At 37.9% G+C, this 288,358-nt stretch overlaps 2 protein-coding genes across 4 annotated transcripts; both read left to right on the forward strand.

The window, feature by feature from the left end:
* Positions 1 to 11,549: 11,549 nt before the first annotated feature.
* ARL14EPL (ADP ribosylation factor like GTPase 14 effector protein like) lies at positions 11,550 to 16,602 on the forward strand. The gene is made up of 4 exons (XM_059919420.1): positions 11,550 to 11,566; positions 11,833 to 11,937; positions 13,524 to 13,663; positions 16,307 to 16,602. The coding sequence occupies exons 2-4, from the start codon at positions 11,842 to 11,844 to the stop codon at positions 16,527 to 16,529; spliced, it is 459 nt and encodes a 152-aa protein (XP_059775403.1). The 5' UTR covers positions 11,550 to 11,566; positions 11,833 to 11,841; the 3' UTR covers positions 16,530 to 16,602.
* Positions 16,603 to 41,526: 24,924 nt separating this feature from the next.
* Positions 41,527 to 209,492, forward strand: COMMD10 (COMM domain containing 10). Of its 3 annotated transcripts, XM_059919421.1 has the most exons (7): positions 41,527 to 41,612; positions 43,059 to 43,149; positions 52,379 to 52,489; positions 54,734 to 54,889; positions 69,855 to 69,965; positions 207,482 to 207,541; positions 208,271 to 209,492. In XM_059919421.1, exons 1-7 carry the CDS (start codon positions 41,572 to 41,574, stop codon positions 208,307 to 208,309), a joined length of 609 nt encoding a protein of 202 aa, XP_059775404.1. In that variant the 5' UTR covers positions 41,527 to 41,571; the 3' UTR covers positions 208,310 to 209,492. The 3 variants fall into 3 exon arrangements, with proteins under 3 accessions (XP_059775404.1, XP_059775406.1, XP_059775405.1); XM_059919423.1 differs by lacking the exons at positions 207,482 to 207,541; positions 208,271 to 209,492 and adding an exon at positions 119,093 to 119,364; XM_059919422.1 differs by lacking the exons at positions 207,482 to 207,541; positions 208,271 to 209,492 and adding an exon at positions 71,176 to 71,258.
* Positions 209,493 to 288,358: the final 78,866 nt, after the last annotated feature.

The raw sequence follows: 288,358 nt of genomic DNA on the forward strand, positions 1-288,358 counted from the left end.
AAATACATAGCAGAACAAATACACCATAAAGCAGAAGAAAATATGAACAAAGTTCTCCATGGAATAAAAAAAATTAGGAAACATTTCCTCTTTGAAACAAGAAATCAAATCAGAGATAGGATTCAAAAGAGATATGAAAAAAGGAGAGAAGAAGAGAAAAAGTAACCTGAGCTGGCTGAGACAAACCTACTGAGATTTATGTCCAAAAATGCTTATATTAGAAAAATGAGGAATCAAAATAAATGAGCTAAGCATACATCTTAAGACAATGGAAAAATAAAATTAAAATATACCCAAAATAGAAGGACATGAAATAGAAAAGAAAGAAAGAAAGAAAGAAGGAGAGAAAGGAAGAAAGACAGAAAGAAAGACAGAAAGACAGAAAGACAGAAAGAAAGAAAGAAAGAAAGAAAGGGAAGAGAGAGCTTTTCTTTGACAAGATGAGAAATGTTTGAGAGAGAAGTAGTAAAACACTAGTACTAGGAATAAAAAGGGAAGGATAACAGATGCTGCAGACATAAAAGAAAACTTGATGATATTATGAAAAAATTTATGTCAATAAGTTTGAAAACTTTGGAGAAATGGTTAAAATTAAGGTCCTAGAAATACGTGACCTACTAAAACTGTCTCAAGAAGGGGAAAAAAAAATCCCTCTAGAGTCTCATTTGGAATCTACTTCTTTAACAGTAAAGTATGTGTATCTTTTGTCTTATTAACAAATACAGTTCCATGATATCATTTTAATGGCTACATTGTATTATATAATTTTGTTTGATAATTAAGTCATTAAATTTTTACTCTCCCAACCTAGGAACTGTATAATCTAACAGTTATACAAGATGTGAACTTTTGCAAAGAGCTTTGTCTTTTCTTAGAAGAAATTCCCCAAAGAGGAATTGCTGGGTCAAAGATGCCTGTTTTAAAGCTTTTGTTACACAACAAATGTCTATAATTTTTTTAAGGTGTGATGGGAAGGCATTCCTGGAAGAAAGAGTAACAGGAACAAATTTAGGTACAGCAAATATGAAACGTGTTCTGAGAATGAAAGAGTTCATGATGTGCTCTATGACGTTAGTAAATCAAATTAGTAGAGCAGTATTAGCATAATATTAATTATGTTCTAGTAATAACAAATAAAATGCTAATAACAAATAATAGTAAATATATAATAATAGTAGTAAATATAATAGTAATATGGTAAAACAATTCAATGTTTTTAAAAAGAAAATTGTTCACCTGTACAACATGTACACTTATACTGATCTCTATTCAGGTAAGAAATTGTGTAAAACCATCTTAATGGTTTTCCAAAATGGAGCTGCTGGGGGTCCTGAAGTTGCATAACTCTGCTAATTCTCCTCTCCCTTGCCTTATTTCATCTGCCCACCAACCGCCCTATTTTTGTCATTGGGAATGACATTCATTAGAGTCTATATAAATACACAGATGCTATTGCAGTGCACTTGGAGTTCAACCTTACCGTAGCCAGCACAACCCCTCCCACCTCCCACTAGTCTCTTCTCCTCCTACCTACAGCTTTTGCTTGGAGCAGCTCCATCCTCCTAGAATACACACCCCACTCCCTCTCTACCTGAGTTTTCCCTGTCCATTTTTTAAGATTAACTCAATTGCCACCTCTCCTTGGGAGCCCTTCTTGATACCTCTCTTCCCAGGGGAAACCAGCTGTTCCTCCTCTCCCTCCACTGGCCCTGGCAGTGTCCTGAGCACGTGTGATGCACATCTTGTATTTATTTGTTTACATATCTCCTTCTACTAGACTTGAGCTCTTTAAGGAGAAGAGCCATGTCTTATTTGTCGTTTTATTTCGTGCCTACCAATAGCGGTATTTAATCAATGCTTGCTAAGTGAATGATTTGAAGAGTAGTCGTAATAGATCCCAGTGAGCACCTCCAGTGATGGAGCCACTGGTCCTAGTTCAGATTACCAGCTTCATTCACTTCTGACCCTTCATGGTGTTTCCCACTAGGAAGTTTGTTCTTTCAAAAGTACAACTCACTAGAGCTTCACAGTGTAACAGTACCTTAATCAAACAAAAACCACAGTGAACCTGTAATTCACCAGACAGTAAGGATTTGTCTCTTTGAGATCTTTCCAGTAGAGGGTTGGATAAGCCCAGTGAGAGCTTGTTCAGTAGCTGCTTAGAAGGCTGCTAATGCATTTAAGAAGTTAAACTAGAGAGTTTCCTACCACAGCCCCTCCCTAGATTTTCATGACTCTCAAAGTCAGTGACTTTTTAATTATTTTATAAGCCACACCCTACATCACATTAAGTTTATTAAGATTATTTGGCTACAAGTAACAAATTTTCTTATATCCCCTTCTTTCTTACACGAGGGTAGTATACCTTCTTACATGAAGGCTAAATGCTCTTTTGTACTATGTTATTTTCATTTAATAGTATACTCTGGAAATCACTCTATATCATTTCATAGAGATCTTCCTTATTCTTTTTTCACAGCTGTATAGTACTCTATGTTTATGGTACATGTGGATGTACCATACTTTATTCAACCACTCCCCTGTGTCTGGGCATTCCAATATTTCACAGTTTAAAAAATACTACAATAAATGAGCTTATGAGTGGTGTTATTTTTAAAGTAACAGTTGACCCTTGAACAATGTGGGGTTTGGGGTGCTGACCCACTATGATGGCAAAAATCCAAGTATAACTTGTAGTCAGCCCTCCATATCCAGAGTTCCTCTGTGTCTGAGGTTTTTCACAATCCATGGATTCAACCATCAGCAGATTCAACCATCCGTGGCTAGTGTAGTACTGTAGTATTTAATATTGAAAAAAAAATCCCGTGTATAAGTGGACCTGTGCAGTTCAAACCCATGTTGTTCAAGGGTCAACTATACAGTGTATGTTACAAATTCATACACAGATAGCTACAAACTGACAAATTAAATTATGTAACTCATGAGCATAAAGAATTTTACTCTCCAGGAATTAACAGGTAACTGAGGAATGTTTTAGTATGTGAATCCTTTATTTTTAAAAAGCAACCAATTTTAAATTACATCAACTTAAGTTCTAGAAAACCTAAGAACATCTGAAGAGGAAAAAAAATTTTTTTCTTAGTCAAAGTCATGACAAAGTGCAATAAATTCAGGACTAGCAAATTTAGCAAGGTATTATGAACTTTAAAAAATACTCTTCCATCTTTTAAAATTTTACTGTTATCTTTTTTAAAAATGATGTAAAGTTCCTCTGAAGATTTGCTACTTAAATCATTAGTTTGAAAAGCTATTAGATTTTATTTTTTTTTTTAGCCAGGTCTCTATTTTTTTTTAATTGAGGTATAGTTAACTTACAATGTTGTGTTAGTTTCAAGTGTACAGCAAAGTGATTCAGTTATGTGTATGTGTATGTATATATATATATATATATATATATATATATATATATATATATATGTTGTTTTTCAGATTCTTTTCCATTACAGGTTTTTACAAGATATTGAATATAGTTCCCTGTGCTATTAAAAAAAAGGCCATTAGATTTTACTTGAGAAACTTGGAAATAACACAGGAAATTATTTTGTATAATTTATATTCTTTTTTTCTTTTTTTTGGCCGTGCTGGGTGGCACGCAGGATCTTAGTTCCCCAACCAGGGATCGAACCTGTGTCCCCTGCATTGGGAGCACAGAGTCTTAACTGCTGGACCGCCAGGGAAATCCCCTATATTCTTTTCTAAATTGAAGAAATAAGAGGAAGTAATAACTTTTGAACTTGTGGCACATTTATTTCTTAGCACTTAAATTTTTAAAAAAGGTTTTCAGTTGGGACTTTTCTTGGTTGGTCACAATCCTTATCCTTTTGAAGATTTTCCTCCAGTTTTAAGAGGATTACTGCCTTGTATTTGGCCCTTGATATGTTTGTTCTTTCTGTAGCATCTTGTGTGGTAAGATCCGTGAAAAGTACTTTCTCCTGTTAAGTGTGTAAGAATATTATTCAGCCATAAAAAGGAACGAAATTGGGTCATTTGTAGAGAGGTGTATGGACCTAGAGACTGTCATACAGAGTGAAGTAAGTCAGAAAGATAAAAAATATCGTATATTAACGCATATATGTGGAATCTAGAAAAATGGTACAGATGAGCCAGTATGCAAGGCAGAAATAGAGACAGACATACAGAACAAACGTATGGACACCAAGGGGAGAAAGTGGGCGGTCGGGGGGTGGTGGTGGGATGAATTGGGAGATTGGGATTGACATATATACACTAATATGTATAAAATAGATAACTAATAAGAACCTGCTGTATAAAAAAATAAATTAAAAAAAAAAAAGAATAAAGCTAAACATTGGCCAAAGCATGTATTTTTGTAAGGTGTGATTGACTGTGGAAAAAGTCTGGTAGGATTTTTACCTGATTTGAGGTTTATCAATCCTTAATTGGCAAGATGGAATTGGCAATTCTTAAATGGCAAGATGACAGATTTTTGATGGGCAAAATTTACTGCGTAATCTCAAAAATATAGCCTTTGCCTAATGGTTATAAAGTTCAGGTCAAACATACTTAATTCTGGTACCCCCTTAAGGTTTTGCATCACTGCCGGATGGATTGCAAACTCTTAAAACTGAAGGTTTTGTTTCCTCTCCTTGTTTTTGCTGCAAAAGTAATTAGGAATGAAATGGCGGTTTTTACCCTATAATTCACAAATGAATGAGGTGGGTATTAACCTGCCTGGGAAGTGGTTTTAATGACTCACAGCACAATAGCTGAGTCCTGGTGGCAGAGGACAACGATTAGAGGGCTGTCATTTAGAGATTAATATGTCTTAGTCACAGCTTATAAACGTGGTTTAGTTTTCTCCTGGGACAACCCAGTTTTTTCCTAAATGGTTTTTAGTTTAAATATATATATGCAATATCGTGTATATTTTTTATATGCAGTACTTACAGTGTAATCTCAAAAACATAGCAGTTACTTAACGGATATAAAGTTCAGGTCAAATATATTTAATTCCGGCACCACCTTCAGGTTTTATATCATTGCCTGATGGGTTGGAAGCTCTTGTAACTGACGATTTTGTTTCCTTTCCTTGTTCTTTGCAAGAATACTACATATATGTATCTATAATGTGTGTGTGAGTGTGTGTGTATATATACTGGGCTATTTACACTGAAGTATAAAAATAGCCAGGCAGCAATTGGCTGTTAACATTAGTTGAATATCTGAAGTCAAGATGTGACACTGAGCAGTACAGTCAGATCGTAAACTCTAGATTCACTGCTTATTGCAGATGCAAGATGGATGAGCAGACGAATGATCATTCCCTGATTTCATATGATTTTCGATAGACTCATGGTGGAAGAGAGAGTTAACAATTACACCCACCTCCCACCCCCTCCGTTTTTCCACCTCTCCTCCTCTCAGCCACTATTACGAGAGTTAAGGAGCACCTTAGGGGCCTTCTGACTTTTCCTCCGGAGGGTTCTATGGTTTCTCAGCAAAACAAAGAAACAAGGCAGTACAGTTTCTCTTTTTGTCCAGTGTTCTTCCCTTCTTTGTCAACCGACTTAAAGGTATGTGTACTTTCTCTTTACAGCCCAGTGCTTCAGCTTGGCAAGGCAACTCTCATTAAGAAGTAGGCACTAACAAAACTGTGAAAAGCATCGTTGGAAAGACGCTCCTTTTCAGATGATGCACTTAAACTTGATTTCCTCTGAGGCTGGTAGAGAGAGAAGAGGCAAAAGCAGGTCACGGAATGTTGACTCTGAATGATATTGCCATATTAACGTGTTGTAGTTAAGAGCAGAAGAAAGTTGGGGTTCTTTTGTTGCAGGCATGAAACTGAAAACTAAGAAATGAGCATAAAAAGACGTTAGGGATCTAGAAAAAAGGACCTCCACACTTGAAATATGGGATGAGTGGTTTTGAAGTATATTTATCAGGACAATGCTGAATGTATATTTATCAGCATAAGGCTGAAATGGCCCAGGCTGCTGTCTCATAAAAGAATTTTCTTTCTTCTCTGCTTTCCATCGATGGGGCAGAGTAAGCAGACAGGTTTCTGTTTTTTATAATCTGTTTTTTAAAGTTGCAAGGAAGAATTTAAATGTATAATTCAAGAGATCCAGATTTTAAGTGAGGTGTGAGTAGAGAGGCCCTCAGGGATGCTGATCTGTAACTGACCCAGAAGAGCCCTTCAGTGGCTTTGGTTTCAGAGCGACCCCAGACTGTAGCCTTCCCGGCGTTAGCAAAAAAAAAAAAAAAGCAATGATATGGTTGCATAGCTTATCAGATTCTCTACTGAGTGCATTTCAAATTATTTTAAATCTATGATAGCGTTTTCACATTATTTTACATTGAGCCACAGAAGGGTGTGTGTGTGTATGTGTGTATGTGTGTGTGTGTGTGTGTGTGTTTTGGCAAATCCAGCAATAAAAGTGTTCCTAGGAATCTTTACACACTGCAAATAAAGTTGTTTCTAAAGCATTAACATTGTTTATCTAAAAACGCTCTCAAAGGCTTGGATCAAAATTACTTTTAATTCTTACAGACAAATGGCATTGGAGATTTTGTTGGAGGTTACGGAGTTTTGTGGCTTTGAAAACAGTTGAATCATCTGGGAGGGAGCAGCGAGGGAATGATTGAATTGATCACCAGCACAGCAGTTGTTTCTCTTCCAAATATGTCCCTGGTGGGATTTGGCTCACCTGCCAATTATCTCAGTGATCTGTCATTTTTACCAAGGATGGGAACTGAGGCTAGAGACAGAATGAGATTGAAATAGCTTGACTCTCTACTGCAAGGGCTTTGAATGAAAATATGCATGTGTGTTTTACTTCTAAATATTTTCTGAGGGGTGTCTGACAGGTAGTGTCTCTGAATAAACCCCTTTATCTGCTACTGAGTAAAAGTGGAGACCAACTTTTGAGCAAGAGTTGAAACTGAACGCTTTTCCTCTTCTGATAATTTGCTAGTGTCCTTAGGGATAAAAGTAGAAAAAATACTCCACCTTGTGCAAGACACCAACAGCTTACATAAATTCAACCTTACGGTGCTGGAGGCATCCTGAAGATAAGGGTAAGTGCTTACCGTGTGAGTCATTTTACTGCATTTCCCTGGGTGACCTGTGCCTCAGAGTGAGCAGGAAGGTGGGGCTCTGGACCCAGTGCTGTTTCTAGGGTGACCTAGTTCCTGAGGCCTCATAGAGCGTGGAACTTGCCAGGGTGTATAGATCTGGGGTTTAAAGGTAAACATAATTCAACCATGCTGGCTCCTATATGTGTGTAAGTAAGTCAACTACTTCATCCGATTCCTAACCTGAGAAACTGGAGAAAGGCCTGGCTGTATAGGGCCTTTCCCAGGCAGCATTTTCTGAAGGCATTTTCAAGGGTGACTTTGTCTATGTGTGACTTTCTTCTTTCCAGCTGACTTCCAAATCCAATCCTGAGGTCAGAGGTGGCTCATGTGTCTGAGATGGGAACCTTTTTCCCAGCGCACTTTGGAGGTGTATGCTATGACAGAGGAACTGTATGAGGCAAACTTGAGATGATCATCTAAATGCATCTTCCCCTGTTCCTAGTCCGGGCTTCATTCTGAACAAGCTCTGTGTGGCTCGGGTTGATTATATCCCATCGCTTAGCAATAGCCTATGTAGAGATGATGGTCATCATTAAAATCAGTCTTGAAGCAGTGTAACATCCCCAAAACGGCTTAGTTGGGGAGGTCAGACAAGTCTGGATTTTAAACACCTGTGGCCTAAATGATCTTTCTGGGCCTCAGTTTTCTCATCTGTAAAATATTCAATAGAAATAACAGTATCTAGTTCAGAGTGTTGCAGTGGAATTAAATGAAATAATATATGTAGAATGGTTAGCAAAGTGCTTGGCACATAGCAGGTGCCTAATAATTAGCATTATTAGCATAGTATTTATGAAATATGAATTGAGTACTAACAAAGAAGTAGTTCTAGGGGGAGATAAAGAAAGGTATAAGACTGCTTCCAGAGCTAAATTGCTAATAGAGGTAGGAACTTGCACGTGAAAGTTGAACTAACCACAGAAGGAAGATGAGTGTCACAGCCAAAATGCACTCCAGTGCTACTCAAAGTTCCTGTTCATGGTGAATCAAGATTGGGCCAGAACGGAAATCAGTGAACTGCCTCCTCCAGATAGATAGTCTTGCTCTGGAGATAAACATCAGCTAAACTATCCCATGTACCCAGTGACGTGGTTGACATCCATTCTGGCCCAAGCCTGGTGCTAAACTTTTGCCCCATCCTCAGGCCATACTTTAAGGACGGCTGCTCTTGGAGTCTGTGTTATGTCTGCCACTTGGGGGAGCCGCTTCTCTTTGGGCTAGACTATACTGTGGATTTTTACAGGCAATCTGACATATGTTAGGACAAAACAGAGAGCTGGTTAATTTGATGTCATACACTTTGTGTTTCATTGAATGCATTTCCCCATGATATACCATGTTGCTTCCAGCCCTAGCCTTGAAAATGAGCATCTTCTACAGCCAGGAGCGGTTGTTTCTCATCACCATGATCAATGAGGTGGCAGCAGTAGGTTCTCCCTGCCTCTTTGCAAGGGTTCTTAATCTTATTTTTGTGTGTCATGGACTCCTTTGGTCAGCTGTTACATCTATGGGCCATTTCTCAGGATGATTTTTTTTTCAGAATGATGTTTTTAATCATATAAAATGAAATCTGTAAGGTTACAAAGGAAACCAATTATATTGAAATACACTTACCAAAATGTTAAAAACAAGTTATGATGGTGATATATGTTTTATTATCAACGCATCAAATAAGATCTAGCGGCAGATCTAAGAACTACCATCATTTTGAAGATGAGTGTCAATAACGTTTTGACATATCTACAACTGTAATGAGTTATAAAAACATCGGTCAAAAGTGCTACGCAGACTATTGTGGTTTGTTGGTTGCCTTATAATAAAAGGCAATGCCAGAATTTCAGTTAGAGGTTAGTGAAAATAAATATGTGTTCTTTATTCATCCAAGTTCAAGGACCCCCTGCTTTCCTTCTCTGGTTAAGAACCCCTGCCTGGGAAATGCCAAGCAGGGAAAAAAGGGAGTTCTGAACCATTTTATTACTTTTCCTGGGACAGATATTTTGGGTTCCTCATAAAATCCAATTACAATTTCAGGCCCTGGTGAAATTCTATTATAACTTCCATTTGCTTTATTCAGAATATGAATAAATACAAGTAAGTTTTCCCCCAAATCTGTATTTGGAGACCTACATTTCATGAAGGACTTAACCAAAGGCATCTTGGATGGAGGATTTGCATAAAATATTCATTTCTCCTAATGCAGTTAACTGGATGCTCTTTCAGAAGATTTTCTTGCTTGCAAAGGTGATCATAAAGTCATATCTATTCCCATGTGGAAGAAAATTTGTTACATGAAGAAGCTAGAAGGTTTAGGGCCCCGCTGGGGGCAATTTTCTTGAGGAAGCTTCAAACAGAGCCCAAGAGAGAAAGGAATCTTGGAGGATCAGAGAGATGGGGAGGCTTCTTGGAGCAGAGAGATAAACCAGAGTTCAAAGGGGAAGGAATGAGCTAGGTAAGAGATGGGGGGATGCTAACAGGAGCAGGGAGGTCAGTAGCTTTGGCCCAAGGTAAGGAATGCAGGGAGGTGAGCCTAGACACGTTGCTGGAGTCGGTTGTGATGGACCTTCACTGATACACCAGGGATGTGGGATGTTATTGACAGAGGGGAGTCACGGAAGTCTTTTCATAGGAATAAGATAAAGACATTTCTGGTTTAGGAATATCAACATGACCACAATGTTTTGGATAAATTTGGGGTAGGAAGAAATTATGGGCAATAGTTTTAGGATCAGATGGCAAAACTGGATGAAGAAAATTATACCTATCCTAATATCTCCCATAATTGCCTATGGATAGGATTCACCTGGAGAACTTATTCATTATACAGATCACCACGATTTTCCTCTGCAAATGATAACCCCAGTAGGGCTGGCATTTGACAGGGAATTTATCATTTTTAAAATAGCTCCATGTGATTTTATCTCCAGACAACTTGGAAAATGCTCCCTGGGAATGTTTGGCTGATCAGATGTGAAATTGCATGTGACAGTGTCAAAGCAAAAACTGCACCAGATCAAGTGAAACAGGCAAAGTAGATTTTATTCAAGGCTATCATAGGGAAGGAAAGCCAGAACTCAGTCTGAGCTCAACTCCACTGAAATAAAAGGTGGGAATAAAATACTAGAGGACTTTAGGGGAGAGATTGATCCCTGGGATGTGTTGGGCACATTGAGTAATTCCTGAGCTTGCAAATGTTTTTCTCTGTGATTAGGTCACTTGTGTTTGCTAATTGGCACTCACCAATCCACCAATTAGCAAGTTAGGCTTCTACCTTCCCACAGAGACTGGCAAATAGGAACCCAGTCTTTCTGGCTGATTGCATTTCAAAGGGATGGCTCCTAGTCCTTGAGAAAGACCTTCTGGGGTTATAAAACTGGCCGAGGCTGGGAGAAGATTTACATCTCAATGGAGCAGAGAAAGAATTTACCACGACATGTTTTCTGAAGTAAAGGATCTAAGAAAAGGGAGGTCAAGGCAAAGAGTCAGGAGAAGGCTGAAGTTTAGTCAAACTGAGGGGAACGATAAGCCCATCTTGGTCAAGGGTAAGGTACTACTACTACTATTACTACCATGACTACTACTACTGCTATCTTTAGGGTGGCTTCTCCCTGATACAGAATGGAAAGGAAGAATCAGTGTTAGGAATGTTAGGAAAGAAAAATCAACACGTCTTCCTAACCTAATGTTGGGAACTGGAGCGGAGGATACAGAAGAGTGAACAATCCGTGTCTAGCGGCCCTAGACATAGGGAGAATGGAGAGGCATTGGTGGAATTGGAATTTCCAGTTGGCAGGCAGAGTGGCGGTGCCAGATGAACTGGTCAAGCCTAACTGCTCAGGTCCTTTGGTAGAAACAGCGCCCCGCACTCAGCACAGGTAGTTGACGAGAGACGGGAGAGACAGCAGGGCTGCGGAAGCCTCTGGATCGTGGTCCTTTCTGACAGAACACTGCAGAGCAGCCTGGACTGTGCATTTGTGATTGTCACCCTGCGTTAGCTTCACCTGACACACACACACACACACACACACACACACACACACACACACATACGCATCTTGTATGTGTGTGTGTGTATGTATATATACAGAAGTATTTAAAAGTAAATTACAGGCATTTAAGCAGCTCAGTTTTATGGAAAACTGATGACGTCCATTTAGCACAAGTTGTGTTAGAAATTTGCCAGAAAACTTGGTTGAGGAGGTTTGAGCTTTTAGAGGCATCCTGGGCAATGATTTCTGAAAAGGTTATAATGAAACCAGGGGAGCGGAGAAGATTTTCACAAAGTTACTGGGGATGTACTACGACATTAACGTGTCTTATTCTCTTTCAAGGGAGTAAGCGTAAAGGGGGAAGATTGGAAGTCTAAGAATTCCTAGTCCTCCTGAGCAGGAGTGGCTGGTCCCAGGGTCGCCTGCTCCAGCGAGGTCTCTGATGCTAAGAACTGTAAAAGGTACAGTTGATTTGCTCATGGAAGTTGATTTGCTCATGGAACACCAGGCTGAGAAGAGCATCAGTAAGGTGTTCTGGGAGGAGTCAGATGCAGGATTTAAGAATGAGTGGTCAAAAAAAGGAAACCAGGGGAGCAAATGGCTTTTCTAGTAAGTCTGGGTTTCAAAGAAAGTAAGATGTAGGGAGAGAGCAGGAAAGTCACAGGATTAAGTTACTTGGCATATGTGATATTAATGCGTTTTACTTTTCTCCAATTACTTTTTTTAGTGATCAGAAATGAGTGAACAATCAGAAAAAAACAATTCCACGCAAGAGAAACATGCAGGTCAAAGTTCTCCTGAGAAAAACGGTCAAATCGGACAGAAGCAACTGGTATGGCTCGTGGATACTATGATTCCATGGTATTTGGGGAGTTCGCAACTTGGGGATCTCTGAGATGCCCCAGATTTGGGTGGAAAGGTAGGCCCCATCAGGATTCCACAGGAAGGATCTCTGCCCCTTAGTGCTAATAGGGCTTCTCCTCGTCTTCACCCCGCTGTCATGAAGCTGGTCTCATCTTAACCTATCTCCTCTGTGCCTCTCAGTACCCAGAGTCCTGTGCAATAAAATCCTACCCTTGGAGTAGAAAATTTGTAGAGAATATGGTCAAATATTTTTATTTAACAAATCCTTGGGGTTTTTTTTTCCCATGATATGCTAGTACCTGTTCTAAAGCTTGGTATATGTTCATTCACCTAACCCTTATCACAAGATACTGTTGTTAACCCATTTTGCAGAAGGAGAAACTGAGGCTTAGAAGAAGTAGGAACTTGCTCAAAGCACTCCAGTAACAAGTGGCAGAGCCAAGATCTGAACAGAGGCATCTAAACTCTTGCTTTGCTACTGAGAATAATAGTAGATCATGCTAAGTTGTGTTTCTTGCACAGCTATACCTAAATACAGAATCGTTTCATAAGGTTGTTTGTAAAACAAACCCATACACACAACCCAAAATGAAATTTTAAAGAAACATACCTATATTATTTTAGACTGACTAGACTATTATTAAGCTAAAGAAACTGCAGAAAAGCCTGAGATTCTGTTACTAATTTGTTACCTTGAAATTCATACATTGAAAGTTTCCCTTTGGTTTTGAAATGTAGTATTTCATATATGTGTTAGCCTAAGTGTTTTGGGGCCACTCAGATTATTTTCTTCTAAAATCCTTCAGAGGAGCATTCCCTTCACTTCTGACGTATGTGCTGCATGTTCAAAATTAATTATCAGGACTGATTGAAGTATCTTTATTGCTTGTCTTTCCAATTAGGCCCCATTTAATTTCGAATTATAAATATCCCAAAACAGAGACTTGTGAACATTTCCACTAACACGCTATTTTGTCATTCAAGCCAGGTTTTCTTCTTGCAATCTGGTTTTGACTGAGAGGGGATCCTTCAGGTGGCTGCATTCCGCATCAGAGCCCTGATGGGGTCCACGCTCCCAGGGCAGTGAGTGCTGAGATGCCGTAGAGCGCTGAAGGGGAGGGTTGTGTGTACTGTGTGTTCTCACTGTGTTTTGAGATACTTTACCTGGGCAGAAGGGCTTTTACTCCCTTGTCATTATCCACCATAAAATGGTAATTCTGACTTTCATCCCCAGCAGATTTGAGAAGCCAAGGGGTGTTTTGCAGGTGTAAAGGGAATTCTTCTGTTCCCCCTTGATTGTTTTTTTATTTTTTTATTATACATAGTTTTACACTATGTATTTGTTTATTCAGAAAGAATGACCTAATTTGAAAAATTTTACATCATCTTTTGAAACTTAATCTGATTAAATTGTTTATTACTCTAGCTAAAACAACTAAGCTTTCATGCCATTATGGTAAAAGTTACAGAAACTTCATTCTGATGCTGTGTAAAGCAGATAAAATTATCTAGTTCTTACTACTAATACATTTTATTTGTTTATTTGTTTCATAGCAACAGATAGAGCGACAGTTAAAATGCTTGGCGTTTCAAAATCCCGGACCACAGGTAGCAGACTTTAATCCTGAAACAAGGCAGCAGAAAAAGAAAGCACGAATGTCAAAGATGAATGAGTATTTTTCTGTAAAGTACAAGTAAGATCATGATTTATTATATTTAATCTGTGGGATTACAAAATGCATGAATTCTCCTTGACAAAGCAATTAAACGTTGCCACTTTTTTATTATTTAAAAATGTATTTTCTAAAGTACAGTATCACCCCTTATGTCTGGAAGTTAGCAATTTCAAGAAATAGACTATAATCCCCAACTAGGCATCAGTTTTTTAAAAACAGGCTTCAGAGTAATGGCTGTAGTAGGAGAGATGATTAAAAGTAAGAAAGATGTGCATTAGAAGGAGAAATAATATAACCATGGGAATGAATTCAAGTATCAGATGGGCACAGAAGTATCATAAATTCAATTATTACTAGCACACCAGAGGCATAAATTAAGCAGACCATCAAGGAAAAGGTTGATATATTTGACTACATTAAAATTAAGAGTTTATGCCCTTTAAAAGACACTCTAAAAATAATGAGAGACAAATCACAAGGTGGGAGAAGTTATTTATGATCTAAAAGATCAGTATCTAAAATATATATGAATCAGTAAGAAAAAGATAAACATCCTAAGAGAAAAACGAACCCAACAATGAACAGGCATTTCATAGAAGAAAAGGCTAGTGAACACTCAGGACGCTAAACCTTATTCATTGGTACAGTATGGGGAAGTGCCCCCCTGACCAGATGGGCAAAGAGTGCAGTCTTCTGATATCACTGTTGATGAAGCTATGGGACATGAATGAAGTGTAAAATAGCACAGCCTCTGTTTTAAAACAGCTTGGCATTACCTATGTACCTTGTGACCTAACATATTCACTCCTGGGTGTATATCCTGGAGAAACTCATACATGTACAATAGGAGACGTGTTCAAGAAATTCATGGCATCCCTGCAATAGCAAAGAAAATAAAATAGTAATAACCCAAACGCCCACCCATAATGGAAAAGTTAAGTAGCTGGTATATTTGTACAGTGGAATACATATAGATGTGAAAATATCTGAATACAGCTACATGTGCCACCATGGATGAATCTCAAATCATGATGTAGAATTAAAAAAGCAAATTACAGAAGGGAAAATGCGGTGCGCTTGGAGATACATACACCTATGGCATAATGAAAAGTAAAACAAGGAGATGATTTTTATGATATCAAGGTGTGGTTCCTTTTGGGCGAGTGGAGGGATGCAATGGATGGAGCATGAAGAGGGTGTCAAAGGCGCAACACCCCTTTATTAAGCTGGGCCATGGATACGTGGAAGTGTGTTTTATTCTTTATCTCTGCGTGTATGTTTTGTACACTTTACGTACATATGATAGCTCAGAACTATATAGAATATAGCATCAGATGGGCAGGAAACTGTAAGATTTGTGTCTTGATGTCTGAGTAAAGACAGGGAGTATTTGGGTGAAGGCACAGGGAGAAGGATAGAGTCTGACCTGGGCTCTCCGTTGGCTGCATGACGCCTCATTCCCATCATTCCCATAATAGATTTCACATCTCCTTGTCTGTTGACACCTGCATTTCCTGGTGGGTGTAGGAGCTCTCATGCTTCAGATGAAGTGCTTCAAATGTAAATCCTCATCAGAAAGGCTGTCCTGCTACAGTGAGATAATCAGGCAAGTCTGCATAATGATCCTTAACCTTCCCCGCTTTATTGGGAGAGGGAAGAGGATGGAATAGCATTACCTAACAGGAAGGGAAGGAGGTGTTATGCCTGCTTGGGGGCCAAGGGTGCAGAAGGTCATAACTTCACAGCCTTTTCTGACTTCAACTGGTGCTAATGGATACAGGCTCTACACAGGTACTTTTGTCATTCTCAGGATTTCAAGCAGCTCAGTACTGAAGGATTTATTTCAAGACGGTTTGGTTTTGAGAAGGTGGCAGAATCCTGGTGAAAGCCTTTCGCTTCCTGGACTTGTAGAGGCTGACAGGGGCAGTGTCGGGGCACAAAGCACGGTGTACTCACTGGTACAGAACTTCCTGCCGTCGCTCAGAGTTTATGACACCTTCTGCCCCCCACACTGGGTAAAAAAACAGAATCAGAAAGGGACAGCAGCAGTGGCATGAGGAGACTATTAGCAGAGGAATTTTCAGTTTGCTTGTTTTTGTTTTTCATGATATTGGTATAGTAACGGACAGTTCCAATGCTTATCTTGAGTCATTCAAAATGTGACTGTATTCACTGTAGTGCTTCTTCTTTTCTCTTTTTTTTTTTTTTAATTGAAGTATAGTTGATTTACAATGTTGTGTTAGTTTCAGCTGTATATAGTGCTTTTTCTTAAGAAAGGAAAAATGGATGTAATTTATCAGGGGAAATTCCATCAAGGATGGTTATATTTTTAAGTAAAAAATTGTAGAAGGAAATTTTAATAGCCTTTAATCAGCTACTCCTCAAAATTTGTTTAGGTGGGATATTACATTCCCCAGCATGCTGGAAAAAATGAAGCCTTACTCTAGGTGACAACCCTGACTGCCTTGGTAATTGGTGCATATTGACTGAATTTCCCAGGACATGTTGCCTAATAGCATTCTGAAGTGTTGCTGGGTCATCTTTAGGGTGCTGCTTCCTCAGAGTAAAGGGAGCCTACTTAGGAAGATTGCTACACAAGAATCTATTCTCAGTGTTAAGGAAAACTGCACTGTCCTGTTAGTGTCATTCTTTTCTTTGCAGAGTTCTGAAGAAGTACGACAAAAGCGGCAGGCTTATCTGCAACGACGCTGACCTGTGCGATTGCCTGGAGAAGAACTGCCTGGGTTGCTTCTACCCTTGCCCGAAGTGTAACTCCAACAAGTGTGGCCCTGAATGCCGCTGCAACCGCCGCTGGGTCTACGACGCCATCGTCACTGAGTCTGGGGAGGTCATCAGCACGCTGCCCTTCAACGTTCCTGACTAGGAGCTGCCCTCGTGGGCTGATCGGTTTCTTCTTTACATTTAAGGCAACCTCTTTCTCTTGGGTGAATTTTAGGGCTGGGGGAAAATGTTTTAAAAAACGTACTTAAGACTCATGCTCTGCGAAGCCATAGAACAGTGTGGAATGGGCCACCCTTCTCTAACCTTCCTGCTGTGACCTCTCAAATTCCTCTCCTTGTAACCCAAGAGAGTGCCTATAGATGGATATCAGCACCGACACCTCCATCGCTACTTTGGTCTCAGATTAAAAATCGCTTTCCTCTTTGCTGGTATCTTAGGAAATGGAGCCTGAAGATCTTCAGAATTCTGTAGCTGGGAGCTTGTCGTGACATAGAACATAGAATCATACGTCTATAATAGCTAGTTCCCCTTAGAATCTTACACATCACTAGTTCTAAATCAGAATTGTTATTTGGCTTAAAAAAACCAAAACCTTGTGACTTGGCATGCATACCCACAGTCTCATTTTTTTATTGTTGATATTTTAATAATATTAAAATGAAATGTAATACTTGGCAATATTTTTACTAAAAACTTGTATTTTATTTATGAAATGGAAACATTAGGACTGGAATATCCTAAAAGCCAGTGGTTTACATTGTTTTTTATTTCAGGATCAGTATTTCAGAATATTTTTTCAAAAGGAGGAAACTTAAGTTGTTACATGAAAGCACATTGTTGTGTGTTGGCTAATTGAGTGCACTGATAACCTAGTTGGCTAGATACATGATGTGGTCTTTTTCAATTCCGATACATTGTAGGAGGTTTATAGAAACTTCCACAGAGCCTTCTTTGAATTTGTTTTTAGGAGTCCTGTTTACCCTAACTCAGTGGTTCTCATCCTTCAGTGTACATCAGAATCACCTGGAAGACTGGTTGTATGGTAGATTTTTCTGCCCCACCCACAGAGTTTCTGATTAGGTCTGGGGCAGGGGTCAAGAATTTTATATCCCGGGTGATGTTGATGCCGCTGGTGTGGGGACTTGAAATGTTAGAGAGCTTTCAGAGTTTATTTTTCCTGCATAATCAGTTTCAAAAGCACTTACTGCAGGATCCGCATGCAGGGGAAGGTTCCTGATAATTCTAGACTTGTTACTTGACAGTATGTTTTGGGACTAAAGTAACAAAAATCCTGCAAGACATTCTGTGAGGGCACTATTCCTGTATGTGCAGCAGGAGAACTGACTCTGTTTCTCACAGAATTTACTGAGTTTTCCAGACTCAACTTTGTGCTACATGTTTCCAATTCACTACCTTTAAGCATCACAGCCCTGGGAGGAAGAAATCAAATTACCCAAGTCAGATCCTTTGAAGTGCTTCATCAGGAGTGCACAGCCCTGAGACCAAAGGAGTAGGAGCCTTTTTTGGTTTATATTACGTTTTGTTTTGAGAATAATTGTTGTTTTGTAAATGACTGACCAAGTGAATTGTTTCTTTACTTATTTATTTTAGAATCATATAATTTTAAAGTGGAAAAGGAATCTTACAGGTTGTCTAACTAGTGATCTGTCAACAAATAATAACCAAGAGGCTGTTCTGTGCCAGGCTCAGGGATGGAGCTGTGAGTAAAACTCAGCTGGTCCTGGTCTTCATGGGGTTTATAGACTAAAAACAGTCTTGTTGTTGTTGTTTTGTTTGTTTTTCTTACAGCTGAGGAAATTTGGACCCAGTGAGATTCAAATGACTCTGTTAAGGACAAACAGAAGCACTGGCAACCTTGGTGTTTTGAACCCTAAGACTAGGTCAGTGTTCTTTCCATGACACCAAGTATGTCCCTAATTGGCCTAATTGTAAAGCTCATCCAGGTGCTTTTAATAGTATGCATTCCTGAGCCCCATCCCAAACTTCAGGAGTCAGAACCTCTAGGGATGAGGCCTGGGAATCCATACTTTAAAACAAGCAGCCCCAAGTAGGTCTCATGATCAGGTAAGTTTGAGAAACACTGCCTTATCATAGCTGTCTTATTTTCATATTTAAGAATAATCAGGCAAATTGACATTAAAGTATATTTCCCTTTTGTCTCCTCCTACTGTCTTAAACATTAGATGAGAGGATCTGATTTAAAATGATCTCATTTAAAACATGTGTTGGCAAATTACATTGGTAAGTTTTCCAAGTAAAGCAAAAAATAAAATAAGTTCACATATTTATTAAGCAGACACCTCATACTACTTTTATGGAAACCTAGTAAAACCTTTGATGAAGTCCTTTTTTATAAACCAGTGTATTTCATCTTGATCTACTGCCAATTCAATTCATTTTTAAAAAGCCTCCTGCACTAAAATGATTCTTGCAAAAATAAACTTATGTGAATTGTCAGAAATTTATTTTGTAAGTGTCTAGTTCTATCACAAAGTGAACAAAGCTCTTTAGTTATTTGAACTAAATTCAGATTAACAAGGAATATAGCTGTACTATCTGATTACATTAAGGAAATTTTCTTAGTGTAATCGGATTTTTTTTTTTTAATCGGATTTTTTTCTCTTTCTGCGTGGCTATCTTTCTTTCAATGTTGACAGTGTGTCTTCATGAATATGTATAGAAATTGCAAGGAAAGCTGTTTCACAGAAGGTTGTTTAAATATAAACTGTTATTTACTGAAGGATTTAAACAAGTCACTCAGTAATCCTTTACACAAGGATTTACAAGTGGGATGCCGTATCACATCAATTTGCAGAATACTTTATCTGAGTCTGATTTGTAAGAGAAAGAATCCATACAGCGTCTGAGACAATCCTTAGGCACCTGCCGCCCACCCCCCACCACCCCCCAATACAGTATCCTGGATCCATTACAGGTATGAACCTTGGGATGCTAGCTCATAGAAAAATCATTTAAGCTCTCCTTTATATATTTATTTGCTTTTCCTGGAAAGTGAACACTGCCAACTTGGATATTTTGTGGCTATCATGGATTGCAGTTCTATAATGCCTTGGAAACGTAAACACTTAGGTGAGCAGGTCTGCAGTGTTTGGCTACGCAGGCTATCGGCTGCACATGTCCAGGGGTGCCTTTCACATGGGCTACACTGCCTCCAGTGCCCCTGGGAACACAGCAAAGTGGTTCTGCTAGCAGGTGCCATTGATGTGTGGATTTCTTGATTGTCTAGTATTTATGGACACTTAGTATATGCTAGGCATTGAGTGCTTTACGTTAGCTTATATCTTGCATAAAATAATTAAAAGAATATCCCTACATCTTGCTTTTTCCCCTTCTGCTGTTTCTTTTTCCTTCATTCTCTGTGGTGTCTATAACCACAGACTACAATTTTCAGGTTAGTTCGAACAGTACTCCAAATATATTATCTAGCCAAAGCAGTTTTCATACTTTGTTTCTTTTTCATAATCTATATTTTAATCCTAGATTTGGAATATTCTTTTTCATATTCACAGATTTCCTGAAATTCTGCTTTTTCCATAATAATTTTTTTTCACTCTGTGCAAGGGATATGACTCTCTTATCATCACTATTCATGATTCATGTCTAACAAGCAGTTTATTTTGTGTTTATAGTTTGTAGTTTCAGAAGAATTTCCCTCCACACTTTGTATGCTTCTTTTAAAATTGGCCGATGCTTAGGTCAGATATAATAAATTCAAAGAGATCAGAGACTGACTTTGTTTTCCTTTGACAGTGAATTCAATGGCCCTGAATGCTTAATAGATATACTACTTAGTGACCATTCATTCGTTCATTCATTCATCAAGCACCTCCTATCTGCCAGCTACTTTACTAGGTGCCAAGGATACAATGGGTAAGAAAAAAAAATTTGTTAACCTAGGATACATAAAATAGAAAGAAAACCCAGGCTACTTAAACTGTGTCATTCCTCATATCCAAGGTCCCTATCCTGTCCGCCTTCCTCTCTCTATTTTTCAGAGTCATCTTATGTTTTATTTATCATGTCTAACCTTTTAACCTGTACTTACCGAAAGAAATGGAAAAAAGTACGTCTGATACCACTAGGTGGCGTTCTGGGGGGGGCTCCAAGGAGCTCCAGTCTCAGCGCAGAAAGAATTCAGCAAGAGGCAAAGTGGTAAATAAGAACTGATTTATTAGAATAGGGACACTTGTGAGACTCACAAGTGGGTGGGTGAGAGGGTGCTTCACCCTGAGAACTTAGTGGGATACAGTTTTATAATCAAAGGAAATGTAAGGAGAGGGAAAAGGCCATCTTCCTCATTCTTGAGTAGATGTCATGCTTCCACCATCAACTCCTCCTCCAGGTTGGGCAGGGGAGTTTTCTTCTCCCTACATCATCAAGCCAGGACTGCCATGGCACTATGGAAAAATTATTTTAGGTTTCAGTACAATGAGAGTCCTTCACTTTGAAATATCACCTTTCAATAAATTATTGTTTTTTATGTGTGCAGAGAGCATGTCCCAGGGGTCATTAACTTACTGAGCTCACTGGGCAGGATGTGATTCTCATGCCACCATTGTTCTATTGTTTGGGAGCATGTCTGATGCTTCTGTTGGATGGTTTTTTTGCTAAGCAGACCTGCTTGGTGGTGTGGTTAAGCAAACCTGCTTTCTTGAGTGATCATTAACTTACATGGGTTTCCCATACTTTTTTCTTTACTTACAATCCCCTAGGGGGATTAACTACTTAATTACCTAATTTGTCCCTTTACTCTGTCCCTATCACATCTACCCCATCTTTCTGGAAGTGGAATCCCTTGTGGTCTTTGATATCGAGGTAATACTCGTCTCACAAAAGGAGTTGTGGATTACTATCTCTTTTTTCTTCTCTGGAAGGCTTTGTTTCAGATGACTTTGGTTTCCAGATATTCCTTAAATATTTGCTGGAACTTGCCAGTGAAGCCATTTGGGTCTGAGGTTGGTTGGTTGGTTGGTTTTTATAAGAAAGTGTTTAATAATACATGCATTTGTAAAAACAGTTATATTCTATTTTATTCTATCCTAATGTCAATTTTGGAGAGTTATATTTTTTCTAGGAATTATCCATTTAATCTAAATTTTCAAATTTATGAACATAAGTTTGTTCAAAATAAACTCTTATTATCATTTTTCATTATAAAATATTTCCCCAAATTTTAGTTATAAACTATTCAAAGGATAGTACAAACCAGCATCCTTTCAGTAAATTCCTTTCCCCACTAAGTTAGTCAGAATTGGATTTTCTTGCTTATAAACAAGATACCCTAACACAGGTATCATGCAGAAAATGGAAAGACACTTCTATTTAGTGGCAGCAATTTTTTTTAACAGACTTCCACGTGAAATGCGTCCCTTCTCTTTCCTAAGTTATGCCTGAAGCCTGACTTAAGAGGTCTGAGCCAGAGCTTCTTGTCCTGTTTCTTGTCAACACACCTGTAACAAGTATGCTCCCTGCAGCAGGAGCTGAACAAGTGTTGATACAACTCACAGAAAGTTTCCACTGAAATAGAATACAAATGACCTAGCTTTGGGGAGTCACTACAAACCAGCCCCAGAGAGAGGAGAGAAACAGAGAGAGGGAGGGAGGGAGGAATGCTTCTTTTTTGAACTACTTGAGATTCAGAATCCCCTTGTAGCTTTGAAATTTTCTCTAATGTACTTGGCATCAGAGTAGCATTAAATTATACTATTTCTTTAATTTTTGCATACATTCTTGGAAGATGAAGTTTATTGGCATTTGCAGTTTTTAATAATCCACTTTCCTAAAAGCTTTGTAGAAAAGCTATATGCATGGTTTTGGCTCCCTCAGCTGGCCATTCATATGTACTTTAAGTTTTAGAGAACAAAACCAAGACACCACTATTGAAATAGATTTGGGTTTTCCCCCCAAAGTTTATTGCAAATTTAATGCTTCCAAATTTTTGACAATCTTTCAAGTTTCGTAAGTACATTTTTATTCTGGTGTTTTTTTTCTTTAAAGTTATAACTGAAAGCAAAGGCTACATTTTAGCAAAAACATCAAGTTTAGAAAATATTTCAGATAAAATGTGTAATTCCTTTATGTCTCTTTCTCAAGCTGTCTGTGATGAAGGTACTAGTTAAGCAGACTGATGCTGTTGCCTGTTCCCATGGCAATGCATCCTTTGGTCAAATGAGCTCCTCCGCTGTCGCCACGGCAACCTTGTAACCTTTAGCCTTTTATTTATTTATTTATTTTGAAGTTTTGAATTTTATGTATTTTATTTATTTTTTATATAGCAGGTTCTTATTAGTTATCTATTTTATACATATTAGTGTATATATGTCAATCCCAATCTCCCAGTTCATCCCACCACCACCCCCCCACTTTCCCCACCTTTAGCCTTTTAAACTCACCACCTCTTCATCCTCTCAGCAATGTTTCCTCTTTCTTAGAAATGATAGAGGTTACCCAACACAAATAACTTTGACATCCTGATTATCTCCCCTGCCCCAAGTCTTCAGACAAATCTCTATCCTTTTCTTGCCTCCGTGTCTCTAGGTTCGGTGAAACAAGTTTCTCTCCTGTCAAGGACCAGTCGGTTGGAATGACCTCTGGATCCCTTTACCCCTGATTCTTCAGGAGCCTCACTCCATTCATCGTTGTTATTTCTCCTCTTTCTTTTCTATATCTCTGCACTCTTAGTCTTTGTTGGCTTTCCATGATCAGCATACAGACATGCTTATGTCAGCTAAAGTTTTTCAACTGCAAACAGTTCTGGCTAATTTAAGCCAAAAAAGGGCTCACCCCATGTAAGGAAATGTGCAAGAGCTCACCTCGGGAAGAGCAGGTGCCAGGACAGCTCTATGGAGCTGGGGAGCAATGCACGGTGGACAGTGTCCTCAGGACCAGTTGCTGGGAGCTTAGCTGAGCTGGGAGAAAGAGCTGAGTTGTCAGGTGTCAGAGCAGCCGATTAAAGCAAAGAGCCACAAAGGAAAGAGTTAAGTCTTTAATCACTTACTGCGATCGTATAAGTAAGAGGCTAAAACCAAACGATGCACCACCACCCCCAACCCCGTTCCTTTTTCCCCATGGTGGAGGGTCAGGTAGATCACTGCAGTCATGGCGGGCATCTTACTGTTGACAAGCCCTGAACAAAATGCTCCTGTAGTTTTATGGACCCTGGGATGGGGAGGCCAGGGGGTGAGGACTAGGAGTGGATGAGTACTGGGTATTGAGTCAGAGCGGGGAAAGATGTCTTCAGAATTCCCTCCTCTTCCCGATAAGGAGGGCTCAGCAGAGGTCTGCCCAAGGCCTCAGATAAAGACACCAAGAATTGATGAATGCAAATGTGCCAAGTGCAGGTCTGAGAGGCGTGAGTCCTTGACTGCAACACCCCTCAGAGATTACAGTGCCCTGGCTGTGCACCAGTGTGGGGAGGGCAGCCTTCCCATGAGGCGTCCAGGGAGAGCTCTTGTAATGGCCCATGGTCAGGCCTGAAAAGTCACATGTAGGTTTTTTAACCAGGAGCTGGACTCATCACTGTGTGGGTGAATCAACTCTAACCATTTTTTGTCCTGGTGTCAATCAGTCCCTGGGAAAGTGCTGAATGGTCCTACAGTAGGTCAGAACCTTCCCAGATTAGCAGTCCCACCAAGACAGCATAGAGTGGGAGAAGGGGATTAGCCCAAATAAAATCAGGGGCTGTTACAAAAAAGGTGGAAGAGAAGCTAGGCAAGTCAACTCAACAGCCATGAGCTACCCATGCTCCCTTCTTAGAAAAACCAAAGCAAAACCTATTGTAGAAAGGTCTCTCTTTAAACCTGTGTCTATTGACCCCTCCTCTTTTCCGAACAGCCGAGCTTCTAGAAATACTATTCAACACTCACTGTGTCCATTTCTCTGTCACTTATTTACTTATTTCTCAACTCACTGTGATCAGCTCCGCCTACCCCCTAGTCAACCAAAACTTCCCTTGCCAAGATCTCCAAGGACCGCACCGTGGTTAAAGCCCAAGGACCTTTACATCTTTATTTTGGTTGACCTTCTCTTGGTATTTGACTCTGCTGACCATGCTCTGCTTTTTGAAATCATCTCTACCCTTGTTTCTTTCCCCTCCTTCCTCTCTGAGTGTTTTTTCCCAGTCTCTTTTGTGGTCTCTTTGTTATTCTTTCATTACAGAGTTTCTGTCTTCAGCCCAATCACACACTCCTTGTTAGATTCAGTCATTCTCCATCCCTCAGCAGGACGGTGGTTAGGAGTTCTAGGTCTTGAGTTAGCACATGGGGTCCAAATCATGCCTCTACCCACCACTCATTGAGTCACTGTGGGAAAGCCACTCAGACTCTCGTTGTGAGTTTTCTTATCTGTGAGAGTGGACCTGCCGACAGGATTGTTGTGGGATTTAATGAAACAATGCTTGCAAAGCATTTAAAACAATGCCGGGCACACAGTAAGTGTAGCTTGATAAATGGTGGCTATCGTTGTGTATTCAGAGCATCTACCCTGCCTTGTGCTCACATCAATCATGGCACTTTTTTGCTTTGTATTGTCCTTTTTTAGACCTCACATTAGTTAGTAACTTCCTTTTGGGGAGGACTGTGTTTTTTGGACACCAGATCCTTAGCACAGAGCTTGGCACAAAGAAAGATGCTGGATAAAAGCACATTGGTTGAAGGTGAGTGACATCATGGATCACGTGTTGAGGGGAATGTGAAAGTAAAGTGGGAGTGGTTATGAAAGGTCCTCTGGGTTTCCTAGATGGTAACATCAATTCTTTCCATTAAGATGTCTGGCTATCATTTTTATTTTTTCAGTCCCACCTGACAAATATCCTGAATCCTTGTTCAAGTAAAATTCAAGGTCTATCAGACAAAAACTTTTCCTTTCCTTCATCTTCCCATCACCATGACCACCTCTACCATCATCTTCACCATCATAATTGTCTTCAAGTACCTGAGGCAGTCATTGAGTAATAATCTTGATCAGTTTGTCCAGTAAGAATCCCTGTTGCAACTTAGGTTCCCCAGTAAGTGGAATCTGAGCTGAAATTAGCATGCAGGAAGTTGGTTAAGGAGGGCTCTTGAGTTCAACACCTGGAAAGGGGTGGGAAGAAAGCAGGATTTGATGGAGGGGGAGGGTGGGCTGTGATGCAGTCAGACCAAGCACTCAGCTGGCCCCAGGAAGCTCTGGAGCTGAAATGGTTCTTTGACATTGTCCCAGTTGGACTTCAGGGAGACACAGTGGTGTGCTGGAGTTGGCTCCTACTAGCTCTGGAGAGGAGAGATTGCATACATCTCTTCCCAAGTGTGCATTCATTGACAAAATATTGGTAGCTCGAAACAGGCCATGGTGGGAGCATTTACGTTATAGAAATTGGAGACAGGCTGCCCTGAGAAGTGTATGTGACCTTGAGCTGGGTGGGGTTCTTTAGGTGAGGAGATCCCTGAAGAACACTGACAGCTTAGAGCTGTCAGCCAGCAACCTTCCCAGCAGCTGGGGGAATATAGCCCTCCTTCCTGGAGGAGGATATGGGCTGCACAGCACAGCATCCCCAATGGTCCCTGTGATCTAGTCATGCTGCTATGAGAAACCACAGAGATGATGATATTTTTAAGTCTTATATGTGTCATTTTGACATCAGTATTTCCTTTATAATTTAAAAAGTTGCAAATAGTTAATAGGTTTTTTTTTTTAAAAAAATAAACTTTCTCTTTTAGAACAGTTTTAGAAAACAGAAAACTTGCAAAGACAGTACAAAAGGTTCCCATGTACCCCACACTCAATTTCCCCTATTATTAACATCTTAGATTAATATAGCATATTTGTTACAATTAATGAACCAATACCAACAAATTATTATTAACTAAAATCCATAGTTTATTCAAATCACAAAGGAGAGCCTCCTCGACTCCAGATTTAGAACTGAGAATGGGCAGGCATGTGGTTGGAACAATGAGGAAACGGGGAGAAGAGTCAAACAAACCCTATGTTGTTACCTGTGGCTCTAATGAAGCAGACTGGGGCCTCTCTGGCTATTTGGCTTTGTCTTTACTGATGCTATGCTGACAGTTCCTGGGGGATAGTAACTATGTCGTCTCATCAATTTGCTAATCGAAGCAAACGATAAAGAAAAAACCTTTAAAAATCCTGTGTAAATAAAAGAGGGGCAGTTACACTGAAGAGATACATGATTGCATTCTTTTCAAATGCAGGGATATTAATAATTTATTTTGGGCTTTTCTTTCCTTGAACACACAAAAAACTTAAGTAAATTTTGATAATGATTAATAAATTAATATTATTTACAAATTACCTTGAGAATGATGTTAATATTTGGGTCACCCAAAGTATTTTTATTGATATGTAACCTCCTTTAGTACCTAATACATATAAAAAAACTAACTTGAACATGTAACTAATTCACTTTGTTTTCATTACATTTTGAATAATGATTTTATTGTTTTTATTAAAATAATACATTCTCATTATTGGAAATTCAAGTAGTACAGAGAAGTAAAAGTAGAAAGTAAAAAATTATAGAAAATCTTAGCAACCAGAGATAATACTGTAAACACTAGCCAAACCAAATTCCGGTAATCTCTATATGGATATTTTTCTAGATCTCAAACTGTATGCAGTCTATGACACCTATATATGGCTATATAGATATAGTTTTATCAAAGTGGATAAGAGAAAAGAAAGAAAGCGAAGAAACTGCTTTTTAAAAAAATAAGTTGTTTCTTTAACAAAGTTATATGTGTTCCTAAAATATTCCTCTAGGGCAGGGGTCACAAACTCAAGTGCCTTTACGAGCAGTGACAATAAGATTCGTGAAGTATGCTATAGATTTCAAGTTGCTGCTATTGTTTTCAAAAGAAAAAAATCTCTCTGATTACATTGCCTATGTCATCACTGAGTAGGTCAAAGAAAATGAGGAAGCAAAATATTTCCATAGTCCATTAGCCGTATTCAGACTACAGCTCTCTAGATTGTTACCCTTGGAAAGATCAAGAAAAGATTAAGAAGTTACAGTCAATTTATTTTTTAAGTGATGTATTTCATTTAAGATAGCATTTATTGATACTGTGCCATGAAAGTTTAAGAAATCAGTACTCCTAAAACTTTATTCCACTTATTTTGTACATTTTAAATTAGGTTTCTTAGCTATATATAAATTTTACATTTTCAAATATTAAAATATTTATATTTAATCTCATAAGCATAATTCCCATTTTTACTAAGTCTTGGTTCTAAATGGATTTAGTGTTCACTACATGCCATAGCACCTCCATTCCTGTGTTCTTTGTTCTTATTAATCTCTTGGTTGGCTTGTTTTTAACTATCAGTTTTCCCAAAAAGAACTCATGAAAACTATAACTACAATCATATTTGAGTATATCTGACTTTTGCTTTAATAACTGAATAGCATCATGGCAGGACAGAATGTACTTTTCTCAAAACTTTGTAGACATTGCTATGGAAGAGTCTGAGACTTGTTAATTTCTTTCCTCTTGTAAGTGACTTACTTTTTTCACCTGGATGCTTGAAGAATTTATTCTTTATCCTAGGAGTTTGATAATTTTACAAAAATTTGTCCTAGCATCATCATTCTATATCAGGTTCTTCCAGAAAACAATTTACTCTTTCATCAAAGTACAGATTCAGTTTTTCCAACATTGTAGGCAACTTGTCTTCTAGTGTATATTTGTTGTGATCATCTCATAGAGGGGAGATGGACTCCCCACCCCAAATTTGGTTTGCTATTAAGACTGATGATCCAAAATCTTGGAAACAGAAGGGAGAAAATACAAGAAACATTTAACAAGGAACTAGAAGAACTAAAGAGCAAACAAACAATGATGAACAACAAAATAAATGAAAATAAAAATTCTCTAGAAGGAATCAGTAGCAGAATAACTGATGCAGAAGAACAGACAAGTGACCTGGAAGATAAAATAGTGGAAATAACTACCACAGAGCAGAATAAAGAAAAAAGCATGAAAAGAATTGAAGACAGTCTCAGAGACCTCTGGGACAACATTAAACACACCAACATTCAAATTATAGGGGTCCCAGAAGAAGAAGAGAAAAAAGAAAGGGTCTGAAAAAATATTAGAAGAGATTATAGTCAAAAACTTCCCTAACATGGGAAAGGAAATAGTCAATCAAGTCCAGGAAGTGCAGAGAGTCCCATACAGGATAAATCCAAGGAGAAACACACCAAGACACATATTAATAAAGCTATCAAAAATTAAATACAAAGAAAAAGTATTAAAAGCAGCAAGGGAAAAGCAACAAACAACATACAAGGGAATCCCCATAAGGTAAACAGCTGATCTTTCAGCAGAAACTCTGCAAGCCAGAGGGAGTGGCAGGACATATTTAAAGTGATGAAAGGGAAGAACCTACAACCAAGATTACTCTACCCAGGAAGGATCTCATTCAGATTTGATGGAGAAATTAAAACCTTTACAGGGAAGCAAAAGCTAAGAGAATTCAGCACCCCAAAACCAGCTTTACAACAAGTGCTAAAGGAACTTCTCTAGGCAGGAAACGCAAGAGAAGGAAAATACCTAAAAAAACAAATGCAAAACAACTAAGAAAATGGTAATAAGATCATACATATTGATAATTACCTTAAATGTAAATGGATTAAATGCTCCAACCAAAAGACATAGACTGGCTGAATGGATACAAAATAAGACCTGTATATATGCTGTCTACAAGAGACCCACTTCAGACCTAGGGATACATGCAGACTGAAAATGAGGGGATGGAAAAAGATATTCCATGCAAATGGAAATCAAAAGAAAGCTGGAGTAGCAATACTCATATCAGACAAAATAGACTTTAAAATAAAGACTATTACAAGAGACAAAGAAGGACACCACGTAATGATCAAGGGATCAATCCAAGAAGAAGATATAACAATTGTAAATATTTATGCACCCAACATAGGAGCACCTCAAAACATAAGGCAAATGCTAAGAGCCATAAAAGGGGAAATCGACAGTAACACAATCATAGTAGGGAACTTTAACACCCCACTTTCACCAAAGGACAGATCATCGAAAATGAAAATAAATAAGGAAACATAAGCTTTAAATGACACATTAAACAAGATGGACTTAATTGATATTTATAGGACATTCCATCCAAAAACAACAGAATATACTTTCTTCTCAAGTGCTCATGGAACATTCTCCAGGATAGATCATGTCTTGGATCACAAATCAAGCCTTGGTAAATTTAAGAAAATTGAAATCGTATCAAGTATCTTTTCTGACCACAACGCTATGAGACTAGATATCAGTTACAGGAAAAAAACTGTAAAAAATACAAACACATGGAGGCTAAACAATATGCTACTAAATAACCAAGAGGTCACTGAAGAAATCAAAGAGGAAATCAAAAAAATACCTAGAAACAAATGACAATGAAAACACGACAACCCAAAACCTATGGGATGTAGCAAAAGCAGTTCTAAGAGGGAAGTTTATAACAATACAATCCTACCTCAAGAAACAAGAAACATCTCAAATAAACAACCTAACCTTACACCTAAAGCAGAGAAATAAGAACAAGAAAACCCCAAAGTTAGTAGAAGGAAAGAAATCATAAAGATCAGAGCAGAAATAAATGAAAAAGAAATGAAGGAAACAATAGCAAATATCAATAAATCTAAAGGCTGGTTCTTTGAGAAGATAAACAAAATTGATAAACCACTAGCTAGACTCATCAAAAAAAGGAGAAGAGGGCTTCCCTGGTGGCGCAGTGGTTGAGAATCTGCCTGCCAATGCAGGGGACACGGGTTCGAGCCCTGGTCTGGGAAGATCCCACATGCCGCGGAGCAACTGGGCCCGTGAGCCACAACTGCTGAGCCTGTGCGTCTGGAGCCTGTGCTCCGCAACAAAAGAGGCCGCGATAGTGAGAGGCCCGCGCACCGCGATGAAGAGTGGCCCCCGCTTGTCGCAACTGGAGAAAGCCCTCGCACAGAAACGAAGACCCAGCACAGCCATAAATAAAAATAAATAATAAAAGTAATTAAAAAAAAAAAAAAAAAAAAAAGGAGAAGACTCAAATCAACAGAATTAGAAATGAAAAAGAAGTAACAACTGACAATGCAGAAATACAAAGGATCATGAAGGATTACTACTACAAGCAACTATACGCCAATAAAATGGACAACCTGGAAGAAATGGACAAATCCTTAGAAAAGCACAACCTTCCAAGACTGAACCAGGGAGAAATAGAAAATATAAACAGGGCTTCCCTGGTGGCACAGTGGTTGAGAATCTGCCTGCCAATGCAGGGGACACGGGTTCGAGCCCTGGTCTGGGACGATCCCACATGCCGCAGAGCGACTGGGCCCGTGAGCCACAACTACTGAGCCTGCGCGTCTGGAGCCTGTGCTCCGCAACAGGAGAGACCGCAATAGTGAGAGGCCCGCGCACCGCGATGAAGAGAGGCCCCCACTTGCCACAACTAGAGAAAGCCCTCGCACAGAAACGAAGACCCAACACAGCCATAAAATAAATAAATTAATTAATTTTTTAAAAAAAGAAAGGAAAATATAAACAACAATCACAAAAATTGAAACTGTGATTAAAAATCTTCCAACAAACAAAAGCCCAGGACAAGATGGATTCACAGGCAAATTCTCTCAAACATTTAGAGAAGAGCTGACACCTATCCTTCACAAACTCTTCCAAAATATAGCAGAGGGAGGAATACTCCCAAACTCATTCTACAAGGCCACTATCACCCTGATACCAAAACCAAAGATGTCACAAAAAAAGAAAACTACAGGCCAATATCACTGATCAACATAGATGCAAAAATCCTCCACAGAATACTAGCAAGCAGAATCCAACAACACATTAAAAGGATCATACACCATGATCAAGTGGGATTTATCCCAGGGATGCAAGGATTCTTCAATATATGCAAATCAATCAATGTGATACACCATATTAACAAACTGAAGGATAAAAACCATATGATAATCTCAATAGATGCAGAAAAAGCTTTTGACAGAATTCAACACTCATAGATGATAAAAACTCTCCAGAAAGTAGGCATAGAGGGAACTTACCTCAACATAATAAAGGCCATATATGACAAACCCACAGCCAACATCGTTCTCAGTGGTGAAAAACTGAAACCATTTCCTCTAAGACCAGGAACAAGACAAGGTTGACCACTCTCATCACTGTTATTCAACATAGTTTTGGAAGTTTTAGCCACAGCAATCAGAGGTGAAAAAGAAATAAAAGGAATCCAAATCAGAAAAGAAGAAGTAAAGCTGTCACTGTTTGCAGATAACACGATACTATACATAGATAACCCTAGAGATGCTACCAGAAAACTACTAGAGCTAATCAATGAATTTGGTAAAGTAGCAGGATACAAAATTAATGCACAGAAATCTCTTGCATTCCTATGCACTAATGATGAAAAATCTGAAAGAGAAATTATGGAAACACTCCCATTTACCATTGCAACAAAAAGAATAAAATACCTTGGAATAAACCTACCTAAGGAGACAAAAGATCTGTATGCAGAACAGTATAAGACACTGATGAAAGAAATTAAAGATGATACAAACAGATGGAGAGATATACCATGTTCTTGGATTGGAAGTATCAACATTGTGAAAAGACTACACTACCCAAAGCAATCTACATATTCAATGCAGTCCCTATCAAACTACCAATGGCATTTTTCAAAGAACTAGAACAAAAAATGTCACAATTTGTATGCAAACACAAAAGACCGTGAATAGCCAAAGCAATCTTGAGAAAGAAAAACAGAGCTGGAGCAATCAGGCTCCCTGACTTCAGACAATACTACAAAGCTACAGTAATCAAGACAGTATGATACTGGCACAAAAACAGAAATATAGATCAATGGAACAGGATAGAAAGCCCAGAGATAAACCCACACACACATGGTCACCTTATCTTTGATAAAGGAGGCAAGAATATACAAAGGAGAAAAGACAGCCTCTTCAATAAGTGGTGCTGGGAAAACTGGACTGCTACATGTAAAAGAATGAAATTAGAACACTTCCTAACACCATACACAGAAATAAACTCAAAATGGATTAAAGACTTAAATGTAAGACCAGACACTATTAAACTCTCAGAGGAAAACATAGGAAGAATACTATTTGACATAAATCACAGCAAGATCCTTTGTGACCCACCTCCTAAAGAAATGGAAATAAAAACAAAAATAAAGGGACTTCCCTGGTGGCACAGTGGTTAAGAGTCCGCCTGCCAGTGCAGGGGACATGGGTTCGAGCCCTGGTCTGGGAAGATCCCACATGCCGCGGAGCAACCAAGCCCATGCACCACAACTACTGGGCCTGCGCTCTAGAGCCCGTGAGCCACAACTACTGAAGCTCATGTGCCTAGAGCCCGTGCTCCGCAAGAGAAGCCACCGCAATGAGAAGCCGGCGTACCCCAACGAAGAGTAGCCCCCACTCACCGCAACTAGAGAAAGCCTGTGCGCAGCAACGAAGACCCAACACAGCCAAAAATAAATAAATAAATAAATTTATTAAAAAAATAAACAAATGGGACCTAATGAAACTTAAAAGCTTTTGCACAGCAAAGGAAACCACAAACAAGACGAAAAGACAGCCCTCAGAATGGGAGAAAATATTTGTAAACGAAGCAACTGACAAAGGATTAATCTCCAAAATATACAACCAGCTCATGCAGCTCAAAATGAAAACAACAAACAACCCAATCCAAAAATGGGCAGAAGACCTAAATCGACATTTCTCCAAAGAAGATATATAGATTGCCAACAAACACATGAAAGGATGCTCAACATCACTAATGTTAGAGAAATGCAAATCAAAACTACAATGAGGTATCACCTCACACCAGTCAGAATGGCCATTCAAAAAATCTACAAACAATGCTGGAGAGGGTGTGGAGAAAAGGGAACCCTCTTGCACTGTTGGTGGGAATGTAAACTGATACAGCCACCATGGAGAACAGTATGGAGGTTCCTTAAAAAACTACAAATAGAACTACCATACGACCCAGCAATCCCACTACTGGGCATGTACCCTGAGAAAACCATAATTCAAAAAGAGTCATGTACCACAGTGTTCATTACAGCACTATTTACTATAGCCAGGACATGGAAGCAACCTAAGTGTCCATCGACAGATGAATGGATAAAGAAGATGTGGCACATATATACAATGGAATATTAGCCATAAAAAGAAACAAAATTGAGTTATTTGTAGTGAGGTGGATGGACCTAGAGTCTGTCATACAGAGTGAAGTAAGTCAGAAAGAGAAAAACAAATACCGTATGCTAACATGTATACACGGAATCTAAAAAAAAAAAAAGGTTCTGATGAACCTAGGGGCAGGACAGGAATAAAGACGCAGACGTAGAGAATGGACTTGAGGACACAGGGAAGGGGAAGGGTAAGCTGTGACAAAGTGAGAGAGTGGCATGGACATATATACACTATTAAATGTAAAATAGCTAGTGGGAAGCAGCTGCATAGCACAGGGAGATCAGCTCGGTGCTTTGTGACCACCTAGAGGGGTGGGATGGGGAGGGTGGGAGGGAGACGCAAGAGGGAGGGGTTATGGGGATATATGTATACATATAGCTGATTCACTTTGTTATACAGCAGAAACTATCACAACATTGTAAAGCAATTATACTCCAGTAAAGATGTTAAAAAAAAAAAAAAAGACTGGTGGCACCACACGCACACTCCAAGAAGCTATGAAAATGTTTATTGCTCATATCATGAGGCTTTCTGGGGTGAGCAGGACAGGCTCCCAGCAGGTCAGAAAACAGCTGAAGAGAGCAGGGAGTGTGACCTGCTTGGGGTCTTATGGTGCTCAGGGAGCGGGGCCGGGATGAGGGTTCCCCCACACAGGCAGGGGCTTGTGTGGTTTGAACATCCTGCCAGGGCCTAAGGAGGGAGCAACCGGGCTTCCTCATCAGTTTGCCCAGATGTGGGGCAGAAGGGAAGAGGGAGTGATGGGGGCTTGAAAGCTGTCAGCAGTCACATCGAAATGGAGTTAGACTCTTTATTACAGTAATTGAATGTCTTTTTGTGTCTTTTTGTTGTGTTCTTGTCTCGGGGACACAGTTATCCTCAGGTTGGCTTTTCTTTGTTCTCAGTATCTACTTTGTGCTTGTCTCTCTCCTTTGCCTTTGCTATAAATAGCCCTTTCTTTCTATCAGTAATTCAATTTGCAATTGTATCTAGTCTGTTTCTTTCCATTTCTTATTTACCTATTAATTAGGAGATGGTGTGCTTTTAGTCCTCAATTTCTTTCTTTGGTTTTGTCGTGCCTTTTACATCTAATTTTGTTGTTTCATCAAGTTGTCTTTTAGCTCTTGCTCCACTGAATTTATTTTCGTCTTAAATTTTTTTTAATTTTTTTATTTATAAATTTAGGTTTTTTTTTTCTTTTCTTTTTTTAAACTTTGGATTTATTTATTTATTTATTTATTTATTTATTTATTTATTTATGGCTGTGTTGGGTCTTCGTTTCTGTGTGAGGGCTTTCTCTAGTTGTGGCAAGTGGGGGCCACTCTTCATCACGGTGCGCGGGCCTCTCATTATCGCGGCCTCTCTTGTTGTGGAGCACAGGCTCCAGACGCGCAGGCTCAGTAATTGTGGCTCATGGGCCTAGTTGCTCCACGGCATGTGGGATCTTCCCAGACTAGGGCTCGAACCCGTGTCCCCTGCATTGACAGGCAGATTCTCAACCACTGCTCCACCAGGGAAGCCCCTCGTCTTAAATTTTATCTTGAGCAATCACGTGGCATTTTCTTCTGTCTCTTAGGCTATGTTTTATTCCAGGTTGAACTTTTCATCTGTTTCTTGTATGCTGAATACCTCTCTTTTTCTGTAGGATGATTGCATAGTTGTTATGCCCTTTCTTCTCATCCTATTTATGTTTAGCGTGGACAGTTCTGGCCAGACCTCTGTTGTCTCTGATGTAGTGCCTAATCACCTTACTTCCTTTGCCTGTTGGCGTGAGATCTGTTTTTCCATCCTGGTGGCTCAGAGTTGTATTCTATCTACTTTTCTTCTCCTGCTCCTCCTCCCCCTCCTCCCCCTTCTCTCCTTCCTCCTCCTCCTCCCCCTCCCCCTCCTCCTTCTTCTTCTTCCTACAAAAGCTTAAGTGAGGGAAGCTGGGACTGAGCACTTGTTGGTGGATTTAATTTTCGCTGTCTCAACTCTGAGGTTCCCTTAACTGTTCTGTATCAGGATTCACTCCACTTGGTAGGGGTGTGCCCAGTCCCTGAAGGGGGACAAACCTTCACTAACTGTGGCACCACAGAGCCTCTGATTCCTCCTGGGTCGGCCCTGGTTGTTCACACCCCTGTTTCAGTCTTTCATTTCCACATAGTATGGGGGGAAGGATTGGGGTGCCCGTGGGTTTCAGCCAGTGTTAACAATGAGGTGGGGAGCTCGGGGTGGAAGAAAGGCTATCTTCACTGCAGCTCTGATGTAACCTTTTCCACTGGCTTTTTTCCTCAGGATAGCTTTTCTTATTTTCTCTTCAGATTTCCAGCTCCACATTCATCATTTGGGATATTAGATATAGTTTTGTTTTTTTTCCGCCTTGTTCTACTTTTCTCCTCCCCCAGGGGCACCAAAAGATTGACTCCTGGAGGTTCCTCCACCCTCCGTGGCATCCTGCACCTGCCTTCACAGACATACATTCTCCAAGGATGTCCCGTGACTCCCCTTGGGCTGACTATCTACCCCCCTCCACTTCTGCTCCTCTTTAAGGTGCGGGGTAGGAGAATTCTCCTGGCTTTGTGGATGCCTTCTTTTCCTAGTACTGTTTCAGCAGTGCAGGGCTCACCTTTAAGATACAGCTTAGCCAAAGCAGACATTCTTTTTTTTCTTGGCAGATGCTTTTTCAAGTGTGTTGTTAAGCTATGCTTCTTCCTTTGTTTGCTGTCAACAGGTAGTTTTCTTTTCTTCCAGTTGCCTATTTGTGGTGTTTACTGTTTTTATTTCCTTTCCTAGTCATTGGGTAAAGGGGAATCTGCAATTGTGCCTCCGTGGACATGTCTATAAGGGAAGCACCATTTAATTCTTTTCAAACTGTGCTCCCCGGTGAAAATTACTGAAGAAACCATTCAATGTTTCACACATCCTATGTGTAAATATCAGTCCTGTTAATGGCACAGGCCTCTGAGAGGTTGAGTGAAGGAAATTAGGTACAAATTAAAATGGAAGGGTGATAATTTGAGATGGTTTGCAACTTTAAGTTGGAGAATAGATTAGAACAGAGATCTGTTCATATATCACAAAGTATATTTTTGTTACATTTTAATAAAAGTTTCCCTCCCATTCCCTTCCCCACCCTCCATTCAGTTAAGGGTGGGTGAACATAAATACTGTTTGTATGGACAAATGTGGCCTGCACCCTTGATACCATTCCTTCTTTTCTTTTTTTCTAAGCTTCTTGCTTCCTTTCCACATCACAGCCTGGTATGCAAATACTCAGAGAAGACTTTATGTTTATGCTTTCTTGATTCCTAATGTATCTCACATTAAACAGGAACATTCACATAACCAACTCATAAATTAGAATATGTGATTTTAAAACTTCATTCCCCTGAGAATCTGGGGAGAAAATGTGGAACAATTACACGTTTACCACGTAGAAGGCTGTTCTTCAGTTACACCCCAGCTGATTCACTCACACTTACGAGGTAAGTGCTGACAACAGAGCTAAAAACAGGGCTGGAAAGTGTGACTGATGCTGGTATGGAGACGGGGAGGTGGAGGGAAGGAGGAAAACTGGGCCAATGGCTTCTGCAAGCGAGCATGACAAAGCAGCTGAATGTGACTTTTGTATTTGCCAGTCGTCTGGGTATAGGCCATGAGTGGCAGGCAGCTCCAGTCCTCTGCCCTGATGTGACTCTCAACTACCTTTGATAGCTCACCTGAGAAACTCAGGGTGAGTTGTAGGACTGCAGACTTTCATAGCGTTAGGGTACTGAGCCAGATACTTAGCTAACCCATTGCCAGAATAATCTGGGTATGTAATAAAATCCTTTATACCCGGCACCCCCCCACCACCACAATTTGACAGTATATATCAAGAGCTTACTTAAAAGGTCATTTCAGCTGGACTAGATTCCTGGGGCTCAGATACCGTTCTGATGGCTGAGTAGGTGTTACCTTTCCTCCAAAGATAATCATTTACGTTTGTGGCTGGAATGTTGAGGAATGCATTTGGGCTGGGTTCCTTGATGTACCCGGGGTTTTCTTAAGCGTTGGAGGAGACTTCTGGAAAAAGGAGGCCCAGACTTTGGCTCTACTTCATTGAGTGTTAAAGATATAAATCATGCCTAGTAGGGAGAAGGCGGGTGCAGACTGAGGCCACATTGCTGGATACTGCCATGGGGCCCTTGGGAAGGAACCCATCAAAAAGGAGGGGCTCCAGGGACTTCCCTGGCGGTCCAGTGGATAAGACTTCGCCTTCCAATGCAGGGGTTGCGGGTTCGATCCCTGGTTGGGGAGGTAAGATCCCACATACCTCGTGGCCAAAAAACCAAAACATAAAACAGAAACAATATTGTAAGGAATTCAATAAAGACTTTAAAAGTGGTCCATATCAAAAAAAAAAACAAACAAACTTGAAAAAAAAACACAAAAAGGAGGTGCTCCAAATGGGACAAACAAAGTTCACACCTAGTTCTAAAGACAGAGGGGAGGGTGGTCACCAACTTCACTCCAACCTGTGTTCTGATAGACTTTGGTAAAACAACTAGGCACACGTGAATTGAAAAAGCTGCATCGATTAAGAGCTGAAGCACTCAGGGCCTAAGCAATTCTTGTGCTGAGATTCCACTTGAGGAGTAAAACTGTCTGCAGGCTATGTACCTCCCCAGATATGCTCACCCCACCGCATCCCAGGCTTCAGCCCGTTGCTTGACTTACCCAGTAAAGTGACCCCTGGGAATGCTGAATTATTCCTGTGGTCTTAAATCTCCTGCCACTTGCTGCCAGCCTTGGTGGGGCAGGGATTGGGGAGGAGACATCTGAGATGGGTGTTGGTAGGGATTGAGCCGAGGGCTCTTTTCTACAGCTCCAGACTCAGTTCCTACTCTACCCGACTCATGGAAGCTCTGGATTTTCCAGTGGCTGCCTAGAGGTGCCAGGTGACATACCCCAGGAGTTCAGGGGAGGTGTGAACCATAGGACAAATTTGGACCAAAAAAAGACAGCAGATTGGAAAGAGTTTGCAGACAAAATTTTTCCCCCTCCTGCTATCTCTTTGCTGTTGCAAGATACAGCAACTTGAAATAGTCTCTCTGAGAAATAAGCTGGGTTTTGAAGCTGTAACAATTTGGATAACATGCCACCTTTTATTTGCTTTCCTCCTCCCTTCATTCCTCCTTTCCTTCCCTTTGCCCTCACTCCTACTTCCCTACAATTACAGGCCCCAATGAAACACCAGCATGCAACTCAGGTTGTTTTCTAGAGAACCCAGACTAACACAGAAAATAAAAAAGGTGAATTTGGCAGAAGTTTGCAATAAAGGCAAGGGTATGGAAGAAACTTCAGGGCACTGAGCATGTTTAGGAGCCCTAATAGATCAGGGGCAACAGATCTGGGCTCTGGATCTATCATAAAGATGGGTTGACAAGTTGGGGGTTAGGAGTAAAGTGTGGTTATGGAATTATGCCTCCAGGAGGTACATTTCCTGCTCTCCAGCAGGTGGCAACAGGAAGACAACTACAAGGACTTGTAGCTTTGGATAGGTATGCCTATACTCCAGAGACTACAGAAATATTTGGGGTAATAGTCTCATTTAGGGGTTGAAATTATTCACTGCATCAAGCCTTTATAGGAAAAAGTAGTAATAAGAAGTGATCACCCCAGGGCTTCCCTGGTGGCGCAGTGGTTGAGAATCCGCCTGCCAATGCAGGGGACATGGGTTCAAGCCCTGGTCTGGGAAGATCCCACATGCTGTGGAGCAACGAAGCCTGTATGCCACAACTACTGAACCTGCACTCTAGAGCCCGTGCTCCACAACGAAAGAAGCCACTGCAATGAGAAGCCCGTGTACCACAAAGAAGAGTAGCCCCTGCTCGCCGCAACTAGAGAAAGCCCGTGCGCAGCAACGAAGACCGCAACAAAGCCAAAAATAAATAAATAAATTTATATTAAAAAAAAAAAAGAAGTGATCATCCCATCAGTGAAAATGAAGAGAAATATAGTGAGAGGCCCTCTGTGTCCACTGGACACCGTTTTGCTAAAATCTTGGAAGTCTGTGCTTTGCTTTATAAGGGAAGGTAGAGAGATTCTTGCACATACACATCAGGCTGTTTAATTCTCACCACAGCCCAGGGGAGCAGACATTATTCTCACCTCCATTTTGCAGATCAGGAAGAGGAAACTTGGTGAGGTAGAGTGCTTTGTTCCAGGTTACACAGATTCAGGGCTCAAACCACCCTGAGGTTCTTTGGCTCAAAATCCTAGCTATAGTTTTGAAGGGAACTGAAGAGGAGGTAAACTTCACCTCCTCCTCCTAGAGATTCAAAATAGTTTTACCTGGTTTGTGGCTCTACTTCAGGCAATGAATCAAGACAAAAGGGAAATGATTCAAAAGTTGAGCGAACTGGGACTCTATTAATGTGCCAGGTAAGGTAATCTGTGTTTGTATCAGACACCTATAATTTATGTAGATCCACGTACATTTTTTTCAGATGCTGCACGAATTGGGAAATGTGTGGAGTGTTGTGGAACCATATGTATTTGTATGTGTTCAATACACTGTATAATTGACTCAATTATCCATGTGGGGATTATTCACTTTTAATTTGCAATCTGGCTTCTCCTTTCAGTTAGGATGTTTCAGGGCTGCTCTAGGAATGCCAACTAATGTAAATAATAATTTAAGTAAAACATAATTGGGTACGAAAATTAAATCCAATCTTTTCTCAGCTCCTGAAGATTCTACAGCTGAAATGTAACTCTAATTCATCCACTATCTTTTCATTCTCCAATGCCATTTTAGTACCAAGGATTTTATTGCTTTCCATAGATGATTGCAGTAGTTCCCTATCTGGCTTTCCTGCTTACCTCTTTCCCATCCAATAATCATTCTGCTTATGGTAATCTTCAACAAACAAACAAACAGAGTTCTCACAAACATTTCTTTGCTTGAAAACATTTAATGGCTCCCCATTTCTCACCAGACTAAATGTACATGCCACAACCTATCATTCAAGGCTTCTTCATGCCACCTGTCCCAGGAAGTTTTCCTGATCCAACCTCGGATGCCTTATCACTGTTCCCAGCTCTGAATCCCCTTAATGCACTACATGTTTTTCTCTAAGTGAGACAAAGGTATTCCTGAACCCGCGTTGTCTCTCTATTCTCCTGAGACGTCCTTAATCGCATTCTCTGCGGCGATTCATCTCCGCTACTCTGCAGTACCTAGCTCAGTGCCCGACCACAAAGAAAGGCGCAACGAACACTTGCCCATTTACCTGCTGGCAAACCTCAAGGGCAGGAATTTTGGTCTTTTTGTATCCCGAGTGTCTAGCACAGTGCCTGGCACACAGTAGGTGCTCAGAGAACACTACTGAACGAATAAAAGTACAAAGAGCCCAGGCTCCGCGTGGGGCACTGCAGAGCTCCAGGGATGTAGATACTGGAAGGGCTGGTGGCGCAGGGTACAGGGTGGAGCTGGCCCTGGGCTCCTTCGGGGAGCGCGTTCCACCGCCTGCCCATCTGCAGCGCAGGCCAGACACCGCGGGCAGTGCTTAAACTTTTTCTTCCAAAAAAAAAGTATGTGTATATGCACGCAAGCGTAAAAGTATATGTTTATACACACACACTACCTACATAATACATAAAAATAGCCACACCATATCCAGGTATGCGTATATATATAAAATAGGCAAATATGTACATATAAATAAATCAATATATGTACAGCCTTAACTCGGAACGGCGGGAGCGGCGGGGAGGACGACGGCGACGCCCCTTCGCCCCTCCAGGACCGCAGGACCGGAGCGGCGCGGCCCCTGCGCGGCTTGAGCCTTCCGGCTTGCCGTCCGCCGCTGCCGCGGCCATTGGTTGAACTCCAGGCAGCTGATCCTGGCGGCGGGGCCAGGGAGCTTCGAGGATGGCGGCGTCCGCGGCGCTGATTCTGCGGGAGAGCCCCAGGTAACCCCGGCTGGGCACGGGGGCAGCACGGGCAGGGCAGGCGTAAGGGTGCTGCTGCTGTCTGTCACCGAGGCGCGGGTGGGGGGCCGGGGCGGAGGGGCAGGTGCGGGGCCGCGGGTGTCCGGAGGGGCGGGCGCGGGGCTGGCAGAGTCGCGGTGCGGGCCCCGCGGGAGCGCGCGAGACTGCGGGTGCCTCCACCTGCACGGTAGTTCACCTGCGTGGGCTTACAGTGGGCCTGGGCAGCTGAGGTCAGTACGACGGTGTGTGGTCAGTGTCACCGTTCCCCGAGGCTGTATCGCAGGTACCCAGGCCATCCTGGAGTAAAACTGAAATCACGTGGAAAAGTATTCCGTTTCCGTTTTCAGTTCTCTTTCAGACCTCCTGATTATGAGAAAGTCTCCCATTGGTCCCGGATGGTCTTGAATACCTAACACGCGTTAATATACCTTTTTAATCAAGATAGACTAGGCCTCAGGCCAGGAGTTTTTGGCTTGTAACAGTATCTAGACAGAATTTAGTAACATTGCTTTTGTTTTCATTTGATTTCTTTTGAATTCATTTGTTTATTTAGTTCATTTCTGTTTATGGTAGGTAAGTAAGGTCGGCTGTCTATAGTGGTGATGTAAACTTATGTTTTAAAATAAAATTATTTAAGTAAAAATGACTCCATTTAATGAAAAATAAATAATAGTGCAGGTGGTGTGTGGATGCAGAAAAGTGCGGAAGTATACAGGCAAATAATTGAGGCTGGAGAATAACTTTGTGTCTAGATTGGACAGGAGTCTTTTTGAAGAAGAGAGTTGTCATTTTGAAGTTTTAACTTTTTTGATTACTTGAGTTCTGACAGCCAGTTCCTTTTCTCACACCAGTGTCCTGGGTAACACATCACATCAGTAAACCATATTCAACGTGGTGCAGTAGAATTGTTCTTATCACATAATTTAAGTTGATTATTACAATTGAAACAGGGATTTAAAACAGCTGTGTACTTAGTGACCCCAAATGATATTGTATGTAGTTTTGTTTTTTTTTTTTATTCCATTACCTGCCATGCAGCAGTCTTTTCTTTCTATTTTTGGTGTAATTGCCAATTCCCTCCTCCCACTCTTCTCAAAGTTCTGTTTTGAGTTAAGTGGATACATAAACTTTCACTCCTAAATTAATACCATTCCCCACAGAGTGCAGGCTTCTCCTAGTAGTTTGCCTTGCCCAGAAGAAAGAGAAAATTTGCCAAATAGACCTTTTCAACAGAAGTACTTTTGGGGGTATCTTTTGGAAACGTCCTGCCTTTGCTAGCCATCACCTGTTTTTCTTTATTTTACTCAGACTTACCTTGTAGCAAGCAGAGTTGTCGAAATGAAAACTTACAGACAGCTGTACTTACGGTAACTACAGTACCACGTGGGGAAAACTCATTTTAAAACTTTGTTTTATGAATTTATTTAGCATGAAAAAAGCAGTGTCGCTGATAAATGAAATAGATATAGGAAGATTTCCACGATTGCTCACCCGAATTCTTCAAAAACTTCACCTGAAGGTTTGTATGTTTGCACTTCTATAGATTATAATATATTCTCGTGATTCCACTGCAACTCTAGGTTTCTACTTGAAGTACTTTTTTGCGAGGTATTGTTCTCCAGCATGTCCTCAGGAACACCGGGTCTCTAGAAAATATAATATCCCACGGTCAGAAGTTTGGGAACTTCTGTCTTCATTCAAATTAATTTTTTTAAATCATGGGACTTTTCAGAGTATATTTTATGGTAGTGTTAATGGTAAATTTTTAAGCGTGACTGTTGTGTGCAAAATTTTCCAAATGTGTTTGACCAGGGAACTGTTTTATCATGGTATTTATTTTGGGACCAAGGCTCTGTGGAACACGCTTTGGGAAAATTCTGATATCATGATTTCATTCTTTGTCTTAAAAATAGCTCTGTAGTTTTACTATCAACCAGTATGTAATTTTTCATTTAATCTTTCTCTTCCACTTTTATTTCAAGGATGTGGTTATCTTGGATATATTGATGCTTAGTAATTCATTACTTGGTTAACTTGCTAACATAACTTAGTTAACTTCTTTATCAGGTTAATAAAATTTAATTCCATTCAACATGTGTTTAAGGAGTGCCCACTAACTGCTCTGCCTGGTGCAAAGTATCACCATTAAATGAGAACCCAGACTCTTACCTCTTCTTTTTCCTGGCCAGAGGCCAGTCCCAAAGCCCTGCCCTTTCTCCCTCTGAAGTATCTCTCAAATCCAAGTTCTCTTCGTAATCCTAGTTCAGACCCTTATTATTTCTCCCTTGGACTACAACAGTTACCTTCAAACTGGTAGTGCTGTCTGTAGTCTTCTACCTTCTTATCACTTCTTCATGGTGCTGTTCCATTTATCTTTCCAAATATTTTTTTCCTAAAAAAAAAAAAAAAAGTTGATCATATCTTTACAGTGTTCAAAGCCATCAGTGACTTTCCATTGCTCATGGGAAAAAGTTCATATTCCTTAACATTGTATCATAATAACGTTACAATATAGGTGCAGTCTGTGTTTTCCCCACTTTGCAAGTGTTTCAGTTACCCTGGACTATGCTCTTTTACTGGAACGTACTGTGAACTTTTTCCACTTGGTGTCTGTGTAATATACTCTTTCCCTTACCTGAAATATCTTCCCTTCTTTAGTGAATAAACTATTCATCTTCCAAGGATTTGACAGTCCTACTCTCAGCAGCTCGTCCTCTCTTCTTTGCTTCTAACACGGTTCATCCTCACCTCACTTTAGTACTACATCATTAAGTATTTGTTTCATGATTACAGGGTCTTTCTCTGACCTTGAATACTTTAAGTATCATGTCTTACTCATCTTTATATTTCCCGCACTTGGTACATTGATACTTATGCAGTTGGCACTCAATAGCTATTCTTGGAGTTCATTCTTTTCCTTGCCATGGGAAACACAAAATGAATATAGGTTCTCTGAATTCCTGCCCATAAGGAATTTGTGATGTAGAAGGAGAAACAGGAGGAACAACCACAGTAACAATGGCAGCTACATTCTGTGGTGTTTGCTATGCACAGTTCCATTGCTCCCTCTGTGACCGGTGCTGTTCTGATGGCTTTGTGGTGTTAACTCATCTGATCCTCCCAGCACCCTTAGGAAGTAAGTTCTGTTGTCATCCTTATTTTATCCATGAAGAAACTGAGATAGAGACCAGTTAAGTAATTTGCCCAAGGTCACACAGCTAGCTAGTAAGGCGGTCTGGCTCCAGAATCCATCCCTCTGACCCATTACAGTAAGCCTCAGGAAAGAGTGTGAAACGGTATATAAATCAGTCCAAAAGTGAATGATGCAGGCAGTTGACACAGAGTTTCTTTGATTGTCTGAGTTGGTGGCTGCCTTCTTTTTTATTTTTATTTTATTTATTTTATTGTATTTTTCAATTGAAGTATAGTTGATTTACAGTGTTGTGGGTGGCTGCCTTCTTAAACACATACAAAGTGATATGGGACACAAAACACTTATATACCTCTTATGTTCTTCGTACTGAGGGAGGATGGAACATCTGCAGGAAACTCGTGACCCTCTGGAGTTTGTCTTTGACCCTCTGGAGTTGAGAAAACATTAATATCTATCTTAGAGTAACTGAATGGCCAAAGCATTCCACAGAGGTGTTTGAATGCTGTCCCTTCAGAGGTGGGGAGTGGAGGTGAGAAGGTGTGGTTGTTGAGAGCTGAAGCAGCTGAGGACAGAAACATCTGTATTTGATTACTTGCCTGCAGAAAGTCAGGAGAGAAAGTCAGGAAAGGGGCAACCCATCCCCACTCCCCCAACCCGCCCGGACAGTTTTAAGGAATGTTCTTCCAGAGGGACTCCAGTTGTGATAAGGGCTCTTATCAAAGAGTTTGCAGTGACATCTCAGATCTGCCAGCTTACTTTTATGTACTCTTGGTCTGTCAAGTTGGCCTTTGCCTTGGGACAAGCAGAGTCCTCAGAGCGGTGAAACCACATGCAGGTAAGTTGGTGAAGAGGTTTAGGGATTTGGTTGCTATTCTTAATGCTGTCAGCTTGACACTTTGATTTTACCAAGTTTGATCTTGGTAAAATGGGATTGTGGGCAGAGGATATCTGTTTTTGTCCAGACTGGTTCCTTGGAATCTCTAGTAGAAATAAACATGGGGAAAGTAAGCTTAGGTATAGAATATGGGCACGCCTAAGTATGGGTCTGGGAGTCTTCTTTGAACTGGCCCTACTCCTAAGCAATCGTAGCATATAGGAATACTTGGGAATTTTGGGTGGTTTGTTACCAATGTGTGTAGGGTGCTGGTGGCATTTAATGCCCAGGAACTTTATTTATTTTTTTAACTTTTTATATTATATTGGAGTATAGTTGATTAACAATGTTGTGTTAGTTTCAGGTGTACAGCAGAGTGATTCAGTTATACACATACAGGGATCTATTCTTTTTCAAATTCTTTTCCCATTTAGGTTGTTACATAATATTGAGCAGAGTTCCCTGTGCTATACAGTAGGTCCTTGTTGGTTATCCATTTTAAATATAGGAGTGTGTACGTGTCAATCCCAAACTCCCTAACTATCCCTTCCCCCCTGGTAACCATAAGTTCGTTTTCTAAGTCTGTGAGTCTGTTTCTGTTTTGTAAATAAGTTCATTTATATCTTTTTTTTTAGATTCCGCATATAAGCGATATCATTTGATACTTGTCTTTCTCTGTCTGACTTACTTCACTCAGTTTGACAATCTCTAGGTCCATCCATGTTGCTGCAAATGGCATTATTTCATTCTTTTTAATGGCTGAGTAATATTCCATTGTATATGTGTACCTTTAAATGTCTTGCAGTGAGTAGGACAGTCCTGTACAAAGAATTGTCTCATCCTGCATGCTAATAGAGTCTGCATTGGGAAACACTGAAGGAAATCAGAGTAACTTCCTTATCTGTGAACTTAAAAACAAACATTTGTGGCCTCTAAGTTTTTTAAAATAGCTGTCACAACTCATGCAATTAAAAAAAAACCCCTCATATACCTTGCTCCAGAGACTCTTAGGCCCTCCCACAAAGCCCTTGATGTTACTATGTCTAGTTCTGCAAGATGAGGTGTCTGGATTTCTGGCCATGGCCTACTAGCAACAACAAACTGGGGGGTGAAGGCGCTCCTGTAATGGGGCATGTGGGCAGTTTCAAGAATCGACTGCTGGGTATAGATTGAAATGGAAGAATTATGAAAATCAGACACAAGAAGTACAAAAGCAAAGAAATCTGAGGGTTTTTTCTGAAGTGAAAAATCATCAGTGTATCTTAGCAGTTCTTTAGGAAACCAACTGCAGCACGGAACTTGGATGCTCGTAATTATGATTTAACTTATTGCAAGAATCTAGTGTAATCCAATATACTTTGTTTACAGAAGTCTAGAATGGGTGCTGTACATTTCAGAAAGATTGCTTTTAAAAGTTTAAAATAAAAGTTCTTTTATTTGATATATTGACTTGTGGGTACCACCATATTTCCTCATTATGACCACTAGAGAAGTCTCATTATATTAATATAAAGGACAGTCACAGTTGTAAACCCCAGCCTACAGAAATGCCTGAGGATTTTGTTGTTGCTGTTGTTACAATGTATGGAGGGTGCTGCCGGCATTTCATGCCCCGGGACTTTAAATGTCCTAGCGATGTGCAGAACAGTCCTGTTCAAAGAAGAATTGGCCTCACCTATGTGGACAAAAAAAGAAAAGAGTAGCTTATCCCTGAAAAATGCATTTATTTTGTACTTAATATAAGCTGGAGGGCTTCTTACAACTTAGTTTATTAGGTTAAAATGATATGTATACATTTTAAATTATGGCATATGCAGACTACTAGTACCATGTGTTCTTCCATTGTGGTGTTGGTGTGTGTGTATGCCTGTGTATGTGAGTCAGAACTTGGATTCCGGACCACAGGCCTCTCTTGTCTCTAAAGCCGTGCTCTGAGTTTTTAAAACCTAATTGCCTTCATAATTATTTAGATAGTATACTGTCTTCATAGAATAGAAGATCGGTATAACCTTCTGAGGAATGTGACCTGATTTCAACTGTATGTGGAATTAAGATGAGTTCACTCATCATGCATGTTAAGAAAATAAATTCTTCAAAAAAAGAAAAAGTTGGAAGGATGGATTTTTTGATTTGTTCTTTTTTGTGCCCTTAAAGTTCAAAATAGAGTGCGTAAGTGAAGTGTTTCAGTAACATTTTAAATTTCACAAATAGTTTATGAGGAAGTTTTTGTTTTAAGACATTTAAACAACATGGACGAACTGAAATGCCCCCCTTGGCTAACTCTTCCCCCTTCCTCCATCTTAATTCTCTCCTGTGTGAGTTATCTATTGCTGAATTGCAAATTTCCCCCAAAGTTAGCAGATTAAACCAACAGTAAACATTTATTATCTCTCACGCTTCCTGTAAGTCAGGAATTTAGCAGTGGCTTGGCTGGGTGGTCCTGGCTTGGGGTTCTCATGAAATTGCTCTCAGATGTTGGGTGGGGCAGCTGGTACCTGAAGTTTTGACTGGGGTAGAGGATTTCCTTCTAACATGGCTAGATGGTGCCACCAGTTAGTTCCTTGTCACATGGGCCTTTCCTCCTGACATGGAAGTTGTCTTCTTCCAGAATGAGCGGTCCAAGAGAGGGGGGTGCTGTCCTTTTTATGACCTAGGCTTGGATATCACATACCTTCACTTTTACTATATTCTACTGGTTAGAAGTAAGTCAGTAAGTCTGGCTCATACTCAGGGGAGAGGAAATTAGGCTCCATCTTTTGAACAGAGGAGTGTTAAAAGAATTTGCAGATATGATAAAACCACCACATCTCCCAGAAGTAATCTTTGTTGTCGATTTGGTTTTCATCTTTCCAGGTCTTTTTTTCAAGTATTAATAACTACAGATGTGCAAACATATGTGCACGCATATATAAATAGAAATTTTTGGTTTTTATATAAATGTGTTCATAAGTGGCATTATACTGTTTACCTTTTTCACTTATCACTTGTATCAGAGATCTTTCCATGTCAAGCCATACAGCAGTTATTCTTTTTAAATACTGTTTTTCCTTTCTGCCTGTGTATATATGTTTATGGCATATGCTTTTTAAATATATAGAAAAAATAACATCCATTTTCCATTTAAAATTTAAGTTTCTTGGACACTTGCTCTCTAATTTTATAAACGTGGGCCTTAAATTTCTCCCATTGAGAGGGTAAAAACGAATATATCTCCTTTACTTTCTCTTCAACACCCAGATATGTGTGGGTTACTTTTGGTACCTAGGAAGAAGTTATTAACCTGCTGCTGTCTGGAAGCAAATAGAATGACTTACATTTAATATTGATCTACCCAGGGTCGTTGTTGGAGCGAGATATTGACTATGGATTTGGAACTTTGTTTTATGGCTGTATTTTATTCTCCATTTGTTGTTCTGCTCACATATTTTAAGCACCACCTTATTTTAAGGGTGCATGTTTCATGTACCAGTGGATGGGGGGAGATACATGTTCCCTTGTCCCCCTTTACTCCAAACCACTTTATTAATATGATGCCCTTGAAGATCTTGAGAATATCCCTTTTCTTGCTCTTTTTTAAAAAGTCTTGGGACTTCCCTGGCGGTCCAGTGGTTAAGAGTCTGCCTTCCAATGCAGGGGAAGCGGGTTCGATCCCTGGTCGGGGAGCTAAGATCCCACATGCCTCGTGGCCAAAAAACCAAAACATAAAGCAGAAGCAGTATTGTAACAAATTCAGTAAAGACTTGAAAAATGGTCCACAGCAAAAAAAAAAAAAAATCTTAAAAAAAAAAAATCTCACTTTCTTGTACATATTGGGGACACTGAAGTTTATTTTTCTACGTGCTCAATCACTATTTTTATTTTGGCAAAATACCTCGTTTGGTGTATATTTAAAGGAATCAGATTGACAAACTTGGAAGTTAAATTGTACATATCCATTGAATTTAATGCAACATGTGGTTCATTGATTGTACATGGGTAATACTGTTACTCTCTTCCTCATATTGATAAAGTCTGGTACTGTAGGTCATTATTTCAAGAAGGTGTATGGTAGTCACAGAAATTCTAGAACTTTAAAATCAAAACATTGCTCTTGAGGTAAGTGATTGGCATTTTGGCCAAATTGGGTTCATGCTTTTCTCAGTCATAAAACAGGTAGTAGATACTTGGAGTTCTGGTGACTAGCCTCCCCAAACCAAAAATATGCCAGCTTAGAGTTCTAATGCTGCTTCACTTGAGCAATTGTAAGGTTGTACCTCATCCTAAGCTGTTAAGGCATGGACTTCTGAAACTTCTCCATGTAGCTGTTGGGGAGAGGCAGCAACAGGGAAAGTTGTTTTTGGTATGTGTAGATAAAGTATTTTTATTTGAAAGCAGTTCTAATAGTGTATATTTTTCATACTTGAAAAACAGTTTTTAGATCAAGGAGATTGTTTTGGAAATGAAAGAAAGGAGACTAGCCAGAAGTTATACTCAGATGGCTAACTTCTTTCTTTCATATATTGCTTATAAAAGTAATGTGTGTAATGTGTAAGTTTTGGAAAATATTAAAATTATCAAAAAGACTTAATTTCTCACTTTATATATGCTCTTATAATAACCCATACTTTTGCAGAACTCATTAGAAAGGGAAGTTATCTGAACAATTATTTGTTTTTAATTTGTCTTTCTAACTAGAGGATAGTACTCCTGAGGACATAAACTGTCTATGTAGCACATAATAAGTACTCAGCAAATATATATATGTGTGTGTGTATATATATATATTTATATAGAGATATATATATATTTTTTGGACTTCTGCAGTATCAGTTGTGATTTCTCCTCTTTCATTTCATATTTTGTTTATTTGGGTCTTCTCTCTTTTCTTCTTGGTGAGCCTGGCCAGAGGTTTGTCAATTTTGTTTACCCTTTCAAAGAACCAGCTCTTGGTTTTATTGATTTTTTGTCTATTGTTTTTTTAATCTTTATTTTATGTATTTCCTCTCTGACCTTTATTAGCTCCTTCCTTCTTCTGACTTCAGGTTTTGTTTGTTTTTCTTTTTCTAATTCTTTTAGGTGGTGGGTTAGATTGTTTGAGATTTTTTTTTTCCTTAAAGAGGGCCTGTATCACTGTAAATTTCCCTCTAAGAATTGCTTTTGCTGCATCCCATAACCCATTGACTTTTTATTTATTAATTAATTAATTAATTAATTTTTGGCTGTGTTGGGTCTTCGTTTCTGTGCGAGGGCTTTCTCTAGTTGCGGCAAGTGGGGGCCACTCTTCATCGCGGTGCGCGGGCCTCTCACTATCGTGGCCTGTCTTGTTGCGGAGCACAGGCTCCGGACACGCAGGCTCAGTAGTTATGGCTCATGGGCCTAGTTGCTCCACGGCATGTGGGATCTTCCCAGACCAGGGCTCGAACCCGTGTCCCCTGCATTAGCAGGCAGATTCTCAACCACTGCACCACCAGGGAAGCCCAACCCATTGACTTTTAATAAAATAATCCTAAGGGTTAAACTAGTTGCCACCTCTCTATCTGATGGGAATCCTGGTGCTAGGTAATGGAGGATATAGATAAAGGTTCTCAAGGTTAACAGTTTTTATCTGTTTAATCCTTCCAGGGTAGGCTCCCTCTTATTAAATGCCTGCAGGAGCTTAGGGTTAGGTAAGGTCATATACTGGCAGAGGTTTTGGGGTGAGTTGGGGGGAAGAAAGAGCTACCAAAGGAAAGAAGCCCCCAGGTATTTTCTATCTTAAAATGCTGTTCTCTTAAATGGAGATTTTGCTTTGGGCTCTTAGAAGAGTTGCTGGGACCCATTATAATTGGATAGTATTATTACAGAGAAGGTGTTCCGCCCCCATGTTTTTTAATTTTCTTTCTTAATTTTTATTTTATACTGGAATATAGTTGATTATAATGTTGTGAGTAAAGATGGAAATTACTATTAATTATTGTTAACATTTTGGGGTTTTACCTTGTAGTATTGTTTTTTCTAAATGTCCTTTTTTTTAAAAAAATAAATTTATTTATTTTATTTATTTTTATTTTTGGCTGCACTGGGTCGTCATTGCTGCTCGCGGGCTTTCTCTAGTTGCAGCAAGTGGGGGCTACTCTTCGTTGCGGTGCGCGGGCTTCTCATTGCGGTGGCTTCTCTTGTTGCGGAGCATGGGCTCTAGGCACGCGGGTTTCCGTAGTTGTGGCACGTGGGCTGAGTAGTTGTGGCTCGCAGGCTCCAGAGCGCAGGCTCAGCAGCTGTGGTGCACAGGCCCAGCTGCTTCACGGCATGTGGGATCTACCCGGACCAGGGCTCGAACCCACGTCCACTGCATTGGCAGGCGGGCTCTCAGTCACTGTGCTACCAGGGAAGTCCTAAATGTCCATTTTTTAAAAAATATTTTTTTATACAGCAGGTTCTTTTTAGTTATCCATTTTATACATATTAGTATATATGTTAAATGTCCATCGTTTATGTTATTTACCATTATTTTCCACCTCCTATAAATCATAGAATTGAAAATACTGGGGGTTTTTTAATGAAATTTATTTGGCAAGAGCCAGATAATGAACTGTACTATGATTTTAAGATATTGAAATTTACAGACACATCATTTTCTTTCAAGGATGGATTTACTTTCTTTCTTTCGAGTTCTCATTGTCGTATGAATAAATGAATCTTCTGTTGAGTATCTGAGTTTTGAATACCTGAGTGTATGCTAATAGATTGCTTTCTGTGTTGTAGGCTGAGAATAGTTTCAGTGAAGAAGAGGAAGAAAAACTTCAAGCTGCATTTTCTCTGGAGAGACAAGATCTTCACCTAGTTCTTGAAACAATATCTTTTATTTTAGAACAGGTATTTTTATTGTCCCAAACTTCCTAACCATGGTTTGTTTACTACAAGTTTGCATTGCTGTGATATCTATAACATTTTATCTTATTTTTCTCAAGTATACAGATGGAAGCTGTGAATATGTTTTATCAAAAAATTTTGATGTAGTAAAAATATTTTGAATGTGTGATTTTTTTCGATGGTATTCCGTTCTGCTAAAACAGTCTTAGTGTTGAGCAGCCTGAGTAAAGTATTTGACAGTATGAATCAAGACTTCGTTGACATGAGACAGTTAAAAAAGATTCAAATTTATTGTTACTTGGTATAATAATTTGGAAAAATGATTTGGAAAAATGATTTGGAAAAATGAACACATTTTATTTAAGAAATTTAATAAATGATTTTGGAGGATTTATTTGACTAGGTTGATAAATAAAATATTTAGATAAGAAATATTTGTCAAAGGACCTTTTGTCATACTATTTCTTCCTACTGAGCTGTTCTTCTGCATCCCTTCTTTATATCTAAATTCAGTTCATTGTTTAAGTTCATTGTTCTGTTCAAATCACATCTCCTCCCACTGCAGCCTTGACCACTTATACTTGCAATCCTCCCCTTATTTGGGTTCCTTTTATGCTTGGCTCATCATGGTAGAGCACATTGTTCGTCTTTTCATTATTTCATGTATGTCAGTTGTGTCTCCTTCACTAGGTTTTGAATTTGTGTGGGGCCAGGATCACATTTTCTGTGCATCTTATGTAAATGCAGCACATTGCTGGGCTAAAAATAAATTCTTTTTTTTAACATCTTTATTGGAGTGTAATTGCTTTACAATGTTGTGTTAGTTTCTGCTGCATAACAAAGTGAATCAGCTATATGTATACATATATCACCATATCCCCTCCCTCTTGCGTCTCCCTCCCAACCTCCCTATCCCACCCCTCTAGGTGGTCACAAAGCACCCAGCTGATCTCCCTGTGCTATGCGGCTGCTTCCCACTAGCTATTTTACATTTGGTAGTGTGTACATGTCATTGCCACTCTCTCACTTCGTCCCAGCTTACCCTTCCCCCTCCCCGTGTCCTCAAGTCCATTCTCTATGTCTGCGTCTTTATTCCTATCCTGCACCTAGGTTCATCAGAACCTTTTTTTTTTTAGATTCCATATATAAGTGTTAGCATACGGTATTTGTTTTTCTCTTTCTGACTTACTTCACTCTGTATGACAGACTCTAGGTCCATCCACTTCACTACAAATAACTCAATTTCGTTTCTTTTTATGGCTGAGTAATATTCCATTGTATATATGTGCCACATCTTCTTTATCCATTCATCTGTCGATGGACACTTAGGTTGCTTCCATGTCCTGGCTACTGTAAATACAGCTGCAATGAACATTGTTGTGGTACATGACTCTTTTTGAATTATGGTTTTCTCAGGGTATATGCCCAGTAGTGGGACTGCTGGGTCATATGGTAGTTCTATTTTTAGTTTTTTAAGGAACCTCCATACTGTTCTCCATAGTGGCTATAAAAATAGATTCTTAATAAATTCCTATTGTTTGTTTATTTCACAGTAAACAATACTGTAGCTTCCTGGGCATTCTAGTGAATAGATACCGTTAGGAGGACAAGCTGCTGGGCATCTACTACATGCAGCCTTATACAGATTACAGATCATAAAGATGATTATGGTTCCTATCCTTGGTGAACCTTCAGTAGAAGAAAAGGATAACTGAACAGGGCAGAGCAGCCTGGGGTTTATGAGAAAGTTTTTTCAGAATAATGTAAAAAACAACAGGTATCACCGTGAAAAAAGTTTTCAATTTTTTATTATATATTACCTAGGAAGTTGGTAGATGAACGTGGTTTTGAGAAAGTGTTTCTTGGAAAAATTTTGATAGTTGGGAAACAAAACCACTGTGTACTTATTTGAAATAATGAAGTGAAATAAGGAAATGAACTTTTAATTAGGATACCATTTACATAGCCAAAGCAAAGAAGTTTTTCTGTTAAGTGGATTTAGTATTACTTAAACCACAGGCAAAAATGAAGCAGTTTAGCTTGAAAAATTTAGACCATTTAATTCTGAATCTTCCAGCCCTTGGTTGAGTATATTATTATTTGTAAAATAATAAAAAAGTCTCTGCAACAGAAATATGAAATTTTTAAAATTTAAATCATTTAAAATAATGTTGTATTTGATTACAGTTCAAGGTCTCTGTATGAACATTTGGGATATATGTAATTTTTTTTTTTCCTCTTTAATAGGCAGTATATTACAACGTGAAGCCAGCAGCTTTGCAGCAGCAGTTAGAGACCATTCATCTTAGACAAGACAAAGCAGAAGCATTTGTCAATGCTTGGTCTTCTATGGGTCAAGAAACAATTGAAAAATTCAGGCAGAGGATTCTTGCACCCCACAAGGTATAGGATATACTACTCAAAAGATATTTTTCAATATGTATGTATGGCATAAATTATTATATCTGAAAAGTTCCGCTCTCTTCTATTTTCTGGAAATATTTGTGATTGGTGTTATTTTGCATTTTCAGCAGCATTATATGAGCGTTCCAGTAGTTCCAAATCCTTGTCAACACTTGGTATTGTCAGTTGTTTGTATTAAAGCTATTCTGTTAGGTTTTGTAATGATATCTTGTGTTTTTAATTTACATTTCCCTAATAACAGATTATGATGATTATCTTTTTATGTACTTACTTGCCATCCATATGTCTCCTTTGGTGAAGTGTCTGTTCAGATCTTTTGTCTAACTGTATTTCCACACTGTGACAGATAAAGAATTATAGTAATATAAATATAAAGGACAATTACAAGTGTAAATCCCAGCATATAGAAATGCATGGGTTTTGTTTTTGTTTTTGTTTTTGTTTTTTGGTTGTTACAATTTGTAGAAGGCGTTTGTTTTCTTTCTGTTGAGTTTTGTGAATCTTTGAGTCCTTTGTCAGATATGTGATTTGCAGATATTTTCTCTTAGTCTGTAGCTTTCCGTTTTAGTTTCTAACAGTGTCTTTTGCAAAGTAAAACCTTTAAAATCTGATCAAGTTTGATTTATCATTTTTTTCTTTTATTGATACTGCCTTTGGTTTTGTATCTTAAGAATTTGTAGCTTAATGCAATGTCACAAACTTTTGTTTACTTCTAAGTGTTTTATAGTTTGTGTTTTACATTTAAGTCTAACATCCAGTTTGGGTTAATTTTATATAAGCCATGAGGTACAGGTCCAAGTTCTTTTTTTTTTTCTGATATGGACGTTCATTTGTTTCAGCATAATTATTGATAACATCCTTTTGTTATTGAATTGCCTTAGCCCCTTTGTCAAAAATCGTTTGACATATTTGTGTATCTCTTTCTGGACTCTCTTTTTGGTTTCATTTATCTATTTGTCTATCTTTATGCCAATATCATGCTGCTTTAATTACTGTAGCTTTGTAGTAAGTCTTAAAATCAAGTATTGTTAATCTCCTGACTTTGTTCTTTTTAATAATTGTTTTAGCTATTCTAGTTTCTTTACCTTTTAATACAAATTTGAAAACCAGGTTTTTTAATATCTGCAAAAAATCCTCTGGAATTTTGATTGAGATTTTGTTTAATTTATAGTTCACATTGTAGAGAAATGACTTCTTAACAGTATTGAGTATATCTCCATTTATTTAGGTCTTGTTTGATTTCTTATATCAGTGTTTTTCATTTTTCAGCATATTTTGTTAGATTTGAACACTCTTAACCTAAGTTTTTTTTTTTTGTAGTTGTTGTAAATGGTACTGGTTTTAAAATTTTGGTTTCTAGTTGTTTATTGCTAGTATATAGAAATACAATTGATTTTTATATGTTGATACTGTATTCAAGACCTTGGTAAACTCACTAATTAGTTATAGCAGTTTTTTTGGTGGTTTTCCTTGTGATTTTCTTTGTAGAAAGTCAGATTGTTCATGAATATAGAGATAGTTTTATTTCTTCCTTTTCAGTTTGTTCAGCTTTTGTTTCTCCTGCCTTACTGTACTGACTAGGACTTCTAATATGATGTTGAATAAGATTGGTAAGTTTGAACATCATGCTTTGTTCCCAGTTTTAGAGAGGAAGCATTCAGTCTCTCATCATTAAGTAAGATGCTAGGGACTTCCCTGGTGGTCCAGTGGTTAAGACTCCTCGCTTCCACGGCAGGGGCACAGATTCAATCCCTGGTCAGGGAACTAAGATCCTGCATGCTGCGTGGTATGGCAAAGAAAATAAAAAAGAGAGTAGGATGGTGGTTACCAGGGGCTGGGGCTGGGGTAGGGAAATGGAGGCAATGTTGTTCAAAGAATACAAATTTCCACTTATAAGATGAATAAATTCTGGGGATCTAATGTATAAAATAGAAACAAAAAGATGCTAGCTGTGGGTTTCCAGAAAATGCCCCTGTATTGTTTTCATTTCTCTCTTTTTTTTTAAGCTCTACATTCTAAGAGCTCTCAAGTGTCCTCCACACCACAGCTTCATTTTTCATTTTAATTTCTGCTTTTTCCTGTAACCTGTACAGATTTTAAGTTTTCCATTTTTTTATCCCTAAAATTTTTTTAACCATCGTCATTTAAAAAGAAAAAATCTCCACTTGCCTTTGAATATTTGCCTATTTTTTATATTTATATAATTTTCTTCTGTTTTTTTTTCTTGCATTTATATAAGTACAGTATACTTGTATAGTTAAAAATATTTCTTTTTTCACCTCTAATAGTAAGTCATTTTTTATTGTTTTCTGGATGATAGTTTGTTGCTTTTTTAAAAGTAATATTTCTGGGGCTTCCCTGGTGGCGCAGTGGTTAAGAGTCCGCCTGCCAATGCAGGGGACATGGGTTCAAGCCCTGGTCTGGGAGGATCCCACATGCCGTGGAGCATCTAGGCCCATGCACCACAACTACTGAGCCTGTGCTCTAGAGCCTGCGAGCCACAACTACTGAGCCTACACGCCACAACTGCTGAAGCCCGTGTGCCTAGAGCCCGTACTCCGCAACAAGAGAAGCTACCGCAATGAGAAGCCCGTGCACTGAACGAAGAGTAGTCCCCACTCGCCACAACTAGAGAAAACCCGTGCATCGCGGTGAGGACCCAACGCAGCCAAAAAAAAAAAAAAAAAAGTAATATTTATTCCTATGTTGTATTACATTAACTTCTGTTTAAGAAGTAGTTTGATCAGTTGTCATATAAAATATGCAAAAAAAGTAGTTGGATATGATTAATTGGTCCCTACAACATTGGTCCCTTAAGAATGTAGGAAATTATCTTTTGCCAATATAGAGTATATGAGAGGGTAGCTAATACATTTTTTAATACCTTAAATGCTAATTAAGATCATATAATAATAGCAAACATTTCTTGTGTTTACGGTGGGCCAAAAACTCTACTAAGTGCATTATATCTTGTAAAATCCATTAATAGTTCTAGTTTATATGTAAAATTAAACTGAGGCTTAGAGAGATTAAATAATTGGTCCATGGTCACGCGGATATATAAGTGGTAGAGTTGGGATTTGACAAAGTAGTTACACTCCTAAGCCACTGTGCTATACTACCACCTAAATGTTAGCAGCAAAATTTTTCTGTGTCAGGCATTATGCAGGGTGGTTTACATAGTTTGTGTGTGTGTGTATGTATACGTGTGTGTGTGTTTTATATCTTTGAAAAAGAAATGAAACTTTCGAAAGTGTACCTTTACCGTGTTAACCCAAGTGGTCCATGGTGAAGGTTACGTGGGAATCAGATTGGGCTCGCTCTCTCGCTCTTTTTTTTTTTCAATTTTATTTATTTATTTTTGGCTGCATTGGGTCTTCGTTGCTATGTGCAGGCTTTCTCTAGTTGTGGTGAATGGGGGCTACTCTTCACTGCAGTGTGTGGGCTTCTCATTGCTGTGGCTTCTCGTTGCAGAGCACGGGATCTAGGTGCGTGGGCTTCAGTAGTTGTAGCACGCAGGCTCAGTAGTTGTGGCACACGGGCTTTAGTTGCTCCACGGCATGTGGGATCTTCCCAGACCAGGGCTCGAACCCGTGTCCCCTGCATTGGCAGGCGGATTCTCAACCGCTGCACCACCAGGGAAGTCCGAGATTGGTCTCTCTCTTAATTAAGCCTTGTTCCTTTTATGTCATGGTACCTCTGGCAGCTATAATGTTATCTTCCTTTTTTGCCCTGATGACTGTTAAAGATATGGTGACTAAAATAGCTGTGGATGAAAACAGAGCATGTCATTTAAATTGTAACGAAAATATATGACAGTGATTTATCATATAATGAACAAAAGTTGTATTTGCAGTGACTGTTTTACAGTCATTTAGAGGTTCACGTAAACTGTGTGGTGCTTGCAGTGGAACATCTGTGTAAGTAATTCTGAATTCAAAGAGAGTCAGATTCAATTAAATAACAAGTTAAAAAATCAAAAGGAACTTATTTTTAATTCAGTTTTTAAAAACACCTCTTTTCATCTTCTATTATTTCAATCTAATAAGTGAGAGGCAGATTGAAAATTGATTGGATAGCTTTTTACAGGATATGATTGAAGGGATTTAAAAATTTTATCCCGTCTCACTTTTTTTTTTTTTAAATACACTTTATCTTAACCTCTTTGGACACTGAAATGTTACCACTGCTTATTAGAATTGGTAGTCTTCCCTCTTTTATCAGTGTTGACTATGTTAGCAGTGTCCTTCTAACAGGGTTTTCTGTTTGATTTTTGTTAAAATGCCTGTGTGGTTACAACATTTATTAAATTATGAATACCCTTTCAGACAGAACTTGAATACTGTGTTTAATTTTACTCCTAAAATTCTGGTTAGAGTTCCTTTATGTATATTCCTGCTCTACAAAATGTAAAAACTTACATGTTAAATATTACTGACATATTGATACATCTCTTTTTCTGAGACCTTAAGGAAGAGAATTGTGTTTTTTTATATGATATTTTTTCTAAAATATTTTTACATTTGAAGCTCACCCTATTCCTCAGTAACAGGTATGATTATGAGAAATATACGTAAGGCTTATCTTTAGCACTCTGAGTCGCCTGCTCTTTAAAGGCTACTGATTCCTTTTCTTAAAATGCACTTGTATGTTTGTTAGGGAGATTTTAAAGATAAATGTGACAGTTGTATTTGTTTTGAATGCTCAAAATGTGTGTATTGTGATTTCGTCCTGTTAAGAGTGTTCTTAATTTTACCAGTTACATAGCAAATTTATTATTTCATTATGTAGTGAAAATTCATCATGTCTCATATGTTCGTGAGAAACCTGCATTTAAAAATGGACGGCTAACGTTCTTAAGATAATAGTGTTCCTAAACAGTCTTTTTAAAAAATCCTCTTTAAGCCATTATAATAAGATTTACTTTAGTGTTAAGTGTAACAACTAATTGTTTGCTTCATTAATTGTTAAATATCTGTCTTTTATATGTAATATAAGAAATTTAGATTTGACATTTTTAAAACTTAGTGTATTCTTTTGTTTTATTATTTTCTCTTATATTCTTATTTCATTTCTTTTGGAATTCTAAGGATGGATGAATGGCTTTATTATAAAGAGAACAGAAAAAGCACACTTCATATAGCTAAATCTAAATACGTAACTATGAATACATACCTGAGTGCTTTTCCAAGATTTAAACGCTTCTTAACATTATCATCTGCATTTATAGGAGAGGTATTTTGTTATAATTATATCCATATACAAGTCTAATTTCTGCCTCATTTGTTACGTTAGTTGTTGGCATGTTAAGAATCAAGTGAAAGCCATAGTTTTTGCATGTGCTGGAATTGACTGAATGTAAATGTTTGTGAGGTTTAAATGCTGCTATATTCATTTACTCTTTTTTTATTGAAATATAATTTACCTGAAGAAAATGCAGAGATTTTAAGTGTGTTCAATTTGATGAATTTCAGAAATTATATATACCCATTTAATCATTCTCCTTAACAAAATAGAGAAAATTTTCATTACCTGAAAAGTGCCCAGTTTTAATTCCCTCCCACTTCATACTCAGATTTCCATCACTGTAGGTTGTTTTTTGTCTGTTCTTAGACTGAATATAAATGAACTCAAATAAATGTGTCTGTCTACTGTCTCTCAACACAATGTTTTTTGGGATTCATTCATGTTGTTACTTGTGTCAGCAATTCTTTTGTTGCTGAGTATTATTTCCTTGTATGAAAATAACACAATTTGTTTATCTGTACTCCTCTTGATAGACTTTTGGGTTGTTTCCAGTTTCTGGCTATTATGAATAAGACTGCTATTGACATTTGTGTACAAGTCTTTTTGTGGACATATGTTTTTATTTCCCTTGAGTAAATGTCTAGCAATGGGATTGCTGACCCCTTAAGCCAAATCTGAGGCTTTGTATTTGAGTTTTAGTCAGTCCGTGCTGCACGGTTTGGGAAAAAGTCATATAAATGTAAAAAGTCATAGAATTGTGCATCTGTCACCTTGTGTGGTTCCCTTCTTTTATGAATCTGTCACCTTGTGTGGATCCCTTCCCTTTAACTTCTTTCTGCTTTTAGTCATTCTCCAATGCCTTCAAATCACTGTTTTTAAAATATTTTGTTTAGAAGTTATACTTTTTATTTGCAAGGGAAGTTGATGTGATATAAACTCCTTCCTACCATTATCAGATTAGGAACTCTAAAACCGCTTCTTTTAAATTGTAAGTCTTATTCTGTCCCAGCTCTGCTCCAGATCCACCAAAGTCTTTCCGTGTTGTTTAATTCTTTCTTTCTTTCTTTCTTTCTTTGTTTATTTTTGGCTGTGTTGGGTCTTCGTTTCTGTGCGAGGGCTTTCTCTAGTTGCGGCGAGCAGGGGCCACTCTTCATCGCGGTGCGCGGGCCTCTCACTATCACGGCCTCTCTTGTTGCGGAGCACAGGCTCCAGACGCACAGGCTCAGTAGTTGTGGCTCACGGACCCAGTTGCTCCACGGCATGTGGGATCTTCCCAGACCAGGGCTCGAACCCGTGTCCCCTGCATTGGCAGGCAGATTCTCAACCACTGCGCCACCAGGGAAGCCCCTTCCGTGTTGTTTATAATGGAAGTCAAAGTTCTTACAGTTGCCTTTAAGACCCTACATGATCAGTGACCCCTTTTGATCCACTATCTTGTTGACCTCCACCTGGCTCACTTTGGATAATTCTATTCTCTTTACCTCAGAAGCTCTTGGTTGTTCATGTGGTTGGTTGGCTTCCTTATCTTTTTCAGCTCTTTGCGCAAATATCACACGTATCAGTGAGCCTTGCCGTAATCATCATAGTGAAAAGTGCTTCCACCTGTATGGTACATTCTTACTTCATTTTTTTCTATAATACTTATTATTCTTATCTGGCTCTCTATATATTCTACGTGTTCATTTTTTTTAATTGTCTGTCTCTACTACTAAACTATAAACTCCACAAGGGTAGGAATTTTTGTCTGTTTTGTTCACTACTGTATTTTCACTACTTTACATGGCCCTTGGTAGATAGTGGGTTCTCAAAAAATAGTTGTTGATTAAATAAATGCACAGTATCCCTGCTTTACTAATTGTGCTATTTTGAGGTTCAGTTTATAAGGTTTTCTTATAAAGAGGGATATTTGTGTTCATTGGTGGAGGAAAGAAAAGTAAAGAGAGGAGGGTATGGATTATATTTTGTATTTCCTAGTGTTCTTTTGTGTTTTCGTTTTGGTTGTACTTTAAGCCTTTTGTGGTTCATTTATTTCACGACTCTTGAGTTTTGCTGGAATACTAGATTCAGTCATTTACATTTTTCCTCTTTAAAAGTGGGAATATGTATAATAAGAATTGCTTTAGTTTGAAATGGAAATTCTCCAGGGAAAAAAGGTGATGTCATTAGCTGTTGATGCAGCAATCAATTTAAAGAACTTTAGATCTAAGAGACCTTTAATCAGTCTAATTTGAAATAGAAATGTATTCTCTGCTTTATAAATAATTGACTAAAACCAGACCATTAACAAATTAAATAAAGATTTTACTAATGCCAAAGAACTGTGCTGTTAGCAAAATTACTCTTACGTCATAGTCGTCAAAGATGTGCACTTGCTAAATAGAATTGATGTACTTTTTCAGAGTGTTGCCAACTGTGAGAGCATTGGTTGAATGACATTTCGGTGTCCTCAAACTTGTACTATGGTCTTCATATATTCATGGTATGCAGAGGTGGCAAGCAGTCTGAAGGATGATTCATTGATGTTTTCCCTCATCACTTTATAACTTGGATATGAAGACCAATTAGGTATTTTGGCCAAACCTGTGGGTCAAGGAGTATAATTTTAAGTTTCATGCCACCCTGGCAGTGACACTAGGTTGACTTTTGTGGCATCTAAACTTGAGGGTATAGGTTAGAGAGTATCCCTAAGTTGTGATATTTGTAATAAAGCATTTATACCTCTTGTAATGTGGATACTGTATTGCATAATAGTCATCTTCAAGATCCTGACCTTGTCTTCGTATACTTATAGATGTCACAGTATAGAATTCTTTCTCTGGGAGGCAAGTAGTAGTGTGGCTTGTTCCTTTGAGACTTACTGCCTCCTGTTCTTGCCCATGACTAGAGGATGGCAAAGAGGTTGAAGATGTTCTCTCATCGCACCTATACATTCCTCTGTTACAGCCTTTAATATATTGTATCTTTTAAAAAATAGCATTATTAAATTATCATTTACATAGTGTAATCTGTATCCTTTTAATTGCACTGTTTGGTGAATTTTGATAGCGTTGTATCTGTGAGATCATGGTCATAATCAAAATACAGAGCATTTTCATCGTGCTAAAAAGTTTCCTCATGCCCCCTGGCAGTTCTTTCCTCCCTAAACCCTGGCTGCAGGAAACCACTGATCTGCTTTGTGTCACTATAGATTGTGTTTAGTAGCATTTTATATAAATGGAATCATACACATGTACTTTCCTCTGGCTTCTTCCACTGAGTATGATTTTGAGGTTCATCCATGTTGTTTAATTGTTTTTTATTGTGGGTTGGTATTCTTTTTTATTGCGGGGTGGTATTCTATCATACGGATGTGTCACAGTTTGTTTATCCATTCACTTGTTGATGGATAGTGGGGCTCTTTCCAGCTTTGGGCAATTTTGAATAAATCTGTTAGCATTCATGTACACATCTTTTTATGGACATATATTTTCATTTCTCTTGAGTAACTTCTTAGGGGTGGATTGACTGGGTTGTAGGGTCAGTGTATATTTAACTATATGAGAAACTGCCAAACAGTTTTCCAAAGTGGTTATACTATTTTACCTTCCAACCAGCAGTTTCTTCATATCCTGGCCAACACTTGGTGCTGCCATTCTTTAAAGTTTTAGCCGTTCTAATGGGTATAAGGATGTTGAACATAAGGATTTTGAATATCTTTTTATGTGTTTATTGGCCATTTGTTTATCTTCTTTTGTGAATTATCTGTTCCAATCTTCGCCCTTTTTGTATAGATTTCATTTTCTTTTTAAATTTATTTTTCTTTTAACATCTTTATTGGAATATAATTGCTTTACAGTGGGGTAGATTTCATTTTCTTATTGTGATAAGAATTCTTTATATAGTTTGGGTACAAGTCCTTTGTCAGGTATATGTATTGTGAATATTTTATTAGTCCGTGGCTTGCCTTTTTCTTTTTTTTTTTTTTTTTTTAAAGAAATTCACGTTCTTTTATTTATTTATTTATGACTGTGTTGAGTCTTCGCCTCTGTGCGAGGGCTTTCTCTAGTTGCGGCAAGTGGGGACCACTCTTCATCGCGGTGCGTGGGCCTCTCACCATCGCGGCCTCTCTTGCTGCGGAGCACAGGCTCCAGACGCGCAGGCTCAGCAATTGTGGCTCACGGGCCCAGCTGCTCCGTGGCATGTGGGATCCTCCCAGACCAGGGCTCGAACCCGTGTCCCCCGCACCGGCAGGCAGACTCCCAACCACTGCGCCACCAGGGAAGCCCTTGCCTTTTTCTTAATGGTGACTTTTAAAGAAGAGAATTTTTTATTTTGATGAAATCTAGTTTATAATTGTTTTCTTTTATGGTTCATACTTTTATGGCTCTCTCTAAAATCTTTGCCTATCCTAAGATCACAAAGATTTCCTTTTATGTTTTCTTCTGGAGGTTTGATGGTTTTAGCACTTACATTTAGGTCTGTGATCCATTTTGAGTTCATTTTTGTGTTTGGTGTTAGGTAGAGGTTGTTTTTTATTTTGTTTCCATGTACATATCTAGTTGTTCCAGCATCATTTACCTTGGTACCTTCGTTAGAAGTCAATTGATGGGTCTTTATGTCTATCCTTTGCCAATGCCACATTGTCTTTATTGCTGTAGTTTTATATTCTTCAAGTTAGGTAATATAGCTCCTCCAACTCTTTAAAAAAATTGGTTTGACACTTTTAGGTCATTTGCCTTTCCATTTAAATTTTAGAATCAACTTGTCAGTTTCTGTTAAAAAATTCCTGTTGGGGATTTAATTAGATTGTCCTAAATTCTATAGATCATTTTTGGAAGAACTGACATCTTAATAATATTGAATCTTTAAATTCTAGAGCATGGTATATCTCTCCATTTATTGATATCTTCTTTAATTTATTCCAGTAATGTTTGTAGTTTTTCCAGTGACCAGGATTTGCACAAATTTTGTTATCCTTATGCTATAGACTGAATGTTTGTGTCTCTTCAAGATTTGTATGTTGAAACCTCACCCCCATGGTGATGATATTAGGAGGTAGGACCTTTAGGGGGTGATTAGGTAATAAGGAAAGAACCCTAATGAATGGGATTAGTGCCCTTATAAAGAGGCCGTAGAGAACTCCCTTGCCTCCTTCTGCCACGTGAGGATACAAGAAGTCTGCAGTCGGAAAGAGGGCCCTCACTCAACCTTGCTGGCACCCTTATCTCAGACTTCCAGTCTCCACAACTGTGAGAAATAAATGTTGTTATTATTAAGCTGTGCAGTCTGTGGTATTTTGTCTTAGTGGCCTGAACAGACTAAGACTGTGTATTTGCATGATTTTGGTTGCTACTATAAATGGAATTACATTTTTAATATTTTCCAATTGTTTGTTTCCAGTATATTGAAAACTATTGATGTTTCATATTAATCTTTTGCCATAACTTTCTTAAAATTGGCCATTAGTTTTAGTAGCTTTTTTTGCAGTTACTTAGGATTTTCTACATATGTGTTATATCAAAATTACTTTTGTATATGTTTGTCTTCATCGCTAGGCTTGAAGCTCTTGGGACAGAGGTTGTAAGTTTATTGATTTCTATGTCCCCAGCATCTATGATGGTATAAAAGTCAGGTCCATGCTCTTCTGGTTTTTCTCCTTTCTGGCTGCTTCTTTTAGTCAGTCATATTTGCTACTTTCTTCTCATTTCCATAACCTCTAAATTTTGTATTGTGCCAAGAGTCAGTCCCTGATCCTCTTCTTTTTCTTTTCTACTTCCCTGGCAATCACATCTAGGCTTCTGGGTTTAAAAACTATTTTCTAATAAAACATTTTTTCTCTAGCCTACTTGATAGTTTCATTGGATATAGAATAGGCATCTCAAGCTTAACATTAAAAAAATAAACTGATCTTTGGATCATTCCTCTTGAAACTGTTCCTGTAGTTTTCTCATCTCAGTTAATGGTAAACTTGTTTTTGTTTGTTTGTTTGTTTTTGTTTTTTTCATTTGCAGAGGCTAGTCTTTATATCATTGTGCCATTATTATTTAAAAATGGGTAGAAGACTAGGATGAAAGTCTGATTCTACTGATAAGAAGTGTAGGTTTCATCAGCATACAACTTGTGGTATTTACGTAAAGATGGGAATCATTAGTGTCCTGAAAGCAACAGGCTTTTTCTCAAATTATATGCTTGTTGAGTTAAGGCTGATATCTACTGTATATAATAGTTAAGAAAACCACATATATAAAATGCCGGAAATTGAAGATTTTTCTTAATGCCAAGGTATTATTTTTAGCCATTTAGGACTGGAATTTATTATTTTTTGAGTTTTAGATATTCCTCTAGTTAGGACAAAAGTAGGGAACCACTTGCATTCCTTCTGTTAAATTACTTGGTAATTTAATCACCATTTATAATTTTATTATATTTGCAGATTTGTTCTAAGTCCCAAACAAATAGCTTTTTTAGAATCTGATTTTGTAAATTGGGCACTGCCAGCTTAAAAATGGGGAATAAAATTTGGCATCTCCCGGAGGGCATCCAAATGACAGCCTGTTGAAATTTTTGCTGATTTGATTAATGAACCTATTTGAGCAGATTATAAATACCTTCTTCATTTCTTCTACAGCATTTTCTTTCCAAAGGAAAAAGGTGAAAATTTGAGGTATAATCATCAGTGCCTCTATTGTTCACTGGTACATAGAATGTTTCCAATTCATTCATTCACTGTTCATTTCAAATCGAACTTTCTCCACTTAAATTTAGTATCCATTGATGATTTTTACTTGCATCAATTTCTGTAACTTTTGATTTTGATATAATTTCAAACTTAGAGAAAAGTGGGAATAATAGCATAAGGAATCTTCATATAGTCTTTACTCCTATTCACCAGTTGTTTACATTTTTCATATTTAATCTCTAGAATGGGGATAATAAGAGTACCTATCTCAAGGAGTGTTGGTATTGTCTCCTAGTTTCACTGTAAATATTTTGTTAGTTTTGTTTTTCTTACTACTCTGTGTAACTGTAAAGTATTTTTAAAAATAATTCTAGTTATCCTATATTCCCTCTTCATTTAAGTTTTCTGAATACTGATCTTTTTCTGTGAAATTTTATGTGTGGGTGTGTGTATGTGCGTATACCTACATATGGGTTTAGCGATTTTTTATTTTTAATTTTTATATTACTCTTTCATGTGGGCATGGGACAAATATTTTTAAATCACAAAATTCAATAGAAGAGGCTCTAGAATTTAAGAACATCAACCAACGAACTCTTTTTAGTTATGATGGTTTTAAAAATTTACCTTTCCTTGTATTTTTTGATTTGTTTCAATTCAACAGATAGATATAGAGTGCCAACTATATTTAAAAGATACTATTAAAAAAAGAGGGCTTCCCTGGTGGTGCAGTGGTTGAGAATCTGCCTGCTAATGCAGGGGACACGGGTTTGAGCCCTGGTCTGGGAAAATCCCACATGCCGCGGAGCAACTGGGCCCATGAGCCACAACTGCTGAGCCTGTGCGTCTGGAGCCTGTGCCCCGCAACGGGAGGGGCTGTGATAGTGAGAGGCCCGCGCACCGCGATGAAGAGTGGCCCCCGCTTGCCGCAACTAGAGAAAGCCCTCGCACGAAACGAAGACCCAACACAGCTAAAAATAAATAAGTAAATAAATAAATAAATAAATAAAGTAGCTATTAAAAAAAAAAATACTGTAGGAAACATTAGGCGACCCAAATGCCTTATATTTATAATGCTTTGTAGTTTCCAAAACAATTTGAATATGCATTTTCTTATTTGATATTACCAATAACTCAGAAAAGTAGATAATTCACGTAGATTTATTTCCATTTTTTATGAGGAAATTGAGACCTTGAAAGATTGTGACTTAACTATCAGGGTCACCTAGCTAGTGAGTGACAGCGTAAGCATGAACTAAAGCATAAGCTTTAAGTTAGTGATCTCAATTCTCCCATTCCACCTCTGTGCAGTGACTGAGCATACATTAATTTATGCAGAGGTCTGACCTAGTGGGACCATATTTTAATTTATTCACTTAATATTTATCTTTGTCATTTATCTTAAGTACTTAAAGGACAGGGATAGGATTAGTTAAATGAGATCAAAACAGTGTCTTACAGGTCCATACAAATACCTAGAGGGTGCTTTTCAATTAAGACGGTGATGTGTGTCAAAATGCTTGGATATATGAGAGTAGTTATGACATGTTCTTTCCTGTTATATTGGAGGGTCTACTGCATGTGACTGTTGAAAAAGTAGTGGGCTGCTATTAGAGACTATGTTACTACTGCAATCAGTGTTAAAGATCAGTACATTACGCATCCTTAGTTAACATGTACCATTAAATTGATTTTTTTACTTGTGGTATTATGGATTATGTCTTTGCAACATCTTCCCCCTTTTTACCCATAACCTCTAAAAGGTTCAGTGCCAGAAAGTACAGAATTGTATCTTTATTTTCTCATCACATCCTCTCTCGAATAGATAATACTTTCATTGCTCTCTTTCCAGTTTGGCTTTGAGTCACTGCTGTGATTCTAGCTGTTGAACAGTCTTTCAAGTTAGCAATTAGTATTCCAGTTAAGTAAAAATTGTTGTGAGGCTGCCATTCTTACCAGTGTAGCTAAGGTAGTTTTACTAAATCAATTACTAGAGTCATGTTGTCAGAGGTATATGACAATTACATGTCACAAAACTTCCCTAAATATTGATACTTTAGATTTATTGGAAATTAGATTTAAAACTTCATAGTTTTGAGGTTGGAGAAACCAATAATCTGTCCTGTTCAGTAAAGCCACATTTATGCTGCTTAATATTTTGAAACTTAAGCTGTTTTAGTTTGTCTTTACTGTTTTTGCCTTCCTGATTCAATTTTGCTGTTGTTAATTAATAAATTCAAAGAAAGTATTCTAATTAGTTTCTGTCATAACTGGGAACCATAGTAAGTTAGAATACTTTGGAAAGCATGATAACACCTGCTCACTAGTAGATATCAATTCTTTGCCTGGCTCTATTCCAGTCTCACTAACTGTGTCTAAATGTGTGAACCTCTTACCATCTGGGCACTTCAATTTCCCTTTAAAAAAAAAAAAAAAAGTTCTACCGTGTTCTACTTACTGCAAAGAGTTTTGAAAGATAATAGGAGGTCATTAAAGTACTTATCACCAGTATATGCTATTTACTGGTTAAAATTTATAGCTATTTAAAAAACATTGGCTTTAAAATATACTGGTTTTTGTTTTTGTTTTTGTTTTTGGCTGCACCGCGTGGCTTGTGGGATCCTAGTTCCCTGACCAGGGAGGGATCAACCTGGCCCTCGGCAGTGAGAGCGCGGAGTCCTAACCACTGGACGGCCAGGGAATTCCCTAAAATATACTGTTTTAAAATAGTAATTTACTATTTATAAACCATTGACTCCTTTAGTGTAGTTCATCGCTTAGTTTCAGAACTTTTATTTTTAGAACAGAGTGTATTTAAAGACCAGTTTTACTGTTGAATTTGACAGGCGTGGCACGTGGCCAATCTAATGAGCCCAAAGGGATAGTGTACAGAGTGTGCAGGTTAAAGGAGCCCTGGAACTGACTTTCCACAAAGTCCAGGCTCTCCATGTTCATTCCTGCTGATTGGAGATTTGCTTAAAGTTGACTGTTTTCTTCCTTCTGTACCATCTGATTCCAATCTGTGCTTGTCTTTTGTAGCTGGAGACGGTTGGATGGCAGCTTAACCTTCAGATGGCTCACTCTGCCCAAGCAAAACTAAAATCTCCTCAAGCTGTGTTACAGCTAGGAGTGAGCAATGAGGATTCGAAGGTAAGAAAGGGTATCCCATTGAAAGGATGTATTTTGTTTACTAGGTCTTGTACTTTATTGTTAGCAAGGTCTTTGTTCTCTGAATTGAAGATTTAAACATAATTTAATTAAAATTAAAGAAAGATTAACAAAATGACAGATCTTTGTGACAAGTTTTGATGTCAGATTTACATATCACTGTTATTTATTTGAAAAAACAGGTTGTCTTACAAGGTACTTTTCTTGCAAGAATATGTTATAATGTCTTCTTTTAAATTCTGCAAGGGAAAAAATTGGTAGTAGTCATATAAAATTATGATTTTAATGTTTTAGATAATTGTGGATGTTTCTGGGTGTTTTGTGTTTTAAGCTGCATACATATGGCAAAGGGAATAATGTTGTCCAGCCAATGCCTGAAATATGAAGGTGACCTGAGTTCTGTTTGTGTATGTATAGTATGTCTGTGTGTGTATTTAAATCTCAGCTATTACAAAATAGAATTTTGGATTAGTTTTAAACTGCATGGTGATTTCTTCTTTAGTATTAATGTAAGAAAACTTGAACATGTTTTCAAAGGTCAAAGAGTTGCTATGGAATAGTTTTTACTACAGCATATTGAGAAATGTGTATTTCAGTTGTCATTGAATGCTATTTTTATATATTTTTTACTACAATGGAGTATCTTTAAGAGAGAGAGAGAAGGGGGAGTGACTTTTTTTCCTTAAATAAATGAGACTGTCTCATTTTAAGACAAATGAAATAGAGGTGAGAATGAGGTAGGAAGATCTGAAGGAGAAGAGATTACTGTGGCTGTATGTGATCAGAGAAGAATGGAAGAAATGTTATTATTTATAATGGGCATTGAAGGATGTGTATATTATTACTTCTTTGTTAGCACTTTCACTGTTTATTATGTCTTGTACATTTCTGTCTTCCATAAGAACTGGCATCAGTGCCTAGCTCAGGTTACATGTCTACAGAATTTTAGGCAATTGAATTGGATCTTAACATATATAATTTATTAATTTATTACAGTGTTTGCAAAGAATCATTTCATTTCACACATTTTCAACAGAAAAGAACATAAACTTAATGGTTAAGTGTCGAATTGACTGGTATATTATATATGCTCTGCAATTTAGTAGCGGTCTAACCTTGGGCAAGTTACTTAATCTTTATGAGTGTCAGTTTCTTCATCTGTAAAACAGGAATAATATTATCTGTTTCACAGGGTTTTTATGAAGATCAAATACTCAGTGTATGTAAAGTACATGATGCTCTATAAATGCTGGCTGCTGCCATCTTCATCATCATCAATAAAAGTTTTCTTGGGCTAATGAATAAATAAATCTCTTTGTTTTAAACCAAAGCTGCCACTAACTTTATTTCTTGATGAAATTAACCTTTTCCCTTTTCTTTCATTCTTTCTCCCTTTAATTTTTGATCATATTTTTCATATGTATGCTTCTGAGAATAGGGGAGGGAAAGGATAGCCTGGAAAGTCCTTTATTTTTTTTTCTCCCCATGAACTAGGGAAGGCATTCCTTTAGGTTTAGGATAATAACCTGGAACTCAGTGGTGTGGACTGGGACGATTCCATGAGGGAAAACACACACCTGTATACACACATACGTATATGCGTTCTCCAGGTATACGTTCACTGCTTTATTTCTCGTGACTATCATATGTTAAGTCTGAGTAGCTAAATGGAATTTATGGCTTGGAAGGATACAATTTTGACTCTATATTTGATATACTTTAAGCATCATGACTTTGGCAGTGTGTAACTTTGGGATGGATGCTTGAGTCCTCCCAACTTCTTTATTATGTCTTCAAAACATGACTCTGTGTCAGTTATATCTTTAGGCAGTAGGAATGAATGAGTAATGCTTCAAGTAAAAGAGTCATGTTTTTAATTCATATTATTCAGGAAGTCTATACAGATGTGAGATCCAACTCATTTGAGATATAGGTTTGAGTACATTTGTATTTTTCTGTCTGTTGCTATTTTAAAATTTTAGATGAACATTTGGTTATCCTTATGACTTGCAGAGCTAGAGAACCGTTTTCATTAACAGACACTTGGGAAGAGGCGCAGCAGCACACAAATGTAAAGGATATTTTCATTTCGTATGCAGACTTAAGTGACCCTCTTTCTCTGTGTTGCCTATCTCCCCTGTGGCATTTTGTGGATTTGGTCCCTATTTCTTATATATTGTAAGCAGCAGACATAATGGAATGTACAACCACGGTCAACCTGGTTAGAAACATGCCCTCTCCAAGTGACGTGTGCCCTAGCTATAAAGGAACAGTTATCTACCATACCTCTGTTCCCCTCAGTGAACTACTGCTGGGAAGCTTTACTTTTTCTCCATGTTTTTATGATCTGGTATTCTATTCTTTGTACTCTTGTTATATCTGATTCCTTGATGTTAATTTTTACATAACTTCTTTTATTAAGGACCACACACTACTCTTCCCCCAAACATTTGCTCTGTTCTGAAATGAGAATTCGGGAATTCTAGACAGATTAGAATATTAGGTGAAAGGAACATGAGTATGGAACATGTTTTAAAAACCAAATTTGTTAAAGGAAGGGAGAAATTTTATTAAAAGGAAGATTAAAAGTTATCGCTGATTAGTTTATGATGCAGAGTATCATAAAGTACAAAGTTGTCATGCTTAAGAAATTGACATTTGTTTAAAACAGGAAACAGGTAAAATTCTTTCAAATGTATGTTTTACAGTGTAGTTATCCTGAAAGTACACATATATTAAAATAATTCTGAGAGGATTAGAGTCAGTGCAAATTGTAAGAGAATATTTTGATAGTATTTACAATACTTTTGAGCTGCTGAACTGAAAACTTACAGTAATTCGCTGAAAAGCGTGGTTTCTAAGAATCTCTTTCTTCTCATTCCCTTCCAACATACACATGAAAAGTGTAGCCTGCAGTGAAGTTTTAATTGCTGTCACTTTAGATAACATTGTTGTACTGGCCTCCTTTCTGTTAGAACATTTCTGTCTCGAGGCTTTCCTGTTTTGCTACTAATTTTATCATGAAAACTGGATGATTCTAGCTTTTCCTGTAGTATTTTGATAGATATTCTAGTTGTTTTCAGTTAATTTTCTTACTGTTTGTCTACTGCATTTAGCAAAGTAAGATTATCTTCCTGTTCCACACATACCTCAAAACAAGTTTTCTGAGTTTTTTGGCTTTTTTGTTTTTTTTGTTTTACTTCATTAGGGGGCAGTAGAGCTCTTTGCTTACCTAACCTCTGGCACTCACAGTGTTATTTGAAATAACATTCAAAATAATTTGTGAAGTCAGTAGTTGTGGGAAATGCTAAGTGTTTACATTTCTAATCTGTGTATAACAATAGAGTTCTCTTGTTTCCATCAACAAAATTAGTGCCTATTAATCAGATATGTACAGAACAAATAAATAAAATCATCCTGATTTCAATATTTGCTAATTTGTATATGATCATTTGCCAAAATGAAATTTATTAAAAAGCCTTCTACACTGTTGATTTTTTTTGTTACATTCTGCCACCTGTATTAACTTCTCTATGAGAAAAGAGAATACAATAATCCCAAAGATAGTTGAATGGCTGTGTTAGGTTAGAGCATAACTGGTTCCAGACTAGTCATAGACAGTTGAAATTTCTTTATTTATAGAGAATAGCAATTTTATATGTAACAGATTTGGTAATTTTGAATGGCATCAACACTTTAACTGAATATCCTAAAAACACTAAAATATTTGAATTTTACTACTAATCTTGCATTTTCCAAAGTAAATTTGCTGTTCAAGACAATCATATTTTGTAAATGCAGTGATTCTAAATTCTTTTTGTTCATCCTTTAAGAAAGGATCCTTGTGTTTCATTCTTTTTTTCTTCTTCTTTTGAAAGAACTGGGATAAAGTCACCTTGACAAGAGAACTTTCTAAACATTTATCTAAGTGTTCCATTGGATTGTGCTCAGGTTGCAGAAGGGTAATTATGGTCTTGAGTGAACTTAGGACTTTTAATACCAATTTTTAAAATTAGAGGTCTTCATTCTTATTTTCAAAATGTATGACAAATTCTATTTAGATTGAGAAAAGGGGAAAAAAGCCTTTTTTAAATTGCTTACTCTATGTAGATATGGTATTACCTCCTTTGATATTTAAAACATCTCTTCCAGGTATGAATTCTTATTATTATCTGTATTTTATAGATAGATGGAGAAATGGAAACATGTAGTGGTTAGTTTATTTTCCTAGGTTATTCCTAACTAATAAACAGAGCTAGGATTTGAAGTCAGGCAATTTTATTTCAGAGACCTATGCTATATTTATTGCTAGGATACTGTATCATTTTGCTTATTTAATAACTTAGCAGTTATCCTGTAATATGTGTATATGTTTCAAGGTGTTGAAAGCTTTTCTAAAATGCAATGATTGTTTTATTATTGTTCTTCATAAAACTAAAATTACGTGGATTCTAAATTTCCTTTTCTTTTTCTTTGATTAAATTGAAACAATTTTACACTAAAGTCAATGAAAGACGCTAATATATTCTTTTATGTGGTAAGTAAAGTTGTATGTTTTGATGTTGTCTCAGTTCAATAGACACTGCATTTATTAACAGACCTTATTGTAAGGGCTATATGACATCATTGATGTTGATGTGTCGTGAACAAAGAAATAGGGTGTATCATTAAAAACACATCCTTAGCTGTATATATGACAGGTTTCTCAGTAAGAGAAAAACACACATATGCTGTTCAAATCATGAACTCTTTGTATTAGAAATTTAAAGTATGTTGATCTTCTTAAAGGTAATGTTTGTTTTGACTGATTCGGAAGGACCTTCAAATTTTTCTGAGCTGCTTTGATGAACAGGTCTAAATTTTACAAATGTTGTATTTTTATTAATCTAATCTATATAGTGAATATATTTCAGCATATTCTCTTGATAATTTAAATTTATTTTTCTGTGTTACAATATTTGTGCATATATTTATAATGGACATTTTGGAAAATATAGGGAAAAAAAGCCAATTAAAATCAAGTGTAATTCTAGTACCCACAGCATTGTTATGTTTTGTTATATGACCTTCCAGTCATTTTTTTCCTATACCTCTGTTATAAGTGATTTTTTAAAAAACAGTGATGTTTGCATTTGGTTTAAGAAAAGAATTGAACTTTTGTTATTACTGTTCAGTACTAGATGTGGTATGAGAAGATAGTCTCATTCATCAGTCAGAACTTTTTTTTTCTTTTTTGATAAATAGCAATTATTCATTTTCTACAGTATACTATCTTATGATCTGAAAAGACATTCTATAAAGTCTTGGGCTTTTTTACTCACTGATTGTGATCAGAAATTTATAAAATTAGCTTTGTCTAATGAGCAGGTCTGTGTCAAGATACTTTTATTTGTGTCATTTTATTCAGGGTGTAGAAGAATTTTAAGACAGGTCAGTGGTTTTTACTTTTGAAATGAAATGATTGATGAATATTGCTTGTCTTTTAAAAAAGATGTTTCTGGTTCTTTTTTTATTACCTAAGTTGTATACGTTTATTTTGAAAATTTTATAGATATGGAAAGAAAAACTCACAGATTTACCACCACTGTGCAGTCTCTTTTATTTCAGTGTTCGTTCAATAGCTACTTTCTTTTGAAAGTCTTCTTTGATTTTATATTCTGCTTTTTTCATTTAACTCTGTAACAGATCTTTTCCATATTCAGACTCATCACTAATATATTTTAAATGACTGACTGCATCACATTTTGGCTATGACTTACTATAATTTCCTACCAGTTCCTCTGTTGTCAAATAATGAGTTTGCTTCCAGTATTTTCCTATTATATTGTGATAAACATCTTTGTGTATAAATACATGGTAGGTGTTCAGTAAACACTTATTGGATGATGAATGAACAAATGAATGAATGAATAAAGCATCCTTGGAATTTATGGTTATTCTTCAGGAGTGTAATTACTGGGTGAAAGGGTGTAAACCAAAAAAAAGGTCCTTACTGTAGTTTGATAATTGGCTTTTCATAATCGTTTTAGGAACACACACACTCAAAGGTGGCATTCAAAGGATATAAGAGCTTCTGGAGAAAAGTGTAACATTACTATCTCAAAAGTAGGTTCTTTGATAACTAGTTAATTATTTTGGATAATTTTAGGAGACCAGTGAAAAGCCCTGGTATTTTTGTAAGATTATAGAGCCTTCTCATTTATAATTTCTTTATCCCATTAGTATACACATTAAAGAAGCTTTTGTTGTATGTGTTTTATTTTATTATAGAACATGTAGAAGCAATCTCATAAAATATTCTAGCAGTTAGAGTAAATAGAAACAGCCCTTATTTGGTAGACAATTGCCCATATACTTTGAAAAAAAAGCCTGGTTCTTTGCAATCAAATTTATTTATTTAAGTAATCCTAAGGCTTTGTGGCTCTAGTTTTCTGATTCTTAATTTTGTTTTGTATCCTTTTTCATTGCGATCAGTTTCTCAATGATAGTATCCTTTAAGGTGTCATGTTTTCTAAATGAGAGCAATACAAAACTGTCTTTCCTCAATTTAGTGTGTTGTTTTTTTTTTTTTAGTTTTGTGATCAGTATGACTTTCTGAAAGACCTTAGGTATTCAAGTATATTGAAGTGTTCAAATCATACGTGTATAGCTCCTTGGTATCACAAAATGAACCCCCTTGTATGCGTGTGAAGAGTAAGTCTTTTTCTGTACTTTAGGTTGCCTAATGGAAAGTCTGCATTTATCCATAATAAGACTTTTAAGCTAGCAAAAATATTGTTTTAGACACTGTGTATCTTTGATGAGTAAAAACAAAATATTAATACACAGTGTGATGGAAGTTAGTATTCATGTGGAGAAAATGATAAAAACGACTTGGAGGAGAAAATCTTTTTTTTTTTTTTTTAATTTTATTTATTTATTTATTTATTTTCAGCTGTGTTGGGTCTTCGTTTCTGTGTGAGGGCTTTCTCTAGTTGCGGCAAGCGGGGGCCACTCTTCATCGCGGTGCGCGGGCCTCTCACTATCGCGGCCTCTCCCGTTGCGGAGCACAGGCTCCAGACGCGCAGGCTCAGTAGTTGTGGCTCACGGGCTTAGTTGCTCCACGGCATGTGGGATCTTCCCAGACCAGGGCTCGAACCCGTGTCTCCTGCATTGGCAGGCAGATTCTTACCACTGCGCCACCAGGGAAGCCCCAGGAGAAAATCTTTTTAAAAAATACTCCATTCGTGTATTTCATAATTTAAAAAATCATCTTTTTACTAAAATTCTTTTCAGAAATTTTGTGAAATTTCCAAGTAGGCAAACAATATCACCCTCACTTTTCTTTCCTAGCTTCTGAACTTCTTTACTTTTTTGAAATCTGGAGGCAATTGATAATTGTAGAATTCCTCAAACATAATAGAATATGTTTAAAAGTACCTTTAAATTTTGTTTAATGTATTTTTATGGATTAGAAATGATAGTAATGTAAATGAGTGGCTTATGTATTTTGAAATAAAAGTGTTAACAATGAATTAGATATCTGAACAAATAAAATTCAATAAATTAAAGTTCAATAAATTAAATAAGCAACAACTTTTAAAATAGCTCAAATTCAATTCAAGAAATATTTATTAAACCTTTACCATGCATGAGGTACTAGACAAGGTATTTGTGATATAGACGGGTTTTATTTTCCATCATGGAGCTTATGGTCTAAAAGGGAATACATACATTAAGCCGGTAAATATATTTAAGTTTAGTGACTGTTACAAAAGAGGAAATACATGGAACTGTGGAAACTGACAGCAAGGAGTTGGAGACTGCAACAGGCAGGGGAGTTTCAGGTGGAGGAAAGAACACATGAAAAAGGATAGGGGCTTATCTTCTGAGCATGTTGAGTATGAGGTAGCTGAAATATCCAGGTGGAGGAAAGAACACATGAAAAAGGATAGAGGCTTATCTTCTGAGCATGTTGAGTATGAGGTAGCTGAGATATCCAGGTAGAGGTTGTTTGGGTGGCAGTCGGTGAGGTGGGGAGTGGATTATAGACTAGAAATTGAGACTTGGAAATCATCAAGGTTTTGATTATCATTTCAGTTATGAGATGGAAGAGGTTAGTCACTTAGGGAGGAAGTATAGAACCTGATGAAATCCCAAATTTAAAAGGCAAGTAGAGCTACAGGAGCTTATCACAGTGATTGGGAAAGGAGCAGCCAGCGACCAAAGCAAGAGAGCATTTCTTGGGGGGTGAATAATGTTACATGCTGTAAGAGGTAAAAGAGAGAAAAAAAAAAGATACTAATTTAACCCTCACAGCTGTGAATTAAGTACTAGTATTTTCCCTAGCTTGTAGATTAAGAAGACTAGTCTCAGTGGTTAAGTATCTTTCCCTAGATTGGATATTAGAAAGTAATATGGGCAAGATTTGAACCCAGGTCCACCTGCCACAATAGCCTGAACTTATAATCACTATATAGCAGTTTAAAAAAAAAATGAATTTAGTGTCATGGAGGTCAATGGTGATCACTATGTGGGGCAGGAGAAGGAGGTGTTTCAAGACAGAGGGCGGTATTGAATACTGTTGAGAGGTCAGGAAAGAGAAGAACAGACATATATATGACTGTTGGATTTGGTTAGATGGACTTCTCTGAGAACCTTGGTAATTGTAGTCTCAATTACAATTGAGAGGCAAAAGAATCCTGATTGGAGTAAATTGAGGAAAGAAAACGAGGCAAAAAAGTGAAAGCAACCACATACGTAACTCCTTCAAGAAACAGAAACGGAATAGTCAATGTAGGGGAATGTGGATTCAGTGACTGGAGATATTAGAGGAGGTTTGTATGCCGATTCCACATCCATTGGGGAGAAATTGATGCTGCAGGACAGAGAGGGATATAAGTTCCTTGAGAAAGTGAGAAGATAAGAGGGCCAGAGCACAAATGAAAGGGTTGGACTTTGATGAGAGTGGGAACACATTATTTGTTGTAACAGCAAAAAAGAAAGAGAATGGATTGGGTAGGTAGTTTTGGTGGTAGAAGAGGAAGCTGGGTCTGATTGCTTCTGTTTCTGAATGCAGTCATTAATTGAGAGAGTGGGTAGGTCTAGAAGGTTTGGGAACAGGGGCGGAAGTATGAAACAGTTATTTTGGATATTGGGAAAATGAACAAACTAGTTATTTTAGGCTGTTTCACTGTTGCTGACCAGTGCTTATTGCCGATTTGAGATTTGTGACCATGAATTTGAAATGAGAACTGTTGAAATGGTGTACATTTTCCTTCATCCATTTTTAGTTGCTCCGATGCAACTGTGAAGTAGGTAGATAATAGGGTTTAATCAGCGTTTCATCTTTGCCAGGTGTATCAGGTGAAGGGAGAAAGGGACAAAAGGATTGGCCTTGTGTACAAGGGAGTGATTTTAGTGATGGACCATAGATTCTAAATCAGATCAGTTGGAAAGTGAGGATATGGTGTATGTTGTGGGTGGCGTGACGGAGAGTGAGAATCTGGCTATAGAACTGGAACCCTAGCCGCAGGCTCCCTTGAGTCGTTTGTGGTACAGAGGAACCTCAGACACATTAGTTCCAGGGCCGCTTGGGAATTTTTTATTTGAATCTTCTTCCTCCCTTCCTCTCTTCTTCCCTCTCTTTCCCCTTCTTCCTTTCCTTTTATAATCAAGCAAAAATGCAGTTTCTTTCAGCGTTATTCCATTTTATCTCAAGGAGTTCCAACGTATCCATCTTTAAAGGGCCATTTTATCCAAAGTTAAAATACTGCTACTTCCTTGGTAAGGGTAATATAATAATAACTCCAAATATAACCCTTTTATAATTCTCAGCAGTAAAACAAATAGAATTATTATTCATATACAACTTTATTTATGGAATGAGCAAAGGCTGATGGAATTTTCCAGCAAAAAGAGATCTTAGATGGATATGGCAGTGGATTCTTAGATATAATATCAAAAGCACGAATGACAAAATAGATAAATTGGACTTCACCAGAATTAAAAACTTGTGTATCAAAGGACATTATGAAGAAAAAGAAAAGGTAACCTAAAGAATGAGAGAAAATGTTTGCAAATTCCTGATAAGGAATTTCTGTCTAGAATATGTAAAGAACTCCTACAACTCAACAACAAAAAGGCAAACAACTCAAATAAAAAATGGGTAAAGGACTTGCATAGACATTTCTCCAAAGAAGATATAAAAATGGCCAACATGCACATGAAAGCATACTCAACATCATTAATCACTAGGGAAATGCAAATCAAAACAAGAGTGAGATACCACTTCACACCCATTAGGATGGCTATAATTAAAAACAAAAAAAGTAAAATAACAAGTGTTGGTGAGGATGTGGAGAAATTAGGACCCTCATATATCGCTGGTGGAAATGTAAAGTGGTTCAGCCACCATGGGAAATAGTTTGTCAGTTCCACAGAAATTCAAACATAGAACTATTGAATGACTCAGCAGTTTCACTCCTAGATATATACCCAGAAGAAGTGAGAACAAGGACTCAAATATGTACATCTGCATGCATGTTTATAGCAGTACGTAACAGGAGCCAAAAGGTGGAAACAACTCAAATGCCCATCAATGGATGAATGGATAAACAAATAGTAGTATACACATACAATGGAATATTATTGAGCCATAAACAGAAATGAAGTCCTGATACATGCTACAATGTATATGAACCTCAAAAACATTTTTCTTAGTAAAAGGAACCGGACACAAAAGGTCACATATTGTATGGTCTCATTTATATAAAATATCCAGGTTAGGCAAATCCATAGAACCAACAAGCAGATTAGCAGTTGTCAAGACCTGGGGGAAGGAAAGAATGGGGACTGACAGCTTAAAGGTTATTGGTTTCTTTCTGGGGTGATGAAAACGTTCTGAAATTAATGCACAACATTGTGAATGTATTGGAAGCCACTGAATTGTATACTTTAAAAGGATTAAAATAGTACATTTTAAAGACAGAGAGAATGAGAGAGAGAGAGAGAGAAGGAGGATGAAGGAGACCAACTTAGGGAATATTTCAACCCTCTAAGTTTACTGAGAAAACTCAGGCCCGGTGAGGTTGAATGGTTTATCAGTTGATTATTGGCATAGCCAGATGAGACCCTAGTCTGACAGAATAAAGGGAGTACACTGGATTTAAAGTGTAAAAGTGAGATGACTTGAGTTTAAATTCTTAGACTGTGGGCAAGAATCTGAATCTTTCTGCAGCAAATTTCCCAATTTGAAAATGTGGCTAGTAATACCTGCCTTCTAGGATTATTGATAGAATTAAATATCTGTGAAGTGCCTATTATCGATAGAATGACTCTCACACAGTAGGCACTTAATGTTAATTGAATTTGAATTTTCAGTGCTATAGTTCAACATTGTGTTAGGAACATAGTTTATTCTGGAAAATATTTTTAGGAGTATATTATTTTGGAAGATAGTTGAGTACTGACTTGATGGCTTATATAGTAGTTTGCCCTTATTAAAAAAATTGTTCAGTGTTACAATATTCTCCTTTGTAACCTGGCTATTGGAATTCAGATTGAATTTTCTGTAACCATCATTTTTAACAAATCACTGTTCCTTTTCTCTTAATTAGTAGAAATGATTCCCAAATGAATATAGAGGAAGAATACCACTTCCTTAATTACTAGTATTGCATTGTAGGCTACTTGAACTCGCCGTGGGATTTTTTTTTCACCCACAGTGACCTTTCATAGAGTATGTACTCTGAAAGAACAAGTCCACAGGGGTAGTATGGCATTGTGCCACTTATAAATGTAATTTTCTAGTATCTTAAACCATCTTTGTTTTTATATCGCTATTCTTGATTATAATACTTTGTATGTACTCTTTTAGCCACAAGGCTCAAAAATCTACAAATATTGAGTCTCAAAACACTCCAATGAGGCAGGCATATTGCAATCATCCTTTTTAGTTAAGAGAGGAGGAGAAGGATATTATTTAATTGTTAATGTATAATAATAGAAGAAATAGTCTACCAAAAATCTGTTGCTAGTTTTACAATAGTCTTGTTTTAAAATGAGAAATCAAAAGAATTTTAATTTGGGTATTTTCTCTACTTTTCAACTGATTTTTATGTATATTGACTTCTTTTGACTCCTAAGTACAAGAAAATATGAACATTGTAAGCATATACCTAAAGTAGCTTGAACAATTTGAATTTATCAAGCATTTTGCTATAGACAGATAAGTAATTTATAGATTTATATATAAATTTATATTTAGATATAATTTATAGATTTCTTAGCTTTGAGAGTGGGTATTGTGTATTCATTTATAGGTTAAATTATAGTCACCTCCTCAGGTATTTTAGGTTGGCATGGTAATGACTAATAATAACACTGCTGCCATATAAGTGTATTTATACTTCTCTTTGATGGTACACATGTTATTTATGAATTAAGTACTACCTAATTCTATGTATTTCAGCTGTCTGCTTCTAAAGCATAGAGATCTTTGGAGATGAGGGGATATTATATAGGACAAGAACAAGTTTAAAAATAAAAAGTTTAAAAATACAGTTTAAAATGCGATCTAATTAATGGTAATTCCTAAAAAAAAGGTAAACATTTCTCGTAAGAAAATTTTGTTTATTTAAGAAGTAAACCCACAAGTTGCCTTGGGTCAGTTCATATGGATTAGGACCTATTTGGAGGCTGAGGGGACGTCTAATTTCTTAATAATATTATATGAAATATGCAGGTGGCTGAGATACCTCATTGTCTCTTTCGTAAGTGCTGCCACTTTGTATTTTTCTGAATTCTAGTCAGCCTAGGTGGATGGAGCTCATTAAAGCTGAGTGTCTTGATAGCTGCAGTGCACAGAAAGTAACCACTATGCCTGATACTGCCACATTTAAACAATTAAGAAGGTAATGATAATAGATAACATTTATTGACCATTTAATATATGCCAGGTATCCTACATGCTTTTATACTTTGTCTCATTGGACCCTTGAAATTAATAAACAATAAGTCACTTTTTTAAAATTTGCCCAGAAGGACTGAAAATAATGTACAATTTAATAAAGTAACCACTATGCTTCCACAGTGATTACTTTGCCATCTGTCTTTAGTGAGGTCCATGGCTAGTGCCTGTTCTCATAGTCTATATGGTTCTGTCTTGCTCTTAAACATTTTGTTTTGATAGTCATGAAACTCTCCGGAGGGTAGGTGATTTATTTCCGTCTGCCAAGTGTGAGGAGTGAGAGAATGACCTTGATAGACGATTGCATTGAGAGTTCTCCTATTCTTTTCTGGCAGGGCTGTCTGGGTGATGAAGTACTCATAGTACTAGAGAATCACGGAGTTTCTGGTAGTAAAATAGAGTCTGTACTGGATTTTTCTAGATGATAGCTACTCAGCTGAAGTGCAAGTAGGTAACAGGTTAGCTGAATATTGATCGCTCTGTTCTGCCCTTGGGGCAGCCAGACAGTGTCTGGGGGAACTGGAGGGCCCGGCCAGTCACCCAACCTCAGGCTGCCTTGTTGGTTAACCACATTGTAAAGTACAAACATGATCATTTTTTTTGTCAGCGCCAGGATGTGAGTTAGGCTTAGGAAACATGATTTCCCTCAGAAATGGGAAGAAGTAGAAATTGTAAAATATTTTATCTTTTTTTTATACCTAATTCTCTCTCTCCTGCTGTTTCATTGCTGGTGGGATGTTGAATTTGGAGCTTGAAATTTGTACTTAGCAGCTTAACCATAGCCACTTGCATAAAAGTGTAAACATTTTCTGACCAGAATGTGTCTACCAGTCAATTGTATATATTGACAGAGGGCAAACTTGACCTGTTTACTTGAGGGTGCTTTTCGCTTCCAATATTCTTTTTGGGGAAGTTTGGTTTACAAATAGTTTTAGGTAATTTTTGAAACTCTGATGTAAAAATTCTATCAGATAGTTTATAATTCATTAAGTTACATTAAAAAATTCTATCAGTTTATAATTCATTAACTTACATTAAGTGATTCATATTGCAAATTGGCCCAAATCTACAAAGACTCCCTTTATTAGCCCACATAGTTTTCCCTAATCCTCGTTTCTGCCAGCCTCTCCCATAAAACTTCTTATTTTTCTTTTTGCACATTAATATTAAAAAGAGTGATGTCCTCTTTTTTTTTCTTTTACATATAAGGAATCTTATGGAGAGATGGGTTTTAGGGTCTCTAATGTCAGTGCAGAAGGTGATGATCTCATAGAGACAAGACTATTCTTGGGAGGGAGAGGAAATCACTTAGGAAAGTAACACATTGGATCCCATCATAGCATTTTTTATTAAGTCAATTTCAGCCGTATTATTTTTCTTCAGAAGTTTGTTGGAACAGTTTGCTGTTTCTTTAGTTGAACATTTAGATTTACAGTGCATGTATGTCTTTTAGCCCTAGAATCACCTTAGTACATGAGGCCTCAGCACACATCGACTGAGGAAACAGAAGATTCACATTTTCCGTCTCACACTCACACTGACTTCAGGAGTTACACTCGTTCAGGGAATGGTGGGCCTCATTGCTTTCATTATTTAATTAGTATTCTATCTCTGTTTGCAGAGTGTATAGTTGAAGTCCATATATATAGTTGAATTTAACTGAATCACAGTTAAATTCACATGAATTAAATATGTCACTTGTATTAACTGATGACTTGTTTGTGCTTTGGTCCCTCTTACGTTTTACTAATTTATGCCTTCAGAATCTTCAAGTTCTCTTGTCTTAGAATTTAAAAGTACTAGTGTGTTCATTAAGAAAGTCTCCTGCCTATTACCAATCTGTTACTGATTTATAGGATTAGAGCCTGTTAGGAGAGAGAAAAGGTTCTTAAATATAAACTCACTGGTATTCTGTATTTGTCAGGGAAGTATATTCTTGTAAAAATCTTATAGGTAAACAAACATTCTGTGTGTCCTAGTGAAAAAAGGAGGGGATAAGATAGTATAGATGATGGTTCCTAACTTTTAAATTTGACAGGGAGGAATGTGAGTATATTGACCTAGTTAATGCCAATTTGAAGAATTCTAATATGATTCCCTATTTTCCTTCAAATTGTATTGAGCTGGGTTCTGTTGGTACCAGCCATGTTATTTTAATTGGATTTAGATTCAGACATGACTGTCTCCCGTGGCTTCCATTCTTGTACGCTCTACTTATACTGCTTTGTACAGTAGGGGTTTGCCTTTATTTATATTTGCAGCATTAATCACCTATTAATTTTTCATTTTAGGTCGCTAAAATATATCACATACATTAGTATAAGAATTATAAAAATCAATTATCCTAATAAATTGCGGAGCAAAAAAATTGCAAACAACTGTGATTTTAATTTCTTATATTTTAAAACGTCTGGTTGAAGATTTTTATTCATGATTTCTTCCCCCTTCACCTCTCCCATGTTAATATTGTTGTAGAGAAGGTTTAGACTTTGTTACTAAATACACACCTTATTAAATAGGTGTGTGTCCTGGGACAGAGCATTTCTCTGGTTCCTAGTTATTTCTACCATTCAGCTAAAAAATAGCTCTGTATTACATTTGACAGATAATAGAGAATAATGTAAAGGACTTTGAAGGTGGCATTGGTATGTAGTAAAAGCAACACAAGCTTTGGAATCACACTGTTTACCTCTTGGGAAATAGCTGAAGAATCTCGAGCAGGTTACTTACCTGATTGAGGCTCAAATTCTGATCTGAAAGTTTGGACAATAATAGCAACCTTCCAGGGTTTTTCTGAGAATTAAATATGGTAGGAAATGTAAAAGTGTCTATTACAGTACAGTACATTGATATCTTCATTACTTAAAGAGGTCTTCCCAGTTTAGAGCAGGAAAATTGAAATGCCTAACTCTTTATAAGGCCATTATTAAGTTTTGCCAGAAGTAGAACTAGTTGTGAAAGTAGAAGGCATAAAGAAGATAATTCCTTCTTTCTTTTTTTTTGGTCTCTCTAATATCTTTAGGATAAATTTAGGAAGAAAATGTTTAAGGGAAGATTAGGTCTATTAAAAGACCTTACTGAATTTTGTTCTTTGATGCTAGTGACCTTCTTTTCCTAGCTGTTTGAACCAAGTGAAAAAGGGTAATAAAGCTCTACAATAAAACAATCTGATTAAAAATAAAGCTGCATACTTAATAAAAAGCCTGTCCCTTTGCTTACAACAAGTGGGAGAATATAACTTTGAATGTTTGATGAATGCAGAACTTTAACAAGAGTTATGAATATACCTGCTCAATTTTAAAATAAAAATGAAAAGAAGTTTGAAATATACAGATCACCAGATGAGAGTATAAATTATTATTGGGAAGTTTATATAAAATAGAAATTAGAGAGATTATGGGCATCCTAATCTCACATTATTATGAAGATATGAAAAATTAAATGAAATGTCTTCAAATTTTGTATTTTTTTTTCTTCAAATTTTGTATTTTTAACCAGAGAAAAGTTATTTTCTGACTACTTCTATTTACAAAAAACAGCCACTGACTTGGTTCTAAAAAAGTTAGATTATTTAAGTCCTGTAAGAATTTCATCTGAAATAGTTTTAGCAGCATGCAGTATCAGTAATTATACTATGAAGTCAGCATGATGTTTGGATCTTCTAAAACTGTTTTGAAATTTGCTTAGTGCAGTTTTACCCAAATGTGTTAGTGACCTTGAGAATTTTTTTTTAAAACAATACCAGTTACAGTGGTGTCCTGTGAAAGAAGTTTCAGTAAACTGAAGTTAATTTAAAATTACTTATGATTGTCACTTGGTCAAGAGAAATTATTTAACATGGCATTTCCCTCAATTGATAATAACATAAACAAAGAAGTAGATTTTAAAAATATTACTGATAAGTTTGCTTCCATAAAACCAGGAAAGTAAACTTAAAACATTCTGTTGTTGATATAAATAAAATATTTAAACTTAACATGTTATGAATTTTAGTTTCTCAATAATGTTCTGCAAAAATATTAACCATTAAAATATGCATTAAAACGTGAATGGGGGCACGCGTTTTTCCTTTAGCGTCAAGTTCCAGGCACTGATAAGAACTTTACAGTAGTATACGTTCATTCCTCCCAACCCCTGGCCTTTTGCTTTTATTATCACATATTTTTCTTAAATATGTTATAAACCTTACACTATACTATTTTTGTTTAAATAGATAATTATCTTTTACAGATTTAATTAAAGTCCCAAGTCAGTTGGTTTAAGATACGGAGATTTTTCTGAGTGGGCTTGGCCCAATCAGCTGTTCACTTTAGAAGCAGAAAGTTTTCTCTGGCTGGTAGCAGAAGAGAAATCAGAAAGATCTGAAGTGTACAAAGGACTCTGCGTGTTGCTGGTTTGAAGATGGAGACATTGGTGAGAAAGAATGAGGGCAACCCCTAGGAGAAGAGAGTGTTTTCTGGTTGACAGCAAGGAAACAGGGAACACGGACCATTAGCTGCAAGAACTAGATTCTGCCACCAACCTGAATGAGTGTGGAAACAGATTCTTCCCCAGAGCCTCCAGATAAGAGCCGTGCCTGACTTACATCTGATTATACCCTTGTGAGAGGCCAGCCAAGCCTGTCTGAACTGCTGACCTACAGAACTATGAACTAATAATTTGATGTTGTTTTAAGCCACTCAGTTTGTGGTAATTAGTTATATAGCAATACAAATACTAATATACCTTATAAGACCTTTTGTCAATCTGAACATTTCTATGAGGCTTTGTCTTAGCTCTTTCTGAAGTCTTAACACAGCATGTTACAGCCCTACTCTGGATTTGATCTTTGCCTGAAAGCCATTTCATTATTTGAGAATCATTTTGTCATCTGGAGGTCCTTGTAACTTCACACACTTTTATTTAACCCAGCGAGTCCTTGCTCTTTTGGAGCTAATAGTTCATTCTTTAGCTCATCTCTTTCCTATATGCAACGAGAAGAAACCGAGTGGCACTTTTAGTCATTGAGTTCATTAGGAACATTTCCCATTTTCAATTTTTCTGCCAACAACAGTATTTCTAAACTTCCCTCCAAAATAAAACAAGGGACCCCTTTCTTGCAGCTTCCAATCACACTTCAGTACTTTTAAACCCTTACCAACAACCGCTTCTGGTCCTTTTAGGCTTCCACTAACACTATCCTCAGTGCCCTTTAGGCTTTAACCTGATTCCATTGCCAATGGCAGCTAAATCCAAGAGCATCCTAAGGCAGAAGTGCATGACATTTTTATGACCTAGGCTCATAAGTCACATAGCATAATTTCTGTTGTCCTCTATTGGTTGAAGCAATCACAAAGGTCTGCAAGCTTCACGGGGGAGAGATATTGACCACACTTCTCTATGAGAGAAGTGTTAAGGTCGTATTGAAAGAGGGGCCCGTGGGATAAAAGATATTGTGTCTATATTTGGAGAATTAAATCTACCACAGATCTCAACATTTTAGCTTGTATTTTAAAATTGCATTTTGTCTGATTTGTAATGCTCTTTCAAAATATAATGCTACCAACCCTGTAGCCCATTTCACAATTATAGATTTATGGGAAAATCTAAGGTTTTATTTATAACAGTCTTATAGTATATCCAATACTGACATCAGCCAACTGGTACATTCTTTAATATAATTTAAAAATTAAAAATTAAATTTAATTAAAGTTATTAGCTAGTGATTCAAGCTGATTTTTTTTTCTTGTTTAATGAGTTTAGATTTTTAAAGAAAAGTATTTTCTTAACTGAATCAATCTGTAACCCTCTTTTATACTTTGTGTTACAGATTTCAGAAATGGTGTAGCAGTAGAATATGAACTGGACAAATACAAGTTATGATGTATGATTTTTCAGCATTTTTTTTTTACAGTGGTGCCTTTTTCTTTAAGAGAAGGTTCTAAGTGTAGCATATTATTATTTTGTGTTATACATGTCTCTTCTCACCTAAGTCAAGCTGATGGTCAGCTGCGATACATACTGAAGCCTTGAGGGAAGGTTCTCTCATCTCTTGTGGCTTCTCTCATCTCTGGTCTTTCCCTGGCAGAAAAAGTCTAGGACTTTGCTTTCAGCTGTAATGGGGCTAGGAGGCAATTCTACTCAAACGTTTCTCATCACAGTAAAATTTCACAAGGAACTTCTGAAGAAGTAGATAAATGATAGAGGAATAATATTGTATCAGGACTTTTTGAATTGCTATTGAGCACACATCTTACAAAACTATTATTGAGGGACTGACTTCCCTGGTGGCGCAGTGGTTAAGAATTCGCCTGCGAATACAGGGGACATGGGTTCGAGCCCTGGTCCGGGAAGATCCCACATGCTGCGGAGCAACTAAGCCCGTGTGCCACAACTACTGAGCCTGTGCTCTAGAGCCCGCGAGCCACAACTACTGAGCCCGCGTGCCACAACTACTGAAGCCTGCGAGCCTAGAGCCCATGCTCCGCAATGAGAAGCCACCACAATGAAGAGTAGCCCCCGCTCGACGCAACTAGAGAAAGCCTGCGCGCAGCAATGAAGACCCAATGCAGCCAAAAATAAAATAAATTAAAATAAAAACAAAAAACAAAACTATTATTGAAAGTGAATGGTGCTCCTGATGAGAGACGGTGACAGATCATCTCATAATATAGTACCTGCTAGATTTTATTGAATCATTAAGCAAATACAGGGAATCCTCTTTTCCTCTTTAGTCTTAAACAGGCTGACAGAATAAATCAGTGTTGCTTTGATTACATGAAGTGAATAAAATCTCAGCAGAGCATATCATTTAAACAAAATAGTTCTGTCTAAAGTGCTTTCGAACCTGGACATGTTCCTAGTTCTTTGGCTGCCACAGTCCTGTGGTCTCACTGATGCACATCTTTTATACATGTTAAATTATGTATGTACAGAAAAGTGCATAAAGCACAAATGTCCAGTTAATCACAAAGCTGACATCTGTGTAACTACCACACAGATCAAGATATAAAATATTGCCAGCTTGCCAGAACTCTCCTTGGCCTCTTCTAAATAGTTTCCCCTTCTTTTCCCTCTCATGTAGTCTACCTTCTATGATAATATTTTCTTTTTGTTTTTATATTTTTACCCCTTAATCATACATCTCTAAACACCACAGTTTAGTTTTAACTGTTTTATTTTTGACCTTATTTAAAAGGAATTATATTATTTTCTTGTGTTGCTTGCTTCAAAATTATGTTTTTGCTATTTTTGTTGCATATAGATATAGTTTATTTTCATTGCTGTATAGCATATTATTATATGAAAGAACACATTTTATTCAGTACAGTTTTAAAAAATTTATATTCGTATTCATTACAATGTTGATAGGCATTTGGGTTGTTTCCAGTTTTTAGCTATTATGAGTATTACTGCTGTGGACATTCTGGTACATGCCTCTTGTTACATATGATCATCCATTTCTGTTGGGTATCTGCCTGGGAGTAGAGTTGCTGGGTGTTATTATATGCGAAAAGTCAAACTTATAACTGTTTTTGAGACACACTTCTTTTTCTAGACTTATTTTGGGTGTGTCAGACTTCTGTGAGACAACTCCTTTAAGACCATAGAAGGCCTTTTATTTAGCTGAGGGGGTCTTGTAGGCCCCTTCATTATTCTTTTAGAGACATTAATGAGGGGGTTTTATATCTTGATTTGGTCTACAGTCCCAGACTATACATTTGGAGAATGTTTTGCCAGCTGAGAGACTGGAGATGAGAAGCAGTTGTGTTTTCCAACCCAACAAGTACTGGCCCCTCTTTATTCCTTCTAAATTTTGCTTGTAAACTGATCACTTTTTTCTTTAGCTCATCTCTTTGTTGCCCTGTTACCTTAGTCGTGCACAGCTGGGAACAACCAGCTGCCTTAACATTTGCCTGGAAATCTCAGACAAATCTAAATGTTTATTAAGTAACTTTTTCATCTTCTGAGTATTATAGAGAACACAATTTTGCCACATATTTTGTTACTACATGCACAAATTCCCATTTTTTCAGCGTCCAGTGAAAATTTTCTTACCCTTTTCCAGCTTTTGCTAAGAGTTTGCTCACCATTTTTCAAGCCTTAGGCCACTGTTTGGTTCCAAAACCAATATTACATATTTTATTTTTAAAATTGTGGCAGTACCTCACTTCTGATACCATCAGTTAGCTATTGCTGTAGAACGAACCCCTCCAAAACTCAATGGTTTAAAACAGTAACCATTTATTATTGATCGTGGGTCTGTGTGTGGGCAAGGTAGTTTTCTGGCTGGGCTTGGCTGGTCTCAGCTGGGCTTGCTCGTGTGTCAGCAGTTTGCTGGGGCCACACTAGTTTAGGATGGCTTTAGTCACTGTGGCGACTCAGGTAGCTGGGCTTCGCGTCTTCCATCATTTGGCAAGTTAACCTGGGCTTGTTCACTTGGTTCAGAGGGAGCATGAAACGCAAGACACAAGGCTTCTTGAGGCCTAGGTGCCGAACTGGCACACGGTTGTTTTCAACACATTCTGTTGGCCAGAGTAAGTCATACGCACAGACCAAATCCAAGGAGTAGGGAAATAGATTCTAATTATGGATGAGAGACGCTACGGAGTCACATTTCAGAGGTAATGTCTATAGTAAAGGGTGGAGAATTGAAGTTATTTTTACAGTCTTCTAAAGTATATGTATGTTTAATTTTGAAGTAGTTGTACAGTTTACACTCACACCAACAGTGTATAAAAGTTGTATTTGTTCTGCATTGTTATCAGAACTTAGTAATGAATCTTTTTAGTTTCAGCTATTTTGGTGAGTGTCCAGTGGTATTTTGTTGTGGTTTCAATATTTATTTTCTTAAATTTCCTAATAAGATGGCTTTCCTTTTTTCCCCTTTTATTGGCTATTTGAATATCTACTTTTGTTAAGGAGGAGGGGAGAAGTAGCTCCAAAAGAGAGTTCACTTCTGGGCTGCTCCTGAGCCTCAACTGTAAGTCATTACCTTGTTGTTAGCTATCCAGGGCCTTCAAGCAGATGTTTTTAAGTTTTTGCTTTTAATTTTTTCTTGGTAAGTTTTTCTAGTTAATCCTTAGTGGGAGAGTTGGTCTTAGGCTCCCATTCCTGGAAGTAGAATAATTCATTGCTATTTCATTGTCGTTTTGACTTTCATGAATCTGAGAGATTTGGGGATGCGCATCTAAAGATTTAAGGGTTAATGTACATTATGGAAAGACCTTTGTCAATGAAATATCATTTGCCTTGCAAACAGTGATTTTTTTTTTTTCCTGAGGCCTGACTAATCTGTTAGCAAACAATTTTGTTGTGTTTGACATGTAACAGGTGCTAACATCTTTTACAGTCTTGTCACAGGGAATAGAGGGTCTAGGTCACCATGTTCATTAATTAAGTCCAGGAAATTTTATTTCTCCTGTGGCTAATCATTTACGTTTGACATGAATCTGTCATTTGTGCCTCTGGTTTCCCTGCTTCTGCCTTTGTTCTGTGTAGCTTATTTTTCACACAGCAGTCATAATTTTTAGACATAATTCAGATTATGTTATTTATCTGCTCAGTATACTCTAAGGACTTACAACTAAAAGTAAGACCCAAAGGCCTTAGCATAGCCTGTAAGATCCTACTGGATATAACCCCATGCTGCCTGTTTAATTAACTTTATCTGATACCTTTTCCCCTCTGTTCCCTCTGCCCTATCCATAGAAGTTGCCTTGTTTTTCCTGGAACACTTCACGGCCTTTGCAGTTTCTATTTCCTTTTCTAGAATGCTTCTTCCCTTGATATCCACATAGATTGGTATTTCCCCTCTGTTAGTTTTCTGTTCAGATATCTTTTCAGAGAGAAGCCTTCCCTGAACACCTTACAAATAATTGTAGCATCTCTCCTGTCACTCTTTATCCCCCTTAACTTACTTTGTTTTTCTTCATATAACTGTCATCTCCTAACATATTATTTATTAATATGTTTATTTACAGTTCCACTGTCCTAGAAAGTAAACTCCATGAGAGCAGAAACATGCCTAAAACAGTGCCTGGCACACGGTGGACCTTCAATTATTATATTTTTAATGAATGAATAGGTGGCTACTGCAGTATTTTTATTTCACACTTACAGACTGTTCTAAATTGATGAGCTAAATAACTAAGTTGAACAGCAGTAAAACATAGAAACTTATACCAGCAGATAGGACTGAGACCTTTGTTGACATAGTAGAAGAGCAGTTTTGAGCCCTGAGCACATCTGGCCATGGTGATAATGTTAAAGATCTTTCTTCAGGCAGTGGCAGTGTTGACAGGGCATTGTCCTTCTGATTTTATAAACCAATAAACACCAAATTAGGAATAGATTATAGAGGGAAAATATTTTTTCTGCATCTTAAATCTTTACAAGGATTTAAAAACAATATAATTATTTTAATTAAGCATTTATTGCTTAAGAGAGCTTGTTGTATAAACAAATATTTAATAAAATATGTCTAATGGGAAATAGAAAATTCAAATTTGGCATTTTAACAAATCCACCATTTTAACTGTTAGTAAATGGATTTGGGAATGGACTCATATAAAAGGTTTAATAAATTTAATATTTAGTGATTTCAACTGTGATTTTAAAGACATTGGGGGATAGTTTTCTAACTCTGTGCCTATACCTTACTTCCTTTGTCCTTGCACCAACAGCAAATCTCAGAATGAGGTGTGGGATATAAGTTATATTTTTATCAGTTACACAAGTATTTTTTGTGTTCTTTGTTAGACACATCTTTTTGAGTATCACTGGTTTAAAGTAAGACTGTACTCATTGCTGGGTTAGGGACAAATCTCTATCATAGGGACAACAGCTGCATATTTACTGAATGTTTAGTATGTGCCATTGCTTAAAATATATTATCTAATTTGCTCTTCACAGTAACTCTATGAAATAGATACCACTTATTATCTCCATTCTATAAAGAAGAAACTGAGCAAGATCATATAGCTAGTAAGTAACTGAGCTGAGATTTGAGCACAGGTCTGTCTGACTCCAATTTAATAAATCATTCAGTGAATAACTCTCCTGATTTAGAGACGAAATTATTTCAGCACTTGATTTTCTATTTAAAATGGAAAAAAAAAAGTCAGAAATGAGGATATGACGTGGAAAATATATTGATGCTAAGCAGCTATTTATATCAATTTCACTTGTTGAAGAAAATCAAGAATCAAATTTTGCATTAGAATAACAAAACTTGACGATTCTGATCAAATTATAGTCCTTATATTTTGGGCAAATACAATTGTATATTTCTGGTGACAAAATGTGTACTCTTTTTTTACTGAAGTATAGTTGATTTGCAGTATCATTTTAGTTTCAGGTGTTCAGCATAGTGATTCAGTATTTTTGCAGATTATACTCTATTACAGGTTATTACAAGATAGTGGTTATAATTCCCTGTGCTATACAGTATATCCTTGTTGCTTATCTGTTATATATATTGAAGTTTGTATCAGTTAACCCCAAACCCCTAATTCGTCCCTCCCTACTCCCCTCTCCCCTTTGGTAACCATAAGTTTGTTTTCTGTGTCTGTGAGTCTGTTTCTGTTTTGCATATACATTCATCTGTATTATTTTTAGATTCCAAATATAAGTGATATCATACAGTATTTGTTTTTCTCTGACTTATTTCACTGAGCATAGTATTCTGTAGGTCTCTCCAGTTTTCTGCAAATGGCAGTATTTCATTCTTTTTTATGGCTGAGTAATATTCCTAAAATGTGTATTCTTAATAAAGTATGAACATTTATTCAAAACCTATTATGTCCCAAGCTCTGTGATAGGTGCTGAGTGGATAAAAATGGGTATTAAGGTTCTTCTTCTGGACAGACTCACAATGATATGATAGATAAAGACTTGGAAACAATGCAGTTAATTGGGAAATATGTTAAACACCTAAAATGGTGCCTGACATACTAGAAGCTTATAAATAGTGATGAATTATGGATGTTTATTCACAGTGCAGTATGAATATACAATGTAGGGTATTGATTTTATGTAGATTCATAGGGAAGTGTCCACAGTGGAGTACATATTTGATTTAGGCCTTAAAAAGTGAGTGAAAAAAGGAATGGATAGTCTGAGTAAAGGGAAGAGTATACACAATGACTAAATTCAGTAAGATTAAAACCTAAATATATTGCCCACAAAGATACTTCATTTACCTCCCTTGTAGCTTTAAAAAAAAAAAAAAAAAAAAAAAAAGAAGGCGTTTCATTTACTGTATGAGTAGATTGTTCCAATAATATTGTATTATTACAGGGAGTCATTGACAAAATCAGGAATATTTATTTTTATTTTTTATTTTTTTAATCTTTGAGCAATGTAGATACATAACCTAACTGTACCATATAAAGTACAGTAGATTAATCAGGATACTATTTAATCCTTAAAAGAGAGGATTGCCGAATATATTGGCCTAAAAGAGTTATTTCATAAAACTTTGAACTTTATTGCCAAGTGATCGTTTAGAAGCTTCAGGTGTCTAGTGAGTATGCTCCATTCGTAAGACTTTTAGGACAATTCAGGATGGAATAGTGATGGGGCAGGGACCTAATGTTATGCCTGATACATTAGATGCTCATAAATGTTAATGAGTTTTAGAGGTCAGTTCCAAGTGCCATTGGACAGCAAATAGCAAGTTGTTTTCTGTCTGTCTGCTTCCCATCCTAGACTCTTGAACCCATCCTCTGCCTAGTAAGTAGATGAAATTAGAAATAGAGATATGGAAGAGACTACGGTATTTAGGTTATATGTGTCTCAGAATTGTTATGACTTTTCCTGTTGGTCACTGTTGGAAGACAAACTGTGAATTTTTTAAAATGTAGATTTATTATGAAATTTTAGCTCAAATTCACACTTATTAATGTTTTACACTTTTTCTGACATTGAGCTAATAAATGCATTGTAATTGACCCTAAAATAGTAACTTAGGATCCTAATATCAGATCCTACATCAGAAACATGAGAAAGACAGGGTCCTTGCTCTTTTTAATTAAATGTGATAGATAAGGCTGGAAAGACAGGAAAGCAACTGAAGACGGATGAGTCTCTCAGGTGTGAGGTAATAGATCTGTATTCTTTAACCACTCTTTTGATTGCATCGATATAAAGATTTTGTTTGAAGGAAAAGCCTAAAGAATGACTGCTATCTGTGAAAATACATAATAATACTGGAAATGTTGATCTGTTGATACCAGAAGCTTCCTTAACTTATTTTTAAGCTTCTGAAGTTGTCTTTGTCCTCAGAGCCTCAGCATATATATAAAACTTTGAGAAAGCCCATGGCTTTAGTCAAGGAAATATGCATTCTTTTCACCTTAGTACTAAAATTAGAAGGAGTAAATAGAGTGTTTTAGGTTCTGTATTCTACTTCTCTCCTATGGGAAACAGCGTGCTTCAGTGCATTTGTTCTCATTTGCCACTTGGAGGACCTGTTTTGTGGTGAAACTATCTGTCTTTCTTTGATATTGAGATTGTCTTTCTTTTGATATTGTCTTTCCTTTCTTTTTTTTTAATGTTAATATCCTTTTGTTTTATAAAATAATGCTGATGGTAGATAGCAGGACTTAAAAAATATATAATTTCTTAGAAAGTAAAATGTTGCCAGCCACATGAGTACCACCAATTGTGTGTGGGTGTGTGCGTGAGTGTTGTTCTGGTTTGTAAAATCTAAAAGTCTGGAAAGTACTGACTTAATGGAAAGATCATAGGCTTTGGATTCAGCAAACCTGGTTTAAATTTTTTCTCTGCTATCGTTATCTTCTTTATCTCTAAAATGGGATGCAAATACTTATCTCTTACGGTTGTTGTGAGGATTCACTGAGATAATGTAAGTGTAAATGTAGTGCCATGAGTATAATAGGAGCTGAATAAATTTGGTTTCTTCTCTTCTTTCTTAAGTGGTTGGGGATAGAGGGAATCTCAGTAAAGTTACCATTTAAATTGAATATAAATCCAAGAGGAAGAAATGAAGAAAGGAAAGGGGCTTGGCAATCCACAGTTTGATGAGCCTCTTAGTAAAGGGATATGACATAGTGCCTTGTACATATTTGGAATTTAATAAATATGTATTGATTTTAAATTATTTGAAAATGTTGGATAAGGGAGTTAATAAAATGTTTGAGTCATAAAACAAAGAAAAATAAATCAAATTTAGAGAAAAATTGAAAGATTAAAAATTTTATTGTTGTAGTAAAGTGAATCAGGCAATGAACAAAATACTGTGGTGAAGAATCCACCATTTTTACATTCCACATTTTAATAAAGTGTTAAAAGTATTAAAAATTTTTCCAATCTCATTATACTTATAACAATAATTTATAATAATTCAAAAATGTGTTCTTTTTTGTTTTAAAGTGTTTTCACACATTGTGCCGTCGATGTTTCTATGTATGTACTATGCATATTAATATTTTATTAAGTTTAATAGATGAGAGAAAACTGAAGGTAAGATGGTTAAGTGACTAGCATAGTTAGTCATGGTTAGTAAGTGATAATCAGACCAGATCTTAAGATAGCTAGTATAATTGTCTTTTATTTTTGTTGCTATTATTATGACAAAGACAACTTTATGAGGACCCAGTGGTTTTAAATATTTTATTTTCCCTTTTGCTTTCTGTGAAACATTTTAATCCTTATTCTTATAAATTCAGAATTTAATAAAAAGGAGGATGATTTCCCCAGGGCCACATTAATGACCTTATAACTCTGAAGCAGAATATATCTAATCACTGAACTCCCTTGCTTTTGCTGAATTACAGTGACAACAGTTGATGCCATGGCAGTTGGATAAAATCAGCCTAAGAAAATATTTCTTGGTGTAGATACTTGGAATAGATGATCTAGATACCTTTTCCACGTTTATGAGCAACTATGTTTTTTGGGTTTAAATATTTAGAAAACCTTTTCAAATTGCTTTAAACATCTGGGGATTTCTGTGTAAAATAATTTACCTGGACCAAACATATGCAAACCAGCTCTCATTTAGTGACATACACACACACACACACACACACACACACACACACACACATATACGGTGTCAACTGTGTAATATATAAGATATATTTGTATCTTACATACATATAGTGTATATATGTTTAACATTTTAATTGAGCATGCGCCGTAACCTTTGGTAGCTGTTGTCTCTATAATTAGATACCCATATAGGCTGTGATCTAACCCAGTAGCTTTTGATAAATTTCTTTGCTATAAGAAAGAATATATTGGTTGGAGGTGGAGGGTAACCATGCCCCAGCCCAGCTGGATGGATTACGTATATTCATCATTCTCCATAATTGAACTTGGTTAATTTAGAACTAATTTTGTTTTAAAGACTTTAAAGCATGGATAACACAGCAGTTTAATGAGCAGCAAAAATGTGCACCTTGATGTCTGAAAGGACAGTTGGTAATATCTCTTGTCAAATCTGTGAGACTAAGTTAAGAAGCATAAGTCTTTTGGAAGAGATACTGGTACATGTCCCAATCAGTGTTTAATTATCACAGAGAGGACACCTTATAGGATCTAATTTGGAGCAGTAATTTTGGAACTATTTTAGATGCAGCACCTTTTATTCCGGTAGTCATTCAGCTTCCCCCCACCCCTTCCTCTCTCGCTCTCTCTCTCTCTGTCTGTCTCTTTCTCTCTCTCTCTCTGTGTGTGTGTGTGTGTGTGTGTGTGTGTGTGTAAATATTTGACAAAAATTGAGCAACTCTTGTTGGAGTGAGGGAGCCAGGCATAGTTAGTAATTTGGCCTGCTCGTACTCCCCTCCTTAATTCCTAGAAATCTCTCTGCCACTCTTAGGGCTCCTTACCACTTCTTTAGAGGTTCAATTAAGAAAAGGGGAATCTTTTGACTTAAAGAATAAGCTAAAGGGAAATGATAATTTACCTTAGTGAGAAATTTTTAAATAATACAGCAGTTAACTAGATATATACAAATGCTTTTAATGTCAAAAGATAAAACATATCCGTTAGTACCTCTTATCTAGATCTGCTTAACTCTTTTAAAAGTATCTTCCTAAGCAGCCTCATAGCACAGGGAGATCAGCTCGGTGCTTTGTGACCACCTAGAGGGGTGGAAGAGGGAGGGTGGGAGGGAGGGAGACGCAAGAGGGAAGAGACGTGGGGATATATGTATATGTATAACTGATTCACTTTGTTATAAAGCAGAAACTAACACACCATTGTAAAGAAGTTATACTCCAATAAAGATGTTAAAAAAAAAAAAAAAGTATCTTCCTGAAGTTTATTTTTTAAATGTTGGCTTTTTCTTCTTGTAATTAAAAAAAAAAAAATCCTCAAATCATTGTGAGAAGTTCTTGATGATTTTGTGAATAATTTATAGTTTATGGTTGGATTTATTTTGTGGCATTACATTCTTGAATTAGTCAGATTACTTTCACCAAATAGTGCTATTTTACTTTTTAAAACCATTTTTTGGGTATAGAACACTTTTTGTGTTTTCTAAAATACATTAAATGATATATTTATTTTAATTTAAAAACTAAATGATGTGCAAAAAATACCCCACCCAATTTCCATTTGAATGAAATTTATGTGTAAGTTTCTGGTTATGTCTTGTATGTGAGTAAATAAGCCTAGTCTCTTCCCCTTCCCTCACTGAAGTTATGGGTTTATAGCTACACGGGGTGATTGAGGTTACTTTGTGTAAGTGTTCTCCCTCACCAATAGAAACAAACTCTGGATTAGTCTGTATTTCAAATTACTGGTTAACTTTTGCTCTACCTCCAAGTAAGTGTGGGTAGTAGATAATTGTTTGTTCAAAGCTTTGGATAGATCTATGATGAAATTTCATCAATTTAGAATAAGTCCTAATGAGCATGCCCGCGTTGTCAAATCTTCATGCCATAACTGCTAATGCAATAAAAATGTTAAGCTAAAATAGTACCCATCTAGCTTTTTAAACTTTAATTATAAAAACTAACTGTCATGGTTTACAAATGACCACAGATATCTTTATTTCAAGGAAATTTTGGGATACTTCATTTATTTACACATAATATATGAAGTAAAAAAAGAAAAAAAAAGAGTGTGGTTCTGGGCTTTACCACTTGCTTAGACTCAGTTTTATAATTTTGGGGAGAGGGAAGTGTATATATTTCTTAGAAGGGGTTGTGTTGTACAGATCAAATATGATATTTGACATACAGCCACTTAATAAGCTATAATGTGCTCTTGGTAAAATACAGTGAACAAGAGTTATAGTCTGAACCCTGGAATCTATTTCAAGTCCTTGGAGGCTAGAGTAAAGCACCCCCTAAAGACTTGGAAATGAAGAAAATGCTTCATACAGGATAAGTCCCTCTGAGACTTATCTTGTATGTACACAAAATGAATCATGGCTAACAAATGAAAAGTCACTGATAAAGTCAATATTTATCTTAGTCTGTAGTTATAGCTTTTTCAATTTATCAACATATCTAAAGAAGTATGTGCTCCTCTGAAGCTGCTCAAATGGCCTTGTGCTGTTGAAGCCCAAAGAGATCTCTGAGACAAGGACCAGAATTGGCAGTGCATGAAGAAAGGAAATTTAACTCAGAAAAGTCTGAATAATCTGGTTCCATCGTTGAGGGAGTGCCTGTGGTGAGAAGGGTATTTCAGGCCATTAAAATATCCTGTTCATCAAACTCCCCTGGTTTTGTTTCTTGGCTCCAAGCACAGTTCTAACAAGGAATACAGTTGACCATATCATATTTTTGGTAAGTGTACTTATTATAAATTAATAATTAGCTATTCTTATAGGTCTTATGTACATAGTGTATTAGTTTGCTAGGGCTGCCATAACAAAATACCCCAGACTGGGTGGCTTAAACAACAGACATTTATCTCTAGCAGTTCTGGAGGCTGGGAAGTTCAACATCAAGGCGCCAGTAAATTTAGTTTCTGGTAAGGGCCCTCTTCCTGGCTTGTAGACGTCTACTTTCTCACTAGGCCCTTAGATGGGCTTTTCTCATTGTGTATGCTCAGAGAGAGCAGGTTAGCTCTCTAGTGTCTCCTCTTAATAAGGACACTAATTCTTTCAGATTAGGGCCCCACTTAACCTTAATTACTTCTGTAGGGGCCCCATCCAAATACAGCCACACTTGGGTAGGGCTTCAGTATGTGAATTTTGGGGGGCATAAACATTTAGTCCATAACACTTGGTTACCATGTATCTGTCTCAGAGAGGTGACCCCCGCCCCTTGTACCTTTTTTTTTTTTTTTTTTTAATCAAATTAGGATTTGGGGACTTGTACTGCTAAGAGCGGCAAACTTTGGTGGGAAACTCGCTAAGCATATCATTTTTTGCTTTTTGGGAGCTATTCTGTGTCCCTTGTGTCATACTTAGACATTGTATGGTTGGCTGAAAAAGCCAGCATATTAAAAGATTTCTATGTTTCAGGCTTGACTCTGGTACATCTAGCTCCGTGGACCTGAGTCTGTTTCTCTGTAAAATGGCAGTGATAATTGCTCCCCAGGGTTGTTATTGGTCATGATTCTTTAAGAGGAAAATATGTTAAAAACTATAATAGGATACAAAGATGAGATTTTTTTTTTATAAAGATGTGCAGTGCTATTTTATTATTATTTGCAAACTTAAGAACTTGAACTCAGACCTCCTAATTCCAAGATTAGGACGCTATAAGTGACCAAACATGCCCATTTTCCCAGAAATAATTGTAATTCTCTATGGCCAAGTCCTCTGGGGAAAGTCCCATAAAGTTTTATTTGCACCATCTCGTGCAAATAAACCAAAATGCTGTGCTTTGTTTTGTGAATTTTATTTAAATTCAGCTGCTAGTGGTTGGTGCCCAAAATAAAAGATTTTTCTTAGTGATATGTCTAGAGCTTACAGAAGAATAATCCAAAACTGGAAAAATACATCTCTTAGCCCAGCCACTTTATATGTTACATATTGAGAAGTCTGTAAAATGTTAAGGAAATATCCCGTATTGGCTTACCAGCTGGCACTTTTATAGAGAGAAATCTGATTTAAGTTAATATCTAAGGCTGGATGGAGGTGGGGAGGAAAGTAGAGAAAAGGTTTTGATTATTACAGGAGTAGGAAGGATATTATTTACACTACCTCAATGATAGCAAGGGGGTAAGAGGTAGAGAGGTAGGGAGAAGGGAGAGTAAGAGAGATTATATGAAGAAAAATTCTATTCTGATGCTAATTATATTTTGTAGGAATATTGATACTGCCTCTTTTCCCTCTAAATTTGCTACCTTGAATTATAAGGGCTTTTTAGCTTTTTGATTCTACTAAACCATAGGACTTCCCTCAAACTTGAAGCATTTGCTCAGACTGGACTAATTGCTTTATGGTTATCTATCCTAGGTAGGAAATATTTAAGTGCTTTTTCTTCAGTCCTACAGAGTTTTAGGCTGATACCTTAGAAAGCAGAGCTGAGTTCCCATGTGGAGAAAAGCTTTACTTATAGTGTTCTGTGTTGTGAAGCCATGTCTCTGGGGTGTCTTCTTCTGTAGCCGCAGCCCTGGACCAGGCCAGGAGCCATGGAGAAGAGGTGCACAGGGACTTGTGCTCCTGAGTCCTGGCTGTGCCTATATGTAGGTTAACATTAAAAATACTAATTTACGTCACTCATTTGAAATAGAGAGTCTTTGGAGCTTGAACTCTCTGTGCTTTTTAACTTTTTGAAAAATTGTTTAATGATATTTCAGTGTTATTATTGTAAAGCCTCGAGTAATAGAGTAATACATCCTAGTTTGAATTAGGATGAGAGAATGCCTTTAATAATTTTATGTAATATGGTCAAATCTTCGTCTTTTGCTCTTGTAAAGCTTATAATATTTAAACTATCTAAAATTATGACACTATTGTATTCTTCATTGAGGTTCATAATAGTGTAAATGAAATACATTTGCATTCATGTTTTCTTTTAATATATAATGAAAATATTTAGATAATAAGTTAAGGTCAAGACAAAGTCATATAATTTTAATTCATCTAACAGCTGTCTCTTGTCCCCATTTATTCCCTTTTTAAGGTAGCTTACAAATGAAAAAAGCTTTGGTATTAAACTCTGTTTCTTAGAAATCAGGAAATTCCTAGGTTATACTTCCTATAGAATCATATTTCAACATTATTTCTTTGACTATAGTAATTTTCAATTTTCCTGTTATACGTTCCTTTTAAATGCTAAGTAAGCCAAGTTAAGCAAGTTAATATTAGAGTGGAGTATAAACTTTGGAGTTTCCTGACTTTTAGCATTTAAACTTTTTAACTTTGCTTTGGTGGGCTGGATCATGCAATTTAATTTATATAGTTAGTATAGATATATTCATATTCAAAGAGTAGTGGTTATTTTCTGCCATCACACTGTGAGTAGCTTAAAAAATAACTAATTTGCATCCTAGATAGTGAAGTACTTGGTGTTTGCCCTTCACTTTTGGTAGCTTTTAATTTTCACCTTTCTAGCTATGATCAGAGATCTTTCCAAAAATTCTAGTACGTTCTTTGTTTTCGATAGAGGAGTTATAGTTTCATAAATCATCCACCTTCTGTAGATATATTTGTACAAATGCAAATATAGTTGTATGTGCTAACTGAGGAAGCCAAAGTATTAGGTATTAATTTCCTTGTGAATACATTTTAACTGTTTCTCTTCCCTCCCCTGCAATGAGTACAATCAGAATACTAGTAATAAGAATTCGTCCATTCATTCTGTCATTCAACAGACATCTATGGAAAGTATACTATGTGCCAGGCACTTCTAGCTATTGGGGATAGAGTAGTAATCAAAGCAAAGTCCCTGTCCTCTTAGATGTTTTTTTCTGGTAGGTGGAGAAAGAACATAAACAGATTGAACAAGTGTATATTCTATCAGGTAGTGATAAATGCTATGAAGAAAAACTAAGTGGAGTATGGAGACAGAGTAATAATGGGGTACTATTTTAGGTAGGGAAGGCGTTTCTCTCAATAAGGCAATATCTAACTGGAGACCTGAAAGAGGTGTGCACATCTTGAGGAAGAACAATCTAGTAAGCAGGAACAAGTGTCAAGGCCCTGAGATGGAAGTGTGCTTGTAGTAGTCCCAGAATATCAAGGAAACTGCTGTGGTGGGGTAGAGTGTGTTTGGGAAGAGTGTTTCAGATGATACGGTGAGAGTAGTAAGATGGGTGGAGGATGTGAAATCCTGTAGTGCCTTATAGGCCTTGGTAAAACCTTGAATTTTACTGAGTGGAGAATTTTGAACAGAAGAGACGGATGATCTGAATTACAGTCTACAAAGATAACTATGGCTACTGTACAGAGAAGAAGTTGTAGAAAAGCAGTGGTAGAAGCAGAATAACCAATTAGTAGATTTTAATAATAATTCAATCAAGAGATCAAAGTGGTTTAGACCAAAATGACAGTGGTACAGGTGGTGAAAGGGGGATTCGGGGACTTTGAAGATAAAGATGGTAGGATTTGTTGGTTAGATAGAAAGTGTGAGAGATAATGAGTCATTAAGGATGAGTCCAGAGTTTGCCTGAAAAATTTATGTCTCTCTCACTTGTCTGTATTTGCAGGAACCCTTTCCCAACCATTCTGCTTACCCTCAAAAGAGTATTCACTCTGACTCAGTGTTTATCAAAACTAGCAATCTTCCTTTAAGTCTGTTGACGTGTCCTTTTTTAACTTCTCTATAAAGAAGTGGTCAAAATCTAAATGTTTACTAAAAGTTTGAAATTGATTTAAACCACTTAAAATAGTAGATTAACTTTTTTTTTTTAATACTTGTATTTTATGGCAGGTAAGATAAAATACAGCCTGCTGATGCAGATATGGAGGACTAGTTCGCTGGGGAGCAAGTCTGTTTTGCTCTTTTCAGTCTCTCATAGCTATTTCCTTCCCTTCCCTCAGGCCTCTTAAATGTCATCATTCAAAGAGGAATATCTTACCACCCCATACAAAACACCTGCTCATTACTTTCTGTCTCCTTAACTTGTTTATTTGTCTTCCTTGAATTTATCATTATCTGATATATACTTGTTTCTTATTTTTGTGTCTATCACCCCACTGAAATATAAACTCCATTAAGGCAGTGGCATTTTTTTTTCACTGCAGTAGTCACAGGGGCTAGAACAGTACTTAGCATGTAGTAGTTACTCAGTAAATAACTACACATGAATTGAATAAATGAATGGTTTTAAGTAGATGTCTTTATATGAAAACATAGCACAGTACATGGCACAGAATTAGGGGTTTATTAAATGGCAGCATGAAAATAAAAATGAACATCCTTGTGGATTGCTTGTGGGAATGTAAAACAGTGCAGCCGGTGTGGAAAACCACATTGTGAGTTCTCAAAAAATTAAACATATTACCATATGATCCAGCAGATACACTTCTATGTATGTGCCCAGAAGAAGTGAAAGCAGGGACTCAGGTATCTGTACACCCATGTTCATAGTGGCATTATTCACAATAGCCAAAAGGTGGAGGCTACCCAAGTGTTTGTCGACAGATGAATGGATAAAAATATAGTATATACATACCATGGGATATTATTCAACGTTAAAAAGAAATGAAGTTCTGACACATGCTACAACGTGGATGAACCTCGAAGACATTGTCCTAATAAGTAAAATAAGCCAGTTACAAAAGGACAAATACTGTATGATTCCACTTATATGAGGTACCTAGAGTAGTCAAATTCATAGAGACAGAAAGTAGATAGAATGGTGGTTGCCAAGGTTAGGGGAGGAGGGAAATGAGGAGTTAGTGTTTAACGGATACAGAGTTTCAGTTGGGGAAGATGAAAAAGTTCTGGAGACGGATGGTGGTGATGATTGCACAATAATGTGAATGTATTTAATGCCACAGAACTGTACACCTAAAAATGGTTAGAATGGTACATTTTTTATTATGTATATTTTACTACAATTTTTTAAAAAACAACAACAGAAAGAAAAATGGACTTGAAAGCAGGCTGTTCTGCGTTTGAATCTTACCTTGACCTTGTTGGCTTTCTGGGCTTTTTCATGGTTCTACTCTGGGCTTTAACAAATAGAACCTAAAGTATTTAACATAATATTCATTGAATTGGCAACATGCCACTGTTATTCTGAGGGCTTTAATTTTATATTTCCTCATTTCTAGCTACTCGGACTCAATTTTATTTATGGTTATTTTTCAGTATTTTTAAAACTTCATTATATAGCTCAAATTCTTTTTCTAAAGTCTTAAATTCTTTATTTTCTGATGTTTAGGTCCTGTGTTGTACTCTTAATAGATGGTTTACTTTCATTTCCTCCTTTTATCATTTGTAAAAAATATTTCCTGGTTATTAGTTCTCACGTTATTCATTCTTGAGTAATAGGTTATTTATTTTTGACCACTGTTGTCTTTATTTCTCTGGGTTGAATCAGGAGACAGAAACCACAAAGTAATTCAAACAGGGGAAGTTTACTATAAAGAATTATTAAGCTATGATAGGTGAGAAATTCAGAGGTCTCCAAATATAATTTTCTTCTCCTTTGCATATTTTGTCCCTTCTGCTGTCCCTTACTCCCCTTGCCATCTGGAAAATATCTACTCCTCCTTTAAGACTTAAATGCCATCTATTCTTTCCTTATTTGCCCAAGGCTTCCTTAGTGCTAGGTGACCATTTTGCTTTAAACATGCATCTATTTGTTTATGTACGTCTCATCTCACAATGGAACTGAGTTTTTTCTTATGTCTTAGTGCATTTGGGCTCCTATAACAAAATACTGCAGACCGGGTGGCTTATAAACACAGACATTTATTGCTCGCAGTTCTGGAGAGTAGAAGTCCAAGATCAGAGTGCCAGCATGGTTGGGTGAGGGCCCTCTTCTGAGTATCAGAGTATCATCACACGGCAAAAGCTGCTAGGGATCTCTCTGGAGCCTCTTTTTGTAAGGCATTAATCCCAGTCACGAGGGTTCTGTCCTCACGACTTAAGCACCTCCCAAAGGCCCCATCTACTAATGCTATCACTTTTGGGGGTTAAGATTTCACCATATAAATTGGAGGGGGCACAAACATTCAAGCATATCACCCTATCCATCTTTTAACCCTTGGTATTTTAACCCTTGGTATTTACAGCACATAGTAAGTGTTAGATGTTTGTTAGATGAATAAATAAACTGTATCCATGCATTCTTGGCTTTAAATAGTTTTTTATTCAAATAACATAATCACCTACCGTAACTTAAAAAAAATAGAATTCAGAAGGATACACACTATAATTGAGAATTATTTGGGTTCCGTGTGTTTATGCCTGAAAAAAAAAAACACCTTAATTTCTATAGTTCTTCGATTTCCCTAATGCTTAAAAGTATATTGCTATGTGATAGGTAGAGCAAATTAGAGATGAAGAAAATGAGGTGAAAAGGAGCTAACTGCTGAAATGAATGATGGAGTTGAAATTAGGAACCACCTCTTTTTGGATTATCTTCCTTTAATCTTTCTAGTATTAAAAATCAAGTAGATAAATATTTATTTATTGAGCTCTTCACTATGTGATGTTGTGTTAGATCTGTGACTCTAGGTTCTCTTCCACATCTAAGATTCTGTTATTACTTAGTAACTTTGAAACCCTAAAGAAACCTTATTTAAATATTTTGCTAAAGTAGGTGGTTATGTCAAATATTTGAAATAATTATAAATTACTGTAAAATTATCACATATTAAATAAAATATAATAAAGTATAATATACAGCAAACTCTATGCTGCACTACCCAAAGATATCCTAAAATGTATGTTTTTATGTTTGCATATGCATGTTTACTCACACCTATGTGTGCATATTTAGAATTTCTTAAATTGGCACATAAATTTATAATTTTTTAAATTGGCACGTAAATATAATATGGGTGATGGTACCCCTTTTTTGAGTTCCTGTCTCTGAAAAAATTGTACCATTCTAATTCCTAAGAAGTGCTTAAAATTATAGTACCAGGAAATACAGCCTCTTTGGTAAAGTTTGTTTTCTAGCCGATATAAGACCTTTTATAGTTGGTTCTGGTTTTTCTAGTAACCTTAAGGAAGATTGGTTCGATAATAAGATTTTAACACAAAGTTTGCCCTGACTTATTCTCAGGAGGGGTCAGGTACAGTTGATGAAATCAGCCATTAGAATGTATTCACAGAAACATCTTGATTCCTAAGAGTTTGAAAACGTAATATTGTATGTCTTAATCATTCAGTTGCATTAGATACATGATAATTCTGTAATGCACCTGGACGAGAGACTTATGGGTTTCAGGTACTCTATGTTAAAGGGATACAAAGAAAGCATGTTTTTTTTTTAACATCTTTATTGGAGTATAATTGCTTTACATTGTTGTGCTAGTTTCTGCTGTATAACACAATGAATCAGCTATACGTATACATATATCCCCATATCCCCTCCCTCTGCGTCTCCCTCCCACCCTCCCTATCCCACCCCTCCCTATCCCACCCCTCTAGGTGGTCACAAAGCACCAAGCTGATCTCCCTGTGCTATGCCGCTGCTTACCACTAGCTATCTGTTTTACATTTGGTAGTGTATAGATGTCATTGCCACTCTCTCACTTCTTCCCAGTTTACCCTTTCCCCTCCCCATGTCCTCAAGTCCATTCTCTACGTCTGCATCTTTATTCCTGTCCTGCCCCTAGGTTCTTCAGAACCATTTCTTTTTTTTAGATTCCATATATATGTGTTCGCATACAGTATTTGTTTTTCTCTTTCTGACTTACTTCACTCTGTATGACAGACTCTAGGTCCATCCACCTCACTAAAAATAACTCAATTTCGTTTCTTTTTATGGCTGAGTAATATTCCATTGTATATATGTGCCACATCTTCTTTATCCATTCATCTGTCGATGGACACTTAGGTTGCTTCCATGTCCTGGCTATTGTAAATACTGCTACAATGAACATTGTGGTACATGACTCTTTTTGAATTATGGTTTTCTCAGGGTATATGCCCAGTAGTGGGATTGCTGGGTCATATGGTAGTTCTATTTTTAGTTTTCTAAGGAACCTCCATACTGTTCTCCATAGTGGCTGTATCAATTTACATTCCCACCAGCAGTATGGTACTGGCACATACCAGTATGTGCAAGAGGGTTCCCTTTTCTCCACACCCTCTCCAGCATTTATTGTTTGTAGATTTTTTGATGATGGCCATTCTGACTGGTGTGAGGTGATACCTCATTGTAGTTTTGATTTGCATTTCTCTAATGATTAGTGATGTTGAGAATCCTTTCATGTGTGTGTTGGCAATCTGTATATCTTCTTTGGAGAAATGTCTGTTTAGGTCTTCTGCCCATTTTTGTATTGGGTTGTTTGTTTTTGTGATATTGAGCTGCATGAGCTGCTTGTATATTTTGGAGATTAATCCTTTGTCTGTTGCTTCATTCGCAAATATTTTCTCCCATTCTGAGGGTTGTCTTTTCGTCTTGTTTATGGTTTCCTTTGCTGTGCAAAAGCTTTTAAGTTTCATTAGATCCCATTTGTTTCTTTTTGTTTTTATTTCGATTTCTCTAGAAGGCGGGTCAAAAAGGATCATGCTGTGATTTATGTCATAGAGTGTTCTGCCTATGTTTTCCTGTAAGAGTTTTATAGTGTCTGGCCTTACATTTAGCTCTTTAATCCATTTTGAGTTTATTTTTGTGTATGGTGTTAGGGAGTGTTCTAATTTCATTCTTTTACATGTAGCTGTCCAATTTTCCCAGCACTGCTTATTGAAGAGACTGTCTTTTCTCCATTATATATCCTTGCCTCCTTTGTCATAGATTAGTTGACCATAGGTGCGTGGGTTTATCTCTGGGCTTTCTATCCTGTTCCACTGATTTATATTAATGTTTTTTTGTCAGTACCATACTGTCTTGATTACTGTAGCTTTGTAGTATAGTCTGAAATCAGGGAGCCTGATTCCTCCAGCTCCGTTTTTTTTTTTCCTCAAGATTGCTTCGTCTACTCAGGGTCTTTTGTGTTTCCATACAAATTGTGAAATTTTTTGTTCTAGTTCTGTGAAAAATGCCAGTGGTAGTTTGATAGAGATTACATTGAATCTGTAGATTGCTTTGGGTAGTATAGTCATTTGCACAATGTTGATTCTTCCAATCCAAGAACATGGTATATCTCTCCATCTGTTTGTATCATCTTTAATTTCTTTCATCAGTGTCTTATAGTTTTCTGCATACAGGTCTTTTCTCTCCTTAGGTAGGTTTATTCCTAGGTATTTTATTCTTTTTGTTGCAGTGGTAAATGGGAGTGTTTCCTTAATTTCTCTTTCAGATTTTTCATCATTAGTGTATAGGTATGCAAGAGATTTCTGTGCATTAATTTTGTATCCGGCTACTTTACCAAATTCATTGATTAGCTCTAGTAGTTTTCTTGTAGCGTCTTTAGGTTTCTCTGTGTATAGTATCATGTCATCTGCAAACAGTGACAGTTTTACTTCTTCTTTTCCAATTTGGATTCCTTTTATTTCTTTTTCGTCTCTGATTGCTGTGGCTAAAACTTCCAAAATTATGTTGAATAATAGTGGTGAGAGTGGGCAGCCTTGTCTTGTTCCTGATCTTAGTGGAAATGATTTCAGTTTTTCACCACTGAGAACGATGTTGGCTGTGGGTTTGTCATATATGGCCTTTATTATGTTGAGATAAGTTCCCTCTACGCCTACTTTCTGGAGAGTTTTTACCATCAATGAGTGTTGAATTTTGTCAAAAGCTTTTTCTGCATCTATTGAGATTATCATATGGTTTTTATCCTTCAGTTTGTTAATATGGTGTATCACATTGATTGATTTGCGTATATTGAAGAATCCTTGCATTCCTGGGATAAATCCCACTTGATCATGATGTATGATCCTTTTAATGTGCTGTTGGATTCTGTTTGCTAGTATTTTGTTGAGGATTTTTGCATCTATCTTCATCAGTGATATTGGCCTGTAATTTTCTTTTTTTATGACATCTTTGTCTGGTTTTGGTATCAGGGTGATGGTGGCCTTGTAGAATGAGTTTCAGAGTATTCCTCACTCTGCTATATTTTGGAAGAGTTTGTGAAGGATAGGTGTTAGCTCTTCTCGAAATGTTTGGTAGAATTTGCCTGTGAATCCATCTGGTCCTGGGCTTTTGTTTGTTGGAAGATTTTTAATCACAGTTTCAATTTCAGTGCTTGTGATTGTTCTGTTTATATTTTCTATTTCTTCCTGGTTCAGTCTCAGAAGGTTGTGCTTTTCTAACAATTTGTCCATTTCTTCCAGGTTGTCCATTTTATTGGCATATAGTTGCTTGTAGTAATCTTGCATGATCCTTTGTACTTCTGCAGTGTCAGTTGTTACTTCTCCTTTTTCATTTCTAATTCTGTTGATTTGAGTCTTCTCGCTTTTTTCTTGATGAGTCAGGCTAGTGGTTTATCAGTTTTGTTTATTTTCTCAAAGAACCAGCTTTTAGTTTTATTGATCTTTGCTATTTCCTTCATTTCTTTTTCATTTATTTCTGATCTGGTCTTTATGACTTCTTTCCTTCTGCTAACTTTGGAGTTTTTTTTGGTTCTTCTTTCTCTAATTGCTTTAGGTATAAGGTTAGGTTGTTTATTTGAGATGTTTCTTGTTTCTTGAGGTAGGATTGTATTGCTGTAAACTTCCCTCTTAAAACTGCTTTTGCTGCATCCCATAGGTTTTGGGCCATCTTGTTTTCATTGTCATTTGTTTCTAGGCATTTTTTGATTTCCTCTTTGATTTCTTCAGTGATCTCTTTGTTATTTAGTAGCATATTGTTTAGCCTCCATGTGTTTGTATTTTTTACAGTTTTTTTCTTGTAATTGATATCTAATCTCATAGCATTGTGGTCGGAAAAGATACTTGATATGACTTCAATTTTCTTAAATTTACCAAGGCTTGATTTGTGACCCAAGATATGATCTATCCTGGAGAATGTTCCATGAGCACTTGAGAAGAAAGTGTATTCTCTTGTTTTTGGATGGCATGTCCTATAAATATCAAGTCCATCTTGTTTAATGTGTCATTTAAAGCTTGTGTTTCCTTATTTATTTTCATTTTGGTTGATCTGTCCATTGGTGAAAGTGGGGTGTTAAATCCTCTACTGTGATTGTGTTACTGTCGATTTCCCCTTTCATGGCTGTTAGCATTTGCCTTATGTATTGAGGTGCTCCTATGTTGAGTACATAAATATTTACAATTGTTATATCTTCTTGGATTGATCCCTTGATCATTACATAGTGTCCTTCTTTGTCTCTTTTAATAGTCTTTATTTTAAAGTCTATTTTGTCTGATACGAGAATTGCTACTCCAGCTTTCTTTTGATTTCCATTTGCATGGAATATCTTTTTCCGTCCCCTCACTTTCAGTCTGTATGTGTCCCTAGGTCTGAAATGGGTCTCTTGTAGACAGCATATATATGGGTCTTGTTTTATGTTTCCATTCAGCCAGTCCGTGTATTTTGGTTGGAGCATTTAATCCATTTACATTTAAGGTAAGTATTGATATGTATGTTCCTATTACCATTTTCTCAATTGTTTTGCATTTGTTATTGTAGGTTTTTTTCCTTCTTTTGTGGTTCCTGCCTAAAGAAGTTCCTTTAGCATTTGTTTTAAAGGTGGTTTGGTGGTGCTGAATTCTCCTCGCTTTTGCTTGCCTGTAAAGGTTTTGATTTCTCCATCGAATCTGAATGATATACTTGCTGGGTAGAGTAATCTTGGTTGTAGTTTTTTCCCTTTCATCACTTTAAATATGTCCTGCTACTCCCTTCTGGCTTGCAGAGTTTCTCCTGAAAGATCAGCTGTTAACCTTATGGGGATTCCCTTGTATGTTATTTGTTGCTTTTCCCTTGCTGCTTTTAATATTTTTTCTTTGTGTTTAATTTTTGATAGTTTGATTAATATGTGTCTTGGCATGTTTCTCCGTGGATTTATCCTTTACGGGACTCTCTGCACTTCTTGGATTTGATTGACTATTTCCTTTCCCATATTAGGGAAGTTTTCAACTATAATCTCTTCAAATATTTTCTCAGTCCCTTTCTTTTTCTCTTCTTCTTCTTGGACACCTATAATTTGAATGTTTCTGTGTTTAATGTTGTCCCAGAGGTCTCTGAGACTGTCCTCAATTCTTTTCATTCTTTTTTCTTTATTCTGCTCTGTGGGATAGTGGAAATAGTTATTTTCACTATTTTATCTTCCAGGTCACTTATCCATTCTTCTGCCTCTGTTATTCTGCTATTGATTCCTTCTAGAGAATTTTTAATTTCATTTATTGTGTTGTTCATCATTGTTTGTTTGCTCTTTAGTTCTTCTAGGTCCTTGTTAAACGTTTCGTGTTTTTTCTCCATTCTGTTTCCAAGATTTTGGATCATCTTAGTATCATTACTCTGCATTCTTTTTCAGGTAGACTGCCTATTTCCTCTTCATTTGTTTGGTCTGGTGGGTTTTTACCTTGCTCCTTCATCTGTTGTGTATTTCTCTCCTCATTTTGCTTAACTTACTGTGTTTGGCGTCTCCTCTTTGCAGGCTGCCGGTCCGTAGTTCCCATTGTTTTTAGTGTCTTCCCCCAGTGGCTAAGGTTGGTTTAGTGGGTTGTGTAGGTTTCCTGGTGGAGGGGACTGTTGCCTGTGTTTTTTGGTGGGTGAGGCTCGATCTTGTCTTTCTCGTGGGCAGGAACGAGTCTGATGGTGTGTTTTGGGGTGTCTGTGAACTTATGTTTTTGGCAGCCTCTCTGCTAATGGGTGGGATTGTGTTCCTGTCTTGCTAGTTGTTTGGCATGGGGTGTCCAGCACTGGAGCTTGCTGGTCCTTGAGTGGAGCCGGGTCTTAGTGTTGAGATGGAGATCTCTGGGAGAGCTCTTGCCGACTGATATTACGGGGGGCTGGGAGTCCAGTGTCCTGAACTCGGCTCTCCCACCTCCGAGGCTCAGGCCTCATACCTGGCCGGAACACCAAGACCCTGTCAGCCACACGGCTGCTAGTGCTGGAGGGTCTCCTGCAGAGGCAGGGGGTGGCTGTGGCTCACCGCGGGGACAAGGACACTGGCAGCAGAAGTTCTGGGCAGTACTCCTTGGTGTGAGCCCTCCTGGAGTCCAATAAGCATGTTTTTAAATTTAATTCTGGCTTCATGTTTATCTATGTAATTTTATAATCCCAGAAACAAAATAAAATAACAGAAAGGGAACCAATATAAAAACGAACAGTATTTTGCTATAAAAGTTCCTAAAAGAGCTGAGCTAGAGTTTGCCACTCTTTCCAAGAGTAATTATCTGAAATACTGAATATAGCTAAGCATTACCAAATATATTCTTATGGGCTTCCTAAAAAGAAATTCTCAGATCCTGTTTTATCTTTTGCTACTTAAATTAATTGAAGAAAAGGAAAGGAAAAAAATAAACTTCCCCTCATACCCTGATTTCATGATTTTGAAAATTATGAAATTATTTTAAGGTTTTATTACTTAAAAGAGTATTGCTTTATTTATCTTGCTTGATATAGACAGAGGAGTTGTCAGAGTTAATCAGTCACAGGTATTAAGGATCCACTTATCAAACACTGTGCTGTGTCTTGCTGAGTTTGCAACTAGTTGTTACCTCAAAAATCTGCCCAGAGTCACACTACCGGATAATGTCAGAAGCAGAGTTAGAACCCACATTTCCTGACCATAGTGGAGTATTTTCTGTTTGTAAGCACCTATGAGCACATGTGGAGTGGGCTTGATTCAAGACACGTGGAAGAAGTGAGATGTTGAAGGGTATGAACAGGTGGTGGGGAGAAGAGCTGGTGTTCCATGAGGGAGAGAGCTTAGAAGCCTTGGGGAAGAATAAAGGGAGCAGCCTAATGAGAGTGGAAGGCACATAGTAGGAATTGTTAGTAACCTGGGGTTAGATTAAGGAGATCCTTGCAAACCATGTACTTTTTATGTTGTAGGCCCTGGAGTGCTTTTATAGATTTCTCAAACAGAATGACTTGATAAAATTGTATTTTGGGAAGATCATTCTGTGATGGTGAGCATGAAAGATTGAAGTAAAGTAATACCAGGGGGTGGAAAGGCAGGATAGATTGAGCTATCAGGTTGTCGTAGTAGGAATGAAGTAGAAAATTCAAACCCATGAGGCATATCTAGGGAGAAAAGCAATAGGACTAGAATTTAGTTTAATACAGAGAATGAAGGGAAGAGTGTAGAAGGATTGTGATCCTGATGCTGCTGGTCTAGGAACACATTTTGAGAGCCACTGTTACAGATCTTGACAGACGTGTTTGAAGTTATCCAGATGAGAATGAGAAGGAAGATTTTGTAATTTAAGAAAGTGATCTTTAACTTCTGGCATCCATGGTCTTATTTACCACAGTGATAGTGTGTTATGAAACTGGCCGGCATCTCAGCATTTTTTCATCTGAACTTTCCATTATTTATTCATTTATTCAATAAATGTTTACTAAATATTTAATATGTGCTAGGCATATTTAGAACTGGAGATAAAGAGTAAGACAGACTTAGCTCCTGCTCTCATGGAGTTTACATTCTCCTGGGGGCCATATATACACAAATAGGTAAACAGGCAAATTATGTAGTTGCCAGTTGAAGTACGTCACACGAAGGGCACAAACAAGGGAAAGAAGATAGAGAGTATCAGAGACCAGACTCTGTTAGGTATGGTGGTCTCTGAAGAGATGACACTGAAGTTGAAACCCAAAAAAGAGAAGGAACTAGGTCTATTGAGAGGAGGAGGCGGGAGTATTATCTTAGTTAAATATTTATAGGCCTTCTAATGAGAGTGGCCTTCTAATTTTATATTTATAAAATATAATATTTTATATATATTTATAGCGCTATTATTATTTTTAAAAAGTTATATGATAAGGCAAGATGAAAAATCTTTATTCTAGGAACTGAAAGTAGACTAGCTTGCTTATAAGTTTGGGGAAGGGAGGCAGCGGGGAGGTGAGGGAGAAAGAGGAGAGAAGTTAAGGGCAATCCTGGGCTTTCTGGTTTATGTAAATAGATGAATAGTATTGTTTATGGAAATGGGAAGAACGTGCGTGTTTGTGTATGTGTGTGTGTGTGTGTGTGTGTGTAGGGTCAGGGGGAGCTCAGCTGTGTTTTGAGAGTTTGGTCAAAGAAGCAGTCAATGAAGGTGATTAAAATCATTACTACATTAAAGTAAGATTACACAGTAAGATTAAGATTACACAGAGAGGAAACTTTCATTATTACTAAGAAGATTAGGAGATCCCCTAATTTTGGGGGTGTTTAAAGTAATATTGGTACCCACAAAGATTAAAAAGTTAGAAAGTCAAGTAAAAGATTAAAATTCTTAATCAAATGGAAAAAAGGTAGATTGTCCAGAAGGGAAGTGAAAATAATAAATTAATATGTAATCATAAAGATAGATTGTTGGTGAGAGAGGCCGTTGGCTCTTCAGAGAATATAGAAGATAATTACCATGGACATAGAATATCTAACATTATCGTTGAAATATGAAATGTTAGTATTCATAGGGGTTACTAAAGGGACAGTGTCAGAATTGAAAGGAAAAAGCAGTTTCTAGGACCTAAAACCTAAGAATCTTAGCAAACTCCTTGAGAATAAAATTTAAATGCCTAAAATAGTTTTTAAAATCTGGGTTTAGCTAGCTCAGTGCCCTAGAATTTCAATGACTACATAGAAAATTAGCTCATTAAAATGAAAGTCAATCTTGTTTTTATTTTTAATGTGATATTTCCCAGATCTCTAAGGGACCATTGGAAGGATTTAAATGTTCTGTATCCTTATGAAACTGAATTATATAGGCCTCCTTGAATTTAAAAAGTGTAAAGACTTTCCAAGTAGTGTTCAATTTAAACTTGTGGCTTTCTTTCAGAAGGAAGCTCTGTTCTGAGAGAATACGGTTTTGTTTACATTTGGAAGAAATAGACATTGGTGTTTTGTTCACCACTTATGTATTCATCATACTTACCACAGTGCCAGACACATAGTAAACATTTAGTCAATAGTTTTTGAATGAATAAGTGAATGAATGAATATGAATTTTACATTCAGTTTTGCTTTTTCTGGAAAGCTGATAATCTACAAAGCAGTTCATTTGTGGTATGTGAGGAGATCTCTCTCCCATTAGTGCATTCAAGTATTGTACAGTAGCAGGGCTATACCTAAATAGTGTTAGTGTTGATCAGAAATGGGCTAGAACATTTTTGAGATTGTGTTTCCATGCATTACAGAAGAGACTGATATTATTTTAAGCCAAATAAAAATTCCTTTTCGAATTTGTGTGAATTTTGATCATTTTGATCAGTCTCCTGTTTACGGCTAATAATCTACAGTTGACTGTGTCGTCCCTCAGTTCCAAATATGAAAGGATTGAATTCATGATGCTTTTGAGAAGATATACTGTAAAAGAATATTGGAAACAGTTATATGAATAATGAGATATGCCAGGACCTCATTTTACTTGGATTATTTTTGAAAGTTTAATAGATGTACTTATTACTCTCACATGTAGAAAAATGACAGATATTTCTATCTGGTCCATAGTTCTCTGTTCTTAAAAAAATCTGGCATGTTCTTTTGTATTTACTTCCTAGTTATGTATCCATACTTCCTTTATTTTGCTTAGTTATGTATCTGACTTTTTTTTTTTTCCTGAAGCTCTTAATTAAAATCAACTTTTCCTCTACAATACTTAAAATTAATTTGGGCTCCTTTTTCTCATGATCCTGTTACTCAGTGATTGTTTTCTCAAATACTTGTTTCCAAGACCTTTGTTAGTTTTATGTAGACATATTTTAGTGGTTGGAGTTTCATCTCCAGCCAACCTTTCTGGGTTAGTAATACTGCTTTACCCTGGCTTCTAGGCTAGAACCTCATCAATCATGTAGATGTAGAATAGGACATACGGAACACTAAAGAAGCAACATCATCTTTTATTCTAGCAGCAGTGGAGAGGATCATTATTTACCAAAAGGAAACAGATTGAGCAGAGATTTGACTATGTTAAGTGGTATTATTATTTTTAAAAAGTTATATGATAATTCTCAAGGGTTGAGCTGTTTTTAATGTTTTTTATGCAAAAACATTTTATGGGCTTTTAGCCAGAGAATTTTTATATATAAATGGTAATAGAGGGACAGCGTAACATTTATGAACTTGGAGGCAATGTGATGTAATGGACTTGGGACTTTAGGAGCAGATGCTTTGAGTTCTGACCCCTTCACTTAATAGTTTTGTAACTGTGGGCTAGTTACTTGACCTCTTTGGGCCTCAACTTCTTGTTTTGCAAAATGGAAATAATATGATTTATTCTCCAGAATTTTGAGGGAGTTGAATGCAAGTATATACACAAAATGCCTAATGAAACTTTTGGCACATTAAGTTTTTCTCCAAAGACAAATAGATCCTATTGCTAAGTATAGAAAGGAAGACGTAAAAAAAGTTTCTTCATGATTTGCTAGAGCTTTGTGCCCATAGATCTCTATATTGTCTTAACCTGTGATCCATAATGATCCCAACAAGGATGTGTGTTTTAAGAAGGCATAGAGTTTTTACTTTTTTGTTCACTTTGAATAAAAAGTCAATTTGTGCTCTGAGGTCCTAGGTGGCTGCTAGATACAAGGATATGGGAAGATGGAGGATGGGCAAGGGGAGTTTAACGGGCCCCTCGTCCTACTTCCACCTATATTTTTCTGTTTTAGCTTTTGTATTTATGTGGACAGTATTGTTTGAACAAAAGGATCGGTGTCTTTCAAGAAAGTCTGTAAAACCAAGAGCAGGCTCGAGCATACTATTCCTTGACTTCCCTTTCTCTCGGGTCCCACTCTGCTTTCTCCTTAGCCTTGGTAGGGCAGGGAGGAGGGAAGAGTTTTCCAGGCTGTCTTCTTGGTAGAGTTCTCAGCCAACAAAACATCACAGAAGAAGGGTCCTATGCAAAGAAGGCACTCCTGGTAGAAAAGTTCCTTGGCCTGCTTAGCTCTAGGATTGATCTCTGCCCATACAGAGGCACATTTTGGGCCATGATCAGAAATTTTCCAACTTTGAAATAACAGAAACAAACATCTTGCCTCTGATTACTTTCTCCTATTTGTCCTTATTGAGAACTCTTTGATTGACCTTTACTATTTTTGTTTTCTTCTTTATCTGTCTAAGACTCTGATCCATCATTTACTCTCTTTTCAGTGTCCTAGTCTTCCCTGAACCCACCAGCAAGAACTGTGCTTCTGGATAAATCTATCTGACTTTACTCTGCCATCAAGCATTAAGCATTGCTGGAGAAAATAACACACTGGCTGATGAGTTGCCTAATAATTTCTTGAGCTCTGAGTTCCTTCTCTTTCAGTTGTCCGAGTGACTTCTCTCTCCTCCATCATCCTCTCTGTTGGCCTCTTACCATCAACACTTAAGCATGCTCAAAAGAATCCAGCATCAAATAAAAGTAACAAATGAATCCATCTGCTATTTGAGATGCCTCCCTCTTTCGCATATTCTCACAAACTTTTTAAACAAGTTGTTTATTTTCATGGTCTTTAGACCATTCCAATACTGTTTCTGCTTTTGTAAATTTATTTTACCTTCCTGCTTAATAATGCTTAACAGCTTTCTCATTACTTTATGCGAGAGTCTCATATCCCCAGCCTTACATTCATATCATTCTATTTCCCCTTTTCTTGTCATATGCACTCCCTTCATTTCATCAGATATACCTGGTTTTTTCTTCTGTCTCTGGGTTTTTACAGGTTCTGTTTCTTCTATCTAGAAAGCACTCTCCTCGATTTCCCCAACTCCTCGAACATACTGTTCAGTTGTCACATGTCATTTCCCAAGAGATTTTCCCTGACCTGACCTGACATGCCTTAGTCTTCCTACTTTATACCTTATCTTCATAGCACTTGTCACATTTGTAGTAATTTATTTAATGTGTTTCTTCCCATGTCTTTTAGTGTTAGTTTCTAAAGAGTAGGGATTTCATTGGTCATAGGGCCTGACACTTGTAAGGAGCTCAAGACATATTTGTTGAAGAAATGACTGAATAAGTGAACAACTTTATTTCTCCATAGCTCTGTAGATCAGTGTGTCTTTGACCTTATGAAGCTTCTTTTCATTGTCAGTGTATAATAATAAGTTTTAAGTGGAGGTGCAGCAATTACTTCCTCTACTAGAGTTATTAAGCAGTGTACTCAATAGGGCATAATAGCTGTATAGCATATACACTTTTTCTTTATCATCCTCTGCTTTTTACTTTTTAAAAAAACTAGAAATATGTAATAATCTCAAAGTTTTTTATTAGGAAGCTGAGTATTTTGTTTCTTATGGCATTTTAAATTAAATCACATATTTATTGACTACTCTTTAGTGTATGCCCCTAAATGAAAAACTAAAATATAGGTAAAAGATTTTTATCAATTTTCCAAAAAATGTTTTTCTAAAAATAAAATACACTTTAAAAACAGTTAAGGAATACATATATCCAAAAGAGACACCAGAAATTCTGTTTTCTACCTAAATATATTAGACTTTTCTCAGCTCCTAATACTCTAGTAAATAAAAGGTTACCGGTCAGAATGGCCATCATCAAAAAATCTAGAAACAATAAATGCTGGAGAGGGTGTGGAGGAAAGGGAACACTCTTGCACTGTTGGTGGGAATGTAAATTGATACAGCCACTATGGAGAACAGTATGGAGGTTCCTTAAAAAACTACAAATAGAACTACCATACGACCCAGCAATCCCACTACTGGGCATATACCCTGAGAAAACCATAGGTCAAAAAGTGTCATGTACCACAATGTTCATTGCAGCTCTATTTACAATAGCCAGGACCTGGAAGCAACCTAAATGTCCATCAACAGACGAATGGATAAAGAAGATGTGGCACATATATACAATGGAATATTACTCAGCCATAAAAAGAAATGAAATGGAGGTATTTGTAATGAGGTGGATGGAGTTAGAGTCTGTCATACAGAGTGAAGTAAGTCAGAAAGAGAAAAACAAATACAGTATGCTAACACATATATACGGAATCTAAGGAAAAAAAAAAAAAAAAAAGGCCATGAAGAACCTAGTGGCAAGACGGGAATAAAGACACAGACCTACTAGAGAATGGACTTGAGGATATGGGGAGGGGGTGGGGTGAGATGTGACAGGGTAAGAGAGTGTCATGGACATATATACACTACCAAATGTAAAATAGATAGCTAGTGGGAAGCAGCCGCATAGCACAGGGAGATCAGCTCGGTGCTTTGTGACCACCTAGAGGGGTGGGATGGGGAGGGTGGGAGGGAGGGAGATGCAAGAGGGAAGAGAAATGGGAACATATTGTATATGTATAACTGATTCACGTTGTTATAAAGCAGAAGCTAACACACCATTGTAAGGCAATTATACTTCAATAAAGATGTTTAAAAAAAATAATAATAAAATAAATAAATAAATAAATAAATAAATAAAAGGTTACAAAACTTTTATAATGAAGAACAATTTGACAGCTGAAAGTACAGCTAAAAGTATAAGGTAAATTAATGAATATATAAAGGAGCAGAGAGCAGTGACATTGTACTCATTTTGTAGATTTCTCATTTCTACACAAAATAATAATGGTATGTGCATTTAAGTACAGTCAAATATTGCACATATGTACAGAGATTGCTACCATGTTTTATGGATTAGTAAAGAGTGTTAAGTGGAATTCTGAAGATATTTTAGTGTTTAAAAGTAACCTTTATATCATTTATAGAGCTACTTTAGTGCTGTAAAAAAAATCCCCGTCAACATATCTACCTGTGAATATGACAAAGAAGAATGACAGAATTTGGTTTACCACTAGGAAGCAGATTAAATGATCTCTTAATTACTTCTCGTATTAACATTTACATGTAACTATATTCCCAGCATATTCTAATTCAAACTCAAAACAGAAATTTAGAAATGAATGTAGTTTATATTTAACTGAGTTGAGAAAACATATGGTAGTAATTAAATTCTGTCTTTTTTTTTTTTAAACAAAGCTTTTTTATGAATAAAATTGCTGGCTTCCAAGTACTTGTACTTTAATTAAAACAACAACTGTACATTGTAATCCAGATTTTCCTCTTAAATACTTCCTTTATATCTTATACTTTATTTTCTTTAAATTATAGCTCTGTGTCTTGGGTAGAATTCTAAGAGAGTAATAATGGACTTTACCCTGCAATCAAAAAAGCAGTGTGGTAATATAGGAGCCAAGTGACAGCTTTTTCACTCTAAGTATATAGATCCATAGTCTGGACAGGAATCTTTATGAGTGAGATAACATGTCTTTCTGTCTGTTTACAACAGAATATTGACTCTTTCAGTTTCCAATAGCTGTAATGGAAACTAACCTAGATGAACATCGCTACTTACTTTGCAGTAAGTGACTGACTACTTGACCCATTATACTCATGGTGGAGAAAGAAGTAACTTGTTCATGACCTGCCATAATCTACCCCAGCAGGTCAAGCTTTGATTGCCTCCTGTTTATTGATTGCCTTAGTATGCCCATTTGAATTAAATTATGTGGTAGAGGCAGGATATATCTGGGGGGAAAGGAGATTGGAGTTTATTTTTAAGGAATTCTTTCTGCAGGAATTGGAGCCAAGAGTTGATTCGGAATAATCAGTTTTTGCTTATTTTCTACCAATAATTGTGTGATTTGGGAAATATTTTTGTTGCCTTTTTTTTTTTTAATGAAAACGATCTATCGCTTATATAGTATCATGGTAAAAACATTATTTGCCACATAATTACTTAAACCATGCTTTTATGAGAATAATAAATTACATTTATTAAGGGCTTATTATATGTTAGGGTTTATTCTAAGTGCTTGAAGTCCTGCTTCTACTGTGGAAGCCATAATGCTGTGATCATGCCTCTCATACCTCTTGATACAGCTTGAATTCAGGCACATGATTTATGCTCAACTGGTTAGAAATCTCTGCATGAAACTTTACATCCGAAAAAAGCAATACAAAGGAATAGGGGACAGTTACAAATGAGGCACTGGTACCAGCAGTGGTAGTGGTGCCAACATTCTCAGCAGAGGCTTCCTAAGCCAACTTTTCTTTCCTTCAGCATGATTTTCGTGGCATTTCTGGCCTCCTAGTGCTCTTTAGTTCCAGCTTGTTTCCTAAGTCTGTTTCTTCAGCTTCATTTATGTGTCCTTTTCTGCTTAACTTAACAGATTGCACCTGCTCCTGCAACCAAGAACTCTGACTGGTACAATTATTAGTGGTAATAATTGGGCTTAATCTCTAACTATCTGGAAATATATCCTTTTTTTTTTTTTTTTTGGTAGCTACAGCTGTCAAAACCCTGAATTTCAGTTAACGTTGTAAAAGGGAATTTGAAAGGGGGAAAATATAGGTTTTAATTATTTCAGTAGTGGCATCAGAAGGAAACAATGAACATCTAATTAAGAATACTATTTTCAAGAAATTGTTCATATAGTTCCACTCTAAAAAACTTAAAACATTTTTTTGTAGATGTTATTTTTTGTTCACATAATTTTTATTATGAAAAGATATAATTTGTATTGGGCATGTATTCCTGATATTATGGAAAACATCCCTTTGATTTTCTTTTGAAGAATCCACCCCTTCCTTGCTCGTAGGGTAAGGCCACACCCACCAGCCAACTCAGAGATGGTGTATGTGAGCTATACCTAAGCAATCAGCACATTGTGTCTCCTTACATACATGGATTGGTTCAGATTGGGTGAGTATATATCAGTATATACTGATAGAAAGATGGCTGTAGCAGCTTCAAGCACTACAGCCTCACATATCATATGGAGCCTGAGAAGGAGGCCAACATATCAGAAAGTAGAACTGAGAGGATGGAGGGAGAGAAACTGAGTCCTGATGATATATTTTGAAGCCTAAATCCAGCTATGCCTGAAGCAATTCCTACTCATACATTTTAATCCTTTGAGCCAATACATTACCTTTTTGCTTATGCTAGTTTAGGGCGTAGGTTTCTGTTGTTGGCAACCAAGAGTCCTAGTTTCTTTGGGATGTAAATGCTAAATCATCTTGAATTGGCATCATGGATTATTGCCACCACATTTTAAAGGTTAGCTTTTTATTTATATTTTAGTTATATATACCTTTTATACATGAAATATTAACAAGGAAAAGCAACTAATACTTGAAGGTGAAGAATTAATCCAGAAAGAGATGAGAAAGAGATGAGAATTGAAACCTTGAATTCTATAAAACTTTAAGATAGCTGCATTTTTACTTTCTGTATGACTTAAATCTGTAAAACCCAAGATGAGAAACAAAACTTAAAAAGAATATTATAGTCATGTAAAACGTGTATTTTAAAAAGTCAAATTAAACACATTACAAACATTTGCTGAATTGTATTTGATTTGTAATAAGCACTTCCCTACATTTTATACTGTTATTGCCTTATTATATAACTTTCTGAAGTTTTGATGTTGAAACATTGTGATTTTCTGTCAAACATCGTGACTGAAAATATGAGCGTATGGATGAGAATCATGCTATTTCCAGATTTTTGTACATAAATATTTTAAGTAGGAAAGTAATATTTATTAATACTGCCTTTAACTGCCCCAACGTCATTCAGTATCCCTGTATTTTCCCTTTACCAATCATTCTTGGTCTGAAATTGAAATTGATTATCTTCATTTCCCTCTTGCTTGGAATGGATAAAGAAAAGAACCAGTGAAAGCACTCCAGGGGGAAGATGCCCTCAAGAGCAAACTCTCAAAAACCTATGTTAGTCAGGATTCTTCTGGGTGTGAACGTCAGAGATCTAACACAAATTAACTTAGTCAAAATTTGCTGGCTCAAATAGCTACTGTGAAACAAGAGGTGAATCTCTAACCTCAGTCATGGTGGGATGCAGGGGTTCAAGCAGTATCACCACGGCTTTGTCTCTACATTGTTCAGTTTTACTACTCTTTTGTAATGGCTTTATTCTCCAGCAAGTACTCTCTATGGACTGCATGTGTCCAAATGTCTATCATTCTTATAGTTCCAGACTTCAGATAAGTATGAATGACTGTTGTTTTCCCCAGTGACAATTTAAAAAAATCTCAGGGGGGTGGGGGAACCCCAAAAACTATTGGCCTTGCTTGGTTCTCATGGCCACCAGGGTTTGGGGATGGAAGGCCGCATGATTGATAGCTCTATCAGTATCACACTGAATGGAGTTGTGATATTTCCAAAAAAGAAAAGATGCCAGTGAGACAAGTAGAGAAGTCCTCTTCCAGTAGGGCTGATCTACTTCCCATTGCAAGCTGTTCTGCTTGCTTTTGTTTCCCTATCTAATATATCATTCTTGAATTCAGTTGAATTCAATTGCCTCCTTTTGAAAAGATGCAAATGCTACTTCTGGTAGGATTTAGTTATTTATATCCAGTGCAAATTATATAAGAAAGGTTTCTTCTAGTGTGTAGCTGGGATCACCTGTGCTTAAGGACTGGAAATTTTGGCTCTGGAAAGGAAAGTAGGTATTTTGAAGGTTGGCAGTGTAGCAAAGTGGTAGACAGCATGGACTTTGGAAGCCATGTGGACCTGAGTATGACTTTGCCACTTCCCAACTATATGACCTTAGGCAAGTCACTTAATTTTTCAAGTCTTCATTATTTTAACCTGTAGGATGAAAATAAAACCTATATCACAGAGTGGCTATGAAAATTAAATGAGGCAAAATATGTGAAGCATTTATCACAATACCTAGCATGTAGTGGGTACTTGGTAAGTAATAGCTTACTGGATATTATGATTCGCACTGGTAATAACAATAATAATAAACACTGTCTCTTGCCACCCTTGTTCCCAAATACTTCCCAACTACCTAGGATTAAGAGTTTGAAAAGGTTCTGTAGTTCAGCTACATTAAGGTTCACATCAAATTTTACAAGTGAGTCTGGAAGTCTGATTGCTGTTCATAATGTTGGTTCTATGGGGAAAATTTTCTTGAACTTGAAGAAAATATATTTTTGTAACATAAGTGATTCTTCAGTGGAATTTGCTTCTCTTTGCTGTGTTATTGTTGTTTTTTAAATTATATTTAGTTTTTCCTTTTATGAGGGTCAATCAAGTAAGTAAGGGTCAGAATCTATTTAATAAAATGCTAGAATTAAAGTATATCCTAACAGAATAAAATATATTCACAGAGGCTGCTGATGGCTATAAGAAGTTGTGTCATAGCCATGTGACTTGTTGCGGGGAGAGGTGCTTAACTTAGAGCCTAATTAAGCCACAGATGAAATTTCAAGCGTTTTCATTTTGTTTTTATAGTCAGATATTTAACATTTCACTTTAAAAGTCCTGTCATAACTTGTGGCCCTTTACAGTGGTGGGCTGACTGACTCAGTATGAGGAAATGTGGTTATGGTAAGCAGGCACAGAATTCAGCTGTTTTGTTATTAATGAGAATAAATTCATGCATGAATAATCATAGACACACATAGCTAAAATGATGACTTTCTAGTGTAAAAAACTTAGTAGCCAACTGTGTTAACATTTCCATCCCTGCTTTGGTGAATGTAGGTGATTATCATGATATTAAGAAGTCAGAGTTATGGAGTTGATATTGTACTAGCTTACCTTTAAGAAAATTTATTTATGACCATAGACGGTGATACTTTATTCAGACATCCCTCATGCTATTATTAGTCACAGAAATGCTAAATCTGTGTGTATGGATGGCTTGTCACAATCTAATATAATGATTAGGAAAATAATTAATATAGTGTACTCTAAATGATAAATTTTTATCTTCATATATAAACGATAGCACAGATTTTCAAATTTATCAGGAAAAGGAGACACTAAGCAAAACCTAAGAAATAATGGATATTGTTTTAGTGTGACATATGATTTTCTAAATAAAGCTTAGAAGCACTTAGAATATACCTGTATTCCTGTTCTTTCAGCATGTGCAAAAATAACATCTTGATAATAAAGGTTTTCTTTTTATAGATTGTCAGTAATTTTTATCAGAAGTATATAATCAAGAAAGGATAATTGTTTCTGCCAAATAAATATCTATCCTTTTTTATGTTTTCTGCAGTAAACACTTGTGGCATTTTTAATATGTGGGGTTGTTTGCCACATTTTGCAGAGTCTAGTTCACAGTCATAGTCTTCAGTTTTGGAAGAGAGCATAAAAAGGTCATTCCATTTATCCCCCATCCATTTGATGGTAATGGTAATGTGCTTTGCAGATATAATATGAAATTAACACCTTAGGCAACAATTTTTACTTCCTAAAATGTCATTGTATTTCATGTAAACAGTTGGGTTTTTTTATCTTTCTTGCCAATAAGAATTGTAAGTAGAGTTAAGGACAATTTTATTTTTATAGAAATAGAAAATCTGTGGAAGAACTCTGCTACTTTTTCTTTCTGAAAGTGCGATAAAGTGTAAATTACCATAGGCCCCCATGGAAGGAGCCAGTTACCGTTTGAGTAGAATCCAGTTCAGATACTGAAGCACAGGGAGATTACATGACTTGCCTATGTTATATATTGAATTAGTAGTAGAGGTAGAATTGAAGTACTAGTGTTTCGGAACCAAACTTGGGTCTGCTCGCAATAAAGCCAATCTGCTGACACCGGGTTGTGGTGAAGAGAAGCGCAGCATTTATTGCAGGGTTCCAGGCAAGAAGTTCAGGACAGCTAGTAGTGCTCAAAGCACCCAAACTCCCCATGGGTTTCAGCAAAGCATTTTTAAAGGTGAGGTGAAGGAGGGGCATCCCAGGGAATGTGATCAGCTCATGCATAATTCTCTGATTGGTTGATGGTGAGGTAACATGGGTGGTATCACAGGGGTTAACATTATCAGTCCTTAGGCACCAGTACGTCTGGGGGCTCTGTGCTCATGATCATCAAGTAGTTAATTTCTTACATTTGGTGGTGGTTTTAGCATCTGTAGAACAACACAGGAAATGTGCATCAGATACTATTATCTAGGTACTTCAAAGAGGAGCTAGAGCAGAGGATATGGGGCAGGGGGTCTGTCCTGGGAAGGCCCCATAAGGTCCTGCTCCGTTATACTAGGCCCTAATTCTCAAGTCAGTTCAGCCCAGAGCCAGAGCTGTGGATGCTTTCTTTGTGGTTATTATGTGAAAGGCTTGACAACCAAAGATGTAAAGAGAGTGGTCTCAGATGCGTCTCCCCTCTCCTCTCCTCTCTTCTCACACACAGTCTTAGTTAGCTTGAGATAGATATACATGTATATATAAATCTAAAACCACATATATATACTGCCTGCTACAATTAAAACTTAATTTCATAGTCTTAAGTCAAGTTATCCTCAGAAATGTCCATTGTTACCCTTAAAAAGAAAGACTTTAATATTAGTCACAGCTGGAGAGAGAAGAGGAAACTTACAAGGAGCAGTTTAATTTTCAAGTACATTTTGGTTTTCTCCTTGCTCTGTAGTAGAGATGCATGCTTTTAGTAGATGTTCACCTTTAGAAGCCAGTCTCTTGCCTTTGACTGAATAGAAAGAATTATAAATACTGTATTGACACCAACTGGTTGCTGTGGAAATCATTTTAATGTTACAAACTGACACCCTGACCACACTGCAGCATTAAGTGAAGAGAATGAGGGGCTTCCCTGGTGGCGCAGTGGTTGGGAGTCTGCCTGCCAATGCAGGGGACACGGGTTCGAGCCCTGGTCTGGGAGGATCCCACATGCCGCGGAGCAACTGGGCCCGTGAGCCACAGCTGCTGAGCCTGCGCGTCTGGAGCCTGTGCTCCACAACAAGAGAGGCCGCGATAGTGAGAGGCCCGCGCACCGCAATGAAGAGCGGCCCCCACTTGCCACAACTAGAGAAAGCCCTCGCAGAGAGGCGAAGACCCAACGCAGCCAAAAATTAATTAATTAATTAATTAATTATTTTAAAAAAATGTACTTAAAAAAAACTTTTAAATGAAGAGAATGAGAAGTTGCTGTTTGGTTTTAAGTCTGTAAAGCAAATGCTAGGAAGGTTTTTGGTTTCCCCGAAGTTCCACAGCCTGTAAATGACAGAGATGGGACTAGAACCTAAATATTTGCACTCTCAATCAAATTCTCTTTCTACTGCACTAAATTACATTTTTCTGAAAAGTAATATGAGTGGTTCATATAGGGAAATGTTTCAATGAGGCTTAAGTTACTGTTTCTTATCTCACGTTCACTTAGGTGTTTTCACCCCTTCTTTTCTTTTTTTTTTTCTTTTTTTTTCTTTTTAGCTGTGTTGGGTCTTCGTTTCTGTGCGAGGGCTTTCTCTAGTTTGGCGAGTGGAGGGCCACTCTTCATCGCGGTGCGCAGGCCTCTCACTATCGCGGCCTCTCTTGTTGCGGAGCACAGGCTCCAGACGCGCAGGCTCAGTAGTTATGGCTCACGGGCCTAGTTGCTCCGCGGCATGTGGGATCTTCCCAGACCAGGGCTCGAACCCGTGTCCCCTGCATTGGCAGGCAGATTCTCAACCACTGCGCCACCAGGGAAGCCCCACCCCTTCTTTTCTGTACCTTCTGCATTAATTTTTCTTTTGGATCTGGTTCCTGATTAGGTTGAATATTTAGAGAAATACCTGCCATTTTTAAGGAGAAAATATCTAATAATGTTACCCTCATTTCTACTTTATATTACAGGCAGAAGGAGAACTAGAGCACAAATTTGTCTTCCTTCTTATTCATTTGAATAACAGAATATGTTAAAAATAATTGTAATATGCAAACAAAAAATCACGCAGTGAAACTACTTACATGCTTAATAAGAATTCAGCACCATAATTAAATTGCAAAGTTTAACATCATTGTATTCCATTTTAATGTTAATATTTGATCTTACTTATAATGGATGTCTGCATGTAGACTTTTTATTTACTATAGAGGTTGTAGTATAGGATATTAAAGAAGACATTCAACTAGAACTGGATTTTTCTTATGAGCTCTGAGGTTCCCGTAGCAATTTTAGACAACACATGCTGTTTTACTGGAAGAGTAACTAGAGGATATAGTCTGATCACTCTCTGCCTCCCATGGTAAACCTTCTGTTTGTTTTGTGAATTTAGTAGTTAAAGGTGCATGATAAAACTTGTCATCTCTGTTGGATGATGCTAAATCAGATGGTAATAAAATGGCTGCCAAGCTCCAGCAGCTCTTCTTTTTATTCCATTAAACATCAGTTTCTTAGATGGTCATACATCTGGTGTGTTCAAAACCTTCTTACTCTGAAAGGACTAAAATGTACAACGTAAGTTTTAAATTCCAAAGTAAAGGGAAGAGGGGGATTCTTCATAAGTGAAAACGTTCCTCAAACATGCGAAAGAAAAGAGAATTTTTCGTGGAAATTTATTTTCACTTTTCTGACCATTATATGATTTTCCTAGCAATACAAAATAATTCCCTGCAGTTCCTCCCATTTACTTGTTGAAGTAGAAAAGTACATTAAATCTTAATTAGCCATACTACCTATAGTAGCATCTGGTGTTACTGAGTTTCTGCAGGCATCTAAAAGCAGTGTAGTAATCATTCCTTACCTGGAGGAAAAGATTTCAGCATTCTGTTTCATTAGGTGTTTTTTCTAGTCTTTCCTTCAGTTACATGATATGTTGGGGAAAAAATTATATATTCAGTTAACATGATTTGTTGAGAAAATACACATATGCATACACACACATATGCATATATGTGTATTTGTATATGCACCTATGTGTGTATGTATATATACACATATACATACATGCATATGTGTGTGTTGTGTTTGTATGTATATATTTATGTTCCTTTCTCAATAGTATTCTATTTCATACCTTGGAAAATATAAATAACCACCAAAAATATAAGATCAAGATGGCTTCTTTTAAGAAACTAAGTTGTTATTCCACTTTTTTTTGCTTTCACATCACAGATATTAAGAAAACTAGAGGACTTAATTTGGCTTAGACATTTTTTAGCATCTGTTTGGTTTTTACTTTGTTTTCTTGACTCGCTCAGTTGTAGTGGGTTGGCCAAAAAGTTCTTTTGGTATTTGCTTCCTTTTATTGTGAGTGTTTCTTATTTCTCTAAAACACTTTGAATTCCCCCTCCACTGATTCTTTTCCCTCCTTTGTTTGTTTACATGCCTCACTTATGTGGTAGTATCTGAAAGTAAAAAAGCAATTTAGAAACAAAGTTGAATAAAATTCATTGTTCTTAATTCTGGAGATTGTTTACTGAGGTTATTATCTTGTTGATGAGTTATCTTCACATCAAGCATTCAGGATATCAGTTACCAGACACATCATATTTAGTTATGGTGGGCTTATGGTTGTGTATTGTGCAGAATTCATGAAGGCGTTTTCTACAGATTTATCATGAATTTATGGCCAATGGAACTGTTTAAACTTCCTAATCCATTTGTTCCACTGAGTAGCCTTAGAGTTAAAACAGCAGTTTCCATTTCCCTTATGGGTAGGTGAACCCATGCACACATTTATCATTGATTTCTAGCACTGGAAAAATGTAGAAATTGGGTGAGTTGCTCTATATTCAAAGGAAGGAGAATATTTGGGAGGAGTTTTCCTGAAAATAGGATTGGTGAAATAAAAATAAAATGTATATTCACCCTAAGGGAGATAAACTACCAGAAGCAAACCTCTTTGGTAGATGTTTGAATCAGGGATATAATCCAACCATGGTAGAGTATTTGGTTTGACTTTCCTTTGAGAAGCAGGGACGACCCATGGTATTGGGCTGGCAGGCATGAGGAAGCCATCACCCTTCTCCTCTCCCTTCCTTCCCCCCAAATTATAAATAGAAACACTGTGTCCAAATAACTGCAAAGATACAATCTAGCTTTTTTCTTTTCCTATTTTAATAAGCCTTTTTATTTTTTAAGAATTAAGGTTAGCAAACTTGAGAGAGAATCTAAAAGTACTCTTTCAAATGTTTCTGATCTTCAGTTGAGTTACTTGAATTAGACACATCTATTAATATAATTATTGCATTACTACATCCATTTTATTATATGCAGTCTAGAATACCTGGTCTTTTTACTCCTATAATCCTGAAATAAACATTTAATTTTTAGGCATTACAAATGCCCAATAGCTGTGTTTTTAATTAATGTGAATTGTATTTTTTTTTTATGAATAGTTTAGATGAATCTGTGTATCCAAGTCTTGACCCCCTGAAATGAGTAATCCTTTGTATTAGGGAAGAACATCAGTAGGATTAGAGATTTCTTGACTTTCTCGATCCTTCTTGTTAGTCCTTCAAGAGACTGCATAAAGATGATAATAGGTGTTCTGTCCTATTCACCAAGTTTTCTCCATTGATTTCAGAACATTACATTGTCAGAGAGAGAGGGAAATATCAGTACTTTTTTCTGTATCACACTCCCCACCTTTAGCACTGCTTCCCATTCTTTCTTTTAGCCATTATTTACTGAGGACCTACTGTGAACCAGAAGTTGTACAAAGCTCTGGCAATATGTGACCTTAATCATTCTGACCATTATGGAGTTACAGTTTAATAGAGAAGGCAGAAAAGAACGTGGATTCCTGAGTCACACTGCCTGGGTTTTACTCTTGGTTGCATCACTTCCTGGTGAAGTTGGACAAGTCACTTCATCATTTGTTTCAATTTCCTTCTTGCTAAAATGAAAATAACAACTCTACATTAAATGAGATAATGCATGTGAAACATTTAGCACTCATGTTAGGAGAGGAAACTTCTAGGCTACTATCTCTAACCCTGTTAAAAAAGTGATTTGACCAGCTTTATTTAGTTATAATATTTTTATTTAGCTTTTGTAGCCTTTTCCCAGTCCTAGTATAATACAGCCTCTTGAATACACTCTGGTCACCTTTTCTTCTCTCCTTCAAAAGCTCCTGGTATTCTGTCATTTCTTGGAAGCTTCCTCATTTAACAGCTCTTGGCTAGACATTCCTATCCATGTAACACTCATGACTCCCATTACACGCTGTGCAGTAACGTGCAGTTACTCCTTCCTTGTACATGTTGCTAATGTGGATTATTTATTTACTTATTTGAGGTGTGACTACTGGGTATCTTTTCAGTTATTTATTATCTGTCTCTTGTTGTAAACACCTAGAAGGGAAGAAACCATAGCAATCTGCACAGTAGGCATTTAATAATTGAAGTAAGTGAAAACAATTTCCATTCTCAGTAGAGGAGAGTATAGCTTTCTTTCCCCAGGCTGTTTACGTGGTTGAGAACAAACAGGACTGTCAGAACTGTCCATCTTATCCTTTAGATGCAGAGGTGTATCAAGTTCTATTGAACCCTTTGTAAAATGAATTACCTTTTTCATTTTTAAGTTTTTACAGTTTTAAATGTGTATTTTCCAGTTTCAACTGTGTACTATTTCTCCATTTTAGCTCATTTGTTAGATTAAACTTTGGGAATGTCTTTTATTGTGAATAGTAATTTTCTAAATTTTTACTTTTGTTTTGCTTTTTGATTCTTTGACTACTTTCCCATAGCCATTCACTTTCTTCCAAGTCTTACTCAGAAGCCATTCAAAGCTCTACAATTAGATTACGTTTATTAACCACCCTATGATTAAGCCATGTCTTCTTTTTTTCTTTTTTATTTACAGTTTGCATATTATGTGCTGTACTTTGACTCATTTAATAAATAATTACTCTCCTTTCTTATAATTCTGTCTGGAAATTTTCATTTTCATTTTATTTTCTTCCTTCCTTTACAAAAACTAGAGATCAAGTGTAAAACTTTCTGGATAAATACATACTAAGGCTTTGTGTACCTAGCCCTTAATATTTTCACTGTTTTACAAGAGAAGAGGTTGTCAACTGACTGCTAACCACGTGAGATGCCAGTTTGATGTGACAAATCTGTCCGTTAAGACTGATTTTCCAAATAGTATTTCTTGGAAACACAAAATCAAAGCTGTGGAGTACTCTGTATGATTTTTAGTTCTAAGGATGTAGCATGCAAGTATTACTGTTCTCATTTTGGAGAGCAAAAAATAGACTGGGAGAATTAAAGAGATTTATGCGTTATTTCTCCATTCATATGGTTAGTGTTGGCTAGTATGTGTTGGTATTACTGAATCTGAACCCAAGTTCCCTGTCTCCTGTTGAATTGTTGTAAATTCAAATGAAAACACTAAGAAAAAAGTCAACATTAAAAATATAATAGCAATTGGTAATTTAGCACAGGGCATGAAATATTACCTCAAGTCATAGTATGCTCATTAAAACATTTTAAATTAACTTCCTCAAGGCATCTCTTAAAGGATTTGGTTTTATGTACTTAAAAAAAATTTTATTGACAGATCTATTTGTCAGTCTTCTTTAAGATATTGTTAGCTACTCATTCACTGAAATAGTGACGTACTAAATAAAAGATAACTTTTCATATAGTCACTTGCGTTGTTAAACTTAAACATTTGATGTTAAGATTATATATATACATATATATAAACACACATATACAGACATGCTCATGTTTATTTATGTTATTTATAAATCTTTTTCTCTAGAAAAAATAATAATTATTTATTTACAAAGTTATTATTGACATTGTTGGGATGACAACAGAGGAAGATTTGAAATACAATCTAAGTATTATTGTAGAAGATGTACTCAGTACTTTGAAAACTGCCTAAAAGCCACCTGATAAATGAGTGTGCATTTGTTGGCAGGTAGTAGATCATGCTACAAACTTACTATCAGATAATGTTATTCATCCAAATATTTATGAATAACTATCATAATCAGTGTACTCACACCCCATATCAAATCCATTAACAAATCCTGTTATCTCTACTTTCAGAGTATATGCTAAATGTAATTACTCTCACCACCACCTACTTCAAAATTAGATTTCACCTTTTGAGAGACACCTGCCCCATGCATTTTATCTAAATTGGGACCCTATTTCCCAACTCCACATTCTTTCCCTCTATTCCACTTTATTTTTTTTTCATAGAACTTTCCACTTTTTGATATTATATCTTTTTTTAAAACTTATCACCTGTGGTTTATTGTTTGTTTCACCATTAGATTGTAAGCACCATGAGGGTGAGGATTTTGTCTTTCTTATTAATCCAGTGGTCACTAAATGTACAACAGTACCTGGCACACCTTAGTTATTCAGGAAAATGAATGTAGGACGGAATTAGTGCTGTGGAGATATTGGAACTTGGTGCAAGCCATGTAACACATTTTTGCTTAACACATTTTTAAAAATTAGGGAATGAGTGAATAAATGAATGTAAAAATTAGGCTTTTGTAGTCCACTTTGGAAAAATATTTGTCATTATCTACTGAAATTGAACATACTTATACCATGTAACTCAGAAATTCCACTTCTAGGGATATACCCCACTGAAATGGAGATGTATGTTGTGGACAACCATGTTCATAGTAATACTATTCATGAGAGCTCCAATGTATAAACTGCCCACATGCCCGTGAATAGTAGAATGGATAAGTAAATTGTAGTATGGTCATACAACAAAATACTATACATCATTGAGAATATACAAACTATATTAACTATATAACTATAACTGTATTAAACTATATAACTATATAACTATAGCTGTATTAAACTATGGATGAATCATATAATGTTGAGTGAAAGAAGCCAGAGGCAAAAGAGCACATATTGTGTGATTTTACTTATATAAAGTCCAAATCTATGTTTTTAGATGTCAGGATAGTGTTTATCCTTGAAGGGATGGCACTAGAAGAGGACATGAGGAGGTACTCTAGTGTTTTATGTCTTAAAGATAGTACAACATGACAATCCTAGTCTTAAAAGAACTAACTTAATGAAGGAGCAACAAACAAACATTAGGCTGACTAAAATAACTAATGTATAAAGTGCTTTGAATGAGCAGAGGATGAAATAATTAATTCTGTTGAGGTGTGTGTGGAAAGACAAAAATAAGTAGTTTTAATACCTCTAATAGTTTTTTTTTTTATTTTTTTTATTTTTGCTGTGTTGGGTCTTCGTTTCTGTGCGAGGGCTTTCTCCAGTTGAGGCGAGCGGGGGCCACTCTTCATTGCGGTGCGCGAGGCTCTCACCTCCGCGGCCTCTCTTGTTGTGGAGCACAGGCTCCAGACGTGCAGGCTCAGCAGTTGTGGCTCACGGGCCCAGCCGCTCCGCGGCATGTGGGATCTTCCCAGACCAGGGCTCGAACCCGTGTCCCCTGCATTGGCAGGCAGACTCCCAACCACTGCGCCACCAGGGAAGCCCTAATACCTCTAATAGTTTTAATAACCTTTGTCATAAGCACCAAAATTTTTTTTGAATTTTATTTTTTTTATACAGCAGATTCTTATTAGTTATCTATTTTATACATATTAGTGTATACATGTCAATCCCAATCTCCCAATTCATCCCACCACCACCCCTTCCCCTGCTTTACCACTTGGTGTCCATATGTTTGTTCTCTACATCTGTGTCTCTATTTTCTGCCTTGCAAACCAGTTCATCTGTACCATTTGTCTAGATTCCACATATATGCGTTAATATATGATACTTGTTTTTCTCTTTCTGACTTACTTCACTCTGTATGACAGTCTCTAGGTCCATCCACGTCTCTGCAAATGACCAAATTTCGCTCCTTTTTATGGCTGAGAAATATTCCGTTGTATATGTGTACCACATCTTCTTTATCTATTCATCTGTCAATGGGCATTTAGGTTGCTTGCGTGACCTGGCTATTGTAAATTGTGCTGCAATGAACATTGGGGTGCATGTGTCTTTTTGAATTATGGTTTTCTCTGGATATATGCCCAATAGTGGGCTTGCTGGGTCATATGGTAATTCTATTTTTAGTTTTTTAAGGAACCTCCATACTGTTCTCCATAGTGGCTGTATCAATTTACATTCCCACCAACAGTGCCAGAGGGTTCCCTTTTCTCCACACCCTCTCCAGCATTTGTTGTTTGTAGATTTTCTGACGATGCCCATTCTAACCGGTGTGAGGTGATACCTCATTGTAGTTTTGATTTGCATTTCTCTAATAATTAGTGATGTTGAGCATCCTTTCATGTGCCTCTTGGCCATCTGTATGTCTTCTTTGGAGAAATGTCTATTTAGGTCTTCTGCCCATTTTTGGATTGGGTTGTTTGTTTTTTTTAACTGAGCTGCATGAGCTGTTTATATATTTTGGAGATTAATCCTTTGTCCATTGATTCATTTGCAAATATTTTCTCCCATTCTGAGGGTTATCTTTTCATCTTGTGCATAGTTTCCTTTGCTGTGCAAAAACTTTTAAGTTTTATTAGGTCCCATTTGTTTATTTTTGTTTTTATTTCCATTACTCTAGGAGGTGGGTCAAAAAAGATCTTGCTGTGATTTATGTCAAAGAATGTTCTTCCTATGTTTTCCTCTAAGAGTTTTATGGTGTCCGGTCTTACATTTAGGTCTTTAATCCATTTTTGAGTTTATTTTTGAGTTTATTTTTGTGTATGGTGTTAGGGAGTGTTCTAATTTCATTCTTTTACATGCAGCTGTTCAGTTTTCCCAGCACCACTTACTGAAGAGGCTGTCTTTTCTCCATTGTATATCCTTGCCTCCTTTGTCATAGATTAGTTGACCATAGGTGCGTGGGTTTATCTCTGGGCTTTCTATCCTGTTGCATTGAACTATATTTCTGTTTTTGTGCCAGTACCATATCATCTTGATGACTGTAGTTTTGTAGTATAGTCTGAAGTCAGGATGTCTGATTCCTCCAGCTCCATTTTTTTCCCTCAAGATTGCTTTAGCTATTCAGTGTCTTTTGTGTCTCTGTACAAATTTTAAGATTTTTTGTTCTAGTTCTGTAAAAAATGCCATTGGTAATTTGATAGGGATTGCATTGAATCTGTAGATTGCTTTGGGTAGTATAGTCATTTTCACAATATTGATTCTTCCAATCCAAGAACATGGTATATCTCTCCATCTGTTTGTGTTATCTTTGATTTCTTTCATCAGTGTCTTATAGTTTTCTGAGTACAGGTCTTTTACCTCCTTAGGTAGGTTACCAAATGTTTTTATAGCATAAAACTTAGAAGTTCTTTTCTTTTTAATTAATAGAATCCTCAAAACCAGATAATTTTATGATGAAGAGGCCAAGCACTTTTTAACAGACATTGTCTTAACTTATGGCAAACTAGAACATTCCTTAAGAGAGAGAGATTTTATTTCCAGACTTAAAAACTGAGTTTTTAAATGTTCTGAATCACAGCAAGTTGAAAATGATTAATAAAATATGTAAACACTATCACAATACAGTGTCAGCCCTAAGGAAAATAAAATTTTATATCAATAATAAATTTCACTGATGAACCAATGGAATATCAGGTAACAAACATGGATGAGATAGCATTGGCACAGCCATCAAATTGACAAAAATGTGAAGGTCTGGTATTTGCCAAATATTTATATAGGGAAATGGGAACTCTTTTATACATTTCTGGTGGCAAAGTAAATTGGTACAGCCACTTTGAAAAGCAATTGTATAACACCTAGTAATCTTCGAGATGCACAAACCCTATGGCTCTGCAGTTCACCTCTCCAGATGTCAGCATGAACCAACATTGTACATGTATAGTGGAAGCAAGCAGAACCCTGCAGGACCCCCACCCCAACCCCAAATAAAAACGCTCCTCTTTGTCCCCTGCCTTTTGTTTGTAGAAAAACTGAAGTCTCCCAGTCATCCCTGAGTCACAAAAGAGCAGGCTTAAGCAGTTAATGATTAGCATAATACAGTCACAGACTCAATGTCTGGTGCACATTCTTGAGTTGTTTTACAGATACTATAACTCCCATCAGAGGGAAAAAGCTAACTGCATGATAACCAGATTGTAGCCATGACATAAGCTGCTCCATCTTGAGCAGTACTGAATCTATAGCTAGCACTATTTGAAGAACTGGCCTTAAGAGAATGGGATTAACACTATTGCTCAAAATAATCTATATCTTTGTGGTCATCAGAGGAAGTAGCTTGTTCTGCCTGTATACATAACAGGCAACTAAAATTGTCAGCAGAGAGGTGCTACAGACCCATCTTCCACTCTAATTATACGGCACCCTATGTAAGTGTGAAGAAGTTATGGAAGACAGACCTTGGCCCCTAATCCCGTAGAAATGGAATTACGTCCGATGGGTGGGGATTTGTAAGCAGCTCTTTTGCCCCTTTCCTGTTTGTCTGTTTTTGTTCCCCTTAAGCCTTAATTATAAAAATGAGATCACGAGGTAACATTTAACCTAACTCCTGACTTATGTTCTGCTAAATGCATACAGTACCTTGCCTAACCTGTTGATTCTTTCCCTAGACTAAAAGAAGTAGGAATGAAGAATTAAGTAGTTAAAGAATGACTAGCTCTGTAACTCTAGCAGCCCCCTTAGCAATCCTGCAGCCAGACCACATGGGCAAGATAACATCTGAGGAAAGATCATTAGGAGTCAGTCAGCCTTCGTGCAGTGGAAAATGACACAGAACCTAACCTTCTGTCTCAATGATTAACTGGGCTCACTTCCCCCTTTTCCCTTTAAAAATCATCATGGCTGAGCAGAATCTTCAGAGTTGTTTTTTGGGGACATGAGTCCACCTTTTCCCCAGACTGCAGGCTTTCTGATTAAGCAACTTTTCTTTCTACCAACATTTGCCTCTCGACTACTGGCTTTTGAGCAGTGAGCGCCTGAACCTGAGTTCGGTAAGAATAGGATGATTGTTACATTTGCAGTAGTGACAAAGTAAAACAGTATCATGGCCTATTCTAGCTGGATAATTAAGCAGGTTTCTTTGTAATGTGAGACATCATATAGCAGTCAAAGTGGAAACATTAGACTTCCATTTTGCCAAGATAGATAAATTTCAAAAATCAGTGCAGATTGAAAAAAAGAAAGTTGCAAAATGAAGTGCACAGTAACAAGAATTGTATAAAATTTTAAAGCAGTAGTATGCATTTTTAATGTAATGAAAATAGAAAGGCTGAAATATTATCATAACCTGTAAAGTATCTCTACACAGAAAATACTGTAGTACAGTTTCTTCTGCAAGGGTTTAACTAGAGGTTTGAGGGAAGAAAGGTGAAGTATAAAAGTTAATGTTATTTGAAATTGCCATTAACTAAGCAAAATTTCAGTTTTGCTGCCTGATAGATTACCAGGAGGTCATGTTGTTAAATGAAAGAGTAATGATTATTATTTAGCTTGCTATTTTTACTCATTAGTGTATTAATATAAATTTGTGTAAAGGAATTTCTAGTGAGGCTCAAATCACATATATAGATGAAATTTTTCAGTTGCTTTTCAAATATTTGGAAAACTTTAAATACATGGATTTTAAAGGTCAGGAAAGTTCAATACATATCTGTTTGTAACTGCATTTTACACATACACACGTACTCAACATTTCATGAAATAAGATTATATTATACAGTGATATTTAAAACTTGAAATACACATACAAGATAATGAAGTGTAGTGGCTAAGAGCACAGACTTGAATCAGACAGAACTACATTTGAATTCCAGCCCTGGCAAGTTAACTTACCCTTTTAAGCCTTGGTTTTCTTAGATCTTGTTAAATAGTGATAATTCCTACTTCATTTTGTTGATTAAATGAGAATCTGTGTAAACTACTTAGTACAGTGCCTTCATACACAGCATATTCAGGAAACCATCAATATTTTAATTCTAACTTCTTTCTCCTGAAAAACAATTTGATGAGTATCATTTGAAGTTTATGATTCAGCTCTCAAAAGTTTATTTGATTCATAATGTAACTCAGAGTAATGTAAATAGCACCTAGAGTGAAACGACCATCTGTAGCAGTGGTTTGATAGAAAAGTATAGTCAGACAGTGTTCCAGTTTGAAAAGCTGGAAGCTATACAGTCATCCTTTGGTATCTGTAAGGGATTGGTTCTAGGATTTACTGTGGATACCAAAATCTGTGGATGCTCAAGTCCCTTGTATAAAAAGGTGTGGTATTTGCATGTAACATACACACGTCCTCCCGTATACTTCAAATCATCGCTAGATTACTTATAATACCTAATACAATGTAAATGCTGTGTAAATAGCTATGAATACAATGTAAATGCTATGTGAATGGTGCTAAGTTGCTGGTGCGTGGTAAATTCAAGTTTTGCTTTTTGGAACTTTCCGGATTATTTTTTCCAAATATTTTTGATCTGGGGTTGGTTGAACCCACAGATGCATTACTTGCTCATACGGAGGGTCCACTGTACTTTCTCCTCTTAAAGTTCTAAGAATAAAAGTGATAATCCTGTCCCCATCCACCCTTCTATCTTGTGAGGAGTAGGAATGAATATATATACATATATATATATATATATATATATATATATATACACACATATATATATATATATACACACACACATATATATATGTATATGTATATATATGTAAGCCTGTGGTAGTAGCTCTGGTTGCCTGGGGCTGGGGCTTTTTGCGGAATGGGGCTTACAAGGGGAGTGAAGATTGGAAATGAAGTTCCGATGACAGAAGGCGCTGGAATGCCATGTTGTGACGGGGGAAAGGGTGTTGGGGTGGGGAGATGGGTAGTGGAAGACGTAAAATTGTAGGCCAGGGTTACAGGTGCAGTAGAAGTTCTGAGTTTTAAAAAAATAACCATGCCAGCTGTACACTATTTCAAGAAATACTCTTGGCATTTCGTTGAGATTAGATAACGAATGTATCACATTTTATCATCCCAATAATCTTTATTTTAAGAAAATTAACTGGATTTCCAATTGTTTGTTTTAACATGAGATTGTTATAGAAGTTAGTACAGACATTAAAGGCTATCAGCAAACCCATGTTAGAACTTTAATGATTTTAAGAAATAAAGAGTTTTGTAAATATATCTGACACTTAAAACTACCTGTTTTAGGGTGTCTATAATAAAACATCCGTCACGTGGTTCTTTGTGGTCAGTATTTTCAGGAATAAACTTGGTGCATAACACTGAATGCTCTTAGAAGATTATCTCTGTAAACTACACTATGACTAGCGTTCCTTCTACAAAATGGGAATTAAATAAATATGTTAATGAATAGCTGTCTATGGAGATAATATACTTTATTTCTTTGATTGGTTTTGTTATCTTTGATAAGCCTGCTTTCTTTTAGAGAATCAGCATGATATAATTTGCCAAGGAGACTTAGGATATGAAAGCACAGTGGACCGTTTTGAGTATGAGAAGTTCAGAGACCTTCTGAATATATTAATGATTACCACCAAAGCACTTCTTTTTTTTTTTTTTTAATTTATTTATTTATTTATTTATTTTTGGCTGTGTTGGGTCTTCGTTTCTGTGCGAGGGCTTTCTCTAGTTGCGGCAAGCGGGGGCCACTCTTCATCGTGGTGCGCGGGCCTCTCACTATCGTGGCCTCTCTTGTTGCGGAGCATAGGCTCCAGACGCGCAGGCTCAGTAGCTGTGGCTCATGGGCCCAGTTGCTCCGCGGCATGTGGGATCTTCCCAGACCAGGGCTCGAACCCGTGTCCCCTGCATTGGCAGGCGGATTCTCAACCACTGCGCCACCAGGGAAGCCCCAAAGCGCTTCTTGATATTTATCCTTCTAATAATGAGTTGTAAAGATGCCAGAGTCAAACTGAGAGGTGAATGCCAGGCTCCCTCACTATCTGGGTGACTTGCTATTTCACATCCGTTTTCCAGCTTTATTTTAGCATGATTCAAATGTGTGCCTCTGCAAAATGATAAATTACTACAAGCCCTGAACTTTGGGGTCACTGTGAAAATAGTCACTGAATATCAAGGGGTCTATGTAAGGATTCTTAACCTATATGGATTCTGTCTTCAGAAGGTCTATGAAAGTCCTGAAATTGCTACATTTTGTGTATATGTGCATACACATTTTTTTCCTAAGATGTCTGTAGCATTTGTGAGCACTATCAAGTCTGTAACCCAAGAAAGGTTAAGGACCAATCGGTTCGAAACCTCTTCAGAAGTCTTTTACATAGAGTAAAGGTTTGCCATCTCATTTCCTTGATATACAGCATGTACCTCTAGAGGAATGAGGATACAGTGTTTGTTTACTTATCAATCTTACTTTAATTTTACAGTCCAGAAAATTTGTGGCCTTTTCATAATACAGTGGTATTTCTTTTTGATGAGAATTCATATTTTAATGCAAATGCAGTATCACTGAGTGAATGTGATTGATAAAATGTGAATGATGCTTTACATAGTTTTATTATTTACGTACCTGAATTCATTATTAAAGGGGGAAAGAAGAAATTTTTCATATTTTACATATAGTTTGTTTTATGGAGTAAAATAGTTTAAAATAAATTTTGGATTGAATTTAAAATGTTCATATTCAGAAAACACCTGCCTTTTTATTTTTTTTAAAGAAAATACCTGCTTTTATGGAAATACTAAACCCTAACACATTCTGTAGAAATAGGATCTTATCATGCAGAAAATGGTAGTATAATATATAGACTAAACCATAGTTGATTATTATGAGTGTATGTGAATATTTTGTCCTATTTGAATTGGACTTGACAAAAGAGTCAGAATTCTTCTTTAAAACTTTAGCTGTTGCTTCCTGGACCTTTGTGTTGCCCAAGGGAAGCAAACTTCCTAGAAAGTGGAACTGTAGAGAGAGTTGAAAATGAACAAGAGGATTAGAAGATGTAATTACAGTCTAACCTTAATTAATATTTTTGAACTAGACAATGAGTAATTTATTTGAAAATTCCAACACCCAAGGTCATAAAATTTATCACCTACATTAATGAGCAAATGTGGAGCTATTTTGCTGACTTAGGAATTAAATTTTTGAAAACAAGAAATTTTTATTCTGTCACCAAAGAAAGGAAGCACAATGGTTATGTTAATTAATAAAAATACTGGAATTAATAGCCATTTTGGGGTGTTTACTTGTTATAGACACTTTTACATATTACCTCATTTGATCTTTACAACTGTATGAGATAAATATAACTGCCATTTTGATGAGGAAACTGAAACAGAGTAGCTTGTTCAAGGTGTTCTTTGGGACCTTCAAAACCAGGGAATAATAGGTGCTCAATATTTGTTAAATTGAATTGCATTGGTATCTGTGAATCTCTTATCCTTTCCTTTTTTAGTGTTTCCATTTCCCCATTTATCTGTGGTTAAATTATGGCCTCAGGACCCCAGGCCTTGATACATATAACATGGAAATGTCCCCAGTGAAATATGTGCTACCCTGTCAGCAAGATTGTTTAGGAGAAATATGACCTATTTTATATAATCCTATGTAAAAGGTTAGTGAAGTAGATTTCTTATACCTCCACTCCTTCTTGTTAATCACCAGTTCCTGGACTGGTGATTGGGTGAAATACTGAAGGTCTTTTCTGTACAGCTTTCTTTGCCACTAGAGATGGATCCTTATTTTTCTTAATAATTTGGGTAGTTAAGCGATCCGTAATATAGTTTTTGCTTACTTTGATTTGGTTTTTTGGGAAGGAGAGTATATTTTATGGATATACCATAATTCTATTTTTGCTCTCTCTCATTTTGCTATCAGCCTCATTTTAAAATAGTAGCTAATTCTGTGAATGATAACGAATTTGTGTGTTGTGGAATATGAGAAAAAGAAATGAAAATTTATATTGTATAGTCAGCATTTTATAAAGATCTATGTATATGAGGAAAGTTTACTTACATTAAATATAATTCCTCAGCATATTTTAAGTGTTATAGCAAGTATTGGTGCATTATGGTCAAGTTCATTTAGTTGAAGGGAATATGATAGAAAATAATATTAAGCCATGTCCTACTACATCTAACTTTTATAAAAGGGAGCAATTTTTAAGAGTCTGTGAAGATTATATTAAATATTTTGTTTATGCAGGTATAGTACTATATTTAAAAATAAATGGATTTTTTCCTTATCCTCATTTGTTTATAATCACTATTTTAATATTACCTAATTATTTAGATCAATCCAGAGTGTGTGTTTTTTTTTTCAAAGGAAGATTTGCTTTGTGAAGAAAATTTTGGTATGAATAGTAGAAGATAGACTGAGTACGTAGAAGAAAAACAATATTTTTCCTTCCTAATATAGAGGTCAGACTAGAAAAGCTGCTCTTGAAGTTGTCCCTGTGGGAAAGGAAAAGCCTTATCATTTACAGAATTTGATATCAAGGGGACAGTTGTTTTGAAGTAAGACAACCCAGACCATTACAGCACTGATAATTTTCTCCAAGTAGATTAGAGGTTTAATCATAAAAGAACACAATGTCCAGTATTTTTTGATACAATGTTTTTGCATACAGAAGAAACATTTTTAACTTTAAGGAAATTCTTTTTCCTTAGATTTATATTTTTTAACCATTATGTAAAAGTTTTTATTATTGGAAAAGGAATAGATAGCAAACTGATCAGAAGATTTTACATTGAGGAGAAAATTTGAATTTCTACATAGTTTTTATTAGTAATATTTTCTGTTGTGGTTCTGTTGATTCAGAAGATTATTTTACTTCTCAATGATATACATTACAAGAGTGAGGAAAAGTTGATCACATAAAATGCACGTAGCACGTATGTAATATTTACATAAGCCAAAAAGTTTTGTTCTTGGGCTTTGAATAGAAATATAAGACAAATCTGATGTTCTCATAGGAACAGTTTCCAAAATAATAGTTTGTTTTTTTATCTAAGACCTGTATTTTTACCAGAATTTTTACAAACTTCATAGTTAATCACCAGTAAATTTTACACGTCTAGATAGAACTTTACAAAGTGGATATAAATTAAACATAGCAGTTCTAAATTATAATTTTTTTCAAGTTTTTATTATATCCTATAATATCTGTACTATATCTTTAGTACTAAAAAGATGAAAACTTTTAAATTGGGATTGTAGAATTCAGAAGGATGGGGGGGCAGAGGGTAGATTTTAATAGATCCTTTTGAAGATCCTTTTGAGTAAACTGAATCATTAAATAGCCATTTAAAAAACCCACAGATTTATGTATTTTTATGAAAGGGTTTTTAAATTCTGAAGGTAACAGATGACCATTATAGATGATTTGGAAAATACAGAGAAATATAAAGAAGAAAAAAGAAATCACCCTGATTCTACCACCCAAAATCAATCGCTTAATAGTGAACTCTTCACAGATATTGACTACTTTGTAGATTTTGGGTTGTTTATAAATTTTCACAAAAATAGTTTTGTCTTGCACAGTTTCTAAGGATACTTGCTAATGACAGCACAACACAGTTTTCTAAATACATTAACCCAACTTGGTAAACAAAACCAACAGTTCTTTATTCAAAAGTTCAGGAACAGTACATGGGCTAGCTGTAGGAGGGAGTTTCTTTAATCGAGGTTTGGCATACATTTTCAGAGAGCAGGGAAAGTGGAACCATATTTCCAGGAAGTAGTCTCTTGGCGAGACAGGATAGAAGAAAGAATAGATATTGTAAGAACCCTTTAGGCCCAATCATGGGTAGTAAAGAAATAAAAACTCAAACAGAACTTATATTCAGTCTTTTGTCATTAGAAAATTTCAACTAGCCTTGAATAGGGCCTTGAGTCCTCCTTGACATGAACCTTCTTAGAGAGTGTTATGGACTGAATTCTATTCCCCCCAAATATATATGCTGAAGCCGTAACCCCTAATGTGATTGTATTTGGAAATAGGGCCTTTAAAGGGTTAATTAGGGTTAAATGAGGTTATAAGGGTGGGTCCCTAAGCCAATATGAGGGATGTCCTTATAAGAAGAGGGCGAGACACCAGGATTGCATGCACACAGAGAAAAGACCACGTGAGGACAAAGCGAGAAGGCGGCTATGTGCAAGCCAACGAGAGAGGCCTCAGTAGAAACCAACCATGCTGGCGCCTTCATCTTGGACTTCTTCTAGAACTGTGAGAAAATAATCTTCTGTTGTTTAAGCCACCCAGTCTGTAGTAGTTCGTTATGGCAACCCTAGCAAACTTATTAGAGAGTAAAGCTTTTTTTTTTTTTTTTTTTTTTTAAAGAATAATGGGTCCCCAAAGATATCAGGTGCTAATCTGTGGACCCTGTAAATGTTACCTTATAAGGAAAAAGGGTCTTTGCAGTTTTGATTAAGTTAAATATCTTGAGATAGAGAGATTCTTCTGGGTTGTCTGGATAGGCCCTAAGCACAATAAAAAAATGTCCTTATAAGAGAGAGGCAGAGGGAGATTTGACAGACATATATAAGAGAAGTTGATGGTATCCCTAAGGTAGAGACCAGATATGGCCACAAGTCAAGGAATACTGGCTGTCACTAGAAGCTGGAATAGGCAAGAAGTAGATTCCTAGAGGGAACATAGCCCCGCTGACACCTTGATGTTGGCCTAATGTAACTGTTTTCAGGTTTTGTGAGTGAATAAATTCCTGTTGTTTTAAGCCATCAAGTTGGTGGTAATTTGTTACAGCAGCCATAGGAAACTAAAACAAATAGGTACTAAAAATACCAGATAATTTTCAGCATGTGTTGAAGGAATCTTAGGATTTTGTGTCATATGAGATTTGCCTCTTATTTTATGAAGTTATGAATTATGTTGATTATTTTTCTATTGTTGAGCCATCATCTTATTCTTGGATAAACTCACTTAATTCTGATTTTTTTTAATATACCAGTGAATTTGATAATATTTTGATAATAGTTTACTTAGAATTTTTTTTTTTTTAATTAAGGAATGAAATTAGCCTCTAGTTTTTCTTTTTCATACTGTCTTTGTCAAATTTTGGTCATAAGGTTATGTCAAATTTGTTTGAATGTGTGGCTGGAGCCCCGATTATGCTAACTTTGAAAGCCAGACATCAAAGCTAAAGCTTCCTATGTAGACAGTTGGGAGCTATTGTTGGTTCTTTAGCAGTAGAAACCTCATGAAAGGGGTGGTTTAGATAATAAGACATAACGGTGCATTTAATAGTCATCTGTAGTTACCTATAAAACATAATCAGGTATTACAGTCTCAGATAACAAATCCAGGTACTGAGTTTCTTGAACATATTCCACTCCATTCATGTTCTTCAGCAGTGAAGGCTTACGTGGGTTATGGGACATTCATAACCCACATTGGGAAGCAAAGGCACGCTAAGCCACTAAAGAGTGAGTGACTGAAAGGTGACCATATTTATCTTTGCCTTTTGATTCTTTTATTCCATTTTGTTCTTGTTTGGAAGAGAATCATAAGAATTGTAAGCATCATAGAATCATAAACTTTGGGAATGTTAGTGGATGATAGGAAAATATCTGTGTAGATCAGAGTTTCTGAACTGTGGCTTTGGATTCTGTGAGAAAAAGAAGAGTGGAGATATTACTGAGGATCTATGGACCCATATGCAACCCAAGCATTATCTAAACACTAAAGAAAAAATAACATTCATCTGTTATTCCAGATTTTCAATATACTAAATTATCTCATTAAAACATCTATATCATCAACTGAACAATTACATTTTTGAATTTGTGGTACATTTGTTTGGTTTTTAATGTTTTCAAGCAACATTAATCTACCTACTATTCCTTGGTAGTCTGTAATTTTTTTGTTCATTTGTTTGTTTGTTTTAAAGGGACTGTCTTTTTTTTTTTTAATATCTTTATTGGAGTATAATTGCTTTACAACGTTGTGTTAGTCTCTGCTGTACAACAAAGTGAATCAGCTATATGTATACACATGTCCCCATATCCCCTCCCTCTTGAGCCTCCCTCCCACCCTCCCTATCCCAACCCTCTAGGTTGTCACAAAGCACCAAGCTGATCTCCCTGTGCTATGCAGCAGCTTCCCACTAACCATCCATTTTACATTTGGTAGTGTATATACGTCAGCGCTACTCTCTCACTTCGCCCCAGCTTCCCCTTCCCCTGCTGTGTCCTCAAGTCTATTCTCTACATATGCGTCTTTATTCCTGCCCTGCCACTAGGTTCATCAGTACCGTTTCTTTTTAGATTCCATATATATGTGTTAGCATACGGTATTCGTTTTTCTCTTTCTGACTTACTTCACTCTGTATGACAGACTCTGTGTCCATCCACCTCATTACAAATAACTCAATTTCAAAGGGACTGTCTTCTAATCAAACACCAATCACTTTATCTTACTGCTGAGGGTATTCATGATTATACTGTTACTCATGTTTACACATCTGGTTAGTCAGACTCCTGGTCAGAGCCTGTGTTTTCAAGATTCCTTAGAAATTTTATGAAAAAGAGTTCCTAGATTTATAACATTAATTACTGGTGTTTAACTGAAAAAGTATAGGTACCTGCATCTTGACCTTGAGCTGTGCATAGATTGAAAATTATATTGTTGCATTTTGAAAGTTAACAAGATAGCTCCTGTTTTTATAAAATTGTTCTTAAATCAAAAAATTTTTTTGTACTTTCAATTTAGTAAACTATTTTTGAGGGGGTCCCGCTGATTGTTTTGGATGTTACGTTTGAGTTCTAGCCACCATTCTTTGTTTAAATGGGTAGTAAGTCAAGAAGAAAATAAGGGTGAATTTTTGGAGACCTTTGTTTGTTTTCCACAATTTTTCTTACCAGAGGAAAAGTAACTAGATAGGAAGACAGACAGTTCAACAAGAAAAAAATAATAATAAAAACTGTGTAGCAGGTTTGTGAGAAAATGTGCTGAGTCCATCGATCTGTGCATGTCCTTTAGTGAGCAGGTGGATGTGAGTAAACCTCAGTGCATCAGCCAGCACTGGTAAGTGTGTGATCATTCCAGATAGAGATGTGGTGAAAGGAAGAAAGAAAATGTTAACGCTCCCTGGGGTATTACGGAGTTGGGTGAGGGCACAGAGTGCAATTAAGAAGAAATTATGATGACTTACCCTCTAGTGATAGTTAAGTCCAATTGAAACCTCTTTGTTCTCATGAAAATATTCCCAAAGGTGTAAAGAATAAGTAGTAAGACAGTTTATGTGGATCTTAAGAAAAGTTAGTTTTGGGTGTTGGAATTAAATTTTAATAGTTTAATTTGGAAATCTGTTCATCCTGAAATCTATCTTTCTTAGTAAAAACAATTCTAACATGGGTTAGAATTATTTTGGTTAACAATTATAGTTTCTGTATCCATCAGGCTATCAAACTCTTATGTTCCAAATGATATTAAATTGACTCATTGACTCATCTAGTTAAATGGGAGTATGTTTTTAGAAGTAGGATAGTAGAATGGAAGTACAAGAGTCTACTTGTAATCATAAAGTTGACACAGGGTTTAATGAGTGAATTTGACCTTCTATTCAGGAACATGCGGCTGGACAGAAAGAGACTCATAAGAAATTATCTTGGGTATTCATTTTGACCTTTTGTTCACAGAAGAAACTAGAATTCAAAAGAAAACAACATTTAGACTTTTTTTTTTTACATTATGATTATTTTATTTGATTGGTATCTGCAGATTGCTCTTAATTAGACTATATAAAATATTTAATAGTGTTTTGTGTTGTTTTAGTTTTATTTGTCTGTGTTTCTTATTTCTTTTAAGTTGACATATTTTACTGTATTTTTACTGTCCATATATAAATTATACATTGCCAGTCTTTAAAGGAATCATATATTCTATATTAAATATTTTTCTTAAAAAGAAAAAACAGGATAAAATGTGAAGAAATGAAATCTAGGAACTACTTTAGAAACATCAGTGGGTTTCTACTTATTTAGTAATAAGGAATGTAAAATAAGTTGAATTTACATATCAGAGGAAAAAAGTTTTCACTGCAAAGTAAAATGTGAAGCAAGAAATGAGTATGCTTATCCATATTTTACCTGAATGTAATTTATTCTGCAAATGACAGTTGAGTTCCAAACTGGTGTTAGAGTCGTTCCTAGGCTCTGAGAATATATTTGCAAGCATATTGGTGAATCAGACATTACATTTATAATTGGAAATTTTAGGAGTTCTAAGAAGGGAAAGGTCGTGGTGCGTGCAAAGCACAGTTTAGGGAGCTTAACCTAGTCCAGGGAACCTCAGGAAAGATGCAAGCTGAGACATGAGCTGAAACTGTAAGGTTGAGTCAGAGCCAGCAAGAGGGAAAGGGTTTGGAGAGAGTTGTAGGCGGTGGGAATTCCATGTTCAAAAACCCTGAAGAGACAGTAATGGTAGGAAACTCTAAAAGATGTTCATGATCACTGGAATGGAGGCAGTGAGATGAGGTGAAGCCAGCCAGACTGGAACGATTCAAAAGGCAACACTTGAAATCATCTGATTAAAATAAGGCACTCAGCATAGCTGTAAGAATGCAGGTATTTTAATTGGTGCTCCGTGCCTAATTGCTTAAAAGCATTTTTATGTTTCTAAGTGCTGAATTCATTTTACATATTTTTTAAAGGAAATCATTTATTAGAAACATCATTATAAGTCTGTGGAAATGGTTTTACTATTAATCTCCTATTTTGTTGTCCTTTTTTTTTTTTAACATCGTTATTGGAGTATAATTGCTTTACAATGGTTCACTTTGTTATAAAGCAGAAACTAACACACCACTGTTGTACTTTTTAAGGAGCAAAGCATTTTAAACTTCCGTCTCCAGGTCTGTTCCCTTAATTATGATCTTTTCTGTCCTTCTGTCCAGGTCCTGTAAGGAAACGAGTTTGGAATTTAACTCAACCCTTTTTTACATTGAACCAATATTTTTTCATTGAGAAACAGTCCATAAATTCTTGCTGCTCAAATAAGTGTTAATCTATATAAGGACTTTGGTAGGGAAATTGCTTTTTTGTTGTTGTTCACTAGAATTAGAAAACTACATGTACAAAGGAACCATCTGTGTTTTTAGTCATCATTGTATCTCCAGTGCCCTTCATTGCCTGGTATCTTATTGATGCTCTATAAATATTTGTTAATTGGATTAATATTAAATTTTATTTTTAAGCCCTGCTATTTGATAGTTCTATGGTTTTGTGATTAAAATCTAGTCCTGGGTGAATGAAGTATTATAGTTGATTTGAGTAATCTTTTAAATTTAAATATAAGATGGCTGAGAATATTATTTTAACTTTTTATGTATCACTTAAGAAACTACATGTGAATCTTTAGTTTATGAGGCTCCTTTTGAAATCAGTGTGGGTTTGATATTAAGAGGACATATAGAATAAAAAACATAAAAAACAAGATTGGATTGTTCATGAATTTTTATATTTTAGTTGTATTGGGAATCAGACAAAGCAATTACGTACTTGAAACTACCATATTTTCATTTGTAGGGAGACTATAAATTTTTCTAGTCATATCAAACTCTTTTAAAAAAAAACTTACATGCCATAAAATTTATCCATTGTGAGTATAAAATTTAATAAATTTTTACAAATTTATGGAGGTATGCAGCCATCACCACAGTCCAATTCTAGAATATTTGCATCATCCTTAAAAGTTCCCTTTGGAACATTTTCAGTCAGTCCTTGCACCCAACCCTAGGCAATGACTGATCTACTTTCTGTGTATATAGATTTGTCTTTTCTGGAAATTTCCTACAGTTGGAATCATATATGGTCTTGTCTGAATTCTTTCAGTTAGAATAATGTTTTTGAGGTTCCTTGATGTTGTGGAATATATCAGTGATTGGTTACTTTTTATTGTTAAATAGTTTTCCATTGTCCAAATATATCCTATTTTGTTTATCCATTCAGCAGTGGATGGTCATTTGGATTTTTTCCAGTCTAGGACTGTTATTCATAATGCTTCTGTAACATTCATGTGCAAGTCTTTATAGGGAAACATGTTTTCATTTCTTTTATGGTAAAACCTAGGAGTAGAATTGGTGGGTCATATGGTAAGTTTATGTTTAACCTTTTAAGAAATTGCTGAACTCTTCCAGAGTGGCTGTACCATTTTACATTCCCACCAGCAAAGTAGGAACCTTTCAGTTTTTCCTCTTCCGTAACACTTGATACCATCAGTCTTTGTGATTATACCCATTCTAGCAAATTTGTAGTGGTGTCTTATTGTGGTTTTGAACTTGCATTTCCTTAAAGACCAGTGATGTTGGGAGTATTTTCATGTACTTATTACGCATCTTATGTTTTCTATTGTGGAACGTCTATTCAAATCTTTTGTCCGTTTTTTCTTGTGCTGTTTGTCTTCTTATTAATGAATTGTTAAAGTTCTTTACATATTCTGGGTACAAGTACTTTTATCAGATTTGCAGATATTTTCTCCCAGTCAGTGGTGTGTCCTTTTGCTTTCTTTATGATGTCTTTTCAAGAGCAGAAGTTTATAATTTTGATGGTCCAATTTATCAAATTTTTCTTTTACAGATTATGTTTTTAGTGTCATATCTAGGAAACTTTTGCCTAGCTCAAGATCAAAAAGATTTTCTCCTATGGATGTTTTCTTCTAGGCATTTTATAGAGGAAAAAGTCTTCAACAAGGAGTGTTGGGACAATTAGATGGCTGTGTGGGTTATCCTTTCCTCCAGATAATTTCCTGGTGGCTGTTTTGTCAAAAATCAAATTGTCGTAAATGAAAGGCTTTGTTTCTGGATTTTTCTCTTCTGGTGCATTGATGTATATGTTCATCTTTAGACCAATACCACACTGTTTTGATTATTGTAACTTTATAGCAAGTTTTTGAAATTGGGTTGTGTAATTCCTTTGACCTTGTTCTTCCTTCTCAAAATTATTTTGCCTACTTTACACTCTTAGCAGTTCCATATATAAATTAAGACCAGCTTGTCAATTTCTACAAAAATACTTATTGGGATTTTGTTAGAGATTATGTTTTATCAGATGAAGTGGGGAAAATATCCACTTTAACAATTTTGAGTTTTTCATTGTATAAACATGGAATGTAGCTATGTATTTATTTACATTTTCTTTAAATTCGCTTAATGATGTTGGGTAGTTCTCAGTGAATAGCTCTTGTACTTTTATGGCTAAATTTATTGCTAAGGATTTTTTTTTAGAGCTCCTATGAGTGGAATTATTTTCTTAATATCACTTTTGAGTTGTTGGTGGTATATAGAAATATAATTTACCTTTTTTTTTTTTTAATTATTTATTTTTATTTATTTATTTATTTATGGCTGTGCTGGGTCTTCGTTTCTGTGCGAGGGCTTTCTCCAGTTGCGGCAAGTGGGGGCCACTCTTCATTGCGATGCGCGGGCCTCTCACTATCACGGCTTCTCTTGTTGCGGAGCACAGGCTCCAGACGTGTAGGCTCAGTAATTGTGGCTCACAGGCCTAGCTGCTCTGCGGCATGTGGGATCTTCCCAGACCAGGGCTCGAACCCGTGTCCCCTGCATTGGCAGGCAGACTCTCAACCACTGCGCCACCAGGGAAGCCCTCTAATTTACTTTTTTAAAATTAATTTCTATTGGAGTATAGTTGATTTACAATGTTGTGTTAGTTTCTGTTGTACAGCAAAGTGAATCAGTTATACATATACATATATCCACTCTTTTTTAGATTCTATTCCCATATAGGTCATTACAGAGTATTGAGTAGAGTTCTCTGTGTTATACAGTAGGTTCTTCTTAGTTATCTATTTTATATATAGTAGTGTGTATATGTCAATCCCAATCTCCCAATTTATTTATTTATTTATTTTTTTTTATTTAAATTTATTTATTTATTTATTTATGGTTGTGTTGGGTCTTCGTTTCTGTGCGAGGGCTTTCTCTAGTTGAGGCAAGCGGGGGCCACTCTTCATCGCGGTGCGCGGGCCTTTCACTGTGGGGGCCTCTCTTGTTGCGGGGCACAGGCTCCAGATGCGCAGGCTCAGTAGTTGTGGCACACGGGCTTAGTTGCTCCGCGGCATGTGGGATCTTCCCAGACCAGGGCTCGAACCCGTGTCCCCTGCATTGGCAGGCAGATTCTCAACCACTGCGCCACCAGGGAAGCCCCCAATCTCCCAATTTATACTTTTAATATTGGCCTTGTACCCTGTGACTTTGCTAAATGCATTTACTAGTTCTAGTTGTTTGTTTGTTTTTGGAAATTTCTTAGGATTTTTTACATATGTCTGAGAGTACATACATTTTATTGTTGTGTTGTTGTTTTAAACATGATTTTGTTTAATGCTAGGATTTCTATTACACCAAACAATTCTTCAGAAGTTGGAGTCACGATATAATCACTATTATATTACCTTATGTTAGTAATTAAATTTTTTATAAACTTTATTTTTAGAGCAATTTTAGGTTTACAGAAGAACTGAACAGAAAGTACAGCGTCTCCATCTATCCCATCTCTCCCTGCATAGCTTCTCCTATTATTAACATCTTGCTTTAGTGCAGTACATTTGTTACAATTGATGAACCAATATTAATACATTATTATTAACATAAAGTCCATACAGTGTTATAACTTTTGCTTTAAATAATTATATATTTTCTTTAATTAAGAGAAGGAAGGAAAAATTTTACATACTCTTTATGTTTACCCATATATTTACTCATACTCTTCTTTTCTGTAGACCTGAGTTGCCTTTAGTCATTCAGACTGAAGAATTTCTGTTAGCATTTCTTGTTATTCAGGCCCACTGACAATATATTCTGTTTTTGTTTAACTGAACATGTCCTTATTTTACTTTTATTATTGAAGGATTGGACTTCCTGGAAATAGAATTCTTGGTTTCTGTACTTTGTGTTGTTTCAATTTCTTTGGCTCCATAGTTTCTGAAGAGAATTCAGTCTTATCATTTTCCCCTTTATGGAATTTCTCTGGCCCCTTTCAAGATTTGGTTTTTATCTTTGACTTTCAGCAGTTTTTGTTTGTTTGTTTGTTTGATTTTTTAATAAATTTATTTATTTATTTTTTGGCTGAGTTGGGTCTTTGTTGCTGTGTGCATGCTTTCTCTAGTTGCAGCGAGTGGGAGCTACTTTTTGTTGTGGAGCGTGGGCTTCTCATTGTGGTGGCTTTTCTTGTTGCGAAGCATGGGCTCTAGGCATGTGGGCTCAGTAGTTGTGGCTCGCGGGCTCTAGAGCGCAGGCTTAGTAGTTGTGGTGCACAGGTTTAGTTGCTCTGCAGCATGTGGGATCTTGCCGGACCAGGGCTCGAACCTGTGTCCCCTGCGTTGGCAGGCGGATTCTTAACCACTGTGCCACCAGGGAAGCCCTTTCAGCAGTTTGACTGTTTTTTTTAGTATAAATTTTCCTTGTGTTTATCCTGCTTAGATTTTATTTAATTTCTTGGGCCTTAACCTACTATTTTCCATCAAATTTGGGAATTTTTCAGCCATTATATCTAAGGATATTTTTTTCTTGTCTTTTATCACCTGTCCTGCTAAGATTCCAATTACATGTGTTGGATCATTTCTTATTGTCTCATATGAACATCTCTAATGTTCTGATCATTTTACTTTGGTCTTTCTTTTGTTTTACCTTTGGCTTGGGTAATTTCTATTAATCCAACTTCAATTTTTCTGATTCTTCCCCTACCATCTCCGCTTTGTTGTGCTCATTTGGGAATGTTTTATTTCAGTTACTATACTGTCAGGTCTGGAATCTCCTTTTTTTTTTTTTTTTTTTTAAGCTTCCATTTTTCCCTTGAGATTTCCTCTATATTCACTCACTAACAGCATGTTTTCGTTATATTTTTTGATCATAGCTTCTTTGAGTTACATATAGCTTCTTTGAATTATCTTATCTGCTAAATTCAGCATCTGAGACCAGAGTGCACTTTTTTTCCTGAACATAAGTAGCGTTTCCTGTTTCTTTGCATGTCTAGAAATTTTTGGTTGTAGACTGGACATTGTAGATTATATGGTGAAGAAACTCTGAGGTCCGTCATATTCTTTATTTTTAAAAAAAATTTATTTATTTGTTTATTTATTTATTTATTTGGCTGTGCCGGATCTTCGTTGTGGTGTGCGGGATCTTTAATTGCGACACATGAGATCTTTAGTTGCAGCTTGTGGGATCTTTTATTTGTGGCATGCGGGCTCTTAGTTGCGACATGCAGGATCTAGTTTCCTGACCAGGGATCGAACCTGGGCCCCCTGCATTGGGAGCGCAGAGTCCCAACCACTGGGCCACCAGGGAAGTCCCTGTCATATTCTTTAGAGGTCCTTGTTTTTTTGATCCAGTAGGCTTCCTTGAATTGAAACTACAAATGTTGTCTCCTATGCATTATACAGCTTATAGCTTCCCACTAATGTTTTCTCTTTTTAGCCTGAACCCTTGTAGGTCTCCCTTGTGCCTGCAAAATTTGGCCATTAGCCCAAGGATTTAGGCTAAGATGGTATTCATGCTTTGTATTGTTTCTTTGCTTCTAAGGATTCCCTCCTAAATGATAGTGGCTCTGGTGACTTTGGGCTCTCTTCTCTGACAGTAAAATCTGTCCACAGTCATCTTTTTCCCACTCAAGCTACAAATGATTGATGAATTAACTCAGTTAATAATAGCATTACAAATAAAAATCTGATTTTTTTTCCTCTTCCTACTTTTTCATCAGGCTTCATGGGTCTCCTATGTTCATGTGTAATTTTGCCATCAGCCAGAAATTTGTGTAGCTTATGCTCTGAATTTGGGTCTTCGTGCCTTCTGAGGTTGACTTACTGCCAAGATTTCCTCTTTAAATTTTCAGCTGCTTTTCCACCCTAAACTCTAATTTCTAACATCTTTAGCCAGTGTGGCTGCTTTTTTTTTTTTCTCTATTTTCTGCAGCTGTAGCTGTAGCTATGGAGCTTGGTCAGTGCCTTGGGACCAGTAAGCCATGAACTCTTACCCATTCCACTTTCATTTTTCAAAATTAAAATTAAACTCTCTTCAGCCTTACATGTGCTTTTGAATAGTTTCCAGTGTCATAATTAGTTTGTTTGTAGTAATCTTGTATTTTATCACTGTTACCTCTGGCATTTTGTGTGACCACTTCAGTCATCCACCATGACCAGAAGTTGAACTTATTCATCTATGTTGATTTTAATGGTACTTTTTTTAAAAAAGCCTCTAAACATTCAGTAAAATATAAGTGAAGTTTTTAGCTATTAACTTATACCTCAGTTCTCCCAGGTTCATGTTGACAGTTTATACTGTTTTTAGGGGAAAGCAAATTTATATTTTAGCTGATAGGCTCTTCAGTTTCTGTAAGGGGTGTGTGTGTGTGTGTGTGTGTGTGTGTGTGTGTGTGTGTGTGTGTTTACGTGCATGTGCAGGTGTGTGCATGTGTGTGTGTTTAATAGTACAATTAAAGTCACTGTTCATTCTTCACATCTGTCGGAGTTTTAGGCATTTGGTTGGGAAATAGTTTGGCATTGAACTTGGTGATGTTATTGGGGAACTTAAAAGACCGTGCAAATATTTTTATTCTCAAAGGAACATTTTATGTCACACTGTTTTGTAGGACACTTTCTTCTATTGTAATCTAACCAATTTTTATATTTTCTCTAATGGCTAGCATTGTACCTACTAATGTGCAGTCAGTTTATTGAATTATTCCCAGTTTAAATCAATAAAAATGTGTTACTGTCCTTTGTATTTTATGTGGATTAATACCCCTATTTACATGTGGGAATGTGCTTTCTCTGATGAAACTGGAACTTTTGTCTCTCCAGCTTTTCTAACATATTAACCTCTATTGTTAACTATTCTAAATATAGTTTCATAAAACTGTTGGGTTTTAGAGCTGGAAGAGAAACAAATGATTAGTACTACGACCTGCTTACTTTATTGGTGAAAAACTAAAGTACAAACAGGTAAAGTAATACTTTACTCGGTTGATTATTAATATATAGTATCAGAACTAGTTCTTGAATCCAGGTCTCCTAAACCTTACTTCATTAACTATTCTTCTACATCTAACTCTACTCCCTCCTCAAAAAACTTATAATAATGTCACTTTTAAGAAACTTTCATGTCCCTTTCAAGAAACCATCCCACCCACAATTATAAAATTTTCTTACTCAGATTTGATTAGCACGTACAGCTTCCTTTTTTTCTCCCTCAGGTTTCAGAGTATTTATAAGCTGCAAATTCATATTTTAAACTTTTACGTAGAATGGAACATCAATAAGTTTGTAAGTGTGGTTTTTGTAACAACGGTAGAAGAAATTAATTCCAACATGAGTTTTCATTTTAGAGTATGCTTATTTTATGCAAATTATCTGTAAATGGAAAATAAATATGGAGATGGGCAGGTAAATAACAAGAATCAGTTTAGGCATGTTGTACAATGCCTTATCTAGTGTTGTGAGGTATGGTTGGGTTATTGGAATGCCCCTAATGATGGCAGGGATTCCCACTCTCTCTGTTTCCCTGTTTCTCTCCCTCTCTATCTGCTTCCCTCCTTTCCTTCCTCCTTTGTCCCCTTTCTTCCTTCCTTCTTCCTCCTTTTCATCCTTCTTTCTTTAATTAGTGGGTTATTTTAAATACTTGTTCTAAATCTTAGCTCTTTTTCTAAATGACCCTTTGAGTGTGCTAGGACTTGGATATTTGTCTTGAAGAACTTTTGGTATAATATTACCTTAAAATTACTCAAGGCAGAAACCTAGGATTTATTCCTTAAGTCCTTTTTGGTATTCCCCATTCATTTCTTAGCTTAATTGCTTCTGTCTTCAAATTCTGTCTTGAATCTACCCTCATCTGTTTATATCTCCTGCCACCTATTTCAAAGTATCATCATCCTTTAACTTTCCTAACTCCTGCTGGAGCCCCTTTAATCCATTTATATGCAGTTTATACACAGTTTAAAGCTGACCTTCTTAAAATATTATTTAGATCACATTACTCCCTGCTTAAAACACTTTTCAATAGCTTTCTGTTGTGCTTAGTATAATATCCAGATTCTTTTCCATTGCTTATGATACCTTGTCTGATTGAGCCCAGTTCTCTAGCTCTCCAGGCTGATCTTGTTCATTGACCACAATCACATTGATGTCCTTGTAGTTCCTCAAATGCTAGTGTTTTTCTCCTGTGGTTTATTTCACATCCTTTTTCATCTGCCTGGAACTCTTTTTCCTGCTTTGCACATAGCTAACTTCTCTCACTTTATCAACTCAAATATTATATCCTTGGAGAGGCATACCATGAGCACCATGCCCATCCCAGTTCATTGTTAGTTTCCTTTTTAGTGAACAGCTTGCAGTTATTTTGCCTGTTTTCTTGTATTTTTGTCTGTCTTTCTAAAATTTAAATTTCATGAGAGTAAAAAGACCCTAAACACACTGTCTGGCTCATAATAAGCATTTGGGTTTTACCAACTGCTTGAGTAAAAGTTAAAGTTTTTTGGACAAGTAGTTCGGCTTAAGCTAGAGAGTCTGTGGGGGGGAAAAAGGAACTTGTAAAATGTAATTAATTAATTGAAAGTACCTGTAAAATGTTATCATCTAGTCTTACATTTTGGATGTAGCCATAAATTTATTTTGCCACTATTAAATATGGCATTCAGAATGTAACAGCAGACTGTAAATGTGTCTTAAAGATTTAAGTGCTAGTGTTGCAGACTACTTATCAACTGAAAATTTTTTGTGTTGCTTAGAGGTAAAAGATTTATCATTTTTAAATGATTATGCATAAATTAGCTTGACCATCTTGTATTTGGTTTTCTCATTTGTGACATTTTGTGTCATGTATGCTTTTCATTTATTACTTATTTTGAGTGTTTCATGTCGTCTATTTCCTATGGACTACAAAAGAGTTTTTATAATTCAAGTGGTAAACAGTTTTCTAACTTTCACTTTTTTAGAAGCTGAGTGATGGTTGGGTTTGAAGTGGGGTACAAACAGTTGGGCATATTAATGTGTTTTGGTTGTGGGGAGGACCTTGAAGTTGTGGGATCCACACTCTCATTCATTCATTCATGATGTGGAATGTTGAATTCCTAAGGTTTGAGGGGAAACAAGAGATAAGCCCGATAAGACTTAAGTGATCTTCATTTCTTACCCTCACTCCAAGCCACTTGAATTTGAGGAAATTCATCTTCTGCCCTTATTCTGAAAAGCAGTGACTCTTCTTGGTATGGGTAGAACAGTTGGAGAATTCCAGCATATTATGGAAACACTTTAAGTACTGCACAGTCCTATGCAGGGTACTTGAATTCTGCACCTCTCCTGGTTGGCCTCAAGAAGGAGACTGAGGGCATGGTTCATTGTCGTAGCCCTTATTGCTGCTTCTAGCCTTGGCTAATGATACTCTCAGGTGTCCACTCTGTGCACTCTCCGAGGAGCTGCCAAACAGAATGCTTCTGGGGCAGAGGTCCTGCCAAAAACGCCCCTAAGCTGCTGCTACCACCACTTACCTTTTATGTAAGGTAAATTCTAAGCTCAGTTCCATTATTAATCAAGCAAGTTTAATAATAGCAGCACCTACCCCATAACGTTATTGTGAGAATTCTTTGAGTTAATGAATAATAAAATATTTTTCACAGCAGCTGGCAGTAGGCAAATATCATTTGTTATGGTTGTCATCATCATTAAGAAAACCAGCCCCCCGCCCCAGTACCATTAAGGATGCTATAAAGACGGTCATAGGGGAGAAGACTACTTTTCTAAGCATTCTGGAGTAATAAGTCTATTCTAGGATATGTACTCTTCCCCTAACCTCTACTCTTTTCTAAATCATTCTTAACTTTGTCACGTCTATCAGAATAGAACATTCCCAGAGTCTCAAGACATGTATTTTGCCGCACCTCAGTTTCTCCATGCCTCACCATTCCGGAGACCCACATGCAGTCACATTAATGGTAATAACTCAGTTATTTTGGCTCATGTCCTACCTAAATGATGCAAGGCCTCCACCTTCCTGTAAAGTATCCCGCAGTTTATTCTGGTAGTCCCCAGGGCCATCTCACTAGTGCACACAGGCTCTACTTGTTCCTTTACTCTTGTCTTCTCATTCAGTCGCATGAGGGCAGACCCTCACCACCACCTCTGTAATGTACACGTGTAGCTGCTTCCCTATTAGAGATGCTGTCCTTTGCTACTCTCACAGATGCAAATCTGGAGCGCGTAAAACGGCATTACGTTTACCATAGTCACCCCAGCTGTGCTTGGACTCCATGTTTCACAGAGTCCTTTCTGAAAACAACCTGTGCTATGGGTTCACAGACATAAACGTATGTCCACAGACACAGACATTTCCATAGGTCCAGCCTAGTCTTTTCTCTCCCCTCCCCTGCAACCTCCCTCTCAAGTCAGCATCCCTTGGGTTTCCAGCCCCTGTGCAAGTCAGGTCAAGCACACAGCTTAGATATGTTACCAGCTTGACTGTAGTATCCTGCTACAGACATCCAGGCACCTTTGAATTCCAGAGTAACTTTCGCAGTTATATTCTGTGTTTATTCATAAAAGTAGTAGCTATATGATTGGTTATAACCCCTAATATGATGTTAGGAGTGTTACATATAGGCAGATTGCTGCTCTTGATAGTTGAAAACATTAAACACTATTTTCAGGTTTTCTCTAATTTCACTTCCACTTCACACAAATTCACATTATTTCTGTGCCCCGGGCCAAAGTCTAGGTAAATTTACTGCTCTAATGCATACTCTGTCTGACTCTCTGTCACTCTCTTTTGCCTTCCTGGTTCACAGTACTGGTAAGCAGGATCCGTTTCTATCTGTATTACAATTTCACTTCTCCTTGGCATAAGTTAGAGTGATACTTAAAAAATATCACTAAGTACTGGATTCAGCCCACTGACAGAAGTTTTTTCTCTTTGTCTCAGGCCGCTGAGCCTCTTACCTAATTTTCTCCTTAATGGAGCTTCACATTTTCAATCAATGTGACTTGGATTTCTTTGAGCAGACATTATTATTCCTGCTAATAATTTTAATAACTTCTGGTAAATTGTAATTACATCCTCTTTATTCTCCAGCAGTTCATTATATATATTCTTCTGTTTCCCTTTTTCTGTCTTTCACAGTATCTTTGAAAGACACCTTTATTTTACATCTTTAATCTGGTACTATCTGCAAAGACTTGTTGTTCAATTCATGCTCCATGATAATTTAACATAGAGTAGTACTGTCCTTGAAATTCCACGTGTTTGTTTTGTCTCATATGCCTCCCAGCCGCCAGTCCGCTATTACTTGCGGGGAGTAGGGAATGAGACCCCAAATACTAAGACCACCCATTTATGTGATTTCATTTTCTGTTATCTTCATTTCCCAAGGTGTTGGCTTCAGGATTTTTTTTTTTTTTTAACCTTGTGTTATTACAGGGTGTAGTTTTCTGACTTGATTGGTGATGCTGAACATTCACAACTTTTCACTTTTTCAGTTTATAAGCAAGAACCTTTAAAAGTCACTATCAGTGCCTTTTGTCATGAAAAAGACAAGTAGAAGGAATTAGTCTTCCTCACCCAAGGATGTCAGTTTATGTATACCAGTGGGAACCAGACAGCATGTCTAGGTAAAATCACTTATCACAATGCAGCTACTTCTTTACTATGGTAATTTTAGCTCAACTAGGTCATGTTAAAAATGTCAGCAATGCGCGAGAGGGAATAAAATGTCATCAGAATAATACACATGTGCTTACATTTCATTGGAACTTAAAATCTTTTATAGGAATCAGGATTAGCAGGATTTTTTTTTCATTGTACTGATAAATGTGAATACAGTTACTGTCACTATGGCTCTTTCTTAAGTGTTCAATTTGGTCTCACCCCTGGTTTCCTTAAATTAGAAAGAAAATCTCAATTTTGTTATTGGAGGTTAGTACAGATAAGAGTTTTTCAGCTAAGTAGATAACAGTCATTGTAATGGCTTGATTTTAAAATACACTTCCAATTCACCTTTAAAAACTGGGTTAAGACGAATGAGATATAATGTAAGCCACAAAACCACCATTTGATACTAACATTATTCATATTCTAGGCCAGAGTTTTAAAATTTAAAAAAATAATAAAATTTTATTCATTGTTGTTGATTTTGTACCTCACAAACTAGATGTTAATTTTAATTTAAATTAATTTAGGCGGAGTAATTGAAGAAAGGAAATAATCACATTTCTCATGTTTATATATAGTAATTTTTTCCCTTACTTCAAGAGAAAGAATTACAGACATAAAAGGTGTAACAAAATAGATTTGTCAAAGAACCTTTAATAGGCCGCTGCTTTTTTTTTTCTTCAAAGTTTCAATTAAACCTGAAGAGATAATACAGTCCTGCTGTGATTTTAAATGACTCTTTTCATGGTTGCATAAATTGTGATTTGTCATAAATTGTAGATTGTGAATGACAGTTATGTCTGGATTCTGATCCTTTTCCTTTTCTGATTCATGCTTGTTAAAATAGGACCTTTAGGATCACTGTGACTATCTCCTTGTTTGTTTCATACTATAACTTAGCCTTGATTATAAACAAGCTTTAACTACTTCTTAATTCAGTTTAATCTTTCTGCATTTGCAAAGAAAAAATTCTTCACTGCAGTAAATAAGTATTAAGACATACTCTTATATTTCAAAGATTAACTTAATTTGAGAATCATACTTTTGATTTTGACCCCCAACTTGTGATAGGATTAAGGTAGATTATTTTATCTTCTTGTAAAATAGTATAAAATAAATATGTGCTTATAGATGTTACAGTTTAAAGTAGAAGAATTTCACTTTATAAGAAACTAATTTGCCTTCATATTGGGCATAAAAATGCCAGTATGTAGAGGACATTTATAATTTATCTACTTTTAAAGTATTTTAATTATTTCCCTTTTTACTATTTTTTTTATTCCCACTTACAGAATGAAAGATACAGGTAGTGAACTTATATTTAAGATTGATCATTTGTTTTGAATCAGGTACAGACTAATAATGACTCAGTCTAATATAATATTTTGGGTTCAGTCTCTAGGTGACAGGTATTCGTGTGTAATAAAACTCACCATCTGAATTAGCATTGATTGTCATTGTTGTTGATAATCCTGGTAGGAGCAGCATTGATTGAACAAATGTGAAGATTGAATTTGCCTTTTCCTAGCACGGTGGTCACAGAAGCAGGATGAAGTATAAAAGCTGACAATACCACAGCATTAAATCTATTCAACTGTACTTCAGAGAAAAGAAATGGCAATGATTAAGGGTACTGTTCAATTCAACAAGCATCTATTGAGCAATTCTATAGCGCAACACAGTGTTAGCTGCTAATAGATACAAAAGGAGAAGATAGTATGATTTGCCCTAAAGAAGTTTATCATGTAATTTGGGAGACAAATGATTCATATATGAAACAGCTGGAGAACAAAATATGACAATATATATAATCAAACAAAATACAAGCACAGTTATTTGTCCAGCAAATGAAAAGGCATATCTGTATGATTTGAAATTCTGTGTGGTGACATAAAGTAACAGCCTGGGGTATTTGAGATTTTTGGTTATTTAACATGAAAAAAAAAAGTAATTTAAAAGATGTCTATTTAAACTATCCTTTAGCCCAGTCTAAACACCAGTTACGTACATGATCACTTATACATGAGACACTAAATGAATTCAAGAATACTTTGCTTCCTTTTAATGGCTCTTTTGCAGTGTCTTCTATATATTCTAAATACAGTTTATTTTTCCAATGTCCAGGTAGTCTGAATTGTATTTTTTAAAAAGTAGGTCTCAAAGAGCACGGTCATCTGCTTAGTTTGTGTAAGGAGACCATGTAGCAAAGCAGCCTCACTACGTTCTGTTTATGTTATTTTTTTCTCCATTGCTTGCTCAGTGGTAATGGTCTAGAAGATTCCTTTTTTGTTGTTGTTAATTGTGGTAAGAACAGTTAACATGAGATCTACTCTCTTAACAAATTTTAAGTTTTTAATACAGTATTGTTAACTGTAGGTACAGTGTTGAATAGCAGATCTTTAGAACTTAATCATCTAGCACAGCGGTCCCCAACCTTTTTGGCACCGGGGACCAGATTCATGGAAGACAATTTTTCCATGGATGGGGCTTGGGCTCGGGGTGGGGTGGGGCGGGGGGGGAGATGGTTCAGGTGGTAATGCAAGTGATGGGGAGCGGCAGATGAAGCTTCACTCACTCGCCCACTGCTTACCTCCTGCTGTGCGGCCCCGTTCCTAACAGGTACCGGTACTGGTCCACGGCCCAGGGGTTGGGGACCCCTGATCTAGCATAATTAAAACTTTATGCTTATTTTATAGCAACTCACCATTTCCTGAGTCTCCCTCCCCATCCAGCCCCTGGCAGCCACCATTCTGTTCTTTGCTTCTATTTGTTTGACTCTTTCAAAGACTTAATCTAAGTGGAATCATACAATATCTGTCTGTGATTGGCTCATTTCACTTAGCATACTGTCCTCAAAGTTTTTCCGTGTTGCATGTGGCAGAATTTCCTTCTTTCTTTTTTAAAGCTGAGTATTATTCCATTTATGAGTATAGCACATTTTCTTTATCCATTCATCTATTGATGGATATTTTAGGTTGTTTCTGCATCTTGGCTATTGTGAATAATGCAGTGAACATTAGAGCAAATGTCTCTTCAAGGTCCTGATTTCAATTCTTTTGGATAAATACCCAGAAGTTCTGTTGCTGGATCATATGGTAGTTCTATTTCTAATTTTTTGAGGAACCTCCATACTGTTTTCCATGGTGGTTACACCACTTTACATTCCCACCAACAATGTACAAGAGTTCCAGTTTTTCCATATCCTCACCAACACTTGTTACCTTTTGCTTTTTGATAACAAAAAAATAACCATTTTAACAGGTGTGAGGTAGTATCTCATTGTGGTTTTGATTTGCATTTCCTTGATGGCTAGTGATGTTTACATCTTTTTATATACCTGTTGTCCATTTGTAGGTATTCTTTTTTAAAAAATTAATTTTTATTGGAGTATAGTTGATTTACAGTGTTGTGTTAGTTTCTTCTGTGCAGCAAAGTGAATCAGTTATACATATACATATACCCAGTTTGTTTTAGATTCTATTCCCATATAGGTCATTATAGAGTATTGAGTAGAGTTCCCTGTGCTATATAGTAGGTTCTTCTTAGTTATCTATTTTATATATAGTAGTGTGTATATGTCAATCCCAATCTCCCAATTTATCCCTCCCCCACCCCTTTCCCCCTTGGTAACCGTATGTTTGTTTTCTACATCTGCAACTCTATTTCTGTTTTGTAAATAGGTTCATTTGTACCATTTTTTTAGATTCTACATATAAGCGATATCATATGATATTTGGCTTTCTCTGACTTACTTCACTCAGTATGACAATCACTAGGTCTATCCATATCATTTGTAAGTATTCTTTAGCAAAATGTCTATTCAGGTCCTTTGCCTATTTTTTAATGAGTTATTTCGGGTTTTGGGGTTTTGTTGTTTTTTATTTGATTGATTGTTTTGCTATTGAGTTGGAAGAATCCCTTTTATATTTTGGATATTAACCCTTTATCAGATATATGGTTTGCACATATTTTCACCTATTCTGTAGGTTGCTATTTTCACTCTTTTAATTCTTCCCTTTACTGTACAGAAACTTTTTAGTATGATGTAGCTCCATTTGTCTATTTTTGCTTTTGTTACCTGGGTTTTGGGTGTCCTATCAAGAAATCATTGCCAAGACCAATGTCACGAAGTTTTTTCCCTCTTCTTTCTTTTAGTAGTTTTACATTTTCAGGTCTTACGATTAAGTCATTACTCCATTTTGGGTTGATTTTTGTGTATAGTGTAAGATAAGGGTTCAGTTTTATTCTTTCACATTTGGATATCCAGTTTTCCTAACACCGTTTACTGAAGTGACTATTGTTTCCTGTTATGTATTCTTGGTACCCTTGTTGAAGATTGGTTGAGCATATATACATGGGTTTATTTCTGGGCTCACTGTTCTGTTCCATTGGTCTATATGTGTGTCTTTATGTTAGTACCATGCTGTTTTAATTACTGTAGCTTTGTCATATATATTGAAATCAGGAAGTGTGATGCCATCAGCCATGTTCTTCTTTCTCAAGATTGTTTTAGGCATTTGGGGTTTTTTGTGTTCCCATACGAATAATAGGATTGTTTGTTCTATTTCTATAAAAACTGCCATTAGTATTTTGAAATGCCATTGAATCTGTAGCTCACTTTGGGTAGTACAGACATGTTAACAATACTAAGTGTTCCAAGCCATTAACATGGGATTTCTTTCCATTTATTTTGTGTCTTCTTTAACTTGTTTCATCATGTTTTATACTTTACAGTATACAAGTCTTTCACCTCTTTGTTAAATTTATTCCTAACTATCTTATTCTTTTTGATAGCATTATAAACGGGATTGTTTTCTTAATTTCTTTTTTGGATAGTTCATTTTTAGTATATAGAGATGCAACTGATTTTTGCATGTTGTTTTTTTTTTTTATCTTTCAACTTTACTGAATTTCTTTATTAGTTCTATCCAGTTTCTTCTGTGGAATCTCTGGAGTTAAGTGTATATGAGATTATGTTATCTGGAAACAGAGATAATTTTACTTCGTCCTTTAGTAAACTCTTAATATACTCTTCAGATTCAGCTTTGGCTGGGAAGCTTTCTCTCTTCTGTGTCTCTCCTTAGATATTTCTTCACTGTACCTCCAGACCCGCTGCACATCTATCATGACATATATCATTGTATTTTAATTTATTTTAATAAATTCATTTGTTTGATTCACTAGATTGGCATTTTTACCGTATTACGAGGACTTTACATAGTTCTTGGTGCATTGTAGATTCTTAATAAACACTTACTGAATGAATAAAATATATGAATTTGTTATATATCACAATGCTAGTGAAAATTTGTTATTGCATTTAGTTCTTACAATAAACATGGGGTACATCCTATCATTAAGTGTCCAGTGGGTATGGATCTTTAAGATCCAGTGATGTATACAAGTTTAAAATTTAAAAGTCCACCTCTTTTACAGCCCCACCTTTACCATATAATTTTCTCCAAAAAAACTGATATGAAAAGCTGTGATGTTCATTTCTCCACACCATCAACAGTTCTTAAAGTTGCTTGAATCAGTCCAAATATAGATGTGATATATAGATATATTATGTGTGTACACACACTCATCCTCCTTAGAAACAGCTTTTCCAATGTTAACTGACATTGCCTTCCTCCCAGTTTTCCACTTGACTTAATGATTCCAGATACAGGTTTAAATTGCATTAAATTTTTTTTTTTTTTTAGTATTTAGTCTCTGTTTATTCTTTTTTAAGGTTATTTCTAAGACTGGCTTGGAGTAGTTCAAATCCAGAATAAATACAGTTTGCTCCCCGTCACTCCATACTCTTAAAATGGTTTTGCTAGCTCTTAGAGCCTCTTAGATACTTTTAAAATAAGGTCAAGCTGATTCCACAGCCTATCGGTGGTATATATTAGTGCTATACTTTTGGCTAAATGTAATTGACATGAAATACAATAATTAATACAGTTAATAAACTTATTGCTTGTTCACCTGGAATTTTTGGTGTTGCAGTTTTTCATAATAGAGTTTTTTTAACATCAGCTAGTTTATTTTTGGCCAAACTATATTTTATTTCTTAAGTCCTTAAACACCAGAATATTTGGAAAATCATACACTCTCTGACAAATGAGAATTCTTGTATTTTATTGTTTTGAACTATTTTCTTCAAAGTCATTATTTCAACAATGAAGGTATCTAAGTTTTCACTTCTGTAGGTGTTATTTCTTGGCAGTGAATACAAGAAATTCTCCAGTTCAGTTTAAAAGAGTAAAATTTGAAATTTGTGTTTTTGTTAATTAGGCTTTCCATGAACACCTGGTTTTTGGCTTTCTTCTAACTATAGTGTAGTAGCCTTAAAAGCACTGAAATCATATCTAGGATTTTATATGTTGCAGAATGTAGTAGCTACAACTGCACTTTTCTAAGTTCATACATAGTGTGGTCAGTATTTATCATAATTTTAAAATGTGACAAGTTTTTTTTTTTCTTTTTTTCCTGTAAGTAGTGCTTCTTGGACATCACAGTCACTTCAGGCTGTGCCCTTAATTCCTGTCCTTAGCATTATTTTATAAACATAAATGAGAGCATTAAAGGAAACATTTTAAAAACAAACATTTGAACTAGCATTTGAAAATTCAAGCAGTTTCATCAAATGTGGCTCCCAATAAGTTACTTCAGTTTAATCAGAATTTTATCAGCTTGTTAAGGTCCACCTCAGATGGACCTCAGATGGACCTTCAAATATCTTTTGAAGGCTTTCCATTCGTTTCTCTCTTCTTCATTCTGTTTTCTTTTTGCCCTCCTAACCTCTCCTTTCTCTTCCCATGTTTTTCTCCACTTACCTATCTTCCTATCCCCATGTTACCTCTTCCATTTCCTCCCCTATTTTTCTTCATTCACCTGTATTCAGTTCCTTTCTCACATTTATGTGCTTTATCCCCTTGCCATTCTGTCTTCCGTTTATACAGTCTAAGAAAGGACACAGCCTGGCTCACAGAGTGATCTCCTGTTGTCTGCCTGTCCTTCCTGTGCTCATTTTTATGAAACAAAGTTGAAGGGAAATAAGAGTTTGGATGGGAAGAATAGAGGTTCATTTTAAAAAATATTTGTTATTAACTCCAACAAATCTTGTGAGGATTGTTGATTAACTACGAGTGTATAAAATCTACTATGAACTTAGTGTGAAAAGAGTTATGTTAGTATAGCATTCTTGGTTGAAAGCCATGATTCAAATTGAGTATATGTTTGTGATTGGCATTTAAAAGAAACTTTGCTGTTCCCTTCTCTTTAATTAAAGAGACAACAGTGAAGAACATTGATCCCTTCAATAGAAGACATATTTATTAAAAATCAGCTTTTTGATGCAATATGTTGCTATAGGATGCTAGAATTACTTTAAGCTTGAAGCAAAACCAAAACCCAAAACTTGGAAAGCTAAGTGCAAAGGCTTCAAAGCAGTTTAGGATCATCCAAATGGTTAGTCTAAATAACTGAAGACATTAAACAGATCCATATTTGTAAATGACAGAAATGATTACTGGTTTAAGTATTATTCAGTGGTACTTTATCAAAGCAGAGTCCCCTCACATTCCTGGTTCTGTGCTTTGCTGGACTCATTCTCTGGGAGTTTGCCCCATGTAATAAGTTTTGGTTTTCATATTGTTGCCAGTAGAAACGGGTTTTTATGGCTTAAGTGGAGTTGATATTGTTTGGTTGTATATGAACTCCTAGAGAGCCTACACATTAAAAAAATTTTCAAAACCAACTGTTAGATTAATGTTGAAATACACTACTAATCCGGTTACAGTATAGCGGGTACTTACTTATGAGGTTCTCAGAGCAGAATCTTGAGGTTTCTTGAATAAAGCTTAATGGGAATTTAAGCTGGTTTGTAACTATTAACAAATGTAACTTAGAAACATTTTCAAATTACTTTAAACTAGTTAAAAGTGGTCAGGACAATCATCAAAGATTTGAAAGTTGCTCAAGTTGGGTTCATTGAAAACTCCTGCCTTTTAACCTATTAATCATAAAAATGTTCTGTTCTTAATTGTCATGTGGTCCAGTAAATATGAGCAGTTTTTCTATGTCACCAATGCTGTGAACAATCAGGCTGACGATTTCCTGATAATGTTCTATTATGGTGGTGGCAAGTAATTCTGGAAATAGTGTTTTAAGAAATGTCTTGCTCAGAAGCATCATTTCTTCCAGGAAATAGCCTTTCATTTTGGCCAGAAAGTTCAAGGATACGGCATCCTGTTGGAGCTCTGGGGTATTACTATTTTCAGACCTTGTTTGTGTGCAACATGAGCCATATTGATTTCCAGATAATATGAATTTATTCAAAACAGGAGATTGTAACATTCTAGGAGCAGATTGTTTTTAGTTTTATTAAATTTACTTTGATTACAACCAAGAAAATTGCTTTGAAACAACTAAGACATTATATTCTGACCCCATAACTTTGCTGTCATTTAATCTCAAGGTTTCTACTGTTATCCTAACTCTTCTCAGTAGGAGATGATGGTATTGGTACAAATCAAGAGATGTAAGATTTAACTTCACTGCTGACTTAGCGAGAAATGCAAAATATATTTAAATCCATTTTTTTCTTAAATAAATACGACCAAATGAACTTTGCTAAGTAATAATTTGACCATATAATAGAAAGCAGATTAGAGATAACTACTTATATGATGGAAATATTTTCTAAGAGTACTTCAGCCTCAAATATTGCATACAATTTTTGTTCTTGTAACATCTACAATTTGGAATAAAAGCATGGTGTGGTATTGGTTTTTTTCAAAATTTCTGAGATTATGATAGAAATAAAGTAAAAATAAATCATGTAATTTTTATGACTGGAACATTAAATCTGTTTTTTAGTAATACTACCAATTAAAGGGGGAAATGCTCAGATTTAACCGTTACTATTCTACCATGTAAAGGCTTCCCATTTTACAGACTGGGGAGTCTCTACATTAGCCTACAAAATCCTAAATGATATGGCCCCCTCCAGGTTTTCTCTCTGATCTTATTTTCTACCACTCTCTCTCCCTCACACAGTTCACTTCAGTCACACTAATCATCTTACTGTTCCTCGAACTTCCCAGGGACTTTCTGCTTTAGAGTCTTTGTACTGGTTGTGTCTCTACCTGCAGTGTTCGTCTCTCAGGTGGCCGTGTAGCCTTTCCTCAGTGCTCACATGTCAGCTTCTTAGGCAGGCCTGCGTTCGTCATCGTATTCAAAAAGCACAGCCTTCACTCCCCACACTACCCACAGCACCTGAACTAACTTACTCTGCTCTACTTTTTCATTTTCAATAGCATCTCTCACTTCCTAACAAACTATAAAATTTGCTCTTATTTTTAAAGAACATAATGTGTGAAATATTAACCCAGGAGGGTGTTCCAAGGTAATGATGTATGTGTAATACAGAGAAGAAGTTACGGAAATAATAATTACAGAATCACAAGACCTAAAGAAAGGTATTAATCTTTGAATGGAAGGGCTGAGCAAGTACCAGGCAGAATGAATGAATATAAAATACTCCCATGTAAATGCATACTTTTGGCATTTCAGTCCCCTGACCATAAAGAAGGAAATCCTGAGATTCCAAAGAGGAAAAAAAAAAGTTACCAACGTAAAAACATGAATCAAACTGGTATTACACTTCTCATGGGTGACCCTGAATTCTAGGGCATAGTGTAGAAAATGTTGTTAGGGTTCTGTAGGAGAATGATTTTGAAACTAGAAGTTTATATACCAAGCAAAACTGTCCATGAAATGTGAAAGCAAACAAAGATAATTGAGACTTGCAAGAACTCTAAAAGTGCATCTCCAATAAAATCATAATAGATGAAGAGGTGAGAGCTAAGAAACAGTGACTCTAACCGCAGGGTGTAATAGTATAGTGAAATACGCCAAAAATATAAGTGAGAGCTTAACAGTTATCCAAGAAGGCAACTGATTCAAATTGGAACTCAAAATCTAACAAACAAGCAGCAGTCCTACAATTAGCAGTCAAAGGGAATTACAGCTTTTATAATTCTGAACCCTGAAGACCCAAAAAGACTCCTCAAAGGAATTAAAAAGTATCCATTATCAACCTGTTCTCCATTTAATCTGTTTTCAGCTGATGAGCTTCTTCTTATTAGCCCACACTCTCTCTTCTTAACTGTATCAGTGTTCTTTGTTTAAAAAAAAAAAAAAAAAAAAAAGTAGATGAGTAGATTCTGGCACATTTCACAAATGGAAAAAACTGCAAAATATGTAGGAAAAGCACAGATCTGCAATTATAGAAATGATTGACTTCTGTGTCCTCTTACAAATAGTACCTTCAAGGTGGAAGTTCATAGGTAGGATGTAGACTGTTGGATAGACTGGGTGAGGGTTTTCCAGCAAAATGAAAAGTCTCAGAGCCTCCGAGCCTGCTCAGACCCAGACTCTTTTCTGAGTGACTGTGTCGGAGAGCTGTTGCTCTTCTTCCCCCAGCACTCCTGAGGCTCCACGTCAGCTGCTTCCTGTGCTCTGCGACCATTTACACTTTCAAGGATCTCTTCACGAAAGGGACTCTGAGACCCTTTAAAAATCTGACCTTAGAGCCAAAATCATGCTATTGGGTATGTTTTTAGAACTCATACTGTTTTTTAGCTAGTTCATAACTCGATCTGTGTGTAAATTATTTACAGATGAATGCAGTTCCAGCCAAATTGCCTTATTTAAATGTATCATTACAGATACTTCAGTAGCTTCTACACTTGAACGCTGAATTTTACTTCATTTCAAATATATTTGCATAAGCAGTTTATATCATTCCTTACCATGCATTTTACAGTGTTAAAGTAATAATTTTACCCATCTTCAAAACTGTATGCATTAGATTATTACTACCATGAGAATTTATATGTGAACTGTGGGTATTTTTTCCTCTTTATGTGACCTTCTTTTAATGATTATTACAAAATTGAAATTGTTTTCCTTTCAGCGCTATCTAGTACTTTTTTGTTTGTTTTCAAAGTAGGCAAGTCTTTTAAATGCCTGACTTGCAAGTGTCTGTTAGCTAGCAAAGCTGGCTAGTTGATTGGTATCGCTGTCCAATGACATTCTCTTGTCTTTCCCTGTGAGTATTTCTGTGAGGAATTCATTATATTACTCTAATGCTGCTGAGAATTTCCCTACCTTCCTTTGTTATATTTGCCTCCACTGTCCCTTTGGCTTCCATAACAGATGTTAGTTCAGATCCCATTCTTCCCCACCACAATGCCGGTGAAAATTTTAGCCTCTTGCCACTTCCTTTCTCTCTGCCAGTAGAGACCCTGACCCTTCAGAAATGGTAACCTCACTGATTACAATCCTCCTCTTTTTGTTTATTAATTTCATCTCTTATGTTGATGCAGAACACTTCTCCAGTTACCACAGATTCTTCTAGAACCCTTAAAGCCCAAAATTCTTTGAAGTTTTGGTTGTCTGTGGGAATCCCTCAAATGGCTCCCCATCTGAAAACAATAGCCAAGATCTAACAGTGGCTTTATATAATTTGTCCCACTACTACCTCTCTTACTTAATCATCTACTAATCTCCCTCTTACTTACTTTGTTCCAGTCATACTGTCTCCTTGTTGTTTCTTGAAGATACCATGCACAGTTTCTCCTTAGGAACATTGTACTTGCTGATTTTTCTGTCTGGAACGTTCTACTCCCAGATAGTCTCATGGTTTACCCTTTCACTTCTTGCACATCTTTACTCACATTTCACCTTATCGATGAGACCTTCCCTTTCCACCCTAAGAAATAACAGGGTACCATATTTCCAGCATATCCCATGCCACATAGCTTCAGACAAGCTATCTGTTTTATTAGACAAATTATGTATTTTACTTATTTATTAATTGTCAGCCTCCACCAAAATGCAAACTTCCACAAGAGCAGGGAACTTTAGTTTTATAAACTGTTGAATTCTGAGCACCTAGAATAGTGCCTGGCCTGTCATAAGCATTCAATAAGTATTTGTTGAATGAATGAATATTATAAATGCGACTGTGTTCAGTATTTTATACGGGTATACATTTTAGCTAGAGTTGACCAGTCTCTTTCATTATGAGCATGGAATTACAATCCGATTGCCTGGGTTCAAATGCCATTTTTGTTACCTTGCACAAGTACTTAACTTCTCTGTGTCTCATCCTGTATCTCATAGGTTGCTTGAGGATTAAATGAATTAATATATGTAAAGCAATTTTAACAGTATATGGCACACATAGTATTCTATAATTTGATGTCTACGGAAATGTTCAACATCATCAGATTTGCTTTAGTCGTTTCTTTCAGCTTACTGAGCATTGTTATTTCTGAATATTTATGCTAAGGTTCTTTTGAGGTGGAAAGTACAAGCCCCAACACCATGGATTGAATTTTTTTCTAACTCATTTGTTTATCCTTTTTTAATCATGGTTTTGATACTTTAACATAAAAAATACTTTCTTTAGGACAGAGATATTTAACTTGTATGTGTACAGTATTATATATACTTACTTCTGGGCCCCCACTTGTAACATCTCAAAACCCTCCATTTCTGATCAGAGCTGCTTTGGTTTAACCCAGTTTGGTTCAAACCAGTATGACAATGGATAAATCACAAAGGACAGCTTAAGCTTACTTGCTGCTGGTAACAAAAAAAATATGCAAATATAACCTGTACTTCTGAAATATAGTGTACAATCCTGACATGCTATGTAGTTTCAGAAACAGGGTTTCTGCCCTTCACAATGTGGCAGTGACGTCTGTGGCTCTCCAGCTCCCATACACAATTCAGCTCAGTATGAAGTGGCTCTTTAGCTTGACACAGTTGTGTATCACTGATTAAGGTAACCTCTCTACCTTGGAGGGAGTGTGAAGTAGTATCCTTCGGTTCAGAAGTAGTTGTCTTTCTACATATCTCAAACAGTTCTTTAAATACAACTTGACTTTTCTTTTATGTTAAAAACATTTCATTTGTATCTTCATCTGTTAGTTTCTGGATTGTAAGGAAGTAATTACTCCAGTATTCATGTTCAACTGTTATTTCCCAGTTGGTTTCTTTGAAGCCTTTTAAGTTTTCAGTGACAGTTACATAGAAATTAAAATAAATAATATATTTGCTAATGATGATTTTAAAAGAATGAGGACATTGTAGCTATTACACTAAAATAATTTTTGCCCTTCTTCTTAGTCAGTAGGATTCTTTGGTTAGGAGAAAAATTTGCCCATGTTTAAGAAAATAATAAATTTGTCTTCAGACTAAAGCTGCTAAAGTTAGTCTTTGGTCTCCATATGTTTTAAAGAAGTATAACATACATACAGTTAAATGAGTTATCACAAAATGAACACTCCTGTGTAACCACCAACCATTGGAGAAGGAAAGTGTTATCTGCATCCCCAGAAACCCTCTTACTGATTCCTAACCACTGCCCCTTTCCTGCTCCCCAAAGTTAACCACCCTCCCACCTATTCTAATATCATGTGTTAGTTTTGCCTTTTTAATAAACTTTGTATAAATTGAATTAGTCAGAATATACAGTTTTCTCTCTGGGTTTTTTTTGCTCAACATCACATGGGTGCAATTCCTCCATGTTTTGTGTAGCAGTACTTTTGTTCCCGGCTGCATAGTATTCCATTGTATGACCATACCGCAGTGTGTTTAACCATTTTTCATATGGATAGAAATTTGAATTTGTACTATGATTGATGCACATGCACATGCATCTCTGTTGAGCATATACTTAGGAATTGTTAGATCACAAGTTCAATTTTAGTAGATAATCAAGTTTCCCAAAGTCACTATACCAATTTGCTTACCACCAGCTGTGTATGAGAGTTGTGGTTGCTACGCATCTTCTCCAAAACTCGGTATCGTCCGTGTTTTTAATTTCAGCTGTTCTGGTGAGTTTGAAGAGAGGCATCACATTGAGCTTTTAGTTTGCATTTCCCTGATTATTAGTGAGTTGAGCACTTTTTGACATGTGTATTGACTATTTAGATACCCACTTATATAGAGAGCTTTTTCAAGTCTCTTGTCCATTTATCTATCAAGTTGTCCGTTTTTCATACTTATTTGTAGATATTCTAGATACCAGCCCTTTGTTGATTGTATATGTTGAAATTATTGTTTCCTACTCTGTGGCTTGCTTTCTGTCTTAAGGCATTTTTTGAGGAAAAGAAATTTTTAATTTTAATATGATCTTATTTCTCTGATTTATTTCTCAATCTTTTCCTTCATGGTTTCTACTTTCTGTGCCATATTTAAGCAGTAATTACATTCTTATGTCATGAAATATTTTCCAGTGTTATTGTTGGAAAATTTTATTGTTTTACTCCAGCCTTCCTGTATTATATAGCCTATCACTAAAAATTTAGGTGTATGCACCCTTCTGTATACATATAATTTATTTATATGTATCATATATATACAGTATACTCATTTTTACATAAAACAAACAAACAAAAGAAAATAGAAGATAATTAGGTAAGTATGTAAGTAGATAAGTGTCCTTTTCCACACCCCAGTATTATGATACACCCAGTATTGTGCATTTTCTGATTTATACACACTACATTTTATGTCAATCTTTTTAGAATCAAATAATATTGTCAAGTAAATTACTTAAACTGTCAATTAGGAAACTTAACTCATTGATAATCCAGTCAGAAAGCTTTTATTTGGAAATTTTCACTTGATATCAATTTGAGAAAATACATTTTCTATAAGGCAGAAGTTATTCCCCCAATTTTCACATACTGTAATTTAGGAAATATCATAGTCTCAAATTAGTTAGGCATGTGACCTTCAGCAAATACTTGATTTTTTCCAAAATACGTGTTTAATCATTTTATTTCCCTACTTTAAATTCTCAAATTTAACAAACGTCTCCTTACATTATATATTTGTCTGAAGATTTTGTTATTATAAGATTTGCTCAGATAGAGAAAAGGCTTGAACTAATCATGAAAAGTTAAAGAAAACAAATTGTACAGTTTTCCTTTCTTTTTTATTTAATAGCTAAACACAGACTTTTTAAAAAAAGAATTGTTCTGGTTTCCAGTAAATAAGTTTGTGGTTTAAGATGGCTTTAGTCACTAAGCCCAGTAAATATCCTCCAACTCTTTCTCTCCCTCTCAGAAGTAGCTTCTTATATGTGGGATCAGCAGTCCCCAGATTAGACCATTTAAATGGTGTTTTGGAATAGGATCACATAATCTGTTTTCTGAGAGAATTGACATATTTTAAAAGAAATCTTCTCTCAGTTCAAATCAAACTCAGATTTACCTGTTTATCTGACCTTCTAATCTATTCATAGCTTGGACAACTTAATTTGGAATCTTTACCAAAAAAATAGAAAATAAGAGGTTATTTCTGACTCTAAAATTATTATCCTTTTAATGTTGGAGTATTCCTCTGTGTCAAAAATAAAATCTTATGAACTTTTTCCTTAACCTATATGTGAGGGTAAGGTCCAAAGAAAAACAATTTAAAGAATATCTTACTATTAATTAGGTTTCAAAACAATCAAGAATGAGATAGATTTCCTGGAATTATTTAAGCATCCGGTTTCCCAATAACCTCCACTATGTAGCCATAGTTTTTAAAGGTGGTTACAAGGACTTCCCTGGTAGTCCAGTAGTAGAGAATCCACCTTACAGTGCAGGGGACATGGGTTCGATCCCTGGTCAGGGAACTAAGATCCCACATGCCGCAGGGCAACTAAGCCTGCGCGCCACAACTACTGAGCTCACACGCCTCAACTAGAGAGCCTGCGTGCTGCCAACTACAGAGCCCACGTGCCTTGGAGCCTGCACACCACAACTAGAGAGATAAAACCTTCACACCACAACTAGAGAGAAGACCGCGCGCCGCAATGAAGAGCCCGCATGCCACAACGAAAGATCCCACATGCCTCAACGAAGATCCCGTGTGCTGCAACTGACCCGACACAGCCAAAATAAATAATAAATAAATATTTTTTTTAAAAAGGTGGTTACATAGTTACCAGAAAAATTGAATTCTGATGAGGTGCAATTTTAATGCATTTGAGCTAGAGTAAAAAGTTTTAGGTTTGGATATAGAGCGGGCAACAAAGGCAAAAGTCTGGTGTAGTTAAAATTTATTGTACTAAGGACAACTTCTAGAGTATAATGCACTTTGTTAATATGCATACACAGACTAAAGGTTGGTAAATTGTGTATGTTAGCGTCGGAAGATCAGTACTTGTTATTAAGATAGTCAGTGAGCTTACTAATTGCAAAATAGGTAAGAAATTACAAATTACTAAAGTAAAATGAAGTCTGTTAGAAAAGCATTGTATTTTTAAAAATGTTCAAAAATGTAAACGACAGAGATTGGAAACATAAATTTCAAACTGAACCGCAATGCATCTAACGACTTCTAGGCCATGTAATCTATTTAAAGAGGGGTACCATGAAAGGCCACTACAAGAGATCCCCTGTAATAACTGATGAAACCTTCATCCCTGAGATGAAATCCCTGAGAGATTGCTTTTGTTCAAAAGATTATCATTTTTTTTTCCTTCAGATTGTTGAGTTCCAAACCAACACATTTTGGGGTACTGGAATCTGCCAGGTATAAACTGATCTGTCTTTGAATTCACCTGCACAGCTTTTCACCAGAATCTCATGCTTTTTGTCATGTGTTGCTTTTCTTGAATAAAGGATTAAAACCTCAGTATTTTTCCCTATTCTCTGTACTACTGTGTGCTCCCGTCAGAATATTCATTAAACAGTTATACCTCTGTGACCTTGAATTCTCCTTAAATAAAAATTTAGAGTGCATAAATTGACTTCAGTGTAGCTTTGGGGCAACACTGAAAGTTTCAATGATACAGATGAACTACAAGGCGACCCTATGAGGAATAGTTAGAAAAAGTATAACGTGAAAGTTAGGTAAACTGGATGACAAAGACTGGAGATTTTTACAACAAAGACTTGGGAAAGGTAAGGGAAGAAAGTAAGCTGTGCCAGGTGTGCCAGATCCTAGTTACACATCAAAATAGCCTTATGCAGTTTTGTTTTTGTTGATGAAATTTTTCTTTGTTTGTTTTAATACAGCTGCCCTGGCCTCAAGATTCACAGAATCTTTGGGAGTGGCTCTGAGGATAGAAAAATTTTAATAGAGGTCCCTGTTGGTTCTGTTAGAGCCAAAGTTGAGAACTACTGTGGCATGGCTGTGCAGATCATCTTATTTTTTTTACTTTCCCACTGATCTTTTAAAACAACACTAAAATAAAAACTAAAAATAGTACAATATCCATTATTACAGTTTTATGCTGTGGTAAATTTCAGTAATGCTGTCTTTAGCAATTTTTATTGTTTTTAGTGAAGGAATGTTTAAACTAGTTCACTTCAAAGCATGGTTACCAGTTATCTTCTTCCTTTAAAGTCAAAATTTTTACCACATATTGTATTTACCTTAGTATATTCAGGACTCCTGTGGTTAGGGCTGTTTCAAATATATGAATGATTACAAGTAAGTATTTACTTTTTATTGAAAAATTCTTTACTTTTTGTTTCATGACAACAGGTAGGTTCCCAAACATTATTCCAGTGATTATTGTGCACTAGCATTGGTATCTTTCATCTGTCAGACATGTGGGTAAATCAGACGACCTGGCAAACTGCTGAGTCTGAGATTCTAGTGTTCATTTGTCTTAATGTAGGGTTTTAATTCTAAACACATTTATCTAATGTAGGATTCTGAACTTAACTGTGATATAAATGGAAAGCAACTTTTATTTGTAATGGTAATAAAGTATTAAAGTATTAGTAAATAAAAAATTGAGACTGTGAAATTGACTAGAAAATTTTGAAATGAGAAAAGATAGTTGAGGTCAGTTTATCCCCTCTCCCTACTTTCACTATGGCCCTCCTCCTCCACTACATAAAGTTTGAATTCTAAAAGATTAAAAGATAATGCCAGCATGGCTGAGACGTTCATTGGGTTTACATCAAGTAAACTATACTATTTTGTAATTTTAAAGAACAGTTTTCTCTTTCTGTAGTTAATTAAAATCTTAACGTGTATGATACAGTGCAGATTTTAAGCCGCCTTTAGATGACTTGTGCTTCTTATTATATTTGTTTCTTTGGGAATTCTTGGCTTGAGACCAGTTCCACATCTGATTTTATGAACCAGCAATAGACAATGGCAGTAAAGTAATAAATCAACATAATGATTCAATTAATTGTGCTTCACATAAGTCACTTAACAGTCATATTTGTTACTCAGTGGTATGTTTGTCATAAAGTTAATATCTGTTTCCACAGTTTTTAAGGATTATATTATTGCTGTTTTTTCAAATTTGATTTTATGAATAATAATAATTTATATTCCCCCAAACTTCCAACTATTGTAGTTGATCCTTTTTACTCATGCCTTCTTTGGGGGGAAGACTTTCAGACATCTAGTTTTCATTATCTTGCAGCTAATTGATAATTGTTCAGTTGCTGAGATAATTGGAAAAAATACATTTTATCTTTTTAGTTTGTAAGGAATCCTTTGAACTTGAAACAGAAACTGAATCTTTTTGAGATTCACTAGATGGATTAGGTTTTCTTAATTAAGCATTGGATATCATAATAGTAACTTTTTATCCTTCAGGTATAAAAATAACTGATTTCCCATCCATAAACAATTTATATTAAATTGAAATGCTGAGGAGTTTTAAATTTTGTGTAGATCTCAGGAAAGTTAGCTGTTCTACAAGTTAGCAGGTAAGATTTTTGTGTACAATTATATGCACTAGATGGTAGTAGACTGGTTAAAAAATTTAGAAAGTTGTCCCACCTGGTATAAGATGGAGGCCTGCGCATACATGTTGATTTCTTGTCCCTCCTGAGACATCACTAAAATAGAAGCATAGAAGCACATAATAGATTGATGCAGCAAAGAAAATCAGAGAGACTCACTAGTACTTGTAAGTTTTCAAGAAATTACCGGGAGAAGGAAAGATGGGAGTGAGAAGACTGATGAAACAGGCTGTGAGGAGGCTACAGAGGAGGTGAGAGGAAACTGATCGCCTATCTGAACCCAAAAGAGCCTCTCGACTGAGAATCTGCCAAGTATGAAGTAGGGCAGGAAGATGTAGAGCTGAAACAGGAGGATTAATTAAAGGTCTGTCCCTGAAAGCAGAACAGTTGGCTCCCCTATCCCACTTCTCCATCCCCAGGCCAGAAACCGGAGCCTCATCTCAGAAGAAAGGCAGTGAACCATATGGGAGGGAGTAAGGTTTCTGTTGTGCATCTTGGCACTCTACAAATAAGTCTACATTATTCTGGCCTTTGAAGGGTTGCAGGCTGACAGCTGGCTTCCTGCATGCTCACTACAGCTCTTGTCTAAAGTGAAGCTTGCCTATGTCCAAACATGCCAGTGTACACAGAGCTCTAGTTAATGCTACCAAGTAGACAAGAAGACAGAGGAAACCTATTTTCATTATTATGCTTGTCTATTGTTTCTGAAGCCCTCATATTATTACAAATGCTTACATTTCTGTTATGTTCTTATTATCATTTTGATTGTTCACTGAGTATTTGTCCCCTATTTGACAGATTTTTCATAAATGGAAGCAAATTCTGTTTTCAAGGGTAATTCATTTTGGTAGCCCAATCTTAGGAATCTACCAGAAACTGCTTTTTCCTCCCAAGGTGTTTTCATTTGCTATTGTATTAGAGGGATATGATTTAGGAACAATTAGTCTTTATTATTCATAATCTTAGTTTGAATTTAATCATAGCATAAGCTCACCCTGATATTTAATAATGTACACATATGCTAACTGCAAATTCAGGTTTATTTAGCCTCTTGGGTTGTATCTTTTTTGCCTGTAAGAGATACAGAATGCTTTATTAAAGCAGTGAGAAATGTTATCTCATTAAGTGGAAGAGAAGGACATATTTCTTGTCTTTAAAACATTTAGTAATGTGAATTGAGTTGTAGTGTTCGGAAACATTGCAGTTAGACCCAACCTTAATTTTTCTTATTTCCTTACATTTTCATGGATATGCATAGGGAACTATTTTTGTATTCATTCTCAGCTAAATAAATTAGTCCAAATATGCCTGACTGAAATTACCTTCCGTAAAAATTTCCAAAAGCATTTGAAAAATATCCCAAGGGTGGCAAATCCATAATATTTTACTTGATTTAAATGCTGTGCCTAGCTTCTGAATAGGTATATGATCAGAAGAACAAATCTAAAATGTAATGAAAGTTAACTATACTGTTGTAAAGTCCAAAATGATCTTGTATCACTGAATGAGACTTGACCTTGGAGAGTAGAGGAAACTTCAAGTGGTAGTTTCCAACTTCTATTCATTTTGGAGTTATTGAGTATATGAAGAATATATTATACCTGTTCCTGAAGGTCAGTAGCATGGACATGATTATGCTGAAGTATATTTTGGATATTGGCTTTAATCTATAGAAGACTTTCATATTTTGTATTTTGGGTTCTATAGAAATTACCATTCCCATGCATCCTTATGACAATTGAGATCTGAAAAGTCTTAATTAATGGTCCTTGGTTTTGTGTTTCAAGAAGTCAAAGGATGGGCATTTCCCCCCCTCTGTCTCACTTTGACATTAGAGACAAGATACAAACAAGTTTTTTTAGATCTTGTAAAGACCCTTTATAGATATTTTAAATATACAGCTTATTATTGTCTACTGAGTAGAAAGATCGAGTTCTTTTTTCTTCTATTTAATATTTTAAACTTCTGTATTAACCCATTTCCAGATGCCTTGTGCTGTAGAAACATTTATTTATTTTCATCTGAAATTTATCAAAGGAATGTGCACAAGAGGGCATTTTAGCAAAACAATGAAGACAAAACAGCTTTTGACACTTGGTCTGCCCTTAATGAGTTCATTGTAAATTGAAGGCTCATTTAGACCTTCAAAATTAACTTTCATGAACATTCTTAGCAGCAGGCTGTCTGCCTGAAATCACGGTGCCAGTTTAGGACTTCATGTTCTTTTTTGTAAATACCAGTTCTTTTCAAAATTAGATAAACTTCTCAGGAGAAAAATAGACATCAAACTTATTTACTGAACAAAATGAAAACTATTGTGGTGGGTTCAGGTCAGTTCTAATTGGAAAATTGTAAGAGATAGTTTGAATATTCTCATGTATGGACTGTTTTTACATAATGTAACTCCAATATAAAGCTTCTGTGGTCATCTGAACTTTGGGGGAAGTAATTTTCCAAGAATTAGTACTGAAACTTTCTGAGTTACAAATTCATATACCTGATTTCATTATTTGGTTCTATTCTATATGGACATTCAAAACTATATATAACCATTTTTGTCTAATTAGGTTTAAAGAGCATTCAGAACCTCTAGGAACAGTGCAGTGGTGATGTTTACACACCAGTAAGGGTTTATCGATGTACAAGTATGGGTATATGTGGAGAAAAGCAAATTTATATTAAATCTAAAGGTGCAGAAATTAGATCCTTTTTCCATTGTCAGGCATCTCTTTGTGTAAATGAATGAAAGGAATATTTTGAGGACATCCAAAAGCTTTTCTCTTACTGAATGTTTTTATTCTTTTCTAAAAATGTCTAGAGTTTTTTTTAGTATATATGTATTTCTTCCTCCCTGACAGTTATTCTAAAATAGTTTTGTACTTTATTTTAGATTATTTCTTTTTAATATTATGCATCAATGATGATATAAATTTAGTTTTACTAAATTTAATTTAGTAATTTAGTAAATTTAGTTTTACTGCTTTTGGACATCACGATTTCTTGTATTTTACATCTTCCTCATTGTTTTTTGTTTGTTTTACTAGAATTGATCATTTAATAATTCTTTTAGATTATACCTGAAGGTGTTGAACTAGTCTGAGTCTTTCCCTGACTATGTCTATTTAATCTCTCACTTGATTGCTAATTGGGCTTGACAGAGTTCTACATATAAATAGTTTCACCTGGAATTTTGAAGACTGTGCTTTATTTATTTTTAAAATATTTATTTATTTATTTGGCTGTGCCGGGTCTTAGTTGTGGCATGCAGGATCTTTGTTGCCACATGCGGGATCTTCAGTTGCAGCATCTTCAGTTGCGGCCTGCGGGGTCTTTTTAGTTGCGGCATGCAGGATTTAGTTCCCTGACCGGGGATCAAACCCAGGCCCCCTTCACTGGGAGTGCGGAGTCTTAACCACTGGACCACCAGGAAAGTCCCTGTGCTTTATTGACTTCTGTTATCTGATTTTGCTAAAAAGAATTCTGATATATAATATGATTTTCATACCTTTGTAAATAACCATTTTCTCCCTCTCTCCATCTGTCCCCCTGCAGCCAAAGATTTTGAAATGTATATCCGTAGAGTCCTGATATTACACTAAGATGTGATTAAGTGTCTATTTTTAATTATTAGTGTTCTTCTGGTGCCTCTGCCCCTGAATCTATCTTCAGCCAAGAAGGAAATTTTCTTCTTTTATTTCTCTGATTACTTTTCATCCAGTTCTTTCAGTTTTGTCATTCTATTAGGTAGCTACCAGAACTTGTAAATCTGCCTTCCATTTCTCTTTCTTTATGTTTTCCTAATTTTGCATTGGGTTATGGAGAGTCTCTTGTCCTTCTTGTCTAGCTCAATAATTTTTTCTTTAGCTGGTCCCTTTAAATTATCAGTCCATTTTTTTAGGCTTTGTTTTGCCATTTTTTTATCAGGCATGTTTTTAGTTTTGTAGAACTCTTTTTCAAAATAGCCTATTCTTTTGTTGTTATTGTTGATGTACTATCTTTTCATTTCACTGAGAATGTCAATTATATTTAAAGTTTTCTTTTTCTTCTACTCTGCCTGAATGGTATTTCTTCAGTTTAAATTCAGTGGCTTTGTTGCTAATTTTTCTTCAAATGATTGGTGATTCTTGGTTATTAGTATGTATGGTTGAAAACATAGATGGAGGAGTTTTCATGGCTGGAGAGTATTTATTCCTCAGCCCAGGTGAGACTCAATCCCTCTTGGGGGTAATAAGATTCTTATTACAGAAGCCTTCATCCAATGACTGCATGGCAAAAGGAGGGAGTACCGCTGGGCAGGGTGTTCCTTGTTGCAGGATCTTGTCCTTTGGGTTTGGGAGTCCTTTCCCATAAATTGCCTGCCATCTTGCTCTGTTTCTCTCATCCCCCTGTCCACTCCAGGACTCTCCATAGATATAAATCACATTTGAGAAAATGTACACCTGCTTTTGTTGACCATGAGCTTTATGTTTCTCTGGGCCTCTACAGTAGCTTCTTTTGCTTGTTTTAGATTCAGTTTTCTCATTTTATTATTATTTTTTAAATCAAATCTCTGATTTTTAGTTTGTAGAACTTCCTCAGATTTTCTGGCCCGCAGTGTTATTCTTTCTTATTTTCCTGCACTGTTAATGTTTCTCCTTTTAAAAAAATGTATTTTTTGTGGAATTTGAAGGAAAGGGGAAGAGGTAAATGTGTCCTTATTTGCCATCATGATTCATTTTCTCTTAAAAGTATAGATTTCAAAATTAAGAGAAACTGAAAAGATGACGAAACTAGTTAATGGAGGTTTATCAACATTTTAAAAGAAGGAAAATGTGCTGAATGTTTATAGTACGTAATGAGTTTATAAAAGCTATTTATTTATCATTAACCTTCTTCATGAGTTCATTTTTTTTCCCCCAAGAAAACAAATTGAAGCTACTGACTTTGGAGCAATTTCTTGGGCAGTGTTTATTGTTAGTCATCCTATTTAAGAAGAACTTGCTTAAGTGGTATTTTTATTTCATGGTAACAAATGGATTATTTTGATATATTCAGTACTCAGTATTGATCCATTTTATTAAAGCAGACATGTTATTTTCAAAAGTAGCATGGCAAGTTAGCATTTTGGTTGGTAAATTTTAACTTAACAATATTAAAAGAAGTAAACCTTAGGTACTTTAATGGGGATTATAAAATAACTTCACTGTCTTGTTCCAGGCAAGATTCAGTAAAAAGCAAAAATCAGATATTACATTAATAGTCATGCAAAGCAATAACCAATCTGTACAAGTAAATTACCTACCTGCTAAAATGGACAGATTGATTTTTTTATAACCTCATTTTAATTAATTACATTTTTGGAAAATGAATGCAATTTTAAATTAGACCCCAGGCTTAAAGGTCATATTTTTCATAATTGTATTTTGAAACAAAGTTTGCTAATAAGTGTTTAGAAGAGAATAAGGAAATATTGTCATTTACGTAGTTCTGGTTTACTTATGGTGTAAGTACTATATGTTTTTTCATTCAACTCTTCAAAAATAGGAAGACGTGGAACAACACGTTCTCTTTGTGAAAGTTAGAAATTATTAACAAGTCAGTAAGATTGCTTTTGTACATGAACTGCTTCATGGAGACTTACAAAATTTGATTTCGTTTTTGTCTTTTACTTTTTTCTAGCAAAACCAATTCCTACTTTAGAGGCATCAGTAGCCCATAGAAATTTGTTGCTTTTCTTTTAAAAGTGCACCTGCATCCAAAACTGATTAAAAACATACTGAAAAAGAAAGCTGCCATAATGAATTATATTTCTCAGTACTACCTAATTTGCCAATATGACTAGTTTTGATTAAAAAGAAGTTGATTATAATGTTCAAAACTGTTTATTGAATAGAAAACCTGGATGCAATCAGAAATCAGAGGTGTACCTATGGAGTTACTGATTCTGAAAATCTTGATGTGACAATTGCTGTTTCCTTTTAGGGTTTTACTGATCTTGCTAGGGTAATACTAAGTAGTTCTTCTACAGGCATCGGGAGGATTTTCTTGTTGGGGTGGGGAGATGGTGATGCTTTTATTTTATATTTATTTTTTTAGTAAGGTTAGAGTGATGTTACAGTGTATTCTTATCATATTTTAGTAAAACTCTTCTGTCAAATTGATCAGTATAACCTGTAGCTGGGTATTTCTAAAAATACATTATCATGACTAGAAGTATTCATTTCATTGCATTTATTTGACATCTTTCTGGTTATTATTGACCAAAACACCTGACTTTTGCCTCTTCTTCTTTCTGTGTATCCTTTTCTCATTTTTATTTTGCAGCCTTTTGTATATGTCCATATCTCTGGCTTCTTCATTCCTATCAACCAGCACTAATTTTTTAGTGCCTGACTTTTATCTTCCCTTATCAACTAAAATTGTTCCTGTTTATGGTTTACCAACAGGCTCAATGTTCCTGTTCTGCATCTTCTCGATCTCTCATCAACCTTTGGTATTACTGGCTAGCCATTCTTAGTGTTTTGACTTCAGAAATATTCTTTTTTCCTTAGTTTTATAATAATTTTAGGTAACATTTATTGAGCACTTAATTTGTGTCATTCACTATGCCAAGCACTTTTCATGTCATATGATCTTTACTACAATCCTGAGATTAGTTACCATTATTATTCCCATTCACAGAAAAGGAAAGTGAGGAACTGAGAGATGAATTACTTTGTGTAAAGCCACACAACTATTAAGTGATGGAACCAGGATTGAAACACAGGCAGTCTGACTCAAGAACTGGTACTTTCAACTTCTAGATGCTACATCGCTTTTCTAATCAATGTTTCCTCTCATCTTTTTCAGTTTGAGTCCAGGTTTCTATGTTTTCATTTGGCCCACTCTTACCTAAATATTATGTTAAACATTTCTGTATTCCTCAAAACTGTCCAAGTATCAGTTAATGTACTTTTCAACCCACTAGGAGTTTAATACATGTTATGGACAAATTTCTTTTTGTTGTCCTTTGAAATTAAATTTAAGGAGAACAAATCATTACAAGGTTCAAAGTTAGACCTAAAAGGATGTAGAAGTGACCTACATAGGTGTTTTTATCTTATCCATAATCCTTCAGTTTCCTAATTGCCAGTACTATAACAAGACATTATTATGCTTGGATTTCATCATTAACAATTAAGATACGATTTTCTTAGAGTTTAAGACTGAATTTAGGGCCAGTGTTTTCAATGTTAATTATTTGAAAATGTGTAACTCTACTCATTATAAAATGGATTATTGTCTAAGTATTGGTTGTCAGGTCCTAGTCTATGCATTCCCATGTCTTTTTACTCTAATAACTAAGCTAAAGATAAAATACCTATGAATTTTGTTCTTTACATTTTGTACCAGCAGAATGAAAATAATTTTTTATAACTTCATTACTCATTTCCAAAATAATTTGAGGTACAAGTTAGGCCCGTTTGTACAATATTTGGCAATATTTCTGTGTCAAATATTTTACAACCTTGCATTTAGTATGTCCCATGTATTATCAGGAGCCATTGTTTTCCTTTTTAAAAATGAGTATAAAATTAATAAACAGTGCTTTGGAAATTATTTCTTTAGTGACTGTAATAGGAATAGTTCATCTAGCAAAGGAAAAAACTTGAAATAAGTTTTCCTATTTGGTTGTCATGACTAAAAATTTCTCTGGTTTTATAGAAGTTTAGTAATATAAGCAAGTTTTTATTTATAGGTGCACATTTTAGAAAGTGAATAGTTCCTATTTTGCTCTTTGAGGACTTTTCTTAAAAACGTGTTAAACACTAAGATGTATTTGACTTGCAGCAAACCATAGTTCCTGAGACGACTAAGAGTTAGAGAGAGCTGGATGTCATCCATAGTGTGAACCTGTACCCTGTTGTTTAAAATGCCAGCTTGAGAGCCTTTAACTAACAGTGCGGCCCCTACATCAAATGAAACTGTTTCAGGTCCAAACCACCTCCTGCCGTTCAGGATCCATCTGGCCCTGCTTTCTCAGGTGTACATTTTCCTTAGATGAATCCTAGTGATTAAAATGCAGGATATGGTGCTGGGGGAAAAGAAGGGTTTTATTTTGCAGATTTATTCAACAATAATTCAGGTCAAATTTTCAATGTATGTTTGAAGCCATAATATTGTTTAATATTCTAGTTCATTCCCTTTAGTATTTAAAAAAATTACTACTTAGCTAAAGTTCAGCTAGTCAGAATATTCCTTCACTGAAATCTAGCTCTGTCATTTTATAATTCGTTCCACAGCACCTCACATCACTGTTACCTCCACCATAGCACTTAGCATTCAGAGATTTGATTTTCTACAACTCTCAGTTTCCTCTCTTATCAGGAGATAAGAGGGCATTAGCTACAGTGCCATGTAAAAGACAAATCAAGGTTTAATTTGAAAACAGAAGCCTGCAGTTTTGAGGCCCACCTGTTGACATAACAGAGACAGCATTGTGATCTCCTTTATGACTTTTGGATCTGGGCCTTGCATCATATTGCTAATTTCTCACTGGCCTTTCTTAGCATGTTTTTTGTTTTTGTTTTTTTTTCCTAGTTAGGAGCTTGGTGGAGAGAGAGAACATTTCTGTTAGATTTTGCACAATGTCTTCAGTTCCTTGAAAGATGTGTCATCTAAATGCAAAAAATGGTCAGTTCTTTTAGTCTAAGACTTGGTTGAATTATTTGCCTTGCCATTGAAAAGAATATTTACTTCTTTAAAGCAAGTCTATACTATGTAAATGACACATAGTGCTTCCCATACATGAGTTCATGTCCTGAAAATTTAAGATACTATGTTCAGAGCAGTTGGCATTCATTTTGTGTCACATATTCATGAAAAAGAGTAGTGAAAATATTTCTGATACTAATATTATGTTTTAATCTCTGGATTAGGTCACCAGTGAAAATGGACCTAATAGACTCATTCTATTAAAGACATTTTATCTACTTCACAAAACAGTAACATACTTTTGCATTATTTGGTAGTCTGCGCACAAAAGACATTACACCCAAAAATAGCTGGAAGATGGAGTCTTAGCGTGAAGCAGTGTCATGTGGGAAAGGAAACCAACCCTCTGCGTGCTCTCTGCCTAAAACATAATTCTCTACTTACTGGCTTTTTTTCACTGCCTTGGAAAGTCAGGATTTTTCATGCAGTTCTAATAGTACTATTGAAATGGACCTTCATTATAGTACAGTTGTCTCTTGGTATCAGCAGGGGATTGGTTCCAGGATTCCTTGTGGCTACCAAAATCTGCGGATGCTCAAATCCCACAGTCTGCCCTCAGTACCCGCGGATTCCACATCTGTGGTTGGCTGAACCCGCAGATGAGGAACCTGCAGATACGAAACCCTCTGATCGAGAGGGCTGACTGTATATTTATTGAAAAAAATCCATGTGTAAGTGGACCCGCTCAGTTCAAACCCTAGTCATTGAAGGGTCAACTACTGTATTAATATATGTAAATGTATATGGAAAGGCCCTCTCTGACAACCCATACGTATGAAAATACTTAGCTTTCAGAATCGTAACCCACATTTAGCTTAGATCTAAAGGATGTTACATCTTTTCTGGAAAGTAATTTATTTAGACAACATTTATATAACTCTTTGTATTTAATTATTAATCTACTACTTGCTCATTTAAAATGTTACATTTAAGAGAGATTTTGTTTTTGGATTTCCCTGCTCAATATTTTCCATGCGGCTTTATTTTCCACTTGATTTGAAAAGCCAAAAAAGATTCTATTCAATTTAGTAAGCATTTATTAAATACTTGTTATGTTCAAGGCCCTGGGCTAGGTGCATTGGAGCATAAAAAATGATGACAAGGATTGTAAACACTTGCAATTACTTACTGAATACCAGGTCAGGCAGCTGACCTAAATGCTTCTACACGTAATACCTATTTAATCCTCCTGTCCCTGGCAGGTAGGTGCTGTTATTATCCCCATGGTACAAATGAGGAAACTGAGGCCTAGAACATTTCATAATTTGTTCAAGACAGTGACTTGTGAAGATGGGTTTAAAACACAAGCAGTTTGACACTCAAGATCCTACCATAAAGAAGCTTGCGTCCTACTAGAAAAGTGATGGCATATTCACAAGGAAAATGCAGTACAAGGTAGAATATGTTAGATGCTGTACTACTAGCTGAAGTGTGGAAGATATTGGAGCTCAGAAGGAGACATGCATTTCTTTCGGGAGATGGGGGAAGGCCTCATGGAAGAGGTGCCTCAGCTGAGCCCTGAAGAATGGCAGGGTTTTGCCATGTGTAAGTTAGAGGAGTACATTCCCATTGAAGGGGGAAGTGGGAATAAAGGCATTGTTTTGAGAAAAGACAGAAGTGTTCAAGGGTAGTAATAAGCATATTTGTATAGCATCCTTCTAGAGGTAGCAGGGAGAAGATAATTCAACTTGCATTGTAGAAGGATTAAAGTGGCAACCTGGGGAATTTAAACTTCTGCCAGTAATGAAGAATCTTTGGAGGATCCAAACTCTAGAAAAAGAGTTCATGATCAGAATTGGATGGACTGAAGGGGGAAGAGAAGAACGGCCATGAGACTTTTTAAAACTTGGGCAGAGAGCATATTTAGTAATTGCATCAAATATTTAAAATATATTTTACTCTGTAACTAAATGAAAACTAGGATGGCCGAAGTTAATTTGAACACATGGAAAAGAAAAATCTTCGTGCTTACACAGACCCTTAAATATGCATAGGTTTTCATTTAAGCTTGAAAACTCAATTTTCTGGTATTATTATAGATTCAAATTATAGATTATTTAAAAATGGAATTGTTATATTTTCTTTTTTAACTATAGGAGACTGTTTCAATGAAAAGGGATTATCCAAAATGGAATCTGGACAAGGTTTAACATCTCTTTCTTATAAAGATGTTATAAAATATTTTATAGATTTTAATGTTTTACATCTAATCTTAGAAGATATCCTCTTAAGCTGAAGTAATAGGTCTGAGTTGATGCAACAGAAATAAATCTGTTGATACCTTCTAAAGAACTCCTCCTATTATGCTCTTTCATTTAAATCTCTTTCCATAACCTGACAATATTTAAAGTACAACATTAAAGAGAGTTGCACTCAAAACGCAATTTCATTTTTAGTCATGCGAATGGTTACATGTGAATACCTTACTTCATAGCACTGAAATAGTATTCTCTGAACATAGTATTTCTAGAGGAAAGATTTTCTATCATGTCTGTCGGGAAAGCTGATACACTTGGAGAAATTTTGGGCCACTCACCAAACCTGTGATTTCCTAACCCAGTTTGTCAACCAAGTTATACTGAGGTCATTATGCAGGCTGTGATTTCTCCTTAATGATTTTCATATTTTACTTCATAGGTTATGTTGACCTTTGGATTTCAGGCAGTAAATAAAATTTAAAAATCTTAGTTTAAGTTAGAAAATATTGAGTTATTCTGTACCATATTTTTGTCCAGTATCTTTTTTTAGGCATTTTCATGTTACTTTTTATGATTTTTATATAATAAAGTGATATATTTTTAATTTTAGATTTGTCCCTTATCCTTTTCTAAAAACAACTCTAAATATACTGATTCTTTTTGGCTATTTTAGCCTCTTCCTAATAATCACCTCCCTCCCAACTTTCCATGCATGTACTATGTACTGAGAATGATTTTTAACCATTATTTTGGTTCCTTAGATGGTAAACCATCTTAGCTTACATACATATAGGTTATTAAAGAAGATAATGGGCTCTCACGTCTTCTGATCTGTGCCTTGTCAGTCTTAGTTCTTTATCTTTTATTAGAGGAATAAGGGATAGACATGGGAGAAGTAGTGAATACTCTTTATCCCATTTCTGCATATTCAAGTCCCATCTTCAAACACTAGGTCTAATTTTACCTCTATTACAAATTTGAAATGAAAGTAAAAGAGATAATTAGTTGCCATTTTTTCCCTTTATTTTCAACTTTCTAATCTAAGGTTAATAGTTGGAGGGCATTTAAAAAACCATTAATCTTGATGTAGTTAAGAATTATATTTGTACATTTTTAAGTCTTTTGTTTGTTGTTTCTCATTTCCTTCTTTGTATTTTTATTTCTAGTAAATCTTTATCCTTCTACTAAAGGGAAGGAGACAAGATGAGTGGTGGCAGACTTAACTGTATTCTTTATTTACTCTTTTTAAGGACAAAATGTTAACCTGAATTATATCTGGGTATTGGGTTACATGCGTGTCAGCTCTGTTAGTCTCTGTAAATTTTTAATGTTTTAAATATTTCATAATTAAAAAGGAAAAGGTAGACTGGGAGAGGTTTATGGAAAGCTTTGACTTCTAGCCAAAAGAGGTAGAACTTCAATTGTTGGTAATGGGGGAGATACTATTTTTAGTAGAAAAGCAACTTGATGAAAGTGGCACTTTAAAAAACTGAATTTGGCATCTGTATTTAGAATGATCTAGAGAATAATGAGACTGAAGAAAAGAAATTTGAGCAAATTCAACATTCTAATTTTTGCGGAATTTGTGCTTAGGCCAGGGGGAATAGGAAGGAAAGGGCAAGGGATGCTGCTTTGTTTAATAGTTTTGGTAAGCATTCCCAAATGAAAGCGTAGGTGTATTACTAATGCTGCATAATGCATTTCGTGTGCTTGAGAGCCTATCTCAGATCTAGTTCCTGCTGCATAAATACAAGTGCTCTCCATGAACTAGGCTAACATTTCAAACCAAGACCAAACCGAGAGCATGACCAGTAATATGGTTCTTACTCCCAAGCCACCCACGTGGAAGATCATTTTTTAAGAAGGGCATCAGTTAGCTTTGTTACCAATAATACTGGTTTCCAATTAGTCTGGCCCATCTAGAAGTAGCCTTTGTCTATTTGGAAGAGGTCTGATTTGCGACATAGTCATTGGCTGCTTCTACAGGTTTCCACAGACTTTTATTTTAAGCCAGTATCTTCATAAATGGCTAAAAGAGAAACCTTTAAACCATTATTTCACCCCACTTTAAATAACATTGCTCCACACAGACACCCTGTATTTTTACAAAATCATTAAGTTTTTCCAACTCCGTGACACAACTGAGTAGTTTTTTCACAACTATTTTGGGTAAATCCCATCAACCTTATCAATTTTATATTTGTTAACTCAGATGTGACTTGAAAGTAAAAATTACTTGTAATCACTTTGGGGTTACACAGACTTAACCTGTTCTTAAATTAAGCCGTATTCCAGTCATCTGTGGAATAATCTGTGTCTTAATTCCCTGTTACCTTTATCTGATTTTAAAGCAGCCCTATGTGACCTATAATCAAAAAGTGATGTTTGATGGATACTTTTACCATTCTGTCATTTTTTTCCCATCCAGGTTAGGAAATGTATTTGAAACCCTTGTTTATTTTCTAGCACTGTAAAATGCTAGAAATTCTATAAAGCAATTTCAAGTTCAAAATTATTATTGACAACTTTTTAATAGGTTATTTAAAGGTTTGTTTTATTAACTTGGCCTAGGTCACAAAACTCATTAATATTAATGACTAGGCTAGAGAGGCTTGTAGCCTCTAATCATCAACAGAAACAAAACGTTAAACCAAATTGTGTAGCTTTATTATGTTATGAGTCATTCTAGGCAAAGACCACATATAACAAGCAAGAGCTGAACAGTCCAGTTTTAATGTTTCTGATTCAAACCTTTGGCTTTTTATTTCTCTTTGTAGGGGAACTAGAGTTTTAAAATTGACACGCAAACAATTTTTTTATGGACTTCGTATGAATATATAATTCATTAAAACAAAACACTTGGAACTAATCATTCAAAAAAACATTTTTATTAATAAACTTTAGAAAAAAGATAAAGCTTGAGGCACAAGTTACTTTTTAAAAAACACCTATTTTAAAATCACATTTTTCTTCTCTTAAAGAAGTTTGCATGATATAAGGCCTTACTGTCGTTTGAAAATTTATATAAATGTGAGCTGCTAAGTGATGTATTCTATTTATTCCAAAGATCTAACAGCCTCTGCAGCTGTCTCTAGGCCTTTCCTATAAAACAGCAGTGCATCAAATGATAGTGAAGAGGGCCTGAAATTTCAACCTTGACATGAGTATTTATACTGTATTCAAGACAGCTGATTTTACTTACTTCCACTTTCATATAAACAGCAGGTCCTTTTAAACTGGTAGTAGTGAACATAATGTGGAATATGAATGCTTATTAGGTCACTTTTGTTAAGTAGAACTAATAATTTGAGATGTTTGTGTATAATAGGGGTTGGCAAACTCCTTTTCTGCAAAGGGCCAAATAGTAAATATTTTTTAAAAGCTTCCAGGCTGTGCAACTCCAGTATTGTAACAGAAAAGCAACCACAGACAATTCATAAACAAATGAGTGTGTCTGTGTTCCAGTAAACCTTTATTTATGAACACGGACAGCAAGCCATGTTTAGCCTGTGGACTGCAGTTCACCAACCCCTGGTCTACATGCATTTGAATTCCTCACTTTCTACTCACCTGTTTAATCTACCGGTATTTGCTTCTCCCTACCAACCCACCAAAAATACTTCTGCCAATGTCAGTAGCATTCTCCTTGTCATCTAAAATAAAAACTTACCAGTCCTTTTCTCAGTTGGTTTTGGGGAGACTTGACACTTGAATCACACCTTCCTTCTTAAAACTCTTTCTCTAGGGTCTGTGATAGCACTTGTCTAGTTTTTATCCAACCTCTCAAGGCATTCCTCAGGTTTTGTTTTTGCAAAGCTCCACTTTTTTTTATAGCCTATTCCTTAAATATTAGTGTGCATTAGGGATCCATTTAAATTTTATGTTGTTTCCAGAATAGGCAAATCTATAGGCACAGAGAGTAGATTGCTGGTTGGGACAAGGAGTCAGGAGGGTTGGTAGATGATAGCTAAAGGGCATACAGTTTCTTTTTTGGGTGATGAAAATGCTCTAAAATTAATTGTGGTGATAGTTGCACAATTCTGTGAATATGCTCAAAACCATTGAACTATACGCTTCAAATGGGTGAATTGTATGGTGTATGATCATCCTCATAAGGCTGTTAAAAAAGTGTAAGTAAGTTAAATTCTCCAATGTCATTATTTTTCCTAAATTACAAATTAAACCTACGTTCCACCTTTTACTCAAGTACCATAGTACAGACTGAACTATCTCCCAGTGCTGTTCTGAATTCATAGTAGCTTGCCCCAGACACTACGTTTTAAATGTAAAATGAAAATCTTTTTTTTTTTTTAACATCTTTATTGGAGTACAGCTGCTCCACAATGGTGTGCTAGCTTCTGCTGTGTACCAAAGTGAATCAGTTATACATATACATATGTTCCCATATCTCTTCCCTCTTGCATCTCCCTCCCTCCAACCCTCCCTATCCCACCCCTCTAGGTGGTCACAAAGCACCGAGCTGATGTCCCTGTGCTACGTGGCTGCTTCCCACTAGCTATCTATTTTACGTTTTCTAGTGTATATATGAAAATCTTATTTATGAGCTCCAGATGTATTCAGAATTATAGAAAAATATCAACTTGTTAGAACCATTTCTTTTTTAGAATATGCATTATTAGTTCATTTGATGATTCCAAGAGGAATTTGCAAATTACAATCAGGTAATTAGGTTAGCAGGGAACTAACGTGGATGGAAAAAATGAGCTCAATCTTCATCTGTCACCATTACAAGTTAAAAATTTGTAATGGAACAACATGATTACAAGTTAACAATTTCTTCTAGATGGTTACTGCCTTAAATTAACCCATAATCAAATTAGTATTATAGCTGCCTGTCTTTAGGATTTTGGGTCCACATGTGTTGAGGGTGAAATAGGGGGTTTCCTATTATTATATTGCGGGTTAACAGTGGATTTTCAGATGCCGCTTACATGATAAATTCAGTGCCCTCCAGAACATGGAGCAAATGTTGAACTTACCCTTTTTATTTTGTAGAAACAGAGCTTCCAATTAGCTGATAAGAAGTGTAAATTGTAACTAAATTGTGAAATTAACACTCATTTAGGTGCACATATTCGTTCTCTTTTCCTTGAAGACTGACCTGACAGCACAATATGGAAAAAAATTAAACCGACTTATGTTTTTAATTGGTTTTTTCTTAACACTGTGAATTACATTAGATTGTTTAGTTTAGGATGCAAAGTACATAGTAGCTCTTGAAAGTACACACACACCATCCAAATGTCTATGAATTACTATGAGTACAGTAATGTGATTTTATGAACAAAGGAGAAACCCAAACTTGGAAACTGAGCTCATAGTCTTTAAAACTACGCATTGAAAACATAGTATGATTTCAATTTGATATCTGTAGTTTACCCGGAATCCCTCAGCTAGGATACTAACACGTGTTTTGAGAAGTTAAGTAATGCAGCTATTCCTAAATCTGTAATGATAATGCTTCAGTAATCAGATAAGTATTTATAATTAGAATAAAGTATAATTCTCAGAAAAAGATAGCATCACTTATAATATTTATACAGGAAAAAACTCCATTTTTTTGCTGTCAGTGCTCTTCTTAACATAATTTCTTACCATATTTAAGGAGCTTCATGTAATCATATTCAAAACCTCTTATCTTGCTGATTATATTCAGCAACCATAGCTAAATATTTCAGTACCAAAGCTGAAAATCATAATGACATATCAGCATACACATAATAAATTATAGTTAATGAATACTATAGAAGGTGCATTTTGATTGGCTCCAAGTTTGCGATCTGCTCATGCATAGCACACTGTTAATTTTTAAAAGGACAGAAAATATGGTGACGATATGACTGCCAAGCATATTGTTTTGTCTACGCAAGAATAAAGTAATATTTTAGCCAGAATGAAAAGAGCGTACACAGATAACGGAGTAAATGTTCTAACAGCCGAAGTATATATCCCAGATTAAACATTTAGTGACAATATTTCATACACACTTTTACACAATTTTTATACTGAATAAAGATTTCTGGCCAAAAGTGGTTTATTGTTATGTTGACAGCCACAGCTACTGTATTTTTAGCTAAGTATGTACAAAACCTCGAATCTTCAGCTTTCACCAGTTTGAGGCAGGCACCTTCAAGTATGAGAAGCCATTTTTCAAGCTAACTAGAGAATCAATACTTAAGAGTTTAATTTTTGTCCTATTTAGCCTACATATTTACTGAGTAAGCAAGAGTTATAAGACCTGTAAAACTACTGTCAGCATTGGGGCAAATGCTATAGAATACTTTGAAAACATTGTCATCAGACAAAATCCATTTATTCTGATACTTTCCATATATAATATTTTTCCCCCAGTGGGGTGAGAGGGAACATATTTAAATTTAATTCTAAAAATTAAGCTCAATAATCATATATTGTTATTAAGTACTATGATCAAGTACCATACTAGGCTATTAGACTACAATAAAGAAAATAAAGGTTAGCCCCTCCCTTGAAGAGCCTACCATCAGTGGAACAAATGTAAGTAATTCCATACAGTATAATAGGGAAAGGCAAAGATAGAGGTATGCATAGGATGCCGCAGTGTCAACTGAGCTGAGTATTAAAGGATCTAGCCAAATGAAATAGCTGGTATATGCGCATGTGTGTATGTCCATGCACACACAAGAGCAGTTGGGAGCATTGCTGGGAGAAGACAGGGAACAGCATGAACAAAGACCTGAAGTATGCAGAATGCTACTGGTACTGCTGGTGCATGCAGCACATTAGGAGGGTATTAGGAGATGAGGCCATAGGTGGAGTCATGGGCCAGGTTTTGGAAGTCTTGAGTGCCATGTTAATGAGCTAGAAATCTGCTTTTGCTGTTTATGTACTGCCTGTATTCTTAAACAGATAAGCATTTTGTCAAACTGTACTTTTCAAAGATTGAAAAAAGACAAGTTATAATTAGTTTGATTTGACCCTGGGGAAATGCCTTTTGTGGCTTGTATTTGTTGCAGTCGTCCTTTTATAATGTCTATCAAACTTTGACATAAGCTCAGGGTTTTCAGTTTGCCCACTGCCCTCCTCAAACAGCAGGGCCAATGCCTGTGAGGTTTTGGAGCCTGCTAGGCTAGACAGTGTTTTAATGAAGAGCTTTTGGAATTGTAGGCTTGAGGGAGCAACAGAAATCAGCTCCATATTCAGGTGAAAGTAGTAATTTTCTTGCTCCATTTCTCTGTATAATGTAGTATATTCATTGGGCTAACAGTTTTGTTTATATATTTGGAATTAGAATTTTAAACATGGCAATTGTATTGTTAACTTTTGTGAAATTTTCACAGTAGCTTTTTTAAAAAAATTAATGTAACAGACAAAGAGAGTTGCTTATATTTTTGTCTGAAAATTTTTGAGAAATTTAAGGCCTTAACCTGACATTTTACATCTCCTATTTGGCATCTCATCAGCCATATTTATCAAACTATTTACCCTCAGCAGAGCTTTTATGTATTTCTCTGTATAATGAGTTAGAGAAGGGAAGCAATTGTGCAAATTCATGGGAAGAAATTTTTTTGTATAAATTAGCTTGATATGCAGGTGAAAGTGTTGTTTTATCTTGAGTTACCGTAATAATGCAGTAGAAAGAACAATGACTAGTTCCACTGCTGTATACTTTATATGAGTTAATTCATCTTTGTAAGACTAGTTTTCTCATCGGTTAAGTAAGACGGTTGAACTATGTTATTGCTAAAGCTCTTTCTTACTGGCATTTTGTGGTCCTCTAACTCCCTCAGTTCCCCAATTTACTTTGCTTATAGAGGTGTGCCTTTCAACATCCTTGAGTCATAGAATTGAAAAGAACCTTGGGAGATTGTATAGTCCAACCGCCTCGCAGAAAAATGGAAATTTGCTCTTTCCCTCTACCTAGAATGTTTTGCTTGCACCTTCTCAAGCTAGCATCCTCTGAATCAGAGCTGGTTGTAACCCCTTTTGTTGCTAGGATTAATTCCATTGATCTGATAATGGGCAGAGAATCCCTTCTTTCTCACTGTTCCATGTACATTCTTCTTATAGTTGGAAGCTTAGCTGTAGAGGGCAACCTGCCTACCTAGAAAAGGATCTTTCTTTGGTCAAGAGTATATGGCTTATTCATCTCTGTATCAGTACCGTTTAGATGTTTATTGAATAACTGAATATTATTGGGTGGCAGAAATGGTTAATGTTCACGTACATGAGTAGAGTTTCACTAACTATTCAATAATAGTGAAGATAGTCAACAAATAATAATAGAAATACTGGAATATTTTTGCAATGATCTGTAACTGTATATAGGTACAGTTGTAGATAATATAATTTATAGATGTATTTATTTAATAAATGGTGCCTAATGATTTCTGTTTTATAAACCCATTCAGTAGAACTTGAAATATTATTTAAATTTTATATCTATCCTTCATTTCTGTAAGTGAAAAGGAGAAAACTTCCTCTCTAAGTCCCTAGCAAATTATTTTTAGATTTAACCAGGACAAGAGATTAGTAGTTTTTCTTTTACTAGAATCCTCTACTCCTGATTTTCTAGATGAAAGGATAATTGTATGATTTCTAATTCTAATATCCTACTTAATTTTAAAAGCTAAGCAATGTATATTTGGTTTAATTCTTATCTAGTGTATATCTATGTTATTTAGAGGTTATTTCTGCTTAGATAATTTGTGATGAGGTTAATACATTTCTCTCTTGGAAAATGTATATGTGTTCCTAATTTCTAACTAATGGGAAAGCAGACGATATTTTTACTGTCAGCTTTCATCAAGTTAGACCTCTCTGAAGACCTTACTAAATTCTATTTCCGTGGGAATTTTGCTAATGGGTATGTGCAACATTATCCAGGTGCTCGCAGACAGGATTACAAATTAAAAATAAAAGAAATGGGTGAACAAATACATCTTTCTTCTCTTTTAAGAAATTGGCAGAATGATAATCTTTGCACTTTCATTTTCACTTGGCAGTGTTTTCAGATAGGGTGCAGAAAGTCTGTGTGGTATTAATGCATGAGACCAGCTTAGACAACATAAGTAATGAATTTCCTAAATGGGTTCTTGGTTGCAATCTTATGTGTATAAGGCAGAAGAAAGAGAGTAAATCTTCTAGTCTGTGTATATTTAGTTAACAATATTAGTGAGTTTAATGGGTCTTACTGGAAAATGGAACACTGAAGGCAAGCCACCCAGTTTTATTGCCTGTGTGCCAACTTACTAAATTATTTTGATTCATGTCATAAATGCCATACATTTCCACATACCATGCAGAAAACATTTGTGGACCTGGTGATACTCATCATTTATGAAACACCTGCCTACCCTAAGTATTGGAGTTCCGAAGGGTTCTGTCTCAGGCTGCCCTCTCTTCTCATACTGCATTCTTCTCCTGGGCAGTCTCATTCAGTTTTAAATAGCAATATATCAGTAACTCCCAAATGTATATCTCTTATCTAATTTCCTTTTCTGTCTTTCCAGGCTTATTTCACATATTTTCAGGGAAGTATCACAGACATATCAAGCTAATTGTGTCTGAAACTGTACTTTTGATTCTCTTTCTTGGCATCTACTCCTCTAGTTTCCTATCTCAGTTGCATCCATCAGTTTCTCTTGCGGGAAACTCGAGAGTCATTCTTGACTCCGCCTATTCCTTCACCTCCTCCCCCAACTCAAATCTTTCACTAAATGCTATCTCTTCTACCTCTTAAACCATTTTTCAAGTTTTTTCACTTTTCTCTGTCACTGTTGCCATCATATTAGATCAGGTCACTATCTTTTGCCTAGACGAATGCAATATAGCCTCCTAAGTGGTTTCTCCACATCTAGTTTGTCCAGCTCTAATCCATTTACAAATAAAACCCAAAGTGACTTGTTAATATGTAAATACAATTACATCATTCTTAAAATTCTCCAGTGGCTTTCCGTTGCTCTTAAAGATCTTCTCTCCGTCCCAGAAGAGATGATGGGGCCTATGTTAGTTTGCTGGGACTGCCATAACTGTACCACAGACTGGGTGGCTTAAACGACAGAAATTTATTTCCTCACAGTTCTGGAGGCTAGAAGTTTGAGATCAAGGTGTATTCAGGATTGGTTTCTTCTAAGGCCTCGCTCCTTGGCTTGTAGATGGCCATCTTCCTCCAGTGTCTTCATACAATCATTCCTTTGTGTGTGTCTGTGTCCTAATCTCTTCTTATAAGGACAGTAGTCATGTTGGATTAGGGCCCACCCACATGGGTTTGTCTTTTTATTGTTGAATTATCGGAGTTCTTTATATATTCTGGGTGCTATACTCTTATTAGATAATGATTCACAAATATTTTCTCCTATTCTGTGGGGTTTTTTTACTCCTTTACTTCTTGTAAATCTTAACTCAAATGTTATCAGCTCAGTGAGACCCTTTTTGACCATCTAACCTTGAATCTTCACCTACCTACCCCCCAAACACACATTCCCTCTCCCTGCTTTATTTTTCTTCCTAGCATTTATCACCAACAAACATTTCTATATGTAAGTTGTGAATTATGATGATGATTTTATTATTATTGTTATTATTGTCTTTATTACATTTCTTGTTTATTGTCTGTTTTCTTCAACTAGAATATGGGGGATTTTGATTTCTATTGCTCATTGCTCTTTACGTAGCACCTAGAACAGGCCTGTAGGCCTTTAATTAAAGTTTATTGAATAAAAAGGAATGAATTTAACACATAACAGTGCCGTTTTATTTTTAATTGGGGAAATATAGCACACATACAGAAAAAGAGCACAGTAATTTGTCAGAAAAAAAGGACACCCTTTTACCTACCACCAAGATCAAGAAATAAATTATTGCCTAATTTATAATAACAATAGTAAGAAGAAATCAGAAGCCTCTCTTATGCCTCCTCCCAATTACTGCCTCCTTTCTCCAGTCACCCGGAGGTGATCAGTATTTTGGTATATCTGGTAATATTTTTGTTGCTTTACTTTATACTTTTACCACCTAAGCATTTGTCTCTAAATCCTTTTCTGTTGTTTTTTTAAATATTCATATGCATGAAATTAATCATACATGTTCTTCTGTGCCCCCAGCCCCGACGTTCAACTTTATTTTGTTAGTCATGCATGATATTGTATTTGGCTGTAGTTTATTTTCATGTCTGTATAACATTCCATTGTATTACTATACTACAACTTACTTATATATTCTTCTGTTGAAAGAAATTTTGGTTACTTCCATTTTTAGTTCTTTTGAATCATAATACTATCAATAATCTTGTACCTATGTCATGGTGCCCAAATGTGTACATTTCTATTGATCTCAATATTAATACCTAGCAGTGAATTTCTGGGTCATAGGGTGTGTATATATTCAGCTTTAGTAAATAATGCCAGACAAGTTTCCAGGGTAGTTAGAAAAATTTCACCCCTTCCAGCATATATTTTCATATGTTTTTGTCTGTTTGGACATCCTTTTCTGGGAAATGCCTGTTCAAGTCTCTTGGTTTTTTTTTTTCAAATCAGATCAAGCCTGTCAGTCCAGGGTACTCATGGGCAATCTGGATGCACCCCTTTCAGCTGGGGGAACTGCCAGGAAACCTACCAAGAAAGGTAGAAAAGGGCTGTTCCTAATTATTCTCCCCCACCCCCAACCCTTGTGTTCCACCACCAGCCAGGCTTCCAGATCATTCACATTGGCTAGAGTTCCTTTTAACAATCGAATCTGGCATCTGAGGGTCTCCTGATGGTGTCCTCCTTCTCCCCAGCCAAATGCTACCACCCAGGTGGCTTTTTTTTTTTTTATTGAGATATAATTGACATAACATGGTATTAGTTTTAGGTGTACAACATAATGATTTGAACCTTCCATACATTTTCTGAAGAGTAAACAATGAAGTTTAAAGAGTTGATTCTCATTTGATAAGCAAATTTGTCACTTTCTGGTTATATTCTCAAGGAAAGCTAAGAGTGTGCTTTCCTCCAAAAAATGCTGTAGTCCCAGGGAAGATTTTGATCAGGTCTACTCCTAATATTTATGGGACCTGAAGAAAGAGTAAAAATGGAGGCCATCATCCATTCTAAATTTAAAGTCATAAAGTTACCAAACTGTTAAATGAAATGTGAACTGTACTTTTTCCTTGATAAGGTACTTTTGTACAACGTCCTGGAAGGCCAGATTTGAATTTAAGATTCTTAGACTCTGTGGGGTTCCATGTCAGAACATGACAATGTGGGAAGTTGGCCCCTGGCCAGCACCCCCCTTTCCTTCTTATCCTACACATCTAAGCTCCATCCTTACTTCCCTAAACCTAAAAAACAACTGCCACTGGCCACCCCTTAGGTAAACATAGATGCTCAAAATTTAGGATAATCTCTCTACACATAGACATGAAACACTTAAAACCACTCCCATACCCTTCCATATTCTCATGGTCTTCTCTAAGTCATTATGAGTTGAATGGAAAATGATAATGATAATAGCTACCAGTTATTGTGTCAAACATAAGAAATTTTATATCAAGTATCAGCTTTTTTCCTTCGTGGGGCTAAGTATTTCAGTACAGTAAGACACTAAATTTAGTTGACCTTTGAACAACACAGGTTTGAACTGCACAGGTCAATTTATACTTGGATTTTTGTCAATAAATACTGTGGCACTACTTAATCCACGGTTGTTTGAATCTACGGATTTGGAACCACAGATCTGGAGGGGCATTTATGGGACTTCATCCGGAAAATTCAGTATCCACAGCGGGTCCTGGAACCAGTCTCCCGCAGATATCGAGGGATTACTGTTATGGATGGATGGATAGGTAGGTGTGTGTGTGTGTGTGTGTAAAATAAACATATCCATATATATGCACACACATTATTTTAGCTATTGTTATTTTAAGTATTTTTTTAAAGTTACCTTCCTTCCCTTTCCTCAGTGTAACATTTTAGAAAACACTACCCTGAAAGAAAGCAAAGCGAAGTACAGGAAACAAGAGCCTAGCTTGGCTGCTACCTCTAGGGGTACATCAAATGAGCTGTTCACATACTGATTCCGTCTTCAGTCTCTCCTAACTTTCGGCTGGGGAGGGGGTGGTAAAGGAATGAACTCGCTTTGCTTTTCCCTAGGGTAAACCTAGGCTTATCATTCCCCTCTAACTGCTGGAAGGAAATATAGCACTGCTAAATAATGCCGATTCAGCCTTTGGAGGTTTCAGGATATGTGCCAGCTAACCAACTGATTCTTCTAATATGATTTGAAAAATTCATAGTTTTTTTTTTTTATCATTCGTAAAGGATAAGGCTTTAAAGCCGATATGCTTCTTCATTCATTTTAAAACTTACATGGGTGTATAAGAGAAAACAAAGAAAGGAATTTGAGCCTATGTGCTTAGGCTTCATGGAAAGGGAGGTGCCATTTCTGAGCAGAGCCCCACTGACTCTCCTAAAATTAGGAGAAAACTTGTTTTGAAAATGTTGGCTTTGTGAATGGAAATGGAAATCATTAAAACAAATAAAACAAAGAAAAAAGTGAGCATAGAAACTGAGGAATAGAATTAATACAGTGTTGGAAATGACCATAGGCAATTAAGTGCATGAATCAATGTCTGTTTGCAGCAGTTTTCCACTTCTTCAATTCATGGTGCCTGTTTTATGTCACGTGAGCATGACAGTATGGTCAGAGCGGGTGACACATTCTTGGTATTCTCTCCCCATTAACTTTCACTTCCCAAAGGTATGTTGAGTAAAATAAACATGTTTGAACAATTTTCAGAAACAGTGTTTCCTCAGTTTACAAAATCAACCAAAAGCGGATTGGGGTGGGTTGGGTTAATGTCGCACTTTACTGCACTATCATGCATACGTACACAATATTACTTAGCATCTGTAGCATCCATAAAGATTTCTCTATTGCATTTGAGGTGAAAGGAAGGAGCAGGTTTAAGTCCCAGCTTTGAAGCTGTTGTGTTAATTGTTAACTTTTGCCGAGTCTGTACATTACAAAAGGTAACAATCTCAGCATGTTAAGATCATAACTGTTAGATTAATGCTTGGAGGCAGCAGCTGTGCTGATGTGAGGCATTAATGGCTGGATGAGTTCAATCAGATATGCTGCCTCCAGTGTCTTTGTGTAATGGTATTTACTAGATTTCAAATGGACTGCTGAGAAAGATGAAATATAATCTCATGTATTATCTCTGTCTTGAAAAAATACATAATGAAATTGTTCTCTTGTTGGAATATATTTTATTAACCTTTGTGGAGTCAACTTAAAGAACAGATACCCCTATAGAGTTGAAACCTTTTGCTAAAGTGGAGTGTTATTAAATGTATTTTTGAGTGTTATTAAATGTATTTTTGAGTTCTTGGAACAGTGGGGTTGAGTAGAGGAGGTAAGTTTGGTTTGTTTGTTTTTTTTAAACCACTTAGAATAATATGGCATATTCTGAGGCTAGCTGGAGAGGAAAAAAAATGCAATGTAAATTGTACACGACTAAATTTTTTTCTTTCTTTCTTTCTTTCTTTTTTCTTTACAGAGCCTGAAGAAAGTTCTTGTGGAATTCAGTCACAAGGAATTGTTTGATTTCTATAACAAGGTCTGTATTTTTTAAATAATTTCTGATAATGTGGGGTTTTTCACAATGTTTCCTCCACTTTATGAATTCTTATTTTTAAATGCCCATTACAGAGCTGAGTTCTTTAAACTTCCCTTATAAACATCTTATGTTTCACAGCAGGAAGCATTGCCGAGATGAAGAGAATCTGACAAACTAAATCAGGAAGAGAATGGATATGGTTTTAATTAAAGCAGTAGGATTGTTGTTTTAATGTAAAGCATTAAATAATAAAACTGTGTGGTATCTAGCCACACTGGCACTTTAGAGATAGGTAATGTTAAATATTTTAATTTCTGGGCCCAAGGGAAAAGGCAGATACCAGGCCTTTAAAGATTTATCTTTGAGGATATTTCATGTTTCTTTGTAAATACTGATTTTGTAATCCAGGAAAATGCACTGCCCCCTCTACCACCCTCCCCCCTTCAAAAATCTAAAATGAAAGAGCTGGGTGCATTTTCAACAGTAGTATTTAGAAATCCTCTTTTACAAATTTGAAAACAGATAGCAAGCCTGAATTCTAATATCCACATAAAAAGAAAAATTTTCTAAGTGGTATATTTATTGCTTATGTGAGTGCATTTAAAATACATAGTTACCAGTTACATTCTTTTCTTTCATTTGCATGTTTCTAAACAACACTTCATATGAATTTCTCTCGCTTCACCAACTTTCTCTCTCTCTCTTTTTTTTTTTTGTCTTTGTAAATAGCTAGAGACCATACAAGCACAGCTGGATTCCCTTACATGATGTTCTCAAAGACTGGTTTCTCTATCACACTCCTGCCACCTCGTTGTTTTGCATTGAAGATAAACTGCCAGTTTGTGTTTTCTGAAGGATTCATTAGCTTTCTTCTTACAAATTACACGGTTTATTGCTTCTTATACAAATAACAGCCAAGGAAGATCATTGTTTTGAGTACTGAAGTTCTAATATACATTCTCCAGTTCTGTGAGCCAACAGCAAGCAATTGTTAAGAACATTTTTGTTTTAAGGGGAACAAAAGTGAATATCATATTGTTTTTACTGTCCTATTTTTGCTTTATTGCCTGACCTGTTTATTTTTTACATACTTGATGATACTTTTATGTATCAAGAAGGGTCCATGGATACAAAGTGTAATATGTACCTTAGAACACAGAACTTCTTTAATTACATTAATAAAAATAAGAAAGTAGCCACATTCAATTAAATACATTATGGCATTTGTTTCCTTTAATATAATGAGTGTACTTTGCTTGGGAAATAATATAGGAAAGAAATCTTAAATAGAGCTAGTACTAGCACATCAGCCAACTCCAGTATGAGCATCTCTGTGCACTTTAATTTTTTCTCTGAGTTTAATGATTTAATAACAGTTCAGGTTTTTGTGTGCTTTTTTTTGTACTGAAAATTAATAATGATTCATTTCAAGGTGTGGGAGACAGATTCAGATCATGAATAAAAATAATTGTAATGAGTGCTAAATGATTATCCTTAAAATTTTAAAACAAAATGTAAAACAAATTTTATGTTCTCTTTTTGTAAATATGTTAATTTCAGTCAAGATTTTTATGGCTTAGAATTAGTTGAACTGAAGTGCACAGTATTTTATGCTATGGATCTATATAAATGTGAGTATGGTTGCCTGCAGAAAATAATACCAGTTGAATTTTTTATGAATGAAATGTCTACACTATATTATTTCCAGCGAGAAAGACAGAGAGTGAGGGAGGAAAGAAGAGAAAGGGAGAGGGGAGGGGGGGAGAAAATGAGAGAGAGAGAACAGAGAGAGACAGAGAGAGATTCAAATATGACTTCACATGAAATAATTTGATTTCAGAAATATCCTATAGTTAAACAGAACCATTGGATTTAAATCACATTCTTTATATGAGGTATCTGAGTAATATGAATGTTAAATGTCTCCCAAATAAATGTTCAGTATATGGAATTTATGCCCTTACTTATTTATACGTGTGCTTGTATGTTGTTGCTTAGAAGGATTAGGTGTTTGGATTATTTCAGAATGTAAATATTATAGTGGCTATCCATACTTGGTTGATTTGAAAAGTTTTTAAACTCAAACTTCCATTGATAGGATATCTAGAAGACGTGTTTATAATATAATGGGATTTGTTTCCATATGTAGCTTGTGGGATCTATCTTATATTTTTACGCTCTCTTCTGCTGGTCCCCAGAGGAAAGTACCTGACTACTGTAAACATTTTGGTAAATATTCTTTCAGACTTCTTCTTATGTACAAATAAACATACATCATTTCAAGTTGAATTTGTTGGGCCTTCCCAACAGTGACCATATGAATAGGTAGAAGTTTTCATTGGTTTGATGCCAACTTAACTCCCAGTGTAGGTATCTAAGTTAAATGTGACACTTCATAATGAAATTTCCTATTTGTAGCTTAAAATAGTGGTAAATAGTTTTCTCTCCATCAGTCTAGTTCAGGAAAGTCTGACCAAAGGCATTGAAGGAAGGACAAGTAAATAGTAGGTCTAATTCTAACTAAGAACATAATTATCCCTGAAATATATTTAATTCCAGATAATTTTATTTCTTAAGCTACCACCATTGTTACGATACACAAGTAAAAGAAGATATCATTCCCAAAGATTATTAAGGTGTGTGTTACATTTTCATAGAAATAAGGTGGGTGGAGCCATAAGTGGGAACTGAAACCTACTGTCTTAGCAAATAAACATGTTTTGTATGAGTGCTTGTCATGAGGATTGAATAAAAATATAAATTACTTGTTAGAAAGGAGTACTACAAATAATACTTGCAATTCTCCAATTATAAAATATGATTATTTTTAAGTAGGAAACACCAAAAAAGTCATAAAGGAGTAACCTAAAATCATAGATTCTCAACATCCAGAAACAGCCGTTAATGACATTTTGGTAGATTTTATTAAAGGTTTTTTTTTTTTTTTTCCTATTCAGATATCTTTCTCTACTATCTTTAAGTAGTCCTTCATTTGAATCAGTTGCACTTTATTGATTCAATCTATTGTTGGACATTTAGATTATTTCCAGTTTTTTAAAATACTAAAGAACTCAACTGGTAAAGATCATTATAAATAAACCCTAAACCACATTTCTCATTACTTTATTAATACGGGTTCCTAGAAGTGGGATTATTATGCCAAAAGTATGAAGATTTATTTTCTGTTTTTACTTTTAATGGGATTTTATTATAAATATAAAATTGCTTATATTTTTTAAAAAGTGTTTTTAAAAAAGTCTATTTTGCTCTCTTACTCCCTAGAAATACCTACCTAACTAGTTAGAGACATTTGGTTTATATCTTTTCAGATATCTCATGTAAATTCAAACACACACACACCCCTCTTTGTGTATGTTTTTATTTATTTACATTTATTTATTTATTTTTTATTTTGGTTGCGCTGGGTCTTAGTTGGGGCAGGCGGGCTCCTTAGTTGCAGCACATGGCCTCCTTAGTTGTGGCATGTGGGCTCCTTAGTTGTGGCATGCGAACTCTTAGTTGCGGCATGCACGTGGGATCTAGATCCCTGACCAGGGATTGAACCCGGGCCCCCTGCATTGGGAGTGCAGAGTCTTAACCACTGTGCCACCAGGGCAGTCCCTATTTACATTTATTTTAAGGCCATTTTTGCATATTGATAAATTGTTTTCTCAAAGGTTCATAACAGTTTATACTCTTACCAACAATAAATGAGAACTCACCTGCCTCAAGCCAACTTCATCACCCTCTTCCTCCTACTGTACATTTTATTCTCAACATTTTTTAAAATCTAGGAATGGGTTTGGGAAGAGTGTGGAGTGAGAGTGGGTTGGAGATTGAAGCATCACTAATTACTTGGGATATGTTATGTTGACAATTCCAGAGGGATAGAAGAGAAAAATTTCTTCTAAAATCAGCGAATGTGAAAAACAGTTGCACAGTGTTTAAGCGTAAAAGCACTGAAGTCAGACATTTACTTCCTCAACAAATATTCAGTGACTGCCTATGGTGCCAGGAACTGTGTGTATGCTAGACATTATGTTGACAGTGATGAGCAAAATTAATATAGTTCCTGGCGTCTTGAAGTGTAATGTGTTAGACAGTCAGTTAAAAAACAAGCAAAATGTAGCAACCTAATTGGGAAAAGAATTTGAAAAAGTATAGATACATGTATATGTATAACTGAATCACTTTGTTGTACACCCGAAACTAATACAACATTGTTAATCAACGATACTCCAATATAAAATGAAAAGTTAGGGGCTTCCCTGGTGGCGGAGTGGTTAAGAATCCGCCTGCCAATGCAGGGGACACGGGTTCAAGCCCTGGTCCAGGAAGATCCCACATGCCACAGAGCAGCTAAGCCTGTGCGCCACAACTACTGAGCCTGCTCTCTAGGGCCCGCGAGCCACAAGTGCTGAGCCTGCATGCCACAACTACTGAAGCCCACGTGCCTAGAGCCCGTGCTCTGCAACAAGAGAAGCCACCGCAATGAGAGGCCCGCGCACCACAACGAAGAGTAGCCCCTGCTCGCCACAACTAGAGAGAGCCCGTGCGCAGCAACGAAGACCCGATGCAGCCAAAAGTAAATAAAATAAAATAAAATATTTAAAAAATGAAAAGTTAAAAAAAAACCAAGCAAAATATAATAAATTGTGAATAAGTATGGGATGAAAAATAATTGGATTCTCTTAAGAGAAAATAAAAGATAGGACGAAACTTAGATGGTGCATCAAGGAAAGACTCTCTGAGGAAGTGAGATTTGGGCTGAGCCCTGTAAGATGAGTTAGAATGAGGCAATAGCAGAATACAGTGAAAAGCATTCTAGATAGAGAGAATGGCCAATGCAGAATCTCAGAGATTGGAAAAGGCTTAGCGCGTTTCAGGAACCAAAGATCAGTGTGGCTAGAGTGTCGTGAACAAGGGAATAGTGGAGTGCTTTTCAATTAGAGAGGTAGCCTGCCACTTCTACCACCTAAATATCTTGCAAATATCTCTCTAGGATACTACCTTTTCCAAGCTACCATCATCTTTGCCCTGGACTACCTTGCTTCCTTTAGCCCCCCTTCAGTCCAGTCTCCACACAGAGCTAATACTTTTAAAACTTTAATCATATTAATTACCCTACCTCCCTGCTTTAAACCCTTCAAAGACTTCCCATTACACTTCAAATAAAATTTAAAAGTGTCTGGGCCCTCAGGACAGACTAAGAGTCATATACTAGTTCTGCTGCTTTTTGTGTTGCTTAATTCGCTAAAGCTCAGTTTCCTCATCTTTGTGGTGGGAAGAATAATAATCTAAATTACATGGGAGTGTTATGAAGATTAAATGAGGTCATTCATGTTAAACATTTAGCATAATTCCTGATTTGCAATAATCATGTGTTAGCTGTCATTTTCATAATCACTAAGAAAATGACCAGGTTTTCTGTTGAAATTATTCCAGGTAAGGTTTGAATTGAACTAAAATTGGAGAAAGCTTGCTATGAAGCCCCTTCACTTTGAATTTAGTTAGAGTTCCAATAACAACTCTATTTTATGATAAATAAATTTGAGCATAATGCTCATCTATCCCATTCTTAATTTTTCAATAACAAGGTAATAGGTATTATGGGATAGGACCAGAATCAGAAATGCATTTTTTCTATGACTGTGTTTCTACAAAGCTCCTCTGGCTCTGAGGATTCTTTTTCTCTAACTCTATTCAATTAATTTTTATCTTTTCTTACCTTAAACAATGGCTTCTACACCTTATTTATTATGCCAGGGGTCTGTAAACTATGGCCTGTGGGCCTAATCCAGCCCACCAGTTGTTTTCATAAAGTTTTATTGGAACACAGCTCTGATGGACAGACTCCCAATCATCTGTCAAAGGTAATGGAATGTCACTGCCGTGACTTACATTATGTGAAATTCTGTCATGCTACCAAACTCACTCTAGAGACTTTCTCCCCTCTTGGCTTTGAAGAAGCAAGCTGCCATGTTGTAAGAGGGCCTGGACAGAACCACAAGACAAGGAACTACGGGTGGCCTGTAGGTGCTGAGGGCAACCAGTAGCCACCAGGAAGCTGAGGCCCTAAGCGCTCTGCCCTACAGCCACAAGGAAATAAATCTGCAAACAACTTGTGTGAGTTTGGAAGTGGGTTCTTTCCCAGTCAAGCCCCCAGAAGAGAACACACTCCAACTGACTGTGACTGCAGGCTTGTGAGATCCTACGTGAAGACCCAGACTCCTGACCCATGGAAATTGTGAGATAATAAATGTGTGTTGATTTGAACTTCTGATGTTAGAGTCATTTGTTATGTTGTGATAGGTAACTAAAACAACAGCCATGTTCTTTCGCTTACTTATAGTCATACAGTCTACGGCTGCTTTTGCACCACAACAGTAGTTGCAAAAGAGAGCATATACCCAGGAAGCCTAAAATATTTACTACCTGGCTCTTTACATGAAACATTTGCAGACCCATTCCTTATACCGTGCTGCTCTAGGGCACCTCTAGAGGAATATAGCAGTTGGTAGATACATAAATCCATAAGACAGGTGTGGTATATATTTCTGTAGCATCACCTTTATTTTAATTTTTGCCAGCCACATGGCCATCCAATTGGAAATTATATTTTTCCATGCTCTGTAGCTACTGCAGCCATATGACTAGGTCTCACCAGTGAAATGTGAGTGAAAATTATATTCATCTTCACTTTTCTTTGCCCTTTCTATGACTGAAACATAGATTTGAAGCTAAGTTAGGTTTGACTGAGCAGATAAGGATAATGCCTTAAGGGGTAGAGAGCAACAAGATGGAAGGAAGCTGGGTCCTTGAATATCCTCATGGAGCAGTACTGCTGATACGCCCTTGGCAAAGCTGCTGCCTCCAGACCCTTACATGAGAAATAAAACATCTTGTTTAACGACTATATTTGGTATCTTTTTAATATAGCAGCGTAGCCTATAGCCTAACTAATATGGGGGTAACATTTTAATTAGCCAATAATTTAGAGCATGTATATTTTTAAAGAGAGATGAATATTTTACAGCATATAGTTGGAAATACATATAAAAGTTAAAGAGAGAATGGGAAACTTCAAAAAAAAAAACCAAAACACTGTGCTTGCAGCCTGCGACTTCAGGCTAAACTCTCAGAGCTACTGAGAGGATATATGAATCCCCACCCCCAGTGTTGCTACTTGGAAGGGAAAGTTTAAGAAAACGTAGGTGTACGTTGTAAATTTCCCCCAACGTCTTTACATAATCTCTTTTCCACTGTTGAGGATGAGGGCCAGGACATTTCTGACTTGTTCAGGCTCATTAGTCAGAAGCTGCTTAGGAATTAGAATTTAAGTTTCAAATGAGTCAATTTTGCTTCTCTAAAACTTTGATTTTTGTCATCATTATGCAAATAGTTCTACTCAATACACCAGCCTCATTTAATGCTAAAATTAGAAACACATTAATTTGAGGGATTTTATAGTAAAGCTTAATGGCATTTATAATTTGGGAGAATTTCAAGGATTTTATCATTGCTTCCTTCCCCCTCCCTCCCACCTTCCCCTGTCATACATACTCTTGAATCTTATTAAAGGTCTTTTGCTTTTGTCTGAAGTGTGAGGTTGTACTAACTGACTGAAGACCTATGATCCAAATCCAAGTGATGGCTATTCTCATAGCTTGCTTTGTTTTATTTGAAATAGAAAGTTATTAGTTTTTATTTCAAAAGAAGTAGTCTGCAAAGACAAAGTTGAAGCAGGTCCAGGCTATAAAACGGTAAGGAAGAGGATGCTACAGGATTAGAGAAACTGTTTTAATCTCCAAAGCAGGAAAAATAATGAGTATATAATAATCCCTTAGTAAAACTAAAGTTCAGTCATTTTTAGCTTCTTTTAATGAGTACGAGAATCTCATTCTATAAATGACTTGATTTTTTTTTCAAAACAGATCTGTTTTATTATTTTTTATTGAAGTAAAATTGCTGTACGATGTTGTATTAGTTTCTGCTGTACAATGAAGTGAATCAGCTATATGTATACCTATATCCTCTCCCTCTTGGACCTCCCTCCCACCCCACCCCCCATCCCACCCATCTAGGTCATCACAGAGCACTGAGCTCAGCTCCCTGTGCTATACAGCAGGTTCCCTCTAGCTATTTTACACATAGTAGTGTATTTATGTCAAACCTAATCTTCCAATTCATCCCCCCATCCCCTTCCCCACCAGTGTCCACATGTCTGTTCTCTACGTCTACATCTCTATTCCTGCCCTGAAAGTAGGTTCATCTGTACTATTTTTCTAGATTCCACATATATGCGTTAATATATGATATTTGTTTTTCTCTTTCTGACTTACTTCACTCTGTATGCCAGACTCTAGGTCCATCCACATCTCTACAAATGACCCAATTTTGTTCCTTTTTATGGCCAAGTAATATTCCATTGTATATATGTACCACATCTTCTTTATCCATTCTTCTATTGTAGGACATTTAGGTTGTTTCCATGTCCTGGCTATTGTAAATAGTGCTGCAATGAACATTGGGGTGCATGTGTCCTTTTGAATTATGGTTTTCTCAGGATATATGCCCAGTAGTGGGGTTGCTGGGTCATATGGTAGCTCTATTTTTAGTTTTTTAAGGAACCTCCATACTGTTCTCCATTGTGGCTGTATCAATTTACATTCCCACCAACAGGGCAAAAAGTTTCCCTTTTCTCCACACCCTCTCCAGCATTTATTGTTTGTAGACTTTTTGATGATGGCCATTCTAACCTGTGTGAGGTGATACTTCATTGTAGTTTTGATTTGCATTTCTCTAATAATTAGTGATGCTGAGCATCTTTCCATGTGCTTCTTGGCCATCTGTACATCTTCTTTGGTGAAATATCTATTTAAGTCATCTGCCCATTTTTTAATTGGGTTGTTTGTTTTTTTGATATTGAGCTGCATGAGCGTTTGTATATTTTGGAGGTTAATCCTTTGTCCGTTGCTTCATTTGCAAATATTTTCTCCCATTCTGAGGGTTGTCTTTTCATCTTGTTTATGGTTTCCTTTGCTGTGCAAAAGCTTTTAAGTTTCATTAGGTCCCATTTGTTTATTTTTGTTTTTATTTTCATTACCCTAGAAGGTGAGTCAAAAAAGATCTTGCTGTGATTTATGTCAAAGAATGTTTTTCCTATGTTTTCCTGTAAGAGTTTGATAGTGTCTGGCTTTACACTTAGGTCTTTAATCCATTTGGAGTTTATTTTTGTGTATGGTGTCAGGGAGTGTTCTAATTTCATTCTCTTACATGTAGCTGTCCAGTTTTCCCAGCACCACTTATTGAAGAGGCTGTCTTTTAATGGGAATATGAGAATCTCATTCTATAAATGACTTGGGTTTTTAAATTTTTTTTTTCTTCAAAGGAATCTAGGTAAAGGAAAGAAGGGGAAAGCAGTTAATAGTATTTTTAATAGTTGTATTTATTTCTGAAACTGAGTATTAAAGAACACAATACATCCTTCCTGCATTGTTTAAGGAAAAGTCAATAATAAGGTTTTTCTCATCTTTAATAAATGTAGATTTGCTGTGAGGCGTGGAGCTCAGTGATGTCTCAAGGTCTTTCCCCATGTCTCCTTGCTTCTGAGATAAACAGATTTTCTTTGTGCTCTCTTTCTAGTCCACAGTTCAGATTCTTCCTGCAGGTTCAACCAGGCTACGTATGAACAAAGCAAAAAGCTGTCCCCAGAAAAAGGCTGCTCTCACACTTTAGCATTGGAAGCTTCAGTGTTTCTCCCCATCCAGGAATGCAGTTTTGCTTTGGCAGCAGAGCACAGGAATTTTCCACATGATCAGAGATAGTAGTGACTCATAACATCCCAGACCATGAGCTCCACTTTGCAGTCCAGCCTCTCTATTACGTGCTGATGTAAGTAGTCCTGTGAACATCGGGGTATTTAAGAAATATTGGCTGAACGAATTAATGGAGTACATTAATAGTTTTTCTCCCTCTGCTTTTATTTGCACGGTACCATCTGAATTCTTAAAAACAAACAAAACCATCATAAACCTAGATTTCAAATGGCTTTAGGTGATCCACTGGGGAGGATCACCTAAAGTCACTGAACCTTTCATTCACCAATGAAAGGAGATATATACGAGTAGAATGAAAACCTGATAACCTGCCAGATTTCTCCTATCCAGAATGCTAGAGCACGTTCTCCCACTGCTGTGAGGAGATTTATGGTGGTCATGAAGTTGACCTAGATATGCTTCTGGTACTGACGCTGCAAAGTCTGAAAAACAATCACGCCCCTACCAAATTCAGAGGCAATGTCTGTGACAGGGTCAAATGGAGCACTCCAGAAGGGCATCGGCGACATCCTGATACTGAGGTGCATGTTAAGTATGGATAGATTTTGTGAGCTCATTACCCAGGTTTTAATTTCCTATTGAAAAAGTTGTCTTGATTAAAGATACACATATACACACTGCCTACAAAGAGGCTTTCCTTACTGATGTGGGTAATTCAATGACAAAGTTTTAGAAAGGAGTCTCCCCTTACATGACACAGATTGTTCCAAGTTAGCACGCATATACAGGCTGGACAAAAATCTGAAAAAGTTCACATAGATAATGCAAAATGCATTAAAAAAAAAAACGTGTGTCCTATCCAGCTCCTCCATGTGCCCACACACCGGCCCCCCAACAATGACTCACCCGTGCCCCCTGCCCCTCCAGTTTGCCCTTCTGACACCGTGGGTGTCCCAAGCCTCCTATGAACAGTGGCATTCCCTCTGCGGCTGGACACATCTGGTCACTGGCTGGAGCTTACTTACCTGCCAGAGAGTTGCTTCCTGCTCTCCCAGTGACTGTAGACCAACTCTGTCTCCGGAAAAGCAACAGATTTCTCTTCCATCCAGTAGACTTCAACTACCTTCTCCCACCAGGTATGAACCCCAGCCTTGAGATGGTGGGGGGATCCCCTTCCAAGTTCAGTCTTCCTTGGGCTCTCCCTCAAACCTGTGGTACCCTATAACGTTTTTTGAGAAGTAAAAAATCCTCCTGTAATTAAATAATTACTCCTTATTTCATCAGCTTTCTAAGACTAAATTACATGTGTTTCAGGCTTTCCTAAAGAAGCCACGTCTATTTCATAAGCTTCTCTGTATAGGATTTCAAATAGAGTGTGTTTGTGTGATGTTTCATAGGGGGTGGAATGTTTCTATTTCTTTACCTACTTTCCTACTGTCTCCCTTTCTAACTCCCTCACATCTTTTAAGGGAGAATGATCTGCCATTCTGTTTGGTTAATTATAGAATATTGGTTGATGTTTACCGATGAGCATAGTGCTATAAAAAGCCCACGTTTGTGCAGGGGTGACCCTCTCTTGCACTCCCTGCTTTTGCTCCATGGGTTGGACTTGCAAGAAGCACCAGGGGAAGAGAGCCTCGCCATCTTTCTCTGCCTCAGAAAAGCATCCCTGCTTTAGTTCTGTGCCATATGGCTGGCAGCGACTAGTGATGGTCCAGAATTTGAGCCGAAGCTGATGTGTGTGGGGTAGGAGGGTCCTTCTCAGGCCTTAAGAGTGAACCTCGCACTCTTAACCCAGCCTGATCAAGCTCTGAAAGGTAATAATACAGTGTTACTTTGTTTCTCATTTGCTATCAGTCTTTCTGGTTGCAGCTCCCTTGGGAATGTCAAGGGTTGAGGAGTGATTGGCAGGACAAGATTTGGGTGTTTGGAGGTTCTCTAGTCAAGTGCCATTAAATGCAATCACAATTTCTCCTCTGTCCCTTTTCTTAGCAAATCTGTCTTATTTTTCAGTGGTAAACGTGTAGAGAGCTATGGACAAAAATATCAAAGGCATCATTCATACCTCAACTCTCAAATGGGCACTGAGTAACAGAAGAAGGCTTTAAAATCAGTGACTGACTCTCTGAAGAAGACCAGCTTGACATTCTTAATAAACAAAATAGACACTTCTGTGAAAACAGAGGGGAGCCGTTGCTAGGTCAGTTTCAAAGGCCACAACAGACCAATGAGACCAGTTCAAGGGAGGATGGAAATTGACCTCACATTCACCACTTCCTCTATATTTCCGAGACCTTGAACTTCAGCCTCTCCCTCAAGCTCCTTAGGAAGCTAAAGAGGTATGGAATGTACCTTTGATAGACTGACATGATTCTGTCTTTTGATCATTTGCTGAATTTGTGGAAGGAAAAGAACAGTGGAAAACCGGCCTCCTCTCTTTCCAGGCTAAGCGTTGACAAAGCAACACAGGTAAGGAGGAAACTGAGAAGAAGAGAGGACGAGATATTAATTGACTGATCAAGTTACCCTTACGTGCTCCAGTAGCAGATGTCCAAGCCACTTCAGGGCTACCTTTGTGCCTCCTTTTCTAAATGTGTTTAGTTATCTGCAAGTGGGGCTGATTCACATCATATGAAACCCACAGGATTTGCTTCAGGCAGGGGAATGATTGAATTAAAGGCTTCTTCCATATGTTAGTTTCACCCTGAAGTATTTAACCCATACCAGTGTGAATCAAAAGCAGAGCAAGCTGATTTTGCAATGCCAGTTGTTTCTGCCTCAATTAACCACTACCTTGCGCAAATCTATGAAAGTGCTTACTGGCTGAACCTCACCCACATTTAAAATGTGTTATAGGCAGGAGAAAAAAAATTTCTAATTATGTTAGTGACGTTTAGTATTAAAAAACCTGCAACACAATGCTTGGTGTCAGTTTATTTATCTCTTCTAAAAATAAAATACAGTGTGTGTATGTGAAAAAAAAACAAAAAACATGCAACATTTCAGTTCTGTGCAGGGCGCTCTGAAATGTCCCAGGATATGTTCAGAGTAATTAAACTTGCTTGCCTTTTTCTGCTTCTTCAGGACTGCCGTTGTGGGAGAGGAGAGGCCGATGGCAGGAAGTTCCTCTCCCAGACCAATCAGCATGTCCTCAATTTTCATCCCCTCCAGTTGTTCCCAGCTTCCTCCCCCACATGAATCTGTAGCGGTCCCAGGGTAGGCAGAGTGGGCGCCGCAGACCACCAGGAGCTTACCCTTTATGCAGAGAGAGACACCTCAGACAGATTCAGACCTCAGATAGCAGTGCCCACAATGTCCAGACAGAGCTCTGGTCTATTCTGTGAGGTTTCTGCTCCAAAAATACAATAAATCAATGAGTAAATTAGCAGTTGCTTTGCATGTATACCCAATTTCTTCATTTATTTATTTTTTTTAAGAGAGTAATGGAGAAAGGAATGGACAAAGGATTGTGTGCGTGTGTGTGTTTTAAGGTGTTATATTTAACAAAAGATGGATTTTAGTAGCCCTATGATTATCATATTCATATGGGCAAGACCTTAGCTGGGCAACTCTGCTTTTTCATTCATTCATCTATACATCTGTTTATCCACCAGCTGTTTAATAGACCGGCAAGTGAGGTCCTCTGGAAGCTCCTTGAGTTGATAATACCATAAAGGCATTGCCCCAGGGCCTCAGGAAGAGGCTGATCAGGGGGCCAAGGGGCTCTCCCTACTGACTCCTCCGCAGCTTTCTGGCTGAAAGATGGGGTAATACCAGTGGGGCCACTTCTGAGGAGCTACAGTCTGTCCCTGCTTGTACAGTCTGTCCCTGCTTGGTCAGACACATCTTTACCTTAAGCTTCAGCTTCTCACCTAATGTGACTGTCAGTAAGTAAAAGAGTACAGGTCTGGTAATAAAGACTAATTAACTGCCTGCCTTGTGCCAGTTCGTGTGCTAGGTGTCAGGGATTCAAAAGAAATAAGGTCTCATGTCTTTGGCCTTAATACCAGGGGAACATCACCCAGCTTGGAGGGACAGCACGTGGAATACTGAATACAGCTAACAGCCATGCCCGTTGGAAATGTGAAGCACTTTACAGTTTACGAAGCCCTTCATACGCCTCATCTTACTTGATCTTCACAGTGTTGTTATTTAGTAAATTGGACAAGTATTATTTCCATTTTGTAGATGAATGAGCTGAAACTGAGACATCTAAGTCACTTGCCTGAGATTACACAGGTTGTGCTCAGAATTCTGACACCTGGTTTAAGGCTCTTTTGATGTTCATTTTTGCCTCTTGGCTCCTCCTGCTCTGCAGTAATGGTTGGAATTCCTTCAAGTTCTCCTCCTCTCCAGAGAGCACCACGTTAAGCTTTCTCAGTGGAGGGCACTGGGGGGACGGTGCAGGAGGAAGAGGCTTCTGCAGGTCCCACCAGCTGCCCCATTGGTCTCCGGTGGGTGTGAGGGCATCTGGTGGTGCTCTGCCCCAGCCAGGGCTCCAGAGCACCCAGCCCTTCGGCGGTCTTGCAGCCTGGCCTAGCCTGTTGGGCGCTCTCCCGTGGCTCTCCCAACACAGACACTGCGTGTCCTGTCCAGCTCCTCCGTGTGCCCACACAGCGGCCCCCCGACAGTGACTCACCTATGCCCCCTGCCCCTCCGGTTTGCCCTTCTGACACTCTGGGTGTCCCAAGCCTCCTATGAACAGTGGCATTCCTTCTGCAGCTGGACACATCTGGTCACTGACTGGAGTTTACTTACCTGCCAGAGAGTTGCTTCCTGCTCTCCCAGTGACTGTAGACCAGCTCTGTCTCGGGAAAACCAACAAATTTCTCTTCCATCCAGTAGACTTCAACTACCTTCTCCAACCAGGTATGAACCCCAGCCTTGAGATGGTGGGGGGCTCTCTTCCAAGTTCAGTCTTCCTTGGGCTCTCCCTCAAACCTGTGGTACCCTATAACGTTCTCATATCTTAGAGTTACTGTTTTATCACAGCTTCATAATTCTTTTGTTTTTTTAGTAGGTCAGATCTATTTTAAATTTATTTATTTATTTATGGCTGTGTTGGGTCTTCGTTTCTGTGCGAGGGCTTTCTGTAGTTGCAGCAAGCGGGGGCCACTCCACTCTTCATCCCGGTGCGCGGGCCTCTCACTATCGCGGCCTCTCTTGTTGCGGAGCACAGGCTCCAGATGCGCAGGCTCAGTAGTTGTGGCTCACGGGCCTAGTTGCTCCGCGGCATGTGGGATCTTCCCAGACCAGGGCTCGAACCCGTGTCCCCTGTGTTAGCAGGCAGATTCTCAACCACTGCGCCACCAGGAAAGCCCCCTCATGATTCTTTATGTTAAACTTCCCCTATTTAAATCACTGTTTGGTTTCTGTCTCCTGATTGGACCCTGACTGACATACTCACCAACTGTTGGTGTGCGGTCACAGACAAGGTACAGGAGATAGTTAAAGTTTCTAAAGTGTCTTATGGGCCGGATCTTGTCATCTGTCTTTGATCACTGCAAGCACCTGCCTACTTTGATGCCTGACACATAGAAGGTCCTGAATAAGGACTGATTAACTGAGCACAGTTGAAGTTAATTTTAACACCCCTGTTCGATGGAAGTAATAGCAGCCCACAGAGATGCAGGAAGGAGCCTGAATTTATTTATGCATGTGGTTATCCACTCGTTTGTTCAATGAAATTGATCAAATGTCATTTGGGAACAGCGGCATTGGCTCCAAGGGCAGGTCAAACAGCAGCATTGACCCTTAACTGGGAGACCAAGTAAATGGTTGCCTCAAGAGGACAAGCTAAAGAACATTCTGGAAAACTGAATGAAAACATGAAAAGACCCAGAAGGAACTAGGGAAGTAACAAGTGGTCTAACCACTTGTGAAGCTCAGAGAAGGTAAGTGACTTACCTAAGGTCACAGGGCCCCTTCTTGGTAGAGCCAGGAGCAGAGAGCAGGTCTCATGGTCCTCAGTCCAAACCCTTAACCATTACACTGCATTGCTTCTTCAAGTGGGGTGGGAAGAGGTGGCAACACAAACTGCCATCTCGGGAAATGGGGGGAAAATGCCCCGAAAATAGTTGTCCCTTACCTAGTCGTTCAGAAGAGTCTGTTTGGGGGATCCAAAAAATTCTCCTGCTCATGCTGTTACCTTTGGAAAAGCAACTAGCAGTCTATCAAGTGTGTTGAGTTTGGGGTTCGACTCCCCTGAAGGTAATTGGCCACCTGTTAATCCACAGCATCCCAGGCTTTTGGGGCAAAGCAACATGTTCTTTGTCCTACCCTCCTCAAGGCATCACTGGTTTCTCTGAGGTGGTCTTACACCCGCACATAAAGCCTCTCCATCACTCCTCTCCAACATCTGCTGCTTAATTGTCCTAAAGATCTTCCTTTATCATGTTGGTTTACTTAGGACATTTTGCTATTTCTTTTCTTTTTTTTTTTTTTTATAAATTTATTTTTATTTTTATTTATTTTTGGCTCTGTTGGGTCTTCGTTGCTGCACGCGGGCTTTCTCTAGTTGCGGCGAGCAGGGGCTACTCTTCCTTGCAGTGTACGGGCTTCTCATTGCCGTGGCTTCTCTTGTTGTGGAGCACGGGCTCTAGGCACGCGGGCTTCAGTAGTTGTGGCACACGGGCTCAGGAGTTGTGGCTCACGGGCTCTAGAGTGCAGGCTCGGTAGTTGTGGCCCATGGGCTTAGTTACTCCACGGCATGTGGGACCTTCCCGGACCAGGGCTCGAACCCATGTCCCCTGCACTGGCAGGCGGATTCTTAACCACTGCACCACCGGGGAAGCCCCCATTTTGCTATTTCTGATGAGATGTTTGTCCAGGGAGCCAAGGTATGGAGTCTTTTATTAAGTGAGGGAGCGCCCACAGAGCCTGTTCCACGTGCTCCTCTGGAGCTTCCGCCAAAGCATGACTTCTAGCTTGAATCCTACAGTGAATGTATGGGCATATGTGACATACTGTGTCATTAATTTTTCACCAACACATGGGTCACATATGAGCCAAGGGGGAATGTGGATATAGCAAGAGCTGTGTGAGTTAAGCCATGTTTAGACTGTCTTAGTTGGCTGTCATTGGGAAGGAGCCCATGCTGATTAATTGATTTCAGGTGTGCATACACCTCTGTGGTGGGAAGCAAGAAACACGTGGGTCCAGAGAAAATAGGCCTGCCTGTGAGCGTCCTGGGAGAGGCCAGGTTCTCTGCAAAGAATAACAGTGAAATGTGAGTTGCACTTTGCAGGCTGGCCCTGGCTGGTGATGCATCTTGCTGGGAATTGCAGGTAACCAGGAAATAAAATGTTCCTCACTAGGGACTCTGTTACAGTGAGGTTGGCTCTATTTACCCGGCCCAGTGAAATCAGTGAGGAAGGACACTGCCAGGATTTACAAATGCTTGGGTTGTGCACCTGGTTGTACGCTTCATAACCTGAGCTTGCTCCAAGAGCCAGTACTGAGGCACTTCCCGGCTTGATGGTTTCCTTCAAGGCCACTGTTTTGCCTCCCTCTCTCCACCCCTGACTCTCTCAGTCCTTGCATATGTACTGCTCTAGAGATCTAAGGTTTCCTCCGGGAATACAAGCATCCCTCAGAGGTATTGCGGGTTCACTTCCAGATCACCACAGTAAGGTGAATATCACAGTAAAGTGAAGCACACACATTTTTTGGTTTCCCAATGCATATAAAAGTTACATTCACACTATTCTGTAGTATATTGTGTGCAATAGCATTATGTCTAAAAAAACAATATACATACCTTAATTTTAAAATAACGCTGTTGGAAAAAAGGCGCCAATAGACTTGCTCAACACAGGGTTGCCACAAACCTTCTATTTGTAAAAAAAAAAAAACCACAAAACAAAAAAACTGTGAAGCACGATAAAGCAAAGCACAATAAAATGAGGTATGCCTGTACTCTTCTTTTACTTTTGTCTTATTTATTCAATCAAGAGGCATGTGCTAAGCTCTAGGCATACAATAGCTTTTCATGGGACTTCTTTGTTAGCCAAGTCTTCATCACCCTCTTCTAGCAGCTAGGATAGGATTCTATAAACAGAGACATTGAGAATAGTGGACTTCTAGACCTGGGATGTTACTGTTTCTGAAAGGAAGGTGGTCCCAGGCCTCTGGTCCAGCAGCTGGCTAGAGTTCAGGCCTTAGAATGGCATAGCTTATTCCATTGCAATGTGTCATTCTGGATGTTGAGATCTAGCTGTCTGTCTGAAAACTAAGTATAAAAATAACTAGGATTTATATTTTTAGTCAAATTTGTTGAAATTCGGTTTATGTATAATAAAATATATTTATTTTAATTGTACAATACGTTTTGACAAATGTATACACAAATGTAACCACCATTACAGTCAAGAAATAGAATATTTCCATCATCCCAAAAGATCCCATGTGCTCCTTTGCAGTCAATCTTTTCCACCTCTGGATCCAGGCAACCACTGATGCCTTTTATGTCATTATAGATTAGTTTTGCCTATCCTAGAATTTCATGTAAATGGAAAGTATACAGTATGTACTCTTTTGTGTCTGGCTTCTTTTGCTCAGTATATTTTTTAGATTTATCCATGTTGCTGTATATATGCAAAGTTTGTTCCTTTTTATTGCTGAAGAGTATTTCATTGCATGGATATGCCACAAAATGTTAGTTTATCTATTGATGGGTTTTGGACTAATTCTAGTTTGGGGCTATTATGAGTAAAGCTGCTGTGAACATTTGTGTCTGTCTTTGGGAGAGCACATGTTTTCATTTTTCTTGTGGAAATGCCTAGGAACTAATGAATTATATGGGAAGTGTTTGTTTATAAGAAATTGCCAAGTTGTTTTCCAAAATAATTGTACCATGTTACATTCCCACCATCCATCTATGAGGATGGTCATTGATTCACATCCTCACCAACACTTGGTATTGTCACTCTTTCTAATTTCAGCTTTTCTAGGTACGTAGTGGTTTTAATTTGCATTCCCATGGTGACTAAAGATATTGAGCAATTTTTCATGTGCTTGTTTGGCCATTCATATATCTTCTTTTGAGAATTGTCCTTTCAAATATTTTGCTCATCTTTTTAATTAGGTTGTCTTTTTAATAAGAGTTATTTGTATTTTCTGGAAACAATTCCATTGTCAGACATATTTATTGCAAATATTTTCTCCCTGTCAGTGGCTTGCCTTCCAAAAGCAGAGGGCTTAGTTTTTAAAAAGTCTACCCTTATCAATGTTTTTCTATTATGGTTTGTGCTTTCTGCGTCCTAAGAAATCTTTGCCTTCTTCAAATTCACAAACATTTTCTCCTGTACTTTCTTTTTTAAAGTTTTTTAGTTTTAGCTTTTATGTTTAAATCTATAATTCATTTTAAGGCAGTTTTGATAAATGATGTGAGGTTAAGGGCCAAAATTCATTTCTTCTCTAAATAGATACCCAGTTTTGCCAGCGTCATTTGTTGAAAAGAATACATATCTTTTCCTCATTGAATTATCTTGGCACCTTTGTCAAAATCACTTGACCATTGATTATGAGGGTCTATTCTAGACTCTGTTCGAAACATGTACATGTTTATCCTTACACCAAACCCACACTGCTTGATAACTGTAGCTCTATAATAAGTCATGAAATAAACTTCATTATAATTTTTCAAGACTGCTTAAAATATTCTAGGTCCTCTGTATTCCTCTCTAAATTTTGGAATGAACTTGCCAGTTGCTACAAAGGAAAAAAAAGCCAGTGGGATCTCAATTGAGACTGCATTTAATCTATCGATCAATTTGGGAAGAAGTCACATCTTAACAGTAGTGAATTACCATTTATTCAGTTCTTAAATTTCTCTCAGCAATGTTTTGTCATTTTAAAAGTACAAGTTTTATATTTGTTTTATTAAATTTATTCCTTAGGATTTCAATTTTACTTCTATATTAAATGGTGTTTTTTGTATTCCATTTTCTAATTGTTCACTGCTAATATATAAGAATACAACTGATATTTGTATTTTAATCTTGCATCCTGTAACCTTGATAAACTCACTTCTTAGTTCTAGTAGCTTTTTGAGTATTCCTTTGTGTTTTCTGCACATGTGATCATGTAGTCTGGGGAAAATGACAGTTTTACTTCCTCCTTTCTGATCTCCACAATTTTTTTCTAATTGTACTAGCTATGACCTCCAGGGCAGTATTAGCTAGAAATGATGAGAACAAACAACATTGCCTTTTTTCGTACCTTTCAACCATTAACTATGATGTTAACTTTAAATTTTGGTATATGCCGTTCATGAGACTGAGAAAGTTCTTTGCTGAGAATTTTTATCATGAATGAATGTTCAATTTTGACAGGTGCTTTTTCTGCATTTATTAAGAGGAAAATATGTTTTTATTTCTCCCTTATTCTGTTGATATTATGGATTACATTGATTGATTTTTGAATGTTCAACCTAATGTACATTTCTGGGACAAACCCAACTTTGTCACTGTGTAGTGTATAGGATTAGTATATAGTGCTCAATTCATAGCACATTTTGGGTTGACAGTTTTCTCTTTCAGCCCACTTAAGATCTTACTCCATTGTCTTCTTGTTTGCCTGGTTCCTGATAAGACATTGACTCTAATTCTTATCCTCGTTTCCTTATTGATAATGTGTCTTTTTTCCTCTGGCTGCCTTCAAGATTTTCTCTTTGGTGTTTGGTTTTCAGCAGTTTGACTATGATATGCCTGGGTCTGGGACTTTTCGTTTTTATTTTAGTCATGCTTAGTCTTCTCTGAGCTTCTTGGATCTGGGTTTGGTGTCTGTCATTAGTTTTGGAAGATCCTGCCATTATTTCTTTAGGTATTTACTTTGTCCCATTCTCTTCTCAAGGGATTCTAATTTTGCACCATTTAATAGTGTCCCACAGCTCTTTGATGTCTGTTCTAGATTTTTGTTTTTGTTTTTGTTTTCCATTCTCTTTTGTCTTTGTGTTTCAATTTGGATAAATTCTATTTACTTATCTTCAAGTTCACTGATTTTTTTTTCCCCTCAGTTGTATCAAATCTACTGATAAGTTTATTGGAAGCATTCTTCATGTCTTTTACTGTGTTTTTTATTTCTTAAAGTTCCATTTATTCTTTCTTATAGTTTCCATTTGTCTGTTGAAATTATCTATCTGATCTCTTATAGTGTCTACATTTTTTATTACAGCATTTAACAGTATTAACCATAGATGTTTTAAATTTCCTGTCTGATAGTTCAAACATGTATCATACTTGAGTCTGGTTCCAACCATTACTTTCTCTTGGTACATTGTGAAGAGACGTCATAGGTCCATGATGAACAAAATATTGCTGAGTTTTTCATTTGCTTCACATTCCAATATAGCTCAGAATGGCACTATTACTGATCTGTCTTTATTTAAAATTTTGATATTTTATTCATCATGAAATTTTTGCATTAATTTTGATTTTTTAAAATAATGCATTATAATATGATTTACCTTGATTGCGGAGTCCCCTTAAATTTTGTGCCTGAGGAAAGTGCTTCACTCAGCTACCTCAGTCCAAGGACTTTTGCTCTCTATATCTTGAAGCTGAAAAAATTGAAATTTTAATAATTTACATTGAAATAAGTAACCCTAATATCAATGCAGAGGGATTTTTGGATGAAAAACATTCTGAAAATTTCTATTTTAGACAAAAAAGCAGTAAAGCACACACTCCACCGGAGCTCTTAGGTCAAGGAAGTGTGTGCCTCGCTGACTTCTCACAGAAGGGCCTCATAAAGGTTTATTCCGCTGTCTCCCAGAGTCTGTGAGTGAAGGCTAAGCTAGGTATAGTGTACTGTTTTTAAAGAGTATCTGTTAGCTTTCATTTGAATACAGCTAAAAGGATTCTGGGGCCTGTTCCCCATAGGAAAAGGTACCCAGGGCTGACCAGGTCCTACAGTTGAGAGTATAAGAACATAAAGAAGCCACTACTCTGTGACCACTTGACGGTGTCTGAGGCTTGAAAAGGTACCACTTTGGAAGAAAGTGCTCAGCATAATATCTTCTCAGCTCCTTCCGGTGAGGGGAACCAGGAGGGAGAAATGAGACTGAAGGCACTTTGGTGTCTCCTTTCTCTGACCTCCATGAAGTTGCCAGGTTCTCCCTGCATTGTGGGAATCACACAGACGGATGGGAAGGGCCTGTGTGACTATCTTCCCCCAACCCCCAGAGGTCACATCTTTAACAGGGGCACGTGCAGTCACTTATTATTTGGCTGTTGTGCTTTAGCACTGTAAATCTCACTGTGATCTTTCCCCCCTATAATTCTTTGCGTTAGAGAACGCTCAAAGAGAAAAAAAACACACCTTTTATGTGTCGGTGCTGGTGAGATAACTGAAAAGATGAAACTGAAAACTGAATCGTAAAGATCCAGGAAGTGAATCCCAGGACAAAAAGGCCAAACGTCTGTTTATGGTTTGATCAAAGATTCTGTAAACATCGTGGTTCTAGACACTGTTCTGGGAGTTCAGAGGTAAAATGACTCTCCCCACCCTCTGGCCCCTCAGTCAAGTGGCAAGACACTTTGGGTCCAAAATACAAGGCTGCATGACTAGAGGATTTAAGGAGTATAGTCAAGATTTCTTTTCTCCTTAAGTGACATTCTCTATCATTAAAAGCTTTAAGTTATAGGGACAAACTTTCTAGAGCCTGATTAACTGTTCCTGTGCTTTAGGATCGGTGACTCTCCCCACTGAATGGTGACGGCTGTGGTGGCCGAATAGGCACAGGGCTTAGGCTTTCCTTAAGAATTACATTAGCTATTTTTTGAAAAATATGTATCTATTTAGGCTGCATGGGATCTTTAGTTGCTGCATGCGGAATCTAGTTCTGTGACCAGGGATTGAACCCGGGCCCCCTGCATTGGGAGCGCGGAGTCTTACCCTCTGGACCACCAGGGAAGTCCCTAGATTAACTATTATTAAAGTATTTTCTACAAAATTGTTTACTATTTACTCAGAATGTGTTTTTGGAAATACATAATTTTCCCTGATCAGAGCACGCTAGAGCAAAATTCAATATATCCCCCAACAAAATGTTAACTCTTTTTACCAAACGTTGCTGTTTGTTAAAATATATCACTTACCTCAGTGCCTCCCAAACTTTTTTTCCCATCATGCTGCACACAGAAAATACTTGTCTGTTGGAGTAAACTGTAGAGGATTTGTGAACCCTCATCTAGGCTGCTTACTGCTTGAAAAGTTGAAAAGATGCACATGTCAGTGGGAAAGAGCTACATCCATGAAAGTATAGGGAGTTTTCACCGCAGTTAAATACGTGGGAATCTGGTTAGTTGTCAGGTACCTGCCAAATAAGTTGCTGAATCTTGTGTCCCAATCCATCGAGAGGGAGCTTAATGCTTGTTGGGCTTCTTTGGATTCTGCAAGTAAAATATTTCTCATTAGGGTGGCTGCTTTAGCCCATTCAATAGCTACCTGATTAAGACCTTTAGATGACCTAAATACTGAGAAGATTTTGCTTCCCTACTAAGTAATCCAAAATAAAATTCCAGCTTATGAAAAGGCACAATTAGGATGTTTGTTAAAATTAAGAATTTCTTTGTAAATTTTCAGATTTCAAAATATCAAGATAAGTTCTTTGAAGGTGAATAAATCAATAGCCCTCTCTTCCTCTGTCTCTCTCTCTCTTTCTCCCCCTAAGCACATTCTTATTCTACTTAGTGGATAATCTAGCCTTCATTTCCCATGTGGCAAAAAAGCTGTGAGGTTTGAGTAGATCTTAAGGAAAAAGGGGCTCTCCAGTGGGTCCAGGCACTGGTGCTTATGACCCAGCAGATTCCAGAAGGGCTTGTGGTATCTGCAGCAACTTGGAATATTGTTTCGATTCTGTGGTGAGGCCATTAAGATTTTGGAGCAAAGCCTTTAACAGGTAACTGTTCTCCTTTGAAACATTGCTCCTGGCTCTTTGCTGGGCTTTGGTGGATTTTGGACATAGGGCACTTAGTGACCATATGATGCAAATCACCCCCCTCCCTGAATACTATCTGCTCTATCTGTAATGGTGAGCAGGCCAAGAAGCATTCCATTATTGGATGGAAGGGATGTTTATGAGGCCAGAGCCCACCACATCCATGAAGCCTCATGGGAAGTTCCCTGTGACCAGGTACCTGAGAGGGAAAATTAAAATTCAGACCCAGTTGCAGATGGTTTTGCTTGATATGTTGGCAGCTGCAAATGCTGGATAGATCAGCTACAGTATAATGGTCCCACTCAAGGTACCTTGAAAGACAAATGGCAGGAAAATCCAGTAGGCATAACTTTGATTAATACATACTGTTGTTCACTTGTTGGAAAGTAGAAGTGGCCTGAACCCAGGAACACAATTTATGTGGATTCCAGCAAGAATTTAGAATCTTGGGCAAGGATTGAAAATAATTGGAGCTCCTCCTTTATATGTATAAAGTATTTGAAGGCCCTGGTAGCCATATAGCCACTATTCATCTACATACATAAGCCTGAGGGATTCCCAGTCAGGAATTATGGGTGACAGATAGCAGGAAAAATATGTCCTTAGAGGGAACTGGGGTGAAGTCACTGAACCTGACTCCAAAGGCCTCAGATAAATTTAATTCAGTGGTCATTTATTAAGCAAACGCTTACCCTGGGTCAGGCACTCTGCTAGCTACTGGGGATCTGGCAGCACACAAAGCATGGTGCCTGTCTCAAGACTCTGTGGGATATCTCCCTCCCACAGTCCAGGAACTGAAATAGTGTTTTCTATGAGCCCAGGCCAGGTCTCTATTGCATATTTATATCCTGCTAAGGTAAGAAATGGGCATGTTGGTGAGTACAGAGAGCCAGATCAGTGTAAAAAGTAGTAGGGGTTTGGGAAATGACAGATAAGTTAATGACTAAAGCTGTATTTCTGAGCCCTCTTTCCACAACTGGTGGTAGTTAAATTCATGAGAGTCTCAACAGACTCCTGTTAATGATTCAGATCCTGTGATAATCCTGACAGCCCCAGTTGAAGCATGATTTTGAGCTCATTCTGACCTCAAGAGCCAGAACAAAGGGGATCATACTCATTAATAATTAGACTCAAATTGCATACTGTCTTGCCTGGGGTGGGTGGTGACTTGGTTCTCAATTTAGTTCTCTGAGTTTTACCTACAAGCTCCTACCAGTTCTCCCCAGCATGCGTGATACATTGATCAGTCATAGACTTGGGCTAAGTTTACACACAGAATTAAGGTGTAATTCTCTCCAACTCTCTCCTTTCTAAGGTTCCCTCTTCGTTCTTCAGTGGCTGTGGTTTTCCCATGCATCTAGCCCTGCTTTCTCTCAACAATATGTTGATGGCTTTTCCTGTTGGAGTTTTAGTGACCCGGCAATGTTGCCACCATGTCTGTGGTCTGCCCTCAGGGTAAAGTGACACAAATGGAATTCATTCTGTGCCGACCACTTTTCTAAGTTTCAACTCCTTTATAACAGGCCTGTGTTTTTCCATCTTCAGAGCCTTCAGATAGTTTTTTTCCCCTTTTTTTTTTTTTTTTTTTTTTTTCAGGGCATATAGATGTTATTTGATGGAGGATGGGGTTTATTAGTAGCTCAGTCCTTCTAAACTAAAAACAGAGCATCTGAGATACTTTTTTGCAGTTCTAGAATGCCAATTTGAGTCTTTTTAAATAGAGATTCAAATTCTTTGTTATAATGCTTCATTGTTTCCATTCAGTAGTTCCATCCTTCCCATTTTATCTTTATATTAATCTTATTTATTTTTAAACCCTTGCCTACAAACTTCAATGTCTGGTTCATTTTTCAGTCTGCTTCTAATGACTGTTTTATCTCTTGATTGTCAGTCACCTCCCTGTTTCTCAACTCTAGTTTTATTTTATTGTACACTAGACATTGTAGATTTTAAACATTTTTGAGGCTTCAAATGATATTATCTTTCACTAGAATTAATTTACCTTTTCCTTTGTGAGGCTTACAGAATGGGGATTGATGGCTTAATCCAATCAGGGACTGAGCTAAGAAAATGCTTACTTGAGATTTTTGTCAGTCTCAGTCTACCTCTGGTTCATCCCTACTCCTAGGGTATTGTTCTCTAAATCTTTTATGGTATGGTCATTGATCCCCCTCCCATTGTGGTAAGTCTTGGGCTCTATTCTTTGTTTCTTCATCATTGTGAGAACACCCCAAAGTCCATTCTGCTTTTCAAAACCTTTCTGCTTAGGCTTTTTGGCTCACAAACTTCAGAATTTGGCAGATGTCTTTGGGAAAAACTGGAGGTGTTTTGAGGCCACTCAGATTTTCATCCCTGTGCAACTGCCAAAAAATTCTTCTGGTTTCTCTCACTCTGCTCAGGTAAAGCCTGAATCAGGTGCTTGCCCTTTGGCCAAAATCAACAAATGCCTCTAGAGAAAAAGAAGTTATAGAAGGTTAGGTCATTTCTCTTCAGTCTTTCTCCAGAATCTTAACCCCTGTAATCCCCTCAGATGTCTTTATACAAATGATTTCCAAAAAAAAAAAAAGTATGTGGCCTTTTGTTACAGGGGTTATCTGTTATCAGTAGGAGGCTTAGTATGTCACAAGCTAAAAGCCAGTCTATGGGAAAAAGTAATAGATGTATAAATGAAACGAGAGAAACCTGAACAGACCAATTATGATAGTATGCCATGAACATAGGACTATGATTCACTCTACCTCTGCACTCACTCTTGACAGCCAAAACAGGAAAGAAAAGAGAAAGAGAGAGAGATACAATACTGTCACAAACATTCTACATAATCTCATGTCTCCCTACCTCATGCTGTTCCCTCTTCTGGAAATATCCCAGTTCTCACACAAGACACGAAGGCAGGTAAAAACAATTAAGACTTCACACTTTGACCATAAAGGTAAAGATGAGTCCATGAGGGAAAACGTGTCTTTCAGAAGAGGAAGAGTCAGTGACCCATCCGGGTCCATTTTTTGTCTCTTGTCCATCACTTCAGCAAGGAAAGAGGGAGCAGCACATTTTTTCTCAGACAGGGGCCTCCCCAGGGCTCTACCACTGATCATGTATCACGTGCTGTGCTTCTGCTCTATCCAGCAGTGCCCTAGGCACTGAGGATACAGAGTAAAAATGAAACACAGCTCTGCCCCAAAAGGAGCTCCCAACTCCTCATCACAGCTTTTTCTGCATTTTTGAGGCCCTTGTTAGCAGTTGCTAAGGGAAGAGTTTTAGTAATATGCTCAGTGAGATATCCTTTGTTTCTCCTCCCTGCCGGTATCTGCTGCCAATTTTCTATCTCTCCAGCTAAGCAGGCATAAACTTGTAAGCAAGAGAAAGAGAAATGAGAAAGTTTTGTACTTCTCATAGCTTGAAACTGACCCCACAGGCCACTATCCTCTGCTAAACATTAATACTATTCTCAGAGTTTTGCCACTGTGTTGAAAATGGGAAAGGAAATCTTTTATAGGGATTATTATATCAACCAGATACAGTCATGCCTGGGTTCTTTTTTGATAAGGTAAATGGGAGATTACTATCTAATGGTTTCCAAATAATAATAGTTAAATTATGAATTTGTATCTGAATAAAATGTTAATACAACTGGCATGCAGAGGTTATAGAAATGTAAATTGTATCAGTCCCAATTGTGTAGCTTAAAAAATACTAAATTCTACTTGCACTCATTGCCAGAGACTTAAAAATTAAGTTTCCTTCCCTGGAGTGGTTTAACTGTAAGAATGGATACTTCCATTATCTGCCCATCCAAAATTAGTCAGTGGATTTAATCCCCTCAAAATTATCGGATTTTCACCATGGGATTTAGCCAGGGGATTTTTCCAGCTCTGCTGATATCAACATTTAAAGTGATTATGTATAATCTATTTCCTTTCCACTATCTCATTTCATAAAATACCATTTTCCCAATTTCTCTATCTTCAGCAGAAAGGAGATCAGGACTGAGTATGCTATCAGGATTTGGCTCTGTGCCATTTATTAGACAAAATAGCTTTAAGAATTGCTGCTGAGGTCTCTCTGGCAGTGGATTCTCTTTCCAAAATCCTGATATGCCCTGGCCAGAGCTGTTCACAGGTCAGAGGAGAGTAGGCTGTTGGGTTGTTGACATAAGAAGATTTGGATAACCCAAGAGACATTTGGAGATGTGGAAAGAGGTCTTTGTAATAATATAGTCCTTGTGAGCATTTCTGTTCTGAGTGATAGGAGGCAAGGGGAGGGGATGAGCAGTGTTGTTTTGTTACCCCTAAATATTTTCATTGTCACGCAGTGGTGGGAATTGACCCAACTGCATTATAGAGGTTAAAGTCTAAGCCCTATACACAAAGGCATAGAGTGCACAATAGATTTTACATAACTTTAAAAAGCTGGGACATTTATTGTGCTCAAGTACTAACCCCCTTCACCATGTAATCATTGCTTTATATAGAGCAAGGGCCAGAGAACTAATGTTGGATATAAAGCAACTTAGATATGGCCCTGAATGGCTTGTTTTTAGGAATTAGGTCTAAATCTTCAAGACATAAATATTTTGGAGAACATTTATTAAAAATAACCCTTGGTCCCTTGAATCTTAGGGAAATGTGAAGTTGAGGGCAAGGACAGTTCTGCATCTCCTTCTATCCCCATTAAACATAGATAAAGCTGCTTCTGCTTCTGTCCCTGAAGGATTAATTGCTATAGAAGTGCACATAGGGGTTTCATGAGTCTTTGGTTGATTAACAATCTGTGCATGCTCTGTTCAAAGAATTAAAGAGAAACATGAATGTAAGAGGAGAGAAATGGAAAACATCCCACAAAGTTGGACAAAGTAAAATAATTACAAGGAAACTGTAAAATAAGCAATTCCCGGAGCTCACACAGGACTGAAGAGTTTTGACTAATATCCAGCAAGAGTAAAGAGACATTGTTGAATTAAAAGACATTTAGTAGAGACCTCAAAAGGGCCAAGCCTTAGAAGGGGGGCAAAAGAGCTCTAAACAAGGGCTCTTCTAAGCCCTCTTAAAAAGAACTTTTAAAAGGTACTTCAAAAGGATCAAATTAATGTGAGAGTAACTGAATTACCTGCCAGAAAAAAAAAATTGAAGAAATTGTCAAAATTTTTTTCAAATTTGGCAAAAATGTTGAACCCACAGATCCAAGAAGCTCAATAAACCTCGAGCAGAAGAAACATACTGGTTGAGTTTTACCTCCAGGAGCCCTACCAGGTTCTCATGGTGAATATTGGAGAAAAATCCCTCATGCTTCTGGTAAGGGGAGTAGAAAAGTAACCATTTTCAGATATGCCAGAACATTCTCTTCTCAACAAAGTCTGCCCTTAAGATAAAATATTTTACCAGAGCCTAAATTATTGGGGCTTTATTAGAGCTTAACCAACCTGGGGGGAGAAAAATACCCAACTCCAGCCCCCTCTAGCCATCCTGTCCCACCTAGGAGGGGAAAACAACTGAGAAGCCCTTGTGAAGTTCACAGTCACAGGCTCACGAAAAGACTGAGACTTAATCACAGAACTATAGGATCCTTCCCCTTTCCTCATGTCTTACCACATCATAATTAAAGGCCTGTTTACCAGAGGTTTTTTTGCCCAGTACAGCATGTCTGGCTTTCAACAAAAAATTGCAAGGCATGTAAAAGACAAAAAACACAGTTTGAAGAGACAAAGCAATGTTAGAACCAGATTCAGTTATGGAAGGAATGTTGGAATAAGCAGACTGGAAATTTAAAATGACTATGATTAATATGCTAAGGACTCTTATGGAAAAAGGAGACAACATGTAAGAACAGGTGAGTAATATAAGCAGAGATATAGAAATTCTCAGTAAGAATCAAAATAAATGATAGAATTCAAAGACACTGTAACAGAATGAACAATGCCTTTCCTGGGCTCATTAGTAGACTGGGACAGCTGAAGAAAAAATCTCTGAGCTTAAGGATGTAAGAATAGAACATCACGAAACTAAAAAGCAAAGATAAAAATGACTGAAAAAATGAAACAATATCCAGGAACTGTGGGATGACTACAAAAGGAAAAGAAAGAGAGAAAGGAGCAGAAGCAATATTTGAAGAAATAATGATTGAGAATTTCTCCCAAATTAATGTCAGACACCAAGCCACAGATCCAAAGTTCACAGAACACCAAGCAGGATTAATGCAAAACAAAACAACCCTCCCCCCAAATCCACACATTCAAAAAAACAAACAAAAAGACTACACCTAGGCAAATCATCTTCAAACTGCAGAATTTAAAAGATAAAGAAAGTAATCTTGAAAGAAAGCAGAGGAAAAAAACACCTTATAGAGGTGCAAAGGTAAGAATTATATCCAGCTTTTCCTCAGAAACTAGGTGAGCAAGAAGAAAATTAAGTGAAATATTTAAAGTGTTGCGAGAAATAAAACACCAACCTAGAATTGTGTCCTGTGAAAATATCTTCAAAACGAAGAAAAAAAGGCTTTCTCAGACAAACAAAAATTGACGGAATTTGCTGCCAGTGGACCTGCCTTGCACAAGATGTTAAAGTAAGTTCTTTGGAGAGAAGGAATATGGTATAGGTCAGAAGCTTGAATTTACATAAAGAAAGGAAGAACATTAGAGAAGGGTAAATAATTGAAGGAATTACAGAAGGAATTCCATTAGAAAAGGAATATATAAATGAAGGTAAAAAGCATCCAGAGTAAAAATACACATTACATATAGAGAAATAAAATATGACAGCAGATTTCTCAAAAATACATTCAAATGATACCTTTAAAGTGAAGGAGAGAGCTGTCAACTTAGAATTCTAAACCTAATGAAAACATCATTAAAAGATGAAAGTAAAATAAAGAATTTCAGACAAATGAAAGCTAAGAAAATTCATTGCTACCAGATCTGCTCTAGAAAACACTGTTAAAGGAAACTTTTCAGAAGTGAAATGGTTTCTGATGGAAATTTGAAACCCCCCCGCCATACACACACACACAAATGAAGAGCACTGGAAATGGTAAATATGGATATGTGAGTAAATATAAAAGAAATTTTTTTTCTAATTTTTACTGTCTTGTAAATATAACTGTTTAAAACAAAAATAGCAACAGTGGGCTGTAGGGCTTATATGTAGTATTAAAATGTATGGGAACAAAAGATAGGAAGAGGGAGATGGAAGCATACTGGTGTAAGATTCTTTAATCATATGCCAATTTGTACAATGTTATGTGAAGGTAGACTGTGACAAATTAGAGATATAGATGGTACACCTTAGAGCAAATACTAAAAAATATTCAATTAATCCAAAAGAAGGCAGGAAAAAAGGACAAAGAAGCAAAGAACAAATGTGACAAATAGAAAACAAACAGGAATATTGTAGATATAAACCCAGCTGTATTGATAATTGCATTAAATATTAGTGGTCTAAACATTGAAATTAAAAAACAGATTATAAAATAAATAAAAAATAAAAACCAACTTGGTAACAGTTTACAAGAAACACACTTTCAATATAAAGACAGAGATGGATTAAAAGTAAAAGGAGAGAAAAGATATCCCATATAAACATGAATGAAAAGAAAGCTAGAGTGGCTATGTTAATATAAGATAAAGTGGGCTTAGGACAAGTACTATTCCAGGAATGAAGAAGGCTATTACATTATGATCAAGGATTCAAAATATCAACAAGAAGTAACAGTCTTATATGTATATGTACCTAATCACAGACCTTTAAAAAAAATGAAGCAAAAATTGATAGAACCTAAAAGAGAAAAAGACAAATCCACAGATGAAGTTGAAGATTTCAATTAATAGAACTAGCAGACAAAAGAAATTCAGTAAATATATAGGAGACTTGAACAGTACTATCAGCCAACTTGACCTAATGGACGTGTAGATGATGTGCCACCCAAAATGAAACAGAGGAAAGAAAAAGTTTCTATGATTTTATGTGTAAAAAATAAAATTATAAAAATGCGAGAAGAAATCATATGTGTTTTACTACGTTTTTAACCTTAGGATAGAGAAAACCTAAGCACAACATGCAACTCGTGGAGATTTAAAAAAAGAGATAAATATAACTATAGGAAAGTAAAAATTTCTTCATGGCAAAAACATCATAAGTAAATTCAAACTGTAAATAAACCAAGGAAAATATTTGCTACTCCAACCATACAAGAAACTGATAACCATTATATATAAAGTGCTTCTACAAATAAGCAAGAAAAGGACCCTAACCCAATAGAAAAATAAAAGACATAAATAGCTCCTAGAAAAAGAAATGTTCTTAAATATATGAAAGTATACTCAATCTCATGCACAATATTAATTTTCACTGTCAGATGATGAAGATTGAAATGTTTGCTAACACGCTGTGTGGGTGAGGACAGTGTAAGAGCTGATAATGGACATCTCTTCCCAACTCTTCATATAGTGACTTCATGTTGATAGCTTAAAATCAGCGATGACGAAAGTATTATTTATATCATGGAAATTGGCATATGCTACAAATCAAGTTTTTTCTTCCCTGAAAGTCAGTTGATAATCATTTACCAACACACCACCAGGTACGAGTGTAGGGAAACAGGCTCTCTCATACTACTGTTGTTTTGAATATAAATAGCACAATCTCCACACAGCACTTTATCAAAGTCCAGCAAAGTTATTAATTTCACCTTTTAAAGCAACAATCCTACTTCTAGGTACATGGCCTAGTTATTTCTGCACACATGTGAAATTGTATGCATTTTTTTTTTTTTTTGTATTAGCACACGTCTGTCAATAGTGGATTGGTTTTTTATTTATTTTTTTTTTAAAGGAATTCCTTTTTATTTTATTATTTATTTATTTATTTATTTTAGGCTGTGTTGGGTCTTCGTTTCTGTGCGAGGGCTTTCTCTAGTTGTGGCGAGCGGGGGCCACTCTTCGTCGCGGTGCGCGGGCCTCTCGCTATCGCGGCCTCTCTTGTTGCGGAGCACAGGCTCCAGGCGCGCAGGCTCAGTAATTGTGGCTCACGGGCCTAGTTGCTCCGCGGCATGTGGGATCTTCCCAGACCAGGGCTCGAACCCGTGTCCCCTGCATTTGCAGGCAGATTCTCAACCACTGCGCCACCAGGGAAGCCCTGGATTGGTTTTTTAAAATGTAGTACATCTCATACAATGGAATGTAAAGCAGCTGTTAAAATAGATGAGAACATCCTTTATGTCCTAACATGGAATGAGATCCATGCAATATTGTTAACTGAAATCAGATTTTGAGAGAGAGAGAAGAGAAAGTATTTACATATATTTGCTAACAAAGTCCTATTCACAAGGAGTATCAGTTGCCTCTGGGGAAGAGAATGCCTGGAAAATAGGGCTGGGAGGGAAATTTCACTGTGTTTAAAAAATTTTTTTAATTTTGCTTTATGCACAGTATTTCTTATTAAATGAATAAATTTAAATTTCAATGCCATAAAAACACTTACTGAGGCGTTGTGAGACAGGCTATTTTACACACTCTTGATAATACTGAGCTGGAATAGTCCTTATCAAAAGCGATTTGGTAATATGTAATCAAAATCTTTAAGTAGTTCTTACCTTTAATAGAGCAATTACACTTTTCGGTATCTATCCTGAGAAAATAAGCAGAGATGAAAACGAAGATTTATACAAATGATGCTCATCATGGTGTTATTTATAATAGTGAAAAGTTAGAAATAACCTAGATGTTCAGTGAAATGGAAACAGTTAAATAAATTTGGTCCAGTCATACAACTGAAGGAATAGCCATTTAAAATAAAGTTTTGAAAAACTTTAATAGCATAGTCAAAACATTATAAATAGAAAAGTAAGATGCAGAGTTTCACACAAGGTATGACCCTAATTTTTCTGAAAAGCAATGTGTACACATTCACATGCTTACGTACACATACACATACAGGGAAAAGATATGCGGTGTGTTAAGAGGATTATCTCTGGATGATAACAATATTATGGCACTTCACTCTCATCTTGATATGATTTTCAGTATCTTCTTGATAATTATCTGTAAGAATAATTGTTAGAAATAATAATCTGTTAGAAAAATTTAAACTTTTAATGTTTTACAGTATCTTAAACAAATACCTTGCATCCTATTGTACAGTCACTCTGTACATTGTTACTAAATAAAACATGTGGCACTACAACACATCTCATCTATAAAAATGAAGGTAAAAATACAAATATATCCCCTCTTACCAAAGTATCTTGTAAAAACTAGGGGTTCCAGAAAGAGAAGAGTTCTGTGGTCAAATAAAGAAACATTAAGCTGTATTTCATGGTCTCTTCCTCGTAGAGATATGTAATTAATATTAAAGTTTCTGAGTGATCCTGCAGTAAGGAAAATTAACTATAGTTTCTTTCTCCTCCTCCTCCCTCCCCCCTCTCTAAATACCTAAATGTGGACCTAGTGTTCCAAAGGACATAGTTTAGAACATGATGAGCTCAGGAATTTTGGAGACCCCTTTCTCTGATCTCTAATTTTTGTTTGTTTGTTTGCTTCCATGGCATTTGCTCCCTGTAACAGCAGTGACAACTAGTGTGAGAGCTGTGCTGACTCTCCTCTCTTCCCCAAGGCAAGAAATCGCACCTGATCACTTCATTGTCCTGAGCACTCCCACCCCTGCAGCAGAGTTTACCTGTACATCATCATTCCTGCCCATCAGCATGTCAGAAAGAAAGGACCAGAAAGTGCTTGGACACATACTAAAACACTGTGCACTTGTGTTTCTGATAGGACAAAAATTATTAGCACGTATTTTTTTCCCATTTCCCAGCATTTCCATTTCCTTTAGAAGAGGAATCTGGTTTTTCAGTTTCCTCTGCTCAGTTCTTTCCTCTTCCTTGCTCTCCAACGCAGTCTCTGCCATTTTTAGAGGTATTCTTTGGGCTTTAGAGATGCAGATTTGGGGGAAAGAAGAAGAGGTGACAGGCAAGATGTTGGGAGGAATTTTGGAAGAGAAATACAAGGGGAAGGGATATGGAATATATAAGAGAAGTAGAAGGAAGACAAAGCGGGATTTTAAGAATTAATCTTCTGAAATATGTATTATCTTCGTAGTGTTCAAGAAATGATAAATGTGTGTGGCTGGAAGGAGGGAAGGAAGGAAGGAAGTCCAGTAGGCTACCTTGAACATTCTGTCTTGGTGGCTAAGCTGAAATTCTTTGACTGTAACATAGCTCTTAGATGGTGTATGATCAGGCCACCCAAGATGGCTGTTGTCTTGCTCTCTGAACATCCCCTGCCGGACCTGTCCCTGCCTCACCTACACCCCACTCACATGGCTGACCTTCCCCCTAAATCATTGAGCCTAATCAGCAAATGCCTACATACTTGCCCCAGCTAGTGACTGTTCTAATCTTTAGATCAGAACCATCTCCCCTCTATCTGATAGTTTATTAAAGGGGTGGTGAGGGGCATGGTCCTCCGCTGGTTTCCCTGGTAACTGATGAGCCAACCTGATGTCAGTTCCCCCTATCGTTGGCAACCTCCCTCTCCACCAGTTGTGAAGACTACTGCCATATCCTGCCCACTGTCTGCCACACACGGTGGGGTGTTGCTCCAGGACGTTGTTTCAGACATGTGAGCTCCCCTTATCTGTTAAACCATTGATGTCTCTGTAGCTGACTCCAGGCTCTTTCTTTGGTCTTGAGGCTGGGCAAGCACAGGGCTTGCAGGGTGCAGCCCAACAGATAGACTATGCTAGTCACCTTTAATAGCGTAACAGGTTTAAATCTGCATTCTCTAAAGCCTGCACACTGTAAATAGAAGATTGTATGGGCTTGGAAAAAAACTGTCGAGATACTGCCAATCACTCAGCTTCTTTGACTAGAAAGAAGAGAAAGGAAGTGAAGTGAACAGATTCTGCAGCATAAAGAGGGAAAAGAATTACAGCTCTGAAATTAGCATCTTAGTCACTCAGGTCGCTGTATCCTAAGCAGAAAATATGGTTTAGGAGAGATTCTGAATAATCCTGCATCCTGAAAGACTGCTTTCTGTTCTGAAAGGAAACATAACCAAAAAGAATTTTTGAATTTTCCATGGGACAAACTGACGAAGAGAAAAAAGCAGGACAAAGCCAAGGCTGTATAGAGGAAATCAGCAAAAGGGAATCCAGATAGCTCACTAGATAGTAAGAGTTCAATAGCACAGTTTGAAAAGAAATGCAAATAATAATGCTCAGCACATCAAAGAAGGAAAATATTGACAAAACTCAGTGCTAAAAAGGATGACAATGCATAAGGCCGTTTTATAAACTGTGGAGGGACTGTGAATTGGCAAACCTTTCTGGAATGCAGTCTGGCAATATGTACCAAAATTTAAAATTTTAAATGTATATACCCTTGATAGGGTAATCTCTTTGTAGGAATTTTCTCTGAGGACATAGATAAACAAGTACATTAAGATGTATGGCAAGGATTTTTTAAAAGCTATTTTTATATAATAGTAAAAAAAAAGAAAAGCCCTGTAAATAATTTAATATCCATGAGGAGGTGCTTGGTTTGATAAATTAAGTACATCCATACAGTGGAATACTATGCACTGTGTATCTCTTATAAGCAAGCATAGGCTCTGGAGTCAGATTGTTTGAGTTTAAATCTGGCTCTACTAGTATGATTTTGATCACATCATTTAACATCTCTTTGCCTAAGTTTCCTATATATAAAATGTTTTAAAAACCTCTAAAATAGCTTCATAATCTATAAAAGCTATTTCAGAAAGTGTGACAAAGATTGAATGAATTAATACATTGAAAGTCCATGCACATAATAAGTACTCAAAAAGTGTTAGATATTATTATATAAACATTATAGATGATAATATCACAATGGAAAATGATCATGTCAAGCAGAAGTTACAGACTGGCTAGTAATATAGGTTTATGTTTATGTAGAATAATTTATGTTTGACTGTATGCATAGAATTCTGAAAAGATGTTTACTCCAATTTTAATGCTGGCTATCTCTGAGAGTGATATTTCAGATTATTTATTTTCTTTTTCCCTATTTTCTGATTTGATATTTTTTATTAACATATAAGATAATAACTCCTGAAATGGCAAGCTAGGAAATGTAAATCAGCTTTTCTACTGAGAAAACAAAAACTCTGGATAAAATATAAAAATCACAATTTTAAAGCCCTAAGGAGCCAACTAGATAGGGAGGAATTACCAAGCCAAAATCTTGGAAGAAGTTAAGTGACTCACTCAAAGCAACTTTGATTCTGAGGGCATTTGCTGATATGTTAAGAAACAACTGCTAACTGAGCTGTAGTTTTGATGACCATGTGTGACAAGGGGAAGGGAAGTTAAAGACAAGGGTTTGCAGCTCAAGATGGGAGTCTAACACTCATTCTTCCATATACCTATTAGGCTGGTGTCCTGATTGGCTTTATCCTCAGAGTAAGGATGCACTAACAGTAATTCTGTCTTTATTCAGTTTCTTTCCTTCCTTCCTTCTCTTCTTTTCTCTTTTGTTTTCTTTTTCCTTCCTTCCTCCCTTCCTTCCTTCCTTCGTTCCTTCATTCCTTCCCCCCCACCCCTTTCTTTTCTTCTCAGATTGGCAGCCTGGCTTAACATCACCTGTATAATCCAAGACACCTTAAAGCCCTGAATTCAGATTACAGTGGTTCCAGACTGGTGATGAGCAAGAGCAAACAAAAATCCTCTCTGGAAGGAAGGTGACTTCATCTAAGTTGGCTTCAAATTATTTCTAACAACTTTATTTTCAAACACAATGGCCAGCATTCTTCAAAGATAAACAAACATACAAGGAAACAAGATACCTTGAGCAAGAACCAGCTCAAAGACATAAACAGATTTAAAAGATTAGAATTATCAAACACAGAATATAAAACTCTTAGGCTTAGTAGTAAAGTCAGTTTGATCTACAGGAAACAGGAAACTATAAAAAGCAATACAGTAGATATTTAAAAGAACCAGATAGAATGTCTAGAACTAAGAACGGTATAACTTAAATTAACAATTTAATAAATGGGTTTATTAGGAAACTAGACCCAACTGAAGAGAGAATTGGTAAATTAGAAAATGGATTGAAAGAAATTATCTAAACTACAGCGCAGAAAGACCAAAAAATAAATTAATTAAAGAAAATACAAGAAAGGATGAGACATGAGTGATAGAGTAAGAAGACCTAAAATAAGGTAAAAATGAATCTCAGAAGGAGAGGAGGGAAAGAATGGGATAGAGGCAAATTTAAAGAGATAATTGCTGATAATTGTCCAGAACCAAACCCACATATTCAAGGAACTCATCACATGCCAAACAGTATAAATAAAAGGAAATCCACCCCATCATAATGAAACTACAGAAAATCAAACCAAAGAGAAAATCTTAAAAAACAGGCAGAGAAAAAAGACAGATTAGTATCAAAGGAACAACAGACTGACATCTGACTTTTGGTGGCCACCTGGAAGCTAACAAGCAGTAAAATGATTAAGTCAGTATGTTAAAAGAACAAAAATCTACCAACATAGAATTCTATACCCACCTAAAATATTCTTCAAGAATAAAGAAGAAATAAGGACAAACATAAAATCTAGAACTGAAGCAAAAAGATGGAGAGATTTTGACACTGGTATACTCACACCAAGGAAAATTCTAAAGGACGTACTTTAGGCAGGAAGATAGTGATCCCAGTTGGAAAGTCTAAGAAGGACTAAAGAGGAAATAAAGGGGAAAATATGTAAACCTAAATGAACTTTGTATAAACAATAATAATATCTTGTGGGGTTTTTATAATACAGCATCAAAATACAACTCTGTGTGTGTGTGTGTGTGTGTGTATGCGTGCACACATACATAATGAACAACTGAGGGCTTTAAAACATCCTTTTTTCATTGAAGTATAGTTTTATTGAGGTATAGTATGTAATTATAAAAGTTAAAAGTGTACATTGTAGTGATTCACAGTTTTTAAAGGTTATATACTCCATTTATAGTTATTGTAAAATATTGGCTGTATTCCCTGTGTTGTACAATATAGCTTTGTAGCTTATTTTATGCATAATAGTTTGTATCTCTTAATCCCCTATCCCTCTATTGCACCTACCCCCTTCCCTTTCACCACTGGTAACCACTAATTTGTTCTCTATATCTGTGAGTCTGCTTTCTTTTTGTTATAGTCACTAGTTTGTTGTATTTTTTAGATTTCACATGTAAGTGATATCATACAGTATTTGTCTTTCTGTCTGATTCATTTCACTTAGCATAATGCCCTCCAAGTCCATCCATGTTGTTGCAAATGGCAAAATTTCATTCCTTTTTATAGCTGAGTAGTATTCCATTGTATATACATACCATATCTTCTTTATCCATTCATTTCTTTTTTAAAATTATTTATTAAAAAATTTTTATATTATATTGGAGTATAGTTGATTAACAGTGTTGTGTTAGTTTCAGGTGTACAGCAAAGGTGTACATGTATACATATACATGTATCTATTCTTTTTCAAATTCTTTTCCCATTTAGGTTATTACAGAATATTGAGCAGCGTTCCCTGTGCTATACAGGAGGTCCTTGTTGGGACCATTCATCTCTTGATGGACACTTAAGTTGCTTCCATATCTTGGCTGTTGTAAATAATGCTGCTATGAACGTTGGGGTGCATGTATTTTTTCAAATTGTTGGTTTTGATTTATTTGGGTACATACCCAGGAGTGGAATTGCTGGGTCATATGGTAGTTCTAATTTTAGTGTTTTGATGATTAGTGATGATGACCATCTTTTCATGTGCCTGTTGTCTATCTACATTTCCTTTTTGGAGAAATGTCTGTTCAGGTCTTCTGCCCGTTTTTTAATCAGATTTTTTTTGATGTTGAGGTGTATATGCTGTTTGTATATTTTGGATATTAACCCCTTATTGGTCATATCATTTGCAAATATTTTCTTGCACTCTGTAGGTTGTCTCTTCATTTTGTCAGTGGTTTCCTTTACTGTGCAAAAGCATTTATGTTTAATTACATCTCATTTGTTTATTTTTGCTTTTATTGTCTTTGCTTTAGGAGACAGATCCAAAAAAATATTGCTACAATTTATGTCAAAGAGTGTTCTGCTTATGTAAATCATCCTTCTTGTGAGCGCTGAGACAGTATGGTGAGAATGTCATCTGTCAATGTGGGAAGAGTAGGCACAGGAAAGTTGTCTGAGGTATACTTTGAGCCACAACAGTCTTAGGCAGTATATTTAGAGAGATACCAGACTGTCATCAGGGAAGGTATAGTGGACATCACTTTTCTTTTGCCTGTAATCACCCTTCCTTTCATCTTGGAATAACACTTCCTGTTTCTTTGGGAGAATTTATCCTCCACTCCATCTATATGCTTTTATTGGTACTTTCAATCATAATACCCAGTAGTCATGGAGATGGGCACATACCTGAGTGTCTTAGTCTGTTTGGGGAGGTGTATCAAAATACCAGACTGGGTATCTTGTAAACAATAGAAATGTATTTCTTACCATTCTGGAGGGTAGCAGTCTGAGATCAGGGTGCCAGCATGGTTGAATGAGGGGCTTCTTCCAAGCTGCGGACTTCTTGTTGTATCCTCACATGGTGGGAGGGGCTAAGGATCTCTCTGGAGCCTCTTTTTATAAGGTATAATGCCATTCATGAGGGTTCCTCCCTTATGACTTAAGCACCTCCCAACGGCCCCACCTACTAATACCATCACCTTTGGAGGTTCAGATTTCACCGTATGAATTTGGAGGGGGAGAACACAAATATTCAGACCATAGCACTAAAACAAGTCAATCAGAATCCTTCCCCAGCGTTTTCTTTTTTAAATTGGTGCTATAGAATGAGGTTAATCCCTCTCTGATGGAAAGATGTGAATTGTGGGAGTGGCAGATGGCCAATTTCCAACCATGTGAAGGAAGCTGATCTTAGAAAATGAACTAAACACCAGCAGGGATCAGAGAAGGAATTGGAGAAGGAAAAACTTAGAAGTATTCAAGTTCTTTGTTCCATCAGCCCTGAGGGTCAGCTTCTTCCCTCCCTTTCCCTTCTGTTCCAAAAGATTTACCTTTTTGCCTCAGCCAGTTCAGGTCCTAATTGTTCTGCCAAATCAGAGGGAGGCAGCGGGGCAGGCTAGAGAACTGTGTCTAAGGGTAAGGTTAGGCTATTAAAACTAAGCTGCAGAAACCAGGGAGTGGAGGCAGGTGACACTCGCTGATCAGGGGGAGATCAAAGCAGTTGAACAGCAACTGATTGGAGTTGATTCGAGGCTCATTTTTCTGGGTTGTTGTTGGTGTAGTTTTTGTTTTTTGTTTTGCCACCTACATTTCATGGGGGCAGAAAATAAACAGGCTAAGGGAGCCTCTGGATGTTACAGAGAACTCTCAATACTGAAGCCACAAGTTGTCTGTGGATAGTTATGGAGAAACGAGAACTGGATTTTAAAATATAAGGGTTTCTGAGATGATACATGGAAAAACATAAATTAAGAGGAACAGCTGATGTTAGTCAGAAAGCATTCATTTGTACCTATGCGTTCTTAGTTACTAAAATCTTGCTAGATATCCATGTTGACTTACTTCTTAGGGGGTAAAATTAGCACTACTTTATAACATAGCTGTTAGGAAGAGTTAGGTACATCTGGAATATGTTGCACTAGATGGGAGTCAGGATAAAATCAACCTCATTTTAGCCCCGTGCTCCCTTAATGGCAGCTACTCAGTCTGCAGGCATGTCTCCCACGTTGGGTATTTGAGAGAGACTTTCTTGTAGAGTTTATTGCTGAGACATGGTATTCATGCCTTGGCTTTGTAGCTTGTGTTTCTTCCCTCATCACCTGCTGTCTGCCTCCCCCTGCCAAGTTAGGGTGGTATTATTTCATAGCTTTTAAGAACAGAGACATTCCACCTTCCACACAGTTTTAGTCGGCGAGAATTTCCTTGTAACACATGCTGCTCACAAATACATGTTGTCAAACACATGTCCTAGTGCAGGTAACTCTTAGTAAGAGGGAGGAGCCCCAGCTAGCTAACTTGGGATCAGCAGAGAATTAAAGTCCCGATCAGAAACCAAAGTGGAGGGCCAGTTGGGAAACTGGCTGCGTGCCTGGTATCAGGAAGGGAGGCGGCACTTACGCCTCGGGACTCAGCTTTTCCTAGCGCAGGAACTGGCTCCCGTCACCAGTGGGGTGGGCAGGTCCAATGTGCTGCCATGCTGGGTGCCGGTGGGTAACATCCCACGTTGCATGGAAGGGGCGGGGTTCTGTTCTTCGTTCTTAGCAGCTGGATTGGAAGAACTGGGATAGGCTAGGTTGCTAGGTAATTCTACTGGAAATTCTAAAATTTGAGATCATCCTTTCCCTTTTTTTTATGCATGGAAAGAATCTAAAACCCATTGTCTGAGGCATGACTGTTTCTTTTTGTTTTTATAAAGCTATCGAGTGTTTCTCTTTTCATGTAGGGCTTTCAAGGACTTCTCCCGGTTCTAAACAAGTGAACGCTCTAGTAGTTGAGCTCTCCTCTCCCCTCCTTGCATTTATTCAGTCCCCTACCTCTACACCTCTTCTGGGACGCAGCCTGTCATTCTGGATTTGAAGCCCCATGGAGCAGAGTTGAAAATGTCTACCTGTGTTATCTCTTTTCCCGGAACTGTCTGCCTCACAGTCGGATCCACCGCAGACCAGGGGAGCTCAGTCTCGCAAGAATTCACTGAGCACCTCCGAGGTGCCAGGCACTGGGGCAGATGCTGGACACATGATCCCAGACAAGGATTGCTCTGTGATGTCACAGAGCTTGTCTTCATCAGCTGTTGTTCTGAAACAGGTGGCGGACTTTACAAGAGGTTTGGTAAAATTCTGCCTTGAGCGCTGGAGTAACTTAAGGATTTAGAAGGATGTGCCCGTTTCAAATACAAATGTGACTGTGCTTCATCCAGTCAGTTTAAGGTGAGTGACGTAGGTGTTAGAGGCCAAAGTGGTTTAGGACCTGAGAGCCCTTCTCAGGGTCTGCCCAATGCAGAACTCTTTTCTACATGGTAGGAAGTGACTTCTCCTTTGGCCTCGGGATGGACATGCAAAAAGAGAAAACAAGGAAGACAGAGCTTCTGGGTTATTGTTCATCAGAGAAGCCAACTTATATTTCCCTGCAGATTTACCCTGTCAGTTTTTCTTTCCCACTGAACCCAAGCCACTGTCTGGGAGATCTGAAGTCCAATTTGCGTCTCAGAGCAGCGTGATGCTCTACATTTCCTGAAAAACGGCCGTCCTTCCTACTATCCTGTCCAGGTTCTTGCAGAAAAAGACTTTTGCTCCATTTTGCTCCTGGCCAGAGATAATATTTTGTTCCTAATTTCTGAGTAGCTGCTTTTGGGTGATTCAGGATGGGATGAAGAGGATACATTCTGTCAGGCTGTCCACTGGAGTGTGGTTTGGGCAGCCCATTGCTGTGGAGACCGGAGAGCTAGGCAGAGGCAATTGCAGGTGGAAGCAGGAGCTGCATATGTAGGTTGGGAGGGCAAGGGGCAATCAGGGATGGTGTTTGAGCACAGGGGGCTTGAGGAATGAAAGGACAGCACAGTAAGTCTGGCCAGACCCTGCAAGCTTGGTCTGTGAACCCAAAATAAAGAGAAGGGAATTTGCGCTTCTTGAGCCAGGCTCTGTATATACTTTACGCTACTTACTCCTTGCAGAAAGTTGAGCACTGTGAGGAACTGAAGCCAAAGAGACTAAGTCCCATTCCTGAGGCCACACAGAAGATGCTGGCCTCCAATTCAAACTCGGGCCTCCTGATTCCAAAGCTGGTACCCTCTCCACCAGCCCAAGCCCTCTGGGTGGAGAAGAGCACCTGATCACATGCCATGAAGAACAGTACCAGTGATGTTGTCCTAGGACACAGAGGACGAAGGCTGGACTCCCTGCTGCCTTTCTGTCATTCAGGGGCTAGTCTCTGGTTGTCAATTTGTATTCACTCATCTCCTGGCGTTTTTCTGGCAACTCAGCCAGCCCATTCATTCCCTTGCCCTTGGACCATTATAGGACTATATAGGTGCATGGGAAAAGCTAAATTTTCCAGATTGAGGTTCATTGTTACACTGTTAAATCCTCCAATACAAGTGCTGTCACTTGGCATGGTTTGCCTAGATTTCAGCAATGCGGCTGCCCCCTCCATCTGTCCCTGTGAGTGCTTGAGGTCCACAGCTCTGGTCGGCTCTGAGGCGTGGTTCACAGAGGATGCTGGCCACACTCGAGGGGTGGGGGTGGTGTCAGACCTACGGACAGAGGTTGTGACCTCCTCTGGCCCCACCATGGATGTCAGCCACATCTTTGGGCTGTCAAGACCAGCTCCTGAGACTGAGCCATGAGACTGAGCCTCCTACAGGACCCTGGGACACCTTCCTTTCCAGGTGGAATCCACCACTTCCATGGGGCATCATCGCTGTAACAAAGGGGGAGTGAACAGGAAAGAGGAAAGGCAGCCCTTGTGGGTCAAAGGCTTGAGAAAGGGGTGGGGAGCCAGCTCAGGGATCATGCAAGTCTTTGGAGATGGGAAAGAACCAGAGCTAGGTGATCATTTCCACCATGTAAATGCAAGTACAGTTGATGTCTACTTTGGGCTGCTTTGGTTTTTTAAATAGAACACTTCCCCTGCTAATAAGCTAGCAAAGTTCTGTTCCTCTCTTTATAAGAGGGCGAGGATGACGTAGTTCTATCAACACTTTCCTGTGTTTTTTCAACTGTAGCTTTTTCATCTCCTCACACCTCACAACTGCAGATTTATCCTTCATATTCACTCCTCTCTCTCCCACCTCCTTGTTTCAGTAGGTGTTTAGGTCCTTCTAAAAAGCTCAGCACAAACCTGCTGCCGTTGATTGAGCCCCAGCTCTGTGCCAGGTGTGTGTTCAACATCATATATGCACTTACCTCATTTAATCTTCCTAGCAACTTTAGGTGTACATCTCTAATTTACAAATGAGAAAACAAACCCAGAGAGGTTCAGCAACTTGCTCAAGGTTGCACAGCTTCTTATAAGTGGTGGAACTGGGATTTGCGCTTAGGTCTGTCTCATCCCAAGGGCTGTGTTCTGAGCACTGCCTCCTGGCACTGTCCTGCCTTGTGAGGTAAGAGGCGGCTCTTCAAACCTGTCTTTCGTATCTGTGATGTTGGTGGAGGGGGAATGAACACTGCCTTCAGCTCTGCTCCCACACTACTGAGGGCTCCAGGTGTTTGCTTTTGGCAGAAGTTCCTTCAGGCATGCCTGATGCTCTGATCAGGCTGTCAGGGAGCCTCCCGCCTCCCGCCTCCCGCCTCCCCCCTCCCCCAGGGAGGCAGCTGCTATTTCCAGCTCCATGATTTGAGCAGGCCTCCCAAAGGAAGAATTATTGCAAACCTGGCCTTTACCCTTCCCTGTTCCAGTGATGGCAACTCCCGGCTCTAGCTGGAGGTCTAGAGGGCAAGATAAGGAAAAGAGCTGGGCCAATTTTCTGGTCACTTCTTGGCACCGAGTGCTCATGTTTTTACAGCAGCTACGGGCCCTACGTCCTTCCTGGAGACTCTAGGGTAGAGCACAGGCAAACTCACCTCTTCCCACTTTCCCAGCCCTTGTCAGGTGGCTGTCTTGATTTGCTATGCTCGCAGCCTCCCTTCACTGGGCAGGGGCTTCCATACGGTCCTCGTTAGAAGAGGATGGTTTTGAGGGGCTCCTGGAAATGTGTTGCAGGTGGGCTCCTGGGCACTTGGCTTGCCTACCGCCTCTTCAGCTCTGTTTGCTTTGCCTCATTGTTTTTTTCTCTGCCGATTTGTCTGAGTAAAGTTTCTTGTCCCCATTTTGTCCCAGGTGCATCTGGCACCCATTTAGCCGGGGAGGGAGCAGAAGCAGGGTCGTTAAGTGAATGCTTAGCATGGGGCTGCAAGAAGTAAACCGAGGAGAAAGACAAGATCTGGGAGAGCGTGAGGAATGTGGTTGGTTGGAGCCTTTGCACAGAGCAGAAATTCCACAACCTCCATCCTTGCGCTTGGTTTCTATCCAGAAACAGAGCCTCGAGAAGGCCGAGGGAAGGACTTTGATGTGATTCTGAAACTAGATTGCAACTCCTACTTCAGTGGAAGCCTCACAAGTGGCCTGTCTTTCTTTCACAGGGGCCGTGGCTTCTGGGCAGGTGGCCAGGGTACCAGAGGCCCTGCTTGCCAGGAGGAGAGAAAGAAAGGGCTAGGAAAGATCACCTGTGTCTCTGTTCTTGCTTTCATCTAGTTTGCAGTCAGGCATCTGGTTCTGCAGCAGGAATTTTGGCTCCAGACCCTGGTCTGGATCCAGAATGCCAGGTAGAAGTAAAAGTGAAGCAGTACCACTTGGAATCCCCGTTCCTGGCAAGGGTCCAGGGCCAGCCCAGCCACAGCAGGGGGACTTCGGCCCGTTTACTTGCCTGTCTGTGTCTCTGACTTTGAGAGACCGAAATGAGCATAGGCATTAGAGTCACGAAGTTTGGGTTTCAAATTGGGCTCCTACTTGATGTATGTCAACCAGTAAGCGCCTATTCATTTTGGAGCCTCAGTTTCCCCTATGTAAAACATGACAAATCACATTGTTCCGAAGAGTAAATGAAATGACTGAAAACACATATCAGCTCTGCGCCTCTCTTAAGGCTCCACACATATGACTTCATTCAATCCGCACAACCCTAGGAGGAAGTAGTGTCGTCATCGCCATCAGCATCCCTGTTTTATGGAGGAAGAAACTGAGGCAGAGACGGCATAGGCTGGGACCTGGGACCCGCTACCAGATTGCTTGCACCTGGACAAAGTCTTCTCCAGCAACAGAATACAAAGAAACCATAAGGGACTAAAAATAACTGCACGCCTGCACAGTTGGGGCAGTTATGAGCAATAGGATACGCAAAGGCCACAAGCCAACCGCCGTTTCTTAGGTGCCAGGAGCAAAAGTAGGGTACTGCGCATGGTACCACCAAGGGGGTGGGCAGACCACCTAAGCTACGCCTCCTGCCCAAACCATGGACCCGCCCCCCGTTGTTACCTCATTTAAGGACCTAAGCAGCTCCCCTCCAGGAGCAAGTGAGGGCACCTGTTTCTTGTTTTTGCTTCCTGTGCTGCAGCACAAGCCCCAGTAAAGTCTTGCCGAAAATTCTCATCTGGCCTTTTTACCAATTTCTATTGATTAAAGAGTCCAAGGACCTAGGTTGGTAACAGAGAGAAGCTAATGCCTTGTCCGTGGTCTCACATCCAGGAAGTGGCGGAAGTGGCAGAGCCCAGACTCCAGGCAAGGAGTCTGACCCAGAGCCTGCACGCCTAGCCTGTGCAATCCTGCCTCTAGGAGAGCGGGGAAGCTCCTGGCGCCTGGCGGGGGAAGGCACACGCTGAATACCGGCCCTCCCTCTTATTGCCTTGGGGCTGCCGGAGCTGCTCTGGGAGTTGTTCCGGCTGCTTTCTGGAAGGACAGTGACATGGGGGCTACCAAACAGTACAAGAATGAGCGTGAGGAGAGGAGGCTGCGGGGTCAGGAAGGACACGCGAGGCGCCGACACAAGCAAGGTCAGTGGGGAACCCGAGGGGCGGAGGAGGGGACGCAGGAACCGGGGCCGCCCTGGCCCGTTCCCTCACGGACGCTCTTGAAATCCACATGGTCTATTTCTGACCAGCTCTGAGGAGTTGGCGAGGTCAGGCCTGACAGCTCGCCCTGGCGGCGGCTGCTGGCTTCTCCAAACATCTCCAGATTCAGGGCCCCTCCAGCCGATTGCTCCTGCCCCCGCCGCTTTCACGAGACTCAGCTGCCGTCCCTGCCTCCCCTTGATGAGAGCGAGTCTGTCATTTGGGTCCTGCCTGCAGCCCTCCCTGCCCTGCCCGCCCGCTGGCCTTGCTGTGGTGTCACTGCTCCCAGCACAGACCAAGGTCCCCTCACGTAAGGAGGCGGCCACAGCACTCTCTGGCCACCCCTCTGGACTTCATCCAGCCTTGCGAAGGGTGACCCAGGCTGGGTGTTTTAGACGGGGAAGCTCGCGGGAAGAAAGTGACTAGAAGGAGAAAGGTGTGTTCCCTGGATGGGTTAGAAGGAATCACACTGGTTGGTCTGCCCAAGACACCCCACTCCCAAAAGAACAGTGAGAAAAGAAAGAACCGTGGTAGAGAAAGGATGGAGGGAGAGAGGCCTCAGGGAGCGAGCTTGTGGCTGGCCCCGTCTCACCAATTTTACACGCGTCAATCAGGTTGAGCTCCCTGGTGTTTGGAAGGAGTGTGCCCATATGTCACCCCATAGGCCTCAGCCCCCCAGAGCGGAGGCACAGGGCTGACGGAGTGGGGGGCTTTGCAGTCAGTCCTGGCTATGAGCTCTGGCTCAGCAAATTAGTTCCCTGCTCTGAGCTTCTATTGCCCCTATGAAAACAGAAATCATAAAATCACCCTCACATGAAAACAATTCACCTAAACCACCTGACCCACAGTAGGTGCTCAGGAAAAGACAGGCCCTTTGTGAAGTTAATGAGGAAGGGCTTTGGCACCCATCCCACTCCTATGGAGAACTTTTGGAGCCTCTCACCTTCTTCCGTCTTACCTTCTCCCCAGGGCTGATGCCCTCGTACTCCTCCTGCTGCCCTAGGCCCCCGTTGCCGTGAGGCTGGATGGCTGCTAGCGAGCCAGGGAGGGCAGGGGGTCTATGTCTGAAGCTAGGGCATATACGGAAGTGACTTTCAGTGCTTTCTTGCCCAACAACTATGGTGAACAGGCAACTCAGCAACCATGACCTGATAAGGGCAAGGCATTGAGGATCAGACCTCCTGGGGGATAAAGGTGTCTGTCACTGCCTATAGCAATCAACTTACAGCAGTGAAGTGCTGGCAGAGAATGAGGGAAATGGAAAATGGGTGGGAGAAATAGATGAGGAGTATCAATCATGGCCTTGAGATCAGCTGGGGCAGGGAACCAGAGCTTGTTTCACTCACTCTCTTGCATTAAGTCCTGTCAGAGGTTGCAGACTTAATAAGACTCAGTTGGACTTAGAGGGTCCGTGACAGATATGAGAGGTGTGAGGGACATTCCTTGTGCCTTCGTTCAAATCCTCTCAGCCTCGCTCCTTGCTTTGCTGACTGTTGCAGGGAACAGGTCTGTACAGGCTTAAAACAGCTCAGCTCAGTGGCAGTGTGACAGTATCCCGCCCCAGGGCTTCCCTGGAGCTGCTGTGTGAATGTCCCTGAATTCACTGGGCGCTAACCCAGTGATAGCCGGAGATGTGGGGCAGTTAGTGTGAGGGGCCACGCTTGACCAATGGAAGACAGGAGCCTATGGATAAATGCTTACCCATTTCATTCCCTGAGCAGAGAAATCTGAGCTACATCCCATCAGGCTCCACAGCAGTTCCCACAGGATTGATCATCTGTTGCCCATGGGGGCAGCCAACCCAGTGATGTGTCTTTGCTTTCCCCACTTTTCCCGTTTCACTCTTCAGGGCCAGTCTCTGGATCCCTGAGATCACTTCCCATATAAACTACCTTCAGGTAAGCCTGTATCTCAGGCACAGCTTTTAGGGGATCTCAGGCTAAGACAGCCATGTATAAAGTTTCAAGAGGGAGAAGGAGGTGTGAAACAATCTTCACAGAATGGAAACGTGGGAACGTTACAGAAGTAGCATAAAACTGCCAAGTGTGCTGGGTTCCTATTTGGGTGTGTTCTCAAGGTAAACGCCCTGGCTCTTTTGTATTTTCTACCACAGCCTTGAGCATCTCAGTGTAATCACAAAATATGTGGATATGAATTTAATCTTGAATAACTTTTTGCCAGATGAATTTGATGAAAAGAGAAAGGCAAGAAAAATAAGGGAGTTCACAAAGCAGTAATTATAATGGTAAACCATGGAATTAAGCAGAACGTGGAGGCAAGTGAGGATATAAAGAGAAGATAGATAGACAGATATAGATAGATACAGTCTTTGTATACATTTTGTACCTTTACAAAGATACAAAGGTGGATGGTAGGATCAATGGATTGATATCAGAGAGTGGTGATGCCAGGGTGAGGGGACACAAGCATGAGAGTGTGGATCAAATGGCATAGGGATTAAAGACTGTCAGAGGTGAGGAGGTCGTGGGACTCAGAAGGCAAAGTATTGAATGGGTCACTATTCTACAAGGTTGTTAAATCACCAAGAATGGTGACAGGAACAGGGGTTGAGAGCCAGGTGCTAAGTCATTAAGGAAAGAAGGAGGGTAGGTTAGGAGGTAATAGTAGCAAGGACAGATGGTAGGTGTTAAAGGCTGGCATGAATTTCAAAGGGTCTGGGGGTTTTGAAGGAGGAGGGAAGATAACTGAATTGCAAGTACAATTGGACACCTACCCCACCCTTGAGCCCTCTGGGATATAGTCACCCCTACACCCCAGCATTTAGAAGCGAGAATGGAGGTGGGGCCTGAATGACCTCCACTCAAGAGGCTGCAGATGAGGTGGTATTTGCAGGGGACAGCCAAATTTCCATTAGGGCAAGATATGAAGCGACCTTAAAAAAAGGATGAAAGATACAGGGTACTTGCTGATGACAGATCCCAAGTGTCAGGGTACATAGTATGTAAAGGTTGGGAACATGGACAGGGAGTGAGAAACAGAGATAATACTTGCCTTGTAGGATTACTGCAAATTTGAGAGATAACTTTACGTAAAGTGGCCAGTTGGGTGTTTGGCGGAGATGATGATGATGGTGCTGGTGTTGATGGCGATCGCCAGAAGAGCAGGTGTCAAAGCTGAATTATAGGGAATGTCAGAAGAAGCACTGGTCTAGGAATCGAGTGTCTTATGTCTCATCCTGGCTCGGCTATTAACTAACTGTGTGGCCTTAGACAAATCAATCACCTCCTCTCTCTGGGTCATGGTTCCTCCATCTATAAAATGGCAAGGTTAGACAGCATCACTGGTTGTCAACTCCAAGGTGGCAGAGTGGTCATACATAAAAAATAGATGATAATTTTCTGAAACACTTTCTAAAAACATGTGTATTTGCTCTCTCCTCCCCCTGTCCCCAAGAGGTCACATCTCATTTTCTGGGGGTAGAGACCCAGAATGTGCATGTTGAAAAAGCCCTCTGGGTGATTTAATAAGTGCCCACCCCCAACCCTATTTTCTTTCTTTGGGGAATCACTTTGCCAAGAAGCTAGTCTTTCCTCTCCCAAATGTCATCGCTCAGAAAGTGATAGTGAGAAAGACGTGGTTAGTCAGTCAGAGCTGGGTCAGAGCATTTATCAGAGGTACCAGATGCCCTGAGCTCTGCCCTTGGTGGGCAGATGGCCAAAGAGCAGGCAGCATTATTTTTACAGCTTGTTCTTTGGGCACTTCCCCATTCACATGCATAAGAATGAGAACTGAATCAGCATAGCTCAGTTTTGTTGCTGTTGTTTTTGATTTAATATCAGGCCACACCATGCTCTTGACTAGCCTAGGCATTGGCTATCCTTGAGGAGGGTGGCCCCTTAGCCAGTAACTGGGGGAAGCACAGGAGATATGGGCCCAGTGGTGGGGAGTGAACCCAGCACACTTAGTCACCGTTATCCACAGCATGTAGAGATGTACTCAGCACATAGTAGGCACTCAACAAATACTTGTTAAACTGAAATCTAAGGAAAAGCAATAGTAGACCAAAAAAATTCACCTAGCAGTTTAGGGGAATTCATTGGTTTTCAACTGCAGGAAAGAGAATGGCTTCAGAGAAGTACAAATTTATGCTGAGTCAAGCTAGCATTAAAGTTGAAGGACAAAATAAAATCACTGACATGCAAGGACCTGAGAGATTACCACCTACAGACCTTCTCTGAGCAGATGTACTTGAATATTTCTAGTAAGAAGAAAAATGAATTTAAGTATTAACAAGTAACAGGGAAGTGGTAAACACATAAACCTGTAAAATTAATAGTTAAATCTAAAAACGTTTTGACAGAACAAAGTAAAAAATTATTACTATAACTAAACTAAAACTAAAGTCCCAAATGATTTCAAGATGGTGCGTTTTGAATGGAGAATAAAGTGATAGCAGACTAATATTGGAATTGTATCAAATCAATAGGTAAATTTTCAGGGAAGTTATAGCGACATTAACATAACCATAGATTCCTAGAAAAACATATACTTAAATGTGTGTTAATTACAAGGATAATCAACAGAAAAATAGAAATAGGACATATAATGTCCAAACTACTGGAGGAAAAAATTCAAAGTATTCAAAATCAATTAAAACAGATGGTAAAAAAAAGGGAAAACTAACAAAGATTTTTAAAAAAATAGGATACATGGAAAACATAAGATTGTAGAAATACATCCAGTCATATTAGTAATCATGATACTTGTAAATGGATCAAATTTCCCCTATTGAAAGACAGAGATTCACAGATTGGGTAAAATAAAATCCAGTGTGTGTCATGATATGAAGAGGGTGGAAAGCACTACTTCTAGGGTATATACCCAGGAGTGAAATTTCCGAATCAAAGAGTATGTGCCTATTTGGTTTTACTAGATACTGCCTCATTGCTCTCCAAATTAATTGTATTAATTTACCTTTAGAGTCGTGTTAGAGTTCCCATTGCCAAATCTGATATTGTTAGACTTTAAAATTTTTGCCAGTGTATCAGGTATAAATTTTATCTCATTATTATTATATTTGATGTTACTTTGCTTACTGATGAGGTTGAGCATCTTTATATGTGTGGGGTTTTCTGTTTTGGGGGGGTTTTTTTTGCTATTCCAGTTTATTATTTGAATGGCTTGTTCCTGTCATCTGGCCACACATTTATACATTTTGGCTTGTTCTTATTGGTTTGTAGGTCTTTATAAATTTGGATAGTAGTATCTTCTCCTTGTCTTTGATTTGTCTTTTCATTTTGTTTATGGTATTTTTGAACTATACAAATTTTAAATTTTAATGCAATCATCTTCTATAGATTATACTTATTGTAACTTGTTAAAAAGTCCTTTTGTACCCTAAAGGCATAACCAGATTCCAATCAGCCCAAATATTACTCCTTTAGGAAAGTCTTCTCCACTCCCTCAAAATAAATCATGTCCCATGGTTATATGCTCTTATGATACTGTTTTCTCTCTTTTATTACACTTATCTCAGCTGTAATTACACATTTATTTGTGTTATTGACAAAAAGTCTGAATCCTCCACTACAAAGTAAGCTCCATGAGGTCTCAGATCATGTCTTATATTCTCCCTTTCATTACAGTATCTCCAGGACTTAACATAGTTCCTGTCATATAATAGCTGAAATTTATTAAGTTCTTACTATACGCAAGCATTTTTCTAGGACTTTACATGTACTCATTTAATACTCAGGACAAACACATGAGGCAGTTACTACATTAGCCACATTTTAATGACATAAAAACTGGGGCACAGAGAAGTTGAGTAGCATATTCAATGTCACAAAGCTAGTAGATAGCAGATCCAGAATTCAACCCCAGGCTCTCTGGCTCCACACCCTCTGCTCTCAACCTTTAACGTATAGTCCCTCAAAGGGTAGGAACTCAGCAAATGTTTCCTGGATGAAATGAGTGACAAGTCTACAATTTTAGCATGGTTCTATCAGAAATAGAAATAACATTTTTAAAAGAAAAATAGTATATTTGAATAACAAAATACAAGCTGTATCTAAAAACGTTATTTCTAACAGAATAACATATTCTTTCAAATATTCATGGAGCAATAACAAAAATGCAATATCTAATAGGATTCAAAGAATCTGAATAAATATTAATAAGCTGACTGTATTTAAATAAGTTTACTGGCCAAATGCAATAATAGTATAAACTGATAAGAGGAGGAGGGCAAAAAAACACATTTTTCTTGTTGTCCTTGTTCTTCTAAGTTTAATTTACACAGTTAAATGCATAAGTATTCAGTGTACAGCTCAAAGAATTTTGATGTGTATACCTAAGTAACCGTCATTCAGATCAAGATCTAGAACATTTCCACCACTCCCAAAAGACTACTCACACCCCTTTCCAGTCATTCCTCAACCCAGAGACAATGACTGTCTGTTCTTAAACTTGATGTAAATGGCATCATGCAGCTTGTACTCTTTTGTGTCTGGCTCCTTTTACTCAACATAATGTTTCTGAGATATATCCATGTTGTTTGTTGTGTATAGCAGCAGTTCATTCCTTACTTATTTATTCATTTCCTATATAGTATCTCTTTGTGTGAATATATTATTGTTTGCTAATCTGGTTTTCAGTTTGGGGTTATTGTAAACAAAGCTAATATAAACATTCTTCTACAAGAATTTTTCTGAACACATGCATTCACTTCTCTTGTGTATATTCCTAATAATAGAATCTCTAGTTTGTAGGGTAGGGGTATGTTTAATTTTATTAGAAACTGCCCAAAACAACCACTCTTTTCCAAAGTGGTTGTACCATTTTATACTTTCTTTAATGTACAAGAGTTTTTGCTCCACTTTCGCACCAACATTTGATACTTTACATCTTTTAAATGGCAGCCATTTGGTGGATGTCAAGTGGTATGTCATTGCAGTTTGAATTTGCATTTCCCTGATGACATTGAATACCTCTTACATGTTTATTGGCCATTCAGATATCTCCTTTTGTGAGTTGCCTGTTCAAATTTTGCCTATTTTATAAGGGGTTGTCTTTTATTGATTTGTAGGAGTTCTTTAAATATTCTAGATACATCTACCAGGAAATTTTAGCACAGACTTTTAAGTCACTCCTGGGTTAAAGAGAAAAATCGTATTAAAATTACAAGCAACTTGGGAATAAATGAAAATGTGAGCACAGCATTAAACAAAAAGTTTGTGGGATGCATGCAAAATGATATCAGAAAACATTTTATAGCTTTAAATATCTGAACTAGACAATGAGAAAGATTTTTTTTCAATGAACTAAATTTATGAATCAAGAAGTTAGATAAAAAATGATAAGGTAACTCCCCAAAAAAGTAAAAGGAAAGAATTAATAAACATGTGAAAATGCAGGGGTTAATGGAGTAAAAGCAAAAAAGGAAAACTAATCAAGGCTATGCCCTTCCAATTATGAAAAGGAAGAAATTAATGAAACATTAGAAATAAGAAAGCACATATATTCTCTTAGGAGATTTGAAACATAAAAGCATACTGTGCTCAACCTCATTAAATAAATTTGAAAAACTGGATTAAAAAATGGGTGGTTTCCTGGTAAATATAAATTCTAAAATTAACTAAAGAGAGAGAAATAATTACAGAAACATTTAACAGTTGGTTGAAGTTAGTCATAAAGCTCAGATCATGAAGGCACGGATAATTTAGGGGTTATATCACTTCTTTTGGAACATAGAATAAAGCTTGTCAACTCATCTATGAGGCTTGCATAACCATATACCAAGACTAAACAAAGCTATCGTGGGAAAAGAAAACTATAGATCAATCACTTTTATGAACAAAGATACAAAAATCCTAAATAAAACATTAGCAAATTAAATCCATTGGTGTACTAAAAGAATAATACATCTTAACCAAGTAGGACTGATCTTTGGAATGCCAGGATATTTCAACATGAGGAAATCTATTAATGTAATTCATTTGATCAAGAATTAAGAGAGAAAAATGACAACATCATCTTGATAGATTAAAAAAAATTTTAATGAATTCACCAAAGACCCATTTATGATTTTAAAAACCACTTAACAAAATAGAAATTAAAATAAAACTGCCCCATTTTAATGAAGGAAAGAAACCCCTCTACAAACATCATATTCAATGGTGAATCACTAGTTTGGAATCAGAAGCAAAGACATAACATTTACACTATTATTATTCAACATCCTAGCTAATGGAATAAAACAGTAAAAAGAAAACATAAATATTGAAGAAGAAGGGACAAAATTATTTTTACTTGCAGACAATATAATTGTCTATTTAGAAAATCCATGCAAATCAACTGAAAAATGATTTGAACTAATAAGAGAATTCAGCCAGTTGGCCAGAGACTATACCCCATTAATAAGCAATTGTGAAAATGTCATGAGAAAAAAAGATGACCTTTTTGAAACTCTAAGCCACCCAGGAATAAACTGAATAAAAAGTGTGTAAGATGTACATGGGGAAAAAAAGCTGAAACAATTTCCTAAAGACTTAGGGAAACCTCACTGATGAATTGCTTAGATATCTGTGTAGAGGGAGTTATGATGGGACATGTCTGGGTGAGATGGGTCCACACACTGTCATATTTGACCAATGAATTCTCATCAGGACCATGGGTTTGCTTTTTCCTGTATAGATTTTGCACAATTGAAAGTAACAATTCCATCCACCTGTCAAAGTTAGATATTATTTTAACCCCTTACCCTGATGAATCCAAGCTGTTGTATTTTCTGGTTTTTAATTTGATTTATAGGTTTTGCAGAACTGAAAGCTAATCCTCAAAATGACCTCTGGCCATTTATTCACTGGTCGGTTCAAACATGTCATACAATGGTTGTAGTTTCTAGAAAGGGGTTGCAGGGGTGAAGATAGCCCTGGGCTGATTTTTAGGCAGCAGGGAAAGATGGATTGGCTGCAACATGATTTGGAAAGACCAGTGATCACGGAGCCGTGGAGTTAACCTCATCCAAGAATGCAGGGGGTTTAGAGGGACATCCATCCTCTGGTCACACTGAGATACTTTCTCAGCATCTCTTGAGGACTGAGTTCATGTGCCGTTTTCCTCCTTACAGAGGTGGGCTGGCACCAAGAACGGCAGCTGTCAAGCTCTCATGGGTTTATATGTGTGTGCCACACATTTGAAATTGGCCTTGCAGACTAATCAAGGCCTGATCTTGACATCCGAGCTGGGAACTCCCAAGACAACAGGGCCCGCCTTGGGGGTCAGTTGAAGTGCTGGGGGAGAAACAGTGAAAGAGACTTTGACTTTTAAGGTTCTTGGAACACTGATAATCAAGCAACCTGGGTAAAGAGCAGATGAATGCCAACCCCGAACTTTGGAGGCACCCTTGTCAGGATAGAGACTTTTCCCAAGAAGCTGGTCGCTTGTCTTGAGCTGTTGGGGAGTCATAAAAACATACGCCTTTCTAGGGCTGGTATGACCTGAAAAAAATTAAATTAAAACATTCTAACAACTTCTGATTCCAGGGGGAAACCTGGTGGCACACGGCTCCCGTAGGCTTGTTTCTTCACGGGTCAGTTCGCCCAGTGAATGTTGATGGCGTACCTCCCAGGTTCCGGTGCCCGGAGCACAGTTCAGGCGGATGAGTCTAGAAATCAGGTCCCATCAGGAACAATTACAACTGCTTTGGGCATGTGCCCATTTTTCCCAACTGCCTTTGTCTCCGCGGATAATGGAGACTGTGTAGTAAGTGATTTCCTGCTGGCGGCAGGAATCCACAGAACACAGCTGATCGCTGCCCTGCTCTCAACTCCACTCCCGCCCGAGAGCGAAGCAGGAAATCACCTGACTACTTGAGGCCCATTTGGACGTCCGGCAGATGACACAGGCCGCAGCAGCTGCAAGAGTAGTAGGTTGTTTCCTGGTTTTAGAGCAAAGAACAACAAAATATCCTGTTTGACTAAGTTGAGGGAAGCTGGCCAGCTCTGGAACAGGTGGACTGTTGATTTTTCTCCTTGACAACAATGAACTGAGTTTTTGTGTTCTGTTCCGAAAATCCCACATCTCCTGCCTGGTCAGGTGTAGCCAACATCCCTGCCTGACAGAGTTCTTCTGGGGACACCAGCAAGCCCAACACAATCACTGCTCCCCTTCGGGTTTGGCACCTGATCTCGAGTTCATTCCTTCAGTCAAGTTAGGATAATGACTTATATGGTCTTGGCTGGAAGGTTCCTTGTAGGTGAAAAGGAGACCACAGCTGCCAGCTCCCAAGCGGAGGCTTTATAACAATAACATCTAAGCCCTCAGACAGATATTTGAAAACCACAATTTAAAATTATAATCATATATAAAAGCAACAGGTTTGGCAGTGATGAGATTTTTTTCAGAATTCTTGTTTTGTGTTTGACCCTTCATGTGTCTGCTTCACCTTCTCCTCGGAATATACATTGTCAGGCTGTTCATAGGATTTGACATAAAGTTTATCTGGCTCCAGCCGCTCTGGAAAAGGGAGGGTTTGTTTGTTTGTTTTTCGTTTTTAAGTTTTACACTTCTCTCTGGAGCATTTGGATAGTGTACTTGAGTGGAGTTCAGTATATGTATAAGACTTTTAAAAGTCAAATATCATAGGATGAAAAGGAAGGCCACAAAAAGGAAATATTGTTTGCATATGGCTGACGTTCCCTGGCTTTGCCAAATCTTGTTCCAGAGGTTAGTAACCTTCTGTTTCAAAACAGGAAAGGAGCTGAATCACAGGGGAGTCACCTACACACAGGCTTTGCTAGATAATTATTCAGCTGACAGTTCAGGGAGCTTAACAGACCCTGCTCCGTGGTCTCTGAAGACTGAATTCATCATGTCTTAAACAAGAAAAAAAAATTCCCATTGGGATTCTCAGGTCTTAGTGCTTTCTTTAACTATGTGGTTTACCTGTTTAAGGACTTGGCAAAGAGGAATAAAAACGCCTTTCTTAACAGTTACATCTCGGGTTTTAATTATTCCTATTTTTGATCTTCTAGCTGTAGATCTAGAATTAAACGATCTTCCTTTAATGTAGGTACTGGCTTTTTTAAAAGCCATTTTCAACTTGTAGACTTTAAAATTTTTTTTTTTTTTTTTTTTCCTGCATGAACAGCTTGGGTGGACAGAGAAAAGAAAGTGCCAACTACTTTCTTTTTGTTTTCCTGGGGAGCTGGTGGGCAATTATTTGTAAATGTCTGGAGTGTCTTGTGCCACACGGATTGGGAAAAACCGTGAGAAGTGCTCAGAGGTACCCGGGGGGAGACAGACATATGGGCAAATCCAAGGTAGCTCCCTCCACCCAGGTCCTTCACCAGCGCCTTCTGTGGAGATGGTCTTTGTTCCCACCTGCTCTGTGGGCTGTGCGGTTGGAGGCTCTGGGTAGGGAGAGCATGTTATGTGGGGCTTGGGAACGTTATTTGCAGAACTGCTACCCAAGTGGCCAAAAGAAGACAGGTTTACCTTAGAGAATTCTCTTTTAATTCTACTCCTCTGTTGTTGTAGCCTTAAAAAAAAAGCCATTATATTCAGAGGGGGAAATGCTAAGAAAAATCAAAACAGTCTCCTGTGTGCCTCCTACATTTAAGGAGAGTTAGGAACATAGCAGAGCTGCCCTTTTCTCCCATCTTGGGCCGTGGCGTAGGGCTGAGTGTGGTGGTGGTGAGGTTGACATATTTGGGTCTTTTCATTTTTCTAAAATTAAGTATGTATCTGTTTATAAAATATAGATATATATTTCTCTCCGGGTAAGTGGGGCAGGGCGGGTATACAGAAACGTGAGTAAACAGATTGTTCTGGAGAAAGAGGAACTGTCCCAAGAACAGAAGGACTAAGCCACTCTGGAATCACAATAAGCAGGCAGAGAGAGTCAGACTGTGTGTCAAAATGTGATGGATTAACTCTGAGTGGAGAGCTGACTGGGCAGTCTCTGCTCGTTCTCTCCTCAGAGGAAACCTCTGAAGAACCTGCTAATGATAAGATCTTACTGAGGCATAAGAAAGCAGTACTAAAGCAGTCAGCAGCAGGGTGGCTGTGTTTATCACGGTCCAGACACTGAGTGCTTTACATGCATAAACTCATTTCATCCTCACAGTAACACTATAAAGGAGGAGCCATTATTATCCCCATTTTATGGGAGCAGAAACTGAGGCACAGAGAGACTAAGTATCTTGGTGAAAGCCACATACTCAGGAGAGCAGCATTTAAACTCAGGTAGCGGGACTTCCCTGGTGGTCCAGTGGTTAGGACTTCACCTTCCGATGCAGGGGGTGCGGGTTCGATCTCTGGTCGGGGAGCTAAGATCCCACAGGCCTCGGGGCCAAAAAATCAAAACATAAAAAACAGAAGGAATATTGTAACAAATTCAATAAAGACTTTAAAAATGGTCCACCTCAAAAAATCTTTTAAAAAATAAATAAATAAACTCAGGTAGCCTGAGACGAGCCCATGCTATTCATGACTAAAAGTTTACTAGTAAGAAAAAAAATTAAACAGTAATTCTAGGTAGGATATACTGTGACTACGAGTTGAAGGACATCAGAGGGGGGATGGGAAGTTCCACCAGAGGAACTGTAGGTAGTCAAGGGAGAGAGAGAAGGAGGAGGCTTTTCTGTGTATCTTATCAGATCTGCCATCCCCCCGAGTCATCAAGTCCCCACCACATTCCAGCTGGCTGTGAACTCTCTCTGGGAGCACGTGATCTCTAGCAGGAATCAAGTGAAAGTGGTCTCTGCTCTACTGACTCCTGCTTGTTCCCAGGCAGACACCTGTGGATGATAGTGTGTTGGATTTGGAGTCTCTTGGGACCGTACTGCCCATGGTGCAAGTTGGGGACCCGTCCAGAGGGAGGAATCAGACCTGTTGTCTGTGGCCTAAAGGGAAACCTGATTCTGCCCTCCTTCTCAGGGCCCTGACCCTGGCCTCTGGGAGGCCGTGGGAGTCCTGAAGCGGGAGCTCACTCAGCTCCAAGAGGAAGGAAGCCCCTCGTCATTTCCCCAAATGAAGCCTCCCACTTCCTCACTTCCAAATGGATTTGGAAGAACTCCTGAGTCTGGCCTGGGATTAAGGGTCAGAGAGATAGAAAGAGTTTGATGAGTATAACACACATTTTCACATGATTCAAGATGCTGCAGTATCTCAAGGTCACCATCCTAGAGCTCTCTAAGCATAGCTTCCAAGACATAACCTAGTTTAACATTTTTCAATTGATTTTTTTTTTGGTCATATGGCCTTTTATGTCTATAAAAGTAGAAAGTAAAATGTCTGATTAATTGAGAAGTTTGGGTTAGTTGAATTCTGGTTAGTTGAGGTCTTTTTATACTATATGGTCTGCTCTACCTTTGTCCTGCCGGCCTCCTCAAACAAGTTGTGAAGAACATTTCATGGCATAGAAACTTCTTGAAGTTTATTAAAATACTGTGCATTCTTCCTAGCCTAGAGCATGTTCATTGTAAATCAAACAGAAAAAAAGATAAAACACTGAAGTGATTAACAGCCAGCCGAGAATATGAATCTACCTAAACTTCCTGTAGCTTCTCATCTGTTGTCAGGTTCTAAGAGGCTAAAGGAATCTAGCAGAACAGGGTTCTGACCTCTTCTCAGGCCACATCTGCTGTGGTGCCTGTGCTGCCGCTGCCCGGAGGGGACGTGAGAGCTGCCTGGTATGACTTCAGTGTTTTGGGTTTCCAAATGGACAGCCGTTCTGGCAGGACAGATCAGATGCCGTCTTTCTCGCTCTGAGGCGATCGGGTCTACTCAATCTGTATAAATGGCACTGCCTTTGCCTGCCTGGATCATCCTCTCTGGGTCTGGTGATTGCCTCGTAAATCAGGGCTTTTGTCTTCCTTCGTTTAATCAAACAGAACAGCGACAATTAAATGTGTTCTTTTTTTTTTTTTTTTTTTTTTTTTTATAAATGTATTTATTTATTTATGGCTCTATTAGGTCTTCGTTGCTGTGCACAGGCTTTCTCTAGTTGTGATGAGCGGGGGCCACTCTTCGTCGCTGTGTGCAGGCTTCTCATTGTCGTGGCTTCTCTTGTTGTGGAGCACGGGCTATAGGCATGCAGGCTTCAATATCTGTGGCACTTGGGCTCCGTAGTTGTGGCTCGTGGGCTATAGGAGCGCAGGCTCAGTAGTTGTGGCGCACGGGCTTAGTTGCTCCACGGCATGTGGGATCTTCCCGGAGCAGGGCTCGAACCCGGGTCCCCTGCGTTGGCAGGCGGATTCTCAACCACTGCGCCACCAGGGAAGCCCTAAATGTGTTCTTAATATAATCACCCTTTTCTTGTTGGGCCCTGGGAAACAAGTCTCCCAAGATGTCGGTTGTGTTTTTCCAGGCTAGTTTTCAGAGAAGGAATAGAGCCTCAGGAAAGGGGAACTGCTGTTGAGGTATGTGTGCAGTAACAAGGAAGGCCAGAAACCTAGGACAGAAAACAAGGCATCGCTCGGTCGCCTGGAAATGGTACAGAGGATTCAAAGGGGCTCCAGCAGTGTCCTCGCTCAAGCACTCCTCCGCTAGGATGAAATACAGTCCGCCCTCCGTATCCACAGAGGCGGAATCCCTGGAGGCTGAGGGCCGGCTATGGGATCTGGGGGGGGTCCTGGAATCAGTGCCCCACGATACCAAGGGATGACTGTACCTACATTCACTGTGATGGCCTCTTTCTCTCTCTCTCTCCCAACCATTAGTGGCTCCTTTGCTTGCCTATGGCCCTAGCTCACCCTTACTTTTGATTTCTTTAGCTCTACGTTTACTTCATGACTCTTCAGAAGTAATTTCTCCTGCCAGCAGGAAAGTCTTGTCTGATTTATGGTTCATATTAGAGAGAGAGAATTTAATCATTACTTTCTCCTTCTCTTTGTTTGTTTGTTTTTTGAAATATATGGGTCATAGGTCACTGGAAAGGTAATTATTGGTTCTTTTTGTGGGTCAGGTCTTCAAGCCCTGGTCCAACAAGCTGTGTGGGAGGAGTATGGATGGAGAGAAATGGTTCAGAAGTACACACCTAAGCAGCAAGGGCTTTACGTGGACCAGCTTCCCTTTGAACAGAGTGTGGTCCAACCAGGCATCAGCTACCCACCAACATAGCCAGCATTTATGGGCATTGGAGAGTCTTTTTAGAGGAGCCATCAACTAGTCATAAACTACCACTCCCGTGGAAGACCTGGTTCCATAGAAGAGTGGAAAAAGCTGGGAGAAGGTGAAAAATGTGTCTTTGGCTCTAACAGTCCAACACACATTTTCCATTTAAGGGCAAAGCCATGGACGATCTGGCTATTTCAGAGTGGAATGAAAGAGCCACACCCAGAGCCGCTAGGGCTGCCCTGTGCTCCCAGCTCTAAGCCCGGCTCTGGAATGAGAGTAAGTCTTCATCACTGGCACGTGTACACCGGGAGGCAGGGGCAGGTGCTGCGGAAGATGTGAAACTCCCCTGCGGTCTTGTTGGGAAGTCTCCTGGTGCCCCTCTCTTGTTGGCCTGGACCGAGCAGCCAGCAGCTCCCGTCCTTTAGGCCAGAAATGCCTACAGAGCTGCTATCGTTTCCCTCAGGTAACAAATGCCACAGGCCTGGGCCAGCCCAGCTGCTTCCACGCCATCCAATGAGAAGGGTGCTTTGTTTTAATTGTCACATTTGTTGTTTGGAAGGATGCTCTTTGACCACAGAGTTTTCTGGGTGACCTTTACATAAGAATTGCATGTAAATGTCCGAGGGAAAGGTTGTGATTGGTTTGGAAAGGTTATCTACATTTGTCTAGATGGCTGTCTTCACAAGGGCAGAAAGTTCAGGTGTGGAACCCAGGGCTGGGGTGCAGCCGAGGAGAAAGGTCACCTGGTCTACACCCCTCAGTCCACTGGGCCGCATCTGCAGGTGGCGGCTTCTGTTTGCTTCTGGCCTCCCACGTGTCACCTCAGCCTGGAATAGCCCTGCTGGCTGAGGCGCCTCGCTGCTCTTTCCCCCAGATCGCCTGTTTCCTCAGAACAGGCTCTCTTTGAGCAGATGTAATACATCCTCCAATCGCCCTGAGATAGGCCATGCAGAGGAATCACCCCTCTGAACAACCAAGGCTCTGTTAATAGGTTCTTAAAGGGTTTGTTGAAGGGACAGCGTATTAATGGTTCACCCTCCAAACAACTCTATTTAAATAACTGCCCTTTCTGAACCAAAAAAAAAAAAAAAATCTCTCTGGAAACTCAGCTGAGATTAATGTGTTCCTTATTACCGTAGAGGCGTCTGATAACCCCTTATCCCTAATCTCAGGCTGGCGATGGGAGAGAGATGGATTTTAAATGAGACGTACTCAGATTTAAGCTGCTGAAGAGAAAGGCCTCTGCTATGATTTATGTGTGTGGGGAGTGGATTTCTTGCCCCCCTGGCCAGTCACTCCCAGCGAAATCAGACTGTTGATTTTCCTACTGGGTGGAGGTCCGGAGGCAGCGTAATTAACCTTAAAGGTCAAGTGGGGCGAGGGTGGGAGAGAGGGAAAGCCCGGAACGTGAAGCTAGGGGACCAGGGTTGTGCCTGACGGATAGCAGAGAAGGTTCCAGAGGCGTGAGGGGATTGCAGTGGAGGAGTGTGGTGTTCTCACGGATCGCGTCAGCTGTTGACGGGGGATTCACAACAAACAGCTGCGTGTGCAAGCCGCAGCCCAGTGCCTGGGGAAGCAGGTGGTGGGGACGTGTGGGCTACAGCCTGGCCCAGCCTGTCTCCATTAGCTGTAATTACGCTCATGACTTGTGCTCGGGGACAGCAAGGAGCCAGCAAGGCCTGCTGGGACTACCAGAGACCTGCCTTTCTAGCCGGTGGTCAGTCAGCTGTAAAAATGGGCCACAGTTGGCAACAACAGACGGAGTCTGAGGCCTGAAGCAATTTTTCTTTGAAATCAGCTTCTAAATTGCAGGGAGTCCAAATAAATGGACACACTTACTAGCTGGAGCGGCTTTCTCATTCCTTCTCCATTGCCTCAGCCTGGCCACTCCTTGCCGGGGCAGTTCTGGCCATGGGGTTGGAGACGGGGGATGGGGGTCTCCTCCACTCCCTCAGCCTCACCCCCGAGGCTGGAGGCGGCTCTGAGCTATCTGGAGGGCTGTCACAGGCTGGGCACTTAGCTGACGATTAATGTGTGCGAGCCCGGTTTCATTACCAACATTACCGAGTGCTTTTCACCTTATAAACTGAAAACATGTTCCATAAAAGAAACCTGTAATCTACAAGGGAAAGCCCCTGTAAACTAAAAAGCAAAGAGGTACCAAGTGTTCACTCCAAGATAAATATGTGTCGTACCAGGATGCAGGCTCTCTCCCCAGTCTGCCCTCCTGGGTAGAGAAAGCCTCTTTCTTAGGCAGCAGAATTTTCTTAAAATTTACCCAGTTTAAGTTCTGGCCTGTTTCCTTCCCTAATCATAACTGAAATTAAATGACAAAAGAAGGCCCTCATGAGTTTTGATCAATCTCTTAGCATTTACGGCATCTTGGTCGCTCGGATTTGAAAGTGCAGGCCTGACTGAGCGGCCTTGAAGCACTTAGGGAGGAGTGGTCCTTGGTGGTCGGCAGTCTCTGTGTGGGTGGACAGCTTAGGGACGGGGCTGCCGGCACAGGCGTGAACGCAGATCCCAGTTCGGCCGCTTAATGGCTGGGCAAGAAACGTCATCTTTCTAAGGCTCAGGCTCCTCGTCCATCAGTGGGGATAATAATAACTGTCTAACGGTTAGTTTGGGATTGAGTGACAGATGTGACAGCACCGGCGTACTGTCAATGCTTAGTGAGTGTCGGCTCTTTTTCGTCATCACTGAGGATCAACACAATCACACTTTCTCTTCACAATGCTGGCTCAGGTGGGGAGGTGGGGCGTGCAGGATCACATTCTGGTATCATCCTTGACGCGAGCCCCGACTTTTCCTCCTCCCGTCCTCTACGCAAAGTCGAAAAGCCAGCTGGGTTGGGTCCTTGCCCTGTTCCAAATAGGCCCTTTGAACTCTGATTTCTGCTCATTCTCCTTTCTCCGGCATCTATCTTCACACCCTGGCTGAAGTCTCACCCCCTCTAGGAAGCCTTCCTGAAGTCACCCATAATAATTCCTAGAGTATTCCCAGAGTATTCATTACCACTCCCTGCCTCTTACCGAATGTAATGCTGTGATATTAATTAGCTTTAGATGAATCCGTGTCACCTCTTCATCCAGCTGGCTACAATTTTGAGGTCAGGAGTGGCTTTCTCTTTCCTTGCATTTTCCGCTAGCTTAGTGACGGGCTCAAAATAGGTGCTTAGCAAATGCTTGCTTAGACTCTTGTAAAAATACAAAGAGGGCTGAAGACTTGTGCAAAGATCAGAGTTTGTTTTGATTATCTCTGGCGTTGATTCATTCAACCAAATTTGACTGAGAACCTTCTAGGCCCAGGGATATGGCGGTGAGCAAAACACAAGTAGGTGTTGATGAGAACGAATGCACTGCACTGGGATTGGTCTTTCTCCTACAGGTGTGGGAGAGAGATGTGGAGGTGGAAGATCACAGCTCTCTTAACAAGTATTATGGTTGTTTGTACTGTACCAACTTAGCTAACTGGAGCTACAGCCTCCTGAATTCCCTGTGCCTTATGGTTCTAGGTGAGCATTGGCCACTTAAGACATTTTGAGTAAAATTTGGAAGGTGGAGGTAAAGCAGGAGCCACAGATCTTTTCTTTTTTTAATTTATTTTATTGAAGTATAGTTGATTTACAATGTTGATTTCTACTGTATATCAAAGTGATTCAGTTTTATATATATATATATATATATATATATATATAAAACATATATATTCTCTTTCATATTCTTTTCCATTATGTTTTATCTCAGCATATTGAATATAGTCCCCTGTGCTATACAGTAGGACCTTGTTGTTTATCCATTCTGTATATAATAGTTTGCATCTGCTAACCCCAAACTCCCAATCCACCCCCCACCCCTCTCTCTTGGCAACCACAAGTCTGTGATCTATGTCTGAGTCTGTTTCTGTTTCGTAGATAAATTAATTTGTGCTATATTTTAGATTCCATGTATAAGTGATGTAATAACGGTATTTGTCTTTCTCTTTCTGACTTACTTCACTTAGTATGATAATCTCTAGCTCCATCCATGTTGCTGCAAATGGCATTATTTCATTCTTTTTATGGCTGAGTAGTATTCCATGGTATATATGTACCACATCTTCTTTATCCATTCATCTGTCAATGGACATTTAGGTTTTTTCCATGTCCTGGCTATTGTGAATATTGCTGCAATGAACATTGGGGTAAATGTATTTTTTTTTTAATGTGGACCATTTTTAGTCTTTATTGAATTTGTTACAATATTACTTCTGTTTTATATTTTGGTTTTTTGGCTGAGAGGCATGTGGGATCCCAGCTCCCCGACCAGGGATCGAACCCACACCCCCTGCATTGGAAGGCGAAGTCTTAACCACTGGACCACCAGGGAAGTCCCTGGGGTGCATGTATCTTTTTGAATTATAGTTTTGTCCAGATATATGCCCAGGAGTGGGATTACTGGATCATATGGCAGCTCTATTTTTAGTTTTTTGAGGAACCTCCATACCGTTTTCCATAGTGGCCGCACCAGTTTACGTTCCCACCAACAGTGTAGGGGGGTTCCCTTTTCCAGGAGCCACAGTTCTTAAGCTCTGAATGGGGGTACGAGGTGCAAGCAAGGTGGCAGCTTACAGGCACCGATGCTGATGTGCTGGCTCACCCAGCTGGTACAGGGCAGCTCTTGGCTCTGCAGATCTTCCCGCTCCCACCAGGTCTCCTTCAGCCTCTCCAAGGCCTGGGCCAGGTGTGCGCGCAGCTCCGTAGCATCGAACCCCTACTTCTCCCGCACGTCACCCGCCGCGTCCAGGTGCTGAGACACAGAGCAGCATCCCCCCGGTTCCAGACGTCATGTGAGTCTCAGTTCATACTGTAGGTTCCAGTTTGTCCTTGCTGCCACCCACGTCTGCTCCCTTCTCAGCGGATGGTCTGGCTGACCCAGAGCAACTGCAGATCCAACGCTCGACGTGGAAGCAGCAGGCTAGACTACATCCGTCCGCTGAGGAAGGTCTAACTCCCGTCAACTCTAACAGATCCGCATCTAGATCATCCAGAATGGTCCTGCTTCTCTAATCAAACCCTGCCCGATCCAACTGAGTACAGCACATAACATTTGCGGAGTCTCACTGTGTGCAGGTCCAGCGGTCATACCTCGCCTAAGAGAGATTGCGTGCAACTGATGTGGCAGGGACCCTTAAAACCCCCATCCCAGCGGGAGAGGCACCCACCACTCCCCTCTCTCCTGGGCTGTTCAGGCTGGCCTTGGGGTTGATGGAGAGGAGGTAGAATCTGTGCACGTGACCACCATTGGAGGAACAACCGTTCACCACAAAACTGGCACGATGGAGACGCAAAGCAGCTTCGGATTGCGTCCCTGGAAGCGAGAGACGCAGCAGCTTTCTTTCAGTCCAGCGGATTATTGCTTGGCTTCTGCCAACTGGTGGTGGGAAGAGGTACCAGGAGATCCCATGTCCCAGATTCGCAGGATGCATTTGCCTTCAGAGGGGCCTCAGCTGTCCCTGGTCTTTGAATGATGTGGCCCAGGGCTAGGCGGGGGCTGCACACGTGTCCCCCTGGAGCGGCACTGGACCTGCAGCTCCCGCTTCACACAAGGGCCAACACACAGCCGTCACCGAGCAGCAGGGCCGCAGGGATCTAGGACGGGACGAGATGAGCAAAAGCATCCAAATGTGAAGCCACATAGGCGACCGTGTACACATTCACGGGAGGAGAACATGGGGACGTGGAGAAGGAAGCGGAGTGGAAACAGGGAGCTTCCCCGGGGCGCACTTTTATAGAGTGGTGAAGCGAAGCCTCGCTGTCTGTCACTGTTCGGAGTGCCGTCACTTTATCATCCTGCCCACGCGGTGCTGTGCTATTTTGGGTTCTGTTATTTTTTTTTCCCCTCTCTCACCTCAGTGTGCCCGAGTTGCCTGACAAACGAATGTGTAAGAAAATGCTTTATTTTCCCCAGCTCAGATGGAGGGTTTATTACGGGATGGCCACCTGCTCCTCCGTGCTGTCTGCCCTGCCGAAGATTCCTGCTGAGAGCAGGGGCCTGCTGCCGTCTTGTGCCCAGGATCTGAAGCCCTGTTTGCTAGTAAGATTCCTTTGCTTAGCCGGGATCCAAGCAGAAGAGGAAAGAATGCCAGCCGCCCTTTTGCAAAGACCACATATCACCCCTCTCCTTTACACACGGTGTGCCAAAGGTTTGTCTAATTTCCTCCGTTAAAAAACAAAGCAAGACAAAACCAAAATAAAACAAACAAACAAAAAAAAGAAACAAAAAAAAGACTTGGAACTCTTTTGAGGACAAGGAAGGAGACGCCAGAGGAAGTGGAAGCATTTGATGTTATCTTCGTACCATCTGTTCACCTAAGTTAGCTATTTAATCAAATGAACAGTTGAGAGCCTGTATAAACCAGGAGGCTGGCAGTCACCCTCAGTCACCCCACTCCTTCCCTCACTGCCCTTTCTGGCCAGGCCTCCTCAGTTTCAGGACGGCGAAAACCCTCATCACTTGTGTCCATCTTCTCGCCCTGGGTGAGGGCAGAGCTGTGAGCTGGGCCTAGGCAGGCCCTGGTGTCGTGTTACCTCTCGACCTGCATTTTCCGGGCCAGTGAGGGGCCAGCTCTCCTTGCAGTAAATCTCTCTGCCTGTAACCCTGGGGCTTGGACAGCCACGAGCAGCACACCAGAGGCCATGTTACTTTGAGAACAGTATTCGCAGCAGTGGGACAAGCCGTTAAACTTCAGGAAAGAAGCTACGAGCCACCTCCAGCAGGGCACGTGTCCCCAGAGACTCGGGGCACAGGACGTGGCCAGAGACCGGTCACCAGTCAGCCTAAGTAGCCATCTGCAGACACCAAGCCATCTCTCCTTGGAACTGATGACATTTCACCTTCAAAAGGGAACTGAGCCCGTTTGGGGCATCAGCTCGGGCCTAGTCTAACCTTGTGCTAATATAAAGTTATGTTGCCCTAGGAGAGTTTTGCAGTGACAGCAGAAAGGTGACTGCCTGGGTTCAACACTCCACTGACAGGTGTCCCCAGCCCCCCTCATTTTCCTAGCACCCCTAGGCAGATGCTCCTCCATCCTGCCATTTATATGCTTCTCTGTGAGGGAATCAGACCTAAATGAGCCCTGTAATGCTTGGGAGATTTATTTTACAATATAAAATGCAGGACCTCCTCTCTCTAAACCATTTTCAATTCTACCTCAGACGACTCTCATTTAACTCTTTAGCTGGATGTTTTTCTGTTCTGTGTTTCTCTGTTGCTTCTAAGACCACATTAACCACATCATTTCTACCTGAAAAGCTCCTCCAGAAGTACTAGTTTTTCAAACTCATCCATTCTTAAAGGTGAGCACAAATGCCGAATCCTCAGTGAAGCCTTGGCTGAGGTGATCTCCATCCCCTCTGGATTCCCATAGCTATTTACTGCTATTCATTTACTGTTTATTTACTATTTACCTATTTTACAGATCCCATTCATTTCTGCATCATTTAATGTTTGCCTAGCTTCTTGGTATAGTGGTTAAGTATGTGTATTCAGGAGGCAGGTTTTCTGGGAGCAAACCCTGGTTTGGGCATTTGCTGTGTGGCTTTGGGCATATGAACCAGGCTTTCTATGTGTCACCTTCTTCATCTATGAGATGGGATAATAATTAAGTACCGTGTAGGACTGTTGTGCAAATCAAATGAGCAAATCCGTGTTGAATGTGTATGACAGTGACAGGCAGGGCTCGGCAATGTTAGCTGGCTTATTATTATTATTAATTATTACTATTGTTATCATTATTATTATATCTTCTCCTTTAAACTTTCTTATGGCAGGGGCCCATCTTGTCTATCTTTCTGCTCCACCACATGACACTTTGCATATTGATACATGTTGATTTACTTTGTATATTGATAGATGTTTATTTATAAACAAGTAGATGGCCAAGGAATAAATAAGACTTCCATTCCTAACAAATTGATCCCATTTTCCTCCATTAATTTTAAGTTACAGGGGACTTGATAAAACTGACTTAGGCTTCAGATGACAGTATTAACACATTTTCTTAAACATAATACATCAGACGGGCATCTTTTCCATCTCGGCATGTCAGCCCATGCTGTCACTGCTCAGAGGTAGTATCAAGAGTCCATAGCCCGGGCTTCCCTGGTGGCGCAGTGGTTGAGAATCTGCCTGCCAATGCAGGGGACACGGGTTCGAGCCCTGGTCTGGGAAGATCCCACATGCCGCGGAGCAACTAGGCCCGTGAGCCACAGCTACTGAGCCTGCGCGTCTGGAGCCTGTGCTCCGCAACGGGAGAGGCCGCGATAGTGAGAGGCCCGCGCACCGCGATGAAGAGTGGCCTCCGCTTGCCGCAACTGGAGAAAGCCCTCGCACAGAAACGAAGACCCAACACAGCCAATAAATAAATAAATAAAATTAAAAAAAAAAAAAAAGAGTCCATAGCCCAAGACAAGCCTTCCAGCAATAAACCATTAAGAAGCAACTCACCACTGGGCAGAGGCCTGTCTACAATTGCCTGGCATCTGGCAGTATTCCCTGGCCCACTATGCAGAGGTGGGCCCAGGAAGGCCGGAGGTGTGACAACCTAGAAGTAGAAGTTGGAGATTCAGACACACCTGGGATCTAGGAAGGCCTTGGAGAAGCCATGGAATTTTTCTCATAGACACAGAGTGACCCCCTCAAATTTTAAGAGGTGTCCCCACGCAAGTACTGTTGTCCATAGGCCTCAGGATCATTTTGTAAAAGGACATGGTGGTTTTTCCTAAGTCTGGGCCCTGCTAGTTTCTGTCCCACCTCTTTCTGAGATTCTTGAGCAGGTGAGAGAAAATGTGGTGAAGGGAAAGAGAGGAGAAAGAGAAAGAGAGAGAGAGAGAGAGAAGAACTGGAGGAGAATAACCACAGTGAAAATCACCAGGGAGAAGAAGGAGAGATTTCGATTTTGACATCTTTTTCCACTGCTGTTACCATGAATGAAACAACAGTGGAAACTGGAAGAGAGTGAGGAACGTGTGTGCCCAGACTGGCCATGCAGGTGCAGCCCCGGACAGGCTGCTCTGTGGGGACAGAGGAGGTGGGCAGCCAGTGAGCTCAGGTGATGGAAATGTCACGGCAGCTGAGTTATACTGAAGCACTCAAAGTTCCTCTTTTCTTTCTTGATGAAAAATTTGTGATTTTTACTCCGTGGCAAAGCAAATGGAACAGTGACTTATGATTCACAATTGATGCAGTTTGACACTTCTATCATGTTTCTCGCGGGCACCAAGTTTTATTACACTCAGCTTCATGGAGAGAAGTAGCAGAGGGGAGGGGAGGCACTGTGCCCACTCCATCCTTGAAGTCATGTTGATGGCAGATGTTTGTTTATTTATTTAAATTCATTCACTCAACCAAGAAGTAATCTTGGAGCTGGATGGGAGTCCCGAGTTGCTTACAGAACTGTGCAGGAAGGACCAGGCTGACTCAGGAATCTGACTGGGAAATGAGGAAGAAGAGAAAGTCTTGAATAAATTAGAAGAGTCAAAATCCTGCCCAGCAATAGCTTAGAGGTGATTGTAATGCAGCAGAAATTTCGGTGTTTTGTGATGTATTCGACCTCGGTTAACAGGCACCGCAGAGCAGGGATGCGTGTCCCCTGCTGAGAAGACAGTCTCTAGGAGGGGATCCAAATAGAGCCCAAAGTAGCAGCCAGCCACCCCAGGGGATTCCTTTAGTCCACTTTCAAACCTGTGAATACAGCAGATTTCTGCTGAAAGCAGATATGATTACGTTGGTTTAAATAATTTAAGGACCAAATAACATCTTCGCAGAGTCAGTTGAGGTGTGAAGCACAAATGTCTCTCAAGCTGTAGAATGAAGTGGGAGCAGGGCTTGCGTGTGTGATGGAGGAGGTGTGATCCCCAAAGTGTCTGGGGAAGATGAGGCTGCTGTAGCTTGACTTCCCTTCCTGGGCAGGACAGTGGGAAGGCAATTGTGTCAGGGCTGAGCTGTGTGGCAGTCTGAATACTCCATATAACCTCCCTGGGCAGGCCCTTTGCTCCCAGGCTAGGAAGTCAAGGTTGGGTTGTATTCAGCTTGTGCTGGGAGCTCCCCACTCACAGGTTGGAGGCTCCAGGTTAGCGGGGGGGGGGGGGGGGGGGGGAGGGTGCTGAGTCCCACGCCATGGCCTGAGGTCATCTCAGGTAATCATCCCTCTACTGGCCTGAAAGTTCCTCATCCGAGATGCAGGGTTCCCTTCCTGGTCCGAAGCACTGTCACAAAGAGCCCCCTCTCTGCTTAACCAAGGGTACACTGGCCCTCTTCAGGCCTAGGGACACCCTGGTCACAGTACAACCAAGAGAAGACCCCAGACCCCTGTGGCCTCCTTGCCCCTAACCCAGCAACCATTCACACAACCCTCAGGGGAGTATCAGACAAAGCCATTGAAAGAGTAGCTAAAGTGTTTCTTACTTACTGGATGACAGACTCAGTTGAACAGCAAAATGGAGAGGCATCTGGCAACGTCCACTTGCATTTTAAAGGAATTTACCCTTGGACCTAGCAGCCCCACTTTTGGGCATCTATAAACAAATATACCTGTGCATATATTCAATGTACACAGAAGGCTATTCACTGTGATAGTACAATAGACAAAGGTTAGAATCAACTCAAGTATTTATTAATAGGGAACTAGTCAAACAAATAATGGTACATCTGCATAATGACGTACTACGCCACAATAAAAAAGAATGAGGTAAATCTGTATCAGTTGATATGGAAAGATCTCTAGGATATATCGTAAAGTGAAAAAAGCAAGGTGTGGAACAGTGTCTATTGTATACTACTTTCCATATCACAGTTTCTCAATCCTTTTTTCATTATAACCCGCCAATAAGCCTTTTTAAGGCATTTTTTCTAATTGCCACTCCCCATGAAATTTGAATACCATGTATATCTGTTTATGTGCTGGATGTATAATGTATATCTGTGATTTATACATAAAAAGAGTATGAATTTTTCACTTCCAAAACCAATTTTCACCCCCTTGGGGGTGGTATCATCCCTGTTGAGAATGCCTGTTCAATAAGAAAGGGAGAAAATAAATATATCATGTAACAAACTGGAAGGATACATAAGAAACTCATAAAAGTAGTTGCCTGTAAGGAAGGGAGAGAATAGGGAGATGAGAGCCAAGGTGTGAGCAAGATTTCTCCAGGTATTCATTTTCATATTATTTTTGTTTTTGAACTATGCAAATGTATTGCCTGTTTAAAAAATTAAATTGAAAGACATGAATTCATTTTTTCTAAAGTAAAACAAACAAACAAATAAAGGATGTCTGAGGAAGTGCCAAACAAAACACACAGGCAAGCAATACATGCACCTCTGCCAAGGCTCTTCTCTTAACCACGCAGGTCCTGCAGGGCTGGAGGCTGCCTCTGGCAGAGCCGTGTATCCGGTACCGCCGGGGACCTCCGCCCCTCAGCAAGGGACTTCTGTCCTCCCAGGTTTATTTATTCATTTATTTTATTTATTTATTTTTGGCTGCATTGGGTCTTTGTTGCTGCGCACGGGCTTTCTCTAGTTGCGGCGAGCGGGGGCTACTCTTCGTTGCGGTGCTCGGGCTTCTCATTGCGGTGGCTTCTCTTGTTGCGGAGCGCGGGCTCTAGGCACGTGGGCTTCAGGAGTTGTGGCTCGTGGGCTCTAGAGCGCAGGCTCAGTAGTTGTGGCGCACGGGCTTAGTTGCTCCGCAGCATGTGGGATCTTCCCGGACCAGGGCTCGAACCTGTGTCCCCTGCAATGGCAGGTGAATTCTTAACCACTGTGCCACCAGGGAAGTCCCCTCCCCGGTTTATTTTTTAGCACAAAAGGAACCCAAGAGTATAGTCTGCCCTCTTATAAGGGCTGTTTGGGTTAGTTTTGAAGATTGTACCTTCTACTTTAAAAGCGTCAGGATGTTTCAAATTCAGAGGAAGAGGCGGCACAGGGGCTGGGAGGTAGCACTCCCAACCAGCTTTTCGGAGAGAATGTGAAACGAACGGGGAGATCACCCGTGCCCTCTCGTCCTCCCACGGCCCACACAGGCTCTTGCCAGGAAGGGCCTGCGCTGGGGCCATGCAGCCCTGGTCGTGAGAGAGACGTAAAAGGGCAGAGATCCTGGGCCTGCTCTGGTTCCCGTCACCTGGACCAAGGCCGGGTCAGCTTCCTCCAACAGTGTGTTTCCTCCTTCCAGAGAGATCGCTCGGAGGAGGAAAGACCATGCTTAAGGTTGATTAGTAGACCAGAAATTCCACTGTAGGATTAACAAAACAAAACTAAACAAAAAATCGGGCTCACGCTTCAAGGTACCAGCAACTTTAATTTGATTGTGTAATGAGGCGAGGTGATAACTAAGACGTGCATGATTGGGCCCTTTCTTTTGCTTAAATATCAAACGGTGCCATGCATATTTGGAATAAGTGGCCGCCTTTGAATGAGTTTTGTTTTTAAAATGCTCCAATATGGTACCTAGGGAAGAGAGTCAGTTCATTTAGGTCACTTCGTTTGGTTGTGCCCCTCAGACTCAGTTTCCCCATCTGTAGAATGTGTAAATAATAATAATCACATCTACATGATAATGCTGTTGTAGAGAGTGAACGATTTGATGTAAGAAATGTTTCATGAGGGGGCTTCCCTGGTGGCGCAGTGGTTGAGAATCTGCCTACCAAGGCAGGGGACATGGGTTCGAGCCCTGGTCTGGGAAGCTCCCACATGCCGCGGAGCAACTAGGCCCGTGAGCCACAACTACTGAGCCTGCGCGTCTGGAGCCTGTGTTCCGCAACGAGAGGCCGCGATAGTGAGAGGCCCGCGCACTGCGATGAAGAGTGGTCCCCGCTTGCCGCAACTAGAGAAAGCCCTCGCACAGAAACGAAGACCCAACACAGCCAAAAATAAATATAAAAAATAAATAAATAAATAAATAAAAGTTGGGAAAAAAAAAAATGTTTCATGAGAGTAAGATATTGTCATGGTTGACATTGCTATTTCTAGAAGAGGGAGGGAGTCTTGCTTTTTAGAACTCAGTAGAGGACACTTAATAGACTTCTTGAGCTGAATTGCTGAGCTGAGTTGAAATGTCTCTGCTCCACTGAAGGAGATTCTAGAACAAACATCTCCCTTCTGTTATGTGGATTCATTTCTCGACTTTTTCAGAAGCCACTTACGAGAGGATGGTGTAGATATCCAGGGTGTTGTGTGCAAAATGGCAGCTTTTGATGCTCAGGTCTATACCTTCTTACCACATCTCCCTGCGGGGCCTCCGGTCTGTCACTTAACTTTTCTGTTTTCTCTCCTCTTTCTGTCTCTGGGTGTTGCTCTTTGAAATAACCACTGGGAAACGCAAAGCTGTCTCAGGCCACGCCAGTGCTCAGTGCTAAACTATAAACATTAGCGTTCTCCTCTCAGAACTGCCTAGACCCTCAGCATCATTTTATATCATAGTGAATTACCCTAACACCTGTCTGCCTTACTAACATGCACTCCTGGCAGAAGCAACTGAGCCTTTTTTTTTTTTAATTTTTTTATTGGAATATAGTTGCTTTACAATCTGGCGTTAGTTTCTGCTGTACAACGAAGTGAATCAGCTATATGTATACATATATGCCCCCCTCTTGGACCTCCCTCCCACCTCTTCCCCCTATCCCACCCATCTAGGTCATCACAGAGCACCGAGCTGAGCTCCCTCTAGCAGGTTCCCTGCTAGCTATCTATTTTACACATGGCAGTGTATATATGTCAATCCTAATCTCCCAATTTGTCCCACCCTCCCCTTCACCACCTGTGTCCACACGTCCATTCTCTACGTCTGCGTCTATTCCTGCCCTGCAAATACGTTCATCTGTACCATTTTTCTAGATTCCACATATATGCGTTAATATCCAATATTTGTTTTACTCTTTCTGACTTATTACACTCTGTATGACAGACTCTAGCTCCATCCACATCTCTACAAATGACCCAATTTCGTTCCTTTTTATGGCTGAGTAATATTCCATTATATATATGTACCACATCTTCTTTATCCATTCTGCTGTCGATGGACATTTAGGTTGGTTCCATGTCCTGGCTATTGTAAATAGTGCTGCAATGAACATTGGGGTACATGTGTCTTTTTGAATTATGGTTTTCTTAGGATATATGCCCAGTAGTGGGATTGCTGGGTCGTATGGTAGTTCTATTTTTAGTTTTTTAAGGAACCTCCATACTGTTCTCCATAGTGGCTGTATCAATTTACATTCCCACAACAGTGCAAGAGGGTTCCCTTTTCTCCACACCCTCTCCAGAATTTATTGTTTGTAGATTTTTTGATGATGGCCATTTTGACTGGTGTGAGGTGATACCTCATTGTAGTTCTGATTTGCATTTCTCTAATAATTAGTGATTTTGAGCATCTCTTCATGTGCCTCTTGGCCATTTGTATGTCTTCTTTGGTGAAATATCTGTTTAGGTCTTCTGCCCATTTTTTGATTGGGATGTTTTTTTTTTTTCGATATTGAGCTGCATGAGCCATTTGTATATTTTGGAGATTAACCCTTTGTCAGTTGCTTCGTTTGCAAATATTTTCTCTCATTCTGAGGGTTGTCTTTTCATCTTGTTTATGGTTTCCTTTGCTGTGCAAAAGCTTTTAAGTTTCATTAGGTCCCATTTATTTATTTTTGTTTTTATTTTCATTACTCTATATGCTTATTGTAGAAAAATTCTAAAATAAATGTAAAATGTATGCAGAAGAAGACATTACTCATAATGCTACTACTTAGAGATATGGAATGTTAACCTCTAGGTGTACAGACATCTATGCATTTATTTGCATATATGCATAATGTGTGTATACATGTATATATAGAGAAATATAGATATATGCATATGTGTATATATATTTATATGTGTATATTTAGGTTTATATAATTTTGTTTGCTCAGTTTACTTTTATACACAAATGGAATCACAATGCACCTACTATTTTATGAACTACTCTATGCCTTTTCTGAAATCTGATAATATATTGCAAACAACCTTGCACAGTAATGAACATATTTCTTACACATTATTCTTGGCAGAAGTGTCCCACGCCCAACACCCCCTCGAGAAACAGAGCCGGGAGCAGGGCTTACTGTTCCAGAAAGATAGGGAACTGGTAGAAAAAGTGGTTTTCCACATTTTCCCCTTCCTCCAAAGAAGCAGATGACTGCAATAAGGATGTGCTGAACTGCTAAGAAGAGAGATTTTCTCTGTTACATGTGAGTCCCCCAGGAATGACGTGGACCCGAAGCTTTTCTTAACGGCAAACTTTTCCAGGTTTGCGTTCCCAAGTGGGGCAGTGATGCCGCGGGGCTCCCGGGCTTGCACTGGAATGCAGCACAGCATCCCGCCCTCCCCGCCTCTCTGGAGAGTCCTGCTGGTTTCCCAGGACCCTCAGGACTTCTCTTCGGGAGAGACGGAAGGAGATGCATTCCGAGGGCTTCTTTGTGCTTCTGTTGCCTGAATCTTCCTGGCTTCTGATTTTGTTGGTTTGTTTGTTTGTTTGGGGGTTTTGTTTTTGCACTGGAAGTATTTTGCATCTAGATACATCCTCGTGCTGTTTTCAACCAGCTCTTTACCGTTCTGCTGTTACCATGTCTCTCTTGGCTCGGGCAGCTGCCGCCGCGGCAACCTTCTAATAGTTCTTGTTTACCTAGAGGGGGTATTCTTTCTTTTAACACAGGATTATGTAGCACACTCAGCTCAGTGCAAACTGTTACGTTCTTTTCCTGGGGCTACTCAGCGGCAGAATGCAGAGATGGCTCTGGAGCCTCTTGGCAGACCGCACTCTGTCCCCGAGAAGGCCCCTGCTGCCATCCGGTGGGTACCTTCTCCAGGAGGTGACTGAGTGTCTGTTTCCACTCTTGTAGAAGCCCGCTTTAGGCGAAGGAAGAGCCAGGAAGGATGAGGTTGAGGAGGGCAGCAGCGTTCCGTAAGAGTCGGGGAGAAAGAGCTGCCAATTGCTGAAGAGCCAACTACCAATTTCAGAGCCACGGTGTGGACCCTGTCTGCAGCTAACGCTCCAGGCAGGCGAAAACAGTTCCTGGAGGTCTGGGACCAAAGGGCCCTGCTCCTCAGGGAGGAAGAACAGAGGAGGTTTACCTTCCCGGAGCAACAGTTCTTAACCGGATCCTGGATCTCTCAAGAAATAAGAGATCTCAAGAAATCTCTCAAGAAATAAGTAATAAGACCCCAGTAGGGACTGATAGGGGAACAGCAGGGGTCCTCACTGCCATGTACACGTACAACACAGACACATCACAGACAATTTCAGGAAGTTCACAGACCCGCTAACACCCAGCCAGAGCCCTGCTGGGAGTCAAGCCCAGGAAAAATGTCTGGTTAGAGCTTTTAGTGGAGGAAGCCCAAAGCCCTGGAGAGCGACTCTCCACCCCCAAGCTGAGCAGAGGGCAGAGACCATTTTCTGGAAAATTTAGGTAGAACCCCTCCCTCCCTTTTCCCAGTATTTCTTTTCTTTTTTTTTTTTAAATAATATTTATTTATTTATTTATTTATCTATTTATTTGGTTGTGCTGGGTCTTAGTTGTGGCATGCAGGCTCCTTAGTTGTGGCTCGCCGGCTCCTTAGTTGTGGCATGTGAACTCTTAGTTGCGGCATGCATGTGGGATCTAGTTCCCTGACCAGGGATCCAACCCGGGGCCCCCTGCACTGGGAGTGCGGAGTCTTAACCACTGTGCCACCAGGGAAGTCCCCCCAGTATTTCTTTGCAAGGGGAAGTCAAACCAAAAACGTGTGGTTTGCTAGGTATGTAGTACCTTCTCCGCCAGCCCTAGACTCTTGGTGTGGAGACCCATGGCTGTGGCTTTGTGCACAGCTGTTGCTAGAGACGATTCAGCAAAGCTGGGAGGACGTGCTCTGATCAACCAGGATTTGTGAACCAGAAAATAAATCCTGCAGCACTGACTCTGAGTTTGGCCTATGACAACAGGGGCCCCTCATGGCCTCGAAGCCGGTGCGTTGGGACTGATTTATTGTGCAGACTGTGGGGAGCCATGGAGTTCCTCAGCTAGTGGAGAAAGGAAGACTTCCTTCTCCGTTCTTCATCGGTCTGGATGTGTTTCTCTCTCACTGGCAGGACAACCTCATGGACCCAGACCATGTTTCTCGGCAGGGTGGCCGGTGGTGGCCTTGGCTCTGAGCTGTCCGTCAGCCCCAGCACCTGGCCAGAGGCCTGGGGCCAGGCCAGTGAGGGTGGCAGTGTGAGAGGGGTGCCACTGGCCAAACCCTTGTTTTTGGAGTCCTGTGAGCCCCAGAGATGGCCTTGGACAAAACTGGAGAGGCTGAGGAGTTTGTCCTTTACTCCTCCTGCTTCTTTCAAGGCCACTTCCTTCTGCCTCCCCCTTAAAGATGTATTCCTCCCGTCATGGCCCAGCGGTGCCAAGTCTGCTTTTGGGGGAAGAGCCTATGTTTTGTGCAGCTTCCTTATCTCTTAATCAGAGCATGCCCGTTAATAAAGTCCTCCCTTCAGAGGTGAAAAGGTACTTTCTCATTTGAGCTTCAGAATAGCCCTGTGAAGTGAGCAGACTTACCTCTGCCCCAGTCTCACTCCCTGATTTACAGAGAAGGGACCCAAGATTCTGAGAAGGTGGGGAGTTGGTGTTTATTAAACAAAAGTGTGACTTCTGTGGAACCCTGGGTTTGGGGTCAAAAAGACCTGGATTCAGATTGAGGCCCTGCTACTGGCTTGCACATTTGCCTCTTTTAGTTTTGGGGACCATTCTGAGCCTAAGTTTCCTTAGAAAATGTGTTAAGTGGGAATAACACACTGCCTGGGGTTGTTAGGAAAATTGAATGAGAATGCATAATGGCAGGTGCTCAGTCGTGGTGGAAATACTGGCTACAGCCTATGGAAAGCCAGTGCATCATGTTTTGTTTTTCACTAGCTCACATACCACTCACGTGGTGGCATCTCTTTAGAGCCAGTTTCCATTAACGATGGCCCAGTGTGAGGCTGACATAACACGGCCAGGACATTTCCCAGTGTCCTCACACTGAAATGACCCAGCTCATTAATTTTGTTCCTATGCTGTTTTAAATAGCTTGAATCCAAAGGGCACTTTCCGTTCTCATTCCCCTGGCAAATCGCTTGGTGCACTTGCCAGAATCTCCTTGGTTACTCTCACGTATGGATGTGGAACATGTTAATACCGGGGCAGACAGAGCCAAGCTGAGGATTTCACATTTTCAACATACAGATTATTTCTTTTAACTCGCAACTCTCCATTGAGGCCTCTTACAACCTCCTGTTCAATGGGTTTGCAGCTGTCAGTTCTCCCTCTGACACACCCACTGTCACTCCTCTGGTCCCACACTTTGTGGTTCCTTATCACTTACAGAGCCAATCCCAGATCTCGGCTGCTGGACGG

This window comes from Balaenoptera ricei, chromosome 3, assembly GCF_028023285.1.
Source record: "Balaenoptera ricei isolate mBalRic1 chromosome 3, mBalRic1.hap2, whole genome shotgun sequence".
Taxonomy (NCBI): Eukaryota; Metazoa; Chordata; class Mammalia; order Artiodactyla; family Balaenopteridae; genus Balaenoptera; species Balaenoptera ricei.

Coding starts and splice junctions, on each gene's coding strand:
- COMMD10 (XM_059919421.1), top strand. CDS start 41,572: ATGGCGGCGTCCGCGGCGCTGATTCTGCGGGAGAGCCCCAG. Junction 41,613..43,058: donor ATTCTGCGGGAGAGCCCCAG/GTAACCCCGGCT, acceptor GAATTTATTTAG/CATGAAAAAAGCAGTGTCGC. Junction 54,890..69,854: donor GGATTCTTGCACCCCACAAG/GTATAGGATATA, acceptor TGTCTTTTGTAG/CTGGAGACGGTTGGATGGCA.
- ARL14EPL (XM_059919420.1), top strand. CDS start 11,842: ATGAGTGAACAATCAGAAAAAAACAATTCCACGCAAGAGAAACATGCA. Junction 11,938..13,523: donor AAATCGGACAGAAGCAACTG/GTATGGCTCGTG, acceptor TTTGTTTCATAG/CAACAGATAGAGCGACAGTT. Junction 13,664..16,306: donor TATTTTTCTGTAAAGTACAA/GTAAGATCATGA, acceptor TTTTCTTTGCAG/AGTTCTGAAGAAGTACGACA.